Source organism: Triturus cristatus, chromosome 10 (genome assembly GCF_964204655.1).
Source record: "Triturus cristatus chromosome 10, aTriCri1.1, whole genome shotgun sequence".
Taxonomy (NCBI): domain Eukaryota; kingdom Metazoa; phylum Chordata; class Amphibia; order Caudata; family Salamandridae; genus Triturus; species Triturus cristatus.
The window spans coordinates 1,189,562,693-1,189,851,050 of record NC_140593.1 but is presented as its reverse complement, the minus strand read 5'-3'; the positions used below and the strand labels follow the sequence as shown (position 1 = coordinate 1,189,851,050).

At 46.5% G+C, this 288,358-nt stretch overlaps 2 protein-coding genes across 10 annotated transcripts in view; one reads left to right on the top strand and one right to left on the bottom strand.

The window, feature by feature from the left end:
* Positions 1-76,606: 76,606 nt before the first annotated feature.
* Positions 76,607-175,669, bottom strand: CXXC1 (CXXC finger protein 1). 2 transcript variants are annotated; one of them, XM_085629594.1, is made up of 16 exons: positions 175,537-175,669; positions 170,153-170,256; positions 168,802-168,902; positions 160,345-160,463; positions 160,056-160,073; positions 119,665-119,823; positions 118,070-118,222; positions 116,932-117,045; positions 112,750-112,934; positions 111,829-112,036; positions 105,377-105,487; positions 98,143-98,192; positions 97,793-97,889; positions 83,987-84,139; positions 83,356-83,514; positions 76,607-76,929 (listed from the first exon to the last, which is right to left on the bottom strand). In XM_085629594.1, the coding sequence occupies exons 1-15, from the start codon at positions 175,537-175,539 to the stop codon at positions 83,368-83,370; spliced, it is 1,722 nt and encodes a 573-aa protein (XP_085485720.1). In that variant the 5' UTR covers positions 175,540-175,669; the 3' UTR covers positions 76,607-76,929; positions 83,356-83,367. The 2 variants fall into 2 exon arrangements, with proteins under 2 accessions (XP_085485720.1, XP_085485721.1); XM_085629595.1 differs by lacking the exon at positions 160,056-160,073.
* A 52,353-nt stretch (positions 175,670-228,022) lies between these two features.
* The window catches only part of LOC146797000 (uncharacterized), a 1,179,218-nt gene continuing 1,118,882 nt past the window's right edge, over positions 228,023-288,358 (top strand). For 6 of the 8 annotated variants that reach the window (XM_085629591.1, XM_085629587.1, XM_085629592.1 and 3 more), the window contains exon 1: positions 228,023-228,344. The gene's annotated coding sequence lies outside the window, so the exon portion shown is untranslated. The remainder of the gene's footprint in view (positions 228,345-288,358) is intronic. The other 2 variants (XM_085629593.1, XM_085629590.1) reach the window with 1 other exon arrangement.

Below are 288,358 nucleotides of genomic sequence, written 5' to 3'. Positions count from 1 at the left end.
AACTTCAATGACATGTAAAAGGACACAAATCAAAACATGAACACAAACCAGTACCAACCAAACTTGTGTTGAGAAATAAACAAACTGTGTTAAGGAAACAACAGCACAAGACTCAAACAGAAACCCACATTTACTATAATGGAGAGGTTATACACATGTCAAATACACACATTTAAAGATAGACGGTAAGTACCATAATACTTAGGGTTTAAAAACACATTAGTATGTACAAGTAAAAAGACATAGCAACAAGCATACAGTTTTAAAACATGGCGCCACAAAATACGCCCATTAAGGTGGTTAGGCGATTAAATTCCTCAGTATGCACTAAGATAGATGCATAAGAGGCATAAGTCAGAGTCAGGAGACACCATATCCCCAGTGAGGAAAGGGTGGAATGAACAAGAGGATAGGTGGCGTGTGGTGTGGTGTATTTAGTCAGTAACAAAAAAGGGGGGGGCAGGTATAGGGGATAAGTAAGCAGTGCTCTGTAGCTGATATCACAAAATGGTAGACAAATAATCCGTAACACTTGCATACCTTATAGGGTCATCAAATGATATCCGAATGTGAACTGTCCCTTTAGGAATTTTCCATATAGGAATTTTAGAATTTTCTCCAGTGTATTGGAAGCGTTGGAAGCCCTTGGAGTTATTGCAGGCATAATAAGGCATTTAGAGATCTGGCTAGACTCCGCCCCCTTTTGCTGTGGGCTCGCTTGTGGCGGACCCCAGAATTAGCAAAGTATGCAGCGGGGTTAAGTGAAATAATGAAGATGGATGGTTGGTATAAAATCAAATGGCTTAAGGACCTAAAAACATTGCTGTACGATCTTGGCCTTAAAGAGGCGTGGATAAATAGAACTTCTCCACCAAAGGCAGAACTCAAGATAGCTTATTGGTCCTGGGTCCGCAATAAGGGTTTTCTAGATTACAAACTAGGTAGGCTATCTGAGGAGTTTATGCAGCATAAATATACCACCTATTATGAACCATACCTAGATGTCATACAAAAACCTTATGACAGAGCTCTGTATTTTGAGTTCAGGGTCGGTTCACTTCTCACCCGTGCAATGACCGCTCGATGGAAGGCTCCCACAAAACATTAGCCTCTTGCCCGAATTGCGAAGCAAACCTTGAGACAATAGCTCATGTCATGTTCGTGTGCCCAGCCTATAAAGCGCCATGGGAACGTTGGCTTAAACCGCTCTGCAGGGAGTTGGGTACTCGCAGCCACCTCGTGGCATTGCGCATCCTAAGATCTGATGCACGAGCCCTACACGCGTGCGGTACGGCTAAATTCTTGAGCTGCGCATGGAAGATCAGACTGAGAACCCTGAAAGCTAATCCTTAAATATTGTTGCCGCTAAGAGCTACTTGCACCTTGTGAATGTATTTCTCATATATTTTTATCCTGTAAATATTATCCTCAGTGCTATTGCTAATTATCTCATCATAAGGATCCTCTGATGAATTATGTTACTCAGTCACTTAGGGTATTTTTAATATTTGATGAAATGTTTTGTACCTTGTATAATCTAGTTTTTTAACCTGTGTTTCACAGCTTTTAAGATATGTTTTTATCGAAATAAAGCTAATATGACTGACTGAATAAGGCCTGCATGATGCGAACCTGATGTAAACAGAGAGCCAATGTCAACAAAAGAAAAGAAAGGGGGAGAAGTGAGTGGACGTTGTAATATCTCAAAGTTAAGTTTCATCCTAACGTTCTGCAGTAAATGTGGAATAATAACCAAGCCGACGTATGTGAAAATATATATGTATAAATATGTCACCCCCTGTGCCTGCTACACCTATAGGCACATAGGGTGATAATGGGTATAAAGCTAATAGCCTGTAGCACATATCCATATGTGCCTCTGTGCGCGTTAATATTAATCGTGATTTAATTCCTCAGCGCTAGCACCCAACATTGTTAAATTAATACGGTCGACAAAATGCGAGCCAACCTTAAGATATCTCAGATACGCGTCACACCCTGACGCACCCTAATCGACATGGTGGCCCAGACAGTCCGTCAATTGTGAAAACTGCCTCACTGGGATGGTGATGGCAGTGGTGGATGGGTGTGTGGTGGGTGTATGTAGAGCCCTCGGGGAGGAGCTGCCTGGTGAGTGCCCAAAAACGAAATAAAGGACTGCAAGTCCAAGTTGTGGCCACAAAATAAACACAAAACTAGACACCACTGAGTCCTTCGGTCTCTAGAGTCAATCAGCAGGACAGCAGTGACCCACTGGCCAAAGTGCCGGATGCAGCCAGACATCACTGCTCAAGTTCATAGTTTAACCTGATGAGAGTCAGGGCACAGACACTGGCGCAGAGAAGTACAGGATCTCTTGAGTTCATGACAGCAGAATCGGGTCCAAAGAGTACAGAGTTGGTCCACCCAGCTGATGCTTGGTATATTTTGCGGTTAATGTCTAAAATTAAAAAAGTATGCATCAGGAGCATTGTTGAAGTCCTTTGCTTTTTGCTATATTTGGGTGTTAAACAGGTGCTAATGAGGTGCAACAAATACCCAGACTGTTCACAAGTTTAAAAATGAGGAAATAAAGAAGTAATACTATTACAAAATGTGCCGCATTATGCACATAATTTGCCTTTTCGTACTGCAAAATTTGCTCGATCCTGCTGTATAATTTGGCACTCTCCTGCCGCATAATTCCAGTGAACCTGTATATATGTCAAGGGCTAGGTATGCTAGACAGGATTAGGATGTAGATGGGTGAGCAGATGGTCACTGGCTGATTCGTTCTTCAGTGCCAGGAGCACTTTTTTGACTTATGGTGTAACAATGGGGTTAGACTACCCTTTTCGTTGGAATACTCGTTGGAATACTCTGCACGGGTATTAGCAGTGATGCATGTTACAGGGTCTGGCAGGATGGTGTTGCCAGTAGAGTGAACCTGTACAACAGGGGTGACATCTTATATTGTTATTTACGCCTGCCTTTATACACCTGACATACTGTAACAGTATTGCAAATGCTGTACAACGTAACTGGAAACCAATAAAAAAAATATATAAAAAAAAAACAGGTGTCGACATCATTTTGTCTTGCCTTCATGTTTGCAAAGATTCTTCCTTGGTTCATCAGTGGTTGGAGTGATGGTCACTAGATGGCCTTTGTAGCCTCATGACTCCATGAGTTGCTGGTGCTCTGCGTCTTCTGTTTGTGCATTCATATCTTTTGGCGTGGAAGCCATGGTTCACTAGATACTAGACACTGTGTCTGTACATTTACTCTAGGAAGCTTGGGGTAGATACTCGGTTGGTGCATGCGTGCAACTTACTCTTGGTTCTCCCGAGGGGCTTTCGCCAGGTCGTTGTCACTTCACATCAGTGGCTTGCTTGTATCAGTGGTGAAAATCTTTTCAAGAATGCCTTTAAGTCCTGCTTCCAACTTATCTCTGCTTTTGCCCATGAGCGGTCATCATGTTTGCCAGAGTGAATCGGCAGGCAACACTCCTTTACATTCCTTCTTCTTGGTACTCTGGGAGGCACCTTCTCACCCATGCTGGAGAGACTTCCAGGACCTCGAGTCTCTTCTCTATCTTCTGGTGCTCCAGTGTGCACCGTCTTCAGGAACTGGCCAACAGGGCCTTTCGTTCAAGTGTATTCAGAATCAGGCCACTTTGGGGTAATCAAACATCTTTGCTGTACCTGGATCCAATACCCTGGAGTCAGGCATTGACCCACTTCCCTCTTACAGAGGCAATTCAATCTGTTGTGGCAATTGTGGTACATGTTTTCCCTTGTTTTGGACCTGTTGGTGTGTCAGATGCGTGAGCGGAGTTCTACAGCAGGTGAGGTCCTTCTGATGCTGGCATCTCAGACATGCTGGCTCTCATTCAGCATCCTTTGTCAGTCACAGTGCTGCCCCTCTGTGTGAATCACTCATGTCTCTCTGAGGTGGACGCTTCAAGTGAGGCCTCTTTTCTAGTGCCGCAGGCATGTGGAGGCAGTGCACTTCTGTTTCACCTGAAAGCTTAGGGTCAAGGTCCAGGAGTCTCTTGCCGCACCCACTTTCCTTATTTGAATGGCAGATTTCTCCTTTCTTCTTCAATGAAGCAAAGGCAGTTGGTGACATACGATCCTTCGTCTGTGAGGACGTGTGAGACTCGGTCTCTTGGGTGAGTGGGAGTAGGTTACACCTAGCCCTCTAGGTTGCAGCCTAACTGCTGGGGTAAAACATTTGGTCTCCAGGTTTAATGGCCCACTGCCTTCTTATTAACTGGACTCAATCACAGGTGGGGAGAGAGCATGGCTGCGGGCTTACAGGATTCAGTTTCTGTCTAGAAGGCAGTGTGACAGCCAGAGTACATTGATCAGTCTTTGTACAATCAGGGCAGTCACTAATCTGCTTCCCTTCTCACCTTTATTCTCTGTGGCATCCAGCCACATTTTACCTTATCAGTTACCTTTTGGAACTCCAGTCCTGTGATCAGAAACACGCAGCAGTGGGGAGCTGTGGTAAGAAGTCACACAGCTTTAGGCCACCTCTTGGTGGCAGGTGCTTGGGAAGGACTGTGTTTTCTGGTGCAGCCTTGCTGCTGTAGCATCGTAAGGTAGCCAATGGATGCCTTCTGTGATTTTGCTGCTCAATGCCTCCTCGTATCCTTGAGGCCTGGCAGTCGTCCGGTATGGTTGGCATAAGGGCCACTTTGGGCCTTGAGGGTGCTGTTGGTGTTGAGTCTGTGAGCTGCAAGTCCAGGCCTCAGATGCAGGACCTCAGTTGTTGGGCTGCTGGTTAGGCTAGTACTATGGGAAGTCCTCGGGGTGGTGTTCAAGGTGAGCACCTCTTGTGTGCTTAAGCTAGATCTCAAATGCAATGTCTGTAACAGGTGCCTTTCATCAGGTGTTGAAGCCTCACCATGCATCTCTCTGGCCTCTTCTGTGTTATGTCCACTTTGGTGGCCCAGGGCTGTGCCACTAGACACAGGGTACACTCTGCACTGGTTAAGGATTGGATTCAGACAGTGGTTGGCTTTCTTGGTATGAGCACTGAGCCTGTGATATTTGTATGTTGACGTCTACCCTCCTAGCTGTCTTGTTGTCCAGGTTATGGCTCTCTGAACCTATCTCCCATCCTATCCGGACAGTGTGTGTCAGAAATCTCTTTCCTCCGAGATAAGAACTCCGCAGAATCCAGGTGAAGCAATATAGGGTCCACCTCCCGACATCCCTAACTCTGAATATATTCACAGAGTATTAGGGCGATCAGGTGAGGGAAGGGTAGGAAAGGAACAGCGGGGAAAAAGAACCTGCAAAATAAAGGACAATAACATAAATCACTGTACACATGAAAAGGCTACTCTCATAAAGTCTCGCTAAGTATTCCACTCTACCTGGCTTCTCGGACAGCAGTTCCTCTCAATCTATGTGCAACTGGGAATCTCTTTCCCGTCCTTATCCAGGATCTGCAAGGCTGAAATCCATGTATTAATTCACCTCATATAACTTACACCTCATCCAATCATATTGCTTCAGGCATACCAAGTACATACCAGTTCATTGCACTCCATAGAAATAGAGAAGCCGTCCAATATGAAGCAAATAAAACAAAAATATACAGAGAATACTCAGAGCCTTCATCCACAGAGAGACCAATGGAAAATGTTATCTTCTTTATTTCCAACCATAAAGAAGAAGATCAATCCAAACCATTGCTTTTCCCAACAGTGAATACTGGGTTAATTGTTCTTTGTCGCAACCCAAGCAAAAACACAAAGAAGGATAACGAAATAATAATGGAAGATCAATCCTGTTAACTCACAGAATCGGTAATGCGTGGTAAAGCCTCACCACCGCATTCTGCTCTAGCAATCCAAATAGTTCCGCCTCAGCTGGGCTAAGAATATTCCAAATGCACAAGTTTTGAATGGCGTTACAGCGGGAAACTTCGCCGCTGTACGCCCTGAAATATACTGGTCTGAAAACCCGGAATAAGAATGTAAGAACCGGAATCCTGGTTCTTACTGACCCGGGACTTGAGTTCAGACTGAATTCTTCTGTGAAATCAGGAACCGCGCTTCACGAAGCACGAGCAGGTAAAACAACACAGAGCGGCTTCCAGCAGCCGGGGTGCTCTCTCTCTCCAGAGAAGTGAAACCGGAAACCAGAATTACGCACACCTGCCAGCGTGCGTCATCCGATACATATAGCCACTCCTACAGTCAAGTCTTATGAAGGTATAGTCCAGTTCTACGATGTGGCAAGCGCTACCCGATCATTTCCTGACAGTAGGCCCTCCGACCAAGCGCCTCCTAGGACCAGGCTTGTTCGGGTGCCTCCGGTGGAAGGAGCTGACAGCAGCAGGAGCATGGAAATTTTCCAGTGCTCCCAAGAGTCATCCTTCTCAGTGTATCCTTTCCAGGAGACAGGATACCATACCTCTCCTAATCTTGGAATCCTCGTATTCCAGATCCAGCACAAGACACTGGGGGTGGTGCATGCCGCCTCGCCTTCGCAGCTGGCTTCAGAAGGTTGCAATGGAAAACTGGGTGTATTCAAAGACTTCCAGGTAACTTCAGTTTGTATGCGACCGGGTTAATCTGCCTGACTATGGTATACGGACCAATATATCTGGGGTGGAACACACTGCGCAGTTTAAACCGGATGTTCTTTATGGACAACCATACACAGGCTCCCACACAATACTGATGACCTTCCATCTTGTGGAGATCCTCCCACTTCTTATAGAGCAGTTTGGCGGTTATCAAATGCCCTCTCGCTCTCTGGTGAACAGCTTGTAACTTCTTCACATGTTCATGAACCGTCGGCTGGTTCATTATATCATCCGGAAGGCTAGGGCATCGTTCTGGCGTGATACCCAAAGTTAGCCTAAAAAGGTGATTCCACTGTCGAGCAATGCCAGGCGTTATTGTATGCCAGTTCGGCCATCCACAGCAAAGAAACTCAGGAGTCCTGAGCTTCCTTAGCCTCACTGGTCAAATGAAAAGGGATACCTTTTCGTACCAACCTGAAGATCGGTTCCACAACTTGGGAAAAATGAAGAATGAACCTGCGGTAATAGTTCGCAAATCCCAAAAGACATTGGACGTCTCTCACATTTTTGGGAGTTGGCCAGTCCTGCACCGCCAAGTGATGCTCTCTTAACTTCTCTAATACAAGGGTGACCTGTTCTCTGTGTACCTCATTAATATTAGAATAGATCAAAATGTTGTCAATGTTTACCACTATGAAGAGGCCCACATACTCTTTAAGGACATCGTTGATTTGATTTGATTATTTATTTATAGAGCGCAACTATCACTCTGTGAGGAGTATCCTGGCGTTGAAGAAATACTGAAATGCTGCCGGGGCATTGCAGAGTCCAAACGACATTACCGTATACTCCTATAACCCATAACGAGTCCTAAAGGAAGTCTTCCACTCATCCCCCTCTCGAATACGCAGTAGGTGGTAGGCACCTCTCAAATCCAGCCTGGTGTAAATCTTAGCCTCCCTCACCTGGTCCAACAATACTGAGATGAGTGGCAAAGGGTATCTGTTGCGAATGGTGTTTTTGTTCAACATGTGATAGTCAATACAAGCTCTAAGGTCACCGTTTGCCTTGGCTATAAAAAAAAGCGGAGAGGCTGCCGGTGAACGGGATAACCTAATAAACCTAATCTCCAGATAGTGACAAGGTATTTCCTCAAATTACACACTTTGTCACTTACCTACTTGGCCTAAAAGAGTAAATCTGTTTGCACATTTTGTGGCAGCCTGTCATATACTGTGTGTAATGCAATTTTAAAATAATAATGTTCACATTCACTGTGCTTTCAGTCACAGGCTGAGATCTCGAAGTACTATAAATACATGTCAGATTACACTCTCTGTGTCAACCAGGATACAGTTCCTTTTCGATCCCTGTTACACACACAAATGCAGTGATTACAATCATCAAATCAGGTTTCATAATGTAAAACTTTCAAAACACTCTTCTCCTCTAAGTGCTTGCCCCGCCTGTAATTGGCTACTTACTAACTCTCTGCTATGAAAATGCTACCTGCCTCGGGCTGATGCTATAGCTCCAGTGTGGACTCACACTGCTGACAGCTGCTCTGCTGAGTCATCGGTGCTCTACTGCTCAGGCAGTGCCGGAGTCAGTTTGTCCAGAGACCCCAGCGCTCCTCTCTCAGACCCTGACACCTTTACATCACTTACAACTATGTGTACCCTCCCTCTTGGCCTAAATACCACCTTCCTGATGCCTTCCACCAACACTCTGTACGCTCTAGTCCCATAAACTCCCTCCACACGCTACTAATGTGAACTTAGGTCTCCCGCTGATCATCTTACTATGTCTGGTGCCGGTGAGCTGAGGTTCTCCGTCTCCAGGAGTTGCATAGTTCCCCAGAAGCAGATAGAGTACAGGCCCCCATTGCAGTCACCGCTCAATGACATTGATGTTCCCTGATGTCCGCGCTCCTTCCCACTGGTTAACAGGGGACCCAAGCAAGCTGCTTGAGTATGCGCATTGTGCAGCTGTCAAGCCGGACAAGAAAAGAAGCTCAATTTCCCACACCCTCACTTAAAACAAACCAATCCTCAGAACAATGAAGAGTGGCTACATCGTTGTTTAAATTGTGTAGGGACCACACTGTTAGTAGAAAGAGCCAGCATTGTAAATCTTTGTGAAATATGTGGCACGGTCTAGGTAGAAACGGCCGGCGTTTGCATAATTGAGGAATCCGTCCAAATCAAGTGTCAATACAGCTCCTCTTTTTGGCCCGGTGGTGTCAGGAGGTGCTAATAATGCGTGACTAGTGCTGTGATGCGGACCACCACATTAAAATGCGTTAGTCTAACCCCTAATGCATTGTACTTGGCAGGGCTTGGAAGTGCTGCCATAATTAGTTTCTGTGTGCCCTGTACCACAATCACTGAAACGGCAGTCCTGCATGTAGTGTCTTGGCCCAATGATAACAGACACTATATATACTTTTATTACGAGCTTTATTCAGAGCTTCTTGCTCGGTCCCCGTCCCTACTCTAACTGCCTTTTCCTGCCGTCTCTCCGCCTCTTCCCCCTGTCCCCTTGGCTCCGCCCACCCAACAACTATACCGCTCACTTTCTACATCTCCCCCTTTGTTAACAAAATGAAATGACTGTCTTGTTCATAGTTCTTCAATTAGTCGTTTTGGCCTTTGAATGTCTCGTCGAGGTCGGAGGGATACGCTCCCAGCCTCAGACTCCGGTTCTACGTGAGTATCAGGACGCTGTATTGCGAATGACGATTCAGGCCGTTCTCTCCCTTCACTCTCTGGTCGGCCCATCATCTTCTGGAGCGACTCTCTCATGGCTGGAGTGCATTTTTGAAACTGCGATACATTCCTGGTGACTTTCCTGCTGCCGGACTCTGCGGTCACCATGGTACCCTTTTGCTGAGTAATCGTCAAAGGCTCAGCTCTGAACTTATAGTCCGTTTTCCTTTGCTGTTCCTGTTTGACTATGACACAGTTCCCTTCATGTATGGATGGTGATTTTGCTCTCCTTCTAGCGTCCGCATATGAGTTCATTTTGTCTTTCCCAATACGGTCAGCTGTCATTACCTCCTGATGAACACGGGCCGGATGTGAGCGCTCTCAGAGCGCCTTCCCAGGTAGGTATCCGGGTCCTGATTGGTCGCCCAAGCATTAGTGTGGCAGGGCACTTTCCTGTGGTGGCATTCGGTGTTGTTCTATAAGCCCTTAGAACTTAATTGAGAGCCACTTGAAGATCCCTTTTTTCAACGGTAGCCTGTTGAAAAGTCTTTTTTAGAGTGGCTATGAACCTTTCAATAGTCCCATTGGCCTGCGACCACAAGGGCGTGACTTTACGGTGCTTGAAATTCAGATGCCTTGCGAATTCGCCAAACTCGTGTCCATTAAAAGGAGGGCCATTATCCGTCTTGAGTTCTTTGGGAATACCCCATGCCGCAAATACTTCGTCTAACACCGCAATGGTGCTTGATGCACTGGTGGATGATACGAATTGGGCAAGTGGAAATCTTGAATATTCATCCATAATTGCCAGGACATATTTTCCCGATTGAAGAGGTCCATAAAAGTCCATGGCAAGTTCTTGCCACACTCCACTGGGCAATGTTGTCATTTGCAGAGGAGCTGGGTGAGCTCCTTGACTGACGAATTGACATTGGGGACAGTCTTTGAGGGTGAGTTCCACCATTTGATCCAAAAGCGGAAACCACACCCGCTCCCTGAGAGCTCTTTTAGTCGTGACCACTCCCCGGTGACCTTCATGGGCCAGGTTGATGATGCCCTGACGCAGTTGCGTCGGAATGACGATCCGTTGGTCAATAAGCAAGAGACCTTCCGAGGTGGCAGAGAGTTCCTCACTCACATGTCGGAATGCTTGCATTTCTTGTCGGATTGTGGGATCATTCCCTTCCTCTTCACTGTCATGTCTCCACCTATTGGTCTGCAGTCGGCGTAATACTTTCTGCAGGATGACATCTTGCGCAGTGGCCTCTTGAATGGCTTCCAGGGGAACTGCTGGTGGTTGAGCGTGGCCCACCACAAAGTGGATGTATTCCTCAGCCATCGATGATCGTGATGCCGACGATGATTGAGGGTGTCGTGACATGTAGTCAGCCGGATTTGCTGATTTTCCCGGCTTGTGCAGTATCGTGTATGTATATTCCTGTAGACGCAAACCCCATCGCTCAATCCGAGGTGGCATCTTTGACCTGGGATTTCCAAAGATGGTGACAAGCGCCTGATGATCGGTCACCATGGTAAAATGTTTGCCGTAGATGAAGACATGGAAATGCTCGCAGGCCCATACAACTGCCAGACTTTCTTTCTCTGGTTGAGAATACGCCTTCTCCGTGTCCGACAAACTGCGACTGGCGTAAGCCACAATATGCCGCTGATCACCGTCATTGTTGTACTGAGCCAAAATTGCACCCAGGCCCACAGGGCTGGCATCTACAGTTATCTCCGTCTTCCTCTTGGGACTGAAATAAGCTAGATTGTCGGCAGACTCAACTGCACGTTTGATGTCTTGGAACGCCCGCTCACACTGAGGGGTCCAGTCAAACGGCTGTCCCTGCTTTGTAAGAGTTCTGAGAGGATGACTAATCGTGGCATAGTCCTTTATGTATCTGGCACAATAGCTGGCCATGCCCAGAAACGATCGAATGCCACTGACATCTTGGGGACTCTTAGTGTCATTGAGCGCCATCACTTTTTCAGGGTCCGGCTTCATCCCAGCTCCAGAGAACACATGTCCAAAGAATTTGAGAGTGGATTGATGGAATTCGCACTTGTCCTTGTTTAGGGTCAGATTAGCTTCCAAGAGGGCATGACATACCCGATCTAGAGCCTTATCATGTTCCTGAACGTTTGACCCATACACAAGAATATCATCGCTGTAGTTCAGCGTGTTGGGTATGTGGTGTATAGTCTGACGGATGGCCTCTTGAAAGATCTCCGCAGCCGAGGAAATACCAAAACTTAACCGTTTGTATCGAAACAGCCCCAAGTGAGTTGCGAATGTTGTTATGTATCTAGATTGTTCATGCAACTCCAGCTGATGGTATCCCTTATTCAAGTCAAGTTTCGAGAATACCCTGGCACCATTTAATGCAGAAATCATGTCACTCAGATGAGGCCCGGGGTGACGTTCCCTTTCGATAGCCATGTTGGGAAGCCGCATATCAACACATAGACGCACCTTCCCGGGGGTGCCTTTCTTCGGCACAATGACTACAGGCGACACCCATGGTGTGGGACCGTCGGTCCGTTCAATGATGTCAGTTGCTAATAGTTCTTGAAGTTCATCCTCCACTGCTTGCTGAAGGTGGACAGGCACTCGCCTGAGATGTTGTGCTACAGGTCTTATCTGTTCATTAATGTGAAGACGAATTTGACATCTGTTCATCTTTCCCAGCCCGGTGAACAGCTTGGGGAATTTGTGTAGAATGTCCGGGTCATCACTAACCCTGTATAGAATCTCAACTAGACAAAGGCGCTCTGCAGTTGGTAAGCTGAGAAGACAATCAGCTTCCAGGCCATCGATTACGTGTATGAATGCCGGCACAGACATGGTCTGGTGCCTGAGTGTTGTTGGGAATTTTCCTAGACAGGGAAGGGGCTTCTTCGACATCCAGGTAAATACCTTGACGTATGCTGGACTCAAAGGCGGCTGTGGCTTCATTTTCTTGTATTCCGTCACGGGGATATAATTTAGTGATGCTCCACTGTCCAGAACAAATTTCGTGGCGTGATTCCCTACACTTATGTTTAGTCTCGGGTATTTCTTGAGTTGGTCAGGATCTGCGACCATACTAGCGTATTCAATCGTGTATTCTGATTCACGCGACCCTGATCGGGAATCCCTGGACCACGACGTCCTCGACCATTGAGACCTCCTTGACTCTCTGCTGGAATGTGACGAGCTCGAGGACGACTTCGGTCGATCTTGTATGGCTTTCACATGGTGTCGTCGGACGTCAGAGCGAGTTGGCCTTGTCCTTTTATTCCTTCTTTCCCTACGATATTTTCCACACATTGATTCAAAGTGATTCGTCCGTCCACATTTCCGACATTGCTGGCCTATGGCCGGACAGGCCTCTCTGTGTGGGAAGTCATACCCGCACCGATAACATTTTCTTAAGCTGCCTAGTTTCTTGTCTCTCCGGCCTGACTCATGACTCCTACGCTCTGTGTATTGCTGGCGAGAGGACGGTCGGGATCTGTGCTGTCGCTCTTTCGAATGTCTGCGACTACGGCTGGCTTGCACTCGGCATACCTGCTCTCTTCTTTCAGTGCGCCCGGTCTCCATGCTCTTCGCGTGTTCCTTCCTCCGCTTGATCGTAAACTCGGGTCATTTCCTCAATCTCCTCCAGATTGTGACTCTTTCGTAATAATCTCCTCCTAAGCGTCTCGGATTGACAGCCATCGATTATTTGTGATCTGATGGCATCATCTGTTGAGAACGCGTCAAATTCGCAATACCTGGGCAGTCGACGTAGTCTCGTTATGAAGGTGCTCATCACTTCCTCCTTTCCTTGACGGGCTTGGTGAAAAGCATATCTCTCGTAATCCACATTTCTTTTAGGTAGGAACTTCTTGTTCAGAGCGTCTCGCACTTTATCATAGGTTCCCGTGTCTGCCTTCGGCAGTTCTTTGATTAACTTGCTGATTTCTTTACCCACAAGGTTGCGCAATGCAATCACTTTGTCTTCATCCTCTGTCACTTTTGATCCCTTGATATAATCTTCAAAGTCCTCGAGCCATTCCTGCCATCGGGGGCCCATGCTTCCTCCAGTCGTCAGCGTTAGGGGTTCTGGGGGGCGCAGATGTGACACTCCCGTCAGGAGTGGTTTGACTTCAATTCTTTGTGGAGAGTTATGGTTCGACATCTTAGCAGTACGCTCTTGTTCCTGTCTTGTCTATGCACGTGCTTGTTTGTTATTTCTTGTTTGTATTGACTTGAGCTTGTTGTTTCTCGTTTGCATTAACTGGTGTTTGTTTACTTTTCAGGCTTTTTTTTTTTTCTTCGATCAATGCTTGTTTGCTTGGCCTTGCCTGACTTCAAAATGGCCGCCCCATGAACTTCGTGGAGATGTCTTTCAAGGACGCCTGACTTCAAGATGGCCACTACACAGAAACTCCCACACCCATGAGATTTTGGCTGCAGTCCTTGTCAGGCTCACCACACTTCATTCGGCACTCACCCGCAGCCACTTCCACAGGTGCCAGGACGTCAGCAGTGCCTCGCACACCTTTCTGGGCACTTCACCTACCCAGGCAGGCTCAGGGTGAGCTCCCGACTTTTCTTTCGTGTGCGTGCCGTTTCTCACGCATCGGGGGTGAGCTTTTCGTTCTTGGCGCGCAACGGCGCTCTTTCTCATGATCCCTTCCACAAGGATTCAGCAGTGCCTCGTACACCTCCCGATCACCAGAGCAGCAGGCAGGATCGGGGTGGGCTCCCGATTTCTCCTCGTCACTCGCGTGCCAACTTGCACGCATCAGGGGTGAATTACAATTTGGCGCAAACCAGCGTTCTGCTTCAAACACGCTATTCTTTTCTTCCTTCGCGCTACAGGGGACGGGACGCTCTTCTTGATGTTCAGTGAGTGCTGGGCTGCAGCATCCCACCCTCGTCGCCAGTGTTAGTGTCTTGGCCCAATGATAACAGACACTATATATACTTTTACTACGAGCTTTATTCAGAGCTTCTTGCTCGGTCCCCGTCCCTACTCTAACTGCCTTTTCCTGCCGTCTCTCCGCCTCTTCCCCCTGTCCCCTTAGCTCCGCCCACCCAACAACTATACCGCTCACTTTCTACACTGCAGAAGGTGAGCAAGGACTTTGGGAAGCTCTGTGGGTCAGTGACACAATGAGTCCCTGCTGGTGCCGTGTCGATCCTGTGAAGTGTGTTGTAGGCAGGTAGCCACTGTTTTCGCTCTGTGGGGAGGCCAGGCTCCATGAGCGGAGTCTCTGATGACCAGTGCTTTAAATGGGAAAAAATAAGTGCAGGTACTCTTAAAATGAGCTATGAGTGTATCACGTGGGCGGGGCTAGGGGTGGGGCTAAGGACAAGACATATAAGACACTTCAACTATGTGGCCGAATACTTATATATTCTTGAGTGCGCACTCACAGAAACAAGCAGCAATGCTCACACAAAGCATTCCAAGAATGCCCTTTAAAATACCTCCCTAGTGTCTGGATTCTTTCCCTCTTTCACTTGCTTTTCTCTCACACACACACACACAAACAAGCACACACAAGCAGGCAAACAGCCAGACACACAAAAGACTCAAGTGGGATAAAGGCCATTTTACACCCCTTATCTCCCATGGCTTTCTTAATAGCTGCTATTGCTGCTGTCAGCGGGATGCCTGGATTCGAGTGTGTGCACACCATGGTGTGAATGTGATTGACAGCATAGGGCCAGAATGGACCCTGCTCTGTCAAACACAGCGTGGTGGTGAACACCGGACATTATGCAGATGAGCCCTGCTGAATTGTTTAAAGGTGACTCTGCTTGGGCTAGAGGCGCTTTGGCTGTCAGACAGCCTCGTTCGGGCACGTGAGCCAAAGCAACAATGACTCTACCTTCGATGAGTACCGGTACTCTCCTTGGCAGCAGAGAAGTGCCGGTACTCAGAGCGGTAAAAATGAGAAGTGCCGGTGAGTACCGGCCCATTTAAAGCACTGCTGATGACTCACTCCATAACACCGCTACTGACTGGGATGCGCATTCCCCTCTTCCTCCTGGAATGAGCCTCTGTTCACCTGCGTCCTGCTGGTAATCATGGTGCATGTTCATTCCCCTCCTGAGGCAGGGTTTGTGTCGTACCTCCCCGCGTAGCCGTGCTCGTTACAAATGCCAATAACATAACATAACGTGTGGTATCATAATAGCTAGCATGGGCCTGCTTACAGGGAAGGTTGCGGTGGCAAGTGGGGTCCTCCAATGTTCCTGGTCGCTAATTGTTCTGTCATGGGCCCTCATGCTAAATAACTGAATGCACATACACAGAGAATACAGGTGTAAAACTGTCCGTGGGCTCGAGCTCCCGGGTCTTTTTATTAACAGGGTCACCTGACTGGTGACGTCCATAGTGTATGGGTGTATGAACAGCTGGAAGACGTGAGAAGAACGCTGGCAAGGGAATGGACTAGTCCATATTTGAGAGAGTGAAACATTTAGAAAGAAAGGATTCTTTCCTCTGCAGGACCAACTTGTCTTAGGAAAATTCAGAGAATGGAGGCCGAACAAATAAGGCCGGCAGTTCACAAATACACCTATCAATGTGATGGCAATAAGAAGAATAGCATTCAACGTCAGAAGTCTCAAAGAACACCTGTGCATGGGTTCATAGGGAGAACACATCAAGAAGGGACTCCAAATTAAGATCTGTGTGACATATCACAAACGGAGAGGGGGGAAACAAATACCTGCCTTCCTTCCGATACCACCTAACAATGTGCAATTTAAATAAAGAAGGCTGACCTGGCAAACAATGAAAGGCCGCAGTAGCTGACAGATTCTAACTCTACCTACATCAAAGCCTTGCCAGGCAAGAGATAAAGTAAATTGTAAAAACAGGCCAACATGCTTTGAGGCAACAACATCTACCCCTGTGCACCAGGTGATGAAACAGGATGAACTCCCAGCATACACATGATGGGTGACGAGCTCACATGATGAAAAGAAAAAGGAAAAAAGTTTCTAGCTCAAATAGTTCAAAAGTTAATAAAAATGCAGTAACGCATGTTGTCGCGCAGTGGAAGGCCCCTTTCAAAGCTTGACTGGTCACCTTTCTGGTTGCTTATTGCTATATTTGACTGTTAGACTGGAACAAATGAGGTGCAACCAATGCCCAGACTGTGTTAGCAAGAGTGAAACTGACAAAATAATGACGTAATACTGTCATAAAATGTGCCACATCATGCAGCATAATTCGGCTTTTCTTGCAGCATAATTTACTCAACCTTGCTGCATAATGTGGCCTCTTCTGCTACAAAATTCCAGTGGTGCTGAGCACACCAAATTACGTTTAGACCACTACCTACCAACTTTTACCAAAAGCACACTTCTTGGAACCATGTTCCATCCAAACCAAACTTTACTACGATTACATTTCTTAGTAAGACTCAATCACCCTCTTTCATTTTAACGTCTATCACAGTAATGGTAATCGGCATAAGGAAAATGAGGGTACAAATCATGTTAAGGGTACCCAGGAAGGTTGGGTTAGAAACCCTTTTCTCTCCTATTATTAAACAACCCCTTTAATATGAATACGGTACCGTCTACCAAAAAGGAAATCATGTAGGACTCCCAAGATGGCGGAATCCAGTCTCCAGGTGAAAAGCTTGTAACCTGAAACTGACTCGTGCAGGACATTTGTTGTTCTCGTTTTGCAATTTACGGGAGTTCAGTGACCATTTTGATATGGCTGCCCTTTCAAGCAGACAGTCAGTTTTCCGGAGCTTTGTTTAGTTCGCAGGTCTCTAAAGGAAATAAGTTACTTACCTGTAACTCCAGTTCTCCAGCCTTGGCATCTTTCATAGATCCACATGCTTGAATTATTTTCCGTTGCCAGACTGGGAACCCCTGGTTATTTTAAAAACAGCAGTCGTCCACACATCTACATATGACTGAAGAGTACAGCGGAACGGTAGGCAGGATGTACCTCCAATTCAAAGGGTACTATTAGGGCCACCTGAATTATGCCAATGTGAGGCTTTGGCATTTTTTTTGCATAATTTTAGATTTGACACATATTCCATCATCTGCTGCATAATCTGCAGATTTTAACATAAATGTTTTGTATTTAGGTCAAACGGATCTAAAGATACTAAAAACGCCGTAACGTGTTTGTGCTCAGTATCTCTTGTGCAAAAGTTGACTGTTCACATTTCTGTTGCTTATTGCTATATTTGGGTGTTTAACTGGAACCAATGAGGTGCAACCAATGCCCCGACAGTGTTAACAACTGTAAAAATGTTAACATAATTAAGTAAAACTGTCAAAGAAATGTGCAGCATTACGCCGCATTGTTTGCCTTTTCTTCTCTTGTTCATAATTTACTTAACTTTGCCGCATAATGTTTCCCTCACCAGCCGCATAATTCAAGTGGCCCTGGTTACGAGGCAACCATGCAGAAACAGCATAGTGTGAGGAAGGGTCTCAGAGTGCAAGGATCAACCTTCTGCTCTGAGGGCATTTCCAGTCGTGAAGGGAATGCCTGCAGAGGTCACTGGGGGGGAGAGATGAAGACTGGGAGAATCTGTTTCTAATGTTGATAGCTTGTTTGGTTGATAACATATTTAATTGTACCAGCCCAAGTAATAGAGACGAGCTTCCCAACCCTCGCCTAACCCCAATTATCTAATGAGAGCAGTTTATATCACTAAGATTGGGGCCAGGCGCTAGAGAGAGGGGAGGAGAGGGCCATATCTCTGTAGATATTACACTTCTGCTCTCCTTCTCACACAACGCAACATTTTTGGCCGCTGTGTTGCATGAGAATTTCATAAATCTAGCTCTTCGTTCTTCTGCTGCACAGCATTAAAAATCTGGACACACCTTATTGCTACTCACAGTTAAGCTCCGTCCAGGCCCTGATGCCCTGTATGTTGTGAACGACATTCTCCGGTACCAGGGCCCGCTCACAGGACAATACCGCAATGACACATCCACTCAAACATACATATCTGTGCATGTCTGGGTGGCCTCCAGACTGCTCACCTACATTCAAGCTTCACTGGCTCTACAGCTCCAGCAACTGCTCTGTTTTCCAGTTGACCTTTTACCAATGTAATCATCAGGGGACAGCTTTCTAGAAAGCGTCTCGTCCGTCTTAGTCCCTCCTTCAATCTGTTGTGTTATTGTGTACTTCCTTACCACCACTATGAACAAAGCCCAGTGGTGGTGCTACCCCCTTGGTACCAGCATAAGAGGAGATGATCAGCGCTGCAGGCCTTTTTACACTTTGATAATGGGGAATCAACATGCAAATATTAGAGAGCTGACAAGCACCTCCTCTGCGGCACCCAGGGAGCCTGCAGACTAACACAGGCACTTGTACAGAGGAAAGGGGAAGGCAGGTAGGGTGTACTAAAGTGAGGCTCTTTTTCACATAGCACAAACTTTGCACAAGGTCATAAAAACTCTTTGCACAAACACTGTGGTGTATCTTTTTGTGTTTCGGCACATGAAGATGTACAGAAGGCTCATCTAAAGCTGGGACTGGATCCTGGCTCCCCATAGTGCATCTGATGGAGCTGTAACCACATCGCCTCCGTGTAAGCTTGACTCAAAGTTCCAAGAGAACCTCGAGCTGCGCCAGAGCTAGGCATCTGCTTTGAGCTTTCAGTGACTGGCCCACCTCTCTTGTTGGGGGAAGCTGCTCGGTTCTCATCAAACTAAATAAAAAACATTGGCTAAAAGCCCAAATATTTTTTGGGTCGCAAAAAGCTCATATTGCCATAATCGTGTGAGGCGCTAGGGGATGTGCGGACAAGATGGCCGCACTTTAGTGAGGCTCCGTCCACCCCAGAGATAAATTCCAATAATGATCCTTATCCTGCGGGGCCATCTCTTGCTACGACCTCCCCTGGCAAGTGGTGAGGAGTCAGCGTCATCAACACAGCCCTTTGAAAAAGTGCGGGTTGCCGGGAGTCCCCAGATTGGAAGCCGAACCTGACTGTGGCCTGCACGGTGGGGGGAGGCTGTCTGGGCCGTGTGCGGAAGAAGCCTGCTGCCGTGACCACGAGCCGTGCTCACTTCCCCTGTGGGGATTTACTATAGCTGCGGGACACAAGCGACACACCGGAGCGCAGTCGGAAGGTGAGGCGGGGGCACTGCGGAGCGGCAGAGCTGCGCGGCGGCTCCGGTGCGCTGGGCCCACTGACTGCCCTGGGGCGCCCATGCCAGGGAGCCGCTCATGCAAGGCTGTGGTCTCGGGCCCTCTGACGAGGCGCGCAGCCTAGCTGTGCTTGGGCGGGGACCCGGCGACCGGGGCCCGCAGGGTCGCGTGGCGGAGTAGACGCCCACCGGAGACTGCACAGCCTGCAGGGATGATTTGACTTGAGGGCTGCACCGGGCAAAGAGCCAGGGGGACCGCGTCCGGCAGTACAGACGTACTGGTGGCGCACCCTGGAAGGCCTTCGGCGCAGCGCGGAGAACAAAAGATCGCTCATCGCCCTCCTCAGAGATCGAAAAACCGCACTTCCGAATTGGACAACTGTGAGGTGCGGCCCCCCCCCCATCGTTGGACCTAGATGCCCCAATCCTGCTGCACTTCGGAGTGCCGCACTGGGGACACCCGTGGGGCGGACCTCCTATGTTACCTGTGCTGCTGCTGTGCCCGCTATTATTGGTTAAGCCGAGGTCTACGTGAACTGAGATACCCCACCTGGTCTAGGCCCGCAGGGAGGGAGCACCTGTTACATGCTGCACCGACGCTCTGCTTGGGATCCCTCTGCTGCGGGAGACAGGGGGGAGGACCACGGCGTTCGCTTGGGCCCCTTGCCGCTGCTGGGCTAACGACTTGTTCTGGAGTCAGATTGATCCCACAGACTACGGCCCCGGGAGTGTGGCGGTCTTGGGCCTCCTGGGTCCTAGGCGGCATTCCTCGCTACATGGTACGTGAGCACTACTGAAGGGCCTGGGGAAACCTACTCCTCATCTAGCGCTGCATGAACACTGAGCCGGACTGCCACGCTTGTGGGCTCGTCCAGTAGGGGCCCCCCTTGTGATTGGGCTCCCTACAGTGTCAGAGTGGGTGCACCCGACGAGAGATACAGACCTGTCCCCTCATACCAATAAGACTGCAGGCCTGCCAGCGATCAGGGCAAAGGAGCTGCCTCGCGCCAGCGATCTGCCCGAGGCCTGGGTGTGACGTATCCTGCTGGGCCCTAGACGTGTATCACAGCACACACTTCCGGGTACGGGAACGGTGGACATATTGGAGCGACCCCATACTCCCAGGCAGTCGACGAAGGACTACAGCCCTCCAGGTGCTTGACCCAGACCCTGGGGTAGCTGAGGTGGACATCGGCTAAGCGCACTGCTGGGCCCCTGCTGCCTGCCACAACTAATGCTACCATGGGGAAGCCGGACAGCAAGCAACCCAAACTCAGGTTCGACAGTCGCAGAGTGACCCGGGGACCGCCACCCGACACTGAGCGCGACAGTGCCAGTCATACGGAGCAAGACACTGGCGAGGTGGACATGAAGACGCCGCTCACAACCATGAAAGCCAGCTTCGCCTCAATTGAAGGCAAAATGGACTACATGTGCACCAGGATGGACCAGCTCACCCAGAAGATAGAAGGGCAAGATGGTCGGATAAAAGAGTCCGAAACATGAATCTCCACCCTCGAAGATGATCAGGCGCACACGGCCGGGCAGCCATCAGACCTTGACAAGCTACTAAAGGTGATAGCGGCCAAGAACGAGGACATTGAAGCCCGCTCACGGCGGAACAACATCCGCATTACTGGTGTCCCTGAGACAACTAATACAGGACGACTGGAAGATTACATGGAAAAGCTGCTTGTCACATGTTTCGGCCAGGAGACCTTCTCGAAAATGCTCATCGTGGAACGTGCACACAGAACACTGGCTCCGAGGCCACTGCCGGGCGCAGTGCCCAGGCCCATAGTAGCAAGACTGCTCAATTATCGTGACCGCGATGCAGCCCTGCGGAAAGCGAGGGAGCTACAAGAAGTCATTTTTGAGAAAAACGCTTTGTCACTATATCCCGACTTCACCTTGAACGTCCAAGAGGCGCGGAAGAAGTTTGTGCCCATTAAAAAGAAGCTGCGACAAGAGGGAGTGGAGTATGCAATGCTCTACCCCGCACGTCTCCGGATTACACACGAGGACAAGCACTGCATCTGTAGCACACCACAATAGGCGGCAGATTTTCTCAAGACGATAGTGCGGGCTGCCAAGAGAACGGGGAGCTCCCCATCAAGCGGCAGAGCAGGCTCAGTACACCAAGATGAAGACTGAGGATGCTCGATTGCCGTCTTCACGCCATCCCCGACAGCTTTGAAAATAGACGCTATGCTGTTGGCCGCAGACCATTAGAACCAGGTGATGTTGCATGTTGTCAGTATGTAGTCGCCTGATCTGTTGGCAGACTCAAAAAAGACAGAGAAAACCCCGTAAGATTGAAAACCTGAACTCCGGGGCCCCCTCCTGTACGTTCCTGCGGTGCGGGAGGCGCAGTCACGCCCCCTGGGACACACGCCTCTAAGGGCGCTCCCCTACTCTCCTTTAGTAGAGGTAATTCTGTTAGGGTGTTGCCTTTATTGTTGTGTTATGGGGTCATACCAGATGACAATTGCCAGCGCCCCTAGGGCCCAATTTCTGTTCATTCTCCCAGCGCTTAGTGCTTCACTGTCCCTGAATAATGACAATTCTATGTCACGAATGTTATACGGTAGTACAGCAATTCTGGCAAATAGACATCTCAGGGCAGCTGGAACACAGCCTACGGGGTGTTGACAAGTGTGTTGGGAGGGTTTCAGACGGTGGGGACAATGCACGGCAAGTTGGGGCTGCCGATGTGGGAGGAGCGGGGGAAACTTGGGTGGACATACTTAAGTCTACAGTGGATAACTGGATGCATATGTACAACACAAATTTGGTGACAGACACACGTACTCGTTACATACTTGCGCACAGATCCTTAGGTAATGGTGGGTGAGGGGCAGAAAGACCGCACAGAAGCACACATGGGATTACTAACTTGGAACGTCAGGGGGCTTGGCAATCCTAAAAAAAAAAACATATACTAGCTTATCTGGACAGGCATTGCATAAGCATAGCCATGTTGCAGGAAACACACACACTCCCTACACAGCAGGCCCAGTTTGCCTCTAGATGGGCCTCTCATAGACACTTTTCCTCATATTCAGCGTACTCGAGAGGCACTGCAATCCCTATTAAAAGAACGGTTCCATACACAGAAGAGGCCTCTGCACTTGACCCATAGGGTAGGTATTGCATGACATGGGGCAGGTTGGGGTCTGAGTCAGTCACGCTGGTATGTAGCTATGGGCCCAATGCAGACGATGAAGACTACTATATTACCTTATGGGCTCGCATAGTAAATATAGGCTCGATCCATCTCATATGGGGGGGGGCAATTTTAACCTAACACTGCTTCCCCCATGGGATCGGTCGCACCCACTGCTACTCCAAAGCACAACGACAACTACAGCAAATACTGGCGGACAACCTGCTCGTAGATGTATGGAGCCACCACCACCCCACCCAACGGGAAGGTACATTTCACTCGGCAGTGCACAATAACTGGTCTCGGCTGGACATGTGGGGGTGTCGTGGGGTATGGCGGTGCACGCTCTCTCCACCCGTCACCTTGCGTGTACCTACTCTGATCACTCTCCTGTGCTCATGGTGTTGAACCCTCCGGGCCTGTTGCCCCAGCCCAGGCAGTGGCGCCTCCTACCCACAGCGCTCCTTGATCAGGTATTCCAATCGGAGCTGGGGGACATACTTGAGGCGTTCCTTCGCTGAACGTAGAAACGTAGACTGTCGCCTCCCTGACCACAGTATGAGAAGCATTAAAATTTACTGTTAGAGGACAATTTATGGCCAAAACGGGGGGCATCCTCAAAGACATCCGCACTCAAGCCGCTAGAACCCAGCACACAAGGGACACGAGACGGACCCGCCCTAGCCAAAATCTGCGAACTCCTCACAGAGTACCAGGCCGAGTCAGAGAGGGAGTGCCTCTTTCGCGGGAAATATCACACAGGGCCTAAATATGGAGAGGGCGAGTGTCAGGCGCTGATCTAGGGCGCCTACCGAAAGTACAGTCAGAGGAGTACTACATCCCCCAGAATCCCCGGCTGTACGGAGGCGTGGCCAAGATGGGTAAATACGCGCGTTGCGAGCCAATCGAGGCGTGTAATACAGGATTGTGGTTTGGTGCTGGAGAAGACGCCCAGCAGGGAACGAGGAAGACGCGGGTGTTCGCGTCTGCTACATTGTTGGAAGCTGGTGCCTGGCCGTGGCAGAGTGCCGCCGCGAGGTACACGGCTCCGGGAAGTTGGTTCCAGCTTCAAGAACTCCACGCGGGACGCTGACGTAAGCGTCGCCGCGTTTCAAGACCTCAGAACAGAAAAGAGGTTCGGAGCGGTTTCGTTCCATCAGACGTTGAGGGAGACGCGTTGGGACTATCAGAAGGAAACAGGTATCTCCGGAACCCGGGAGGGGTGGCTCAGTTCGGGACAGTATATTATGCCAGAGAGGAGGAGTTATAGGGGATAAGGAGTACGAGACATTTGGTCATCCCTTTACCTTCGTTCTGGCGAGGAAACAGGAAGCGCTAGAACTCTACATGGAATTAATGCTGGAGTAGTGACTTTGGGATTAGGGCATTTGAGCATCAATCCGAGAAGCGCTCAGTAGTGCCACTTAAAACAGGGGAAGCAAACAGGGGAACGAAGGGGAGAAAGGTCTGACAGATCCTGCTGGTGTTGGAGGGGGCTTGTCCTCTCGAGTCTGAGGTTAAGGCTAGATAACTACGGGTGCAGTGGTATGTCTGAAGTGACACATTTGGTATGTACACTTAGTGAGACCTAACTGAGAGTAGTTTAACTTGTGGTTGTTTCCTATGTTCTTTTATGTTCCTTCTTTGCAGGGCTCCCAATCCCCGCTGTCCCCCTCCTATTCCTTTTCCCTCGCCTGATTGCCCTGGTACTCTGTGTTTCTGTAAACCAGAGCCGGGGACGTCGGGAGGTGGAACCCTTGTGCTTCATTCGGATCTACAGGAGCCACAGCGGAACGTGACAGAATTACGCACCCACGATAATACTCCTGTGGGTTCGAATAAAGCACAAGCATGGCGTCATTAGACGATGTGTTGCAGGCTCTCCTGGTAGTGCAACAGGAATTGGCCGCCTCAAAGGCAGAAACGGCCGCCCTGAGAGAAAGGGTGGATCGACAGGGTAGAAACCCGTTTGACGCCACACAGTCTTCGTCACCTATACAGGTGAACGTGTCTCCTCCCATACCCCTGGCTAGCCCGGAGAGGTTCTCGGGGGATCACCACAAGATCCAAACCTTTCTGACGCAAATAGCCTTGCATTTTTCGTGCAAACCCGCTTCCTTTCCCTCTAACCATTCAAGAGTGGCTTTTGCGATCTCGTATATGACTGGGGACGCTGCCAATTGGGCTGTGCCCTTGGTCAAATACGACGACCCCCTGCTGTCAGATTGGAACGCCTTTAGAAGCGAGTTCGAGCGGGTGTTTGATCGAAGGGCCACCACCTTCTCAGCTGACCGAGAATTGTTGGAACTCCGACAGGGTAAACAGGATTTAGTAACGTATCTGACCCAATTCAACCGTCTCGTTGCTGAAACGGCATGGCCTGAGGAAAAAAGAATGTCCCTCTATTACCAAGGCTAACGCGATGACATGAAGGACGTGCTGGCCCAGATAGATCCGCAGCCCTCCACGTACACGGATTTGATGAATCTCACGTTGAGACTAGATCATAGATTGTCTGAACGAAGGGGAGAGAGAGTGTATGCCCATGTTGAGAAACCAGAGAGGGGCATTAGGAACGCCGGAACCCCTTCTGAGGTCCAGGCAGAACCCATGGAGGTGGGTGCAATCCGGGCCCCGTTATCTAGGGCGGAAAGGGAAAATCGCAGAATAGCCGGTTTATGCATGTACTGCGGCAAGAAGGGCCACTATGTTCGGGACTGCCCCATAAAACCCAAGAAGAGCGGGTACGCTGGTCTGAAGAAAGTGGCGGTGACCACGATGCAGGCCTCCCTCCCAGACACCCTGGCTACAGAACAGAGCGTACAGGTATCCGAACCTCGTGCGTTGCAGTTGCCTTCTTTGGCGGTCATAGAATCAGTCGCTTCTGAATCACACGTTATGCTAACCATGCGATTGACTGTGGGAACACAAGACCATGAGGTCGGAGTAATGGTTGACTCCGGGGCCACCCGGAATTTCGTGGATAGCGGGTTGGTGAAGCGGCTGGGATTGAGGCGCATACCGAGAACAAGTCCGGAAACGGTATGGGCGGTCGATGGGAAACCTCTTAAATCAGGGCCCATCACGGAGGTCACTGAAGCTCTGACCCTGACCAAACCGGGACCTCTTTGGGATCATGTGGAAGAGGTCGCCTTAAATATCATCGAGGCTCCCCAGTATGAAGTGATCCTAGGGATGCCTTGGCTAACAACCCATAATCCCACAATAGATTGGAAGAGGAAAACGGTGGAATTCGAAACCGAGTATTGCAAAGGGGAATGCGCTAACGCTCACCGAACACATCTTCTTGCCCTCACCCAGGGGTATCACATTCTCACGGCCGCTGAGAAAGAGACGGTACTTCCCGCAGTATATGACCAGCATAGGGTAGTATTTAGCGAGAGTAAGGCGGAAGACTTGCCACCACACCGCATTTATGACTGCCAAATAGAGTTAATCCCTGGGGCTATCATGCCCTCTTGTAGAGTGTATGCCTTATCTGAGCCGGAGACAGAGCATCTGCGACAGTACTTAGAGCACTATGTAGAAATAGGGTTCATTAGACCTTCCCGTTCTCCGGCAGCGTCGCCTCTTTTCTTTATCAAGAAGGCTAATGGCGAATTGAGGACATGCATCGATTATCACGTTTTGAATAAAAACACGGTACGCAACCGTTACCCTCTTCCGCTCATCCCTGTCTTGCTGGACCAGGTGAAGGAGGCAACCATTTACACTAGATTGGACTTGAGGGGGGCCTATCACCTGGTCCGGATAAGGGAGGGTGATGAGTGGAAGACGGTGTTTAAAAATCGATATGGTCTTTTTGAGTACAGAGTAATGCCGTTTGGGCTGTGTAATGCCCCGGCAGCATTCCAATACTTTCTCGATGACGTTCTCAAGGAGTATATCGATAAAACAGCTGTGGTATACATAGACGATATACTGATATATTCCAAGGATCGTAGAACCCACAGCACACATGTTTCGCAGATACTACACAAGTTGAGAGAGAACAATTTGTTTTGCAAGTTGAGCAAGTGCGAATTTCATGTCGAGAGGGTGGAGTTCCTGGGAGTGGTCCTAAGTCCTTCGGGGTTGAGTATGGCTGAGAGGAAGGTGTCCGCTGTACAGGAGTGGCCTATCCCAAAGACAGTGAGAGACGTACAGTGTTTTCTGGGCTTTTCTAACTATTACAGGAGATTTATCTCTCACTTCTCACAGCTTGTCTCTCCTCTTACCCGGTTGCTAAGGAAAGGTCACCCGTTTTCATGGACACAGGAGGCTATGCAGGCGTTCTGCGAGCTAAAACAAGCGTTCACTACCGCCCCAATTCTACAGCATCCCAGATCCGACTTGCCGTTCATAGTAGAAGCGGACGCTTCCGACATAGCAGTGGGGGCGGTACTCTCGCAACGTGAAGCGCTGTCAGGACAACTGCATCCCATAGCCTTTCTGTCTAGGAAATTAACCCCGGCTGAAACACACTACACGATCGCTGAAAAGGAGTTGCTAGCCGTGAGAAAGGCGTTTCAGGAATGGAGGCACTACCTGTGGGGAGCTACACATCCAGTAACAGTGTATACTGACCACAGGAATTTGCAATACCTAAAGACAGCCCGGCATCTCACGCAACGGCAGATGCGGTGGATGCTGTTTTTTGCAGGTTTTGACTTTGTCATCACTTTCCGACCTGGTTCGGAGAACAAAAAAGCAGATTCGCTATCTCGACAAGCCGGAGGGCATACGGCTCGTCGGGAAGTCCTAGAGGCCATCATTCCCCCGGAAAAGGTGATATGTGGGATCAGGGCAGACACGTTTTTGAACACTGTAAGGACACACCGCACTATTGCGCAATGGCTGCAATGGGAGGAACAGGGGGCGGATCGGCAAATGAAAGGAGGGTTGCCTTTTTTCCGGGACCGGTTATTTGTTCCGTCAGTGGCGCTGCAGCGCCAGGCTTTCGAATGGTGTCATGAGTCGCTGATAGCGGGTCACCCCGGGTATACAAAAACTCTTCATCTTCTACAACGTCACTTTTGGTGGGAACGCATGAACGAGGACGTCCGACGATGGATACAACAGTGCGACGTGTGCGCCCGAGCCAAGGGAGACCGCTCGAAAGCCAAAGGCAAGTTGGTCCCGATGCCGACTCCCGCAGGGCCCTGGCAGAACATCAGCATCGACTTCGTGGTGGGTCTACCGATGGACCAGGGATGCAATGTGATCATGGTGGTGGTGGACAGCCTCACCAAAATGGGCCATTTCGTGCCGTGCAAAAACCTACCCTCGGCCAGTCAGACCGCTCAGTTGTTGCTATCGCATGTGGTGCGACTGCATGTATTTCCTGGTGTGATCGTATCGGACAGAGGCCCGCAGTTCATTGCGCGATTCTGGAAAACATGGTGTAAGGCCCTGCAGGTGGAGGTGGCCACGTCCACCAGCTTCCACCCACAGACTGATGGCCAGACAGAGCGCCTTAATCAAACGCTCAAGACGTATCTCCGATGCTACTCCAAGGAAGCAAGCGCTTCGTGGGTGTCGCTCCTCTGGTTGGCTGAAATCTCTTACAACAATGCGTGGCATTGCTCCATCAAGGAATCTCCCTTTAGGGCTAACTACGGATATCACGCCAAGGTTCTTCCGTTGTCTTTCCCCGCGGAAGTACGGGACCAGCCCACTCTTGCTGCCCAGTTGCAGGTTCTGGGGAAATTGCACGAGCGCCTCAAGGCAAATCTGGAGAGAGCTAAGGGCCTTTACAAGGCATGGGCTGACCGCCATCGGCAGGGTGGACCGTCCTATCAACCGGGCGACAGGGTGTGGTTATCCACGAAATACCTCCGTTTCAAGTTGCGCAGCGTTTTTCATCCTCGATTCTTCGGTCCGTATCCCGTGATTCATCGCGTGGGCTCTGTGGCGTATCGGTTGGCTTTACCTGCCTCTTTGCGCATCCATCCGGTGTTCCACTGCAGCTTGCTGATGCCGGCGGCGGGGGCTAGGAGGGTGGCAGCCCCGCCGATTTACCGAGACGGCCATGTGGAATACGAGGTGCGGAAGGTGTTGGATTCCCGATATCGGAGGGGTCGGCTGTGGTATCTTCTGGCCTGGAAGGGTTACTCGGCAGAGGAAGATTCCTGGGTCCCGGCCTCGGATGTCCACGCGCCGAAGGTGGTGCGTTCGTTTCACGCCCGATACCCGGGCAAGCCTGGTCTTAGGAGGCGCATGGCAGGGGGGCATACTGTCAGGCGCTGATCTAGGGCGCCTACCGAAAGTACAGTCAGAGGAGGACTACATCCCCCAGAATCCCCGGCTGTACGGAGGCGTGGCCAAGATGGGTAAATACGCGCGTTGGGAGCCAATCGAGGCGCGTAATACTGGATTGTGGTTTGGTGCTGGAGAAGACGCCCAGCAGGGAACGAGGAAGACGCGGGTGTTCGCGTCGACTACATTGTTGGAAGCTGGTGCCTGGCCGTGCAGAGTGCCGCCGCGAGGTACACGGCTCCGGGAAGTTGGTTCCGGCTTCAAGAACTCCACGCGGGACGCTGACGTAAGCGTCGCCGCGTTTCAAGACCTCAGAACAGAAAAGAGGTTCGGAGCGATTTCGTTCCATCGGACGTTTAGGGAGACGCGTTGGGACTATCAGAAGGAAACAGGTATCTCCGGAACCCGGGAGGGGTGGCTCAGTTCGGGACAGTATATTATGCCAGAGAGGAGGAGTTATAGGGGATAAGGAGTACGAGACATTTGGTCATCCCTTTACCTTCGTTCAGGCGAGGAAACAGGAAGCGCTAGAACTCTACATGGAATTAATGCTGGAGTAGTGACTTTGGGATTAGGGCATTTGAGCATCAATCCGAGAAGCGCTCAGTAGTGCCACTTAAAACAGGGGAAGCAAACAGGGGAACGAAGGGGAGAAAGGTCTGACAGATCCTGCTGGTGTTGGAGGGGGCTTGTCCTCTCGAGTCTGAGGTTAAGGCTAGATAACTACGGGTGCAGTGGTATGTCTGAAGTGACACATTTGGTAGGTACACTTAGTGAGACCTAACTGAGAGTAGTTTAACTTGTGGTTGTTTCCCATGTTCTTTTATGTTCCTTCTTTGCAGGGCTCCCAATCCCCGCTGTCCCCCTCCTATTCCTTTTCCCTCGCCTGATTGCCCTGGTACTCTGTGTTTCTGTAAACCAGAGCCGGGGACGTCGGGAGGTGGAACCCTTGTGCTTCATTCGGATCTACAGGAGCCACAACTGAGTGACAGCGAGCGCCCTGGCAAAGCGTTGGCAGAAACTATCAGGCCGCCAAAGACAGCAAACCATGTATAAGTAATTCGTGATGGGGAGGGGACGCCCCACCGAGACACACCTGCCATCATGGTGGTGTTCGCCACACACTATCATACACTATACACGTCCTGTGCGTCACGCCAAGAGGAGACTCCTCAATACTTACAGCAGATAGAATTGGCCTGGCTCAGCGACCAGCAGAGGGAATTTTTGGCATCCGAGTTCACCATAGACAAAATTTGGGAGGCCATCATGCAAATAGGGAATGGGAAGGCACCGGGATCCGACGGCCTCGGAATAGAATTCTACAAATAAACATAGACAAAGCCCTGTATGAAGACGCGGCAGAAGCGGGATCGCTCCCACCCACTATGCAGGAGGCCATGCTGGTCTCACTTTTAAAACCAGGGACACCCTCGGAATCCTCAGACTCGTACCGGCCCCTGTCCTTAATAAATTGTGATGCTAAGATTTTAGCCAAGGTTCTGGCCAATACACTCACGCTATTGATGGAAAATCTTATCAGACCGGAACAAGCAGGCTTTATAGCGGGCTGGTCTACCTCCCACAACTTGCGGACCCTGTTTTCTATCATGCACGGTATAGATCAAGATGAACAGGCGGTGGCGGTCTTTTTAGACGCCACCAAAGCATTCGACTCCCTGGAGTGGGGTTACTTATTTGCAGTCTTGACACACATGGGATTCCCACTCGGGTTCCTCATGTGGATCAAACTGCTCTACCACCTCCCTAGTGCCACATTACTCCTGAACAGGGAACGCTCCCCAGCCTTCGCCATATCCAGGGGCACTCGGCAGGGGTGTCCCCCTCTCACCCCTGCTGTTCGTGATCGCTATGGAGCCGCTGGCTGCCATGCTGTGACAGCACCATCAACAATACGCGCAAGACTACCCCACTTGACTCGTCTTAATCTCGCTCTATGCGGATGATATCACGCTCTATGTGCGTGACTCCATAAATGGGTTAAATGCCATGATTCGCGAAATAATAAAGTTTGGGGCTTTTTCGGGCATCACAATCAATTTTCAATTCATAAAGCTTTATTTCGGTTAAAAACCATAAAAGCACATATATATGGTACATAGTGCACAATGATAGAAATTCATAGGTCATGCTTTACCATAGTACATTGGATAAAATAGATAAAATATGGTAAAAAGATAAAACAATAAAACAATCAGTGGCCAAATTGGAGAGAATGAATCTCAAGAAAAGCATCATAATCCTAAACATCATTTACCTTAATTATTGCATTTCTTACATACCACATAGAGAGGAGGAATCGCGAGGTGGCAAATACAAACATAGGGGTCGTATCATATTTTAATAATCTATAAACTTCCCTATAGTCCCTAAGACCTCTTAATTTACAAAGTGAAATAATCCATTTATTTCGTGGCCTGATGTAAGAGGGACAAAAAAGCAAAACATGCAGATCGGTCTCCTCCACACGATCGCAGCCAGGGCAAGGACACCACCTGGAAGAAAAGGGCAGCCATTTATTTGACAGGGCCCGTTGTGGTAAAGATCCGTGTCTGAATTGGAGGTAAAGTTTTGTTGCTAGCGAGGGCTGGATCTCATCCAGGAATTTTTCAAAAACATAATGATCTTTCACCTTCAGAAATCGGAGAGACAACCTGCCCAAGCTAGAGTTCAGATCACGGATATTCAGATGGTGCTGTTTAAGAATAGCCCCCAACGCCCTCTTACTAATCAGAGGACAAGATGTTTCAGGCGAGATCCATAAGTCTTCCCTGTGTATATCGTAACAGAGTTGTTTAATATGTTTAAGCCACAAGATGTTACCCGATCCCCTAATAGATAGTAGATCGACTAGCTCCTCCTTATAACTTAACAGCTCTGGAGTAGACCAAAGTCTCCTCCAATATAACAAAGGTCGATGTAAAATGGTCTCCTGGATAGGGGCCAATCACAAATCCAGTCTTAGGGGGATCAAAGGAGTACTCTTAGGGAGGTTTAGAAGACGCCTAATGAAATTATTTTCAGTAACGGACATAGGGCTGGCGTTAACATGGCCCCAAAGCTCTACGCCATATAATGCCGCTCCCCTAGCCTGGGCCCTGTATATTTCAAGTGGGGGACCAAGAGGTTTATAGGAACATTCATTAAAAACCTTTAAGATTCCACCTGTAGATTGAATCAACTTGAGGTTGACCTTAACCATATGGGAGTCCATCCTATCGTTCAAGGTGACTCCCAAGTAGTCAAAAGTGGAGACTCTCTCAAGAATGCATCCCTCCAGGTGTGGGTGGGGGTAAGTTGATGGTTTGGAGTTAAAAACCATAAATTTGGTTTTAGAGAGATTCATCTCCAAATTTCTAGAGCGGCAGAAAGAACAAAAGGCCTCCAAAGTTCGCTGGGCACCCATTGGAGATTTTGAAAGTAGAAGGGTGTCATCAGCGAACATTAGGGCTGGAATTCTGCGTGCAGCTAGAGTCGGAGAATCTAGATCCTTTACCCCCAGGAGATGTGAAATCAAACCATTAATGAATAGGGAGAATAAGGTGGGGGCCAGCACACACCCCTGCCTAACACCCCTATCTACCGGGAAGGGAGCAGAAAGCTCACCATTCATACCATAACGAACCCTCGCAAACGTTCCAGAGTGGAGACGCTTGAAGAGGTCACAGAGGTATGAGGGAGTGCCCATCTCGAGCAAGATTAACCAGAGCTTGTCCCTCTGTACCAGATCAAAAGCAGATCTAAGATCCACAAAGATCAGGTAAAGAGAGCCCTTCCCCAATAACACCGTCTTCCAGTGAACCAGCTGTAGCCTGAACAGTTGGTCGGTTGTAGAGACCCTAGGGCGAAAGCCTGCTTGAAAGGGTGATAGAATGTGAAATTCTTCCATCCAACTTTCGAGCCTAGTTAATAAGATTCTAGCAAACACTTTCTGGAGGACGTCGATAAGACTAATGGGCTGATAATTTACTGGGTCTAATGGGGAGGCCTTCTTATGGATGGGGATAATTTCTGCACCCTTCCAAGTGTGAGGTATAGCCATACCAGAAATGATTGCGTTGAAATATATCAATAGGTATGGTACCCAGACCAGTGGTTCACTAATGAATAGATCCCCAGGAATCCTATCTAGGCCAGGAGCTTTGCCAGAAGAAAGAGGGCAGCCTGAATTTCACAAGAAGTGCAGAGTGGTGGATCGGGCACCCTTACTTCATTAATCACTTGGGGAAATGTACTAGTCAGAGGTAGTGGTGGTTCAACCACATTATTGCTGGTCGAAACACTAAAAAGAGGCTTGAAATGCCTCAACCAAACCTCTTCACTTAAGCCAGATGTTATAGCTGCAGATCCCTTGTGTCTACCACACCTGACTAAATTCCAGAAGGTCCTGGAGTCATGGCTATCCAGGGCGTCCTTTATACTGGCCCACCTGGCAACCTCCCAATCTTTTTTGGATTCAGATGTAATAGATTTATACAGGGATCTGGCTCCTCTGATACTATGCGGTGTACCATTTTTCACCTCCCGCAAGAGTGCCCGTTTAGCCTCCCTGCAGCTAGAGTTGTACCAGTTGACTTGTTTCCTCACCCCATTTAGCTTTGGTTTTGCTGCAGCATAAAAAAACTAGCGGCAATAGAAAAGAGTTTGGTGTGGGTAAACTCTAGCTCTTGAAAATATGATAAATCCTGTCTACCCTCCATGAGAACAAACGCTTCAGCTAGGTAAATGGCCACATAGGAGTATAATGCAGCGATTTTATTAGGGGTTGTTAAAAACTTAGCCCACCTAATACGTCGGCCACCTGCCACCACTATTAGGTTGGGTACTATAGAATGGACCGGTATCCCTGGGGCTAGTGTAGGATCCAAGTGATGCAAAAGTTCCAAACTGAGAAGATTGTGATCGCTATCAGCCCTGTCCACTATGGTAAAAGACTTAAGATGGGACCAAAACTCCACATTTACCAAGATGTAATCAATGGTTGAGCTTTTACCCAGTCTGTTATAAGTATGCATCCCCGGGGCATCTGGGGCAAGTCTGCCATTACAAGCACGAAGGGAATGGATTACTAAAAGCTTGTTAATCTCAATAGCCAAAGGTGTAAGACGCGGAGCAGAATACATAAGACAATCCTGGATATTCCAGGATAGATCCTCCTCAGAAGTAATAGAGGGGATGCCAACCAGGGGTTCAAAGAGGCAATTAAAATCACCCCCGATAATCTTATAGGTAAGAGTAGAAAACAAAGTCAGAAGATCATTGAGGGCATTAAGAATGGTAAGTCCCGGGGGCGTGGCCTGCAGCCGATCAAGATGGCCGCAACCTAGTGAAGGTCCGAGGGTGATACCGTTTCCCCGTACAGTCCGACTACAAATCCGGGCATTACTCATACCTCAAAAACCACTTCTTCACAGCCGGAGGTGAGGAGCACTGATCGCGCTGCTCCCCGGAAAAACGGACGGAAGAATCGCTGGCGGGCGAGCGATGAAAATTGGGGCCTGGACGCATGTAAGCCGCCGGGGACTGGAGTGAGCTGTGGACCGTTGGAAGCGGTTGTGGGCGGTGGGCCTGCGCAGAGAGCGAAGGGCGCGCTGGTGAGAGGAAGTGGCGCGATAAGGGGCGCACGCTCAGCAGACACATCGGAAGATTTTCATCTATCTCTCTCTGCTCCCCCCCCCCGCTCCCGGAGCGAGTACGGACCTGCATCGGCCTGCGAGGCAGGGTATGAGGCACGGAGGTGGTGCGCGCTCGGGAGGAGGCGCGATTGGTGGCAGTGGCGGCAAGCGATCCCCCGGCTGAGTTCAGGGATCAGGGGAGCACAGTCTGAAACTATAAGGCTGCAGAGGAGTACTGGATAGTGGCCCCCATCATACGACCCAGGACCCCTGATGATAACGGTGAGGACGGGTGCGGCGCCTTCGCTGGTGGCAGATTGACCAAGGCACACACACGGAGGGAGGCGCGACCCGTGCCGGGGAGCGCGGATGAGCAGATCCGGAGCGAAGAGGGGCCTGGGCACCGAGAGGCGACTGTGCATCTCGCATAAGGGGTACGCGTATGGGCTGCTCCACGAGTCTCGGGGGGGCCTCCAGGTGTGGACCTATTAAAGATGGCGGTGTGCAGGGTCCCTGATGTGCTGACTGGTGCGGAGCGCACAACAACATCCTAGCGCCTAAGCAGAGGAGGGGTGCCTAACTACCCTACGAACTTTATTTATGGACCTAAGATAATCCGATAAAGGCACCCTCAGATTGGCCGTGGTGTTGGCTTCGAGGCATTGGTGTACAGTTACTGGGGGCGCTTAGAGGGTCCGGGGCCCCGCCTAGGTTTACCTGCCAGCGCAGCGGGAAACCCGACAGGCCGCGCGTGGAGTACATTCCTGCGGCAGGTGGCGGTGACTACCGGCTGACGCAGGACGTCATTGGGCCGAAAATGGGGGGCAGGGGCCCTCGGTCGCACCCGCAGGGCAAGCTGGACTAGTATGCCTACAATAAGGACCTTTCAGCCCCGCTTGAACGCAAAGAAGTGCCTGCCAAAAGCTCCGAGCTAGAAGGAGCGACGAAGGTGACTCTGGAGGATATTATGGCAGCTCTCGACAAAGTGCAGTCAACGGTGGGGTCCATCTCCACTGATGTCTCCTTCCTGAGGGCAGATTTTCAGAAAATGACGGCCAGGGTAACGGAGGTTGAACAGGTGACAAAATCTCTGTCGAAGGACACCACTGCACTGCTTCAAAGGGTGGATCAGTTAGAAGCAGAGAATAAACTTATGATGGAGAAACTGGACGACCATGAGGGGCACTCTCGGCGCAACAACGTCCGTATCATAGTGTGATGGGACGGAACATGCAGACCAGGGTGTGGAAGGAAGTACGGACTGGTGGACACCGATATCGCGTTTACCTAATGTTGTCCCCTCTCAACAGGGCGTCCGAGACAGAAGGAATACTCCGGGATACTATAACCGGAGTGGTGCCCTTTAACTGGGAGGACATGGGGAACCAGACCACGCCCCTACAGGATGTCACCGCGTTGGGAACGTCAAAAGAGGTCGGAAACAGGAAGAGGACGGACGGCGATCCCTGGAGAGGAGAAGAAGACGAGTGGCGTGGGGGGTTTGACGAGGACGAGAAAGACGCACGGGAGAGAGCCCAAGGAGAGAAAGGAGGTCGGAGAGCGGAGAGGCCAGGAGGCCCCGGATCCCGCGAAGTGCCCTGCCACGCTCCCAGGGGAGGAGCGTGGCTTGGACAGGTACGGGACCGGGTAGCAGGTTGGGTAGGACGGCGGGAGCACCCGCGTTAAGAAAACCATCCCACGTTTTGTTCGGTCCCCTTTTTCTGTTGTTGCGTCCCCAATCCCTCACCATTTTTTGAAGCACACGAAAGTACTGTTCTGCACTGTTACGGTGTTTCCTCACTCCCGGGCCCCGGTAATAGGACATTCTCGCCTATTCTGTGAGGCTAATAGCATCCCTTGTCTTTTCTTTGCATTTGGGAGCCACCAGCGAGCTGACAACGTGACCGGAGGTGCGGTGGACCTACAAGAGCCGGGCGGAACGTACGAGCAGGGGTTCAGGAGCACCACGGATCCCGCCGCCTTTGCTAGAGAAAGACTGACAAGCCGGGCTAAAAGGAAATACGTATCAATAAAACCTAAACTACCTCGATCTCGTCTCACGTCAGTCCTTGAAGGCCCATTACAACTGGTGTCAGAAGTGGGATTACCATCTCACTCCGTCTGTAGTCAAAAGATGGAGGCCCTCATTCAACACCTGATCCAAGGCCAGGAAAAGCTCGGCTGGGCCGTGGAAAGGCAGATGACATCCGCACAAGCGGATAGGGAGCACTTCCAGGACACCATGAAAGCCCAATTTGAGTCCCTACAAAAGGCCGCCCCGGAGTCGGGAGTCCCGGTGCCCCTAGAACGACGTCTACCATATTCCAGTCCTGCGGGCGTGGCCCTACAGAAATATGTCAGTGGGGATGACCCAGACGCATTCCTGACCAACTTCGAGCGAGCGGCTCGAGCATGTGGATGGCCAGAAGACAAATGGCCTTTTTTTCTGGCTCCGCTCCTCTCCGGAGAAGCCCAGTCCGCGTATCAAGTGGCAAACCCCAGCGGCACCACCGGTTATACGATAATTAAGGAGGTCATCCTAGAACACCTTGGGCTGGATGCCGAAGCATATCGAGGGAGATTTTGAAAGGAAAGGGGCCTGCCGGGGGAAAACCCCAAAACCCTGTATTTTCGTTTGAAAATGGTTGCCGACAAATGGATTAAGCCAGAGAATAGTACGAAAGAGGAGATAATGTCAAAAATCTATATGGAGCAATTTCTGGACGCATTACCGTATGGGACCCAAAGGTGGTTGAAGCAACATCCCCACTTAACGCCCGAACAAGCGGTGGACATGGCCAAGAATTTCGCGAGGGCACAACCCCGCTCATTCCCCTCGGACACGGAGAAAACCAATAAAACTCCTATAGGGGGTAAGATCGAAAGGAAGATGGTCCTCCCGCCTGCGGTACCGTGACCCAAGAACCAACGCACCGAGCACCCCTTCCTAGGGGCCCACAGTGTTTTGAGTGTGGCGAGTGGGGACACATCGCCAGACTTTGCCCCAGGAAACGGACCGAGGAGCCCATGGATGTGGGGTACCTTCCGAGAAGCGTCCTGTACTCAGCTGAGATGGGTGCCTCTTTTTATGTACGTGTGAGGATGAATGGCATCATAGTGAAAGCTCTCTTAGATTCAGGGTGCCGACAGTCGGTGGTCAGGAAATCATTAGTGCTGCCCCACCAGTACCTACCACATAAACTAGTACACATAAGATGCATACACGGGGATGTTAGACCCTATCCGTTGGCCCTCGTCCCCATGACACACTTAAATAGCACCGCCTGTACAGTGAGGGTGGGGGTGGTGGATACGTTGCCTGAGGAAGTCATCTTAGGGGTAGACAACCCAGAGTTTCTATCCCTGTTTAACAAAACATTGGGCGTAGAAAACAAGGGACTAGACACACCCGCCCCGGGTCTCGTCACTGCGGAACCTTGGATCATAGATCGGAGTTTCCGCTTTGCGCAGATCAATGACAGAACCTTGTTTCATGCATGGGAAAACGCTCACATAAACCAGACGAGTACTAAAGAAGTATTCCCTCGCTTTGTGATAAGGAACGAGCTATTGTACAGAGAAGGAAAGAAAGGAGAGGGCCCACAACTTTTAGTACCCCAGCCCTTCAGGGAACAGGTCCTGATCTTCTCTCATGCACATCTCACAACGGGTCATTCAGGAAAAGAGAAAACTACGAGTAGTGTACTGCGTATTTTTTATTGGCCGGGTGTATATAGGGATATAGACTCCTATTGCAAAACGTGCTAAACCTGCCAAAGGAAATCCTCCTACAAACCCACAGCTGCCCCCTTACAACCAATGCCCATCATAGGAGTCCCATTCGAGAGGGTGGGTATGGATTTGATAGGTCCCCTTCCCCGAACTAAGAAAGGACACCTCCATGCCCTCATTATTGTGGACTACGCAACCCGATTTGTAGAGGCTTTTCCTCTAACGTCTCCCACCACCAAGAATTTGGCAGAAAAGGTGGTTGAGCTGTTTTCCAGAGTTGGATTTCCGAAAGAGGTGGTGACGGACCAAGGCACACCTTTTACGTCACGCCTGATGAAAGAGGTTTGCCAAACTCTCGACATCCGTCATTTACGTACGTCCGTTTACCATCCCCAGACGGATGGACTAGTAGAGAGATATAACCGCACCTTAAAGACTACCCTGAAGAAAATGCTTACGGTAGAAGGACGAGAATGGGACAGGCTCCTTCCCTTGGCCCTATATGTATTACGGTCACAAGTGCAAAGCAGTACGGGGTGTTCAGCTTTCGAATTGCTGTATGGAAGACAACCCCGCTCCCTATTGGAGATGACTAGGGATGCTTGGGAAAGCGAAGACAGACAAGACCACTGTACTTTGCTGGACTACACCTCCCAACTGAAGTCCAAGAACAGCAAACTAAGGGACCTTGCGTACACAAACATGGAAAGAAGTCAAGCCAAGCAAAAAAAGTATTATGACCACGGAAAAAGACTCCGGAAACTACAAGTCGGTGAGTGGGCGCTAGTACTACTGCCGTCCACTACCTGTAAGTTCAAGAGTGAATGGCAAGGGCCCTACCAGGTGAGTGAAGCCATCGGGCACACGACGTATAAGATACAAGTGTCCCCCTCCAGAACTCAAAGTTACCACATAAACCTCCTCAAGAAGTGGCTGGGACCCCCTCCGAGGTCGGCTCATTTACTGATTCCCACAAATACCCCTACGGCCTCCACAATAGGATCCTTGGTGGTGAACGCCGAACTACCCGAAGCTCAGAAAGACCACCTACGGGAGGCGCTCAGTCCCTTCGAAGACGTCTTTTCGGATTCCCCAGGGAAAACGCACCTGGCCGAGCACGCCATCGAAACCTTACCTGGAAAAATCGTGAGACAGAAGTCTTACCGGATTCCCGCCGCGAAAAGAGAAGCGATTCGGAAGGAAGTGGAAGACATGCTCCGGTTGGGGGTCATCCGACCCTCCACGAGTCCGTGGGCGTCCCCTATCGTAATGATACCAAAACCCGACGGGTCGTCTCGTTTCTGTATGGATTTCAGGGCTTTGAACAACATCTCCACCTTCGATGCCTACCCGATACCCCGGGTGGACGAATTGATAGAGAAGATCGGAGAGCCAGCGTATATAACGACGTTCGACCTCACGAAGGGGTACTGGCAGGTGCCCCTCCGGGAGGAGGACCGGAAGAACACCGCCTTTTCTACGGACCGAGGGCTGTTGGAATTCACGGTCCTGCCGTTTTGGCTCCACGGCGCCCCAGCTACATTTCAGCGGCTAATGAACACCTTTAGCTCTGCCTATTTGGACGACATCGTGGTGTTCAGCAAGTCCTGGGAAGAACATCTCCGCCACCTCCGGATAATCCTCAACGCCCTCCGCCAAGCCGGTTTGCATATTAATGCAAGAAAATCAAGAGTAGCCTTCCATTGAGTACAATATCTGGGGTATGTCCTAGGGGACGGGGTCATCTCACCACAAGAAAAAAAGTTACCGCTATAGCCGATACCCCTTTTCCTTTCCTCTAAAAGGGAGCTTAGGGGCTTTTTAGGCTTAATAGGATATTACCGGCATTTCATCCCTACCTTCGCCGAGATAGCCACCCCCTTAACTGATCTCTTAAGAAAGGACTGTTCTACAAATACACTAAGACATCCCACTAATGAAATGTTGAGAGCCTTCAGGGAGCTAAAGAGAGCCATCACGTCAGCTCCAGTACTCATTTCCCCCAATTTCCAGAAACAGTTTATACTGGCCACAGACGCTTCAGACACCGGGATAGGGGCGGTGCTGTCCCAAATAGGTGGAAATGGGCACGAACATCCTGTCCTATACTTCAGTCGTAAGTTGTTCCCCAGAGAAGGTAAATACCCTACGATAGAACGGGAGTGTTTAGCTATCAAGTGGGCGGTCGAAAAGCTTCGATATTACTTGGAGGGGAAACCATTCATCCTGTACACGGACCATGCCCCATTAAAATGGATGTATCAAAACAAGAGCAATAATCCTGAGATGGTTTTTGTCGTTGCAACCATTCACGTTCACAGTTCTCCATCGCCGGGGAAGGGACAACAGTAATGCTGACTTTCTCTCTAGGTCCATGCCTCTCCCCGAGCGGGAGCAGCCAGGGGGGGTGGTATGTGACGGGACGGAACATGCAGACCAGGGTGTGGAGAAGGAAGTACGGACTGGTGGACACCGATATCGCGTTTACCTAATGTTGTCCCCTCTCAACAGGATGAATGGGCGTCCGAGAAAGAAGGAATACTCCGGGATACTATAACCGGAGTGGTGCCCTTTAACTGGGAGGACATGGGGAACCAGACCACGCCCCTACAGGACGTCACAGCGTTGGGAACGTCAAAAGAGGTCGGAAACAGGAAGAGGACGGACGGCGATCCCTGGAGAGGAGAAGAAGATGAGTGGCGTGGGGGGGTTTGACGAGGACGAGAAAGACGCACGGGAGAGAGCCCAAGGAGAGAAAGGTGGTCGGAGAGCGGAGTGGCCAGGAGGCCCCGGATCCCGCGAAGCGCCCTGCCATGCTCCCAGGGGAGGAGTGTGGCTTGGACAGGTACGGGACCGGGTAGCGGGTTGGGTAGGACGGCGGGAGCACCCGCGTTAAGAAAACCGTCCCACATTTTGTTCGGTCCCCTTTTTCTGTTGTTGCGTCCCCGATCCCTCACCATTTTTTGAAGCATACGAAAGTACTGTTCTGCACTGTTACGGTGTTTCCTCACTCCCGGGCCCCGGTAATAGGACATTCTCGCCTATTCTGTGAGGCTAATAGCATCCCTTGTCTTTTCTTTGCATTTGGGAGCCACCAGCGAGCTGACAACGTGACCGGAGGTGCGGTGGACCTACAAGAGCCGGGCGGAACGTACGAGCAGGGGTTCAGGAGCACCACGGATCCCGCCACCTTTGCTAGAGAAAGACTGACAAGCCGGGCTAAAAGGAAATACGTATCAATAAAACCTAAACTACCTCGATCTCGTCTCACTTCAGTCCTTGAAGGCCCATTACACATAGGTATCCCCGAAAATGAAGGGAATTCAGCTATGGATCTGTACGTTGAGGATCTCATAAAACACAGACTCCAACCCAGAGGACTTTCGACTTTCTTCTCTGTGGAGAGGGCGCACAGAGTCCCGGGGGGTAAACCCAGGCCGGGGGCTCCCCCTAGACCAGTCCTAGCTCGTATCTTCAATTTTCGAGACAGGGATGCTATACTACAAACGGCAAGGGTGGCCCCTCAGCTGCGGATCCAAAATTCAGTGGTGTCATTCTTCCCAGACTACACGGCAGCAGTAACCAAGCATCGTAGGTTTTTTCGACATAAAGAAGGAACTTAGACGTAGGGAACTCTCATACTCCATGATATTCCCGGCAAGGCTGCGTGTCGTGGCGGATGGAAAAACCTGGTTTTTTTAAGGTCCGGAGGAGGCCCATGAGTGGCTCGAGGGGTGGCGGCATGTGGAAGGATCCGGACGACCGGAGTGGCGGCAGCAGCGACGAAGGGAAGGTGGCGACATCGGGGACCACGGGGGGAGCGGGAGGAGGGCAGTTCACTACAGAATACGACCGAAGACTGAAGCAAGGTCATATGGCCTGTTTGGGTCACATCTCCACAATGAGACGCTTTCTGGCTTTCCCAAGATGAAGAGGGTAGCAGCTGCAAGAGCCCAGGTGTGAACAACAAGATCCTCCCACTCAAATGTGGTAGGTAAAGAACCGAAAGGACAAAATGAAAGATGGGCTGTGACACGCTCCTGCTGACAATCACATTTTTGAGGAGGGGATGAGAGGCGGTGTTCCACGGACTTCTTCTCCCCCGCACGCAAGTACTGTTTGTGGGAGTAAAGCACTCTGCTGAGTTGGGGTGGCGGATAGTTGGGGGTCCGTCTGGCAGGGACGCAGGGAGGGGGGTGGGAGAGGGGGGTTGGTTTTTATTTTTGGTTTGGTGTGGTTTGTTTGGTTGTTTTTGGGGTACTCGACTTCTGATGACCATGCCATTACAGATGCAGTGGTTTTGGTCTTTGTTGCACCAACTGTTGGATAGGTTATATACCCTGCAAGAGGGACCACTAAACGCTTAAACACATACGCACCCATCTAGAGGCTACACCAATTATGTGTACTCCAGACGAAGTTCGGTCAGGGGGAGCTGGGAGGGGGGGGAGATGGTGGGGGGGGGGGGGTGGGGGGAAACAAGAAGTGGGTTTTTTCTATTTTTGGTTCAATTTTGTATAAGGGCAGGCATGGCACACTTTCAATATGTGATTAGGAGAAGTTGGTGGACGCACGACATACATGATTCTGAGAGAGGACAGGATGTGCGGAAGGGACAGGGATGACGCAGACCCGAACTGAGTCCAATTCACAGAGGCCCTTGATGTCACCGGTCGCCCCCTTAACACTGCTCACGTGGAATGTGCATGGGCTGGGGGATAAAATAAAGAGAGGTCTCGTTCTACAATATCTGAAGAGATGCGCACCTGGCAGTGACCCTGCTGCAGGAAACGCATTTGGTGGGTTCGGCCTGCAAGACTATGGATCGTTGGGGATACAAAATGGTGGCGCACTCGGCGTTCTCCTCAGGTTCAAGGGGGGTGGGGATTTTAGTGCGTAAACAATTCCCGCTAGTCATACAACATACACGAACGGACGACCAGGGTCGATTTGCGGCAATATCCTGTCAGTGGGAAGGGAAACAGTATAATATCGTGTCCGTATACATCCCCCCGGCCCTCCACTCCGTAGCCCTCCCCGTGCTTAGCGCGTTTCTACTCGATCTTCCAGAGGGGGTGATAATGATGGGGGGGGACTTCAATGCTGTTATTGATGGCACGAAAGATAGGTATCCCCCCCAGACAGAACGCGACAGGCACTGCACGCCTGGAAGGGTTTGCCTAGGCTCTCGGGCTTACAGATGTGTGGAGATACAGGCATCCAGAGACGAGACAATATACTTTTCAGTCGGGGGTACATAATAGCTTGTCGCGTATTGATTATTTTTTTGCAGCCGCAGAGGATCTTGCGAATGTGGTGGATGTTGAAATTAGCCCGAGGGGCATTTCAGATCACTCCCCCATAATGTTAAAATATACGCGTCATCATAAAGCGCGGAGGCGTGTCTACCCTGTTTATCCGGGATATTTAATCACAACAACGCGGCATTATTTCCAGGAGAATGCTTCCTCAGTCCAGTCCCCGGCTACTCTTTGGGAAGCATATAAAACGGTGATTCGTGGGCAAATAATTTCCTCGGTTGCTGGGCACAGGAGGGCGGCGCAAACCGAATTAGATAACATCGAATCGGACCTCCGCGCTGCGACAGAGCAGCACACACAGAATCCGTCCTTAGAGACATCACAGGCGCTGCATGCCAAACAATGTGAATTTAGGGAATACCAGATGGAGACGACTAGGGCATGGATCCAAGCCACGCGACACACAGTATACGAACTGGGTGATAAGGCTAACAAACTCCGAGCCTGGCTCGATAAAAAGGAACGAGCAACGATAGCACGGCTGCGAACGCCAGATGGCTCATTGGTGGATGCGCCGGAGGAAATAGTGAACATGTTAGCCGGGCATTTTAAGCAGGTATACGAATCGCAGACGACTATAGACACAACAGAGGCGCATGCGTACATCAAGGACATTAAGTTGCCTAGATTATACCCAGAAGAAGCCCTCATCCTGGAAGCTGACCTAACGGTCGAGGAAGTACAATTGGCCATAGGTTCCCTACAATCGGGAAAGGCAGCGGGTCCTAATGGTTTGCCCATCGAACTGTATAAAAAGACAGCCGTCTTGACGGCCCCCTTTCTTTTGAATATGTATCTCGGAAGCCTGGCGACGGGGGAGCTTCCCCGAGATCAACGAACGGCCACCATTGTGGCGATCCCAAAGCCTGGAAAGCTTCCTGAGGAGTGCTACTCTTACCGCCCGATCTCATTAATTAACGCTGAAGCCAAAATATTAGCCAAGCTATTGGCGGCACGGTTGACCCCCCACCTGGCAACCTTAATTCACCCAGATCAGTCTGGATTTATGCCAAATAGGAGCACAGCTCTGAACTTGCGGCGGTTACAGGGAGTAATAGCGCGCATGTCCCACATTCAGGAACCGGCAGCTATCCTTTCTCTTGATGCACAAATGGCGTTTGATATGGTAGAGTGGCCGTATCTGTTTGCAGTCCTCAGGCATTTTGGCTTTGGCCCCAAATTTTGTGCGTGCGTAAGGATGCTCTACACTAAACCTATAGCACATGTGGCTGTCAATGGACACATATCCGGAGACTTCCCGCTGGCGAGGGGAAAGCGCCAGGGATGTCCGCTGTCTCCGCTGCTCTTCGCATTAGTGTTGGAGCCGCTGGTGGCATGGATCAGATGGGAACCGATGATTCGTGGACTTAGATGGGCACCACACTGGGAGGACCGCATCTCCCTCTATGCGGATGATGTGCTGCTATACCTGGCATCCCCCGAGCGTTCTATCCGGGCGCTCTTAAATATTTGTGAAATATTCGGGAGAGTGTCAGGGTACACCATTAACTGGTCCAAAACGGTCCTATTTGTACTGCATGGTCCGACGCCGTTGCTTCTGGGGGTTTGCCCGTTGCAGGTCGCAGAGACGACCTTAAAATATTTAGGCATTCATATTACATCTACGCCTGAGGAATTCATGCAGCGAAATCTTAGACCTCCCTTGGAACGGTTTCAGCGCGACACGTTAGTGTGGCGCGGTCTGCCGTTATCAATGCTGGGGAGAGCGGCACTCTTTAAAATGATGGCACACCCACGGTTTTTGTACGTTTTGGAGAACACCCCGTTTCGAGTACCGCTAAGATATTTTAAAGCAATCAGGTCTGGTCTGGGGAAATAAACCGGCGCGCATTGGACCGGAAAAGTTGGTCAGAGGCTGGTATGACGGGGGTATAGCCCTCCCTAATATACAGTTATATTACTGGGCGTCCCAATTGAAAGTAATTAATAACTGGCTTCACGCTCCTCATACTGATCCAGCGTTTCAGGCGGATAGGCAGGGCCTAGGAGAAGGTGGAGTCATGGCGGTGCTGTATAATAGAGCAAAATCCAAACAACTGATTGGGCCAACAGCGCACACGGTTCATATATGGTACGAGGCGCATACCAGGCTGGGTTGGAGAGGGGTTATTACGCAAATGACACCACTCTGGACATCTCAGCGTCTTGGACGACTGAAGAATAGTAAACGCTTTGATAAATGGGATGTGATAGGCATATCCACGGTGGGGGATCTCTGGAACAAGGGCGCGGTAATACCATTTGAACACTTACAGGCCAGGTATGAACTTGCTGCATCGGAATTCTACAGCTATATGCAGGTGAGACATGCGTTACAGGCGACTATCCCTGCAGGTACCATCCTGGCCGAGGCCACTCCCTTGGAGGATAGATTATTAACTGAGTATATGCATAAAAGGGCCACCTCATTTACCTATCGTAAGCTGGTGAACAATCTGCCGGACCCTATGTTGGCACTTAAACGGAAATGGGTCGTAGACCTGGGAGAGTTGGATGATGGAGAGTGGCAGGAGGCGCTGTCATCCCCTCGGGAGGTGGCAATACCGGCACGCCTGCGGTTGATACAATTGAAAGTACTTCATCGTACATATTACACTAGAGTGACCCTCTTTAAAATAGGGATTGCTGCACACCAATTTTGTCTAAGGGGCTGTGGGGAAGAGGGTACCTTCTATCACACGATATGGGAATGTCCGAAGATTAGGGCATACTGGATCAAGATAATGAGGACTATGTCACAAACCGTGGCGGAATCAGTGCTTCCAGAACCGAAACAATGCTTATTAAACATATGGGAGCCGACTGATCTAACCCACCCAGCGCAGGACTGGGTAACAATGGGAACCGTGGTTGCTAAAAGAAATATTGCAAGGAGGTGGGGATCGAACGAGGTACCTGCACTGCGAGATTGGTGTAAGGACATGGATGAAGCCATGGTAGCAGAAAGGGCGGTGTATGTGCATCGGGGGTGCCCCCAAAAATGGGCAAGAGTCTGGGGAGATTGGAATAAATTCAGAGGGTACATTTGTGACCCACCAGGATTAGACAATGTACAAAGGTCAGATTAGAGATGTTGGAGGAAAGGGGATGGGGGCAGTGGGCGGGAATGTTGTTGGAAGTTCACTGGAGTTATGTCCACATATTGCTTTCATAAAGGTAAAAATGTACTGGTGCTGCCAAGAAATAATTCTGTACAGATCATGCGAATTGTTGATGCCCTATGTTTCTAATAAAAATAATTTACAACAAAAAAAAGAATGGTAAGTCCCAATCTTAGTGGAGTGGGGCGTAAGTAGATATTAATTACCAGTATCAAGGTACCGTCCCCAAACTTCAAAATAATACACAGAATATCTAAAGAGTGGGAGTCGACGACTCTAACTGTGCACCCCAGATGGGTGGCCACCCAAATACATAAGCCCCCCGAGGGTCGCCCCCTAGGACCCTGCACCGCCGGGACACTATAAGAGTCAAAACCAGCCCTAACCGGAGAGGTCGTCATCCATGTCTCTTGAAAGAGACATAGGTCGTAATCATCTACCAATGCCTCCCAGTCAGGATTGGAGAGTTGGTACCCAACCCCGCTACGTTCCATGACCCTATTAAAGAGCCAGAGTTGACATCCCCGAGACAACTACGGGGTTCAATCTCAAAGCCTAAAGGATGGCCTCGGAGGGGTGCCGAGGTCAAATCTACGTCATCGACAGGTATACCAATACTAGAGCCAGGGGAAATCGCAGGTGTATTGAGATGACAAACGGTAGGAAAACCAACCTCTGCACTCTCCCCCTCTGACTTAGAGGCATTGGCCCTACCATAGGATAAACCTGTAACCCACGTACAAGGGACTAGTCAAGCCTCGCTGTCCAAACAGGCAAAGGAGTTAGCAACTGGAATGTTATAGACTGCAGTTTGCGGACCAAAATAGGAATTCCTTAAGGCAGACCTTGCCAAGCCAGCCGGCCGTTGATAAAAAAAAACCAAAGGTAGAGGTAGAATTAGGCTCTGGGAAGGCGCGCCTTGCCATTCAAGAATGAAATTAGCCACTCTAGGATCCCTGAAATTGATAATAACGCAATCCCCTCCCTTATCTTTTTGGTTCACCCCCAACCAACTTACCCTTCGCACAAACAGAATTTCCCCATAACACCCTCTTGGTAAAGATCTAAAAGTGTTCAACCAATGGGTAACCTTGTTCTTCAACTCGGGGAAAGATTCCTGGTGAGAACCTGAGAGTGGGGGGACGCCTGAGAGAACCACCACATATGGCGAGGCCTCCGGAGGCAGCTGCGGATAGAGTAATGATGGTGGTTGTCCAGAACTATGGTCCTTCACGTCTATAGAATGGGGTATCAAAGCACTGTCCACTCTCCTCTTATCAGATGCTAAAGTAGAAGAAATAGAGGGAGGTGGAGGCACACTGGGTATGGACACAGATGGCCTAGGAAGTGAGGGGAAATCGAGTGCATTAGAGCTTAGAGTGGGAAGAGGTGTGTTCGTAATAGTTGGTGCCCGTGCCCCGATAGCGTTAGAACCAGATACGCATGCGGTAGGATAAGTGCCTTGATGACTGGGCATAGAAGTCGCAGGAGCCGTATGAGTAATCCCGCTCCCAGAAGGGGCAAATGGATACCCAGATGATTTACTATTAATTAAAGATACAACTCTATCGATTTTACTCATCAAACTTTTAAATTGAGAGGTGATGAGTTGTTCCAATTGGGTTTGCAAATCAATCAATAGATGGGTAGCCCATACCGGAGGTGCCGGGGAGGCAGACAGTTGTGTTAAACCTGGGTTTAGAGATGTTCTGGGTGCAGGATTATTCATAGGTGGTTTAGTAGATGGCTTAACCTTCTTGTTTTTACCACGAGGTTTTGGAGTCCTGGATGTTACTTGAGGGACCTGGGGTGGTAGTGTGTTAGTCAGTAGAGTGGCCGCAGGGCTGGCCGCCACAATAGCTTGAGCACAAGGAAGCTCGGCAAATGAGGGTGCAAGCAACGAAACCTGATTGTCATCTATAGGAGTGGAAACATTCCCAAGTAGTGGAGGGGAAGGTGGACTTGGGGTAAGAGAAAGACGTCGCTCAGTATTCTCGATTGCAGTTGCCACCACCCCTATAGTTTTTTGCAGCATTTTGTCAATAGCGGTAAGGCTTGGGAGAGGGGTATTAGAAACCACTTTTTGTCTAGTACAGGGGCGACTAGTCACTGGCTTAGTTTTGCCCATTGTCTCAAACCTCTTAGAACGTAATAATGACTAATAACAAACCCCCACAGCAAAACTAATAAAACACTGTAGCGGCCCTTAGTTATTAAACCAATTAAGCCAGAACAGATATCCACAAACTAATAAGGGAAGTTATAACATCACCCTGCTTGAAACACAAGCAGACCACATACATGTAATTACGAGACCTGGAATTGTCCACACTCAGACAGCCAAGAGGAGTTGCCCAGCCCAGCCTCCTTCGGCCTCTGACGGCCTCTGACGGCCTAAGACGGCCCGCCCTTGTCCCGGGATTCTCCCGGCGCGACCCGCGCGCGTCCCGCGGGACGAGGATCCACACAGGCCTTTATGCGCCTCCTGGCGCCTGTAAGTTGCGTCAGCGGCGTCCTCGGGAGAAGTGGGATTGCTGGGGGATGTAGTCCGCCCGCACCATGCAGCGGAGCCAAGCCCGGCTGTGGAGAAAGTCACGAAGAATTAGCGGAGCAAAGCCCGGCCAGGGATAGTTGCCCAGATTATGATGCACAAGGGCCTCGGCCCCACACAGGCCTTTATGCGCCTCCTGGTGCCTGTAAGTTGCGTCAGCGGCATCCTCGGGAGAAGCTGGATTGCTGGGGGATGTAGTCCGCCCGCACCATGCAGCGGAGCCAAGCCCGGCTGTGGAGAAAGTCACGAAGAATTAGCGGAGCAAAGCCCAGCCAGGGATAGTTGCCCAGATTATGATGCACAAGGGCCTCGGCCCCACACAGGCCTTTATGCGCCTCCTGGCGCCTGTAAGTTGCGTCAGCGACGTCCTCGGGAGAAGCGGGATTGCTGGGGGATGCAGTCCGCCCGCACCATGCAGCGGAGCCAAGCCCGGCTGTGGAGAAAGTCACGAAGAATTAGCGGAGCAAAGCCCGGCCAGGGATAGTTGCCCAGATTATGATGCACAAGGGCCTCGGCCCCACACAGGCCTTTATGCGCCTCCTGGCGCCTGTAAGTTGCGTCAGCGGCGTCCTCGGGAGAAGCGGGATTGCTGGGGGATGTAGTCCGCCCGCACCATGCAGCGGAGCCAAGCCCGGCTGTGGAGAAAGTCACGAAGAATTAGCGGAGCAAAGCCCGGCCAGGGATAGTTGCCCAGATTATGATGCACAAGGGCCTCGGCCCCACACAGGCCTTTATGCGCCTCCTGGCGCCTGTAAGTTGCGTCAGCGGCGTCCTCGGGAGAAGCGGGATTGCTGGGGGATGTAGTCCGCCCGCACCATGCAGCGGAGCCAAGCCCGGCTGAATACGTTAACGTACATCAGAAATGCAAATGTGTCCGGTTTTTCAATGGGCGGGGTGTAGTAGGACATGCCAATCCTCCAGAAACCGGAAGAATGTCTGCAAGCTTCAGCCGTAACTCCCGCCTCCCACCATAGGTTAAAGCATCACAATCAATTGGGGAAAATCTGAAGTTTTGCCACTTCCAGGCTGTACCGTTCCGTTCCCAATGGACTACCCATTGCAGTGGTGTGACGATGAGGTTTGTTACCTTGGGGTCACCGTCACCAAAGACAAACTTATGAGGGCAAACTATGGAGTGGTTCTCGACAAGATAGAAAGCTTGATCACCAGATGGATAGCCCTTCCGCTCTCCCTTGCGGGTTGAGTGGCCTTATTAAAAATGGTCACTATGCCCAAATTCCCATATCTGTTCACAAACATCCCCTTCTCCCCAGGCCGTCATTTCTTTACCAGACTCAAGAGTCAGCTTATTCGTTTGGAGTGGGGCGGGAAACAGCCTAGGATAAAGTGGAGTACCCTCACACTGCCGTTCGCCCAGGGCGGATTCGAAGCACCTGATCCTGAACTCTACTATCTCAGTGCTCAGGCCCACTACGCTGCATATTGGCTTGCACCCCACCCTTCATGACTCACTTGGCGGTTGAACAAGGGCTTATTGCATCCGCTTCTCTCGCAGGACTTATAGGCGTAGATAATAAAACAGCTGGGGGAACACTGTCCACAGTGGCATGCACCAACAATGCGTGGCACACCATAGCCAAACGGTCCCAGGCACCTATGCTTTACTCCCCGCTACTCCCCATCCGCGATCAGCCTAATCTGCCCGTCACACAAGAAGGCATCTGCAAGCGCATGTTCCTCAGGTTTGGGACGAACACCTGGGTCGACATGTACCACGAAGGGCAATTCAAGGGCACTGCGACATTCTTCGGACACTCCCCCCACCACCATGGACCGCTTACTTTACATTCGCTTGCGACAGGATGTAATAGCCACTACACCTGCATTTTCGGAGGAGCCCTGTACACTGCTCCCACTGCATCTGATACTGCGGTCTGGGGCATCACACGCTGTATCACGCATCTATAAGGCAACCATTGGGGCAGGATTGAATGGTTCCCTGAAAGCACTACAGGGATGGGAAATGGAATTAGGCCATCCCATTACACATTAAGCCTGGGCATATTGCTGTCAGCAGACTGAGCGCATTACAGCAACCAGCAGATTTAGGATCATACATTTTAAATTCCTTCACTGCATGCATTACACTCCTGTGAAACTGCACAAACTTCAATTGCGTGATAGCGATAAATGCGACCGCTGTGGGGGAGACGGGGCGGAGTTCCTCCACTTGGCATGGGAGTGCAGATCTGTGGTGCGCTTCTGGACTGAGGTGGTGGCGGTGCTGGGGGACATGACTGGGGAGCAGATTGAATTTACACCCGAAATGGGCCTCCTGGGATATCTCCCTGGGCACAAAGGCAACACTAAGCGTTTCCTGGCTCTGGGCCTCCTCCTTGCCAAGCGTAAAACTGCATGCAGATGGGGCAGGGGCAGGGCGCCCAAATTCAAGGACTTATTGCCAGGAGCAAAACGCGATATAAGCTGAGCTACTCCCTGCCCGCTCGAGACCCCTGTAAAGCTGGGAACCCCTCACATCCTACCTGCTGACAGAAACAGTTAGTGTCACTCATCCCAATGTGACGATCCGACAAACTGATTGCCATTGGAGGCTGCTGGATCCCAGATTAGCGAGGCGGCTCTACATCATCTGCTGTGCAATTCTGTATACCTCTCATGCTGATACCAGATCTAAAGTACTGTGTCCCACACTCGAAAACCTTGCATCCTTTGTACTTTATACACACTGTATCATTGTATATTCGCACTGGTAAATGAAATGCCCACCAAGTACTGTTTGTGTTTGTACTGTAAAGCGAAAAAATGCCAATATACAGATTAAAAAAAAAAACATATTGCCATAGTCGTGACCATTTAAGGGAGCCAATGTGCGTAGACGCTCCCTTTGTGAAAGGTCCGAATGACGTCCTTTTTATTAAAGTAGCCAATGGCAGAAATAGGTTGGCCCACTCCTTCTTTGGCACCAGGAAGTAGCAGGAATAACAACCACAACCCACTTACTGGGCTGGTTCCATCTCAATACCCCCGTTAGCCGAAAGGACTTGCAGTTACTGCCGTAAGACGGACAGATGGTTCCCCAACAGTTTTCCCAAGGATAATCGAAGATGTGGCTGATGGAAAATGTGCGTCTGGGGAGGGTAGGACAGATCCCTTCTCCACAATTCGCAGGATCCACCATTCTGTTATGGCATATCAGACCGGTAAAAATCACTGGATCCTGCCTTAAACTGAATGGCTGTGCTCCGCCAAGGGCACATTAAAGGGGTTTGGCAGGCGGACCGCAGGGGTTGGGGGTATTAGACTGATTTTTGTTTTGTCCCGGACCACGGGATCGGTGGGTGCCACAGCCTTGGTCACGAAATGGCTGGTAACCGTCCAGAGGCTGAAGCAGTTGTCTGGAAGGGAATGTGGGAAACTGCCTTTACAACGTGGCTACAAGCACGCGTTCCGTTTCACCGCAAGATAAACAATGCTTGCCTTAACCACGCATAAGCCTGAGCCATGCATATGCGTGGTTAAGGCACACGGCGTTCTAGCTTACCGAAGCAGGCGGGGAGAGGAACTGGAAGGGAGACCTGCACGAAGGACGGGGACGCTGTCAGGTAAGTTGGGCTGGGGGGTAGGTTTTAAGGAAGGGGGCTGGTTTCAGGGCGGGTGGGCCGAGGGGGTAGGTTTAAGGTAGGGGGCAAGGTTTTAGGGCTGGGGGAGAGGGACCATTTTCAGGGCAGGGTGGCAGTTTTTATGGCTCAAGGCAGGGGTGTTGGGTAGGTTTTAAGGTAGGGGCAGAGTTTTAGGGCTCAGGGCAGGAAGGAAGGGTGCACTTTTCAGGGTAGGGGGAGTTTTTAGGGCTCAGGGCAGGGAGAGTCGGAATAGTTTAAGGTTTTAGGGGTGGGGTTGTTTTTAGGACGGGGGTCGGGTTATAGGGAAAGGGCCAGGATTTTAGGACTCATTTGTTGTTGGGGCTGCGTGTTAGAGGCACGCATGGTTCAGCCATGTAAGAGCCACGGAAGGGTCGTAAACACTGGTGCTGTTTGTGTGGTGGGGCGGGGCAGGACAGACAAGACAAGTCCAAGGAACGTGCTGTGGCCCTGCTATCTTTTAAATACTCCAGGGCAGAGTCTGCTTTGTCCCCAAAAAGGCGAATCCCATCAAAGGGCATATACATACAATGCCGGAGAAACCTGCAGATCTCAACCAGATGTTGTGACGAATAGCGATGCTAATGCCAATGGCTCGACCAATGGAATCCAGGCTACAGTATTTCGGCCATCTTGAATGGCTTGGTTCAGTATGGGACGAAGGTCTTCCTGGACCCCAAGGAGAACTTGAGCTACAGAGTCCCATAGAGTGTGGGAATAGCAGCTAAAAGGAAGTTGGCTTTCAAAATAGGTCTCTACCCTTTTAGACTCCCTATGCAGTGGATTGCCAGGAAGGCATTTAGCTTTGTCCGTCCGGTGTAAGCTTGGACCACCAAGCTCTCAGGAGATAGATGCGGAATCAGAAAGGCAGGGACCCCAGGGCAGGCTGATGGCGCTGCACAATCTGGTGATTCACAGTGGTACCAGAGAAAGGCATGCCCCAGGCACCTAAAAGATTGCCGGAGAGGGCCTCATTAAAAGACAACAAGGGCCAATTATTCATCTGGTAGGCGAACATCAGTTAACATGTTAGTTCTAAGGTGTCCCTTCCCTGTCTAAGGGAAGGGACACCTTCCAGGATAAAATTGTAGCGGGCAAAACTGAAGAGACTCATCGGTGAGGGGGGCATAAGCCTGGTGAGGACTACATTGAGATTACAGCATGGAACTGGGTGTATCCTAGGAGGGATAACCCTCGTGAGCCCCTCCATGAAAGTTTAATAACAGTGCTTCTGATCAGAGAGGAGTGCTCCTTGTTGTGTAAGTATGATGCCATTGCAGCTAAATGTAGACAAATGGATATGTAAGCCAGGCCTGAGCATTGCAGGTGCAGACCATGTCCTGCACTGTCAGTAACAGTGGATAAATGGGCCATATGTATCAAAAAAGGGTTTTGCGATTCTCAAATTGCGATTTTTAGCGAATCGCAATTAGAGAATCGCAAAATGCAATGTATGTGGGATTTGCAAAAATTTTTGCGAATCCTACATATTCCTAATTTGCGAATCGTAAATTGAAATTCGCAAATAAGGAATACCTTCCCATTCATTCCTATGGGCTAGGAGGCCCATATAAATGAATGGGAAGACATTCTCAATTTGCGATTACCAACTGGAGAATCGCAAATTGCGAATGCAATTTCAAGGTTGCACGGGTGCCAAAAGGACACCCTGTTGCACCCCTGAAATATACATGTGTGCACATTTTGCGCACATACATGCCCTAAGGGCATGTATGTGCGACATATGGCACTTTTAAAAAATAAAAAAAGTGCTTTTTTAAAGAAAATCCCAAATTACCACCAACTTGAAGATGGGGGTAATTTGCAATTCCTTAAGGCCAAGTAGCAAATTTCTGGTGCTTCCAGAATTGCATTTAAGGAATCGCAATTTGCAATTCCTTAATTGCATTCGCAAAATAGAGAATCGTAAATTTTGCAATTCTCTATTTTGAGATGGCCTTTTGGGATGATACATCCCAAAAGGCTTTTTCCAATTCGCAAACGGGCCGATTCTGAGAATCTGCCCGTTTTGCAAACAGGAAAAAGGCTTGATACATATGACCCAATGTGTTTGGGTAGACAGTAGTGGACAAAGCTCTTCCACTTGGCAGCATAACAGGCATTAGTTAGTGGGACGATGGGCCTCCCGGAGGATGACAAACTTGGGGTACATTAATATTACCAGACTCTAGGTCCACAGGAGCCAGATCGCTAGATTCAGTGCCTGAGGGTGGGAGATCTGAGGGTACCCTGGCATTGTGCAAGATGTCCAGCCTGCTGAGAAGCTTCTCATGAGGTACTATCGACAGCTCTAGGAGAGTTGTGAGCCAAGGTTGTTAACATGGGAACCACTAGTGTTAGGGTGAGGAAGGTTTGCCGAAGCTATCAATCATGCACGGAAGGAGTGGGAGAGGCGGAAACGCATAGATGGGTATCCTTGACCAATTCCGGACTGTGGTTTTGGAAACCTGGATGTGAAGCTTGGGCATTTGGTGTTTTCAGCAGTTGTGAATCGATTTATGTCGGGAAATCCAAAATGCTGAGAACAGGGGAGCAGGACGTCTGGCAGTAGTTCCTACTCGTGTACTTGTAGCTGCATCATACTGAGCAGGTCTGCAAGGTCTTTGTCTGCAACCAGATGGTACTCCTCTAGGAGGCGAATCGCCATATATGCTGCACCAACTCCTACAGCTGGGATGAGTGCATGCCCTCACATTTCTGTAAGTAGTACGTGGTGTGTCTTGATCAGGACTGTTTGGTGGTGAACGTGCAGTAGAATGCTTTGAGAGCAAATTGGACTGCCAACAACTCCAGATAGTTTATGTGAAAAGTTTGTTGGAGGGGAGACCACAAACCCTGATCAATGATGTCCTGTAGCTGCACCCCAACCCCTAGCTCCCTCCAGCCCGAGAGAGGCTTCCTTGTGATGGTCACTTGGGGAACAGGGTCTAGAAAAAGCCTGCCCTGTAACAAATTGTTGCTGTTCCACTACTGCAGAGAGCGATGAGTGCTGACCTTTATCAACACTAGATCTTCTTATAGACCTTCCACCTGAGACCACTGGGTTGCAAGGCACTCTTGAAGCGGATGCATGTGTAAACTGTTCATGGGGAACAAAGGCGATAGAAAAAGCTATCATTCGAAGAAAGCGCCTGACTGTGCATACAGTTAGCTAACGATCCAGCTGAAAAATAGGTACGAGGGCATGAAAGGCATGTACTTGAGCATGACTGCAGTACGTCTTTCCTGTCATTGAATTCATTTTTGCCCTAGGAAAGATTTTATCTGAAGTGGTAGAAGGTTGTATTTTCCCACATTGATGGACAAACCGAGATCGTGAAGGAGATCCAAAGTGATCCGCATGCGAGCTAGACACTGCTGCTTGCTTGCACTTTTTAGCAGCCCGTCGTCAAATTACGGGAAGACGTGTACGCCACTCCTTCTGAGATGAGCAGCGAACATTGCCAGACATTCGGTGAACATCTTGGGCACGGTGGTAACACCAAAGGGCAGATCAAGTGCTGTCCGCTTACCATGAATCTGAGGTAGTGGCTATGTGCAGGATGGGGTGGGATATGGAAAAAGGCATCCTTCAAGTCGAGGGCGGTCATTAAGTCGCCTTGCCCCAGAAGTGGTATGACATCTTGGAGCCTGACCAGGATGTACTTGTGGAGGGGTCGAAGGTTGTTGGAAGCTGGCTCTCTATCTGGTAGACCAAAACAAGGAACACTGTGTAGAGTCCAGGCAACCCTTATTGGTTTACAGAGGCAAAAATGATAACACTAAATGCTCTCTTTTGTGGTAGCGTGGGTAAGCAGTTTAGGCTTATCAGAGGGTAGTGCTAAGTGTAGGAAGGTAGGATCTGACTACATAGTTACCTCCCACTTTTTGCCTGGTCTTTTGCTGGTTTTTGACTAGTCTGACTGGGATCCTGCTAATCAGGGCCCCGGTCTATCTGCTTTCTCCCTTAAATTGTCATGCCTGTACTTTGGTACACTCCAGATTGGATACTGGGGTACCCTTATATGTCCCAAGTATATGGTACTCATGTTCCCAGGGCATAGGGACCCCTGAGGCCTCCCATGGGCTGAAGCATGTATTATGCCACCCATGAGAGGCCATGCAAAATGGAACTCTAGGTCTGCTACTGCAGGCTGTGTAAGGTAGTGCTGGCACCACTTACTTTAGATATAGGTTCACTATATGTATTGGTCACTACACTTAAAACTTATATGTCACCCCTATAGCAGGCCTTAACAATCCTGAAGGCAGGGTGCTGGGTTTTATGTGAGAGGGTGCCCCTGCATGAGCACAGCCTCTCTGCAGCCATCCGGAGACCAATCTCCTGGGTTGTCTGCGACTCAGCCGGACATATAGGTAGAGGAGCATTATAACCTAACGGTAAATGCTCTCTTGAAAACGGCTGCATAGAAACATATCGTGTTTGGTATCAAACACTTTGGAATTATACCTCCACACCAGTAACTGGTGTGGGAGGTATGAATCCACCCTTCTGCAGCGAGCTTCGTGAGGTCACTGGTCTAACCGGTGCCAGCCTTCTCAAACCTGGACAGCACAAAATGGATGCTGCCGACCAGAGACACATTTCTGCCCTCCTGCTGCTGAGCCAAGCTCGGGCAGAGGAAGGCAGCACAATAGGCATCCTGTCACAGAGAGGTGTGACCACCTTCCCAGACAGGATTTAGTGTATTGGGGCTGGGTGGGTGCACTCTGAGAGTGCCTGAAAGTCTGCACTTGGGGCACATTTGGTGTCCCTGTGCATAGTCCAGCTCAAACCAGTTCTGGGAGCCATTGGCTCCTGCTCTGGCACGAAACTGAACATGATTACCCCCCTGGAGCGCCCCTCCTTGCCCCCCCCTGCGGACGTCCATGGCGGTAATCACAGCTGAGCTGACTCGCGGCACCAGAATGGATCATTAGCCTTTTTGACCCTCATTAACTGGTGAGTTCACTTCGGGGCGCTGCGTTCACACATGACGCCACAAAAAGTACAAAGTTCACCCGAACGTGTCTGCAAAGCATTCACCAACGCATCCATGGTACTTACAATGTGAAACGCTCGGATGCGCAGATCTGGACAGGACTGAAGCCCAGAAGCATAACTGAAGCACGCACCTCCACTAGCAGGGAAAAGACACGCTACAAGCCGTGCAGGAACCATGAGCCTCCTCCCCCGCAACAAACCTTCTGCTCAGCCCCATTCCAGAACAGGGATTTCTCAAGAAATCTTCTGCATGTGGGGGGCCCTTTTGTTGCTGATCATCATCTCACATTGAAGTGACCCCTCAGCCAGGGCTTTAAATGGGCCGGGTCCCCCCGGGTCGCAGACGACATTGCAACGGGTCCTTATCGGGTTCTAACGTCATGCCCTTTATTCTGACATAGACACTGATCGATTTCTAAATAATTAATGTAAAAAGGCAATCCATGTCAGCGATTTAGTTCCTGTTTGTGTTTGACATTCTACTTAATATTTCATTCCCTTAGAGTGTTAACGATTTTCGGATGTTGTGTTTCTGTATTTTTTCCGTGTAGCATATTATGCTTGTAAAGCGCCTACTTTGATCTGAGCCACCATCAGGTGCTAAGAACGAGCCATGGTTGAATGCTAAGCATCCGAGAATGTGATTTTTATGACCCCTTCTGAGAGGTCCAGAACCAGCACGAGCCAGCTCGCCTCTGAACGGTTACTGCGACCCTCCCTGCCCCCACCCTTTGTTTTCTTTCAGACTGGTGCCACCGAGGTGATATCCTTGCCTGAAGGCAGGGATTTCACCTAAGCACTTGATGTGTTGTGAATGTGAGCATGGGGTGGGAGTGGGAAGATGTGCACAGCAGGGGGAAAGGGATGGCCAGTGCAGGTGACGCTTTTCTTTTGTATATTGAATTTCTGCTGGCATCATAGCCCAGGGTTTGCTGTCTGTTCACTTGTATACATGTGTATTCCATACAAGTGCACAGACAGCAAACCCTGGGCTATGACGCCAGCAGGAATTACTTTACAAAGGAAAAGCGTCACCTGCACTGCCATCCCTTTCCCCCTGCTGTCTGTGCACTTGTATGGAATACACCTCCACGGCGCTGCTCACCAGATAAATGATGAACAGGGCCATGGATCTGTCTCTTTTTGCATCCAAGGGCACCGACGAAGAAGTAGAGGAGGCCCTGGCAAGGAGAAACCAGGAGACATTTGACCCACATCTATCAACACAGTGAGACCTTCGGGAGGGGCTGGATGCCACTGAATAGTATCAGAAGAGCAGGCAGCAGTTTTTAAGTACGTTCCAGTAACTTTAATGCATTCTACAGCATCATCATTACCTACTGGCTGCATATCTAGGTTACTCTAAGTGAACGGTGTTCTAGACTTACATTCATGGAAACGTCAAGGAGGACAGTCCCCTTTGAATATGCAAATGTAGTGTAAGCTTGTAGTGTTCAGCTTTTGGGGTGCCAGGGGGTAACTTTAGGGTTCAGGGTGGGTTAGGGATTGGGGTGCCAGGGGGTCATTTTAGGGTTCCGGGTGGGTATGGGTTTTGGGGTGCCAGGGGGTAATTTTAGGGTTCCAGGCGGGCATGGGTGTTGGTGTGCCGGGGGTAATTTTAGGGTTCAGTGTGGGTATGGGTTTTGGGGTACCAGGGAGCAATTCTAGGGTTCCAGGCCGGTATGGGTGTTGGTGTGCCAGGGGGTAATTTTAGGGTTCAGTGTGGTTATGGGTTTGGGGTGCCAGGGGGATAATTTTAGGGTTCAGGGTGGGTATGGGTTTTGTGGTACCAGGGGAGCAATTTTAGGGTTCAGGGCCGGTATGGGTTTTAAGGGACCAGGGGGGTAATTTTAGGGTTTGTGGCAGGTATGAGTTTTGGGGGGGCAGGGGTAATTTTAGGGTTCAGGGTGGGTATGGGTTTTGGGGTGCCAGGGGATAATTTTAGGGTTTATGGTGGGTATGGGTTTTGGGGTACCAGGGTGGTAATTTTAGGGTTCAGGGTGGGTATGGGTTTTGGGGTGCAAGGGGTGTTCATTTTTGGGTTCAGGGCGGGTATGGGTTTTGCAGTGCCAGGGGGATAATTTTAGGGGACAGGGAGGATATGGGTTTTGGGGTGCCAGGGGGCTAATTTTAGGGATCAGGGAATTTATGAGTTTTAAGGGGACAGAGGGGTAATTTTAGGGTTCATGTGTGCTCTAATTGTTGTCCAGTTTCAAATGCAGAATTCACCACTTTTTTTCTCAGTTTGGCCTGAGCATTACCCGATCCTTAGTGTCTGCCATTTTAGCCCCGCCCCTATTGATTAACATTAGCCACGCCCCCTCATTTGCCAGGTGAGCTTCCCCCCTGGAAAAATGTCTGCGGACGCCCATGCCTGTGGTGCACTTAAGACAACTGAAGACTCTCCCTTGGAGTGAAGGAGTCACTCCCTGCATGCGTAGGCACCTAACCGCAACTGAACGGTCTGCTGCTCCTGAGCTCCTGTGGACTCCGAAGATTACAGCAACACAGGAGGTGGGTTTTCGAAGGTCCCTGTGGTTGATCTGCCCTCTCAGCAAGTTTGAGGCCAGTATCCCTCGTGGGAACTGCATAACGCGAACCCCTGTGCACCGCATCCATTTGCAAGTGCATACGCTTGTTGGCAATTCCCAAGCTTGTGCATTGGACTCCGTGTAGTCCTGACCATGAGCAGTATTTGCACCGAAGAACACTGGCCTCCTCACACCAAGTGCTTCGTGGGCTGGTACTTTGCAATCTTGCTCGAGGTCCACTCGCGACTCTTGGTCATTCGGCCTGCGGGTCCTCCTGAGGGCCATCTTGATTTCTGTTGGGTTTTCCTGGTTGCTCCAGATGTGCTCTGACTCTCCATTGCTTGGAGAGTCCCCTGGACCTTGCTGGTCCACACTGTAACCTGCTTGACCTTCCCGTGTGGGTTGCTTTTGCCAAAGCTTGTTGGTGCTCCAGCCGGACACCGACCCCTAAGCACTCGACATCCTTCATTGGACAGCTCACCTCTGGCTCCTGGTCATCCTCGACGTCTCCTGGTCCTCGTGGCTGTAGAGTCAAGCTTCCCTTCTTCGCACCTGAAGCACCCGACATCGGTGGGCATTAGTCTCCTGAGCCCGGGGTCACTCTGAAGTGACCCAGACTCTGTGCCCTCTGCTTTCAGGTTCCTTCCTTTCAGAATCCAGGCTTGGATTCCACAGGACCCTTTTCACCTTCACGGCAGCAGTACTTCTTCACAGCCCTCAATTGAGAACGACTGGAGTTTCCGATGCCACTTCAGACCTATGCCTGGGATAGGTAACTCTGGTTCTTCGGTATCCACGGGTGGGGAGGCTCTTCAAACTCTTAAGTACTAAAGGGTTCGCTCGAAGTCTTCCTAGAAGGGACCTTAAACTTTAAAACCGCAACTGAGACTTTCCCACAGAATTGTACGGAGCCCGCGGTTGTGTTCCCACACTGCACCCGGCCTCCGTGGGGGTCCCCATCGACTCACTTTGGGTGGTTCCTTGGGGTCCCAGCGATTCTACGTGTTCTAGACTGTCTTGATCCAAGTCGTGATTGTTATACCACTATTTTATTATATGGTTTGGTCTCCCCCAGGAGCCCACTGTGTATTGTGCTACTTACAACTGTTCTATTGATCTCGTATTGTGTGCTTTGTGTTCTATCCTCATGTAGAGGATAGTAGAGAGTGATATTTTAATAAATACATATTTTTTATATATCTACTGTGTGGTTCTCCTTCATTTAGTCATTCAGGAGGTGATATTCTGGTAAAACAAGCTGCTTTACATTCCTTCAAGATTAAGCCTGAAGGCCGCTCTCCACAGCTACCAGTAGGATAGCTTTCTAAAGGTTATCTTTGACCTCATATATCAAAAGGGTCGTTTGGACTGGTACAAGGTGCCCACTTTAATTAGTGGACAGCATATACCAAGCCAACTTCTCACACTAAGCATGTGTTGTAATCACAGAGGCATAAAATGAGACACACACTCGGAGAATAAATCTGAGACCAATTTAGAAAAATAACTTGTGTTTGTATATACATTTTGATACCAAGAACTTTATCAGGTAAGTACTTTTTAAAATATTGAATTTCACAGATAAGTCAAATGTTCACTTAAATGAGTTTATGCGTAAAGCTTTCCAATGGGAGAAAAAGGCATATATGGTATACAGGTACTTGCAGTAGGTTTCCGGAGTTCCCCCTCAGGACTTAAGGTGGTAGGGGCTAAGGTCTAAAGTACTACCAGTAGTTAGAGTTTAGCTGCCCTGGGGTGTCTGGGTGCAGATGCGCTTGTCGGGTTGGTAGCCTTACGCGCTACAACAAAGAGTGAGGGCAACTAAAAAGAGCCTGCACAAGGGGGACTTGGGGGAAGTCCAGGAGCTCCAAACAGGGGGCTCGGTTCACAAGGGTCCTGGGAGCAAGGCAGCACAGTCCGTTCTCAGTACACTGATTGGTTGGCTGGGCTGGTGCGTCACAGGGCCTTGCGGTTGTCAGTCTCACCAGTTGAGGGTGCAAAAATCTGGATAGCTGGGCCACTCTGAAAGTGGCTCTCTGCGGTGCCGACGCCCCTAGACGGCTTCTCATCTCGGTGCGGTTGGTGTCCTGACTGGACTTAAAAAGGCCTTGGTTGCTGCAAGGGTGCCGGTACCATGTGCAGTGGTGTAGTGCCGCTCTGGTTGGTGCTGGTGTCTTCTCACTTGGTGGGGAGACTGATCTGACCATCTGGAGCAGAGAGAACTCTTCCTGGGTGGCTGCTACATAGGTACCACTGGGGAGAGGCAGAAAGGTAAACCAAACTCGGCTGTTGTAGTGCCTGCGGATTGCAGGGGAGTAGCTCGTCTACTACAATGGAGATTGCTGGCAATTTTCGTAGGGCTGGTAGTCTACCGGGTTCTTGGTAGAGTTTCAGCTCAATGATGAGTCAGTTTCTTTACGATTGTCAAGACTGGTGCAGGCGTCGAAAACTCCTCAGCAAGTCTTCAGTTCTCGTTTTAGAGGCTCTTCTTTGTCCTCTTCTTCTGGGTCCGTCAAATATGATTTCCTGGTGTCGGCAGTCTATCTTGATACTAAACTTAGGGGCATTAAGGGGAGAGAAGGGTAGTAGCCAATGGGCTACTTACCCCTGGAGTCACTACATTCCCTAGATGACCACTTTCTGTGGGAGTGGGCATCACCCTGCCCAAGAGTTCCTAATTCCACCACACACAAGATACTGGAATTCACTCTTTCGTCTTCACATCAGGTAGCCCAATCCAGGATTGGAACTAGCTTGGGGGTGCAACACGCCTCCTTGTATAGCTAATTTTGCGCCTGTGAGGAAACCTGGAGGTGAAGGCATTTCACGTTCTGTCGTAATACGAAGAGGTCTATCTCTGAGGCTCCCCACAGTTGGAAATATGAGTGGAGGAGCGTTGTGTGAATGTCCCACTCATGTGCTTGCTGATTCATTCTGCTGAGCATATCTGCGAAGTTGGTGTCCACCCCAGATAGATATTCTGGTAGGAGGTGGACAGAGTGATGTATGGCTCAGTGTCATATCTGCTCGGCTATGTGCAAGAGCTATTGTATAGGGTGTGTGCCCCCGTTTTTTAATGTAGTTCTTTGTGGTCATGTTGTCAGTATGGACTAGAACTACTTTGAGATGATGTTGCTGAAAAGCTTTGTGAGCTAACTGAATTGCAAGAAGCTCTAGGTAACTGATGTGAAAGTGTTTCTGAGTTGGAGAGCATAAACCACGTACTGCGAGGTCCTGCATATGCGCCCCCTAACCCTCTAGGGATGCATCGGTCATAATGGTGATTTGCGGAACTGGGACTTTAAAGGGCTGACTCTGCAACCGTTTGTTGCTTTTCCACCACTGCAGAGAGCAATGGGTCGCTAGCCCTACCAACACTAGATCTTGTAGATGCCCCGCCGCTTGAAACCATTGTGACTGAAGAGGGCGTTGAAAGGGGCGCAGGTCTTGCATCTAGCACTATGGAGATACAGGATGCCATCATTCCGAGAAAACTCATGACTGTTTTGGCTGTGGCACGGTGATTTGGCTGTAAAAGAGGCAATACTAACTGAAACTTTTGCAGTTTTTTTGGACTGGGATAGGCTTTGGCTGTTGCAGAGTTTAGGGTTGTACCTGAGAATGGCTGTATGTGCAAGGGTTGCAGGTGAGAGTTTTCTGTATTAAGTGTGAAGCCTAATTTGTGCAAAAAGCTTGATTACTTTTTGATTGTCCTGCAGACATTACTACTTGTTTGCACTCTTGATCAGCCAGTTGGCTAGATATAGGGGCATGTGTGTGGCCCTCTTCTGAGTTGAGCTGCTAATACTGTGAAACACTTTGTGAATACTCTTGGTGCAGGAGTTACTCTGATTGGCAACACTTTGAACAAGTAATGTTGACCATTTACGTGAAATCGGAGGTAGCGGCAATGTGCTGGGTGTACTGGAATGTGGAAGTAGGCGTCTTTGAGGTCTATGACGGCCATGAAGTCTCCTTGCTGTAGCAATGGTATTACTCCTTGAAGCGTTACCATATGAAACTGTTCTGAGAGGATGTACTTTTTGAGTAGCCGGAGGTTTAGTATAGGCCTTAAAGTTCCATCCTTTTTTGGAATGAGGAAGTACAGTGAGTACATCCAGTGTCCTTGGTGTTTTGACATATGTTCTATGGCCCTTTTCTGAAGCAGAGTTTGGACCTCCTCTTGTAGAAGTGTTAGGTGTTCTGTTGATATAGTTTGTGTATGTGGTGGCATAGTGGGTGGGGTAGCTGTAAGTTCTAGACAGTACCTATCTTTTATGATGGAAAGGACTCACTAATCTATAGTAATTTGTGTCCAGTTTATGTGGTATTACTGCAGCTGCCCACTTACTGGTGTTAAGTGCTGAGGGGGAGGCATAGGAGGTCAGTTTAGTGTGTGTGGTCCCTTTGGAGGCGGATCCACAACCCTGTCCTCAATAATGTTTGTAGTGTGGTCTATAGTATGTCCCTCTGGTGTATTTGGACTGGTAGAAACATTGTTGCTTCTGCGCGTTGCCTGTATCTGTGAAGGTGCTAGTTCTTGATGCCCCTCTATTATGTCCTCTACGAAAGGAACCAGTGTTGGAAGGTTGTAGTGCACCCATGGCCTTGGCGGTATCGGTGTCTTAAAAAATAAAATTCCAGCATTTCCTTTACCTGTGACCCGAACAAATGTACACCATATACTGGGTAGATGTTGGACATCACGCTTAAAACCAGAGACTCTAAGCCATTCGCGATGCCATGCCTGATGATAGTACTTGTATTAATCTCCCTTGCACTTGTATCTGCTGACTCTAATGCACATTGTATGGTGGCTTTAGAAATAATCTTCCCTTCCTCTTCTAGCTCAGCGCCCATAATCAGTAAACTTCAGGTATATTCGGGCAAAGGAGAGACACAGCTTCAGGCATCCCCAAACTTCTGGGACCGGTTTAAATATATGGGAGCTTAACGGACTCCCGAGGAAATATTTCTCTTCATTTGGTGATATAGGACAAAGTTTACTGACAGTGGCACATATTTTTCAAATGCTGCTAAATAGGAACAATTTGGATGAATGACCTCTTAAGCCTATTGTTCACATTAGGGGGTTTCAATATCCGAACATACTCGATACTCTAAGCCCTGAAGAAGTCATAGGCGTGACACCCCCAAGCGACGAAACGCATTGACTAAGACTTACAAAAGTGGATCAAATAAAAAAAGCACACAAGTAGATACAGAGTTTAATTATTGTGTTTTGATATCATTGAAGTGTATCACATTGTTATTTGACTTGAGTTGTGTGTGCTTTGAATGTTGTAAATAGGCTGTTGTATCATCTAGCGGTGAGGGTTTGGAGTCAGGAAAGTATATTGTGTAATAGGGGTGAATGTCATCACCTGTGTCAAGGTCTCCTGAAGATGAAGGTGAGGATGAGGCCTGTGGTTGTTAACGTTTCTTCTGTGGGGCTGGCTCCATGATTCTTCCTCAAAATTCTTTTTTTTTTTCTTAGGGATTGTGTCCATTGGTGGGAGAGGTCGTTTTGCAACTGTCCTTCCAGTATCCAGATTGATAAAGTATGTTTTTTGTTTGTTGTCAAGTCTTTCTTGCAGTTTTGCAAGTATTGACTCCACAGGATGTTGTTTTGGCTCCAATGGTGTTTTTGCTATTTTTAACAGGGTAGTTTAGGCATCAACTGCATTTTTGCTGCAGATGATTTATTATGCGGTTGAGCATTTTTTTAGAGCAGAGGAGGTAGAACTGGGGCTGTCTAGTTGGCAATGGTTTGCACCTTTGTCCAAATAGGGACCCTTGCTTCTAGTCAGGGTAAGGGGGCTACACGCCTAAAATAACCCCTGCTCAACCCTGTGGTAGCTTGGCACGAGCAGGAAGACTTATCTCAGAGGCAGTGTGTAAAGCATTTGTGAACACATACAGTAATACAGTGAAAACCCTACAGATGGACACCACACAGGCTTTATAAAAATAAGTACTCTTTATATAGACTTAACACAGGACGCAAACGACAAAAATCCACAATACAGTATTAAGAAAATGACTTTTAAATGGTAGAAATATCTTAGTTCAAAGATGATGGTAAATGCAACATGTTTCCCACAAAGTACCTATAGGTGTGTCACGCAAGATAAACAAAGGGTTCGCAGGGAGAACGATGCGTCGGTTCCTTGCTTCGGGAGAGGCTATGCATCGGTTCCTCTGTGTTTGCGCAAAGTAGGCGGTGCGTCTGTTCCTTACCGGAGAGGAGGTGATGCGCCGATCTCGTGTTGCGTTCCGGTTGCGATGCGACAAGATGGCGCTTCGATGCGATGTGACGATCCGGTGCGATGCAACAAGATGGCGTCTTTGATGCGATGCGACGCCGTGAATGAGATGCATGCACGCCCGATGGCTGTGCAGCGACTCTGGAACTTCTGAGCCGTGACAGGCCCTTCGACATGCTTCTCCGGTAATGCGATGGCGACCCTTGCTGTGGCGACACGCTTCTCCGGTGATGCGATGACAAACAGCTGCGACTGAGACACACTTCTCCGGTGATGCGACTGCGACCCTTGCAGTGGCGACACGCTTCTCCGATGATGCGATGGCAACAGCTGCAGATGCGATATGCTTATTCTCGTTGAGTCGCGGTTCCAGCTCCCAACAATACGCAGGCTTCTGCAGACAGAATTCCCAGCAAGGAAATTCAGGGGGGAGCTGGGGGTGAAGTCTTGTATCCCTGAAACTTCAGCAGGAGGCAAGCACAGTTCAAGACCTTGGAGATTCTTCTTCAAGATGATGAAAGTTCAATAAAAGTTCCATCTCCTTTCCTTGGCAGATAAGCAACCACTGCAGGGAACCCCAGAAAATAGCACACTGGCACTGGGGCAGTCAAACTCCTCCCGCTTCTTATGGTTCCTCTCCTTGGTAAAGGTTCGTCTTGATTCCCAGAAGTGATCTAAAGTCTTGGAGTCTGGGCCCCAATATTTATACTAGTAAATCCTTTGACCTCTGAAGGCAGAGTGTGCTTGCGCCTAGCCAAAACCAGTTCTGTGCAGCTTCCTGGCAGGAGGTGGAGACAGCATTGTTGAAAGCAGACCTGGCCAAGGTAGCTGAAAGGAAATCTCCTCCCCCTACTCTCTATTCAGCCAAGGTCCTATTCTGCCCAGCCCTGACTCATCAGACTGCTGGAGCCCAAGCCCTCCTGTCACTCGCAAACCAGACATGTAATACACAACCTAGCATAGGCAGGCTGGATGGTTAGGCAAGTAAATACCCACTTTCTATAAGCGGTATTTTCAAACATAGAATGTTAAAAAGAACTTCTCTAAAAGATGTATTTTATCATTCTGAGTTCAGGCATACTAAGGAAAATGCTACTTACCAGTATGCATCTGTTTTTGGCATGTAGAGCTGTAGATCCACACACTTATGCATAGATCGCCATCTGGTGTTGGGCCCGGATGTTTGCACTTTGTTGTTGTCCTGGAAAGTCTTTGGAAGTCACGGGATAGGTGGCTCCTCCTTTGGACAAAGTGCGCATGGGCATCGACTCCATCGTTAGATTGTTTTTTCGCCAAAAAGTGAAATGATGGAGTTTTGTAAGAAACAGAAAAGATGTCCATGTATGTTGTATCTAAATAAGATAATACTGGAACAGATAAAGGTAGCCGGGGAGGTGGGTGGGCGTGTGTGGATCTACAGCTCTACATGCCAAGAACAGATGCATACTGGTAAGTAGCATTTTCCGTTCGAGGCATATGAGCTGTAGATCACAAACTTATGCATAGATTGCATAGCAGTACTCCTCCTTAGCGCGATTACCAGTGTCTGTTGCAGTAGTTTGAAATAGTGTTTTAAGTACAGCTTGGCCCACACTAGCTTGTTGTTTTGCCTGCACATCTACACAATAGTGTTTTGTGAATGTGTGCGGTGTAGACCATGTAGCTGCTCTGCAGATATCATGTAAGGGAATGTTCATTAAAAATGCCATTGAAGCCCCTATCTTTAGGGTAGAGTGGGCTTTAGGGGGAATAGATAATGTACGTTTTGCTTTGTGATAGCAAATTTGTATACATTTGACAGTCCACCCTGCGATCCCGGATTTTGATATGGGATTGCCTTTATGTGGTAGTGAGAAGGATACAAAGAGCAGTTTTGTTTTGCAAAAAGGTTTTGTCCTGTGAATAGAATAAAGCAGTGCTATTTTTACGTCTAGAGTATGAAGAGATCTTTCTGCAACTGTTTGTGGTTGCGAGAAGAATACCGGCAACCCAACAGACTGATTGAGATGAAAAGGAGAGATAACTTTAGGAAGGAATTTGGGATTTGTCCTGAGAACCACTTTGTTATGATGGAGTTGTAAAAATGGTTCTTGAATAGTTAAGAGCTTGTAGCTCGCTGACTCTTCTAAGAGAAGTAATGGCCACAAGGAAAGCGACTTTCCATGTAACAAATTGTAGTTCGCATTTATGCAGAGGTTCGAATGGAGGGCCCATTAGCCTTGTGAGGACAATGTTTAAATTCCACACTGGTGAGGGTGGTACCCTAGGAGGAATGATTCTTATAAGGCCTTCCATAAATGCTTTAATGGCAGGTACCCTGAATAATGACAAGTGTTGTCCATTTTGTAAGTAAGCTGCTATGGCAGCGAGGTGTAACCTAATAGATGTGTATGCTAGATTACACCTTTGAAGATGTGGTAGGTAACATGATGTGTTGAGTAGACACATCTAAAGGATTGATGCTGCTGTTCTTACAGTATATTACAAATCTTTTCCACTTGGCTGCATAGCAGGCTCTAGTGGTGGGGCGTCTAGCCTCTTTGATAACATTCATGCAGTCAGGGGGTAGGTTAAGGTAACCAAATTCTAGGACTTCAGGAGCCAGATCGCTAGGTTGAGCTGTGCTGGGTCCAGGTGTCTGATCTCTCCACAGTTCTGTGTTAAGAGGCGTGGGGAGAGGTGTAGTTTGTGGTGTGGGACTACTGATAGTTCAAGCAGTGTTGTGTACCATGGTTGTCTGGCCCATGTTGGAGCAACTAGGATGAGTGTTAGTGAGTGTTGCTGTAGTTTTCGCACCACTAATGGAATGAGTGGGAGAGGCGGAAAAGTGTAGGCAAATCTGCCTGACCAATTCATCCATATTGCATTGCCTTTGGACAATGGGTGTGGATATATGGCGGCGAAGCTTGGGCATTTTGTGTTGAAATGTGTGGCGAAGAGATCTATCTTTGGCTGTCCCCACATTTGGAAATACGGTTGAAGAACTTGTGGAATTAGTTCCCACTCTTGAATCTGTTGTGTTTGAAGACTTAACAGATCCGCTATGCTGTTTTGGACTCCTGGAACGTGTTGGGCTAGGAGAAAAATGTTTTGCGGAATAGCCCACCTCCATATGCTCTGTGCTAATTGAGAGAGCTGTAGGGAGTTGTTTTTGCATATAGTGCATTGCTGTCATATTGTCGGTGCGGACTGGGACAGCTTTGCCTGATATTTGTTTCTGGAATGATTTTAATGCCAGGAATATTGCTAGTAACTTCAGGTGATTGATGTGGAGTACTTTTTGCTGAGGTGTCCATTTGCCTTGCATGGTATGATGCAATAGGTGAGCTCCCCAGCCGGTGAGCAATGCGTCTGCTGTAAGTACAATCTGTGGAACCGGCTCTATGAAAGGTTCGCCTTTGGAAAGGTTTTGTGTGTTCCACCACTGCAGAGAGCGATGCATGCGACCGTCTACCAACACCAGATCTGTCAGCTGACCCTGAGCCTGGTTCCACTGACGTGCTAAGCATTCCTGTAGGGGACGCATGTGGAGTCTGGCATGCGGTACTATGAAGATGCAAGAGGTCATCATCTCTATGAGATGCATGAACACTCGAGCTGGAAGCGAGTGTTGTGGTTGGAATTTTGTAATGAGACTTTGTATGCTTGCTATCCTGGGTGGACTGGGATATGCAAGGCCTTTTAGGGTGTTTATTGTGGCCCCGAGATACTGTTGAATGTGAGACGGTTGTAGGTTAAACTTTGTGATGTTTATGGTGAATCCTAAGTCATGTAGTAGTTGGATTGTGGCGTGTGTGTGATTTACACACTGGCTGTATGACTTGGCTTTTATGAGCCAGTCGTCTAAGTACGGGAAGACGTGAATTTGTTGTCTTCTTAGGTGAGCTGCAACTACTGCTAGACATTTTGTGAAGACTGGGTGCTGAGGTGACTCCGAATGGGAGAACCCTGAATTGGTAATGCTGACCATCCACTACAAATCAGAGATATTTCTTGTGAGCGGGGTGAATGGGAATATGGACGTAGGCATCCTTGAGATCTAGGGAGGCAAGGAAATCCCCTTGTGAGAGCAGAGGAAGGACCTGCTGAAGCGTAACCATGTGAAAATGGTCTGATTGTATGTAAAGGTTTAAGGGTCTGAGTTCCAGGATGGGTTTCAGGGTTCCGTCCTTGTTTGGAATGAGGAAGTACAGGGAGTAAACTCCCGTGTTTTGTTGATGCAGGAGAACCGGTTCTATTGCATGTTTTTGTAGGAGGGAAAACACTTCTTGCTTTAGCAGCGATAAATGTTCCGTTGACATTGGACGCTGTCTGGGTGGTATGGGGGAGTAGAGGGGAGTTCTAGACAGTAACCGGTTTGAATAATTTGTCTCACCCACCTGTCGGTAGTGATGTTGTTTCAGACAGGTAGGAATTGTAGCAGTCTTCCCCTGACCGGAGTGGAATGGTCCGGGCGGAGTGCAGGGAAGTCACTGGGTGGGGGTGGAGGCAGCGTATTGTTAGTTTTGCCTCTGCCTTTGTTATTATTGCCTCTGTAGCCTCCTCTATGATAACCCCTGGTAAAAGTTATTTGGGTGGGACTTTTGTAGGACGTGGAGGTTGTCAGAAGAGTATCCTCTGGGGGTGCCCCTATAAGAGGAGCGATAAAATGAACGTCTTGGAGCTTGCGACTTCAAGGCTCCCATTGATTTAGCCGAGTCGGTGTCTTTTTTCATCTTTTCTAGAGATGAATCCACGGCAGGGCCAAACAGATGTTCTTGATCAAAAGGTTGGTTAAGTATGGTATTTTGAACTTCTGGTTTAAACCCTGACATGCGTAGCCATGCATGTCTACGTAAGAGGTCACTTGTATTGATGGTTCGGGAGGCGGTGTCTGCCACATCTAGAGCGCAACGAATGGAGGTGTTTGTTATAAGTTTACCCTCTTGTATGAGGTTGTTGGCTTTTGCCGTGTATTTGTCTGGGAGGTGATGTAATAGGGTTTCCAACTCATCGTAGTGTTCCCTATCGTATCTAGCCAGCAAAATTTGTGTGTGGGGATACGCCATATGTTGGCTGCCTGTGACGCTGTTCGTTTACCAGAAGCGTCCAGGAGTTTTGACTCCTTGTCAGGAGGGGGAGCAATGCCTGATGTTTGTGAGTTGGCCTGCTTTCTGACATTGGACACCACTAAGGAATCCAATGGTATTTGTCCCTTGATGTAAACAGGGTCTGCTGAGGCAGATTTATATTCTTCTCTAGTCTGGGGTTAACCCTAGCCCTAACAGTATCTTTGAACACCTCAGGTGAATGTTTAATTACCCCTTTTAACATAGGGAGAACAGTAGTGGACCTTTGTGATGTATCAAATGTGTCCATTAGAAATTCCTCCTCCACAGGGTCTGTATGTAGAGCTACCCCGTGGTTTTGTGCAGCTCTGGGAACGAGCTGGGTGAACCCCATAGTATCCTCTGGGGGAGAAGGTCTAGAGGGATAAATGTCGTCTTGTGGTACATCAGGGACATCTGGTGTGCCATAATTGTCCCATGGGTCGCCTGGGGTGCAAGGCTGACTAGGATCCCCTAATGGTTCATCGACCTCACCGTCCCCAGAAGTGTCATCCTTGTCCTGTGGTGGAGTAGATGGTGAGGGGAGTGGAGATGGAGTAGGGGAGGAGTGTGGAGGGGGAGGAAAAGGAGGTGGAGAAGGTACTCTGAGAGGAGATGTTGCAATGTCTCTCTTCTTTGGTGGAGATGGAGCCGGTACAGGCATGTCCATTGTTCTCTTCTTGGAGCTGAGAATTAGTTGACCTGTTTTGGGGTCTTTAAGCAGAGTTTTTTGTGTTGGATCCGGTCGAAAAAGCTCTTCTTGTGGAGATTGGTCTTTTGATGCCAATTTTTTCGATTGCGGAGGTTTGCGTGGTGCCGAATCTGGAGTCGATTTATGTTGTTTAGGCTTGGCATCGTGAGATTTCTTAATTTCTGAAGGAGCCTGTGGAACTGGTTGTTTTTTCGGTTCAGAGTGTTTTTTCGGTTCAGTAGGTTGAGAACCTGTAGTCTTTCGAAGGGGCTTTTTACTCGGTTCCGATGACTTTTTCGGAGTCGAGGGGTCGATACCAGTAGGTTTCGGTGCAGAGTGCGTCGATGTGGAGCCAGTGGTCGGCACGGAGTGGGGCGACAGTTTTTTTTGGGTGCCGGGGATTGGGTTTCGGCACCGACGGCAGGCTGACTCGATCCCGAGTGGCCTGAAGGCTTATGTGTCGACTTGTCGGGCCCGAAGGCGGGATATGGGAAGTCTTGTCCCGGTGTGCACCTAGACCCGAAGGTGAAGGTGTTACCGAAGCCTTTTTTGGGGGTGGGGGTGGGGGAAGGGGATCGCGTTCGACGTCACTACTAACGACCCGCTGCCCTGGAGTGATATCTTCGATATGGGAGTCGTTGGCTTCGGAAGCGCTGACGAGGCCTTCTTCGACCTGTTTCTGCCCTGGTACATCGACGCCCTCCTGGAAGTTGTCGTTGGGAATGGATGTCGACGATCGAGCCATGCTTCTTCGAGCTTGACGATCCCAGATCGTTTTCTTGGAGCGGAAAGAGGCACAAGCTGGGCAGTCTCTGGCCTCTCGCTTCGGTGAAAGGCAGAGGTTACACACCTCATGCAGATCTGTGTGTGGAAACTTGGATCCACATTGAGGACACTTTTTAAAAGGAGTCCTTTCCATGAGCCAGATGTAATGGCGTAGGTAGGACCGAAGGCCTTCTTCGACGACCGGAATCGAAGACTTCGATGTAGAGATGCGCGTCGAGTAGGGAACTCGATCGGAACAATACCGGAGAAAAGGGTGAAGAATTGCGCGTCGAAAGTTGGATCGGTAACGGCACCGAACTGGAACGCGATAAACACATCCGAGCCCGATGGCGGAAAAAAAACAATCTCACGATGGAATCGATGCCCATGCGCACTATTGTCCAAAGGAGGAGCCACCTATCCCCTGACTTCCAAAGACTTTCCAGGACAACAATAAAGTGCAAACATCCGGGCCCAACACCAGATGGCGATCTTTGCATAAGTGTGTGATCTACAGCTCATATGTCTCGAACATTAGTTTTTCTACCATGTTCCCTGGGATAGTTAGGATTATAAGATGTTCTTTGGATGTCGATGCGATGTGGTTTGAATCGGAGCATCCCCACTGCTGGCAAGTAGTATAGGGATGTCCATAGACACATCTTGTGCTTCTGCATCCTCAAATTTCTCTTCTGGTTCTAGAGACTACTTCCCGGAGATATCGGGCACATCTTCTTCTGGTGCGCTTGCATGGTGAAATTAGCCCAGCAGCGTACCATACTCTCCATTCTCGGAGAGTCTTTTTAGACCAGAAAGTCAGGCAAGCCTCACGCGATACCTCATCGTGTTCAGGGGATAGGCAGAGGTTACAGACAGAGTGTTGATCCTGCCTGGAGTACTTAGCATGGCACTTGGTCAGAATCTGAAGGGCATTTTTTCAATCACTCTGTGTCATCAAGTGGAAGAAGATGGTGGCGGAAATGGAAGCCGAAGTTGATGCGGGCCCAAGCCCGGGTTGGGCAGGTGGGTGGGCAGATTGAACTATGTGAAGTGAACCAGTGGTTAGTTACTGTCGAATGTTCCATTGAAGGTTTATGAACCAGGGCGCTGGTAAGGCCTCACAGCAGTAATCAAATCAAAGCTTTGGTTCCAGAGCTCCGAGGTATACAACCGAACCCGATGGCGGAAAAAAGAAATCCAACAAAGGAACCGATGAACATGTGCAATACAAACTATAGGCAAAGTCACATTACCTAATTTCTCAAAAGACTTCTTGGAAGAAAAACAAGTTGCAAACGCCTGAGCCCAACAGTAGATGGCAGGAGTATGCTAAGCATATGTATCTACGGCCAAGATATGCTACGAATAGTATCTTTTACATTACGCTTTTAACGTTCTGAAGTATGAGACTCGAATGCAGCCTGGGCGAGGGCCTGTGTCGTGGTTGGCAACACCGTTGATGCTAATCTGAAGCAGTAAACCACAACGGTTAGCAGAAACATAGATGTACCAAAGGATTGTTCGAGGGCTATCGGAGGCAGAGTGGCTTTGATGTAGATCGACACATGGCAATGCCTCAGAGCCCCCGAGAAGCACATCCAACCCCAAAGGCGGAAGAAACAATCTAACTATGGAGTAGATGTCCAAGCACATTGCCAACTAAGGGATGAGTCACTACACCTGATTACTCGAAAGACTTCTTCAAACAAAAACAAGTTGTACACTTTCAAGACCAACACTAGATGGCAGGAGAATGCAGAGCATGCGAATCTACAGCTATACATGCCATGAACATATATATTTACCAGAATGAATCTCTTGTATTCAAAGCTCTAGAACAAAACATAAAAGTGAAAGAGCTATAAACCAGGGCTGTCCATTTTGTAGTTTCTGCCATAGATTATTGACAGCTCACATGTATACAGATGTTGTCATCCTTGTTTCCACAGAGGATGGTCTCTTCTGGTTTTTTGTGGTGAGGCCGTTCTTTTTTTAATTGAAACATAGGTTTCAGAAGATGTCAGTTTGCGGTGATGAGTGGCACAGGCAGATTACATACAGCTTCTTGACTCATGTCAGCACAGGTTCAGGAGATTCTTGATTGTATGTTCCATGGTATCTGATGCTCTGACTGAAGATTACAGACTTCTTTGTGTTAGTGGGACACAAACCACAGCCGTACAGATATACACACATATAGGTAATTTGTAAAGTTCTTTTATGGCCATCCTCTTTCCTGAATGCAGGTTTGCCAAGGAAAGAGAGTACAGTGTTGGAAGGTGAGTTTTGTAAAAGGAGACAAGTTTGCATGAAACTACTCTAATGAGAGATTCATGCAAGTGTAGGTGTGGAAAAGATCAACTGTCTCCGAACGGACTAGTGAGCTATGCTGTTGGTTCATACACTCTTAATTGACGTCAAGATGAAAGGGTTTGCAAATTGTGAAGTGATTCAACAGCCCAGGGAAATTCCAGTAACCTTGGCAAAGTTTACATCCTTGAGCATGAAACTTTGTAAAAGGATGAATAAAAAAAATTTACAAAATGAATTCACTGGGTTCGGCTTCTTTCGGAACTCACCAAGAATCTCTAACCTACGAAAAGATAATTGGTGGTTTTATTGACTAAAGTCCATCTGGTGTACATGGAGTACACTTTGAAATCCACAACATATGTGGAGTTCCATGAATACGTCTCTTGGATTTTTAGTATTTGTAAACATATGCTAATATATACAAATCACAAATGGAAATCTACAGTTCTTAGCTCTCAGTATTTTTTTGACTTACACCCTTTGTCTTCTTACCAGTGATTTTGCTATACCAATTTCAAGAGAACTTGGATAGAAGTCAGTACCAGTATTAAGTAGCATATTAGAATACATTTACAGAGAATGAGAAACGCTACCACTTAACTTATTGTTACTTAAAATTGATATTTGTGCCTCTTACAATGCATTACGCTAAGTGGAAGTGAAATTCAGGAGTTCATTCAAACATTTATCGCGAGACAGCAGCAGTGTGAGCTATAACTGCATCCATTAAACACTTCATGTGTGACCTTTTGCCTCTGTACTTGTCAAACAGATAAGTAACAAGCAATTAATTCACTGTGGCCCCTCAATAGCATCCTCTATGAAAGGAACCCCTATGGTGAAAGGTTTGTAGTGCACCCATGGCCATAGAGGTATCAGTGCCTTTTTAAAAAAACAATTCCATCATTTCCTCTACCTGTGGCCTGAACAAATGTTCGCCATGTAATCAGGCTCTCTCTTGAACAACTGTTCCCAGGTTCAATTTGAACATTAGTGATCTTTCTTTTTTTTTTTTTTTAAATAATAACTACATCCGCACAAACGTGTCATGGTGATCCTCAGGCATTGAAACTCATCATGTAAGAAGATGGTATTTCACACCGCCATCTTATTCTAATAATGCTCTTGTACCTTTCTACGTGGCCCAGTTCAACATCAGTTAAGGGACACATACAAATTCGGAGTGCATCTTTTTATATCTAAAACAAATATATACAAGAATGGCAAGTGTAAATGCACATCATTGACTTTATCTCCAGTTATTTACAAGAATGACCAATGTCAATATACATCTGCTATGCTTTCTCTTCTGAGGAAACATTTAACAGGTAGGAAGGAATACGGGCTAACATTTCTTGGAATGGTATTTTCATATACAGCCACTTGGAAACTCCAGCCACCTCAGAAAAATAAATTCGCTCTGGTTTGTTCAAGAGGTGAGGAACTGAAAGATCTGTAAAGCGCTGAGTTAAGTCCTCACGAAAGATACTGCATCCAACACTGTGAGAACAAGAGGAAAAAATACATATTAGAGAACGCTGTCGGAGGACTTGCATCCATGCAAATTACCACATTTCCTAATAGTTCATGTCAGGTAAGCAGCGGTGAGAGATTATAGAACACATTGTCTCAAGCATTCTTTAGTTAGTATTTCATTTCGTATCACAAGAATTGAGGCTAAGTGACAACAGTTTTGAAGCACTAAAGAAGTGCACCAGTACGCCCGTACTGACTCATGACCCAAATTCCCTGTTTGTTTTGAAAGAAGGGAAAATGGAGTGCAAAAGGCTCTCTTTCTCAGGCCCTCCAGAATGACTGCATTAAATACAATTTTGTATTGAAAAGATGACTTGTACATTCTACTGTTTTGAAGCACTTCATCCATAGAACTTTGGAAATCATTATAAAACAGTGAATTTTATCAAATGGGTTAGCCACCTTAAGAATTTACTAAATGCTTTATGCTACTCTAGTCTCAAACTTGCTATCACAGCAAAGGGGTCTACTATGTGTGACAAAAAACATCTTTGCCCTGGATACTCTGGGCCATCTCTTCACTGAAAACAACAAAGAAGTGATGGATGGACTGCCTGAATTAATCTGTGATGGATGGCCTGCCTGAATTAATCTCAACTATTGATACTTACTTTGGGTGCCTTCCATTGTTCCATTGCCACTGTAGGCAGAAACCAACTGTATGACAAAAAAACCTGTACTGTATCTACAACTTGCTTGAATTTCCACTCAAAGGAGATCTAGCCCTGCATTTCTGACTGAACCGTTCATTTTGAGGCAGGGTGAAGACTGATATTCATACAGTTAGTCTCCTGCTGTAATAACAGAGAGCAAAACAGGTGGATTCAGTAGTATTACCAGTGGTTCAGATTAAACTAAACCTTTTGTTCCTTACATTTTTATTTAGTCAGTGCTACAGTAAACACTCTCTTACCTAACCCACTTATTTCTTTCTACCGCCTCCTATTCGTCTTTCTGTACCACTGCCCGAATCATACGGAAGGGCAGCAATTAACAACTCTTGCTTCCCCCTCTCCAATTAGTTATTCTTGTATCACATGCAGGCATACTTGCTGGGGTTGGTTCTTAAACTTGCCTCACATAAGCATTATTTGGAAATCTCTTTAGGCAAGTTGAGCACTTCTTGATTTATGTCTATTTACATGCACCTTATGTGAAAAACGCCTGCTTCATTATGGCACACAATAGGAAGGGTTAAGGGAGTGAAAAGGACTTTTCCATCAATCCTGCCACGAGGTGAAATGATGTTCTGTGACTCTACAACTACATTATAAAAGCAACCACCTCAAGGTGTGAACTGTTTTGGGAGTTCTAGTTCAAACAAGTTACTGGGTTCCAATTGAGTCCTTTTAAGGTCTCGCGCCTAGCGTTGCAGTGCGTAGCACTGTTCGCGCAGCGCGAGACCTCTTGAATGGGCTTCAGAAAGCTAACCACGCGCTTGTGCGTGTGGTTTTGCTTTCGCAGGCTGGCATTGGCTGTAGCGTGCTTTAAAAAAAAAAAAACGTCACGCAATTGGGCAAAGGCGGGTGCATGTCTCGCCTTTGCTCTGTCCATTCCCGTCTGTGTCTAGGACGCGCAACAGCACGCGACACAGACAACAGGATCCCTCGCCCCCCTCCCGCTTCTCTGTGGTGCGCGCGCACCACTGCATTCAATTCCCGCGTTCGGCTCCTCTGTGGTGCGTGCTCACCACTGGTTTTCCGGTGGGGTGACGTAGGATCTAGTTTCACATATTTGCAAGAATAAATCAATGGAAATTCCAAAGTGAACGGACGCTCCCTCCTATGTCATCACGCAGGGGTCTCGCACAAGTCTAGCGGTGAGGTCCGCCAGGACGTAGTCGACGACAGTATGTAGTAACGTCACAGCATTCATTGTTCCTGCTGCCGGCCTTACTCGCTTGCTGACTGTCGCGCGCATCCCCCAGCGGCCCGGTTTCTATGTTCTGAGAGCATTATGGGAGTGCATGTGGACACTATTTGCCCCGGGGACGGTGAGAAAATAACCTAGAAAGCTCTGTCCAGGTACCCCCCAACGTTATTACGAGCGCTCCTTCTACAACATAGGGGCTCCGCTCTGTGCACTCAATTCGCCATATAAGGCTGTTCTGAACAGCCATCCGTAGACGGACTTGATTGCCCCCAACACTGCATAGTGGGGGCACATAAACCATTGTCTGTCGGGTTCTAGATACCCTTACCTGTTATGAGTCTCTTCCCTGTCGTTAACGCCAGGATTGCTTGCCCTGATTGCGTTCACTCCCCATTTCAGCCTGGCCAATTCCGCCATATCCATCTGTCTGCCTTAGTCGCCCTCCTCGCTTTCCTTCTGCTTTGAGCTTCTTCGTGTGCACCGCCCTGAACCTCCCGGCTGCTGATCAAGCTCAAAGCGTTGTTTAATTTCTCTGCTCCTGCTTCAACAGCTTTCCTCCCCATTCTTCTGTCTGTCCTGCCAAGGAAAAACTCAGACTTACCTTACCCACGCACCAAGGCTGCTTTTGGACAGTGTGAAGTAGGACAGGGTTATTGGACAACCCAGTGTAATACAAAATTACCTGTGGGTGGGTTTAGGACTCCTGTGGTAACAATACCAATCATGGTTACTTCCCAGTAACCTCGGGCTGTGAAGGACCTAAAGAAGATGTCTCCCCCCACCCCCCGTACTTGTCAAGTATACCCGGATCACACAGAATCCTATGCACCAATTACTTGCACCAAAATCTGAACTAAAAGTTGCCTGGGCCATCCATGGAGCTCAGTCTGCACAATCCTTCCCCACACATGTGCGGCTTAGTGGCTGCTCCAGAACGTGCCAGCATTTGATCAGTTTAAAAAAACGATTGTAGTACTCCTCCCATAAAGGCTAATGCTCTGCATAGTTTCTGCTTGGTTGGGCCTGAAGGTGTCCTTTAGACGATTGTCTCATAAACACTACCAAGAGAGGAATGTTTCCAAGTTATTTGGTGAGACTGGATGAGCTTCTTTGTAGTACTCTGTCGAACAAGAAATATCAGATAACAGCCGAAGATGTTCGCTCCAATATGAGCTTTGCTTCTTTAAGTGTAATACTGGCAGTTTTCAGAGACAAAGTCCGCTAACTACCCACTGAACTGACATTCTGTATCAAGATCTTCTAAAAGGCAGTAACTGAATGGCCAGACCAGTGTGTCTTGGTGGTGTAATGCTTTAATCTGCATGTGAGAGTAGGCATATCCAGTGCATCAGTTTCTTGGAAGCAATTTGCTGTAGTCTTCTGATAATAGGAGGGGGCCCTAATACGATACATTGTGTTGTAGGTTCTTGCATTAATTGTTCATTCCTACAGAGTCTATGTAACCGCTCGTCCCATCATTCCACAGAGTGGAAAGGAAGTGGTCCTCTATTTCATTAGGCACATCTTGATGTTTTGAGTAATTTGTCATCGCTCGGAGTACTGAGTAGGGGTAACCTTGATCAGCGTTTACTTCAGAAGTTGGCAGCTCCATTTTATTTTGAATGCACCCATGTACCAAATGAGGCTTGTTAGCGAACAGCCGTGTCCTGATCTGTTGCCTGAACAAAAATTATCTGTAAGCTGCAGGGGAAACAAGCATTTGCAATGCAATAGGTCTAGCATTTGCGAGAGTTTGAGCTATTTTTATTGTAAATGACATTGCCTTTTATTTATGTTTTGGTTTTTAAAACATAAATAAAAGCCAATGTCATTTACAATGCCAATAGGTCAAACTTGCGTAAATGCGAGTCCTATTGCATTGCAAATGCTGGTTAATTTTGGTGTCCTAGGGTCACCATACTATTGAACCTAAAACTAGCAGCAGGTACATCTCTTTAGCGCCTACCCAGTATCTATAATGAGGTAAAGCATATCCAAGGTGGTGTGGGCTAGAAACTCGTTACTCAGCAGAGACGTTAAAAACGCTCAATAATGCTATCAATCTAGCCCTTGTTACTTTAAAAAGGAAAAGTACTTTCTGCACTCTGCTAAATACTATATTTGACAAATAACAGACACCTGAGGAATTGCTCCCCCACCAACAAAGGTATCCAACAGTATTTCAGCATTTCAGCCCCTTCCTGCGGGTCCAGGGGTATAGGTCTGGGGGGGGGGGGGGGGGGGGGGGGTGTTGGGGGCATGATGACCTATTAGGCACTCTTTTTCTAACAAAAAGAAAGGGGCGGGCTGTCCAGTCTTGGCATCTGGCAGCATCATGAGCACCAGCAGTCTTTCTCCCCCCTTCCACTGGGCAGATTGGCAGATGTGCCCTTAATTCACCTTTTCGGGGTTGGGGAGGCAGGAGATGGGGTTAGAAAGACGACTAGATACAAGGGGAAGATACAAATAAAATGTGATGGGGCCTACCTGTGCGGGCATCAGAATATACCCCTTCCCTCACTCCTAAAACCCCCAAGGATATTTCTGCCGCACTTGTGGTCATACTGTGGCATTTCCCCCCCGTCCCCCTCAATCACCTCCCCTGAATGGATGGGGACCAGGCAGAAAGTGTAGAAACACTAGGTAGTTGGACTTTTGTTGATCCCTACAGATTCTGGAACTTTCCCATACAGAAACCTGAGACAATTCTGTGATTTTAGCCAAAGTTTGAAATTTGAAGGTTTTTTTTTTGGTACAACATGTCTTGCGAACTATGCAAGCCACACCACACTGACTCCAACAGGTGTATAGCTTTCAGAAATGTCTGGCGCTATTTAGGTTTCTCTGGTGCCACCAACTCTGGGCCCAAATAACGTAGACACCGACATCTCCAGGAAAATTGAAATTTCTATGAAAATTAATTTTCCATGCGACATTTCGGTGCCTTTTCTGTCAGAGGTGATAGGCCCACCAGCACAAATACTGTTTTGATTCAGTGATGTGTGTAATAACTGAATAGTAGAACATTAAGTTAGTGTGCAAGAAAGAATACAATAAACGCCATCTAAATCATATATGATGGCTAACTCCAAATTCAGTGTTGTACAGATAACTATTATTCCTAAACAGAGATTCTTGGACTCATTTAAAACAAAATGCATTCTTTCATGCCCATTTTTCATTCATAAGATTTTACCTTACCAACTGATACACAGTTGGTACACAATGAAAAATCAGTATAAGCTGCAGCTCTGTTGACGGCTCTGGGTATTGCGAGTTTTTGAACAACCATCAAACACTTCATATTCCTATGACGAAAGAGTCCGACAGACATAACAGAATACCTTTTTTATAGAACAGCCATCGGGGCAAAAATAGATTGATGAAACATTTTCTACTATTTCTTTTTTTCCCTACTTACTTTTATTAGTTACCATTACAACAATTCGTTTCTTTGGTAAAACTATGAACGATCTACACCAATGATCCCCTGCTAAATTCAGAATGTTGCCTACTTTTCAGTAATTTACAGTTTTACAAATTCACCCATGAGTTTCAGAACTCTTTCGTTCACATACAGGAAGTAGGTACTAACTGCAAAATAGCAGGTATTCACTGCCACTTAGAAAATTGCAAAAACTGGGATAACATTGTTTTACAACTCTGTCTGTTCCTGAATGATGGTAAGAGGCCAATATTAGCACAGCAAACCTTTTGTTGAAGCCATTTTTTTGGAAACAAAAACACTTTCTTGCAAAGCACCTTTTCCCCAATTTTTTCAAAAAGCCAAAACGCCTACTACATTTTGGCTCTCTTCTCAGTTATCTCCTGGGGAATCACCAGGAGACCTTTAGAATTCCTTACATGTGGGGGGAAAAGGGACACAAATTTAGACAGGATATATTTTGTGTGAAAAACCTTTGAGGGCTAAAACACAAACTGCCTCAAATATATAAGACTCAGCCTTGGGGCGGGGTGGGGTGAGAGCCTCAGCTCTTAATGTGTAACATATTTTAAAGTAATGCACACTAAATACTACCAATCTTAATAAACATCCTTACATTTATTTTGTGTCCAATACACATTAAGTCATTAATTTGCTAAACCTCGATTACAGCTTCGGATCTATTCATCTCCCCAAAAACAGATGTAAATCAGTCTCTGATCAGGCTCTGAAATGTCATTATAAGTTTGGGTTCACACAAAGATAAGTCTTTGTTGATTTTGACTTTCATCCTACATTTTGTAAGGGAAGTTAAAATGTAGTACTGGCTGGTAGGATGGCCTTTTTAGAAACAGTTTTTTACCTTTCTAAAATGAATGGGAAATTCACTGAAAGATAATGACCATACTGTTCATATCTAAATAGCTTCAAAGCCCCACGTTTCAGTACATCAAATTACTATCTTAATTATACACTTCTTGACCATGCAGTTTTCAGCATTTTTAAGCAAAACAAATAAAACAGAGTAACTTTCAAGAATTTCAGTAAGCCTTTAACAACACTCCCACACTCGCCTGTTTAGAATTTCAGCGCTCAATATTGCTCCTCAGATCTGTAGTTAGAGGGTCGTGCTGTATAGTCTGGTGCAGCATCAGCGCCAACAACCCGGCCCGGTTCGTCATGGCCATGCGGACATTGCGCTCTTGCTCAAACAGCTCGTCCAGCTTGTACCACTTTAAAGGCAAAGAAACAGAAGACAGGAGTTACTCCATGCAAAGGGTGGGGTAGTCTAGAAATGTGTAAAGTTTATTAAATCTAAAAGGCAGTGGGGAGAGCAGAGCACAGAGAGCATAGTGAATTGTAATGCAAGTGTGTTGATACAGTGTCTAAAGATTATTCTACTTTGAGACAGCAAACTATGACAAACCGAGAGTACTTGTTTTTATAATGGTAGATAAAACTTTCAGGGAGCCTGACCTCAAACCACAATCATGGTTACACTGAATAATATTATGATTTAGTACTCCCTGTGAAATTCTAGAAGCCTTGGGACTACTTATGGATCCCCTACCTTTGGGGAATGCATAAAAAGCCATTTCGGAAATGGGTCTCTTCCAGGGACATCAAGGTTACATACAATCCCCCTTCTCCCTCACCGTTCATACAAAAACATTGTGCAAGTTAAAAGTGAAGGCTGCTACGTACCACACGAACACGTTCCAAGTCCACTTCTGCACGGCGCAGTTTCTCCCAGCAGTAATGACGATTGCACTTTCTCTTGGGCACTCGGCAGAATTCACCAGTCAGTTCAAAGACATCTTTTACCAGAGGACAGCCGCACACTTCATCCGATATGATCTAACAGGGAGGAGAGTGGAGGAAAATCAGGTATTGTGTGGCAGTGGAATAGTTCAAGACTGGTCTGGTCAGTGCCTGCATGTCCTCTCAATGCCTTGCTCAACACATCTACCTTTATTTACCCTTCTCTCAGTCTATAACTATTACATATAAAGTGGATTATTAGGATTATTCTTGCCCACGCAATCTAAATGCCACCAAGTTGGTATCATCACAAAACAACTATAAGGATGAAAGTTCAGATTGTTTTTTTTTTACATTACAAAATCTCTACATGAAGGCTCTTGATAGAACTGTACATGTTTAACACCAGAGGTGGTTCCAAAACTCCTTTTTGGGTTTGTCGAGTCTGAGCTCCCAATCATAACACTACCTTTGACTATGTGTAACCTCATGCTCGTAGGATAATAATATGATGGAGGTCAAAGGAAAAGAGTCCAATTTCACAGAATTCAATCCTGCAAGAAATCAACAGCATATGCTGAACGAGGATGCCAGCAGACACATTTTGAAGGCTCTCTTGGCCAGAAGAAGCACCATGATAATATTAAACAACACGCATGGACCAAAGACAAAGACCACAGTCTTGAAGCCACAGACCAGCTTTCCTGCTTGCATGTTTGGTGGGCAAATACCATCCTTGACCCAACCAGTATCCTTCGAGTGAAGAGTAACTGCCCCCTTCCAGCTAAATAGACACACTTAGATCGTTCACTTCTGCCAATTAGGTAGAAGGTATTGGCCATTGGTGTGTGTGTGTGTTTGACTGTGTGTGGCCCACTTCTTTTCCTTCCATGTAGCTGGGAATTTAGCTATATTGCAGCACAAAACCTAGCCTCTCTCAGACAGATTGTTACGTTGAACACTTTTAGAAAAGGATAAAATCCTGTTATTCCAGGATATGGTACGTTTGAGTTGACCCGTGGTACTGGCACCAGTATACCCTTGGATTTTTGCTTCTTATTAAAAACTTGACTGGCTTACAGGCCACATGAATTGTGTGATTGGGCCCTTTTTTCAGGTGTATCAAGGCGGTCATTGTTTGCTGCCAATGGGCATTGTACCCTCCAGTACACTATGCACTTTGGGGTGGTCAGTTCAAGCTACCTAGATTGCTTCTTGGTCACTCAAATCCTACTGCAAATAGATTTATTTATTTTATTTTTCCAGCATGCAGTTACTTCAGAAAGGTGTCCTGGCTCTTGTGTGAGTGACTGAGCTAACTGAAAGCCATTAGAGGCCAGATAATAATAATCATGTTTTCGGGATTCACGCGTAAGATTACACTATTAGTCTGGTCTCAGATACTGAGGGATTGTGAGGCTGAAAACATGAATCATAAGGGAGAGGACGAGTATGCCGATAAAGTGTGGTAGAGTTCTGTGGTCCAGGAAAAAGAAATCACACCCTGACTTATGTGACACTACGATTGTGATAGAGGAGCTAGAAATCACACCCTGACTTATGTGACATTACGATTGTGATAGAGGAGCTAGAAATCACACCCTGACTTATGTGACACTACGATTGTGATAGAGGAGCTAGAAATCACACCCTGACTTATGTGACATTACGATTGTGATAGAGGAGCTAGAAATCACACCCTGACTTATGTGACGCTACGATTGTGATAGAGGAGCTGATCAGGGAGACTTCAGTTTCAGGGGGTCCAGCGATTAGGAGGGGTCAAAGAGGAACTCAGTCTGCTGACAGACTCAGCAGCTGTGGAAAGGGTATTTAGTTCATGAGACCACACAGATGATCCTCCCAAAATCAGGAATTTGGTATTTTTGGATTATTTCCGGAAAATTGGGTGTTGAATTAAAGAGCTATTTATCTGATATGTCGTAAAGCACCAGTTGCCAGCCATTTTTATCTCATCCATTGGCAGTAGATCAGATGCTTCTATCCATTGTGTTAAGCACATCACTAGATTCTACCTCAAATTGTTGATTTTCTAGTGTATTTGTTCTTTTTTCCTCTTGTCCCAATCTCTGGGTTCTTTATCTGGTGCACATATCTTTCTTATTCATTGAATCTTATTCTTTTTTTCTTTGCTTTTTTTAGAACAGTTCCTCAATCAAGGCAGTGTGCTCTTGTGGCTGTTCATTCGTTTCAAGCCAAGGCTTGGTTTAAGATCAAACCACGGAGGGAGGATCCCTGATGTGCAAAGTTGCAGTTTGTGCCCGAGACCACGTCAAATGGACTAGGTTCTTTGAGCTGATGCTAGAAACCGAAGGTGTTATCTTAGTGCTGGGTGTTGGTTTCGTGGAGGGCACTTTACATTATTCTCCAGAATCATAATTGTGTGAAAAGACATACTGGGGACGTGGGACTTGTTTGACTTCGGGGCTACACAACGGACCACTTATGTCAGACTGGGCTGTTTCTACTTTTTCAACTACCGTGGCAGACAGTGACTTGGTAGAATTTTGGTGCTGCAACATACAGTAATGTTTAGATCTCTGATCGAATCATCACCAAATAGTTTCTTCGACTGAAAGGCGCTACAAGCCGACCTTTTGCTGGCCCAACCACAAGATTCGCAATTGCATGAAAGGAAGACCTAAAAAAGGTGGTCTCAATACCCTTCCCCTAAATGTATCATTGTCTTACAGCCTGGGCCGGGCTTCATCCGATAAATGGATTCCGACGTGGTGGACTGCAGCTAGATGGACACGACCGAGTCCCAGATCTCCAGCACTGAAATATAGTCCTTGGCGTATAGTAGAACAGAGCACTTAAAAACAAGCCCAAACTCAATGGTGGAAAAACAATTTACTGTTAAGTCTATGTCCTAGTTTTTTAGCTTCATGGTAGGTATCCCGAGTCACCTCGAAACCGAAAGCACTAATGTGAAGAAACGCAAGTTGTAACATTCTGATCCCAACACTAGAGGCAAAAGTGTGTAAAGGTACACCTGCAGCAAACAATTAATTGGGGGCCCAAAAAGCTCTACTTTTCTCACCGTTCATCACAGTTCCTATTTCATTGATCAGGCAGCCCTTGATGATTGCCTTCCATCATCCATGGGTCCAGTTCTACATGAACAACCACGACAAGCATCTGATCTTAGGCCAATCACCTTTCTCAAGGCCACCATAGACAACGCCTAATCATTATGGACTGTCTGTCTTTCATTCATTGGTGATTATCTGCCAATTTCATTACGTTGAATCCATCTTAAAGAGAACTTCTGATGATTAGGAGTGACTTTTTTTGTTGGAATTCGTCAAACTGGCAGATGTGACGTGTGCAGCACCCGATACAACAATTACTTTGTGTATCTAGTGTGTCATAATAGATACCAAACTTTCACTTTAAGCTCAGGTTGCAAAGGTCTTTACTGATTCCTGAAAATCAAACCACTAAAAGAGTTTAGCCTTTTATACTATTTCATATACCAGTTGTTAATTGACTCATAAAGTTCGGGTCAGAGTATGGGAATTCCATCTACTTGGTGGCAAAGTTCAACATACTTCTTAAAGGGCTCTCCGGAAGGAATCATGCCAGTTCTATTCTTTGATGGCTGCACAGGATGCTGGCGCATAACAAAATACTTTAATACTTCATAAAGCCATGGCGATTACCAGGGAAGCTCGTGTAGGGGGTTGTACTCAAAGAGATTGTGAAGCCTGTACTGGTTGGGGTGACGATATAGCCTTTGAGCGTTATGAAAGCTCTCATACTAATTTTGTAACATACTTTGTAAGTTAAGAACCAAGGCTCTTGGTACCTGGACCATGTCCTATTGTGGCTGTCGCCTGATTGGCTGGAGTTTGGCTCATTTTTATTGATGTAGATAAGTTACTGTGGTGAACTTTTTCTAGCCCTTTTGAGCTATGTATATAACCTGTACTGCTTTTTCAATTGTATCTTGGAACTCCCACCTTGACAACGGGGAATGATTCAAGTATGTGAATCTATGAAAGATCCAATGCAGAAGAATACAAGGTTCTGTAAAGCTCTGAAAACCTGTTGCTGTTTAATCAATAAGCCTATAACCTAGTCATGGCTGGTTATGGACCAGAATTTGTGATTTTGTTGAGGTTTTAGTAGCTGTGCTTTTTCCTCCAGTATGAATTAGTATTGCACGAGCAATCTAAAAATAGATTCCAATAATCAAGAAAGCATAAATAATATCACAATCTTTCTACATAGTGGCACGCTCTGAACGGAATGCCGTGTTCTTGGATACGGATACACGCTAGACTTTCTTCCTTTCCACCTAAAAGGAATATGCTACTTACCAGTATGCATCTGTTCTTGGCATGTAGAGCTGCAGAGTTGTACACTTAGCATAGATCGCCATCTGGTGTTGGGCCCGGATGTTTGCAGTTTGTTTTTGTTCTTTGGACAGTCTTTGGAAGTCACGAGTTCGGTGACTCCTCCTTCGGTCCGTACTGCGCATGGGCTTCGGCTCCATCCTCAGATTGTTTTTTGCCAACAGGGAAATGATGGAGCGTAGTAATAACAGTGAGAAACCCATGTGTGTTGTATCTAAATAAGATGTACTGGAACGGATACAGGTAGCCGGGGAGGCGGGTGTGCGTGTACAACTCTGCAGCTCTACATGCCAAGAACAGATGCATACTGGTAAGTAGCATATTCCGTTCGAGGCATATGAGCTGCAGATTGTACACTTAGCATAGATTATATAGCAGTACCCAACCTTAGCGGCGACCAACGGTATCCGTTGCAGTGGTTTGAAAAAGTGTCTTTAGTACAGCCTGGCCCACCCTAGCTTGCTGCTTGGAATGCACATCTACACAGTAATGTTTTGTGAAGGTGTGCGGTGTTGACCATGTGGCTGCTTTGCAGATGTCATCTAAGGGTATGTTCCCTAGAAAAGCCATAGAAGCCCCTAACTTTCTTGTAGAGTGGGCTTTAGGCGGAACAGATAATGTTCTTTTTGCCTTTTGATAGCAAATTTGTATGCACTTTACAATCCACCTAGCTATCCCTGATTTAGAGATGGGGTTGCCTTTATGTGGTGGAGAGAAGGAAACTAACAATTGTTTAGTCTTCCTGAAGGGTTGCGTTCTTTGTATGTAGTACAGCAAAGCCCTTTTAACATCGAGTGTGTGTAAGGCCCTCTCTGCAACAGATTGAGGTTGCGAGAAGAAGACAGGTAATTCCACCGATTGATTGAGATGGAAGGGGGAAATGACCTTGGGCAGAAACTTCGGATTTGTGCGAAGTATGACCTTGCTGTGATGTATTTGTAGGAAGGGTTCCTGTATAGTGAACGCTTGTATTTCACCAACCCTTCTAAGGGAAGTGATAGCTACGAGAAAAGCTGTTTTCCAGGTGAGAAACTGTAGCTCACATTTATGCATTGGTTCGAAGGGCGGACCCATTAGCCGTGTAAGAACTAAATTTAGATTCCATACAGGGGAAGGTGGTGCCCTGGGAGGAATTACTCGTTTAAGGCCTTCCATAAAGGCTTTAATAGCGGGCACTCTGAACAGTGATAAATGCGGTCTGTTTTGTAGATAAGCAGCGATCGCTGCTAGGTGTAGGCGTATGGATGAATATGCCAGGTTACACCTGTGAAGATGGAGCAGATAGCATATGATGTGCTGTATGGATGCATCTAAAGGGTTGATTGTATTGTTACGGCAGTAAATTACAAATCTTTTCCACTTTGCGGCATAGCATGCTCTAGTGGTAGGACGTCTGGCTTCCATGATGATGTTCATGCAATCAGGGGGAAGGTTAAGGTATCCAAATTCTAAGATTTCAGGAGCCAGATCGCAAGGTTGAGCTGAGCTGGGTCCGGGTGCCTGATTTCTCCATGGTTCTGGGTTAGGAGGCATGGGGATAGGTGCAGTTTTTGATGTGGTACCACTGATAGTTGTAGTAGTGTGGTGTACCACGGCTGCCTGGCCCACGTCGGAGCTACTAGAATGAGTGTGAGGGAGTGTTGTTGTAGCTTCCTGACCACTAATGGAATTAGTGGGAGAGGTGGAAAGGCGTATGCAAATCTGCCTGACCAGTTCATCCATATCGCATTGCCCTTGGACAATGGGTGTGGGTATCTGGCGGCGAAGCTTGGGCATTTTTTGTTTTCGTGGGTGGCGAAGAGGTCTATCTGAGGATGCCCCCACTGTTGGAAGAATGGGTGAAGAACTTGTGGATGCAGTTCCCATTCGTGTAGTTGTTGCGTTTGTCTGCTGAGCAGATCTGCCATGGTGTTTTGTACGCCTGGAACGTGCTGTGCCAGGAGAAAGATGTTTTGGGGAATTGCCCATCTCCATATGCTCTGGGCTAAGCGGGAGAGCTGGGGAGAGTGTGTCCCCCCCTGTTTTTGGATACAATACATTGCAGTCATGTTGTCTGTGCGAATGAGGACTGCTTTGCCCGAAATCTGTTTTTGGAAGGATTTTAGGGCTAGAAAGATCGCCAAGAGCTCCAGATGGTTGATGTGGAGCGATTTTTGCTGTGGCGTCCATAGACCTTGCATTGTGAGGTGTAAGAGGTGCGCTCCCCAGCCGGAGAGCGATGCGTCCGCTGTTAGAATCACCTGAGGAACCGGGTCCAGGAACGGCCGCCCTTTGGAAAGGTTTGTGGTGTTCCACCACTGCAGAGAGTGATGTGTGTGGCCGTCCACCAACACCAGATCCGTCAGCTGACCCTGGGCCTGGTTCCACTGTTGTGCTAGGCACTCTTGAAGTGGACGCATGTGGAGTCTTGCATGGGGCACTATGAAAATGCAAGACGCCATCATTCCTATGAGCTTCATAAACACTCTTGCTGGAAGAGAGTGTTGAGGAAGGAATGTTTTGCGTAAGGCTTGAATGCTTGTGATTCTGGCTGAGTTTGGATAGGCAATACCCTTGGAGGTGTCTATAGTGGCCCCGAGATATTGCTTTGTGTGAGATGGTATGAGGTGGGACTTTTGGTAGTTCACCGTGAAGGCTAGCTGGTGGAGCAGTTGGATGGTGCTGTTTGTATGTTGCACACATTGGTGGTAGGACGCGGCTTTTATCAGCCAGTCGTCTAAGTAAGGGAAGACGTGAATATGTTGACGTCTGAGGTGTGCTGCCACTACCGCTAGGCATTTGGTAAACACCCGTGGTGCGGTGGTAACCCCGAAGGGGAGAACCGTGAATTGGTAATGCTGCCCGTCCACCACGAACCTGAGGTACTTCCTGTGAGAGGGGTGTATTGGAATGTGAAAGTATGCGTCTTTCAGATCCAAGGTAGTGAGAAAGTCTCCCTGACAGAGGAGCGGGAGGACTTGTTGTAGGGTGACCATGTGGAAATGGTCTGAATGTATGTAGGCATTTAGAGGCCGGAGGTCCAGAATGGGCCTGAGGGTCCCGTCTTTCTTTGGTATTAAGAAATATAGGGAGTAGACCCCTAGATTTTGCTGATTGACGGGGACCTGCTCTATAGCGTGTTTTTGGAGGAGGGAGAGTACCTCCTGTTTGAGCAGTGTGGAATGTTCTTGAGACATTGGACGGTGCCTTGGTGGGATATTGGGTGGGGTAGATGTTAGCTCGAGACAGTACCCTGACCGAATGATTTGGGTCACCCATTTGTCCGATGTTATGGACTCCCATGCGTGGATAAAGTTTTGTAGCCTGCCCCCGACCGGAGTGGGATGGTCTGGGGGGGCGGAGGGAAGTCATTGTGCGGGTGGGGTAGCAGAACGGGTGGTGTTAGTTTTGCCCCTGCCCTTATTGTTGTTGCCTCTGTAACCACCCCTTTGGTTGCCCTTTGAAAAGGTATTTTGAGGAGGGGACTTGTAGGAGGTAGAGGCGCTATCGGTGGAGAAGCCTCTGCCTGTGCCACGAAAGGATGAGCGTCGAAAGGAACGTTTAGAGGCTTGTGTTTGGAGTGCCCCCATAGACTTTGCTGTGTCTGTGTCCTTTTTCATCTTTTCCAACGCTTCGTCTACCTTTGGCCCAAAGAGAGTTTGTTGGTCAAAAGGGTGATTGAGTATGGACGCCTGGACTTCAGGCTTGAACCCTGAGATCCTGAGGCAGGCATGGCGACGAAGCAGGACACTGGTATTTATGGCTCTAGAAGCAGTGTCGGCTGCATCGAGGGCACACTTAATGGAGGTGTTTGTAATTAGTTTACCCTCCTGTATCAGGTCATGAGCCTTGCGCTTGTGTTTTTCGGGAAGGTGCTGCATAAGAGCCTCAAGTTCGTCGTAGTGTGCTCTGTCATAGCGCGCAAGTAGCGCTTGTGTATTTGCAATGCGCCACATGTTTGCAGCTTGGGAGGCGGTGCGTTTGCCAGACGCGTCTAGAAGTTTCGATTCCTTGTCTGGCGGTGGGGCTTCTCCTGAGGACTGGGAGTTAGCCCGCTTTCTAGCTGTGGAGACAACTAGGGAATCTAAGGGAGCAGGGCCCTTAATGTATGCAGGGTCTGTGGGTGCCGCCTTGTACTTTTTCTCTATTCTAGGGTTCAGTACCCTGGCCCTGACAGGGTCTTTGAACACCTCTGCAGCATGCTTGGTGACACCCTTAAGCATGGGCAAAATAGACGTGGATTTGTCCTGAATGTCAAATGTGTCCAGTAGGAAGTCGTCTTCCACTGGTTCGCTGTGCATGTCCACCCCATGGTAGTGTGCTGCTCTCTGCACTAAGTGATGAAACCCTAAGGAGTCCTCTGGAGGAGACGGCCTGGATGGGTATAGGTCGTCCTGAGGCATATCAGGTATGTCAGGGTTGTGGTAGTCTTCCCATGGGTCTGGGGTCCCCGGTGGAGTGGGGTCCATTGGGGCGTCCGCCGGGTCATAATCCGGGTCCCCGTCATCCGGATCTGGGGACGGGGTCGGGGAGTAATGAGGTAAAGGTGGCGGAGACCTGGGAGGGGGAGGGGGTGGAGGAGGTGGAGGAGGCAGAGGAGGAGGTAGTGGGGAGGGCACTCTGAGGGGAGAAGTGGCAGAGTCCTTCCGTTTGGGTGGTGGAGGAGGAGCCGGAGTGTCAAGGCGTCTTTTCTTGACAACTAAAGTCAATAGCCCAGTCTTTGGATCTTTAGATAGAGTCTTTTGCAAAGGGTCTGGTGTAAACAGAGCCAGTGGCGTCGAATCGTCCGCTGGCGCCGATGATTTCGGAACCGAGGGCTTCGATGGTTTCTGTGCGCCATGCTTTTTTGAGGCCTCCGGTTTTTTCGACGTCGAAGGAGTTTTCGGCGCCGGAGCGTCGGTGCCGACGGATTTGTGTTTGTGTTTGGTCGGCACCGAGAGTCCAGGCTTCGGCACCGGTGGCTTCGGGGTCGAGCTGGGTATTACTTTCTTCGGTGCCGGATGCTGTTTTTCGGCACCAGGCGTCGGCTGGCTCGAGCCCGAGCTGCCGTGAGACTTTTGAGGCTTCGACACCGGGCCCGAAGGTGGGGTGATAGAAGCTTTGTGCTTGGTTTTACCCAGGCCTGCAGGCGAGGGTGTAACCTGAGTCTCTTTGGTTTTGGGCGCGGGGGTGGGAGGGGGTACAGTACTCACGACCCGCTGCGCCGGTGTGATGTCCTCCACGTCGGAGTCGTCGGCCTCGGAAGCGCGGACGACGTCGTCCTCCTGCTCGGTGTGTAGTTGCCCCGAAGCTTCGGCGCCGTCTCCGAAGATGTCTGGTGGAGCTGCGGACGATGAGTGCGCCATGGTGCGTCGAGCTCTTCGATCCCGGATGGTCTTCTTTGATCGAAAAGACTTACAGGCGGGGCAGTCTCTGGCCTCGTGTTCTGGAGAGAGGCAAAGGTTACACACCTGATGGAGGTCGGTGTGGGGAAATTTAGACCCACATTTTGGGCACTTTTTGAACGGAGTCCTTTCCATCGGCCGGGACCGGAGTCGAGGAGGGCCCGAAGGCCGGTGCCGATGTACGGGATGGAGAAAAGTGCCGCTTCGAGAGATGAAGATGATGATGAAGAAACTCGAAGAAACGAGGATTTTCCGTCGAGGCTGGAACCGTAGAAGTTCGAAGCCGGAGCACGAAGTATCACATCCGAGCCCGATGGCGGAAAAAAACAATCTGAGGATGGAGCCGAAGCCCATGCGCAGTACGGACCGAAGGAGGAGTCACCGAACTCGTGACTTCCAAAGACTGTCCAAAGAACAAAAACAAACTGCAAACATCCGGGCCCAACACCAGATGGCGATCTATGCTAAGTGTACAATCTGCAGCTCATATGCCTCGAACGTCAAGTTCCTTCAATTCCTATCACTCAGTCTCACTTCTCATAACCCAAATGATTAGCTACAAAACTGGTTGAAGCTTAGCTCTAAGGATAAGCCAGCTCTGGCAAAAGAGCCATGGAATATCTTTCTTTTAGAATAAAAATCTTTTGGTAGCAACCTTTAAGTCCCAATAAACCTAAGCCTATGATCCTAAAAGGTCTTCTTGCTTTCATTCAGACCATATTTTAAAATACAACAAACCCTACCATAAATAAAAGCAAAAACTAAGTTTATAAAAAATCATGTAAAAAATCAAAGAATAATGTCTGCATAGCATAGCTAATTTGAAGGTTAAAGCTGCTAGCTCACCTAGTTATCCTATAAAGCTCAGCTCCTGGCAGTAGGTCGCTGGTTTAACTTTCCCCACTCCTGTGTGAGGATCTCTGGACACTGGGCTCTGCCCAATTTCTTCCATTTTAATTGTTTCCTGAAAAATGTTAGGCACTTATGGCGGGTGGGATACTCCGTCATAATCACGATGGATATTTTGTCTGCCTTATTTCAGGTATATTATGACCTCTGGCGCTTATAATAAGGCGGATGGAATATCCTTCACATTTGTGACAGAGTACCTATCCGCCAAACTCTAAATCAGGGCCAGAGCCGGTGTTCATTTTTCTTGATACAGAATTTATTTTTGACCCCCCGCCCCCCTGCCCCGAGACAACCTGTCTTCATTATTTGTCAAATGTCCCAAATTTGGGAGAAAGGAGTCAGAGAGATCCCCATGATCACAGCATCCTGTGTCTTCTGGATAATCAGGACACCAAACGTATCCTCCCCTTTGGCTGAAAGTGTCAAGGAGAAATTTAAGGAACACCGTGATGGGATGGATTTGCTTAGAAGGGAGCATACAAGAACTCCTGCTGCTTTCCCTCCATCACCTGCAAAGAAGGTGGCCTAGATTAGGTGAGCTAATGCGGACTCTCGCACAATCTAATCTAGCTTGTGGTCTAAATCCGATGGACACCCGCTGGAAACATACTATGGTACTCAATATTAATGTCTAAAACTGTGTCACTTTCAGGCACCATCTCCTTTTTTTAGGTCTCGCCTGGAGTAGGCTGCGCACATGCGCAGTCTCGCTGCGAGATTAATGATTAGGGTATTTTGTCTAAAGGGCTTTAAGCCCCGCCCCTCTTTTCCATTGGCAGGCGTCACCGCTTATGCTAAACGGTGGCCAGCCATTGGAAAAATGCTGGTAGTGATGTTTTTGTTTGGCTTTTTGAGCCATCCCATTTGACAGGCTTGTCTGCCTTTCGTGCGTCGTGAAAGCTTTCTTATCTTTATGGGGCCATGTGTTTCAAACACATGGCCCCATAAAGACAAGAAAGCTTTCACAACGGACGAAAGTGAAAGCGGACCGTGCTGGTTGCCGAATCTGCACCAGAGGCGACTAACTCAGAGCAGCTTTTAAAAACACAAAACGCCCTCGACGCCCCAGCACTGCAAGCTGAACCTCCACAAACAAGGGGCTCGTTTGTCCGTGTTCGGGTTGTGTCGACCAAAGCTCGTGATATTTATTTAAACCTTGTTCTTGACTGATCCTGCAGTTTTCAAAAACCATGACTTCTAGACACTTTCTCTCCGGTGAGATGGGGACAACGAAGTCTCGCCAGTGACCAATCAGAACTGGCACCGGAACACATTGGCGGTTTATAAAAGGGAATTACAAGATATGAGAAGCGGGGTGTGTGGGGAGGGCAGCTAGGCCGGACTTTTTCTGGGCACACATCCCAGGACAGCACAGCACCATCATCTATCTGGGAACATACCCCGGGGCAGCACAGAGAGACCATTATGTGCTGGGCTAAGAAGCCTGATGGATATTACAAGCACACGGACAATGTTACATTAAACAGACAGTGCAAAAACACTACGTTTCCTTCTACGCAGGCTAAAAATGGGCAACATGCCGACAGTGCACATTCAGCAGCTTCTGCGAGGCTGAGCAATCTGTTCTCTAACTGCAACAAAAAGCAAGATTTACCGGTTCTGTACAAAGTTGGGCGAGCAACTAACAGCTCGAGCTAGATGCTTATCTTCCGGCTCAGCTCGAGGTCCTCTTCAACTCTCTGCCCAAAACGAGCCACGCTTTCAAGGAGGTTCCTGCCTGACACCCACGCTCTAACCATGCCAAGAATAAAGCCACAGCATTAACATATGCTGTAAGAGAGAGAGACCCATGTATGTAGTGTCTGTATTGCAATGTGTTAATCAAGAAATCCTTGGCTCAATCCCGGCTTCTTTGCTTGACAAAACTGTGTGATCTTAGGCACGCTTTTTTCACCGAACCTCCTTTCTTCCTTTATCACATAGGAAAGCACATTCAAATATGAGAGTTCGGGATAAGTGCTGCAGAGAAGCCTTTAATGTTTTATTCAATAAATGTAATGGTGCTCCATGTATAATAAGAATATATAGGCCACGTATAGGGTACATAAGGCAACTGACTTGCCTCTTAATGGCATTGTCGTGGGTGCGAGGCACAAATGTTTAAGGTCATGTTTAAAATCTATCACTTTTAATAAACACCTCTCGATGCTGTGATATAATTTTATGTGCTACGGCAAAACACTTCAGCATGATAAAGCAATACTTTGACTTTTGAAGAGGTTTTTTCTTATTTTTGTTGAATGACATTTGTCGCATTATTTATATCCAAAATATTTTCATGGCTCTGCATGCACAGGCTTTAAGAGCCAAACCAGATCCGTGACTCTGACCTCCCTATTAATTGGCTTACCCACCTCTAGTTCTCCGTTGGACAACTTGGACTGAGCTGCAACCAGAACTACATCTAGTCTGTGAACAGACTGTGTTCCGATTGATATACGCCCTCTTCTTCATTATTTTTCACTAGGTTGATAATACATTTGAATTCCTCCAGCAGTGGAAAGCAGGCAGGCCACAAATTCAATGAGCAGAAAGTCTGGACCGAGGAGCGCAGGCTGGAACTGCAAGAAGCTTAGTCCGCTCAATCTAGCACTTTCATTTGCATTACAACCAAATTCTAAATTGTTCGAAACTCTTTCACACAACTTCGATAAGTGTGGTCAGGAGAGAAAGGAAAAAAAACAAGCATTTGCAATGCAATAGGTCTCGCATTTACGTGAGTTTGAGCTATTGATATTGCAAATGACAATGCCTTTTATTTTTGTTTCCGTTTTTAAAACATAAATAAAAGGCATTGTAATTTACAATGCCAATAGCTTAAACTCGCGTAAAGGCGAGACCTTTTGCATTGTAAATGCTTGTTGCTATAAAGTGCTCTGGTACAAAGTAACGGGTGTAGACTATGCTATATCAAATCTCTGAGAACAATTAAAAATACAACAAACAAAATGTCCTGACATTTTGACCTGAAACTATTTTTAGAACAGCATAAGATAAAGAATAACAAACAGTATAGAAATCATTTAGGAAATACGAAACCCTGCATTAAATATGGAAATATGATACCCTACCTTTGGGTCACGCGAGTGTTCTGGGCAGAGAACCTGTAGACGCTTACAATATGTCTTGCTCAATGGATTGTAGACGTCACAAAACAATCGAGTTGCCCTACAAAAAAAGGAAACACAAATACAATATATGCACAGTGTGCTGCAAATTGAAGGCCAGATACACAATAAAAAAACATCTGGGGCGCTGAATAACTCGGTTAACCTCTTAACATAAATAAGGCCACCTCCGTAGGGGCAACTATACACTGCAGGGCTTACAAGATCCAAGAGTTTGCACAAAAGGTTAACTGGTGTTATAACAATTTAAAATATTTTAAGGGCTTAAGTTATGAGTATGTAGTGGCTCTTACCCCTCTATCCGGGTTGGGTACATGGATCCAAAGGAAGTCTGGCTCTCATACTAGCGAAAGAGAGAAAGAAAAATAAAACTAGTCAGTGGCCAGAAGAAAAAAAAGATTGGGGAGCCACTCAAAGCTGAACAAAAATGCTCTCAAAGAGGGAGGCTGGAATAAAACTTTTATGGGAAAATCAGACGAGGAGGTGGCATGTAAGTTGAAATCATCTGCTGGATGGTAGGTAACACCTTCTCTTGTTTACCATTTTAACCCAACCCTCCCCCCCCCACCAATTCCCCATAATTTTTCCCTCTTAGTCTGGACACTCTAAAGCTACCTTCCAGTGGCATATAGTGCTTTAAGAATCACCAATAAATAAAAAACAACAAGCATTAGAAATGCAATAGGTCTCGCCTTTCATTAAGTTAAAGCCATTTGCTGTGCTATAGAATACCATTAGCAAAGCAAATGGCTTTAACTTAATCAAAGGCGAGACCTATTGCATTTTCAATGCTTGTTCTTTATTATTGCATAGGAGAGCACCTTGAAATACATGAGCCCAGAATGTGCTCTGTACAATACCTCTTGCGTGCATGATTTAATAGATTATTAATATTTCTCCAAACGCAATAAGAATCTAGGCCACGCAGGATGCACATGACAACTGACTTGCCTCTTAGTTCACTAATGGCATGCTCGTGAGGGTGGAGAAACGCATAAATGTTTCTAAGTTCAAGTTTTAAAACTATTGCTTTAAATAAATACCTCTCAATACATTGATATTATCGGAAGCACTAGGGTGAAACGCTTCAACATGCTGCAGCAATGGAAGCTACGCCCCTGCTAGTGCACGGTACAGATATATGTGCAGCTGCACGTGGGAGAAGGCGAGTGGCTCTGTAGGGGTGTTCTATGGTATTGGGAGGTGTGGAAGCTTGGAGAGGCGGATCCAAAACACAGGCTGGCACCACTTTCATCGCACTGTGCAATGCACTGAGATAACAAGCACCAGCATACACATTGCATGAATAGAGCCACTGGTCGTGCAATGCACTAGCCCTGCGTTAATCTCCAAGCTGAGCACAGCACCAATGGCAGAGCCCGATAAACAGCAGACCAATGAGGAAACTGCAATGTGTTAGCGGTGCGAAGCAGCCTTCGGGCACATATGTGCACAGGGGGGCCCTGGGGAAAGGCTAGGGTGAAGATAAGGGCATCTTTATCTGGTTTTCTTTGAATCTCGCGCCCCTCCCTTCTTTCCAAGAAATGATAACTGACCAAACCTCATTTCTCACCCTCCCTCCATAGCCCCAGGCTCCACGAGCGTCCCAGACCCCCACAGTAGGCGGGGGGACAGGTAAGACTGTGCCCCCCGAACGACACCTGGCGCCCTCACAGTGGGTCGCCCGGATGTGGACGCGCCTCCTCGACCCTCTTCACAGGAGGGGGTGGGAGTAGGGGGGTGCGGCAACAGCGGCTCCTGGAGCGGCAAGCACCGTGCGCTTCACGGAAGACGCCCCCTTCGCTCACCCCGCGGGGAGATGGATGAAGCTAATAACGAGAAGGTGATGTCCCCTGGCTTCAGCGACAGAAGCTTGGGGAAAATGGCACGGGCACAACTGACGCACAAACCCTGTGGTCTTGGGCATGTTGATGCTTCTCGCTGGAGTACGATGCCAAACACGGCTATTTACCAACTTATTGACAGCTTGCTTACATAATTAGTCCTACTGAAAGCAACTTTCTGTCAGCGCTCAATAAAACTCACAATGCTGCAGATTTAAGCACACTTAGGTCACAAAGCACACCCCAGAGCCTGATAGATCCAGGAGGTTGCCGATGTTGTTGTGCAACTTTAAACCTTGCCCAGGTCACACAAGCAGCGTGAATCGGTACGTTTTTTTTTATGTATACATTTTTATTGGCATTTAAGACAATATGGTAAATTTAGGTTTCTATATAGTAACAACAACCCAACCTACTCCCTGTGCTCCACCACAACCGCTGAACAAAACCGAGCAATGAACATTCTGCGGGGTGAGAGCATCGCTAAGTTAATTAGCAGCAGGCCGACTTCTGCTTTCCACCCCTGTGGAGGGCTCTGATCACGGTTCTTCTCGGATGCCTCTTAGACGGGACTGAGCAAAACACATCACTGGTTGTCACCTGCAGCTAACGTGTAGGGCAAACTCAGCCTTTCAGCCTTCCCTGCAAGGCTCACAAAACACGCAGCGTGCGTTCAATTCCTAAGTAACGGCTTCTGTCTTTCGAGATTCAAGATACTGTATGTTGTGTGGACTTCACAAAAAATCAACATAACGATCATTTAAATCATGCGCACAGACAAGGGCGCGCAAATTTGCAGCCTTTTGACACCCGATTTCTCTTCGGTTTAGCAAATGGGTGTAGTCAGACAGACGGTGGCTGGTTGCTATAGTAACCGGAGCGCGCTCACAATGTTGGTGCAGAGAGCTCAGGTATGGTATCACACCTGCAGGGGCTGAGCCTTACATCCTTATAAGGTAAATTCATTTTTTTTTTAAATAACAAAAATGAATAAAGTGCCACAATGCCACTTAGATGGAGTTGTTGCACTCTACAAGTTCTGCTCATGAATCAAAAACCCCAAATACATTAATACGTACATCAACGTAAAAGCATACAGTTGGGGAATGATATAATGGGGACACATTCACATTCTTTCCCTTGTGACCAGGGTACTCCTAGTGGTAACGGCAGAAGTGCAGCACATAGAAAGGATCCGTGAGAAGACTGGAGGTGCAGCAGGCCTCACTCACTTCCATGCCTTGAACTGGGGTACAAGGACCCCCCCTCACAAGATGGCAGACGTCAAGGAGGGGTCATTTCTGAATGGTGCACATTGCATAATGAGCCACCAGGGCCGGAGATGGGGTGAGATCTCGCAGGGTCTGAGACCTCCTAGAAATCACAGAGGGCCATAGCGTAGAGTTGGAGAGACACGGGTTGGGGTGTGCGGTGGGTTGGAGGATGCACAACATTCTCGTTCGTTTACCGTCAGATATATTTTTTTTGGGCAACTGATGAACTAAGGAAGCGTTATACTGTCTGTTGTGCCAGCAATCGGAGCGGTTTAACTAGGAGTTACGCGCTCCAATCCCAGCTTCCCTATGACCATCAGCTTGATCTTGGGTGAATTAATTCATCCGCACATAACTCGGTTTCAATACCTGCAGGGTTAGACTGAGACAGAAAATTGTCCGTGGCATTGAAATAAAAGTGCCCCTCATTAGAGAATTAAGATAGCTAAAAAAAGTTCCCATATTTACAAATCGGGGCAGTTTTGAGCGCGTAAAGATATGCTGTAAATAAGTGATTTGCAAGCTTTGGTTGACTGAGTATTTGTGCTTGCTACAGACAATGTCTGTGGTAATGTTAGGGAAATCAGCAGTAAAACTGGCCAACCAGGCCATAAAAAGGCCCACAAACAGCCACAAAACTCTGCCATGCATTGACGAGTCAGACCAGAGCTTCAGGCACTGCCAGGCGGCAGTGCAGGCCAATCCAGCCCTGCTTACCTGCCTCTTCTGTCATACAATTGGCTCTCTTGTCAGTCATCGAAAGGTGGCTTCAAGCGTTGTACAAAGCACACTGGACATTCAAGTGTTACTATTTAAAGTGGGGATACCAGAGCAGTGGGGCGTGAACCAGTGTGTGGTGAGCTAAGACCGGCGTCAGCTCTTGTGAAACAACACACTGCGCTCGAGTTTAAAGGGCCAAGGAGGCTGCGTTGCTTCTTCAGTCCTTGCAGCATCACATGGTTTCACTTCCCTTTCTGCAACTAGAAAAGCTTTCACAACCCTCTCCTTCCCCAGACCTTTGGCCAGCCCCGGCTCCAGCTGCAGGGCATGTGCAGCACCACGAGGGGGGCCATCTAGTCCTAAGCGAATAACAAGGTGTAATGAACCCATTCCTTAACCTAATGTGATGAATAATCTTTCTTATGGACCATTTCAAGCAGTTTATCCTCCGACGCAATGTATAACGCTATGAATAGCAAAATATAACATATGCTGTGGAAAATAGGGATAATGAAATATAAAATACAACTGAGCACACAAATGTATAATACACTGTAATATGACAATATAGGTTTCTCCAGAAGCACCATTGAGAGTCGTATTTGGAAAGACAGCCTCAAGTGTAGGTTCTGCTTTTTTGGTCAATCCCTTCTCTAGTGTTCTGATGCAACATTTGTACTGCTTTGTAGCGCCTAACAAACTCAAATAAAATAAAGAAGCGTATGAGAATATGTCCCAGCATATCAAATAACTTTTAGTACACAGCAACATGAGATAGGAGGTAAAAGTGCATGACGCAGGACAAGAATACACATGGTGGCCTGCTAGTAAGGCCCTCTGTTGGGAAGGCCTATATTACCAAGCAGCCTTCAAGTGACGACCCTGTATGTGCACCTACTGTTCTGGTATTTACCGGCACTGTGAGGAACCCACTCACTTGTGCAAAGCTGTAAGTGGAAATAGACCAAAAGCAAACCAATAACAAACATATCTTTCAGCTACACAACACCTTTGAAACTATGCACACCTCTGCACCAACCACCACTTACACAACATGCGCGACTCCTGCAGGCTTCAGAGCACTTCTGAAGTGGAGAGACAATGCTTTTTCTATGGCCAGAAGGAGTCATCATAGAAGCATCAGTTATCACACAGGAGCCGGACATGTCTAATACAAACCCAGATATTTTTCCTATTTTAGTTTTTTGCAAGATACAGCTTTACAGAAATAAAGATAAGACCTCAGTGATCTCCAGGGACAATAAAGTAAACTTTTGTTTTTAAGTTGTGTCAGTCAAAATATGAAATAATTTAGAAAATGCTCGGAAAAGGACTCTTATTCTGAAATCTTTAGAGGAACTCTATCTATGTTCCTCTATCAATAGCGTTGCTCGCCATCACAATCTTCAAAATGCATTAACCCGTGTGAACTCAGTATGCAGATATAAAGACACGTTGCACTTGTGTGGTGTGTGGACTGACACGATACAGCCAAGGAACGTTATGTGAAAACTGGCTTAAACAATAGGTACCTCAAAGATAAAGGCAGCAGAGCTATTTCGATGCGCTTTAAAACATCTGCACTGGGGCTAGTGGCACTACACAAAACAAATGAATTAATAAATTAATCTATAAAATGACCCATGACCAAGATGAAAATAGCGACAATAAACATGGCCTCCCAGCAGTAGCGGTAAATGGCTCTCATGTTGCAAAACTAGCCACAAAATGGGAGAATCCTTGCACGTAGCGACAGACAGTAGTGTTGCGATTCAAGAACCTAAGTTTAGAAGCCCAAAATTTCCGATGTCAAAAAAAGACATTGTTTGAGTGGTAGTTAGTACCCTCCCACCAACCCCCTCGTTTTAAAATTGATACTTATCAAAACTCAGATTTTGGTAAAACAAAACGTTTTTTTTCTGGAGATCGCGAAATGATTCCTCGCATCTGCATTTGACGTCATTTAAGGGCATCTCTGTATTCGCCCAAAAGCCCTCCTTTACAGATATTACATATCATTAATGTTTTCTTTTATGGTGAGAATCATGTGCAGTCTGACGTTTTTTGGCCTTCTGGTGCAAACTGAACGGGGGTCTGGCGCTTGCTTCGCATTTCGCAAAGCAACTGCTTGCTCTGATAAGGGGAAAGACAGTGCGGAGTGTGGGATCCGAGCATACTGGATTTACCTTTCTGCAGCCGGTGTTTTAGCGCGCTCCTATGAGAACCAGGAGATGCCGCCAAAAGGCAGTCACAGTCCAAATAATGGGGCATAAAACACATCAGGTGCGCTCTGGACACAAGGTGTTCGTCAGCTTGATATACGCGTTACAGACATTTCCAACTGATAAAGTTTTTCTCTTTGCTTAATGGCAAGGCAGGTGATCAATTCTCAACTTTCTCTGCGCAGACACCGTGGGATGAGCTATAGGTGAGGCAAACGGTGGTCAGCCCGGCGGAAACACCTGCACGAGGGGCTGGGAACCCGCCCTAACACCGAGCCCGCACCACACAACCAGATCGCGAGAGATAAAAGATAGCAAAATGGGGTTCGAGGCGGAATGGTGGGGGGTGGCGTGCGGTGGGAGGATGGGAAGGGGGCACGCACGGACTGGAATGAAGTAAGTATGACAGCTCCATTGTCGGGCCGTCCCATTGTCAGGCACAGAGATGAATTCAAAGCTATGCATCCGCTGCCGGATAAACAACAGGCTGCATTTTCAAAGCACGGAGCCAAACTGGCAGAGTTCCCGCTCACCCCCACTCACTCTCCGCCCTAAAAAGCTGGGCATGCGCCACTCCCCCCGCTGCACACTTCAGACGCCACACTAGCCCATGTGAGGCCACTCCGTCCCCCTAGAAGTGGGCCCGGGCAGTGGTAGCACCGAGAGGCTCTATTTAGGGAGGATAAATCCAGATTAAAGTACCGTTGGCAGTGGCAGCTTCAACCCTGGTGCGCGGGCGGCTTTAGACAGGATTAGGAAAGGATGTAGAGGGAGGCTGTTCCCAGAGAAGGCGGAGTCCGTAGTGGGCACGGAACAAAGGCAAAAAAAATCCCGAAAGCCTGAAGTCCACTCACCAGCCAGTCGAAGGGGTGAGAGCGAGGGGCCGAGCCACACAGATGACGCGGGGAAGGCACAGCTGCCCAGCCCTTTGCACGCACCCCTGAAAAATCACGTTCACCACCACCAACTGCCTCGCGAAAGAAATCCATAGGCCCGTCCCTAACAAAAACAAGCCTCGATCTCTTGTCTTTATGGGGCCATGTGTTTCTAATTAGAAACACATGGCCCCATAAAGATAAGAAAGTGCTTTGCGACAGACGCAAAGCAGGCAAGCCAGTCCGGGTGGGCCGGCACAAAAAACGAAAGGGAGGCAACCAAAACACCTAATTTCCAATGGCAGGCCACCGTTTAACATAAACGGTGAAGCCGGCCAATGGAAATAAGGGGCGGGGCTTCAAGCCCTTTTCTCAAACTCCTCATTTACAATAAAGCTCACCGAGCGAGCTGAGCATGTGCACAGCAACGCTAAGCGAGACCTAAAAAACTGCTATGTGCTCTAGCCTGAACATAATGAGGCTACACATGGGAAAGAGACCTGCTGTGCAACAATTTAATTCTTGCGAATATGCTTGCAAGAACTCCCACCTTGGACTCGCATGGAGTCACGTAATGCAAATGGGTACATACCTTAGCATAGCAGCGCTCCATGTGCCTCAAGGCCACCTTCGGGTTGATGGGATGCCCGCAGGAGACACAGAAGATCTGGAAGTCTGAGTCATCACCGTCACCTTCGCTGGTCTATGCATCCAGGATAGAAAAGAGTTTCAGTTCAGTAAATTATCATTCAAGCACATTTAAAGTTACTTATGCAGAATTCTATTTTTTTAATTTATTACTGTTGATATTAGCAAGAGGTGTCATTAGCAACGTTCAATGTTCAGGATGTTGCCATCAAGGATCTCAAAGCACTTCCATCCACATAAAAGACAACAACTCAAAGCTACCTCATCAGAGGTTGTGATGCCATCTGAAAGAGATACTGCAAGCAGTGTTTACACACACATTTGTTTTCTATTATCATTTTGTTCTGTGTACACAGATATCACTGTGGATGTATGTTTAGCTTCACTGTTCCAGTTATCTAGTTTTTTAACTATTTTACTGTAAATTCACAAACTTGATTGTTTTAAAATAGAATAAAGTGAAGCTATATATTTCTACACCAATAGCCGGTGTTTTAATTAAATATTTGTTCATTTCTTTGTGAATTTTATAGCTGAAACATTCATAGTGCTGAAAAACAGCAGTGAAGTAGTCTTTTTGGACAACTTTGTTGTGTCAATATTCATATTGCAGGTTTGACCGGTCTTCTGCTTAGCATTGCACATACATACTATAGCGACCCCTTCCACCATAGAAACCGGTACACCTATCACAGGTTTTAAACCATCTGCTACCAAATTTGCACCATTTGTCAAAACGCAGGAGTTAAGACTACTCCAGTCTAATGTCTTGATGCAGTTTAGATTCATGAGAGAGAGTGTTGCACTTTTGACCTGACATATATGGTTGCGTATTCCCACAAGTTTATATCACGATTTGGTAATGTGTCGATAAATGGAGAGGGCACGTGCCATTTCCGCTCTGGCTCAGAGGATTATTGATTGATAAATTCCAAGCGACTTTGTAATGTTTTTGTATTCTAACAAAATACCAATAAATACATTTTAAAAAATAAATAAATCCAAGCGAGGTAGCCTGTGGTAATATTCAAAGGATTGCTTGTCCTCAACCTTACAAAATATGTCTAACAATTGCAATGAAATTATCAAGGATACTAAATTTTCAACAAATCTTTTGAAGGTTTCTGGAACGCGGGAAGCCGCAAAGTTACCCAAATTTCTAGGAACTTATTAAATCGTGATCAAGCTTCGTGGCATTTACGAAGCAACAGCTCTGCATGCAAACCCTTTCAGAAGAACAAAAAATAATTGTTCCCAAATAAAATGTTTTGTGTTATGAGTTGGAGTGTCGCAGGGACTGCAAAAACGATTGATGCAAAGATGTATAATGAGGTTTGCAAGAAGCTTGGATGGTGGAAGAATTCGTATTGCATAATTATGTATTCCTGCTATGAGATCTTTTAAGCAGTAATTTGAAGGGTGGCCTTGCAATTCTATTAAGACTTAATGACAAATGGAATTGTCTGCACCTCACCACCAACTTCAAAGTACTGTTTCCCTTAAAATATGCAATTTCAGTTGAAGGGCAAATTGTTTTTCTGTGGTTTAATGTGTATTTCTCTCTGGGCCTGGTTAGTCGTCTGTTTTTAATAAAATATAATTTATTCAACAAGTCCAGATTTCTTAGCCTCAGATTGTGTGTATACTGGGAGATTTTAATGCTTGTTTTGCAAATACAACATATGTGCATTGTAGCGGTTTTGATTTAAACACATTGATCACTGACAAGCCCCAGATCTTTAATCAAAGCACCAATAAGTAAGAGCGGATGATCTTGTGTTGCACGTAAGCAACCCGGTCTCAACAGGGCCAAGAGCAGTCCTCAACTACTTCATAAACGTATCCGGAATGGGAGTGGACTCGGACGAAACCAGATTGTTCCCGCTGTAATCATCTAGTAGCGACACAAACGGGGCTCATCTGGGCGGCATACAAATAAACATAGAACACTTCAAGTAGCTAGGTATTCAAGTAACCGAACCCCAGCAACTGCCAATCTGAGATATATCCAATCAATAACAAGAAAGGTTGTGCTGCCAACAGGATAAGTCACACAAAGATATTAAACAGTGGCCCACCCTCCCAGTTTCAATGTTTGGAATATCACATTAATAAAAAAGATACTTTCCAAAACCTTACAAATTCTCCAAAATTACCCTTCTTAATCCTCCAAACCAACTTTACAGATTTAAACTTTCCATATATGACAGTGGACTGAGTATAGCTGACTTGACATCCTGCTTCTAGGCAGCACATCTCCAAGTTATCAACGACTGGACGTATGGACCTGCTATGAACCCAGCAAATCAAATAGAACTGTGGGAGTTAGGTGACATCTCACCTCTACATTACTTATACAAAGGTAAACCTCACCTACTTCAAGGAATACTTCACTCAGGTCCGGAATCTTCCCAGCCTAGTGGAAACATGCCCACTTGTTACCTCTTTTGAAGAAATCCATTGCAGATCCAGGAGTACTCAGCAACTTCAGGCCTATCTCCCTGCTATCGGCACTGGCTAAGGTACTAGAGAAGATGGCTCACCAACAATTAGCCAACTATGTGGAAGTCAATAAGCTAACACACGACCCTCAATCGGGCTTCCGTGAAGGGTACAACACAGAAACTGCGTTGCTAGAAGTTGCAGACGTAGAGGCAGTCAGATCAATTTTAATCAGAGGAGCCCAAGGAGTATTGCTGCACGCGACCAATTGGAATTGTCCTGATGGCCTTTGATTCCAATTTCACCCCTTGACGAGCCACTGTAATTCCGTAAAACAGCTCCTTGATCGACAAGAGGGTAATTAACTAGGACGATAGTACCCACATCCACCGGCGAACCCAGATATTGATGAACCATTGTAGCACATGAAATCAGGCAAATTGAATTAAAGAAGACATTCTTCAACCTTGAAACGGATGATTTATTGAAATACAGGGCATCAGACAATTGAATTGAACAAGAATCATTCCAACACCTGGCTCTGTGCTTGCCACTTGGAGCTTCTAGCCCCCAGGAAGAAGGGGCCTTTATATCCCAAGTAGGGTCAAAACATCGTCGGTGACTACTAAGGATACTCTAAATAAAGTACCAAAGAAGAATCTGGTTCTTGATCTGCATTATTGAATCAGAACCATACAAGACATCCTTGAAATACTCCAATAACTTGTCATATGATTTTTTATTCACTATATGTTCAATAGAGAGTTGGTTATGGTCACTTCACAGGGGTCACAATTGTCACAGTTTTTTCCTTTTTAACAGACGTATAATTCACTGCACTTGCATTGTGAATATAAAGTGGTGTGTTATAATATGTTTGAAATCATGAATAAATGTATTACTCATTTTGGCTGAAGTGAGTAAAATTATCATATTCCTCAGACTACTTCCTTCTCATAATCAAGTAATATTATATTTCTGTAATTGATTACAGGTAGGTGGATTCTACCATATGCCAAACTCGATTTATCCTTTTCTGTTTATTATTTATCAATGCAAGGTCAAAACTTGTGAAAAAAGAATTTCACTTGAAAAGGAGTTCTCTGTGAACAAATGTTGCTAGGTAATTGCTAGTTCTTTTTAAAATACAGCTTAAATACGCAGTGCAGGGCCTTTTACAATTCTTTTATTTGAGCAGGGGTTGCACTGCCTCCCGGAAATGGAGGGAGGTGCGGAGTCGATCCTGCCTCTGCAGAACCGTGCCTAAAGCGTTGGTGCCCCTTACCTCGTTCATTGACGGACGCCAGTCAAGGCGAAGATGAAGTCTGCTTAGACTTCTTTTTCTTGTGCCCCTTCCCCGAGTGTCCCGAAGACCTCGAGTGGGAGGAAGAGGACGTGGGGCTTCAGAGCGGTCCCACAACCTCCTCCTCTTCAATGGGACCGAGATCTCTGCAGTCTCTCGCAAGCCGGTGTCGACTGCCAGGCCACAAGGCCTTCAGAGCCATGCCCCGAAGGTCCGAGCATGATTTGGAGTTGTGGTCGCGCTCAAGACACCAACGATATACGAGGTGGAGGTTGGTTACCAACATGGCGCTGTGATAGGCGCAATACGGTTTAAACTCTGTCTTTCTAGAAGTCATCCTCGACACACAGAAAAAAGTTTGGGTTGAGAAAAAGTTGAAAAAACCTGCCAAAAAGCAACAGAGGGCGACTCTTCCCGGATCGGTGCTTAACTAGCACGGAAAGAAAAGAAGTGACATCTGCGCACCTGGGTGGCACCTATATAGTCGACCGCGACGTCATAACTGACGCCGAAGACATTATGCAGAGCCAAATGGAGCCACCCAACGGCGCACGCACGGGGTATGGCTCACGCAAAAGTTTCCAGATCCAGCCTGACACCTTCGTAATTCACAGGTAAGGAATCTGCAGCTAGAAGCCTATCAGATATATGTATCAGACAGTTGAACTCTACATTTGCTACAGACCTGCGTTAAGAAACGTGGGGATACTCTTCAACTTAGACATCAAAGCACTTGGTCAAGTGTGTAAATATGCATGTCTTGCTACTCTGGAAAATCCTCCCACTACTCCAAACCATCCACCCGCGGAACTGAGGACTGCACTTGTCATGGAACACTAACAACCACTTCATCATCTACACTGGTCTCCCTAAGAAACTCGCTGCAAAAGATACAGAACCAAGCAAGAAAGTGAAGAGTGGACTACTTAGAGTCATCTCATCCACCAGTTGAGCCCAGTTTGTAATGGCACAGACACGCTAAAGACAAAATTCAGGCCAGAGCGATTACTAGTTGGTGAGATTCATTCAAGCTTTTCATCCAGCAGTTTATGGGATTTCTACAGAACCAAATTAAGCATAAAGGCGATGGGTGAATGCCTGAATTAATCTCAGCCACTGGCAATTACTCTGGGCTGCATTATAGTCCACGAGTTTTATTGCATACCCTTACTCTAGATAGAATCCAGCATGATGCAAATTGGCCTTCGTCCTGCTCCAAAAGGAACAGTCCTGGGCTTAGTGAGTGAGGTACAGCTTGATTCCTATCGCACAGTGAACACTGAACCCACGTATGGGCATACCGGTCACACAAAGCAAAAATGTGATGGGTGGCATGCATGAATTAATCTCAACCACTGGCAATTACTATGGGACGCATTTGAGTCCATCATTTGTTGTGGTCTACAGACCCAAACAGCCGGAATATAAAGCCTCTGTATGCACAACAAGAGCCAGAATTACATTCAAGGTCCTTTGCACTGTTCTCAAAACCAATTATGCACAGGCCCCTAGCACACCCAGAAACTGGCACCTCACTATGCCCCAACTGGCAAACTGTGCTCAGAGGCTGCACACCTGATCAACTAATGAATCTTCATAAGGCTTAAACATGGCCACAGAGACCAATTGCTATAGGAACCCGCAGATCGCGGAAAACCCCAAATCCAAAATTGTTAACCTGTACTGCACTATTTGAAGCTTCTAAAGTGAGAGTCAGGTTAGTGCTCATAATTTAATCAAGAAGCCAAATTGTTTTTTAGGTCCTTGTTCTAGAATTTTTTCAAAACTGCTGGACAGCTGACACCAAATTAAAATAGGAAAGAGGAGTCTGACTTCATGCCAAGTTGGTTGTTGCCAGTCCAGTGGTTATCATTCAGTGAAACTCTTCATGGGAATTTCAATAAACATGCAATACAGGACATGGCCCCATACCAAAGGACACGTCCTATGTACAGTCACCACAAGCAGATGTGAGCCATTATTCTGGTAGTCAAGGCTTGGGAACTGGACAAAAAGCATAAATGCACAACATCATTATTGATCAGGGTGTGGTTGAAGTCACGTTCGATGCCCAGTACCTGGAGGGTATGTCCAAAGGACATGCCTGGGGGAATGCAGGAAGAGGAGAGGAGTTGTCCTAACGGCTAGGGCGGTCGAACTCGAAGCTGGGGAACCAGGTCTCAGCAACAACCTCAACATCCTGTGATTCTGGGCAAATCACTTAATCTCCCAGTGCCTAACAAAAATGAATGTGTCCTCATGTAACGCAACTGGTGCTCGTGTAAAGCGTTCCGATACCCGATACCCTCGGGTCAAGTTCGCGCAATATAAAACTCTGTAAAAAAAAAAAAAGTGTGGGCATTGTTACACGACTAGAGATATTGGTAAACACATGAGTGCAGAGGATTGCAGTCTAATAGCTTTCTTGGGCATAGGTGCCAGGCCTCCCAACTGCTATTACTTTGTTCTGTGAAGAATTATATGCTCTCCTCTTTTGCGGCAGGGACAGCCTACGAGCTTGGACAAAGTGGTGGGAATGTATGTCTCCTATGTATAAACCACTTCCTACAATACAAATGCCAACATGCAAGCTCTCTTCCAAACTGCCAAGAGCCAGGAACCTCATACAGAAACAAGGTGGTCTTACTCACCTCCTCATCCTCCTTTATGGCATTCTGTTTAGCCCGTGAGATGATTGCTTCAAGTTCGTGGAAGCGACGTTCCATGTCCTGCAGCTTCATGCGGGCTTGCTGCTGATCCCGCCGAATCTTCTCCAGCAGCTTCTTGCCATGCTCTTCCGCAATGCAGGGGCTCTGCTGCCACTGCTGGATGCGCTGCGGCAGGATTTCATAGATGCGACTGTACGGGAAGCATGTGGAAACAGGTGAGAGGGAGAAGGGAATTGTGGTTGGGGGACAGACCCAGAGAAGTGGAAGGAAGAAATGGAAAAAATGGTGAAGCGGGTTGCTAATCATACCAGCATGGATGAGAAAGTATAGATGAAAAGAAACTTAACAGACTTTCTGCTTTGCAAAAGATCTGAGATTGGCTCATAAGGTTTTCACAAAGCTTTCCTCTTCATACAGCATATAGGATCAAATAAAGCGCGTAAGAGAATGCAGCATTGGAGCAAGCTGATCTGTCCCCAGGTTCTCAACGAATTCAACATGGACACAATACATGCTCCAGCCCTATAAGAATGCTGTCCTGCTGCACAAACATTTGTCAGATCCATATCATCAGAGCCCCTACAGGCACATCAAGCACTGCTGGAAATACTTCACAGTTAAAGTGTGCACATTTATCAACTATGTGAAAGGCAGGTCTAATGCACATTCCTCACCATAGGCATACAGCAGACATTTCTATTGCATCAGTCACCTCTTCAATCCATGCTTAAAAGATGGGTTATATATAAACAGCTGTGGGAACACAATGAACAAGACACGCCCAAGAAAATGCCTTTCATCTTATCTATATCAGGGTATACTCCAAACAAATCCAAAGCCAGACCCATCCCTCTGTCTACCACCGCACCCACCTCCACCTCCCACTAGGTAGCTTTAGCTTACTTTGCAGCCAACTTCATGCCACAGTCGTCCGAGCAGTATTTGGAGGTGGTGCGGGCTGGGCGGACACAGCTGGGCCCCAGGCACTGGCGCAATGAGGAAGGGTCTTTATACTCCACCCGCTCAGAGTGCCTGCTCCTGTCCTTGTGCTTCTGTTTTTGCTTGTGGCGCTTGTACTTCTCATCTTTCTGATGAGGGAACAAAGAAGGGTAGAATATAACTTTAACATTAACGTGGAAAGGTAGTGCAGCTATTTGGAGATTACATATGTGCCATACTGAAAAAAGATTGCAAAAGGTTTGTTTGTTAAACATGAATACTAGAGAGCTTGGTTACAACAATAACAGCAGCTTTTAATCAGATGTTGCAGAAATATGCTTGTTGGGAGGAGGCTGCCTTTGTGCTGCTGCCCACTGCGAATGGAGGTGAAAGCCAGTTTTCTGGAGCTGGTAGTGTAGCACCCCCATGGCCTTCGCAGTCTGTGTCCTTTTCTGATTTTCTCCAACAGAGAGTGAACTTGTGGCTCAAAGAAGTGTTCACCTTCAAAGGGAAAGCCAATGAGATGCTGCTGGACCACTGGTCAGAAGCAAGACGCTATTTCAAGCACCGCGGAATCGGAAGAAACTAGTGCTGGTTTCATAGAGACTATTTGTAGCAGAGAACACCTTAAATTGGCATTAGAAATGGTCTTGCCCTCCTGGACAATTTCTTTCCTTCGCTTCTTATAAGGACCAGGAAGGTAAAGCAGGCAGAAGGAGCTGGCAATTCACCTCCGAGTGGCATGCCCACTGCTGCCTCTATCATCTTGCTCTCCATATTGGGTGGAGGAGTATCTCCTGGGCCCTGCACAAATGCCCTCTTATGTACCACAAAGGAGTCTGGTGATCCATGCCTACAAATGTAGGCAGGAACCTGCAGAGCGGCCTTGCACTTCTTCCCCACTCTGGGCATTACCGAGTGTTTTCAGTAGGTCCTTAAAATCTTCCGCAAAATATTTCAACATGGTTTTAAGAATGGGGAAATATTGTATAAATCACTCTGTTTTTGAAAGGGTCCTAATAAGGAAGCCTTCTTATTCCTCCTTTATATGACGTTTTACTTTGTGGGGATCTGCAGGACGACCACATGATAAGCTGTCAAGCGTCCTCCGGTGCGGATGGCTTGAACGGGATATGGCTGCAAAGACTCCACTTTATAGTCATCCGAAAGGAAGTCTCTGTGATCAGCTGGCATAGGGTCCTCGTATGGGATTGGCTGTTATTTAATGAGGTAGTGATTGAGAGTGAAGGGACAGAGCTGAGGAAGGAAAACAAGTCAGTGACTGTGCAGGTGGTGGCGTGTGATCCTCGGGCACCTTTTTCGAATTGAGAAAGCCCAAAGTTTCACTGAATTGCCTCTATAAGATACATACATACACACACAGCAATTACAGTGGGCCACGCCGTTGGAAAGCACTGTAGGCATGGTTTAGAACAGGCATCTCCAACCGGTCGATCGCGAGCTACCGGTAGCTCGCAGATGCCTTGCCAGTAGCTCGCGGCCTGACTCCCACTTTAGTAGCCTATTGTTGTCATTTTGTTTATTTTTTAGGCCTTTTGCAGTTCCTTCTCTGCCGCGGTGGGAACCAATTGCAATTTGAGCCCATCTAGGGCGGGGTGAAGCTGTTGACGTCAGCCAGTGCATGGGCAGTGTTGGCTGCCCCCGGAGAACCACTATGTGCGCCTTTTGCTGCCCGCCTTTTGCTGCATGCCTTCCTGCCATGATCCTGTGCATTTTGCGGCCGGAGCGGCAGCCTTGAATGCATAATTGGGTCTCCATGAAGCAATACAGGAGATGCAGTGCCAGCCACCTGAAGCAGAACCAGACAGCCATCAGGTTTGTGGCCAAGACAAACTTTATTTTTTTTTAAATAGATGCCTGGCCATGCCGTTATTCGAGGCATCTGAAACATGAGCAGTAGTTCGAAAAAGTAATAAATCAATCTGAAACTATGCTTTAATTTAATCATTAAATTAAAGCAGCGTTTCACAGGCATCTTTTATTTTGAAATAAATAGTGTACCTTGCACGTTGTTCTTGGCCACAAAACGGAACCGAGAACATAATTTTACATGTCTTTTCATTACATTTTAATTAAGTAATTGAAGAAATGTAATGTAAAATTAAGTTACTGGCTCCGGTTTGTGCCCAGGAAGAACTTCCAAGAGGTGCTTTTTTTAAACCCAAAATACGTGTAAAACACATTTAGTTTCATGATATCATGCGAGTAGTTTAAAATGAAGTGCAAGGCTTCACAATTCACTTCTAACAGGGCCGGCTTTAGGGCGGTGCGATCAGTGCCACCGCACCGGGTGCTGGCTTCCTGGGGGCGCCGTGTTTGAAAGTTTATTATGCCTTTGAAGCACCTGCTGCAGCGTTTCTTTCCCCCGCAATTACCAGGCCTCACATAAATGTCAAGATAACTCATGTGATTAATTATCTTCCTGGAGAGAGATCAGCATTTTGTATAGTTGTGGTTTTGACTTAGGTGAAGTTAGTGCAGAGGGTTAATATGCCTGCTGCAAAGAACGTGTACCATGTAGATTACAGATGTAAACAGATCAGCAGGTTACTTGCAATGTATAATTTAAAGTCCTAATATAGAATAGTGAGCTATTAACTTTCATCCTAGAACTGCATACACTCTGCAAAGTACAGAACATTGATCAATGTTGCAAAAAGGGTTAATTTGGCTAGAAATCGATTCTTATTATTAAACAGAACTCCCAACTATGCTGTTTCTTTTTCGACTCTGAGTTTGTGCTTCTCCACACCAAGCACTCTTAAACTATACTGCCTACCAGTATGGATGACATGTGACTCCTACACTTTTAGTCCTTTGGCTTACGTAACATTTCCTACGCACTGATTTACACACGTATGATTGAATGTCTGTGTGTAATGTGCGTGTGATGCAAAGTGCTCAGACACCCTACACTGGTATGAGTGGCGCTATATAACTAATTCAATGCATCTGAGAGAGTGTGGTTATGGAAACTTGGTCACTGTTAAAGGGTGCTAGTGAGAGAATCCGTGGTGGAGGTGGTCATTGGAGGGGGGGGGGGCGCGCCAACAAACATTGTCGCACAGGGCGCCACCAGCACTAAAGCCGGCCCTGACTTATAATGTATCCCATTTAAAACAGTTCCTCACCCTTGCATTGGCCATATGTTTCTATTATAAACGAGGCCAATAAATTAATTAGGAGAGTTGAGAATGGGCCAAGGAAGCCCCTTCCTTGCGTGAGTAAAGAGTTGAAAACAATGCAAATAGTGGCACAAAAGGCATATCGTATGAACAGCATTTTACAGTACTTACATTGAGAGGCATTTTTAGAAGTAATAACTTTTGAACATGAACCAATCATTGACTACCACCATCCCTGATGATAATTCTATAATAATGAACTAATTGGCAAGTCATGTGCACCATACATGTGGAATCGGTTATTATTACATGGAACAAATTTAAAGTCTGTTATGAGAGAATTTGTACAGTGCACACCCTGAACTCCGGCAGTTCAAGGTCTGGTCATCTGATGATGTAGAAAAAGGAGGTATGATATAATAAATTAATTGTATTGCAGCATTACTTTATAATGCTTACTAACCTGCAGTGCAAGCCAATCCAGGTAGGGTTTGTGGTCGGAAAGGTGTTGTCTTTATTTTTTGAGCCTATGTGGGAAGTGTTCCATGTTGTGCGTGATGATCACTGAGGTTCTATTACCGAGTTATGGAACGTAGTAGTGAGGTGGATGAAAAGGTGTGAGAGACAGATGTACAGGTTATGTTTTTTAGTATGATTTCTTATGATTGTAGTTTCTTAGCTGGTTATGGCAGAGGTCAAGAGTACGCAGTTTGTTGAAGAGGAAAGCCAGGACTAATACCAGGCTCTCTGGTTTCATATTGTGCATTGCAGACATAATAGGTGTCTGTTTATCCCTCGTCAATGAAGCTGGGCGTGGAGGGACTTTGGGAATAATGTACAAGTTGCTTGGCCTTTAGTAGCTCGCAATGATCTTCACGGATCAGAAGTAGCTCTCACTGCAGAAAAGGTTGGAGACCCCTGGTTTAGAACAATAAAAAAATGTAAAAAACTTTTGAAAAAGACATTTAAGGCAGGAGGGTTCGGATCACACTCCAATTACCTTTTTGTCAGATTTCTTATCTCTTCTCTTCACGTGTTTAACCTTCACTGCTCGCTTCCTTAGTACAGTATCCAGAAAGGGTGTGTCTTCAGGGTCGCTCACGCTCAGCCACGGCTGTGGGTACCAAGAAAAAAATGATTTGGGACTAAGAAAGACAATACATGTATGCGTACAGGTACAACACAATTCCCAATGCTCCCCGTTTGACATATGTGAATATGAACGCATAGTGTGCTATCCTGTCTTTTTGAACGGTAGGCTGTTATAGAGATTAGGTACAATAGTGCGTCATCTGTGGCCATGAACTCCTAGAAGGAATTTGCAATGCATTCAATGGAAAGATTAGATACTGTCCTTTTTTTATATGGCAATGGACTCAAGTAGGTACTTGTAGGCCTTGTTTAGTGTCCGAGGATTCTACTTGGAGCTAAATCGGCTACCTCTTTCAATGGATTTCAGCTCCAGATGTCTGTAATGTTGTTTGGAAAAGATTAAATGTGATGCCCTTCTCTAGAGGTAAAATAGTTTTATATGCTGTTCTTCCTATGTCTGTGAAGTCCCGTAGTGCGTCCCACCTACCAATTTCTATGCTCCGTGTTAAAGGGAAGGTGCCTTCTACTTTTATGGGTCATACTGAACTCAAAATTCAGTCCTATGTCTGTGGCTCGGCCCTCCAAAGATCTGCCACAACAGTCCTAGGTGTATGGCCTAGGGATCCGAGTAAGCAGGGGAAACTGCCATGTTAATTCAGGTAAATGGCTTATAGGATCCCAGGTCCTGCCATAATAGTTGTGGGTCTATTATCTATCGCCCTGGACTGTCCAGGGCCTCCAAGACCCAAATTCTGGCATACAAGTCCTAGGCCTAAGACCCAGAATAGAGCTGCTATACTAGTCCAAGGTCTATTGCTCTAGACTCCCCCAGAGATGACTTGCTATTTGTTCTGTACAATGTCAAGGTTGTGGCAGAGACGTTGATGTACAAATTACCATCACAAGTATGTTAGGGACTAAGACGTTTTTAGATAAAGCTGAGCATTTATGAAGATTCATGAGGCCAGGCCCACAATTAGATACATTTCATTAGCTAGGGCCTGGAGGCAAAGCAAAAACCTTTGGAGGCTGCATCCATGCATTACCAAGTGCTGGTCATCAAAAGCTCCGGCACAGAACTCCTGGAAGAATTCTGGGTCCATGGGAAGGTCATCGTCTGAGAGAGACTCGGACATGGTCACTGGTTCAGAATGCTCCTTGTACATCTGAAGCTCGTCTTCTCGCACCCGAAGCATTTTCTGACATAGCCAGGAGAGAAAGTGAGTTAAAGAAGTAAATCAGAAGATCCACTTACTTACAAAGAAGGAAGCAATATATATCAGAGAAGATAAACACAAGGCAGAAACTAGGGCAGAAACTGGGCAAAAGACAAGGAAACGACTCAGACTGTAGGGTGCAGGCAAAATAGGAACGAAAGACAAAGACAAAGAAACAGAATAAGATTCAATGATGAAGGAAGATACACATGCGGACCAGATAGAGCAAAGAAACCAGAGATTGGAACAAGAGGAAAAAAGAACAAACACACTATACAATCAACCATATGAGGTCGAATCTACTGATGAGCTTAACACCATGGGTAGAAGCATGCGGCCTACTGCCAATGGATGAAATAAAAATGTCTGGCAACTGGTTGTTTAACACCTATCAGGCAAATAGCTCTTTAAAACAACAACACCTAGCTTTCTGGGAATAATAAATCTAAAAATACGGCCAAATTCCAGATTTTGGGAGGATCATCTGTGTGGTCTCATGATCTAAATACCCTTTCCACAGCAGCTGAGTCTGTCAGCAGTCTGAGCTCCTCTTTGAACCCCTTCTTATCTCTGGGCCCCATGAAACTGAAGTCTCCCTGTTCAGCTCCTCTATCATAACTGTAGTGTCACATAAGTCAGAGTGTGATATCTTTTTCCAAGGCCATAGAACTCTACCACAATGTATCTGCAAACACAGCCTCTCCCCAATAATTCATGTTTTCAAACTCACAATCACTCACTATCTGTGACCAGTTTCATCTTACGCGTAAATCCTGAAAATATGGTTATTCTCTTCCGGCCTCTAATGCCTTTCAGTTAGCTCAGTCATTCAGACAAGAGCCAGGACACCTTTCTGAAGCAACTGCCTGCTCTAAAAGTAAAATAAATAAATATATTTGCAACAGGAGTTGAGTGACTGAGAAGCAGTACCAGCCAGCCTGAACTGACAACCCCAAAGTACATAGGGTACTGCAGGTTACAATGCCCCCTTGCAGCAAAGAATGGCCGCCTCGATACCCCCGGGAAAAAAGGCCTCATCACACAATTCATATGGCTTGTAAGCCAAGTCAAGGGTTTAATCAGAAGCAAAAATCCAAGGGTGTACTGGTGCCATTACCAGTGGCCAACTCAAACGTATTAGGTCCTGCAATAACAGGAGTTTAGCCTTTTCTAAAAGTGTTCAAAGTAACAATCTGTCTGGGAGAGGCTACGTTTTGTGCTGCAATATAGCTAAATTTCCAACTACACACAAGAGAGAAAAGTGGGTCTCATGCAGTAGGAAACACACCCCTATGGCCAGTACCTTATAGCTAATTAAATCAATTACCAACCAGCTACTAACAGAAGCTTATTATGCTACTTGCACAGAAATTATTTTACTTCACTTTCACTATAATCTGCAGCCATAGCACTTTGGCACTTACCCGCGCCCGAACCTGACACTGCCTCAGGCGGCACTTCTGCCTGACCTTGTTGGGACCACCAAATTTCTTCATGTCACGGCAGAAGTCACACTGGCCACAGTCCTCTGTTCGGCTGCAGGACTCGCACTCACCACACATTCGTGCCGACCTCTTGATCTGCTAAAATAACCACATGGAAAAATGGGCACTTTAGGAAGCAAAGTTACTGGGCATCTAGGAGACACCACAAAATAGAGCATTTCTGAGGAAAAAGATATTTTTAGTGCACATCCGCCAACATTAAAATATTCAAGAGACGCCCTTCTTGAATTGACAACTGGTGATTACTTTTAGTGAAAGGAGCTGCAATACTGGCTCACAATGCTGAATGGTTCTATTCACAGTCTGACCTTAATAATAAAATATTATGTGAGATAATTAAATAAATTACCCACCGATACAAACAATTTGAATGCTAACACTATATCCCGTTAATAAGAGGGATTCTACCAAAGCAGATAATGTTGATCACAATTCCCAAGTTGCTGGGACATTGTGCAAATGAAGAAAAAAAAACTGCTGCATACTACTCTCGTAAATATTAGTCTATTAGCCAAACATGCTGCTTGGGTTTGATTTTACTAAGGAACAGGACTACGATCTCTTTTTTATGACTGAAATTTGAACTATGGAAATGTCCGGTCCATATTTATACCTAACTTGGCCCTCTGGATAGAACAGAATAGACTTTTCCTTTTCTCGCACAGTGGTTTTTTCGGGCATTTTTGTATACGACCAACTGTGGAGTTCATATAATTTTTGGGATCATTTTGTGAATTATATTTCACCAGCGGTGTTAAGCTCAGCTAAAGTTATTTTGCTTACAGATGTTTCATATGGGGTGATTCCCAGTCTCCAGATATCAATGAATTTGATTTCAGATTGTGTGCTATTAGTTCTGAACTAGTTACTGATCCTTCTCATATAACAAGACACAAGCTGGATTTAAAATGTTCCGTGTACAATTCCATTTCTGAGCCTACTGTCCCTCCCTGTAGTACGTCAGACCACATGGTTCTTTTGCTTAACGTAAAAACATATGTTACATGCTTCGAAGCTGCAGATCACTCACTTAGACTAAGGAGTAATATAGCTGACGTATCCAATGTCAAAATTGGAAGAACAATCCATCACCTTTACTGATAATGATTCTAAGGGTGTCAATTTTATTTCCTGGATTACTTAGGAATTGGATGTCATAACCTCTTTAATTACCGTTATATCTCCTCACAGACATCCTTCTGCCCTCTGATACACTAAGGATTTATCATGCTACATACGAAGGATTTAGCAGAGGCCTAGAGCACCTGCAAATCCTCCGAAAATGTAAGGGTGGGAAGATAAAAACAACTATAAACAAGGCTGAAGAAAATATAGGGAACCACCTAGACTAGGTCAAGCAGTTTACTATGCGAATTGCATCCTGGATTGCGACAATTCTGCAAGTGAATTCTTTAAAATTGAAAAGGAATTATACAAGGTTTACCAAATTAATTTTTAGTGGCATCTTCTAAAGAGCTCTGCAATTCTCTCTCTAATTTTTTGTGGATAAAATCCAATTGATTTACCAACCATTCTCTACAGTGGTTAACAATGCTTTGACCTCTGTATATTCTAACAATGACCATTATCAGTATTTCTCTGAAATCAAGGCTGCTACCTCGGAGTCAACATTTCAAACTATACACTCCATTTAGTCTGCCTCCTCAGGTAACACTTGCTTGGCACAACCTTTTCATTGGTTGGCTCACTACATCAGCGCATGTTTGTGTCGGCTGATCAACTGCTTCCAATGAGGTTATTCTACCTCTGACTTGGAAACATTCTTGTTGTTGGTCCCTGGTTGACGAATTCTTAACAAGATCCTCTATCCCCTAGTAATTATGGTCCAATTTCTCGGATGCCCTTTGAACTAGGCTTTTGTTGCAGTTACCCCCACTTTTTGCCCCCTTTTTAGCTACTAGATGCTAATTTTGGACTCTTGACAGTGCGCTGGGGCCTGCTAACCAGACCTCAGTGCCAGTGTTCCTTCCCTAACCAAGATAAAGACTAATTGTGCTACAACTGGCAACGGACTTTAGCACCTCATCAAGTCCCTAGTAAATGGTACTCCAGGTACCTAGGGCAGGGGTACTAAAGAGGGTCCATAAGGACTGCAGCATTTCTTATACCACCCCAAGAGACCCACATACAAATTGTACCAAGCCTGCCATTGCAGGCAGCGTGACCTGGTGCAAACCATGAGTGAAAACACAAGACACAATCCTGTCTGTCATGCCAAAGTCAATGTAACTAATATATGTAAGTAACCCCACCAGCAGGCCTTGAGCCCTAAGGCAGGGTGCATTATTTTAGGAAACAGAGTTTTTGTTGCATGGAATTGGAAAAGAGGACCAGAGTTGGCCCCCCTCCCCCCGCCCCGAGCATCGCAAGGCATGAGCCCACTTGCTGATTCACCCTGACTGGCTTCCTGGCCGGAATATGCAGACTCTTTTTACAGAGACCGATCCTCATTGAAACGCATTGGGAACCAGATGCGGATTTGCACCCTGCACCCGGCCGCCCTCGCGTCGCTGGTGGTGGTGTACTGCTGGTGTTGCCTTGGACCTTGCCCACCTCTCACCTTAACTCCTGGAGATTGGTCCTGTAAGTCGATGTACTGAACCTGTTTGTAGAACTTGTTCCACTTTTTAAAGTGAAAAGAATTTACATCTAAACACATACTTACCGGAATAATGTTCCTCTGATGCCTAAACATATATAAAGAAACTTGCTATTTTTATAAATTGGTGTGGATCATCTTCTTGAGTCGTGTTGTCATTTATTAATCATTCTGTGTATTTGAAAATGCCTTGCACTCCACTGTGTTAAGCCTAAGGCTGCTCATCACAATGTCCCCTAATAGAGCACTTTGGGATTGAACAGCAAGACCCTGTCCTCTAGTAAGGGAACCCCTTGACTCTTTATGTGATATGTCAGTGATCTGATTTAATGTGTAAAGAGCCGGCTTCCTACATTGGTGGTGCAGCAGTGGGATAAAAGACGTGACATTTGCTGTACCACTTGGTTACTAAGTGATTTCATGAATTGTCTTAGGTGAAAATAAATTCTGATTTTCAATTTTTCTAAATTGTTTTAAAATAGCTGTTAAGACTTTGGTTAGGTCCTTTTGCAAAACTGTTTAGAATGTGAAAATTATTTTTAGTAAGTTAGGCCTTTAGAAAGTTCTTAGCCTTTTTTTTTTTTAAAGGTCCCAACACACTTAACACCATGTAAGATGCACCAGATACCTTCTCATCGCTCACCCTGGAGCCCTATAAGACCCTTAAGATGGAAAAGCTTAAGGCCCTTTGCAAAGCATGGAACCTCACCATGGGACATAAACCCACAAAAGACCACTTGCAAACATTGCTTGCAAAAAAAGCTAGGGCTATGGCTGAGGAAGAAAACCCCCTTGGAGAAGGGGAAGCAGATGCTGAGGTGAATGAAGTAGATGATGATTCCTCCAGCAACAATACAGAAAGCAATACCACTGAGAGCACCGAAGATGCAGATCTTCAGAAACTGGTCAAGAGGATGGCATTGGAGGCTAAACTCCTGGCCATAGAAAAGGAAAGTGTTGATGGGCCTAGGACCCATCTCTGGCGGCAGCAAAATAGGGAGGAAGGTTTAGACCCTAAAATCCACAAAAGGATTGTCCCCAAATATACAGATATATTGTCCCCCAAAGAGGACATCACAAAATGGTTCACACGTTTGAGAAAGCCTGCAGAGTAAGAAAGGTCAGCTAGAAGTATTGGGGCTCTCTCCTTTGGGAATTGTTCGCTGGTAAATGCAGGGATAGACTCCTGCCATTGAATGAGATAGATGCTGATTCCTATGACCTCATGAAGGACTACCTAGCTGAGGGCTCTGGACCCACCACTGAGGAATACAGGATCAGGTTCAGGGAGACTCAGAAAACATCAGTCAGTCCCAGATTGATTTTGTAGACTTTTCAGGGGAAAAACTAGGTGGTTAGTTAAAAGTAAGTCAGGTGCAATATTATGATAGGCTTTATAATTCGCTTATGAAAGAACATCTGGTAAGTAATTGTAATTCAGAAAAGTTGCATCAATACCTGGTGGACCTGGGACCAGTCTATCCCCAAGAGTTGGGGAGGAAGGCTGATCATTGGGTAAACATAAGAGTGTCCAAAACTAGGTATAATGGGGGTGACCAAAAGATAGAGGCCATAAAGCTGCCCCAAGAGATGAAGGTGTATCACTCTGAAGACAACGATAAAAGTAACGAGTCCTCTGTAGGCCCCCAAAAACCTGCTCAGGAGGGAGGGCCCAGAGACACTTTCCAAAAGAAAAGTGGGTACCTGGGTAAGAACTTGGACCCTAAGAAGGCCTGTTGCTCTAACTGTAAACAGGCAGGTAACCTAGCCAAGGACCCTTTCTTTCTTAAAAACAAGCCCGCTAGTGTCCCTCCAGGGGTTGCTAGTGAAGCATTTGAGGGATACTCCTCAGATGAGGAAGTCCTCCTAGCCTTTAACTGGAAAGTGGGCCCAAAAGGTGAATTGGAGTTTCCAAAGGGTAGTATACATTTCCACCACCTAGTGGTGAACGAAATCCCAGCCACTGCCCTGAGAGGTACTTGTGCCAGTCACAGTGTTGTGCATGACAGGTCAATACTCTCAAACCAGTATATCCAAGGCGTGCTAGAAGAGTAAGGGCTATCCCAGGGAAGGTTACTGTTAGCCCTGTGGCTTTATTACCCCTAGAAACAGCTAGGTCCTTAGTTGAAGAAGGGTGGTAGTCGACAAAGACATCCCCGTTGACCGTCACTGTGGAAATGAACACCCAGGGTTGGTCTGAGCCAAGCGACGGACTGGTCCAGTGCCAATCCTCACCCAAGGATTCTGGAAGTGATGACCCTGCAGTTAAAGCATTGGCATAGCCAATAGGTCTCGCCTTATTGACCTTATAAGTGTTTAGCCAGAGCTGTTGGCTTTGGCAGTGTTTTTAAGCTATGTTGTAGAGTATTAGGCTGCAGTGCAGCATGTTGAAAAGTTATAATAAAGTGTTAAAAGCATTTTTGCTACCTTATATATAACCAAGAATACATTATGTGCAACTGAGCGACCCTATTTAAAGCAAGTTTACATTTACAGTTACATGTGATAATTCATTACAGTAGCAAACTACAGAAAAACAATATACTCTCACAGAAAGAAAGACAAAGTGAAACATGTCAAATGTAATCGGGGATTGCATCGCTAACATGGAATACCTTTACCGCCGAGACCTGAAACAGAGCGTTTACCCAAGTTTTAATTTCCAGTTCTCATCTTCGCTTGAGCGGTTATTGCCTCCCCACAGCACAGCTGTGACTCGCCGCTGTTATGGACTGTAAGTCTTTCATCAATGGAAAGGAAAAAGCTCTTCTCTAAGCATCGGAAAGAAAGCCAACTCCTCCAACGGAGCACATGGAGAGGAATGGTCCGGGATGCCTGTCCCACCCTACAGCACTTAAAGAGGTCCTGGCAGTCATGGAGCTCATGGTGCTCCGTACTCCTATGCGAAAATAGGCCTCCTAAAGCAGTCAACAACCTGCAGCCCTATCCACCCACACACACATATGAAGGGTTTTAAGTTTGTACCCTAGATTTCTATTCATACACCCACCACCAGATTAAAACAATTTGAATGAACGAGAGTGCGTCGTGCTCATTTTAAAGATCTCGAACAGGCATTGTGCTACAAAGAAGCAGGAGCCCAGTGCAAGAATGAGATTGTCCATATCCATCCAAATGTTGGTTCAGATGTACATGGGCACCAGTGCAATCCAGGTGATTGGAAATCTTTTAGGAAAATATAACCAGTACAGTGTGCGCTATATAGTTTCTTAAGTTGCAATAGGCGATGCCCATATGCAGAAGCGATTCGTGTAACAATAGCCCTGCCTCGAGGATGTAGCAACAGGGGAGTAAGGCTGGTCCAGCAGCTTCTGCAGCGCGGGAGGGAGAGTGGGAAGGGGGAGAAGGGGTAGAGGGCGGCCCCTATTCATCTCAAGGCCAATGAATTACCTGGGAGACTCCGTGGCCCCTCACATTCGGACGGTGGGGGTATAGCTGCTGAAGGTGATTTTACATAAATGAAGGGACAAGCGACATTACCGGAAACAACAGGTTTACTCCTCATAGTAATTAATGAAGGCATTGTAATGCATGTTAACATCAGTCACGCTTGAAGTGACGTCTTTCCAAACCTTTTTTGGTAGTCTATTAGGACATATGTTGGAATATAATGATGTTGCTGGGTTTCCTATATATGACAGGGAGTAGTCTAACTTATTACAGAAGAAGCACATTGCGGTGCACATGCAAACAGGAGTCATTTTGTCTCCTTAACCAAAGCACTGGTGTTATTTCTGGCCTGCGTCTGAAGTGCTGAAGTCGCACTCACTTTTAGACAAATGATGAATGGTTGGTTCAGATGCACCAATTCATTTAAACACATAAGCAAATATGTTTGAACAAGGACATTTCTGTGCCCTCACAAAGAAAACATCAAGGGTCAGAGTGGAATGTACCAGTGCTGCGAAACATGGGCCATACCACTGCAAGGGGAAGCTCTTGCACTGCCACTCCCGCACTTAGATTGAGTTAATTAATCCCATTGTAGTCAATACCCTGACCCCTAGTTATTTTCCTTTCGGCTAGGTCTACGCGAAAGTGCTACTAACTTTCTATTATCCAGGCCACCGTCCTTGCGACCGCGTCCTCGATTGTTGACATTAAGTCCGGACTATTGCATTGTGGGAGCTGTAGTCTGGTGGCACTTTCATTAGTCCGATTCCGCGGAAGGCAATGATCTGTAGTGGAAAATCCCCTGGCTAGACCCGTGGCTCACAGATACTGTCTAGTGCAGCAGAGCGCCTAAATACCGTTTGGTGTAGGTGCTTGACAAACACATTCAACTCTACATGGAGTGACCGTGGTAGATTCTTTTGTATTGATTGTGAGTTTGCAGAGAGGCAGCTCCCGTGCCTTTATATGACAGCCCACTGATCCCACGTTAGTGGAGGGCACATCAAGGCCTTCAGTCCTTGCTAGGCATCTGGAAATGTGTAGTTTATTCGTTTTTGCTGATTGGAAGAAAAGAACGTGTGCGCACAATGGGCACGTGACGACTCTGTGGTGGTTGGTGACACACACCAGAGTGCCTAAAAGTGCTTTTAGCTGCATGTGGTGCTTTACACAGACAACGGAATACACACTAAATAGTGTTTGCATGGGAGAGTGCGAATAGCGGCACATGGTGACTGCTATACTGCACGCGAAGGACGGGTTCCTCGCACCGTTGCACACCTCGAAAATATTAGCTGGGTGTTCTGTACCTCGCATGTCTTCGTTACCCTCGAGTGGAGCAGGGTGGCGTCTGTGCTGACTCCCCTTTCCTCACCAGAATTGTGAGAGGGTCTGTGCGCCTAAAACGCAACAAAAACACACAAAACACAAGCATTTACAATACAATGGGTCTCGCATTTATGCAAGTTTAAGCTATTGGCATTGGATATGCCTATGCGTTTTATTTAGGTTTTAAAAGCCAAAACATAAATAAAAGTCATTTTGTCATATACAATGCCAATAGCTCAAACTAGCCTAAATGCGAGACCTATCGCATTGCAAATGCAAGGCACCGACAACAAGAGAAGGTGCGCGGTAAACAAGGTCCAAAGCACGTCCTGCCTGCAGTAAAAGAAAGTGAAGAAAATAGTGCTCACAGTCTAAATAACACGCACCCTGGTCCCGTCGCCATGGGAGGTGACAAATGAAGAGGCGGCGGTACTAAGGAGACTAACAATCCTATTTTCGAATCAGAAGTCAGCATTCAAGACAGACTGACAAGCCAATGGCTAAAATGGGCTGAGCTTCTATTTCCTACTCGACCACAAGTCTCGCAGAGCAGAGCATACTATGGCCAAGCCTGTGCACGCTACTCCTTCACCAAATGCCGCGCCTCGTTTTCAGCTCCGCCTGTGCGTACCACCCCCGGGGGAGGGAGGAGGGCAATCGGTGCTGTGCGAGGCCTTCGTAAAAGCCGGGATCTGGCGCTTGCTCGCCCAAGACACGTGAGGTCGCTTAATATAAGAGTAAAATAGTGTCTCCCTGTAAAGCCCCGTAGGATTGCCCAATCATGTGCTCCGCAGCAAAGTGGTGAGAGAACACAAGGGGAAAAGGTTTGATTTTGGAGTAAAATAAGATGGCCATGACAAACTAGATTTACTGCAATCGCCTTCCTTCCTGTCTGAAAAGGTTTGCTCAGTAGCCCAACAGAGAATGCTTGCAGCTTCAGCAAAATGTGTATTTAAACAACGGGTGTGCAATATAGATCCGTGAGATCCATGCTATATGTCCATGATAACCACTGACTTTTCCAACAAATAGTTTTATTAATTGTTTATATAGTTTTCTTTATTGGGAAATAAGTGGCAGTATTATTAGTGTGTTGAAAGCAAACCAGTATTTAAAGTAAGCGCGTTAATGCGGATTAGTGCAGCTGAAGAAGTGAACACAGGACAATGGTGTTCCAGACTACCACATAAGGGCCAACCAGTGTGCGTGTTTGTAAAACTCCTTAATCCAAATATAAAATAATTTGGTTTAAATGCTCAAATCTGCCCACTGTAATCTGTGTTTACAATGTGACCACGTAAACAGTTCTGTTTTGGATGTTATTGTTTAAAAATGTGAAGCTTTTCCTGCATAAAAGATTTTGTGTTAAAATCGAAACGGAATTGCAGCACAGTTGCAACTTAAATTAAGGAGGATGTCTCGGTATGGCTTGTTCTCTCCTGGCGCCCATGGTTTGTGTACTTGTAACACTTGCAAATGCCAAGCCATTAATCAAGCCGGATGGCTCTGTCTAGCTTCTAGCCCAGTGGTGCCTGTTGTCTGTTCCCTCCTTAGCATTAGTAAATGCAGTATTTGAAGTGAAGTGCTTTTAGCTACAATTAAACGCTCTGTATTAAATCTGTAAGGTTTGTGTTTGTAACGTTAGTAGTGAAATTTTCAAATAATGTATTTCTACAAGTACAGGGTTTGACATAGCGTGAAAGAAAAGTTCCCAAGTGTTTCCTTACGTTTAAGGCTGAAACTCTTCCGTGCAGTAAGGGAGGGGGAGGAACAGGTGAGAGAGGGGAAGGAAAGCCGGCCATGTGAGGAATGCTAGAAACCAGGATAGCAGCTGTGCGCATGCACGCCATCGTGAACGCAAGCTGGTGGCCAGAAAAAAGCCACTAGGTTAGCACTTCCAAAACCCGCTTACTAAAACTCTCGTCAGAGCAGCGCTATAAGCACTAGCTCAGGCGAGACCTAAAAAAAGTGTAGGAAAGGTGGCCAACTGTTAGCCAAAGTTCCAGTAAGCCAAGGAGACCCTGTCCCTGGTGAAGCCCTACCTAACCCACAAGATGTCCTGACTAGTCAGGCAGCTGTTAAATCTGAGATGGTGGCACCTCCGTTAACAGAAGAGAGAGTGGAATGAGGGTTTTGCTACAGGCTGTAGTAACTCTCCACTCTAAAACAGCAGACAGGCAATCTGAACCCAAAGAGGCCTGTATTTTAGCACATTCACCGGTCAGTGAAGAGCTAAAGGTGTGGTTCTGGACACCGACAGCAGTCAGTGACCTCTGCTGGCCATTAGCAGTTATGGCTGCACTGTCCTTGACAGGGTGGTTTGACTTCATGTGTAACAGCAAACTACATCCCCTGACCCTGTTGAGAGTAACTTCTTTGTGTATTCTGGGGGTTGCCCTGGCTGAGATACGGTTAGCAGAGATGGAGACTGCTGATCCCAAAACCAAGAGATTGGGGCACGGACACTAGAGAAATAGACAAAGGGCATTTTAAATTGGGTCCTAACACTGTTGAGGTAGGTCAGCTCCCCAGAGGGAATGACCTAGGCAGGAGGATGTAAGGCAGGGTAGGCCCTGCAATAAACAGGCCTGTTTCCTTACTCTTCCTTGCCTGACAGACTAGGAAGACTCTCCCAGGTTTGCCTGAGTTTCCTGACATGTTAGCTGGTGAGGACCTGTGTATGAAACTGGGGTTTGTTACACCCCGCCACTTTTTGCCAGGTATTAGATGCAACTTTGACTGAAGTGTACTGGGATTCTGCTAACCAGGTCCCCAGTACCAGTGTGCTTTCTCTAAAAATGTACAACTGGTTCCCCAATTGGTCAAACCTTTAACACCCTCTTTAAGTCCCTAGTAATTGGTACCCTGGTATCTAGGGCTTGAGGTCCTAAAGAGGACCCCTAAATGCTGCAGCACGGATTGTGCCACCCTAAGGGACCCCTCACCAAGCACATGCAAGAAAACACAACATGTCACATCCCTATGTGCCATGTCCCTAACACTGCATATTATATTTGTAAGCCACCCCTACAGCAGGCCTGACAGCTCTAAGGCAGGGTGCTGAATATTACATGTGAGGGCATACTTGCATGAGCAGATATGCCCCTGTACTGGTCAGTCCTATTACTGCCAGTACAAGTGACCAGGGAGGTCATTTTAAAACATGTGCTGGACACTGGTGAAAAGGAGTTTCATAGCTACACGATGGCTTCTCTGAAAATAGGGATGTTTGGTATCAAACATTCTGTATTGGTAGACCCACACTGATGACAGTGTTGGATTCATCAATACATGCACCCAGAGGGCACCTTAGAATTGCCTCATGAAAACCTACCAACCTTTGCAGTGCTTGCTTACTGGATTCTGCCAGTCTGCCACCCGAGACAAGTTTCTGTCCTCCTGGGGTGAGAGCCTTTGCTCTCAGGAGACCCAGAACAAAGGCCTGTCTGGGATGAGGGTGTAATACCCGCTCCCACAGGAGGGCCTGCTGATTAACCGCCTTCAGCTGAGGAGCTTCAAAGAAGATGCTGACTTTACCTAACGTGAGGGAAGCCAGATTCGCATTCCAGTCAAGTAGCAGTGCCATCTCCAGGCTAGTACCACCCCTAGCCTCTTCTTTTTTTGCATTTTGTTTGCTTCACTTCTTATATGTTTAGTATTTATATGTTTACCCGTTCACCTGGTCTGCTTCTATGCACAGCGCTCTGATACCCTGACGGGTCATGTTCGCGCTTTATAAAACTTTTTTAAATAAATAAATAAGGTGGGCTACTGTGCGGTGAAGACGATTTTTCAGAAGTGGCCATCTTTGTGATTGCATACTAAGGAATTCTGGGACGGGGTTATGCCCACTTCACACAGGAAGTGGTCATATAGGAGGCGTAGTGAGCCCAGGGGTAAGTAGCCCACTGGCTACTGACCTTCACTTCCCTTAACGCCCCTAAATTGCGTATTTAGAGGACCCCCTGACACTAACACTTCAGATTTTGAAGGACACAGAAGAAGAAGTGGACTGAGAAGACTGCTGACCCAAGAACCGAGGAGCACAACTGACTTGGCCTAAACCCTGCCAGCCTGCCTGTGGCACCCGAAGCTCGTGGAGCTCCCGATTTGTCCTGCCGCTGTGAGGACTCCAAGAAAGCAGGAGGCCCACGAGTGCTTTGCCAATTGCCAGAAAAACTTGTATAGTAGAAGAGCTATTCCTCTGCAGCCACAGGCACCAAAGAAGCAAGACCTGGGACACAGACCTGCCGCCTACAGATGCTACAGACCCAGCAGCCACCCACGGACATGTAACAGTGCTCCAACAGGTGGACAGCAGGACTGACCGAAGCCGCAGAGTTATGTTATGCTATTAATTTTGTAAAGCGCATAGCTGCCCCAGCAAAGGGGCGTCCCAGCGCTGCTCTCAATGCAAACAGAGAGCCAAAGGAGCTGCTGCAGAGGGGCGCAGGTTACTTCGGAAAGAGATATTTTTTATAGACTTTTGGAAAGACACAAGATTTTGGATGCTTCTGATGTTAAGAGGGAGGTTATGCCAGAGTTTAGGAACAAGGACACGGAAAAAGCGTCCTCCTGCCTGGGCTCTCTTAACCCGAGGAACAAACGCCAGGTGTTGACCAGTAGAGCGCAGCTGGCGGTTGGGTATGTAGGGCGTAAGAAGATTGGCTAAAATATCAGGGGACTGGGTATTCCGGATTCTATGGGAAATGCACAGGGCTATGAAATTAATTTGTTTCTCCACCGGGAGCCAGTGTAATCTGCGTATAAAGCTTGAAATAGAGCAGGTTCTCAGCAGGCCAAAGAGCATCCGGGCGGCAGCGTTTTGAGCCCTTTGTAGGTGATGCATCTCTGCTTTATTGGCCCCTAGGTACAGAGAGCTTGCGTAATCCAGCCTTGATAGTATAGTGGCCTGGATAATAACCTGTCAGGTGTTGGCATCGAAGAAGCCAGGCAGCGTTTTGATACCGCGTAGGAGCCCAAAGCAAACTCACGCTACCACCTTTGTTTGAGCCTGGAACGGTCAACGCAGAGTCGACCCATACGCCCAGGTTTTTTACCGTCTGTCGAGGAGCAGGCGGGGGGCCTAGGGTGGACGGCCACCAGTGTTCACTCCACAGAGGAGTGTTTTTGCCCACCAAGAGGATCTCAGATTTGGTGGCATTCAATTGAAGACGTTGGATGTCATCCAGTCCGCGATAGCTGTGAAATCATTTTTAAATTTGATTGCGTCTTATTATGCGGCGTTATCAGATAGCGCGACCACTAACTGTGTGTCGTCCGCGTAGGCGCCCACAGTTAGGCCCCTGTCCTTGATCACTGCTGCCAGGGGTTGAATGTAGATATTGAATAAAGTAGGGTTCAAAGCAGAGCCTTGAGGAACCCCTTGGCGCACAGCGTGCGTCTGAGGGCAAAAGGGGGGGGCAATCACTTGGAAGGATCTCTCAGCTAGAAAGGAGGAGAACCAAGTCAAGGCCGAGCCACTGATGCCAATATCCTCCAAGGGCTGCAAAAGGATCTGATGGGACACCGTATCGAATGCAGCGGTGACATCCAGAAGGATTAGCGCCGAGGCACGTCCGTCATCCAGTGAGCTCCGCAGGTGTTCCGTAACAGCCAGAAGGGCGGTTTCAGTACTGTGTCGTGGACGGAAGTCAATTTGGGAGGGGTTTAGCAGATCGTTGGCTTCTATGAAAGCGGTGAAAATGGAGTTAATATAAGATTCGGTGACTCTAAATCCCAGAGGAAGAAGAGAGATAGGGCGAAAATTCTCCGGCATGGAAACATCCAAAGTGGGTTTTTAGAGTAGTGGAATCACCTTAGCGTGTTTCCAGACGATGGAGAGTACCAATCCCTGGGGTACTAGCACCCTTGCAGCAGTGGAGGCTTGTTGTGCCCAGACCAGACACCATTGCCGAGGAAGACTAAACCTTCACGTCAGGCCTTCACGGACAGTGTAACCCACAACAAGAGGGGCCCAGCTGTCTTGTTTGCCTCTCCTGCAAAAGACAAAGAAGTGAGTCTGCGACCACTGCCCCCCAACACCACAGAGCACCTTTGCCTCCGTGCTCCAGAGCACAGGTCCAAGGGGTGGGAGTTGGTACCGCCAGGGTTCCCAGACCCACAAGTGTAAAACCCACACATGGGTTTGCCCAGACTTGACTTCCAGTCACTGCATGCAGCCTCTTTCTGCAGGTCCCCTCCAACCACAAGAGACTCCTGCATGGAATCCGACACCAAAAGACAACACTACGCCCGACCACAACAGCATGAGGAGAAGCAGACCAAGGATGGCCCTTTGTGCCCGAGAAACTCAAAGGTCAAGGCCCTCCTAAGGGTTCCCCCAGGACTGATCCACTTGTAGCCTCTTTGTAACTGGGCCGTTCTCCCACTGAAGTGAACGGGACACCTGACGCAGTGACACACCTCTGCACTTAGATGCCCCAGAGCCTCCTGAGGTGACCTGTTGGTGTGGCCTTGGACCGTACCCCATACTCATCTTAAGTCCAGAAGAACAGTCCCATAAGTCGCTGACAAGTGCCTGAATGCAATACATATTTTCCCTCAGCAGTAGAACATTTCCGATCCAGAAAATGCACTGTGTCCACTTTTGAAAACTGTAAAAATTCATAATTCGAAAAGTACATACCCGATTCCGATGATCTTGTATCTTCATTTACACAACAGGTTGTGTCACTTTTATAAATAGGTTTTACATTTATTTATTGAGTGTGGCCTCACTTACTGCCTTTGTGTGTGTAATAAATGCTTAGCAGTACCCTCCGATATGCCCAACTGCTCACCCACACTACCACCTAATAGATCGGGTGTCATTTGTGCCTCAGTAATTTCTTTGGGGTTTGCCTGCATTCTTTACACAGTGTACCGCTTTTTTGGGCCACAATATAAAGAGACAGCTACCTACAATTGTTAATAAACCACTTCCAGAATTTAGGGGCTCATTACGATGGTGGAAAAATAGCCACCGCTGGGCCGGCAGTGGCGATCGTTCCGTCATCGTCATGAGGTTTATCCCCGCCACATTATGATGGCGGTGGGTATCGTGGCGGACAGAAAGTCCGTCCGCCGCTTTTTCACTGGTAGCAATCGTCACGATTGCATGGCGGAGCGGTCAGCATGCTCACAATGGCTCCGCCGGCACAATTATGATGCCGGCGGAAGCCAGCCTTTCAGTGGTGGTTGAACCGCCATTAAAAGGCTGGCGGAGAATGTCTTCGGGGGCCCGTTGCGGGCCCCCTATGTGTGGGTGCACTGGGGGGGTACCCATGTTACCCCCCTACATTTTACTGCACCAAGTGGCAGGCACAGTGTAGTGCTTGCAGTTGTAGTGCAGTGAAATGCAAAACATGCTCCTTTTAACATCGCGGTGGTGCTGCTGTCAGCAGCCACCACCGCAATGTTAAAGGGGCGAAATCCGACCACAGAGGTGGCGGTTCTATCATAATTGTATATGCAGGACCGCCACACGCATGGTGGTCGGACCCAATCACCGCTACGGTGGCGGGCTGACCAAGTCCACCCGCCATCGTAATGAGCCCCTAGGTGCCCAAAACTCACTCAAACTCTCATCCGGTTGATTTTCAAGAATTTCACAGCACTGACGGTGCTTTGGTCTATTATAAACTAAAGAGGCATTGCACCTCTTATTCTTCTTGACCTCTCATCTGCATTTGACACGGTCTGTCATTTGTTACTTCTTGACAGACTATGCAAGTGTGGCTTTAGAAGCCAGCTGTTGGAGTGGTTTCACTCCTGTATCACTGCTCAGAGCCAATCAATAATTCTGCCTCTGCATCAATCCACAGCACAGTCACTATGCTGTAGTGTTCCACAAGGATCAGCCATTACTCCAATCGTCTTTAACCCTTGTTGTCCCTCCCCTCGTCTGATTAAGGACCATGACCTATGTTGTGTGTGTTGCTGATGCCATAAAAATGATAGTAAGGCTGGACAGCACATCTGTTTTGGCTCAGTCCAAGTTTGTTAAGAGCTTTAAGCCAGTGTATTGCTGCCACCCAACAAACTTAACTCGGATAATACTGAGATCATTATTTTAGGAGGGTCCTCGTCTTAACGCATATCTAATTATGGGCCTTCTGAATTGGAACACTGTTCTGGTTTTAGGTTATTTTAGATGGCACTCTATCCCTTTCCCCTCAAATTAAGAAAGGCGCTACATGATTGTGACCGAGGTTGGATCGAAGGTCCGTTTTCATAGTATATTCTCAAAATAGTGCTCCTTTCTTTTTGCTTGTTGCAGATTTGTAAGGCTCTGAAATCTCAACAAGGTAGCAGATCTTTTGCCTACCATCCCAAGTTGCTCGGGAACTCTCTCCCTGCTCCTTTATAGCTTAAAATAACTTGAGTAAGTCTAGGCTATTTTCTGAAAGCTGAAGGACTGTCGCTAGTAAATGTTCCTAATTTATCAGGACCCCTCCAAGTAATTGCACACTTTGTAAGCATCTTAATAATAATTATAATATACAACTCAGATGAGACTGCAAAAAATCTGAGGGCACAGCAAAACGTTTAAAGTAAAAAAAAATAAACGCTTATTTAAAAAATATCATAAAAATTTATGTGGCACCAGATTCAGGAAGGCCGTCTTATTACTGCCCATACTATCACTTCATCTCTTTGGGGCAGTTAGTGTCCGAGTAGGTCAAAGGGTACATGTTACACTTGGTTAGGGAACAAAATTACATTTGTCTGCATTTTACCAAGTGACAACTTGGGAATGTGAGTAAGAAATCAAACTGGAAGCACACATTTCTGCATTGTTAACTTTTAGATTAGATGTAGGTTTACTTCAAATGATTCCTAAAGTAGAACACCACAATTTCTTCAGAAACAGCTCAACTGTGTAAATTTGTTCGTGTTTTTAACACCGTTGGAATATACAAAGCACTTTTTTTGCACTATTCTTCCGATCAGTGACTGCATCATTGCCACGCACGGTTGCACACTCCACAGCACATTGACTTCTGGATCTTTGCAGCACATGTAACGGCTAGCAGGGGAAGTGTGTTAAGTGTATTCATGAGATCAAATGGGGGGAATCAAGGCAGACTATTTTTAAGGAAGCAGAGTTTCAAGCAATAATGAGGAGAAACATAACTCAAAGGTCAAACATAGTGCAAAGCAGTGGCGACTACAGTTAACAGCTAAAAGGACAGGGCAGGATTGTCATTCTGTTTTTTGCTCTAATACTTTATATTTCTATGAAATTAAATATAAAGTCCTGTACTAGACAGAGAAAAACAGTAAAAAAAATTGGAAAGGAATACAGGCACTTGAGGACTAACAGACAAAACAATGTATTTTAAGAGAAAATGAAGGAGTGTAATATAGGAACAGAACAAGCGGAAAATGGGGATGAATTCAAGTATGTGGCTGCCAGAGGTAAGATTAAGAGAGAACATTAAAGGGCACCAGGCGGGCAAATGATGGCAAGTAAGAATTAGGTTGCTCAATGGCGATTAGAACTAGCCACGGACCAAGTAATGAGAAATGGCCGTGAGTGAGCGGGTAGGTAACCATGGGTACATTTGCAAACAATACACAGGTGATTTGATGGCTCCAGTGAAGCAACCAGTGAGAAAATAGGAAATGGGTGATACACAAATGGGTGAAGGGTTTAGATGTACTAAGAGATGAGCTATGGGAGCATACCTCTGGGTACAGTTAAATAGGATGCCAATAGCATACAAAGGTTAAAGGGAAGCCAGTAGAGTGAAGTTACAGAGGAAGCAAATGAAGACGTGGGCCAGGGGTGCAATACATAACAGAAAGGAATAGGAGTTAAAAGTAGATTCTAGGAGAGAGAAACGATAAACAAAAGTCCAATTAGACAGAAGACCTCTAGACCAGGTATGAAAAAGTATAGTTAGACATCAGAAATTTAGTTGGGTTAAAATATGAGATTGTAAACAGCAGACACGAGCAATGAAGGAGATGGGAGCACAAACATACAGAGAATGCCAAGAATATGGACTGAGGAGGGATAAAGGGGATAGAATTGAGATGGAAAGGGAGAGGGTGTAAGAAAAAAGAACTTCAGTTTTGATAGATAAAAGGTGAAGAGAAAAAGATATCCCCTGTTGGGTAGAAGAGAGACGGGGGTCGTGAGGGAATGAAAGAATCTCTGCAACCACCAAAACTTGACAGAAAGTTGGTTGTGTTACAGTACAACAGCCCAAAATATATCTATAAATCTATGAAAAAGTAAAGAACAAGTATTCTGTAATGTCCAAGTCAAAATCCAGACCGAAACCTCATTCTTCTGTGCATTTTGGTTGGACCAAAAGAGAGATGTGTATAAAAGCACTTCCTCAAACATATTTAATCTGAAGCAGTTATTTTTTTTTGGTGGAGAAGGGGACCGCAATTCCACCCGGAAATTATGAAGGACTGATAAACTCTTACAGGAAACACAAACTTTAAGTTATTGCCATTAAAGGGGGCTCCAAATGTTAATGAATCACAGGGTGAACTCGATTTTTCACACAAGGCCGATAGATGTTTAATAAAGGAAGCCAAAGTGCAATGTGCATGTGTACTTGACATATGGGGCTAGATTTACCTATCGTAGGAATGGTGAGAAGTAAATAAAGATAGGTTATGTGTAATATGCAAAACAACAACAATTTAACAGGGTGTTTACAAATTTCTGTTTAAATGTCCTCATAATGCAAGGACAAGGGGCCCCACCTAATCCATTTAACATATGGAATTGAGAGAACATATACTTTGAAAGTGAGCCCCCGGGTCAGAGAGTAAGAAACAGCTGTCTTCACCTCAAGCATTACTTTGGGGAAAGCTATCATTTTGGACTCTTATTTAATTTTCTTCACCAGTGAAATTCCACCGGTTACAGGAATTCACCTGTCAGACTTTCCTGGCCTTTTAATGGTAGACCGAATGCCCAGCTCTGTCTTCCACCCCCCCCCCCCCCCCCCCATGCTCCCTCACACCAATTGATGTCAATGTTTCTTGTTCGAAAATGTTTAGCATTATTAAAAAACATGTATCTGTAAGCAAATATTCATATCAGGACACAGTCCTATCAACAAAATCCAAATAAAAAACAATTAGGCATGAGTTTGGATAGGTATAAAAGCAATGGCAAGCGATATAACGATTAAACCATAATTTAAAAAAAGTGCAAAATCAACATTAGATAATCATTCATTGCTTTATCAAAAGAAACGTAACTAAAAATCGATTGTGGTAAAAAATCCTGGCAGACTTTCTCGATCTCTTTGTCATAGTCTGGCCTCCCATTCCGCTGGGCTCTGCCTCCTAATCCTCATGCTACCACCTACCACTGCCTCAGGCTAACCCAGCGGTACTAGCGATGGTGCCACAGTATGTGGCACAATCCCTACAATGCAGCTGTGGTCTCAAAACACCATCACATGCATTTCTGATCTACTGTACCCTAACATGTCTCACTAATTAAAATCAGTGCATTCCAGGGCAGGGATGAGTTCACTGGACCTCACCCTCATGGAGTTTTTAGTTGTTGCCAATATATATATATTTGTGTTAATACTTGCTTTTCTCACATATGGTTAGCCAATTAAAAAAGTGCTTGTTTATGGGGTGCTGCGTTTTAGGGACCCATCACATATATACACCACCTTACGGGCCCAAAAAACAGGCCTGAGCTCATTGGTGAGTTACTCTCACCTGAACAAATCAATACCAGACTAGGCTTGTGAGGTGCACTCATCGACCTTATGACTTTTAACGCACAGAGTATGGTCTCTCCAAAACTTGCTGGGTAACTCATTCCCACTATGGTGGGTACGAACTTCAGTTGTTCATAAGCAGTAAACATTCACATATAAACCATTCATGCACAAGCTATCAATCTACACACACACCATCAATCAATCCATCTAGCCATACACACATTAACTATCTGCTCCACCCGCTCATCCCTCCACATGTTCATCACACACATAAAACTCCACCTAAACATTCACCATCAATATGTAGAAACCTATTTTCTTTATCCACTGATCACACTCACCAAACACAAGCTCACTAGCTACCTATTCACATACTAAACATGCTTATGCCAACACTTTCCTTTCATCCATCCGTAAACACTGAAGCTCACTGTTGCTACATTCAAACAAACTCGCCATCGACCCACAAAAAACATCTCTCCCTGTCCCTCCCTCCCTCCCTCTCTCCTTCCCTCCCTCCCTCCACATACAATCCTTCCAGATCTCCTTACATCCACTCGCACACAAGCTCACACCAGACAGCATTCCATACATCTGTTTAGCATCCACTAGCAGACAATATTCCAGACGATGCCAAAAGATCTGGACACAAAATGACAGAAATGGCCAGCAGAAGTGGATATACCACACTATTTAGTATGTATTCAAAGAAACACAACATAGCAGCAATTTGCCAATACTTCAGAGAAGCCACCTAGAACTGGACAAAGTTAAGTAGGTGTTCCCTCTAGAAGTGAACACAATACTCCGGTGTAGGCTTTTGAAGTGAAGTATACACTGTAGAGTTAAGAGAGCCAGCAACTCAGGCTAGCTACCTCTTTCCTTCAGCATCTCAAATTTAACTTGATTTCTCTGCAGCAGTCATTTTGTGAATGGAGCTTAGAAAAAACGTTTAACTACATAAAAGCCAAATCTTTTGGCTTTGTCAGTATTTTATGGGTTATAAGACAACAGCGCCCGATGAAAAGTAGATTGTGAATTCTAAAGCTCATATTAAAACTTAACTGTCCAGCTAGGGGCCCCGATTTTTTAGGGGAATTGATTATAAAGTGGTCCGGATCTCTCTTACCAGTCCCCATTGTTGCTCCCTAAATCTCCTAATCGAAGAAAAAAAAATCTAACTTACTCTCCTGAATTTACATTGTAGAGCTTACTCTGAGCGTGTACAAGCACAGCAATGCTTTCTACCAGTCTGGCAGCTCTTCAAGATGAGGCAAGCACAAGAGGCCCATGGGGACGTGAACCAATACTTCTAGACACTATCAAAAAGTGCTCAGTATACATTACCACTGTCAAAGCGTATCTCAACCACTTTTGTCATGTGGCATGTGAACCAGGGAGGTAAGAGCCTAATAGCTAATCTCAGGCAGCCAAAGTCTTTTTAAAACCTGCCCTCCCATGGCTGTAAAATAATGTACATTGAAGAGCGAACTGAACAGAAAAGGCTCTCATTTCTAGTTTTCTTTTCCTGTGCTTCTAATCCTTATCCCCCATCCCCATGGTCTCAAAGCTACCACAGGCCCAACATCCTCTAGCAGCTGACTCTGGCACCCCAGAAAAGTAAATGGCACACAAAATAAGGGGGCTTCTGAGGCAGACTCATGATTGTGCCCAACAGGACTTTAATATGGCCAATGTAGTTCCCCAGGATGGGAGCCTTCAACCTCTCTTTTGCCATCCCCAGCCTTGTCCATCTTTCCAAAGCCAGTCTGCCTAAAACAAAATCCCTCATGCAACCACACCCCTACTAACCTTACCCCATCACATTTATACCCAGCCCACAAAACACCTCAATAAACATCCCAACACAGAATACTCTTAGTCTTAGGCTGAACAAGAAATAACCAGCTGAATTGTTCAGAAATCAGGTGAGCTCTCCACCTTCTCATCCATGTAAGATGAACAAACCCCCAACTGATAGAACATATTACAACAAAATCAGCAGCAGCCTTGTGATCATACACAAAGACGCTTGGACATTCCAAGAACTCCCCACATCGCCCTCAAAAACCCTTATCACATAGCTCCCCCTTTCATCTACACAAACCGTCACATTTCAGCTCTTCAAGAGGCCACCTGGCTACAACAGCCTCTTCCTTGAGGATTTCAAACAATCACCACATCCAACATTCCGCACGCCACCCAACGTCCTTCTAGAACACTTCAATCTCCAAGGAGACGGGACCATGAGAACAAGGAAGGAAGAATTCCTAAGGCTCATGTCTTCAGTGAAACTAACAGTCAAAACCAAAAAGACACCCACAAGTAGTTCAAGCATTCCCCGCTTGCAAGTACCAATGACATTCTTACACAAGGCAGGACACATCATAGATGCCTGGGAAGGGATTGTGCACAGCACTTTTCTAGAATGAGCACCCACACCCCAGCCTCCTGCAAGAGTCCAAAACACAATTCCTTTAAATGATAGTACATAAAAGCACTAAATACCAGCAACAGAGAAACTGAATGGGTGCAAAGGAAAAAACCAGCCCAAATCTCAGAATCTCTTTAAAAAAAAGACATTCCTCAATAGTTTACCTAAAATCTAGACACCATCTAAAAAACACAAACAAATGCAGAAGCAAAGCATATTTTGAGTAAGTTTGCAACTGTATTCCCTAACTACCACCTACCACACTAACAAAACCTCCACACCCATAAAAAACAAATCTATTGAAGAATTTGACAAACTCTTAAACAACTCAAAAGTCCTCTTCAGAGCCACAACAAAAAATAACAATTATTCCCGCCTCAAACTAACGAAGTCTTGAACTGCTCCCTCAAATACCACTCATATGAAGATTATATCCCCATTTAAAATATTTGTTACAAAACGGGTTTCCAAAAAAAGTTGACTACACCTTACAAACTGTTAATAACTCTAGCAACAAGTGATCTCTCAATAAAAATACAAAGTAGGACAAATTCCTAATCTTTTTAGGAAATCTCAAATTAACACAGAAGATATGACCAACTTCCAGCCAATCAACCACGTCCCTCATCCATAGTAAAACAAAAAAATGCCAGCAATAGCGTTTCATGGATCACCATCTCCTCTCTGAATTCTTAAAATGTGATTTGAGCCCTACATCAACTTGGTCGATGGCTCTCTAACTTCAAAATAAAAAGACGCCCAGTAACCAAGATCTGACTGCAGTCTTTGAGACAGTCAGCTAGTGCACCCTCTACACACACAAATGACGTTAAATTCTTCCTCTAGGGCAGTCTGCAGGGCTTGTACAAAATTACTGCCACCGACAAACTTACATGCATCATCGCCGTGGGCTCCTGTATTGATCAAACAGCATTGGTTGCTCACTTCAAGCTGTTGAATACAGTATATAAAGCTGAAGCCGTGTGCTCAGTTCACAGGTGTAACAATCAGACTCCTACATTTAGGAATACCACAATCCGAGGCAAAAAAGCATTTGCCGATAAGGCCTGAATATACTTCTCCAACCTAGGGTCTTAGCCAGTTACCTGGAATTCAGGAAAGACTTAAAATATACTTGGACTCAATAATCAATGCTGATATCCGCTATTTTATAATAAAATGTATACCCTGAGGGAAGACGGGCCCCTCAAATATGGTCTACAATAATTCGCCATTTCTCATTTTACAGCACCCACAAACACCAATTGTACCTCCTTTTGTTTTGGAACTCACACTTGGTAAACCTTAATGAATTACTGCAGAATCTGCAATAATGACAGACAGAAAAAAGACGTAATAGGACCACAAGCACCCGTGCTCTTCTTCACAATATTTACATACTCCTATTCGGACAGTCTAAACAAAAGAGTCAAAAAGGCATTCAATACAAACTAGAATAAATACCCTAAAATAAAATAGCAAACCAAAAATAAACAAAAGCAATCACCAGTAGGAACTCCTCAGAGTTCAAGCACTGTATAATTATGCACCACATTGACAGTATCTTTATGGGGACTACATTATGAAAAATAGAAGCACAGTGCAGACGTTAACCAAATGTAATTTCGTAATGTTGTCAAAAGATGCACTTTATTTATATCCTCGTAGCAACATGGGATACTAACATGTAGTCCAACTTACAAAATATACCAATTTGATAAACAGCATTTCAGAGGGCTTCTCTTACAGCTACCAGATTCATATCCTGGAGATTTACACTGATATTTTTCCTCTCATTCTCCATTTATCTTGGAGCCAGACTTTTTTCCATTGTCCAAGAAATTAAAAAGATTTTGATGAAAAAGTAAATACAGCTGTTATGGTCACAGAGATAATGCTAGTTTGCTCCTAGATGTTAATGTAACTTATTTTTCTCCCCTTGTTACACTCTGATACCCCTTGTTAGTGGTGAAGAGCCTCATTCCGGTTTCCACCATCTGCTCCCATAGAAACATGGCTTGGTTGGACTTCGCTCTCGGTCATTATTGGGTCCTTTTCCTCAATGGTAAGCACCATATCTTCATTATTCCTATCTTTTCCTGGCTCACTGAATGGTACCCGTATCTCCGGAAATCGCTCTGATAGAACTAGTCTACTTTTGATCCTTAGATTCCAACTGAGTTGAACAACTACCTTTCTGTATCAATGGTCATTAGGAACAAATTACCAAATCAAAAAAGGCTAGATACGAATAAGTCACTTTCACAATGATCTGGTTCAAAGACCGGTCGTTATTCACTACTGGTTTGCTTCAAATGTTACAACCGAGCCTGAATCAACTTAAGCCATGACTGATACTACAGTCTCTTTTCCAGAAAAAAGAAAATACGGTTGCTCACTGTATCCCCCACCCAAAAGGAAAAATACTGTACACTTTAAAGTATCTTATCAATAGGATACATTTTTTCGGCTTTTACCAATAACTTATATAATTACTCCAAAGACTACCATATCCAGTTTCATATTGCCACTTTAAGTACATAATACTCTCTTACTTAAAACTGTTGGTCTCTTGCACTTTGTCCCCACTTCCATCATATACCTCCAGTGTTAAGCTACCTATTTTATACGTACTGCAATTACCAATCCAACATATATGCAATGAGTGTCACAAAATTAGAAACCTTGAACTTCGTGACTAGCAAGAACATTTATTTCAAGGCTATCAGCCATTGGTTTATCGTAATTAAGGTGAAACTACTGTGAGATGAAAACACGATTTTTTTGCTTAATACAGCTGTGTAATATACCCAGGTTTTGTTACTCCTGGGTATACTGGGGGGAAATCGCCCACCCTAAATAGACCAGTAACCTATGCGACTTAGAACTGGTAGTGGCACACAGTAACATAGCTAAACTCTATGCAGCAGTGAAAAAACAAGAGTCCTGATGCTCTATTACAGCCAAATATCAGAACTGAAGATTTAGGAAATAAAGACGTACTATGGTCTGACATACAGAATACATTCAAAGAAGCCAACCTGAATACATTCAAGGACCGAGATAATTGGGATTGGGGACACAATTCTGACCTGTAACCCCCCTATTGATTATACATTAAATACTGTTGTTGATGATGCCCAAGTTTCAGGTCTTTTTGCTCAGAGAAACAAGTGTCAACTTATAGGTCATCTATCTGCTGATGTAAGGGAAAACACAACCATAATTTGGTAAGATCAGTTAAATTATATTGATTTTCAATAAACAAAAAAAAAAAACATTAAAAAGGTTTCATAAATGTAACTCGTGTTCAAGATTTAGTCATAAAACATGCTACTTTTTATGAAACATAAGTTATGATTCAAGATGTACTGAATATGAGAAAATATCGATAGAGTTCTGAATCACTTCCTACCTAACCAACCAATGCCAGTTCGTTCACGTGGGCTCCTCCAGGCTCCAAAAGATCCTGATCAACTCCAGAAACCCCCAGGGTTCAATCTTGTTCACGGTTAACTTCAAACTGAACATGGAGTCCCTTCAAGACTCTACACACTGAAAACAGCATACAAATTCACCAATACCCTGTTGATAAACTATATTTGAAAGTTTCCTATGCTCTGCTCCAGATATCCAACATGTCAAACTCTGCCTGCACTTTGTCTAGACCAAAATGTCCAGCATCTACCTGAAGCTTAATCATACTAAGAATAAGCACAACTAGTTCAACCCTGGCTCAATGACATGAACGGATCCAAACCTCAACATTCACCGACCACCAGCTCACTCAGAAGCACTCTGGAGACTAACCTTACCCTCAAGGAACACACTGCTACAAAAACCAAACACGTCCTGGTACCAGCTCGCTCTGCTAAAGAAAGTGGAACCATTCTTCCCAAGAAGTAATTTGTGAACTGCTGCTTAAACCCTCGTTCTCTCAAATGCGCACGGTGACAATACCCTTCTTTAAAGCCTCACAGACTCCACTCTAGCCACCATTTACGGTTTACTACAAGCCGCAGCAATCCTCATCAACGGCCTGAAATAATAGAAACATATCACCCCACACGGATGGAACTCAATGGGTCTCCCTCGCAGCCCAGCACCCTCTTCAAAGCCAGCAGCACCATCTACAAAGCCTTCGCACCAGGCACCTCTGCTTAGCTGGCTGGCAGGATTGCCATCTCCAGTAGCTCTAAGAATGCCCACAGACAGGACACCATCAAATAGGAAACAAAACAAACAAAAAAGTCCAAAGAATAAAAAATAAGGCAGCAGGCCTTCTCCATCTAGATCGAGGACTCGGAAAGACATCCCTGTATCCATCAAGACTGCCTCAGTCCGGATCCAATTTAGGAAAGAGCCGAAGACACTTCTTTTCAAACAGCACTGCATCACAATACAGGAAGCGTTCACATGGTAAATGTGCATCTGCCTTTGAACCTGTATTGTACTATGTTGCCTTTTGGCTAAGTTGGTGCAATACAAATGCCACACACCTACACGCTAGTGTGCTTAGTCCAAGTCCATTTGCACACTTTCAAATTACTATTAAGAATATAAGTAGGCTATCCTGTTGTTGGTTTAAACATATAATAACTGATAAAACCCCACCACAAGTGAAATAGCCCTCACCAGTGTAATCATATAAACACTGATTAACACTTGCACAACTACAAACTAAACGCCATTCAAAGAATGGAAAGGGGGAGTGTAAGAGTCATCATCATAATAATTTTATTCGGAATCTTTTTAATTGATCCATAAAAGTACATAAAATACGAAGAGAAAATATCATATATAAGAATAAAAACTTTTATTTCGGTATGATACCATAAAAAGACATAAATACTTATTTACAATAAAATTGATTAAAATGTACAAATGAATAGAATATAATCCATCATAGACACCTTATTTTAGAGATAAAATTACAAGAACACAGTTGAAAGCATTATTAGTGGAGACAAAATAAAACAGTGTCCAGTCCCTAAATAATCTCATATCTAAACATGCTTTCACTACGGCGCTAAAATCATCTCTGGGGACAAATAATTACCTCGCAATTTGTAATTTTTTAGACCTAGAAAACCACATGGAAAGGAGGAATCTGGCCGTCGCAAACACTATCATTGGGGTAGTGTCGTATTTGAGGATTCTGAACACCTCCTGATAGTCCGTAAGGCCCCTGGACTTACAGAGTTGAATGATCCATTTTTTCCTTGCCTTGATGTAGAGCGGGCAAAAAAGGACAACATGCAACTCTGACTCACAGGTATCAATACATTCTGGACAAGAGCTCGTGGGACAAGGCACATTAGACCACCTATGGGTAAAAGCCCTTAGTGGTAGCGAGCCGTGTCTGAACTGAATGTATAGTTTCTTGGCCAATGGGGGTTGGATGACATCCAAGAAAGCTTCAAAATGGGGACTGGTCTTAATGTCCAAGAAGGTGTTGGTGAGCCTACCCAAGGAAGAATGTAGTAAAATTTCCTTTCGATACTGCTGTAGAGCCTCAATCAATGATTTCTTAGTTAACAAACAACTTGTCTCTTCGGGTGCAAACCACAGGTCCCCCATTCCTATGAGATGACAGAGGTTCTTGACATATGTCAGCCATGGTATTTTCCCCAAATTCCCTCTTGACAAGAGATCACCAAGATCCTGCCTATAGCTCGCAAGCTCGAGTGTTGACCAGAGTCGTCTCCAATACAGGAGAGGGCGGTTCAGGGCGATCTCATCCATAGGGACTAAACCTAAATCCCATCTCAGGGGAATTAAGGGGGTACTCATAGGTAGTTTCAGGAGTCGCCTAATAAAAGAATTCTCGGTTGAAGTTAAAGGGGCAATACTACAGTGGTCCCAAAGCTCAGCGCCATAAAGCGCGCCCCCTCTAGCTTGGGATTTATAAATTTCCATAGAGGGGCCCAAGGGTTTAGAAGAAGTATTATTGAAAACCTTCAGGATACCCCCCACGGATTGTGTTAGCTTCAAATTGGCCTTCGCCATATGGGACCCCCATTTCATTTTATCATTGAGAGTTACCCCCAAATAATCAAATGTGGATACCCGATCCAACTCTATGCCTTCCATCTGGGGATGAGGACAATTAGCTGAGCTAGAGCTGAAGACCATAAATTTGGTTTTAGATAAATTCAGTTCCAGATCCCTTTTTTTTTACAAAAGGAGCAGAAAGCCTCTAGGGAATGCTGGATGCCCATAAACGATTTTGACAATAGGAGCGTATCATCCGCAAACATTAGGGCAGGTATCTTACGCCCCGCTAACATTGGGGAATCCAGATTAGTAGCACACAAAAGGTGCTCAATCAGCCCATTGATAAAAAGAGAGAAAAGTGTTGGGGCCAAAACACATCCCTGCCTCACACCCTTTTCAACCGGAAATGGACCCGAGATTTCCCCACTTCTCCCATATCTCACCCTTGCATAGGTGCCTTCATGCATACGTTTAAATAGGTGGCAGAGATAAGGGGGAGCACCCATCTCCATGAATAAAGCCCATCATTTCTCCCTTTGGACCATGTCAAACGCGGACCGAAGGTCCACGAAAATCAGATACAAGTTACCAGCACCCATAGAAACTGTCTTCCAATAGATCAGCTGTAGCCTGAACAGTTGATCAATGGTGGAGACTTTTGCTCGAAAGCCCGCTTGGAGAGAGGTTAAGATTTGATGGTCCTCCATCCAAGTCTGTAATCTTATTAAAAGGACTCGGGCAAACAGTTTCTGTAGAACATCGATCAAGCTTATGGGGCGATAATTAGCCGGGTTCAAAGGGGAAGATTTTTTGTGGATGGGTATAATTTCAGCTCCTAGCCAAGTGTGGGGGATCTCTAGGCCCTGCAGAATAGCATTAAAGTAAACCCATATGTAAGGAGCCCAGATTTTTATTTCACTTCGATATAGATCACCAGGAATCCTATCGAGCCCCGGGGCTTTCCCCACAGATAGGGTACTAAGGGCCAACTCGATTTCCGAGAGGGTGCAGGATCGACTCTCCAGATCCTCATGTTCAGGATAACCCACAGCAATATCATTTGGCTGAATTGCTAGGTCTAGTCTGCTATTGGTATTATTAAGCGAATAGAGGGGCTTGAAATACTCAAGCCAAACCTCCTCGCTAAGATTAGGAATGATGGCAGACGGACTTTCTGCCGAACCAGCTCGTACAAGATTCCAGAAAGCCCTCAGATCACGATCTTCTAATGCTTGCTTCATGCTTAGCCACCTTGAATCCTCCCACTCGGATTTTGCCTCTTTTATCAGGATTTTGTAGTAGACCCTCGCAGCTCTAATGCTTGACTGAGTACCTTCTTTTACTTCCCTAATCAAAACAGTCTTGGCCAGCCTACAAGTTTTATTGTACCAGTGGTCATTCTTTGGGGTCCTTGGCCTCTGTGTGGTAGAGCTGTAAAAATAGCCAACCAGACCACCAAGAAGTTTATTGTGAATATCCTGCAGGTCCAGGAGGTGATTCTGCAAAATGTCTCCATTAGGACTCAAAAGGTGGGAGACCTCCTCGAGAGAGCAGGCGACGCTGCGGTATAATTCCGCCAGCCTTGCCTCGTCGGTCACGACCCTTGCCCACCTGATGCGTCTACCACCTGCAACTAAAACCAAATTCTCGCCGCTTGGTATTGCTGGACCCACGGGAACTATACGACCACCGATATTGGTTGCCAGTTCTAATGACAATAGGTTGTGGTCGCTGTCGACCCTAGGTATAACAGAAAAAGCTCCTAGCTAGCCCCAGAATTCGACATTCACCAAGATATAATCAATTGTTTTTTTTTTTTTTTTTTTTGGAAAACCTTTATTTCAAGTATCAGGACACAGCTATTCAGCCGACAGCCCGAAGGTTCGGCAGCATTGAGAGTTAGATACAGTGACGTGTCCCCAGTACAGTACAAAGAGTAGTGCAAAGGTCCAATTTTAGGTAAACACAAAAAAGGAAAAAACCACAACAAACCCCAGCAAGGCAAGAACATTGAAAGCCCATGGTGAAAGCCCCCAGGGGAGGCCGGACCCCACTCATCTACTAGTTACAAGACGGTGTACGGAGGAAGAAGGGGGGCAGCAGAGGCCCAAAACAGTTCCTAAAACCCAACTGTGCTGGAAAGAAGGTCAGGGGGAAAGCTGTTCCTCGGGAGGTTCCAGATCCGGGGCAAGACATAATCCCCCCCTGTATTGATTCCACCGCCCCCAGATGGCATGCCACTTCCGGGGGCGACCTCTGGAGCAATAGACCGTCTTCTCCCTAAACATGCTCTAGTCCATGTTCTCTTTCCACGCGGTCAGTGTAGGGGGTCCCGAGGAGCCCCACAATCGCGCGATATCCCTTTTAGCGACCATATTACCCAGAGTCACCCATTGGGTCTGCGCCTCATCGAGGTCAGTGGGCCCCCAGACGTTCAGGAGGCAACACCGCGCCTCCGGCTGCACAGCAATGCCCGTCACCTCCCCCATAACTGCATGGACTCTCCTCCAGAACTCCACAATGACACCACATTCCCAAATGATGTGCAGGAAAGTGCCCACCATACCACATCCCCTCCTGCACAGGCCATCCTCCGAGAATCCCATGTGGACCAGCCTTGGCCCCGTCACATACACCCGGTGCAGTATTTTAAGCTGCACCAGCCGCAGACGCGACGGGATCGCAACCTCCTTAGGAGAAGAAACCGCTGACTGCCAGTCCTCATTATCCAACTCAAGGCCATCCCTAGTCCACTGTTCTCTCAGCCCCAAAAGCATGTCTGCCCGGACGTTAATCAATTTCTTATATATGAGCGAGATCGTGCTCTCGGGCATATGACCATCAAGGACCCGGTCCTCAAGGGGAGAGGACTCCGGCACCTTCTCACCCTCCACGAGGACTGATCGAAGGGCGTGGCGCAGCTGGATATACCTGAAATACTCGGAGGGCCCCAGCTCATACTCTGTCTGCAACTCCTCGAAGGACTTCACTCTCGCCTTATGCAGCATATCTCCCACCTTGGATATACCTATCAGGTCCCACTTATCAAAGCCCTTCGTATGCCAGAGCCTTCCCAATCTCTCCGATTCAAACAATGGGGTAGCGAGGGTGAGCCTATCCTTCCAGCCCAACGAGTCAGTCGCCATCTTCCACACACGCACCGCCACACCTGTGGGCCCCGTGAGGGACGAGTCTAGGGACCGCGAATACAACGCCCTGTAGTAGTTGCCACCACGCAGCAACCACCTGTCCATGGCATACCCAGGGCTGAGGGCGGGGCCATAAAATCCATGGTTGATCGCGCTCAGCTGCGTGGCCCAATAGTACCGTCGGATGTCTGGAAGCGCTATGCCCCCATCGTACCACGGGAGCGTCAACTTTGCAATAGCTATTCGCGGCCGCCCATCCCACAGCAACGTCCGTTGGAGGCCTTCGACCTCCCGAAAGTATTTGGCCGGGACCCAGTCCAAAGTGTTCTGGAGGGCGTAGAGGAAGCGGGGAAGAGACATCATTTTGAACAGGGCCGCACGCCCAACAAGGGAGAGCGGCAACTTCCGCCAACCTTCAACATCTCGCCTCAAACGTGCCAGGGGGGGGAGCAGATTCCTCTCGTAGCGCACAGCAGGGTCCATGGATATAAAAATCCCCAAATACACGAAACCCTGCTGGGCGACCTGTATCGAACATGTTCTAGGGATCGGTGGGACCTCGCCACTAAGAACGTACAAGTACGATTTGCCCCAATTAATAACGAGCCCCGAGTTCCTACCGAACGATGCGAGTACGTCACAGACCACTATAAGTGACTTCTTAGGTGAGGCAAGGTACAACAGGATATCATCGGCATAAAGCGAGATACGGTCCTCGTGATCAGGCGACCACCGAAGGCCCCGTATATCCGGGTGCCAACGTATCCACGCAGCCAACGGCTCAAGGGCGAGGGCGAACAACAGAGGTGACAGGGGGCAACCCTGCCGAGTACCCCTACCAAGTCGAAACGGAGTAGAGGCCCGACCATTCACCACAACATTCGCTAGCGGCCCCTCGTACAGCAACCTAACCCAACTCACAAAACCGCGACCAAAACCAAACTTGGCCAGCACGGCCCATAGGTATGCCCACTCCACCGAGTCAAAGGCCATCGCAGCATCAAGAGACGCCACAATAGCCGGTTCACGCAGCGTGCCCGCCCTGGCGATGACGCCATGAAGACGCCTAAGGTTTAATGCTGTGTTTCGGTGCGGGATGAATCCGGATTGATCCGGGTGAACCAGGTCGCCAAGTACCCTAATCAAACGTGTCGCCAGGAGTTTAGCCAGAATTTTCGGCTCAGCGTTGAGTGAAATGGGCCGATAGGAGGCGCACCTATCTCGGGGTTTGCCCTCTTTATGTATGACCACGATCGATGCCAGCCGCTGGTCCAACGGAAGGATCCCATCCCCCCGCGCCTCCAAAAACATGGCGCGCAGGTGAGGGGCGACCCTATCCGGGAACAGCTTGTACAGATCGATCGGCAATCCGTTCGGTCCAGAGGCCTTACCCGAGTTTAACGCGCGAATAGCCCCCGCCACCTCGTCAACCGTTATGTCACCATCCAAATCGTCCCTATCTATGTCAGAGAGGCAGGGCAACTCGATATCACGGAGGAGATCCGACGAGTCCTCGGGCGGCCTGTCCGACACAGAGGAATAAACCCCATGAAAATACTCCGCGAAACACTTCACAATCCCCTCAGGTTCCGCAATCGCCTCTCCCCTCACTCCCGTCAACTCTGGCACCACTCTATTGACCCGTTCTTTCCTGTCCAACCACGCCAGGAGTTTCCCTGCCTTATCGCCAACATCATACAGGCGGCCCTGTTGTTCCCTACTGAGGGTCTTAGCGTCGTTCGTCACCAGGTCCCTATATTCCGTCTGCTTCAAGCAAAGCTCATGCAGTGAGGACTCTGTAACCCCCTCCTCCATAGCCCCCTCAAGGGCCGCAATCTCCTCCTCTACCTGCCGTACCTCGCCATCCCTCCGATTCTTGGCAGCCACCACCAGGGAGAGGGCTTCCCCCCGAAGCACGGTCTTAAAAGCTTCCCACAGCGACACCGCCGAGTCCACAGTTCCCAGATTGTCCTTGAAGTAATTATCTACCTTCTTTACCAGGGCGCTGCGCATCTTGGGGTCTCGGAAATACCACGGGTTGATGGGGGCCACCCTCCCTCCTCCCGATATAATCAATTGTTGAACAGTTCCCGGGTCTATTATAAGTATAAGAACTCGGGACATCAGGAAGAAGTCTGCCATTACAGGCCCTCAAGGAATGAAGGATAACTATCTTGTTAATCTCAAGGGCCAGAGGCAATAGACGTTTTTCCGGGTACATAGTACAGTCTGGGATTTTATAATTTTCATCCTCATCTAGAGTAGCTGAGGGGATCCCGAGGAGGGGTTCAAAATGGCAGTTGAAATTAGCACCTATTATTTTATGGGACAAAGGGGGAAGAGAGTGTAAAATGGCATCGAGGGCACCCAAAATCGATAAACCCAGCTGTACAGGATGGGGATGCAAGTAGACATTAAGTACTACCAGTGAATATCCAGCGGGGAAAGTAAGTAGCAAACATAGAATATCAGGGCACTGTGAATCTATGGTCTTAACTGTACAACCTAAGTGAGTAGCAACCCAAACAACTAACCCCCCCCCCCCCCCCCCCCCCAAGAGGGTCTACCCCTGCCTCCTTGAACCGCGGGGACGAAAAAAGACGCATAGCCCACCCTCACTGGAATGTGCCGTAGCCACGTTTCTTGAAATAAGCAAATATCATATTTATCCATTTGCTCTCCCCACTCTGGATTAGGGAGTTTAGACCCCAAACCAGCCACATTCCAGGACCCTACTAGGGGTCTACGTGTAACTACATGGGAGGGACTGTCCGCTAAAGGGACACACTCGCCACAACAGTGGGAAGCTATTCGGTCTGAAGAACCAGACTCAAATGACCCTTGAATAGAACTATTGCTTTGGGGGGATAAGGGGATAGAAATTGATCCTATCCCGATTCCATATGCTACATTAGGAAGGGCCACCTCCAAACTTGAGCCACCCCTTACCAGGCCCCCTTTCACAAGCATGTGTATTCCTTCAGTTTGCCTCAAAGATGATGGTCAATCCACACAGCTAAGTACATCAAATGGGTTAGCAACCGGAATATTAAAATAGGATTGATGGGTGACTTGATGAAAATAAGGTAGTTCCATGGGGTTTAGAGCACAAGGGTACGTATAAAAATACCCCAAGTGACAAGTGTCGATAGAGCCTAATTTAGACTTCCCTCCAAAATCCAATATGTGGCCAACTGCTCATGGGTCCCTAAATTTAATTAGGACACAGTCCCCACCAATATCTTTAGGTCTGGTCCCCAACCAGCAAACCCTGCGCACAAAAAGAATCTCCCCCAGGTACCTAAAATAGAGAATACATCTTATACACAATTACAACTCATTCAATTAGTAGTTAGAACTTCATTAATAAAAATCATCATCATAGAAAAATTAAAGCGATTTCCTTCTTTTTATAGCCAGGCTTATATATCCATCGACAGCTCGGTATACTAATTCATTATTGAGGGTATAAATAAAATTCAAGGCATCCTTAAAAAAGAAAAGTTTCTTTGCCATAAAGTTTGGCCGTAAAAATATTCTCCTTATATCTCGATAAAACTTGCGGAACAGCATAAAGTGCATCGTAGACTGGGTAGTTTTCCCATCACATGGGCATCTGTAAACTATTTTCTGCCATCTTTCATGCTTTGGAAAAGCCACCAGTTCATGGACAGTGCCCAAACGTAACCTTGTCAGGAAAATCTGACCTGGGTATTTGTAACTTTAACTAGATATTCAGGTAGACCAAACTGCGTTATACTAGCCATATATCTTGATGTGCTTGATTTTTTTCTCTTATCTGTTAGCTCTTTGTTGGCTTTGTTTCTCAATGTAAATCTTTTTAATTTCATTTTGCCCTATTGCAGAATACCTGCGGGACTTATCACTGATAGGTCTTTATCGATTTCCTTCAACAGCTTATCCATATATGCTAGCCATGGGATTTTATTGGAACGTTCCAGTGCTAAGCAGTCCTTAATTATGTCCCTGGTGAACTCTGTTCCCTCCTTGCACCAGATGTTAAGCCAAGAACATAATGCTCCAGCTTGTATTAGCTCGGCAACATACGATGCAACCAGTTCTTTATATAGGAGAGATAAGGATGTAGACCTTGGTACAGCCAGCATACGGAAGAAAAAATAATTTTCACAGGATTGTAATATATTTGCACTGGCGTTACCCCATACTCCAGAGCCATAGGTTGCTACTGATAAGCATTTACTGCCATATAGTTTGAGAATATCGCAAATAGGTCTACTGCCTATGTGGTTACAAAATCTGAAAATAGCTTCCATAGTTCTGATAGGTTTAAATTTTAACTGGTCTAAATGGGGACGTCAATTACTATTAAAGGAGAATAAAATGCCTAACATAGGAGAAACTTCGGACTTCTGTCAGCTTATGTTCCCTCACACAGGGAGTCTTTTTCTTAGCCCTACCCCGTCAGCAGACCATCACAAATGTTTTAGTAAGATTTAATTTTAAGTCTTTTTGCTCCATGCATGAGACACAAACTTTGACCAGTTGTTGTAGTCCGTTTGCAGTTCTAGATATTAAGACTCCGTCGACTGCATACAGGAGCAGCGGGGTTGGACGAGAGCCTATTTTCGGGGAATTAGTGTTCAATTCTTGGAGGGTTTTGTCAATCCCATTAATGTATAAAGAGAAGAGGAGGGGTGCATAACAAAGCCCTTCCGTATTCACCTGGACACCTTAAAACTTGGGCTGCACTCTCCTTCCCTCCCATACCTTACTCTAAATGTCAGCCTTGCATGAAGTTGTGATAAAAGTGACACAATGTCATCTGGGGCGCCCATATCAATCATTGCTTCCCACAATTTAGCGTGATTTACACAATCAAAGGCCAAACTAAGGTCTGCGAAGCATAAATGGATGTGTTCTTCCTAGGCCAGTGTGTATTTATCAATGATTAAGTTCAGATTTATGCACTGCTCTACTGGCTCCATATCACCCCTAAAGCCATATTGGGATTATGTCAGGATGTTACTATCATAGGCCAATGTCTCCAATCTTCCAAGGACTATTCGCTCCATGGTCTTTACTGATTAATCTAGAAGGGATATGGGACGGCAGCATTTCGCATCTCCCGTTGCCTTTTTTTTAAATGGGGACAATTATACTATTGGTCCATGGTACTGTGACCGGAGAGAAACTTGGCAGCCTTTCCAGCAACCCCAGATGATTTTTCTTTGCTCTTTAATACTGCTGCTCTCTACTGATGACAGGCTCAACCCAGAAACACGTGTCTAGAGATATACAGCAATGTCTAAACCAACTTTGGTGAAAAACTCCAGCTAGTTTTGAAGTAAGTTTGAACTGTGTACTGCATTTACCAGGATGCAAAGGGGCGAACCGTGCTGGGACTGTGAGCCAGTGTGCTCCCAACGCCCATTCTGTTTAAAAGGCTCCCTTGAGCCAGCAATCTGACGAGCTTTGGAGGTGCACCTGTGTGCCTGTGAGTGGTACTGTGACCTGAGAGAAACTTGGCAGCCTTTCCAGCAACCCCAGATGATTTTTCTTTGCTCTTTAATACTGCTGCTCTCTACTGATGACTGGCTCAACCTAGAAACACGTGTCTAGAGATAAACAGCAATGTCTGCACCAACTTTGGTGAAAAACTCCAGCTAATATTGAAGTAAGTTTGAACTGTTTACTGCATTTACCAGGATGCAAAGGGGGAAACTGTGCTGGGACTGTAAGGCAGTGTGCTCCCAACCGCAGTGTGCTCCCAACCCACATTCATACTATTGGTCCATGTATAAGGTACGCAGCCTTTGGCGGCTGTGTTGCAGACCGGAGTTAAAAGTGGTGCCCATAACTGCATATATTTTTTGTATGCATCGGGCGGAACCCCATCGAGTACCGGGGCCTTACCATGTTTCATTTTATTAATTGCAAAAATTACCTCCTCTAGCCCGATCTGTTGTAAGAGTATGGGAGTCTAAGAGTCATTTTGAAGGGGCCAATACAATGTTACTTTGTTATACATGGTTGCAGCAAGAAAGACTGGGCTAACTTTATTTTGCTCGGGTTTTATTATTTACACTATTGTTTCTTCTTCCTTTTGCTTTTTCAGTTTTGTGGTCTTTGGTCTAAAGATGCAGGGTATAGAAGCATGTTTTGGGTCTTATTTAATTACTTTATAAAAACTGTAGAGAATCAGGAAATATCAAAATCATGTTCGATATGTTGGCTATGTACGATTCTTTCACTGATAGGTAAAATGGCTGGTTTCATAAGAATCTTTCCCAATATGTACCATCACCTTTACCCACAGACAGAAAATGGGTAAAACCCTATGATACATCAGCCCCCTTTTCTAGCGAGTCAATATTGATAGTAGGTGAATTGTTAAACACCCCAGGCTCTAAACATTCAATGCAAGGTGTAGTGACAGGTATATGTGAAAAGAGTGCAGTCACGAAGCATCTGGGATAGTGGTGAAAACATGACACCAGACTTTTGGAAAACATAGAACGTAGTGTCACTTGGAATGCTGCTGCAAAAAGTTCTTACCAAGTTCAACAAAGACTGGAGTGATACTTTTTGTATTTGCAGTGATTCAGCTATGTATCAGAAAAAGATGTGTGATGACCTGTCATACATCGATAGCTGAGCTGAAGTGCTTCCCGGTAAAAGATCCTCACTATTTGCTAGATGGTATGCTGAAACCATCTTTACAATCTTCAGAGTTAATGAAGAATGCTATTGACTTTGTAGTCCATTCTGGTGCACTGTTTCGTTATGCGCATTAACTAAAATGCAAATATTTCTAATTTTGTGCTTTGCGTGGCATCAAAGTGTCATCTCAACTATGTAATTTAGCTGGTGGTTCTCATTACTAGAGGCCGTGAATGCTATATTATCCACGTGGAAACCATTTACAGATTTTTTGCTTAGTTGCGAGGTCAAATGCAAGCAATTTGAGGCTCTTCGGTTGCATATTGACAGTAATGTGAAAAAAGTACACTCTACTGCAGTCTTAGATTTTTACAGGAAAACATGACTGCTATAGAGGACATAATCAATAAACTAGAGTCTGACAACACCCTTGTCTACCAAGTCTTGAGTGTAATTGGTGTAGATGTGAAACATCTCCTTGAGAGTAGGCTGGGCGACACAGTTAGTGACTGGTACTGCAACATGTTCCATGTTAGAATGCTTGCCATTTGGTAAGCAGAGAAATGTTGAGGAGCAATTCAGGAATGTATTTAACAATGCATGAGAAATGGCTTGGAATGATGCATAGAAATACCCCTTCACCAAACATGGCGTTTGAGGTCAATGAAGCCTCACTGTAATACGCTGCACAAGTTCTAAATCCCTTCCGTAAAGGGGAGTTTTTTTTCCGGAATTGAAAAGTACTGCTTTATTTTTTACCACTTCAATAACTCTGAGGTCATATGCGCCCAGTTCAAATCATATTTTGCAGAACCCGTCACAGAGAACTGCAATCTTTAGGTGCACCAGTATTGGCATGGGAAGATAGGTCACTGGCCAGAGTTAGCAAATTGTGTACTGGCTACTTTAGCATTGCCCGTCTCAAGTGCCAATGTTTTGAGGGCCATTTCACTGATAAAAGTTTACATGGCAAGGAAAGAGGGAGTACGCATGATGAAAGACTGACTGAAGTATTGTATGGTGTACTTTAATAACTTTGATTTGTAAAAATGTATTTGGACTTCATACACTGTACATACATTGTCTATATACCATACACTATCAGTGCAGAAAGCAAGCAATAATAAAAGCAAAACATACCCTAAACATCAGAAAAACACTGTTTCTGTGGTTTTTAATGGTGCAAGAATGTGTAACTACTGACCCGCTCTTTTTGAAGGTATTGAAATCACTGGAAAACACTGACAAAACCCCTCCAGAATTTACCAAAAATAGAATCTGAAAACAGGAAAGCCTAAATATAAGCATATTAATGCTCTTTCTAGATTAGAAAACTAAGCACAGTCATCCTTCAACAGTTCCCAATGCAAAGCCTGTGTATCTGTTGACTTACTGCAAGTAGGCAAGCACATCTGCCCAAGTCATTTTGTAATAGTGAAATCTCAATGACATCAGGGAAAGATGTTGCTACAGCTTCGTTATAACCAGAGGCCACTGGCGAGGGCCATTTTCAGACAAGAAACTACAGCAATATCCCCAGTGGCAATGCACTACTGCATGAGCTGAAAACCCAGCACCCTTCCCTGGCCTCAGAAAGATTGATGAGAAAGAACAGCTGAAATAACACTGCTGTAACACTAATGTTACTTCACTGAATGCTTTTGTTGGTTTTTTTTAGTAGGTTTTGTTGTTGCTGCTGTTTCTTATAAAAGGATAACCCCGTCATTCCCTGCTCTTGTCTGCCACTCCTCATTTCACCACAAAAGCTTCAGGTGCAGTTGTTCCTTTCAAAAGTGGACTTTAGTGCTCCTGGCACTTTTAAGACTCCAGCCAGCACATAGTGCATACTTGTTATGCTGTGTTGGGGATGGGTTTGAGGGGTCACCTATTCCAGATTATACTTGTGCAGGCATGTAAGAAGAGATGGATAAGATGCTCTAAAACAATGGAACGCTGCACAAAAAAGCAGTCAGAGTTTTTAAGATAGATAGTAACCGGACATCTTTCGCAACAAATAGTGAACATATCCATATAGTTAGAAGTTGGTCAGTGTCAAATAATAGAGTGTCGTGAAACCTTCACAGGTGTGTGTTGATTGAATAAATGACCTTTAACATAACACACAACTTTATAAGGAATAGCAAACATGTATAAGTGTACTAGTCCATAAGAATCAGATTTAAAGAACCATACTGCAAGTTTATCCGCTATATGTTTAACATGAGGTGACCGGGCCAATACTCAAATTCTAGGTTTCTATTCTACTTTCGGTGTGGACTTTTGTACTGTTCCTCTTTCGTGAAGCATGCCTGGAGGAAAGAGTTTGTCACTGAAATTATGTTTTGTACACCCAAATTTAGTTGGTATTGCTATACCAGTGACACTGGTAATTTAAATGTGAATGAACATCTACATTAAGCATATATACATAGCTTAACAGAAAGCATATCCAAATGTTTTTCATTAAACAAAAGTTCTTTGAAACAAGAAACCATGATGTAGGGATACTCTATGCTTGTAGCACTTAGGATGTTGGGTTCGTGAAAACCATTAGATAAATATTTAGATAAAAACTGCAGAACCAATCATTATTACAGGAGGCATTTCTCCTTTTTCAGAAGTCTGTGCCTTAGAATACTATGGCCAAAAAGCAAACATTTGGACTTACTTGCAGACTTGGGAAGGAAATGAAAATGTAATACTCGAAGTAAAGCAGCAGGTCGTGCTTTGATGAAACAATCACCCTTAAAGCAATACTGCTCTATTCAAAACACCTAAGAATACTACAACTCCAGCAAATGCAAGCGATTTTGGCCAATTTATGAAAAGGAGCTTCAGGGCGATTCTTAACTAGGACTGTGCTGGTGACCCCAGCAGTAGTAAAAAACAGACCAGCAGCGGAGGCCTTAGAGACATACGCTGAAGTCCCCTCAGCCAATCAGCGGGCAGCATTTTGCATCACAGAATGGTCTCTTATCCAGAACAGAACATCTCTCACGACAGCTCACCTCTTGCCCTGAAATATTCTAAAGAGGAAGTAGAGGGGAGAAGGGAAGAAGATTTAGATCGCTTGAATTTTAAAAAATACAGTTAATTAGCACATCAGTATTCCAATAAAGCGGCTGCACAGACATCAGCGCTATGGTACATCTACCACTCAGCGACAGAGACGGGTGGGAGTCTAATGGGATACAAGTGAAACTGGAGACTAGAGAACGCGTAGACAAGCTACACACAAAGTACCAGCTCTACCACGCCCGCATTCTGCAGCACCCATGACTCAGCCAGTACACGAACCTTGTTGGAAGACGAGCTCCTCCGCTGCTGGTTCATCCGCTCCTCACGATCAGCCTCCCGCTGCTCTCGCTCCTTTGACTTCTTGTGCCGGTATTTGATCTCCAAGTGTGGGTGCTTCTCTGTGGGTTAAACAGCAGAGAGGGACTGTTAAGAAGGTTACGTTTATTCAGACTAGTTCATTAAAACCACCATAAAACCAATAATTTCAAAATACATACAATGAATACACTAAGAAACAAGCATTGGCATAGCCAATAGGTCTCGCCTTTGGGACCTTATAAGTGTTCAGACATGCAACAGTTGATGTTGTTGCACCAAGGATATTGTGCTGGATAACTAAACACTTATAAAGTCCCAAAGGCGAGACCTACTGGTTACGCCAATGCTCGTTTAACCTCTTAGCAATTTCACATTGAAAAGCAAACACATCTCCTGTTCGAGTGTGCATGCTATAGAGCAGACACGCGCCTTCAAGACTCTCCATGCACTAATTCCAGATTCCGATGCACCTATGTTAAGCGCATTAGTGACATTAGCCGACGTCACTAAAGGCATTTTGTTTACATGTGCATTGTATTTGATCAGTTTTTGTATTTATTTTAAGATTTTAATTAGTGCAGTTCGGAGAATATATAGCAGTTCCATCTGGTGTCAAAGAAAAACATAAGTTTCAAATCTGGTAAATAGCGAGCAGTTATCAAACAAGGCTACTTTTTTTCTTTTACATTTCTGTGCAGAGTTTTGGTTCCATGCAAACCATGATTGGTTATTATTTGACGTTATTTTTTAAATATTTTCTCACGCTTGTGATGCACAAGGACTCGATCGACTTGACACTTTAATGCTAGTTTGAGAAATGCCAACACTCTGCGTGTCTCTAGGTGACGATATTCAAAATATCACTCAGCAGAGCAGTAAAGGTGAGCGCACATTATGGGACTGGGAATTTGCACAAATCTACAAGTGACATTTACTGTTTGAATGCACCGTGTACATGAGGCTTCAGAGTATGGCAGCCTGTGATCGCAGCCAGAGCGATGGACAAATGGATAGGTATGACAGCCGCGCTCAGTGTTAAAGTTAAAAAACAAAACAACAACAAAAACAGAGTGCGATGTCCCCGAGTCTCTCGTGTTTGTTGTGGGTAAACTTTGCAAGCTGCGCGTTTCAGCACCTTGACCAGGGCCCATCTGGCGGTGGTGCATCGCTCTCCTTGCAGCCACTGGGTGTGTGAAGGATGGCAGCGCATGTGCCGTTAGTAAGCAGATGCATGCAATCAGTACAGCGCCTTCAGCCTCTCAACCTGCCAGCTCGCTGCCCTGATGGAGTGTCGCATGCCTGCAAGCCATTCCATCCTACGGCGATAAAAACTGCTCTCCAGGGGCCCATGTGTCATATATCTCCCGTGGCATGTGATGGAAAGGAATGCAGGATGCATGGTTTTATGCCCCTACAGAACAAGTCTCTTTCCGCTCACGGCTTCACCGCCTGACGCGCAGGCACATGTATGCAGCACACATCCGCAGTGACGAGCACATCGCTGCCTTATGTTGTCGTTTGTAAGACCCGAAGCTCAAAAATGTGTCTCGATGGTTTCGTATTTGTTTACTCTTCACTTTGTCTCCGTTTACTTGTTCCTGCTGGTTGCCGTGCAACAAGGAAGAACATGGTTTTGTTGGTCTGTCGTGTTACGGACCAATTTCATGTCCATTATTGGCACCGGATTAGACGGCTGCAAAATAGCCTGGCACCCCATTTCATTGGGGACATATATTCCTTTTAAACTTGGGAAAAATAGCATCCGGAAATGAGCGAAGCATTCCACCCTCCTGGCACCACAGAAATAAAGTTGAAACCAATTCTTCATCATCATCATATTAATTTACAATTGTTTTTTTTTATGATAAACAATTTTATTGAGATAAAATCACACCAAAACAGTGCATTGGTAGCAGAATCAAATACATCAAGACGAGAGTCGACAGCCACACAACTAGGGACAAAGGAGCTCGATGGAGTTCCACCTGGTACGGTCAGACCAGCCGCCCGCGAACCAATCGTGGATCACTAGGAGTCTCGTGGCCAGGTAGTACAGGTGGAGATTCGTGACTCCCATACCCCCGTTGTAGGGAGATATAAGGCAATGCGCCAGGGACATACGTGGTCTCCCAGAGAAACCGGGTAAGCATACCGCCAAGTTCCCGGAACCAGCTCGCCGGAAGCTGGAGGGAGACGTTTTGTAAAATATATAAGAACCGGGGAAGTACCATCATTTTAACGAGGGCACTCCTGGCCAAGGGATTGAGCGGGAGGGACTGCCACTTCCGAAGGTCCGCCTTTGTCTTGTTAATCAGAGGCGTAATATTTAAGGCCCATTCGAGTTCCGGGAGGAGGGCGATCCATATACCCAAATATTTGAAGGACAGCCTGCGCAGAGGGATACTCGTTTGCCAATCAAAGCAATCCCGTACTGGATGAAGAGGTACCAGGGTGGATTGAGCCGGATTGAGCCGCAGACCCGAGACCCGCTCAAATGCGGAAAGGACCGCCAGACAACGCGGGCCAGAACTCTCCGGCTCTGCCAGGAAAAGGAGAACATTGTCCGCGTAGAGAGCTATTTTGTCGACCCGATATGGATCCCTAGCCCACCCACGGATACCAGAGTCTTGGCGTACAAGAGTTGCCAAGGGCTCCATCGCCAGCGCAAACAAGAGCGGTGAGAGTGGGCATCCCTGGCGCGTGCCCTTCCGGATGGGAAATGTCTCTGAGAGCACCCCGTTGATCAGGACCCTCGCCGTGGGACTGGAGTAAAGGACTCGGACAAGGCGCCGGAACGGAAGGCCAAACCCCATAAGCTTCAACACGTCCTCCAAATATCCCCAAGCGACCGTATCGAAAGCTTTCTCGAAATCAAGGAGAACCAGGGCCAGGTACGGGGGTAGGAGGTGGCGGTGCGCAAGAGCGAGATGGAGGCGACGTATGCAGCGCCAAGTGCCTCGGGCGGGCATGAAACCACTCTGATCCGGATGGACCAGGGTGTGTAAGTGGGGACGGACCCGCTGAGCCAGGATGGTAACAAAGATTTTCACCTCGGTATGGATGAGGGAAATGGGGAGATAGTCCGCACAGGCAAGGGAGGGCGGGCATGTCTTCGGGAGAACCACTATGGTGGCCACGTCTGTCTCGGGGGGGGGAAAAGGATCCCGTGTCCACCACGTGCTGGAACAGCGCCGTCAAATGGGGGACCAGGAGGTCTCGGTATGTTGCGTAATATTCTTGCGGGTACCCATCTGGCCCAGGCGTCCTGCCCGAGTGTAAGACTGAAATGGCCCCATGGATCTCCTCCGGGGAAAGGGGAAGATCTAGGGTGTCGGAAACGTCCTGGGGGAGGTGGGACAGCCGGGTCCCGGTCTCCGACAGCACCGCTGCCAGAGAGTCCGTAGGAGGCCCAGCCGCATACAGCTTGGCATAGTACCCTGCAAAGGCCTGAGCAATGGCCGGTTGCATCGCAGACCTCCGGGATGACGTGGTCCGCCTTGGGGTACGAGATTAAATTATGAAGCAATTTGCCGTTTTTGTCACCCCAGCCGTACACACGCGTCACCGATGAACGCAAAAGCATTTTGGCTGAATCCAAGGAAACCTGACGAATTTCTTCTCGTATTAGAGCAAGTTGCCGGGAGGAGTCAGGAGTATCAGCATCGGCCTGGGCCGCACAGGCCTCCAGCTGCACTAGGCGGACGGCCTGAACCGCGCGACGTGCATGGACCAAACCTCTTGCCACCCCCCGCAGCGTCGCCTTGCCAGCCTCCCGTAACATGGCCGGCGAGGCGACCGAGCCTGTGTTAATCCGGAAGTGTTGCCGCAGCTCCCGTGCGAGGGCCTCGACGAAGTCCTTGTCCTGCAAGAACCAAGCGTTCATACGCCAGGTCGTACGGACGCCCCCAAGTTGAGTCCCGAGACGAAGGGAGATCGGGGAGAGATCCGAGATGCCACGCGGTAGTATATCCGCCCCCGACACCAATTGGCAGTCGGTGGCTGGTACCAAGAACAGATCAATACGAGAGTGGGTGCAATGAGCAGCCGCGGTGTGGGTATATTGTTCCCGGCGAGTATTTCACACCCTCCAAGCGTCGCAGAGACCCAGGGCGGAGAACCAATCAGAGAGTCGCTTAGCGGAGGAGAGGCGGGACGCAGAGGGAGCGCCGGATGCATCTCGTGCTGGGTGCATGACAGCGTTAAAATAGCCCCCGACAACCGCCAACCCAGGCGGGAAGGAGGAAAAAACGATTGTAAGGTGTCGGAGGGTGGACGGCAGCGTGGCGGGTGGAACATATACACTCAGGAGATTAATAAGGTGCCCCTCGATCTTGCCGGACAGGGCCACATAGCAGCCTTGTCTATCCGTCTCAGCTCGTGTCAAGATAAAGGGAAGACCTTTGAGGATCAATATGGCCACCCCCCCCTGGAACCCCGCGAGAAGCCCGAATGGCAAACCCTGTCAAACCCATAGCGGGCGAGGAAGGTGCAGTGGGTGCCCAGCAGGTGCGTCTCTTGCAGGAATAGGATATCCGGGCCCTGACGGTGGGCGCTACGGAGGACAGCAGTGCGCTTAATGTGATCTAAGAGGCCATTGACGTTCCAGGATAAGCTGTGGAGGGGTCTACCTGGGACAGACATCATTAAGGTGGACAATGTGAGTATAGGGCCGTGCGGAGGGGGACCGGTACAATCGGTTTTTGTGGCAGAAAAAGCATCTCTTAAACAATTCCTTTATCTATGCGCTGTCTAAGGTCCTTTACAAATGTATTGATCCTAAATAATTAGAACCCCATGACGACACAGTGATTACAAAAAGTCTTCGGCTGTAATGTTCATGGCCGGGCGCCAGGCGGCTGGGGAATGGAATCAAAGAAGAAATACGGTTGACAAGGGAGGGCGAGGGTGAGACAGGCAGGGGAGCGAGAGTAGAGAAATGTCAACAAGCGCGCGCGGCCACGCTAATTAGAAAAAGATGGCCCCAGCGCGCCGCTGCTCACTCCCGCAAGGTGGATGCCGCCACAAGCACGAGAGTTTAAAAAGTGCAGACCGATTCCAAAAGGTCATCTCCTAGAGCAGCGCATGTGCACTGCGCTAGGCTCGACCTAAAAAACGGGCCCAGAGGAAGAAAAACTGCTCTTCTAAACATAAAATTCTCACTCTACACACCTGTCCTTGTCTTCCTCATTGACAGCCAAGTCTTTTAAAACACCTATAACTGCAATTAAAAATCGTCCAATTGCACAACTAACATCCAAGAACCACATACTGATTAATAAATTAAGTGCTTCTTTCCGCTTGGTGATTCCATACATTAAAATATTGGTTTTATAAGCATTTTGCACATTTAAAAACTACTGACAATCTATTAAAAATATATGCCCCATTGCATTTTGTGTTCATACCACATGTACACACCAGAAGATCATCCATAATTGCCCATTTTACCCTGCTGACTTCATAACACTGGTTTACCTCAGCTCAAAATTTCAGTACTCCATGTCTTAGTTTAGAATAGGGCAATGCCTTGATATATGGGAAACTATCATCATCAATCTATACCTTTATCAAAAACGGTGTGGACCATTTCCTGCCTAAATACTGCAGGTCTTGTTCTCTTTTGTGAGTGCCCTTGTGTGGAGATCTTTATCCCCAACTTGTTTTCCAGTTTTATTGTTAAACTGTTACAAATCTCACCCAACAATTGTCTAACTTGCTTTGCCCATTTCAATTCACTACCTTCAACCTCACCTTTGCACAGAGAGGGGATTTTTATGCTTCCTTCCCTAGCTATCCCTGACCAGAACCTAACTGCTGCTGCATCCCCTAGGAAGCTCCATGCAGTAAGCTGGGTATCCATTCATACAGCCTGAATCATGGATGACAATGGCAACACTAACAGTTTTTTCACATATTTATCTTCCTCGTAATTCCAGTCCAGTTTACCACATAAACTTCATTCAACACCACACTGGAATTTAGGCCGGACCGTGGCATTGTAGGATAACAAAATTGGACGTAAAGAAGAACAACCATATTTCCTATCGAATTACTTTAAGCCCCATACAGAGGACAATGCCGTAGCTTAGCAGAGACAGAGGAGTAAAAAGGTTATACCAATTAGAAACTTCAGCAATCTATCCTTCTGCTCTGGTGTCCACAGTTGAAGAGGGCATTTCAATTAGTAAGTGGCATAGGTTAAACAAGCAACACTGGAAGTCCAACTTGCATGACCCTAAGCAGTCTAAATAGAGAGGCTAATGACTCTGTAGGAAACATACATATACCAATCTCATTCCTGAATTCTTGGTTTGCGTGTAATAGACTGTGGTACACAAGCTACAGATGTCAGCACTAACGCCTTGTTCCTTCTAATACCCGTTTGTGAACTGTGTACTATTCAGCATGTGTACCTGTATGGCCCACATCCTGCAAAAACTATGTGGCACATAATACACATTGAAGGTGGCTTACACAACAATGATAGGCATACAGAGAGAAAGACTGCTTGTAAGAAAATATGGCATGGGACTAATTCCAGAGTTATAACATGAAAGTACACTGTTCAAACACTAAAATTCCATCTAGGTCCTAGAAAGATGGTGAATTCTCACTACTCTACTTACTCATCACAACCAGTATCTAAACTGTGAAAATACAGTTGTTTTTGTTGTCAGACACAAGTGTGCAACGTACAATGTTATACTCACATCGACTTAAGACACATACAAATCCACACATAATTTGTAATCACTGCATACATCCTTCACCAACCTCCTCTCTGCTGCACTGGTGTTATGCTAGAAAGCCATGCAGTCTTCTCACCTGTCTTCCTTCACAACCAAAAACCAAAGGAAATGATGGACGGAGTGTTGAACATTGAAGCATTCACCCCCAGTCAACTGATCTGGGTTTAATCCATCACCATTCTTTAGCCCACTCCGCCACCCCAGTTCAGACATGGCCATATGCAAATCAGTCTGACCCTGTGCCTCATGGGAACAGTCCAGCCCGAACTGCCAAGCCATGTCTTCCTTGGACCGGAAACAAGCTTCCTAGGACCGGTTTCTGGCATTTCAGCCGTCTTCAGCCAGGCTTGGTTGAATCCAGTGGCAAAGTGAGTCCCTTGCTCACTTTGCCACTGGATTCAAGCAAGCCTGGCTGAAGACGGTTGAAATGCCAGAAACCGGTCCTAGGAAGCTTGTTTCCGGTACAGGGAAGACATGGCTTGGCAGTTCGGGCTGGACTGTTCCCATGAGGCACAGGGTCAGACTGATTTGCATATGGCCATGTCTGAACTGGGGTGGCAGAGTGGGCTAAAGAACGGTGATGGATTTAACCCAGATCAGTTGACTGGGGGTGAGTGCTTGCAATGTTCAACACTCCGTCCATCATTTCCTTTGGTTTTTGCTTTGTTCGCCATAAGTTGGCAGGGTATGCTCAGACGTGAGTCCCTTGCTCACTTTGCCACTGGATTCAAGCAAGCCTGGCTGAAGACGGCTGAAATGCCAGAAACCGGTCCTAGGAAGCTTGTTTACGGTCCAGGGAAGACATGGCTTGGCAGTTCGGGCTGGACTGTTCCCATGAGGCACAGGGTCAGACTGATTTGCATATGGCCATGTCTGAACTGGGGTGGCAGAGTGGGCTAAAGAACGGTGATGGATTAAACCCAGATCAGTTGACTGGGGGTGAGTGCTTGCAATGTTCAACACTCCGTCCATCATTTCCTTTGGTTGTTGCTTCCTTCACAACCAACCACTGCCTTATTGTCAATTATATAGACTAGAAAAATACTTGCGCACATCTCCCGAACCACTTAGCTCCCCTACTTACACCAATAAGCATTCTTAACATCCACCAAGGAATAATAACCCTTCATTTCTTCGAAGGGTACAGTACCAGCATTTCTGGGCCACACTAGAGACAGAAAAATGTTAAATAAATGCAATGACAATTTTCAAGATAGGAAGTGTAATTCAACCAAAACAATGAGCAATGACAGCTCAAACCATCATAGATGTGGCCACCCTACACTTCCTGCACACCTGATAGAATAAGTACAGAGTAAACAAGAGACCAACCTGGCAGAGTTCTTTAATTCCTTCCATTGAGACTGCTCTAGTTACAGATATAACAAATAGGGATTGACAGCAAACTCTGTCAAATAAGCCATTGGTGGAACTGGTTATATTCCACGATGAGGTAACAAGCTGGCCTGGTACCTACGTTCTGCTAAGTCTACCTAGAGTAAAAACAGTGCAGTACAGAAGACTCCATAACCAGATCTACCGCTACCTATAACTAAGGAGTTATTGGCACATGAATGAAGGCCCCCTACACCAAACCACCTTCACTATTATTACAGTACAAGTGACATGCAAACTGGTCAAGCTCCATTGCTCTTCTGGATGTGCTCACCTCGACACTGCAAGCAGTACCACTCACGGATGGCCTTGGCCATCTTCTCCGTGATGTTGATGCAGTCTCCATGGAACCACTCATTGCAATTATCACAGCCACTGAGAATATGAGAAAAAGAATATAGTTAAAAGCATAGAACAGGGCAATCACATTTGTTAGTAGGGCATACTCTAACGGAGAGCTCTGTTGTCCCCTTACTGAAATAGACTTTCATAGCCTTGCTAAACAAACCCAACACAAAGTCAGTAGGCCCTAAAGTAGTTACCTCATTGTTATGCAACAATTCATATATTTTTCTTACAAACCCAGTTGTGGATACAAGGTTAAGCGCTGTTTTAACAAACACATGTGTACGCAACTACTTTCTTGCAAGAAAAAGGTCTTCCTCTTAAGGGTTTTTTGGATGCCACAAAGCTTTCAGGTGTTCAAGCTTCACTTCCAAGAATATACAGGAAATGCTTTGTTTTTTAGTTGCCTGAGGGATGTTCTTCAAAATAAAAGTACAGAGGCACAGGAAGATAGGGTAATTACGAAGAATAAGAAACATTGTCTTGGGCAAACTAACCACTCAATAAGAATCCAGGAGCTAGGATCGCAGAAGAATTAGAATTACAGGAAAAAATGTATTCCTTGAGCCATAAAAGACGCTGCTATCAGCAAGCTGGGAACCAACCAACTACCTCCTCACAGACTTATACAAAATATGAATGAGTGACTCCCTTTGCTTCACTGTGCAAAAAACGGAACATTTCATGTAAGCACTCCAGCTACTATCCTTGCTCCCATCAAGTGTGAACTGCATGCAACATTTTGTTATTTTTCCACCATGATGCATGGGAAAAATGCTAAACCTTGCTGCACCCACAACTACTTGTATAAGAAATTAGGTCAAGGACAAGGAATAATTAAAGTATGCTTTAATAAGAGGGTTTAACATGAATTTTACAATCACTGGGTGTGTCCAAAATAAGCTCCTATACAAAATACATTTGAAATTCTGATATAAGAAATTAAGATGAGGAAGGAGAGAGTGAGGGAGCAGGTTCATAAACAAAGGAAAATTATTTGTGATTTCTTCACATCGCAGCTTTGTCTATAAAGTTTCTAGGTCCAAAGTACTCGGTCATAAATTTAAAGTTGCTTAATGGATAAATGGGAGTTTTATTGAACTACGCTAGTAACATGAAGATCATTCTCTAAAACATTCCTGTGTCAAAAGAGCAAACAGACATTTCATAAGCAAATATAATCATAAAAGCCACAAAAAAGAGCAATGAGTGCAACATGTGGATGATTACACTGGGTCATGACCCAAGGATTCCCAAGCCCCCCCTCCCCGGCTCCTTACATCATAAAGCAGTTGATGTCAGGTTTCCGACAGATGCAATAGATCGGTGCATTCTCTCCATTTTCCCCTGCAGCAGACAGCTCCAGGTCAGAATATTCACTATCCTGCAGGAAAAATAGGATGTACATACATCATACAAATTAAAACATCTGATTTTTAGTCCGTCTGTGAAATACACCTATGTGGATCGCTATGGTTTGGGTTGTTCTCTGGAGCACTGTAATCCCAAGACTTATCAAAACCGCCATAATTTATGACAATTTTAAACTATGTCTTTTCTGAGTGCAAATCAATTTACTAGAAAACTCATGTAGCAAAATACATCTAGTCCTGTCTCATCTAAAAAATACATAACACAAGGATACCCCAATGCTAAATGAACTGCAGCGTCCCATTAAATCTACTATTTAAATGTAACAAGGAAACTTGTACAGAGAGTTCTGCTGGTTTTTGACTAGGTTTGCGCTATGAATATAGCACATGCATACATATTAAAATTTTAAAAATACATTGAGTTTCCCTAAAAATAATAACCAAAAAAGTAGGTCTTCTCACTTTTATATAGTTTTCCATTAGTATTACCACTAGTGCTATGTTTCTACTACACTAATACTATTAGAAACACAGACGCTATAACCAATATCTAAGATTCTACTGCTAGTAATGAGAGAAGTAGAACCACTAAACAACACTACTATTAGCAGTTCAACATCTATAACTGTTACTCTTATTACTACTATTAGGTGTAAAACATCAAGTACACACACTATTGTAATAACAGAGGTACATAATTTATAGCTTCCACTACAGTTACTACTAAGGGTCCGGTTACGATCGGGGTCGGAAGGGCACCGAACACGATCCAGCCGGAAAAACTACGAGCAGTACGCGTGTTTTCTGCCCGACTCATACAGCTGTACGAGTGGGCAAGTACGATGCGAGCTACGTGAAATTCCCCGACCAAGTCGTTTCTGGATCTGAACCGCTCCGTACGTCTCGGTCGGAAGCTAACCGTGGTGTGCAATGGATGCGATTAACGACCGAGCCAGTATGATGCACGCGTCGGTCAGCCTGTGCGAGCCGGAGTGTCCGGCTCGCAAAACGTCCGGGTGGTTGCCTTTGGGGGTCCGCGTCGGACCCCCTGTCACCCGCAGCTCTACGACTCAGACACAGGGGGAGACCCAAGGGTCCCTCCAACACAGGCATGTACGGTGCGGATGGCACCGACGTGTACCCACTGTAGGGGGCGCGCGTGCGCGAGACGTACCCATTCAGTTAATGGGAGCCCATGTACACGTCGTACGACCGGCTCCCATTGACTTCTAAGGGAGTCCGACTGAACTGAGTCTGACAGCATACGATTGCATCGTACTCGCTCGGTCGGACTGCAGGACTCCGGCTCGGTCGGAAAACACTCCGGATCCGGCTAGGTCGGAGTGCTTTCCGACCCGGACCGGAATCGGCACCTAAGTGTGGCAGTCCACTGCCTAGTGTTAACACACCAAACTAAGTGCTACATGTGATACTGTCATCACTACTGGCAGAAGATCTACTAATAAAACTGCATCTAATTATACTATTAAACCTTCTTTTACTAACAGTACTACTGAACTTTCTACCAATACTACAACTAATATTCCTGTTAAAATTACTCATAGTGCTTTCACAAGAATTAGTGCAATAGAAACCAATAATACAGAAACTACTTCATGGAAAACGAAAACTGAGAAACCACATTGGAGGGAATAAAATCAAGTAAAGGCAATTTTAAGAAAATACAAAAACATCAAAAATTAAAGGAAGGAAAGGTAATTGAAGTAAAAAATCCAAAATTTCATAAACTTAGGTGGAGTTTGGGACTGCTGTGGGTTTTTAGGGTACTGGGATGGGTAATGTTTTGGGAGACTAAGGGTTTTTAGGGGTCACAAATAATTAGAGTTCAGGCATAGAAAGGGGTTTCTAGGATTCACAGATGAGTGGTGTTTAGGTGTGTGACGTGTTTTTAGGTTTCAGGGATGGGTTGAGTTTAGGGCTGGTGAGGGCTTTTAAGGTTTAATTCTGGGTAGCAGTTGGGGTGGTAAAGAGTTTTTAGGGTTCAGGATGGGGTTGAGTGTAGGGATTCAGGAATGGGTGGAATTTAGATGTAGAAATGGATTTTCAGGGATGAGTAGTGTAGGGTGACGAGTTCTTATGGGTCATGGATGGCTGTGTTTGTTAAGGTTCGGGATGAGTGGAGTTTAGGTGTGGTGAGGAGTATAGGGGGGTGGAATTTATGTTTTTGGGGGGGTTATGAGAGGTCAGTGATTGATGGTTTTTAGGCGTGGGTAATTAGAGCATGCAAAGTAATTGTTTGGCAATGTGAGAAATATAAATATGAAATAATTTCCCAGAAGTAAAGCACTGAAATAAATATCTCTGACAAAACTTGTTGTATCTTACGACAGGTAGCCAGGATGAGTTTTGTAGACTTCTTTATTGGCTCCATGTAAATATATCCATCAGTCTTTATTCCAGTTGCGAGCCCTTACTCCGGCCCCACCAGGAGCAGCCTCCCTGCTGCTCAGCCCATCTCCAACTAGCCCCACTCATCCACACAGGCACCCAGACATTCCATTTATCACAGTCACACCACCATTCCGATACCATCTCTCACTCTGGCTGAGCAACTAGGCGAAAACTAGGCTGGGTAACATGCATAAATATTATGAGGATATTATGTTTCTTGGCATCCCAGTGTCTCAAGGATAAAATGTGTGTTCATGCAAAGCGCACCAATATCTTCCGGTCGAGGTTGCGCTATATACAGCAAAAAAAACAAGTCCCGGGCGAGCAGTTGCAGACAACGTGATGTCACATCTGTCACAAAGCCAGAGCAGTTGAGAGAATGTGGTTAGGGTGGGATGAGTGGGGGAGGGAACTTGGTGCCATGCAGCAGTAAGGGGGTGGGGGGAGCTGCTATTTCTTGTAACAAAGCATTCCACTGCGAGATTAATGGATTTTCAGCTAAATTAAATCTTGTAAACTGTACCTTGTTGCACCTTACAACGTAAGTTGTTCATGTACGGGATAAACAGAAATGAGCAAAAGATGTGTACTGCCATCTTTGTGAAATCGTGCAAATTGTTGAAGAAGCCGCATTGAATAAACACAGCAGAACGTGTTCCTTAAAGGAATGGCTGAGTTTACACAAACACAAATACATCCAGAAACTTCTCGTAAAAAAGGTTGGACATTTCCTTCCCTGGGAGATATGCTGAACATTCAGGGATGAAAGTACTATTTCTAGGAGTAAATATTAAATGAGCAGGTAGTTAAAGGAATTAGCTTAGCACCCACTTTCCTTCAGGGTTTTAGAGAATAATGGGGACCGACTGAATTCGAACTCAAGGACTCACCCCCCCCCCTTGCCTGACCTCAAGATGGCCGCCTCAATGAGATCCTCCCTGATGCTCTCTCTCTCCTGGTCTAAAATCATTGGTCATCGTCCTGATCTGGATCAGCCCTCACCCGACACTGTTCCTGCTCTCCCTCCATGACATTTAACTCAGAGAACTTTCCCTCGACAGTTGAGACCTAGACATTTTGACTGATGCCCGGTGGAGCTACCTCGCGAGCTAAAGGGGAGATGGGCTATGGATTTCCCTCCTTGACCTTCACCTATCCAGCTAGTCTTTGAGCAAACTCTCTACTGGACATTTCTCCCTTTCACCATAACCCTACCCCCCCTTCTCTCTACTCTTCTCCTCTTTCCAGCTATTGACCTTTGCCCTCACCCGTCCTTGCTCATAGTTCCCACCCTGTTTATCCACTGGACTTTCTTCTGTGAACTTTCCCTCGTCAGTTGAGACCTAGCTATTTGACTGATGACCGATGGAGCTACCTGGTTTAGCTATAGGGGAGACGGACTGTGGATTCCCTCCTCGGACGTCACCTACCCAGTCGGTCTTTGGGCAGACTTCCTTTTGTCTCTCCTGCTGTCTTTTACCTCATCCTCCCCCCTCCGCTCTATTTGTCTCACCTTTCTTTCCTCTCTCAATATGTTGCTTAATTTTGATGTAATGTGTAATTTTTATCATTTTCTGTAACATTGTGTAACCTAATGTAAAGTGCTCTGATACTTACGGGTCAAGCCGGCGCTATATAAAACTCATAAATATAACAAAACTGTTTCTGAAAGTAAGACCTGCAACCATTACATTTACACTTATAAAATGAGCCTTCAAAAGCCAATTTTGACCAAAAAGACATTTTATGAATTAGTTTCTACGAAAAGGTAAATTCTGAAAAATTCCATTAAACAGTTTGGAAAAAATGGTTTCTCAGTAAAGGTATTCCATTCAATTTTTTCCCAATGAAATTACATACAACCCTACGGACTACCTCAGTATTTTTAATACCACTGGTACAACTACTTCTGGTCGAGTAAGTAAAAGTCCTGTTACTCTTGCATTCACTACCAGAAGAAGCAATCAAATTACAACTAGCACAATATTACAATGGCTAGGACTGTTGCTATAATAACTACTGATATTTTTACATTTAAAATATGCTATTACAATTGGATCTACAAATAGGTGGGTTTAAACCAGCAGGATCTGGAAATCAAGTAGAGTGTGCTACCTCCCACCAGATAACTGCTACAACAAATCAATAGTGTCTACTTAGGCTGCCGAAGAGAGCACCCTCTCCAACTAGCAACACTCTCAAAGATAACAGTTCACATCAATGAAGTTGCAGAACGTTAGATCAAATAGGAAGCCCAACAGCAAAAAGAGACCGGTGGGAGCTGCACTGCAATACTGTAGAAATGCCTAGTGAAACTGCAAGTAAACAAACAGAGAAGGCTCACTACAAACGAGTAAGCCATAGAATGTCTGTGAAAGTGATCTGTCCCTCTTCCTCTAAGATTGAAAGTAACACCCCTCAACAGTTTATTTATTCATGCATTTTTGCAAAGCACAGACAATACCCAAAGACGCTAGAGTGCTTTACAGCAGACGTATGCATTTTACATGGATTACTGAGGGATCAAAATTACCAAATGTTACATAAGGTCAAGAGTTACAAAATGATAAACCATTACAGAAAAAAATAAATTGTACAAGAAGTATATACAGCAGGGAAGAGGTTGTAAGCGCCTGATGAAATTGAGATAATGTAGTTCTCAGAGCCAAGTTTAGTTGCAGTGTCTTAGCCAAGTTTAATTGCAGTGTCTTAACTAAAATATTGTAGGAGGAAGGGCTTACAGATCTGTCTGGCTCTTTTGTGTGGCTGCCTACGACAATCACTCACTGCTCCTCCCCCTTCCACCATAGGCTGATAGCTTCAAGTGCATAAATCGCAAGCCAGCTGCGGTACTCGCGGTAACCCTCATCTGCACTCACCATCGAGGCGCTTCGGTCTCCCCAGCCCGCCCCGCCGCTCTCGAACGCCTGCTATTGTTCCCGATTAATTCACCAAGCCTCTAGTGTCTCCAGGAACCAGGTCTGACCTGCAAATAACTACGTCTACTTCCGGGTCGTTTTGTGATTGGTTGAGAAATCAACTCAAGCCTCGCTTTCAATTCTAAAACGGTAGTTCTCTAAAAGCCGGGAAACAAAAATAAGACCACAAATGTAATCATTCTGCCGCTTCAGTATCGAATAGTGGCGGCCATCTAACAATGGGAAAATATTCCGGGCATAAAATCCAATTTCCAAACAAGCAGGAAGGGTCAATAAATGCAGAGTTGTCAACTTTAAATTTCACATAATAGGCAATTACTATGTGTATGCTCGAGTGGCACGGACTCCAGGATAAGATGTACAGAGAAGTGAATCCATTGTAAACTGTCCCCAGTGTTTTGCTCTTTGGTGCAGTAATAACAGTCTCGTCCGTCAATTCAAATTGTGCCATAACGATCCCATGGTAAGATGGCCGACACCACATTGTAATGATGTTTATATAGCGCTCACTGCCCTAACGAAGCAGTGCTTTCCTAACAGGTAACATGCAACTGTGTGAAAACCCAGTGTAGTGTTAACGATTTCATTAGGCATAATGTAATATGTGAGGTTAAGCAGTACATTGCTGGGACAAAAGTTATAGTTAGCTCAGGTAACTATAACTGCTGAATTTCTATGGTTTTGTAAGAGTGAAATCGGAGCCTAACTATAACGTCCCTGCAACCATTTCCTAACTATATCGTCCTTGTAACCTTTGTTTTCTTCAGTGAATATCAACGTGAATATCAACTTTTTTAAATTCTATTTTTTAACTAGAACATGCCTATAACCTTTGGTTTGTAAGGGAATTTCTAAGTTTTTTTTTTCTTTCCTACCTATAACCTGTAACCTTTAAGAGTGAGTGTGAATGAGTGCATGAGTGTCTCAATGAGTATGTGAGTGGACGTGTGAGTGTTTGAGTGGGCCTGGGAGTGACTGCATAAGTGTCTCATTTGGTGTGTGAGTGGGTGCGTGAGTGTCTGAGTGGGTTTGCGAGTGCTTCCATGTGTGTGTGAAACAGTCTGAGTGAGTATCTGAGTGGGTGCGTGAGGCTCTGCGTGGGTGTATGAGTGTCTGAGTGAGTATCTCAGTGGGTCTGTGAGTAGGGGTGAGGGTGTGTGAGTGGGTTTGTAAGTACCTCCATGAGTGTATCAGACTGTGAGTGAGTGTCTAAATGGGTCTGTGAGTAGCTGCCTGAGTGTCTGTCTGATTGAGTGTCTCAATGAGTGTGTGAGGGGGTGTGTGAGTGGGGCTGGGAGTTGCTTCATAAGTGTCTCACTGGGTGTTTGTGTGGGTGCATGAGTGTCTGAGTGGGTGTGATAGTGTCTGAGTGGGGCTGGAAGTAGCTGCATAAGTGTCTCTTTTTTTTTTTTATTTTTAGTTTTATATAGCGCAAACTAGGCCCGAGACATCGGGTATCAGAACGCATTACATGAGCACCAGTTTCGTTACAGATGGACACATTCATTTTTGTTAGGCACGGGGAGATTACGTGATTTGCCCAGAATCACAGGATGTTGTGAGTCGTTGCCGAGACTCGAACCAGGAACCCCAGCTTCGAGTACGACCGCTCAAGCCGTAAGGCTACATCCTCTCTCCAATTGGGTGTGTGAGTGGGTGCGTTAGTGTCTAAGTGGGTGCATGAGTGTCTCAGTGGGACTGTGAGAAGGTGTGAGGTTTGCGAGTGCCTCCATGAGTGAGTCAGTCTGTGAGTGAGTGCATGAGTCTCTGAGTGGGTCTGTGAGTGGGTGTGTGTCTCTGAGTGGGTCTGTGAGTGGGTTCATGAGTGTCTGTCTGAGTGGGTGCGTGAATGGGTTTGTGACTGCCTCCATAAGTGTGTGAGTGATTGTCTGAGTGAGTCTGTAAGTGGTTGAGTGAGTCTAAGTGAGTTTGTGAGTAGGTCTGTGAGTGAGTACATGAGTCTCTGAGTGTTTCTGTGAGTTAGTGCGTGAATCTCTGGGTCTCCGAGTGGGTGGTGAGTGTCTAAGTGGGTCTGTGAGTGGGTGTGTTAGTGCCTCAGTGGGTCTCTGAGTGGGTGCATGAGTCTGAGTTGGTATGTGAGTGAGTGTATGAGTTTCTCAGTGGATCTTTGAGTGGGTGCGTGAGTCTGAATGGGTCTGTGAGTGGGTGCGTGAGAGTCTGAGTGGGTTTGTGAGTGGGAGCATGAGTCTTTGAGTGGGTTTGTGAGTGGGTGTATGAGTGTCTCTTCGTGCACATTTTTTGCCCCATTTTGCCTTTTCTGCTAATTTGTCTGCCCTCTGTTGTGCTTTTTATGCTCCTTTTTCTGCCCTCTGTTTTGCCCTTTTATGCTCCTTTTTTCTGCCTTCTGTTTCACCTTTCCTAATAATTTTCTGCCCTTTGTTATTCTTTTTTCTCTCTCTTAAATGGGGGGCTTTCCGCCATAATTTCAATGGGGGCGGGGGCTGCGCGGGGCCTGTAAATGCAGCTCCCTGTGTGTAAGATCTGCTTGCATGTCTGTTCGCAGCAGCATCTAACCTGGTCCTGACGAAAGCCCTGACACCTAGTGGGTCATCACGGCTGAAACATGTTGACCTTCTGTTTCGTCTGACACATGCAGTTTAAATCCATACTGCAGGTGCACTGTTTTTAATCCTGACAGTGAGAACACACGAATAAAGCACCTAAATTGTTTTCACTAGTTACTAGTCACTTCCCACACAGTATTTTTCTGATGTGCTGCGCCTTCCCCCAGTTTATATCGCTCTCATCTGGTGGATTTAGATTATCCTTTATAGAGCAGAACAAAAACATCCCTGAGCTCCTCCCTCTCAGAGAGGGGGTTGTAGCCCTTGGTGAGACTAGGCCTTCCCACCAAGAGGAGAATCCCAGATGATGAAGCATGCCACCTATGGTGGGTGAGGGATTACGTCCTGAAAGGGATCACTCCACAGATATTTCTGTGTAATTCTCTCAGTATCGCTGACCATTTGCCTTTTTAGGTCTCGGCTCTAAGGCTGCGCTTGCGCAGTCTCGATCTGAGATTTAATGACTTGGAGAAGAGGGGCTTGAACCCGCCCCTCTTCTCCCCTGTTCTCCATTGGCTGGCCTCTTGAATGCTGGCCAGCCATTAGAGAAGAGGTCCGTCATTCCGATTAGGCCCCGTCCTTTTCGGATTCGGGGGCGTGTTTTTTTCAAGAAGTCTAATTATCTCCTCCAGCCAATGGCAAGAGGAGAACACGCCCCCGAATCCGAAAGCCCTGCTGCCTTTCTCCGAGGCATTTCTGCTTTGCCTCGGAGAAAGGCAGTGGTGTGCTTGTCTGTGAAATGTTGGTTCCACTGAGGTCACAGTGCGCTCTGGTACTTGCACTCTTTCAGTTTTCTGTTTAGGAATGCTGTGCCCTCCCATCAACTTTAACATAGAAAAAATCTTGGATCGCAATGTCGGAACTTTACCTTTCTCATTACCAGTCCCACTGTTTTTTTCGTTATTATTCTAAAAACAGCCCATAAACATTTCGGACCCAGGCTTGGCAAAGTTTGAGAGAGTTTCCCTGGTTAGCTTTCCGGAGAAGTGCTTAAAAAGTGACGCGCCTCTGGCAGCCGTAAGACCTGTCAGCCCGCTTCATGTCAACCACCAGTGCACGGCATCGGGGGACGAGAGACCCCCACGAGGCCCGGGGAATCGCGGCCGTGTCTCCGCACCTCTGAGGATGTTGCCTCCTGGGGGGGCACATGTGTCTGATCCATCCCGCCGTCGGAGCTCTTCACAGGGCGCAGCACGGGCGTCCTCCGGGTCCGCGGCGCATTGAGGCCCCCGCTGGCACACCCAGCCGCAGCCAAACCGCAGATCGCGTTTCCACTCGGGTCATAAAATCAAAACAAGAAATACCTCCTCCGGATCCGTCCCGCCGCGCGGAACCTCGATTGTTCCCGAGATAAGTTACACGCGAAATTAATTCAGACAAGGGAGGCCTTGCCAGAAAGACAGACGGGACCCTGCGGGGTTCGCGGGTGGCAGAGGCCTGCGAACTCGGCTCCCTCGCCAAGGACAGCGTGGGTCGTACATTTGAGTCGTGTGTTTTCACCTCCGCGCTCTCCGCGGCCCTCTTCACATCGCATCAGTAAACCCGGCGTCTCTTGTCTAAGCACTTGAGCTGGAGTGGTATGTGAGGCAGAAATCCGACCTCAGGCGAGTGTCTGAACGCGGGAGCAAGAGCGCGTCTGTTAATTAGAGCTGACGTGGGATTCGCTAATTAGAGAGCACAGTTTGCGCCCGGGTCGGAGTTGTGGACTTCAAAACAGACAGCATGTTATTCCCCATTCCAGTGCGCATTAACTGCGATCGGTGACCACTCCTACCTGTCAAATGGAATTTGCGGCAGACTCATAATTCCCTTCTTGGCACAAACACTGTATAGACTGTGAGGAATGTAAATCCAGGGTTAGAGGGTCACAGTACCTGTCAGTATATGACACCGTGGAATCTGAACCAAGCAATGGGGTGCACAATGCCTGCAGTCGTAATGTGAGGAATCCGAATCCAGGGTTGGAGGAGCACAATACCTGACAGAGTGTGACACTGGAATCTGATCCAGCGATGGGGCGTTCAGTACCTGCATAAGTACCGACAGGAGTGACGCCGACCGCACAACTCTGCACACCAGGGGGGCCGCAGCTCTCTGGCCCGACGACTCCGAACAATGTCCGGGTCCACAACAATGTTCCTTGGTTCCCTGGATCATGGGCAGTGCCCAGGGATTTTCACCACTGCCTGTCACTACTGGGGAGAATCGGCCCAGTGAAGCACGTGGGCATCCGCCGATAGCGGAGCAGCTCGCCTCCGGTCGGAGCCCCAGGTCTCACGGGCTCCGCGTTCAGACCCCCGATTGTGCAGACCCCCGATTCAGAAATGAAAGTGTTTTAAGAGGACGTATGTATAGAAACATTAGAGTCATTATCACGTTGGTAAGTGATGCAGAAGAGATTTAAGGAAGCAGGTGTGTATGCATCTCTTCGTCTGCAACACTAAACGTCATGTTACATCAGGGCTCTTGTTCCCAAGTGTGATAGTCTCCTCTTTTCGGGTTTCAGTAAAGTATCTCCTCTCTTACTACCTAAACCCGTCCATTTGAGAGTGATTAAGCTATTGACATTGTAAATAACAATGCCGTTTCTTTAAATGTTTTAAAAACAAAAACATAAACAAAAATAATGTCATGAGAAATGCCAATAGCTCTAACTTTACCAATGCCCCTCTTCTCCCCTGTTCTCCATTGGCTGGCCTCTTGAATGCTGGCCAGCCATTGGAGAAGAGGTCCGTCATTCCGATTAGGCCCCGTCCTTTTCGGATTCGGGGCGTGTTTTTTTCAAGAAGTCTAATTATCTCCTCCAGCCAATGGCAAGAGGAGAGTAAAGGAAAACACGCCCCCGAATTCGAAACCGCCACTGCGTTTCACCGAGGCATTTCTGCTCTGCCTCGGAGAAAGGCAGTGGTGTGTTTGTTAGCAGGATGTCTCCTTTCCTATGTGATTTTTTTTGGGGGGGCTTGGTGTGTGCACGATTGTGGCTCCGTGTTTGTGCACGTAGACCATGCTGCCTCCCACTTGCTGCCTTGCGTGCTGCCTGGTTTGCCCAGTTGCTGCCTGCGTCCGCGTTTTTAGCAGGATGTTACATTTGCTGTGTGCATGCCTCCTCAGCAGCTGTGTGAAAGTTTTTGGTGGGCTTGGTGACGTGTGCACGATTGTGGCTCCGTGTTTATGCACGTAAGAACAGGCTGGCTCCCAGTTGCTGCCTGGCGTGCGGCCTGCTTTGCCCAGTTGCTGCCTGCTTCGCTTCGTGATTCGCCTACACGTCTATTTGCAAGTGACGTGTCTGAAACAGAAGTGCTTGTTCCTCCTCTGCAAATCGAACAGCGTCGAAGCTTGTGGTTTTAAGACCCAGAGGCTAAGTCGGGGGTTGGTGCTTGCTGGCGCGCGGGGCTCTCCTGTCAGCGCGAGGAACGCTCAGCTGATTGCCTTGCGTACAATCCGTCGCAGACTCTGGAGAGCTCACGTCTAGTATTTATCCGTTTTAGATTACACTAAAAGGATTTCAAGATTCCTGAATAGTGCATGAAAACCTCCTCTTGGAAACCACTGCCATGTTCTCTAATCGTGCTTGTGAAACCTTGAGCGGAATATTTCGGTGTCTCACCAAATGATGCCTTTGAATTTCCGTTCGTGCATCGGACGAGGTGTTCGCAGCTGCCGGCCACTAGGTACCAGCAAGCCTCCAGCCTGAATCGGGTTAGAATTCATATTCTTTGCATGTATATTCTGAGCAGTTTTGTTCTGTTCGCTGGGGCGCATCTTATGCGTTCCCCCTTGTTTCAGTACACGCAGAGCTTGGCATTCACCTCATCTCCCCTCCTCTCACTTCCTGACTCCCTCCGTCTAGCAGACTCCCGATGCGAAAACTCGCTTGGACTTGGCTCTAGGCAGCCACCTGAAGACTCAGCTAACCAGATAGCTCCGGATAGCAAGTCCAAACGATATTTCGAAGAGTTGGGAGAGGGCTCCTGCCCTCCTCACATCATCCGAACTTGCTAAGCACTTTGAGTCGTCCTTAAGTTTGGGCAAAGCTCTTCACAGGTCACCAATATAAAATATTTGATTCTAGGCCGTATTCCTGAAGTCTGTCCTGTCACATTTAGCATCACTGCCCAGTTTTGAACAGCTTTCTAAAAAAACATTTCTAAAAAAAAAACGTCTACTTGTACTAATGCAATAGGTATCACATATGCAAAAAAAAAGCTAATGCCAATAGAAATGACAATGCCATTTATTTAGGGATACAAAAATCATAAAAAAATAATGAGCAATACCAATAGCCTATCGTACGATGCTGACGTCATAATTTAATGTGTGGCTGGCTGCACAGATGGGATTTGAAATAAATAAATGGTTGTCTGACGTCTAGATCATGTAGTTTAAAACGTGCTAACTGTTTTGTAAGGTAGTTCTCTCGGTTCCCTAGTTTCGGCTTAAATTAATGGCCCTAAAGCGCTACATGCAGCGAGGACGTGGTTCCTTCAAGGCGCATGGCTCTTAAAAGGTTTTTGGGCCCTGGTTTAGTTTTCAGGGCTCCCCCTCTGAGGGCTAAGTACACTTTAAGGGGCTGGGAGAGGGCTTCCCTGGGGGGGCACATTATCTCCCCCAGGGCGAGGCATGCTGGAGCGTGCACCGTCGGTGCCAGTCTCCGCCTCGGCGCCCTGCAGCGCTACCTGCGGCCGGCCGGGGTCTGGTGCCGGCGGCTCCCCGGGGGTGCCTTCACAGCTGCTCCCTAAGTGGTTAATTGGCTGGGAATGGGCGGCTGCGCCCTGCTCCCACCACAGGCCCGGATGTTTGCCCTACGCCTTACCTGCTCTGTTTATTTGCAGCCAGAAAGCTAATCCCTGGGGGTCATCTGGACAGCGGTGTTTGAAGTCCGTACAAGGAAGTCACTGCTATATTTTCATTTTTTAAATATTTTAGCAATTGTACTATTTTTACCCCAGCCTTGTGAGTTATGTGTAGATTACTTTTACCTGGTTGTAGAAGGCAATGAGTTGGTTGTGAGGGTTTGTAATGTGACACCCTCCGCTGCGAACATGAGGGTTGTTTTTGTTAGCTCGAAGCCCTGCTGTGAAGTAGGTGTTCGTGGAGTTAAGGTCCCATGAATTAGTTGACACCTCTGCAAAGTACTCTTTTTGCCTACATAGTAGGGGTAAGGTGAAACCAGTTGGTTACAGTAGTACGTTTTAACCTTATATTACAGTGCAGGAATGATATGTTTTAAGTTTTTCCCACTAAAAAAGGGTGCATGCCCAGGTATTGAGCAGTGACCGTCAGCTAACAAGCATTTACAATGCAACGGTCTCGGCATTGTTAAAGTTAGAGCTATTGGCATTGCTCATGACAATGCCGTTTCTTTAAATGTTTTAAAAACAAAAAACATAAACAAAAATAATGTCATGAGCAATGCCAATAGCTCTAACTTTACCAATGCCGAGACCATTGCATTGTAAATGCTTGTTCTTTAGACCCAAGGATTTCTATGCGTGTTGTATTTAACTATGGAATTGGGGATATAATCCTTTGCAGGTCTTTAAACTCTCCTTTGGCCCTCCTTAAAAAAAAAAATTCTGTGGTTCAGACAATAATCCCTAACCTCTTAACTTGAATTTCTAGTCCATAACAACAAAGTGCAAGTCAATACCAAGTAGGAAGGAATGGGAAATGTAAAGCGAGAGATCTTCAGGAGTAGCACAGAGGAGGAGCTTCTATGGCAGAGGATAGGTAAGATAAGTAACGGGCACTGTAGAATGGACTAGCAAATGGGAAATAGTCTAAAAGTAGGGTTACGGGGGCGTGGCCAAAATGGCGAGCGGGTAAGACGTGTGGGTCTCGTCTCCCCGCTCGCCGCCATCTGACTTATACAGAGTTGAAAGTAACCTGATAACGCACAAATTGGGGGCTGCAAGGACACCAGAACCGATCGGGCGCCGGTGGGTCTTGATTCCAAGCATCGGTACCCGCGGAGCATGGAGAGGGAGCAGAGAAGCGGCACGAGCGAAGCGGATGAAAATGGCACCACCACCAGATGGAGCTCGGAGGGCCTGAGCGAACAGGCGACTCCCTGCAGCGAGTGACGTAGGGCATCGTGGCGCCTAGGGGGCTGAACGCACCTGAAGATAGCTGAGGCAGTGGGGCTGCCCGTGTGACGGTGGCGCTCGATTCCAGGTGCACATTCCGGTAGAGCAGCGGAGGAGGTCGCGGGCAGGGCCTTGCCAGAAGCAAGGCCGGAGGATCCCAGAGGCGTCACACGCACCCAGGTGCACACAGTGGGCAGCATCGGCTGAGAGCAGCGAGGCCCAACTGACACACTGCCTGGTTCTCGGCTACAACCCTCCAGTAAGCACGTGCGGCCGGCTGCGAAGTAGAGGGAGGCCGAGAAACGCGCAGCCGAGGCCCCTTGTGGTGCAGGCCATCCAGTTGACCAGGAGAGGATACTGAACGGCCCACCGGTGGGACATTTCTGAGGTAACAGAGGAGGCCCGGGGGAAGGAACTGGTGGCGAGACCCAGGGCAGAGAAGGCGGCATAGAGGCCGCAAAGACAACCCAGAGGGAGCATTGCGGGACTTTAGGCCCGAGCATAGGCAGCGCGCAAAGGGATAAGGCGCGTAAGCGGAGCCGGCCAGGCTTAAGAGGGAGCAGAGACCAGAGAGGTTACCCGAGGCAGAGGGAGTGAGGCTCCGGGGACGTAAGAGACCCCCAGAAGCGCAAAAAGAGGGTGCCAGAAGAGGGGGCGAACCTAGCCCAGAGGTGGCCTAAACCAGTAAGAGCGGCCCGGGAACGAGGGAGTCCACATAGTCCCAGAGCCATACCTGTCACCAGGCCGGGAGAGGGTGCAGAGAAGTTCTCCGGGAAAGTGGAAGTGGCACTCTACATGAAGGAGGTGACCAGGCAGCCCTAGGCTGGCACCGAAGCGGGAGGGAGCGAAGGAGACCCACCGGGAATTTGCTGTTCACCCAGGCACTGGTTGGATAAGAGCGGGAGACTGGAGTGGGTTCCCCAAGAGTACCAACCGGAAGAATAAGGTAGAGGCCGCCGCCGGGGGCTGGGCTGCCGGAGGGCCCTCAACAAAGCTCCAGAGAGGGGCCGAAGAGGAGACCCGACTGGGTTACCCAACGGGGAGCATAGTCTCAACGAGGTGAAGGTTGCAGGGTCCCTAGCTATCTGTACCAGACAGATTCAGGTTAGAGGGACGTCGAAGAAGCGCAGCAGTCAGCACGGCTAGCATGTCCTCGCTGTAAGGAAAGAAGGAACGGACCCTGAAGGACATGCTGACTAAAACTCCGCAGAACATCGGAGGAGAGGGTAGAATGTGTCCAACCACACAACTGGAACACGAACTGGAGGGAGCGGAGGCCCCTATCACCCGTTCATTTCTAGAGACACTGTTTAATATGCTCCGGGACGACATCCAATCGCTGAACGGTGAACTTGCGAAGGATGTGAAGGAAATCCGTTGTGATGTCGACACGGTCAGAGAGCGGGTGGCAAGCATCGAGGAAAAGGAGCAGGCCATGGATGAGGAAAAGGAGCAGCTTCAACAGGAGGTAATCCGGCAGCAAACACAGCAGATCAATTTCCAGGCGCACACGGAAGACCTGGAGAACTGCTCCTGGCGGAACAACATACGGGTGAGGGGCGTCCTTCCGGAGAAAGAAGGCTCAGACATCGTTTATTACCTACAGGGGCTGTTTCAGAGCATACTAGGGGTCCCACCGGACTTTGACATCAGGATTGACGGGGCGTACAGGGTGGGTTTGAGAAGAAAAGCACCCACACACTCGCCTAACATCCTGGCCTACGTACAGGACTTTCCCCTCAAAGAGTGTATTCTTCAAGAAGCCAGGGCGAAACAGCCACTAACTTACCAGGACCACCCCGTGGCCCTCTATCAAGACTTGGCTTTAATCACATTACAGAAAAGACGGGAATTTCGAGTGGTGACGTCACATCTTCGAGACCAGAGAGTGGCATATTCCTGGGGACATCCTTTCCGATTGATCTTCAAGTGGCACGGAAAACTTTACCAACTCAAATCCTTGCAAGAAGCATGCAGAGTATTGGGCTTAGAGCAACTGGGTCAGGAGGCGGCGGCTAGCCAAGTTCATACGTCCCCACAGGATCGTTGGCAAAGAGTCCGAGGGAGACGCCTAATAGTGCATCTGTTGGGTCCTGACCCCAACACTATGGGGCAGGAGAGGAAGTCGGCCCTCGAGACGGTGGTCAAAGACACAGCTTCTCAAGATGGATCTTGAAATGTGCAGGGTTATCTAAGAGGGACAGACATGAGCGGAGCTTGGGGGGCAGTGGGGGGGAGCGGGGAGACGACAGGACTTAGGCCACATTATGCTCCTCTCATTTCTATTTTCCAAGGGCACGTGGACACAAACTGCGGGCTCTGGACACTGAAGGGGTGTTTGGGGGTGCTTCGTTGGGGTTAGGGAGGAGGAGGGAAGGAACTGGTGAGCGGGGTGAGGGTGTTGCAATGACAGGGACCAATCAGGGGGGGAACAGACGGAAAAGGCAGAGGGAGGCTAAAGACGGGGCGGAGAGCTCATAATCATCAGGGAGCGGGCGATCCACCATAACCTTACACCATGTCGCATTCCACAGTGAAAGTCGTTATCCTGAATGTGAAGGTCCTTTTAAACGCAAATCCATCCTTTCCTTTCTGGAGAACCTGGGTGCAGATGTGTGTCTCCTCCAGGAGACCCATCTTCTCTCTAAAGACTGGCACCGGATGAGGTCCTGAACATTTCCCTATCAATATTTCTCTTCAATTGGGAAAATTCCCCCCTCCCTCCCTCCCCTCCCCAACAGATAACTAATCTCCTCCCCCTCCTGCCCTGCACTGCTGTCTCCCTTCTACATCCATTGAGCTCAGATAGGAGCCGCTCCTGCGCTTGAGATGTGTGCGATGGTGCTTCGCCTGAGCCCCCCTGTCGCATCCCTGTCCGCTCCTGTGTAGTTCTATTAACTGTTCCCATCGTTTGGGATCTGTAGTACTATTCTGTCCTGCCCTGGCCCCTGGGGGTTCTCTATTTGCGGGGGTCTCTCTGGGGTGGAAGTGTCAGACACTCTGTCATATCTCTCTTTAGGTCTTCCATCAACCCTTCCCACGCCGGAGCTTGTTCCGGCTTGCCCACTCCCCGTCTTGCATTTCTAAGCAGGACCCTGCCCTTGCATCTAGCCCATTTCACCAACTCTCGTTTCCATCTGTGCACGTTGGGGCCTTCCGGTTTCTTCCAGCTACTAGTAATTTCTCGTTTCGCGAGGATAAATGCAATCTCCTGAAACCTATCTGTGGTCTTGGTTTTGGCAATGTGTGGGAACAGGTTGAGCAATACATGGGCTGGTGTGCAGGGGACCACCCTCTCCGTTATTCTAGCTGTCTCCTGTGTGATTTCCTGCCAGTACTGCGTTAAGGAGGTGCAGCTCCACATCATATGGGTAAAAGTCACCCCCTGCGTATCACACCTCGGGCATCAAGCGTCTGCACCATCGAAATAGCAGTTGATGCACTCTGGGGTTAGATATGCTTGGTGAAGGATATAGAAACTCATCAGACTAAACCGGGCGTTTCGAGATACTTTGGTGGTCCGTTCTAATATATTGTCCTATTCCTTCTCGTCTAGTGGTCTAATGTCGTCCCCCCATTTGTGTCTTGTTTCCTCCCTTCACATCCTCCATGGTGTGGAATATATGTACTCCTAAATAACGGAAGCAACGGGGCTCCCACCGCAGATCACCTAAGTTCCAAGGTGGCCGCATATCCCTCACCAAAGGGAATAATCTGGACTTCAACCAGTTCACTCGCAGACCTGACAATGACCCAAATCGTTCCATCATAGCCTTTGACCCTGGCAGTTCTTCCTCCACATTGTTTAAGAATAGGAGGAGGTCATCCACATATAACGCTATTTGGTGCCTCTGCTCCCCCATCTGGAGGCCCCGGTAAGCCCCTCCAGGTGGCGCTACGCAAGCTAATGGCTCCACAGCCGGGGCAAATAGCAGTGGGGAGAGGGGACACCCCTGGCGCGTCCCCCTCTCCACCCAGTACTGCTCCGATATTGTGCGTTCCGTGCGGACTCTCGCCACCAGATCAGTATATAGTAGCCTCACCCAGCGTATAAACCCCTGTCCAAGGCCCATTTTGTTCAACTCGGCATATAAGAACCCCCATTCAATGCCTTTTCCATGTCATTAGCGAACACCACCCATCCCTGGTCCTCTGTCGCCCCAAGTTCGATAATGGACAGCAGTCGATGAATATTTAAGGTTGTGTTCCGGCGAGGAATGAAGCCTGCCTGGTCTTGGTGCACCAGAGGCATCATGTAGGGGAGCAGCCACGTTGCCAGCACCTTGCTTAGGATTTTAAAGTTGAGATTTAGCATCGACAAGGGTCTGTACGCTGCGCACTCCAAGGGGGATTTGTCAGGCTTTAACAGCGGGATTACCACCGCCTCCCTAGTGGTGCCCGGTAAGTGACCCTTCTCCCTTGCCTCCGCATACATCTCCACCAATTTGGGGGACAGTTCTCCTGCGTATGCCGCATAAAACTCCTTGGGGAGCCCATCCGTGCCCGGTGATTTCCCTCTTGCCAGTTCCTTAATAGCTACCCGAATTTGGCGTTCTGAGATTTCAACTCCTAGTAGCTCTGCGTCCTCTTCGGTTAGGGTGTGTAACTAGAGGCCTGCCAGGTATTCCTCAACTTCCCCTTCCCCTCAGGGCCCTGCAAGTCTCTCATAGTAGCTGCAGAGCCAGTTGTTGATGTCGTCCTGTCGGTATAGATAGTGCTCCTCCGGATCTGCCAATTCTATAGTCGTATTCTCCCTGCGGGTGGGAATAGCGAGCCATGCCAGCAGTCTACCCCCACTGTCTCTCTCAGCATGAGTCCTGTCCATGTATGCTCGATAATCAAAGCACCTTAGTCTTTCTTCCTGCACAGCCACCTCCTCCTTCGCCTCAAGTACCTCCTGGCAGAGTTCTGGATTGTTCAGACGTCGGCGTTCTACCTCCCTCAGTACTCGATCGGCCCATTCCACTTCAGTTAGTAGTGTACGTCGTACCCCTATGGACAGCTCCATGCAACGCCCCCTAATCACTGCCTTAAAGGCCTCCCATTCTGTCACCCTGGAGTCTGTGGATTGTGCATTGTCTGCAAAGTATGTGATGATTTGTTCCTTAATCTCATGGCGGAACACTTGGTCTTCTAGTGCCTCTGGCTTGAGGCGCCAGGTGGGGATGGGTGCTGCGTGATTCCCCACTGTAATCGAACTAATAAGGGTTGGTGGTCCGATACTGTTTGAGTGAGGTATTCCGCGCTGTGGAGTCGTGTGTGCATGTCCGGGGAGCATAGAAAGGTATCCAAGCGGATTTGTAAGTTGTGTACATGAGAAAGGTGAGAGTACTTCCTATGTAGTGGGTGCATGCGACACCACGTGTCCACCAACCCCCAATGAGACTGCCATTCCCTGAACGTCCTGGTTATCCTATGTACTGGGGCATCTCGAAGTGGTGGGTGGGAACGGTCCAGGGCCGGATCTGCTATACAATTAAAATCTTCCCCCATAATAATTGACCCCGTCATGTATGGCGCCAGAGACCCAGATAATTGCTCAAAGAATGTTCCTTGGTCTGTATTCGGGCCGTAAATATTTATCAGTGTGACGTCTTGCCCTTCTAGGCGCCCTGTGACCACCACATATCGGCCCTCTGGATCTACTTTGGGGCCAGTGTGTTGGAAGGGGACGCCTGCCCTGATCCAGATCAAGACCCCTCTGGCGAATGCTGAGAACGTAGTATAGTATGCCTGGCCTCTCCATCTATGGTGTAGTGCCGCCCCATTCGGAAGCCAATGTGTGCGTTTCCTGCAGCATTGCTATGTGAACCCCTCACCTATTCAGATGTTAGAAGATTTTGTAGCGTTTGAGCATAGAGGCCCGGTGTCCCTTCCTAATGTGGACCTCAAGCTGTTTCCTAGTATTTTAACTGCAAGACTGGGCCCCTTGATGCCGGGTATAATAGAGCCAGATCAATCCGGATTCATTAAAAACAGGCAGAGCAGTGACAACACCAAAAGGATCTCCATCTGATTGATAAAGCTCACCGCACAAAAATGGATGCCTTGCTGCTCTCGGTCGTACGCCGAGAAGGCGTTTGATCGGGTGGATTGGGATCTTCTAGATCAGACCTTGATTCATTTCGGGTTGGGGCACCGATTCAGGGCATGGGTGACGAGTTGCTATAGCTCGCCCACCGCTACTATTAGGGTAAATGAGCTGTCGTCTCGACCTTTCGCCATCCAAGGGGGAACGAGGCAGGAGTGCCACTCTTGTTTGCCTTATACATTGAGCCATTGGCCCAGAAGATCAGGGATAATCCGAACATCACGGACGTTCCGTTCAGGGGAGAAAGACATGCAATAAGTCTCTATGCGGACACCATCATTGTTTCTCTGGAGTTCCCAGATCGCTCGGTCCCGGCATTCTCACGGTAAATGGAGTTATTCTGCCAGGTCTCCGGATTCCGGGTGAATGTGGGGAAGTCAATGATCCTCCGGCTGGACGGGCGCCGGGCAGACTCACAGATGGGAGACGAAAATTTCTTAGGGATTAAGATAATGGAGTCCCTCCCATATTTGGGAATTGTGTTAGCCCCGTCTACCCAGCGGACGGTCACATTGAACTACACCAAACTTGTCCAACAGTTTACGAGAGAGTTGCAGAACTGGAAGCAGCATCAACTGTCACTGATGGGACATGTTGCTGCGATCAAAATGTCTATTATTCCCAAAGCGCTATATGTATTCCAAATGCTGCTAGTTTGGCCACCAAAGGGAACACTCCACACACTGCAAAAAGAAATTCTACAGTTGATTTGGGTAGGAGCGCGTCCTCGTATGCGGAGGGAGCTGGGGCACTTGAGACCAGAAGAGGGAGGCTTGGGGATCCCGAATCTGCTATAGTATTTTAGGGCGGCCCAATTGTGGTATCTGTTGAAGTGGAGTAGACCAGAATCAGAAAAGAGATGGTTATTTCAGGACAGGGCATTAGCGAAACTCTCCCTATGGAAAGTACCTTTTCTGAAGAGAGCGGATATACCACAAAACCATCACGAAAACAGTGTTACAGGTTTGGGACGGGGTGACCAATTGAAGGGAGCCGACGACTTTTCCCTCCCCAATCACTCCCCTATTTGAAAACAAGGAGTTTACCACGGGGTTGGATGGCAAGGCGTTCTCGAGGTGGCAGACTACGGCCTGCAAGGCCGTCAGCCATCTATTTGACGTAGAGGGGATCATTCCGTTTTCGCAACTAAGGCAGGACTATACCCTCCCAGAGACAGAAAGGTTCCGCTATTTACAAATAAGACATTTGCTTCTCCACCCTCACGTACATCTGAAAGTCAATAGGAAATTGACAAAATATGAGAAATGGCTGGGGACAAAGCTAACAGATAAGAAAATGATCTCTGAGTTATATGACATGCTACGTCCGACGGTCTCTACACAGCCTACTGCCAGTCAGAAACGCTGGGCGACAGAGCTTGGAAGGGAACTCATGGAAAAGGAGTGGGGGAAAATATACTACCAAGCCAAGTATGCAGCACGTAACACAGCTGGCAAAGAAACAGCTTTTAAGATCGCCACGTACTACCACCTCCCTCCGAGGAACCCTCATCTACCGACCCCCTGGACCCCGCGGACTCTTCGCCAACTCCATCATGGACATCATCTCCCCGCATGCCATCGAGTCCACCAACTACACCCTACTGGGAGACCTCAACTTCCACCGCGACAACCAACTGGACCCCAGCACCACATCCCTCCTGGATAACCTCCACAACATTGGACTCTGCCAGATTGTGACCGAACCCACGCACTCAGAAGGACACACCCTCGACCCCCCCTTTTCACAACAGATAACTCCATCACCTTCAGCCACACCACCGAACTCCCATGGACTGACCATCAATGCGTCCACTTCACCCTCAGAACACCCACCATCCACAGACACCTGCACCTGCTCCCACAAAGAAACTGGACCAGAATCACCGACGACCAGCTAACCTCATCACTCAGCAACTCCACCCCAACCATCGCGGAAAACGACGACCCCAACACCGCAGCCCAAACCCTGCACAGATGGATCTCGGACAGTGCCAACACCATAGCCCCCTCAAGAAAAACAACAACACCCACGCCAAGAAAGCCAGATGGTTCACCACCGCCAGACACACTTGCCGCCGCTTCGAAAAGGCCTGGAGGAACACCAAATCCACAGAAGCCTACAACAACTTCAGAGCCGCCACCAACGCCCACCACCAACTCATCAGAAAATCGAGGAAAAAAGCGATTGAAGACAGAATCTCCACTCTCGCACACAACAGCAAAGAACTCTTCAACATCATCAAGGAGTTCGCTCAACCCACCAGCGAGGCCACCGACATCCCTCCCTCACAAGCCCTCTGCGACAAACTCAGCACCTTTTTTCACCACAAAATCAAGAGCATCTATGACAACTTCGACGAAGACAACCAACACACTGAACCCTCCCCAACCACCCCGACACCCTGAAGCCAGCGATCGACAACTGGACAGCCCTCACCACCGAAGACACACTGAAGACGATGAAGTCAATCCACTCCGGGGCCCCCACGGACCCCTGCCTCACCACATTTTCAACAGAGTCGTCGACACCATCGCACCCATGCTCTGCCACACCATCAACCACTCCCTGGCAACCGCCACGTTCCCCGACGACTGGAAACACGCAGAGGTCAACCCCCTCCTGAAGAAACCCTCGGTGGACCCCATAGACCTCAAAAACTACAGACCCATCTCCCTGCTCCCGTTCCCAGCGAAAGTCATTGAGAAAGCCATCAACAGCCAATTTGCCACGTTCATCGAAGAGCACAACATCCTTGACTTCTCCCAATGCAGCTTCAGAAAAAACACACAGTACGGAAACCGCCCTCCTCGCTGCTACATCTGCACCCTAATGGACAAAGGAGAAACAGCAGCCCTCATCCTCCTCGACCTCTCAGCGGTGTTTGACACAGTCTCTCTTGGATCCAAGACAAGGCCCTCAACTGGATCTGCTCTTTCCTCTCTGGCAGAACGCAGCGGGTCAGACTCCCCCCTTTCCTCTCCGACTCTACACCTACCACCTGCGGAGTCCCCCAGGGGTCCTCCCTCAGCCCTACACTCTTCAATGTCTGCATGGCTCCGCTCGCTGCCATCGTCAGAACCTACTCAACATTGTGTCATATGCAGACAACACCCAACTCATCCTCTCCCTATCCAACAAACCCAATACCGCCAGACACAATTTTCGAGAAGGCATGGAAGCCATTGCCAAATGGATGAAAAACAGCTGCCTACAACTAAACACCAACAAAACAGAAGTACTCATCATGGGCCCAAACCCCAACGCATGGAACGACACCTGGTGGCGCCCCGTCCTCGGAAGCCCACCCACCCCCACGGACCACGCACGCAACCTGGGAATCATCTCGGACTCCAAGCTCAAAATGGACCGCCAGATCAACTCCGTCTCTTCCTCCTGCTTCCACACCCTCCGCCTCCTACGTAAGACCTTCAAATGGATCCCCCTCGAACACAGAAAGACAATCACGCACGCCCTGGTCACCAGCAGACTCGACTACGGCAACGCACTCTACGCCGGAATAAACAAAAAACTCACCCGCAACTACAGAACATCCAGAACTCCACCGCAAGACTGGTCCTCGACCTGCCAAGACACTGCCACATCTCCCAGCACCTGCGCACACTCCACTGGCTCCCCATCTAAGCTAAAGTCACCTTCAAGATGCTCACCCACGCCCACAAGGCCCTCCACGACACCGGACCAGCATACCTGAACAGCCGACTCAAGTTCTACGCACCCCAGAGGACCCTACGATCTGCCTAGCTCCCCTACGCTGCAGTTCCCCGCACCAGAGAGACCAGATCGGAAAGCCGCTCCTTCTCCTTCCTCGCGGCCCGAGCCTGGAACGCCCTGCCGCTCCACCTCAGACAGAAATTGCTCCCCATCTTCGCAAGAAACCTCAAAACCTGGCTCTTGGATAGACCCCCCCCCCCCTTGATGGACTGGAGCCTGCTAACCCCCCACCCCCCCAGCGCCTTGAGACCCTTATGGGTGAGTAGTCGCGCTTAACAAACGCCTGATTGATTGATTGTACTGGTATGTGACTCCAGTGCACCTTAATAAAGGGAATCCAGACCGCAGCCCTACCTGCTGGAGGGAATGTGGGAAAGAGGGGAAATTATTGCATTTGTTATGGGAATGCCAGGAGCTGGCTACATATTGGCCCAGGATACTGGATGAAATAGATCAGCAGTTTGAAACGCAGATTCCAAGATTCCCAGCATATGAAGTATTGGGGCTACCCAATCCCTTAACATTCCCTCTGAAGTCTCGTAAAGGGAAGCAGATGGGTCTACCTCTGGGGGCAGCACTACAGAACATCTTATCGCATTGGGGGATACAGACAATACCGACACATAGGGGGTGGCTCCACAGGTTATGGCATATCCTGGGGATGGAAAGGATACACGCTTCCCTCACAAATACAATAGGAGGATTCAGGGAGGTTTGGCAGCCGCTTGTGTCTCTTCTGTCCACCGAATTGAATGAGATCACATGCCCATAGTACCTCCGCCTCCTTCGGCTCACGGCGGCTGAGGAGCCTCCCATTGGAACCTGAGAAAGGCTACGGAATTTGCTCTGCACACCAACTTTAAAGCCGGGATAGGCATTGTGCACACCAGTTTGTGGGAGGGTGGGAGGGGTTAGGGGGGGACTTGGTTGAATATCTTTAGACACTGTTGAGCAACTTTGCATCTCTTATTACTAGGCTGTAACTAAATCAACATTTTCCATGCCTCACAAGCTTTTGGGGGAACATGTCTGCTGGCACCTTCTAAGGTATGGACTAATGAAGTAATACATGTTTTGGTCACTGGAATACATTGCGTATTGTGGGGTGGCTATGCAAATTGTACCCATGCTGAAAATGTCAATAAAACAAATTTGAACCTAAAAGTAGGGTTACCAACTCCTCCAATGGCGACATGCAAATCACGAGTGGAAGGACCACCAGGAACCACTTTTCAGTGAAAAGAAGCAGGATAGAGATAATAGTACCATAGAATAAGGAATTGGAGTACAACCACCTAAACAGTAGCCCTACTAAAATCAAGCCCAGGGGAAAAATAAAGTTAAAGGACATAAGTTGGATAACAAATTGTTGCTGACTCTTCTTGTAGTGCTGCGGAAGTGTATGCACACTCCCTTCATGCCGAAGCTGGCCTACTGCTTTGCATCACCGCCCTCATGGGCAAGCCTTGACATGCAAGTAAAGCCAAACTCCACTTGGAGTTTCCTCTCTTGCTGCAACCTAACCGGTCAATCCTGACAGATGGAATAACTTGTAGGATATAAACAGCTTGGGATTCAGGATAACGACAGGATAGGGCATCAGTTAGGAGATTCTCTGAACCAGCAATGTAGGTGATTGTTACTCTGTATTGAGAAAAAAAAAGAATGATCATCTGACTTGATGACTGTGTTGATATTGCATGTGTCATAAACATTATAAGTTTCAGTAATCAGTCTGATTTGAAAGGATTCTCTAGTATCAATGAATAAATGTCTGGCCTCATTCTGCACAAGCTGCCTTCATTGCCCATACAAAAAGAACAATTGATGGACAGAATGCAGAACAATGCCATACATTTACCCCAGTACAGAGATCTGGGCCTAAATCCATCGTTTTTTTCCTCACTATGCCATTCCAGTTTGGACCCAGCCATATGCAAATCAGTCTTGACCCTGCACCCAATGGGAACAATCCAGCCAGAACTGCCAGGCCAGGTCCTCCTTGGACTGGAAACAAGCATCCTAGGCCCGGTTTCAGGCTTTCAGCACTCAACAGCCAATATAGCTTGACTCCAGTGGCATGGAGAGCACGGGACCCACGTCTGGGCATACCCGTCCCACTCGGGGTGACAAATGCAAAAAGAACAATTGATGGACAGAATGCAGAACAATGTCATACATTCACCCCCAATACAGAGATCTGGGCCTAAATCCATCGTTTTCGTGCTCACCATGCCTTTCCAGTTTGGACCCAGCCATATGCAAATCAGTCTTGACCCTGCACCCAATGGGTACAGTCCAGATTGAACTGCCAGGCCAGGTCCTCCTTGGACTGAAAACAAGCATCCTAGGACCGGTTTCGGGCTTTTAGCCCTCATCAGCCAGGATAGCTTGACTCCAGTGGTTTGGAGAGCACGGGACCCACGTCTGGGCATACCCGTCTCACTTGGGGTGACAAATGCAAAAAGAACAATTGATGGACAGAATGCAGAACAATGTCATACATTCACCCCAGTACAGAGATCTGGGTCTAAATCCATCGTTTTTTTGTCCACCATGCCATTCCAGTTTAAACCCAGCCATATGCAAATCAGTCTTGACCCTGCACCCAATGGGAACAGTCCAGCCCGAACTGCCAGGCCAGGTCCTCCTTGGACTGGAAACAAGCATCCCAGGACCGGTTTCGGGCTTTCAGCCCTCATCAGCCAGCATAGCTTGACTCCAGTGGCATGGAGCGCACGGGACCCACGTCTGGGCATACCCGTCCCACTCGGGGTGACAAATGCAAAAAGAACAATTGATGGACAGAATGCAGAACAATGTCATACAACCACCCCAGTACAGAGATCGGGGCCTAAATCCATCGTTTTTTTGCTCGCCATTCCAGTTTGGACCCAGCCATATGCAAATCAATCTTGACCCTGCACCCAATGGGAACAGTCCAGCCAGAACTGCCAGGCCAGGTCCTCCTTGGACTGGAAACAAGCATCCTAGGACTGATCCCAGGATGCTTGTTTCCAGTCCAGGGAAGATATGGCTTGGCAGTTTGGGCTGGACTGTTCCCATGAGGCACAGTGTCAAGACTGATTTGCATATAGCTGGGTCTGAACTGGGGTGGCAAAGTGAGCTAAAGAATGATGATGGATTCAACCCAGATCTATGACTGGGGGTGAGTGTTTTAAAAGTTTCAGCACTCCGTCCATCATCTCCTTGTGTTTGCTTTCATTGCCAATAGTTCTCTTTCCAGAACTGAGTAATTATGTTAACTCTTCGATAATATATGTGTGCATGTTAGAAATGGGGGTCTCTAGTTGGCAATGGTTTGCACCTTTGTCCAAGAGGGACCCTTCTTCCTAGTCAGGATAAGGGAGTCACACCCCTAAAATAACCCCTGATCACCCCCTTGGTAGCTTGGCATGAGCAGTCAGGCTTATCTTAGAGGCAGTGTGTAAAGCACACAATGAAAGCACTACAAAAGGACACCACACCAGTTTAGAAAAATATCCAATATTTTTATATACTTAAGACAAGACCAAAAACGATACAAACCCACAATACAGTACTTAGAAATCTTCAGTTATCAAAATAACCTTGAAATACAGTTCTTGAAGTTGATAGCTCCGTCCAGAGCTATCACGGCGTCGTGAACAAACAAATCCAAACAGTTCTGGCTGACCGCAGCGTCACGGGCCAGCTTCGGTGTCAACCCGCAAAACAGTACCTTTAGAAATGCATGGCGTTGGTGACCTCTTGTTGAGCTTCCGAAAGCACCTTGTCCGCAGGCGTCGGTTCGAGGTCGGTGCAGGAGTCGTCGGGCCCTTTAAGTCACACGCGTTGCAGATCGAACTCCTTGCGGTTGAAGTCAGGAGCGCTGGCATCGGCAGGTGTCGGGTGCTGCGGTGTGAAGTGCAGCAATGTGGCATGCGATGCCCTCAGGTTGCGGTGCGAGCAGCGGCTCAGTGGTGACATCAGATGGCACCGTCGGTGAGACCAGGGTTGCGGTGCGAAGTGATGCGGTACTGTGTCGTGGTGCTGGCAGGTCACGGTGTAAGCAGCAGCGTCGTTGTTGCTGAAGCGCTGTCAACGGCTGACGAACTGGAGTTAATGCCGCCGGTGTCGATAGGCCAAGGCTGCGGTGCGGGATGAGGGGGGTGCGTCATGTAACTTTACGAGCGGTGTACTCAAACCATGGTGCAGGCAGCGGTGTCAATTTCGGCATGGAGCGTCGTCGTCGGGGATACCAAGGCGGCATCGTGAAGCAAGGTGGTGAGGAGTGCGGTGCCCACAGGTCGCGGTGCAAGCAGCGGCTCGGTGGCGTCGTCGGTGAGACCAGGAATGCGGTGCGGCATTGCGGCGGTGCCCTCTGTGGTGCCTTCAGGACACGGAGTTGGCAGCGGCGTCGGGTTGCTTTTCCTTCTATTGCAGCACAAAACACTCCCCAGTGCTGAGGGCAGAAGAACTTGAAGTCTTTGCTGTTCCTGAGACTTCTTGAACAGGGGGCAAGCTGTACCTCAAGCTTTTGGAGATACTCAAAGAAAGAAGTTGTAGAAAGTTCAGTCCAGTTCTTTCACTGCCCAAGACAGAAGCACCCACTGCAGGCAAACACAGCAAAGCACTCAGCAAAGTGGTAGTTTCTCCTCACAGCTTCTCCAGCTCTTTTTCTTGGCAGTCTTCTTGGTCCAAAAGAGTTCTAAAGTTCAGGGGTTTGGGCCCCACTTTTTATAGCCCAAAATCTTTTGTCCTCTCAGGCAGTGAAGGTCTGTGCCTAGCCAGAACCAGTTCTGCATTCTCTAGTGTGGCTTCCTGCCAGGAGGTGGAGACGGCATTGTCAGAGGCAGACCAGGCCCATTCAGGTGAAAGGAAATGTCCTCCCCCTACTCTAAATGCAGCTCAGGTCTTTTCAGCCCTTTCTTGACCCACCTAGACTATCTGGAGCCACAGCTCTTCCCCATTCCCTGTCATCCAAAACCCAGACAGTCAATCCACAACTCCAGCAGAGGCCTACTGGATGGCTGAGCAAAAAAATACCTACTTTCTAAAAGTGGTATTTTCAAACAGAGAATGTAAAAATCACCTTCAATAAAAGATGCATCTTTAGATTCTGAGTTCAGGCGTACTAAAATGTATTTTTCCACCTAGTTCCCAGGGCCAGTTATGTTTATAAGATGTTATATACAAACTCCCCATTCTGTCCTATGGGAACGGGTAGCCTTGCAATAGTGAAAAACGAAATTGGCAGTAATTCACTATCAGGACATGCCAGACACACCAGGGCATGACCTACCTTTCACATACACTGCATCCTGCCCACAGGGGTACCTTGGGCCTACCTTAGGGGTGACTGACATGTAAGAAAAGGGAAGGTTAGGGCCTGGCAAGTGGGTACACTTGCCAAGTCGACATGGCAGTCCCAGACTGCACACAGGCTCTGCAATGGCAGGCCAGAGCTACATTTACAGACCGTTTGATGGGTGGCACAATCCAGTGCTGCAGCCCACTAACAGCATTTGATTTACAGCAGTGAGAAAGTGCGCAGAGACACTAAGTCAGGAAAACAGAGTCAAAACCGGGAGGTCTCAGAAACCAAAAAACTCAGGGGAAACACGCCAAAACATGCCAAGTCTAACACATGTCCCCTCCATCTGAAAGTAGGCAGAACTACCCAACCTCCTGGAAGTTCTCTTCACTAAGGCAGAAGAACCTGGACAGACCATCTGCGTTGGCGTGTTCTGTGCCAGAGCGGTGTTCCACCGTAAAGTCCATTCTTTGTAGGGAGATGGACCACCTCAGCAGTTTTGTATTCTCACCCCTCATTTGCATCAACCATCTGAGGGGCCTGTGATCTGTCTGAACCCGGATGTGAGTCCCAAACAGGTAGGGCCTCAGCTTCTTCAGTGCCCAGACCACAGCGAAAGCTTCCCTTTCTATGGCACTCCACCTCTGTTCCCTGGGGAATAGTCTCCTGCTTAGGAAGACTACAGGCTGGTCTAGGCCCTCTTCGTTCAGTTGTGAGCGCACCGCTCCTACACCATGCTCTGAAGCGTCAGTCTGCACAACAAATTCCTTGGAGAAGTCGGGTACCTTGAGCACGGGCGCTGTGCACATGGCGGCCTTCAGGGCATCAAAAGCCTTCTGGCAAGACTCAGTCCAGATCACCTTCTTGGGCTGCTTCCTAGAAGTCAGCTCTGTTAAGGGAGCAACAATGGTGCCATAGCTCTTAACAAACCTCCTGTAGTAACCGGTGAGACCTAAAAAGGCTTTCACCTCTGTCTGGGTCTTGGGGGGCTCCCAAGCCAGAATGGTGTCAAACTTGTGTTGTAGGGGCGCCACCTGGCCGCCTCCTACCTGGTGTCCCAAGTACACCACAGAACCCTGCCCGATCTGGCACTTACTGGCCTTGATCGTGAGGCGAGACCTCTGAAGAGCCCTCAACACTTCTCCGAGGTGCTGCAAGTGTTCTTCCCGGCTGGAACTGAACACTGCAATGTCATCCAGGTAGGTGGCACTGAAATCCTCCAGTCCAGCCACCACCTGGTTGACCAACCTCTAAAAGGTGGCAGGGGCATTCTTCAACCCAAAGGGCATCACCCGGAACTGGTAATGGCCTTCTGGGGTTAAGAATGCTGACCTCTCCTTGGCCCCATCGGTTAAGGCAATCTGCCAGTACCTAGACGTTAAATCAAACGTGCTGAGGAACTTGGCAGCTCCCAAACAATCAATTAGCTCATTAACTCTGGGGATGGCGTGTGTGTCAGTCCTGGTGAAAAAAAAGAAAACCAAAAAGTTTTTTGATAAATAAAGTGATGAATTATTAACTCAATCTTGTGGGATAATGTTGTTGTTTTTGACTGTGGAGGTATTAGCCAAATTATAATTGAATGTTAAGAAGAGGTTCTCTGTTGTTAATGGACGACTCGTACCCTTGGAACCACCTCTGTATGTCATCTCCCTTCTTGAATTCCTTGCCTACATTGTTGGGGATGTGCACAATTCTGCACTGCACTGCCTGCCTGCACTGATGAATTGCTGCCACCATCTGAGCTGGGCCTACTCCTTAGTTCCAGCTCCTTAAGACTTCTCTCATGATCTAAGATCTTCTTCCTTTCTTCCATGGCTATTCTTTTCTCTTCCCTCTCATTTTCCATCCTGAGTTTCTCCAATCCGAACTTCCTTGCTTCCTGCCTGTCCTCAGGTTCTATGGGGGCAGGCCGCTGCTGCCTGGTCTGGAGGGTTCCCCTTCTCCCAAAAGCACATCCACCCTAGGAGTAGGTCCTCTGCCTCTCCACTGAGATCACCAGACTGCTCGCTGGCATGTCTGGCTGCTACCTAGGCCTTAAGAGCCTTTTGTAGCTCCTCCTTCCTAGTGAGGCCTCTGACTTGGACTTTTAGGTTTTTGCAAATCGTTTTCAATTCTTTCACATTGTAGTATTCCAACCTATCCTCCTCAAAGGCAACTTCCAGGGATGCAACAGATGATGCTATTGATTCAGGCATGATGAAGTAGCAAGTTCAAACTGGCAAGATCAAAAATAGGCCCAAAAGAACCAGTATGAGGCACATAATGGTCTGCAATATGGTAGTAGTGCACACCAATCACTGTAAGTCAAGTGCAAACACAAGTGCTATCTTCACCGCTGACAACCAATGTTAGAAACGGGGGTCTCTATTTGGCAATGGTTTGCACCTTTATCAAAGTAGTGACCCTTCTTCCTAGTCAGGATAAGGGAGTTACACTCCTGAAATAACCCCTGCTCACCCCCTTGGTAAGATGGCACGAGCAGTCAGGCTTACCTTAGAGGCAATGTGTAAAGCATTTGCACATAACCAACAGTAACACCCTGAACGCACTACAAAAGGACACCACACCAGTTTAGAAAAAATCCAATATTTTTATATACTTAAGACAAGATCAACAATGATCAAAATCCACAATACAGTACTTAAAAATCTTCATTTATCAAAATAACCTTGAAATACAGTTCTTGAAGTCAACAGCTCCGTCCAGGGCTATACCGGCATTGTGAACAAACAAATCCAAACAGTTCTGGCTGACCGTGACGTTGCAGTCCAGCTACGGTGTCGGGAAGACCCGCAAAACAGTAACTTAAGAAATGCAGGGCGTCAGTGACCTCTCGTTCAGCTTCCGAAAGCACGGCGTCCGCAGGCGTCGGTTCCAGAGGTCGGTGCAGGAGTCGTCGGGCCCTTTAAGTCACACGCGTTGCAGATCAAACTCCTTGCAGTTGAAGTCAGGAGCACTGTGATCGGCAGGAGTTGGGTGCTGCGGTGCGAAGTGCAGCGGTGTGACGTGCGATGCCCTCAGGTCACGGTACTAGCAGCGGCTTGGTGGTGGCGTCAGATAGTGTCGTCGGTGAGACCAGGGTCGCGGTGCGAAGTGATGGGGTGCTCGTTGCGGTGCTGGCAGGTCAAGGTGCAAGCAGCGGCGGTGTCGTTGCTGAAGCGCTGTTGTCGGCTGATGAACCGGAGTCGATGGCACCGGCGTTGGTAGGCCAAGGCTGCGGTGCGGGATGAGGGCGGTTCGTCGTGTACATTTACGAGCAGTGCCCTCGAACCACGGTGCAGGCAGCGGCGTTGATATTGGCATGGAGCGTCGTCGTCGGGTATACCAAGGCGGCATCGCGAGGCAGTACGGAGTGCGTGCCCATAGGAGCATAAACAGGAGTATAAACAAACTCCCCATTCTGTCCTATGGGAACAGGTAGCCTTGCAATAGTGAAAAACGAAATTGGCAGTAATTCACTATCAGGACATGCCAGACACACCACGGCATGTCCTACCTTTCACATACACTGCACCCTGCCCACAGGGGTACCTTGGGCCTACCTCAGGGGTGACTGACATGTAAGAAAAGGGAAGGTTAGGGCCTGGCAAGTGGGTACACTTGCCAAGTCGAAATAGCAGACCCAGAGGCACACAGGCTCTGCAATGGCAGGCCAGAGTTACATTTACAGGCCTTTTGAGTGGGTGGCACAATCCAACGCAAACATTTACAACGCAGTTTTTACATCGCAACATCCATTACAACGCATGATTTTACATCGCATGCCATCACAAAGCATTTTTAGAAACTACATTTACAACGCATTCAATTACATCGCATTATACCATTACAGCACATACCATTACATTGCATTTAAGGTAAGTGTTGGATAGTGTAGGGGTAAAAATTACTATTCCCACTCCAGTGAGTGCAATAGTAGGGTAAGTGTTGGATAGTGTAGGGGTAAAAATTACTATTCCCACTCCAGTGAAACTATGCGTTGTAATGGTATGCGTTGTAATGGTATGCATTGTAGAGACATGCGTTGTAATGGTATGCGTTGTAGTGACATGCGATGTAATAGCTGCATTGTAATGTCATGCGATGTAAAGGATGTTGCGTTGTAATGACTGCGTTGTAAAGGTAGTGCGATGTAATTACTGCGTTGTAAAGGTTGTTTCCTAGAGGAAATACACCAAAAGATGCCAAGTTTAACAGTGGCCAAATAGCAAACAGTATGATCCTTTCCATCATCCTCCTGAAGATAATAATAGGGCAGCTGTCATAGCATTATCACAGGAGTCACTCTCTACTGCCAAATAGTCTCTAATGTGTCTGGAAAGCTTGTTCAGTTCGACAAGTCCACTGAATCTTCCCTTTCATGTGTTCTTTTTTTCAAACCTCAAGTAATGTCAGTTGTCAAAAGTCCACAACTCTTGACGAATTGATGACAGGAGTTTGAATACCCGAGAAAGCTTTGGGTTTGTTTTATGGCTGTGGGTGAAGGCCACTTGTGGGTTTGTGCTCACTTATTGAGCTTCATATACAGACTGGATGAATTCAGTCTAAACCCAAGGTATTCAATCTTTTCTTTCTCAAATGTACACATTTTCTGGGTGTGCAAGTTAATTGGTGGTGCTTTCGTCTAGACAGTTACATGGTTTCAAGTTTTCAATGTTTTATAAAGGATTTAGGAAAAATGAGTTTGTTTCTAAAGTAAATCAATACAAAATGGTTCAAAATGTCAGTGAATACATGTTCCTTGAAATGTTACAAAAAGGCAGAAGGAGCATTACGAAAAGCAATTGGCATCACTCGGAATTCAAAGTGCCCAAACAGAGTGCAGAAAACAGTTTTCCCTGTGTTACTTTACTTTATGCAGAGAAGGTGGTATTTTATTTGCATTGCCAAGTCAAGCTAGGTGAACATTCATGTTCCATATACCCATTCCAAAATTTGCTTAGTAACAGGTAAATGATACTGCTATTTAATTGTGATATGATTAAGACCTCCATAGTCTGTACACAATCTGAGATCACCATCTTGCTATAGAACAAACATAAATGTGCCTCAGCTGGTGATGGGGAACACTTGAACAAATCATGTTGTAGATTTTAGGACTTTTAACTTAAGGAACCTTTCCCACAGAGAATACATGTGCCCAAAATGTAAAATTGTGTCTGATTGAATCTGCATCGAACAATCATATCACCTGTCTGGAGGAATTGAAAGGCAATAGGCATGACGAGCATCACAAAGAACTCAAACCTAAGAGGATTTGGACCCTTAACAACAACCACCATGGGCCTCAGGCAAACTATAAACAATCAAGGGGTTGGTTGAATTAATTTTGTACTTTTACTGAAGGGTAAGATATTTAATAAACTTGAACAGTGTTTATTTTACACACTTCTTCAGTTACAATGTTTACATTATACTTGGACTAGAACGATAACCACTATTCTTTTACATAAATGCAAATCATTATCAAAGCTAAACCATATAACAAACATGCAACACTAGAAAAGTTTACAAAAAAAACAAAAATGATCAACATGACAATAAATGGTGCATTCGTAGACACACAAAAGGAAATAAATTGTATTGTAAACCAGTCCAAATAATTTCATTAGCAGTGATTAGGTCATAGCAGCTCAATGGAGGCTGAAACCCTTTCTGTATTCCACATCTGGGTTAAAACATCATCTAATATGGAAAGGATTATCGTTCATATCATTTCTTCGAACAATCCATATTGGTGAACACTATTAATGAATTCCCAGAAGGTTTGCGCCAACGCGTTTCGAACTGCAACTGACTGGGGGTTCTCTTCAGGGCTGGTGAACGATTGTGTGTATCTAAGGGAAATTTGAAAAACACAGGGTTAATTAAAAAGCGACTCCCTCTCTTGGTAATCTGTAAGTGAACTATGCTACAGTGTTAAATACCTTATTTCATCCAAGCTTGGAAGCAGGAAAGCTTCTTCGCAGCTTAATTCAGCAATTTAGTCGGGTTAACTCACATTAACTGCATCGGGATGTGTGAGCAATTTTGGAATCCATGCCTTGGGGAAACAAACAGAAAAACGGCGAAGTATTCTAACTAACAACTGCCTGTCAAAAAAAGGGTATTTCTATTCGGCTCACAACTAGGAAACCAGCAATATGGTAGCACTTACTTGAAATGCAAGTCATCTAGAAACAACAACAGTGCCTCCACCATGGTCCTCAGGTCATTAGTGACCTCGCTCTGTTTCTAGGTCTTACAACAGCTGATCAAAGCAGTTGATTAACACAAACGAAAAGTGCATGGAATTCTGGTGCGTGTAGTCCATAAGAAACTAAACAGGCACCGTGGCAAAAAGTTACCGTGAGAATGTTATAATTTATTGATTTCTGACAGTTCATTCAGACCAATTGTCACTGTATTAAACTTTAAAATTAAATATGCCTCTTTTTTTAATCAACTGAGCTCTCCTCTGGGATTTGGTTGAATGACACTGAGTACTGTCCAATGGAAATCCTTTTCAGAATGTTTAGATTCACAAAAATGATTGACCATAGGGGCACTTAATATTTTGGTCTTGATCCTCGAATTGTGTTGTTCTATGCATTGTTTAATTTCTTGATTGGTTTTCCCAATAATCATTTTCTTGCAATGATAAATCACAGCGTAGACCACGTTTTTGGTCTTACAGTTGGAAAATTTGCTGTGTTTCCAACTCCTTTGTCCATGAGTGAAAGTAGTGCCTTCAATTGTTTGGGTGTTCAAGCAAAAAAGGCTTGGGTCCTTATGCTACCTGGACTGGACTACTAGTAATATGAGCATACAAGATGTCCAGATAGATTGTTCATCACATATTAATGAAACAACGTGACCTTAGACAACCATTCCAAAGTCCAAAGATTATGCCATTATTTTCATGTCATATCTCAGACAACACTTATTTTTGAAAAGATATTCTCTGGTGATACTTACAAAGAATTAAACAAAAACACATTGTAGCACAACACAGTGAAATACAGTAAAAAGATACAATGAACGTAAATAATGACATACAATACAAAACGACCAGTCCTTATTTCTAATTACACAAGGCGAACACAAAAATTATTTAACACGGGCTTCAGTCTGCTGTCCTGCCAGTGTCAAAAGCTATGGGATTTCCAAAACTTTGGGGGGATGCTGCCTTGGCGGGGAAAGAGGTGTAAAGTATTCCCACGTGGCACACCCTGTGTTTCTTAACCCATTAGCTGGACTCAAACGCGTTTCGAACCCCATCTTGCGGGGGGTTCTCCTCAGGACTAGGACTTGGTCTTGAGAACTAGGGAATAATAAATATGTGTTTTAGTTCTAAAGGCCCTGTTCTACCACTTTTACACTCTCAAAAGTGTTCAATTTTCAGTTATAAAGTACCTGCTTCTTTGCCGAAATCTCAGGGTTGTTATTCTCAGGGGCAGATGCTTCTTTATTGATGTTACTACAAATTACAACACATTGTGCGTATATTAATGATTTGATACTTGTAGAGAACACTGTTGTAATGATACTCGAACATTTAGGGGACACAGCATACCTTAGTTCACTCAGAATCACTGGAGACGTGTTTAAAAAGAGCAAGTTTCAAGACATTGAGTGCTTCCTTTTCTCATTTGTTCTTTAGTCTGAGGAAAAAGGAATGGCTTATGTTACCACTCTGTCAGTTTTGGAATTAGCTGTTAATTAGGCGAACCCCACTGCCTGACTCTGACAAACTTTTTCGGCTCGCTGGTCTCACAGAAAGCTGTATTTTATTAAATTCCACTTGCCTTCTGCTGGAAGAGTTCAAACACGACTGTGTTCCAGGGTTTCTGCTCTGAACCAACTGCGACTTCCTGCTTGTTTGCGTGATTGCAAAAGGCCTATTTGCAAGAACCAGAGTGGATTCTGATAATTCTGAAAGCTGTTGCATTCTGGTAGATGTAGTATAGATGGATTGTTTTGTCTTATTCCTGAAATGCTTTTTATAATTTTGTGATTTTGGACATCTCATTGAGTCATCTCATTGAGTCCCCGCATGGCTGTATCAAATTTCATAATAAGGAATGCTTCTTTCTGAGATAACAGAGCTTCAGGATCACCACCCCTCGGATTCTGTTTGATGGCACATAAAACAGTCCAATTAAAAGCATTTTCAGAATGTTTTAATGTAACAAAATGATTAACTATAGGCGCAGTCAAGACTTTGTTCTCCAGTCTGGAGCAGTGTTGAACAATCCTTTGTCTCACTTCTTGGCTTGTTTTACCTATATATGTTTTCTTTCAGGGACATATGATGGCATACACCACATTTTTGGTCTTGCAATTGGTGAATTCATTATGTCACCAATGTCTTTGACAGTCGGTGTAGGTAGTTCCTTCTATGGTGCCCTTGAATGGGTTTTAGATTTAGCATAGTGCGAAGAGTATCTGTTCTTTCTTTGGGCAATGTAGTTGTGCGTATGACTTGCTCACCAATGTTGCGATTCTTTTTGAGCACAAAAAGTGGAGGACCAATATTTAGTATGGATCCTTAAATTAGATGTCAGTTGCTCCCGACAATCTTCTTTAAGGGATGGGTATGGCGTCCAAATGTCATAACGCAAACAATGCTTTCAGTTGTTGGTGTGCTTTTTTTTGGTCAACCAGTGTTCCCTGGGCGTGAACCAGGCTCTCTTCAGTGATTGTTTGAGGAGCTTGTGGGGGTAACCTCGCTACTTAAGTTTCTCACTCGTTGTGTTGGTATGAAGTTTAAAGTCCTCAAGTCTGGTACAGTTATGTCTTATGCGTGGTTGGAACACATGGACGCATGGAATGGCAAGGCCATATTCGCGTCAGTCCCAGAAGTCGTAATCGAGTCGCATGCCTGCAGATGGGGCTGAGGAGCCTGTTGTGGCTCTGTGGAAAAGGGGGCAGATGGTCCGCGGAGGAATTGAAACTCCACATAAATTGTCTGGAGCTGTTGGCGGGCTCATTTCCGATCAGGCCGCTTTCCCCTCAGAAGGCGAGTTGTTGTACACTCCTGCGGATGGACAATGTCTCAGCAGTGAGATATATCAACCGTCTGGGTGGCACGAGATCCCGGCTGTTTGTGGAAATAGCCAAGGATTTGTGGCATTATTGCCTCCTTCACCACATATCGGTGACGGCGGAGTATATTCCGGGTAGCGCCAATGTGGTGGCAGATTGGAACTCACGTTTTCTTTGAGATTCCAGCGATTGGCAGCTTCACCCAGAATATTCCAACAACTGAACGACAAGTGGGGTTCTTGTTCGATAGATCTGTTTGTGTCCAGGCTGAATACGCAACTGCCTCGGTTTTACAGTTGGCGACCAGATCCTCTGGCGATCAACTTGGACGCATTCCTTCAATCATGGACGACGGGTATGTTGTATGCATTTCCACCGTTCGTCATGATTCAAAGAGTTTTGGCGCAGATCCGCAGGCAGAGAGGGGAGGTAATGTTGATATCCCCGTGTTGGAGAGCACAAGCGTGGTTCCCAGCAGCGCTGGCCCTGTCGTGTGCGCCTCTAATACTTCTGCTATCATTCCCAGAGATTTTGACAGACCCTCTGGGTCTACCTCATCCGTTAGTACTTCAGGAGCAGTTGTCCCTCTTGGCATGGAGACTTTCAGGAGACACTGGCAAATGCCGGGAGTTTCTGAGGGCACAATGTTTTTCCTGTCTCAATCCTGAGCCCCCGCTACGCATAAGTGATATGAGTTAGCTTGGCATAAGTGGGTTAGTTGGTGTACTGAACGACAGGGGGATCCCGTTGGATCTGGAATCCATACGATAGTTGATTTCCTGTTGGATATGGTGAGTAAAGGTTTGGCCTATAGGACGGTTAACAATTCCCGATCTGCAATTTCGGCAGGTCATCCTCACGTGGATGGAAAACCGGTGGGGGAGCATCCATTGGTATGTAAGGTGATGAGAGGCATCAGGTTGGTGAATCCTCCAAAACCACGATATTCACAATTGTGGGATATGGATATAGTTCCACGTTTTCTCAGGAATTGGCCAGCAAATGAGGGCCTGTCCCTTAAACAGTAATCTGCAAAGTAGACACTTTCGTTATGTGTAATTTCATGTACACTAGTGTCTGACGTACGAGCACTGGATTTAGCAGGTAGGGTATTCACTCCGTTGGGGGTATCATTTAATATCTCGAAAAGAACTAAAACAAATTCTAAATGTGTTTCTTATCCTGCATTTCCGCATTATAGCAAATTGTGTGTTGTACAATGTTTGTAATGTTATGAAGATTGTACTCGAGAGTTTAGAAATGATGTTGCAGGATAATCGTTGATTTCCTTACAGAGACCTTTTCGCCCAACCACTACTGCAACTTTAGCCAGGTGGGTCACTTGGTTGTTAAATCTGGCAGGTATTGATACGTCGGCCTTTGGAGCCCATTCTGTAAGAGGAGCTATGGCTTCTAAAGCTTTTGCTGCAGGCTTGGAAGACATTATGACTGTGGCGGATTGGTCTTCTGATTCTACTTTTAAGAAGTTTTATCATAAACCAATTGTGGATGTAGCAACTACGGTGGTGGACCCACTCTAAACTAGCATAATCGGAAGCTTCCATGGACTGTCATAGAATAAAGAAATTTCTAGCAAACGCGTCAAGAATTTTCAATTCTATTAAGGACACAAAGGCGAGGATTATCCCACCCTAGAAACTGTATTTTACAATATGAGGTTCGAGTTGTTCATTTTGACAAAATGTGATTTATACAAAGTTATGTATTATGATGTTGGGTTTCTTCCCGCCTGTAATCTTGTTGGAAATACATTCAGTGAATGGTATGTTACGACTTATATTCTCTTCTCAGGAGAACAGAATAAACTGGCTTAAGGAGTCAAGAGGAATCCAATTTGGATCAAGAGAAGAGGTTCCTGTGGTTAACGTTCTGCTTCAGGCCGATGAAGGAATCGGCAAGGTTCAACGGTCAAGTTTAAGGACTGTGCTTGAAGGTTTCGCAAAGAAATAGGAAGCAGTATTGTGTTAGAGACATTTATACATATGGGTGCTATGTGATTGGTGCCTACTAAGGAGGGGGTTGTCCTTCCGGGATTATGCTGTTTAAAGTTTATTGCCTGCTGTTGTTATGTCAGTAAAGAGAGAGAAGAATAATCCTCGCCTCCATGTCCTTAATAGAACAGACATTTTTGACGCGTTAGCTAGAATTTTTTTTATCCTTTGAGTGCTGCTGGGATGACAAGGCAGAACAAGTTGGCGTCATGCAGCGTGAAATGTGCTGCGTTCCAGTGACGTGAGAGGTGAAAGTCCCAACTTCACGCAGCGTGAAGTGTGCTGAGTTCCAGTGACGTGAATAATCAAGATCCCAGAATGCAGTCCTTCCCTGGCGCTGCCACAATGGAGAACACGTAGTAGTGAGAGAGACAAATCAATGCCGTGTTCATGCGGCCACACTCGAGGAGATGCCCAATGGTAAGCCATAAAAAGGAAATGAACACAGTACCTGAGCAAGGCGAGTTTCAAAATACGCACCTCACGGACCACAAAAGTTCCTTACTCGTCTTTAGTGTTTCTCACCACTACTCTAGCAACCCAGCTGCATACTCCTCCATCTAGTACCTCTCGCAGATAGGACTACAAGGCCACCCAGGTTGTGTGTGTCTTCCTCCACATTGTTCCCAGTTGTTGCCAAAATGTACTGGAGGAATTCTATTGCGATACACCAAATATGATGGGTTTTCCCGATAAGCTTTATTGGTGACACAACCTAGCGTCAGTCCTTCAAATGGTGCCAGGAGCAACTGCCCACCTTGGAATTCCTTTTGTCTTACAATCTCTAATGGAACTTCCAATGTGGAACACATGCAAATGGAGTAGAACATATGGTAATGCACTTACATCATAACACACAACTTTGTGCGCTATCCCCAGGTGCCAAAATTAAGTAGGGAAGCATATCTGTTCTCTCGCTGGACACCTCAAGGTGAATGGCCCTTACAGCGGGTGAGTCGGACCTCGGGTTCACTTACCTGGGAATCTACGTGATCACAGACCATGACTTGTTTGAGGATAAAAATGCAGTGTGTATATTGCCGAACTTCCACAGGGATGTGGAACACTGGTGTTGGATCCTCCAATCCCTGCTGGGAAGGGCAGCCTTTCATAAAATATCTATCTTTGCAAGTTCCTTTATGTAGTCCAAAATTCAATTTTGCGAGGTCCCTGATTGTTTTATCCAGGTGGTGGAAGCAGAAGTTAGAGCCTTTCTCTGGGATGGGGGTACCCCAAGGGTCGCTCTTGGGATGCTGACGAGGTGTCCAGCAGACAGTGGAATTACTAGATCTTCAAATGTACTACTGAGCAGGTCACCTACTGCTGGTCAATGACTGGATCTTTGCGGATCAGAGGGAGTCGGCCCTGATGGCAGGTATTGGAGCCCAATGGATTACCATGTTGGCTCTATGGTGCATGGAGACTAATCACTCTCCTGGAACTGACTGCCTCAATGATTCGGACATGAAGAAGTGCGACACGAAGGCTGGGATGGGCAGCTCGATGCAAAGGATGTTGGGCCAATGGTGCAGGGATATGATTGGCATCTCAAAAATGGGTGATCTCTGGGGATACAGTGGATGGCTCATGTTCGCAGGCTTGCACAGCTAATACAGTATGTCAAGGGGGCAATTTCTAGGTTATCTACAGGTTAGGTCCTTCTTGAGACGGTGGATCCCCTGCACTCCGGATCTGGAGGATGAGAACCCGTTGGAGTATCTGGCTAATTCAGCTAGAACTTTTACACTGGGCGTACTTTACACACTCAAGACTCCATGCTATGGGGATAAGTGACTTGGACCATAGCCTGAAAAGGTGTGGACAACAGGAAACACTGCTCGACATGCTCTGGGAATGCCTGAGAGCGAGGGCTATTTGGGAGGGGTTTCAACACAGGCTCTCATGGCTGCTGGTGAGGTCCTAGAGCTCACTTCTCTGCTAGTCTGCCTGGGTATCTGGGTGAGGTGACCCTAGACAGGTACACACTTTTGCTCTGCAATATAACACTAGTGATAGCGTGGAGAGAAGTGATAAGGTATTGGGGTTGCGCACGGGTCCCGACACTGAGAGATTGGAAATCCAATATGGAGCGATGCAGGCAAGCAGAGGAGCCGATTTACAGGGTGAGGGTCTGCCCTGGAGCTTTGTGAAAATATGGGACTGTTTGTCTGAGGCAGACGGAGAGTGATGCAGAGGGTCCCTCTGGAAATGCTGATTTGGGGTGGAGGGCTCAGAGGCTGTTGGGAGCTTCGAGGGAGGGGAGTCCCAGGAAGACTGGGATCCATGAGGGTCTGTGGATGGAAATATGCCATCTAAGAACTAAGTGTTCAGTGATTTAAGTCAGACAGTGTCGCACGACGTATCCTAGGTATTTGTATGCCACCGCAACTGGGGTTCGGTTGATCTTTGATACGCTTTACATACTGTTTGTTTGTGAAAAAACATAATAAAAAGATATTTTTTTTTTAAACCAATGCATTGTTTGATCTACATACTTATTTTGGTCCAAAGGAGTATGTAGAGGGATTACCAGGTGCAAGTTTTTCACAGAAAGGCAGAGAAGGATGAATCTGTAGATGAGCATGTAATAGGGTTGAAGAAATCGCCTGTGAATTGTAAATTAGGAGCAATTCATGACAATTTGATTTGGGATCAAGCCATAATGCATGCGTTTAATATTGCCACCCAAGAGACATTATCGATTAAAAGAATTTGTGAATTGAAAGATGTATGACCACTATTAGAAAAAGTGGATATTTCGGGTCAGTGTACGAGGTCTTTAAATAAAGGACGTTCTTTCAAAACGGGATATTATTGCTAGGATTGACTTTAAAAAAAAATAGCAAGGTACATGTTGTTTGGTAAAAGGTGTGAAACAGAGTAATCAGTTTATAAACATTCTGGCAGGTATGAAGTGCACTGCTACAGGTGTGACAGCACAAAAAACTGTGGTAAACAAAAATTGACTGGCAATTCAAAAAAGTGTAGTGTGGAGGACAAAGTAGATCCCTTTGATGTCTTAATATAAAGGAACGGTTTATATTGAACATTTTTGATTTCTTCCAGATGACTAAACAAACCAACATGCTTTATAACGATGGGGGGGAGGTGTAGGAATCTGGGTAGTGGTAGAATGTGGTTCCACTAATACCACTCTAGATGAAAGCATGTGGAACTTTGGAAAGAAATGAGAACCAAAACTATTGGAGTCCGATATTATCCCCAAAGGTTACGGTGGATAAACAGTTTAAATGCTGGGCTATTGGAATTTGATTTTCCAAGCTAAAAAAAATAAAAACTGTTGGGAAGCTCTATATAGTGAAAAAGGTCCTGTTCATGGATAATTTAATCAAGGAAGGTTGCTGTTGGTTTTAGACCCTGACAACAGGGAGCAAGTACTGATTGTGGATCACTGGTAAATGTTACAAAGGTTTCCTAATGTGTTTAATGACAAAATTGGGAGACTGAGTAACTCTGAACACAAAAGTATTCTCAAAGAGAATAAGATAAATGAGAGCATGGTTAAAGGTTAGAGAAGGATACATTTTGGACTATAATAGGCTAACAGTTGAGTTTTTGAAGTGTAAATGTGCCCAATAGCAAGTTACATACTTGTGGCATTCGATAAGTAGTGAGGGAATAACAATGAAAGCAGGGATATTGGAGGCTAAAGGAATGTTCCTGGTCGCTTAAGCAACGACAATGTCCGGCCGTTTCTGGGTTCAATTGAATTTTATGCCAAATCTGTGGGCATAGTTGCGGATTTGATGCATCCCCTAAGGCAATTCTTGAAATCCCAAAACAAATTTGTATGGTTTGATATATTCCATCAACATTTTGGAATAATTAAGGAAGCCATTTCTAACCTCCCTGCCCATCAAGTTTTAGATCCTTAATATTTAAATGTAAACACCACAGATGCCAGAAAGAAGGGGTTGGGGCCGTACTTTCGCAGCGGGATGATGAAGGAAGAGAATATGTGATTATGTGATTCCCTTTGCATCTGGAACTTTGTATCTAACTGAGGAGAAATACACAGTCATTCAATAGCCAACATTGGCTTATTTATGGGTCTTGGAACTTTTTCAATCAATCAATCAATCAATCAATCAGGGGGTTTATAGAGCGAGCTACTCACCCGTGAGGGTCTCAAGGTGCTGGGGGGGGGTGGCAGCTCCAACTCAGTCGAAGAGCAAGTTCATGAGGTCCTTCCTGAAGGCTTGCAGGTTCGGGGAGCATCTGATGTTGATGGGGAGCTTGTTACAGGTCTTGGCTGCGATGTAGGAGAACGCCCTTCCTCCTGCTTTGCTTCTGCGGATGCGGGGGATCTCTGCTAGGGCGAGGTCGGCGGATGGGAGATTCTTTTTGAGTGCGTGGAAGCAGACTCTTTCTTTGAGGTATTTGGGACCGATGTTGTGGAGAGATTTGTAGGTTTCGGTGAGAAGTTTGAAGGTCATTCTCTTCTCGATGGGGAGCCAGTGTAGGTCGCAGAGGTGTTGCGTCATGTGTTCGTGCCGAGGAGTCCCGAGCACGAGTCTGGCCGTGGTGCTCTGGATGCTTTGGAGGTTGTGTAGGAGGGTCTTGTTGATGCCGGCGTAGAGGGCATTTCCGTAGTCCAGTCTGCCGGTTATGAGTGCGTGGGTGACAGTTTTTCTGTGCTCGGGGTGGATCCATTTGAAGGTCTTTCGGAGGATGCGGAGGCAGTTGTAGCTGGTGGAGGCGACGGCATTGATCTGGCGGGTCATGGTGAGGGAGGAGTCAAGGATGATGCCGAGATTCCGCGCGTGGCCTGTCAGGGTGGGAGGGCTCCCGAGGGCGGAGGGCCACCATGTGTCATCCCTGGCAGAGGTCGAGGGTCCCAGGATGAGGACCTCTGTTTTCTATGTGTTGAGCTTCAGGCAGCTGTCCTTCATCCAGGCCGCAACATCCTTCATTCCTTCCTGGAAGCTAATCCTGGGGTCATCGGGGTCCTTCGTGAGGGAGAGGATGAGCTGGGTGTCGTCGGCGTAAGATACTATGTTGAGTCCGTGCTGTCTGACGATGGCGGGGAGGGGGGCAATGTAGATGTTGAACAGCGTGGGGCTAAGCGATGGTCCCTGTGGTACTCTGCAGTTGATCTCTGTGGGTTCTGAGGTGAAGGAGGGGGGAGGGGGGGAGGAGTCTGATCCTCTGGGTTCTGCCGGAGAGAAAGGAACGGATCCAGTTGAGGGCGGTTCCTAGTATCCCGGCGTTGTGTAGTCTGGCTGAGAGGGTGTGGTGTGAGATGGTGTCGAACGCTGCAGAAAGGTCCAGTAGGATGAGGGCTGTGGTGAGTCCCTGGTCGAGTAGCATGCGGATGTCGTCGGTGGAAGTCGAGGAGGGCGGTCTCGGTGCTGTGGTTGCTGCTGAATCCGGACTGGGAGGCGTCTAGGATGGCGTTTTCTTTGATGAACGCGGTCAGCTGGGCATTCGAGTCTTTCAGTGACTTTGGCGGTGAAAGGGAGCAGGGAGATGGGACGGTAGTTCTTCAGGTCCGTAGGGTCGGCCATGGGTTTCTTGAGGAGGGTCTTGACTTCCGCCCGCTTTCAGATGTCGGGGAAGATGCCGGATTGGAGGGAGGCATTGATGGTCCATCGTAGTTCGGGGGCGATGGCGGCCCTCTGGTAGACGTGCGGTGGGCAGGCGTCCGTGGGGGCTCCAGACCGGGTTTTCATCATGGTCGTGGTGATGAGTTCCACCGTGGCGGGAGTCCAGGTGGTGATGGTCAGCTGGTGGTCAGTGGAGGGGGTTGGGGTGATGAACGGCGTCTGGTCGCTGAAGTGGTTTTAGTTGGCCTTGATCTTCTGTAGGAAGTAGGAGTTGAGCTTGTTGCAGAGTTCCTGGGATGGTGTGATGTCTGTGGCCTCGCTGGGGGGTTTGATGAATTGCTGTATGAGGTTGAAGAGTTCCTTGGTGTTGGTGGCGTTGGTTGCGTTGGCATTGATTTTGCTCTTGATGAAGGTCTGTTTGGTGTCCCTTATGAGCTGGTGGTACTTCTTCAGGGCGCTCCTGTGGTTGTTAAGGTCATCTGTGGTTTTCCGGCTTTGCCAGTTCTTCTCGAGGCGTCTGCAGGTGTGCCTGGCGACTTGCAGTTCAGTGGTGAGCCAGGCGGCCCTCGGGGGGCGTTGTTTGGCAGGGTGGCGGATCTTGTCGGCGCATCTGGAGATCCATCTGTGGAATTCTGTGGCTGCGGAGTTGGCGTCGTTCGCGGTGATGGGGGGGGGGGTCTAGGAGGAGGGTGGAGTTGAGGAATTCTTCTGTGATTTTGCTCCAGTTCATTCGTGCCGGGCGCGGGGCCGGTATGGGTGCGGTGGTGGTGTTGAAGGTGAAATGCACGCAGTGATGGTCAGTCCAGGGAGGCTGCGTGGTGTGGCTGAAGTGGATGTTCAATCCTCCTGCAAAGATGGGGTCGAGGGTGTGTCCTGCTCTGTGCGTGGAGGTGTTGACGAGCTGCTTCAGTTCGAGGTTGGAGAGGAGTGCGGTGGAGTCGGGGTCGCTGAGGTTGTCGAGGTGGAAATTCAGGTCTCCATGTAGGATGTAGTCGGTGGAGGTGATGGCATAGGGTTCGATGAGGTCGGTGATAGCTATTGTGGCCAGGGAGCGGGGTAATGGCGGTCTGTAGGCGAGGGTGCCGTGTAGCATGGGCCTGGGGGAGGTCTGGATCTGGAAGTGGAGGTGTTCTGTGTTGGAGTGGGGGTCACTCATGCTGGAGGTGGAGGTTTTGAGTGCGATGGCGAGTCCTCCTCCTCCTCCTTTTTGGATCATTTATCTGGGGGAAAGCATTTGTGATCAGATTTGACCATAAACCTTTGACTAAGTTCTGCCTACAAGCAGGATTATGAGTACCTCTGCCTGCCTTGTGCATTTGACAATTCACTTGCAGGATTTCATTTATAAGGTGGAGTATTTGACAGGAAGGTGGAGTGTTATTGCTGATTTTCACTGTAGGATGCTCTCCCATTTAACTGAGAATGAATAGGAGGTGTTGCACTGGCTTGTGAAAGTTGTGTGTGTGCATTTGATAAGAAGGTCTGGATGGAAGAGTATAATAAGGATTCGATTCTAGAATGTAATGCAGTATGTGGGGAAAGGGTAGCTTAAAAACAACTTTTTGAGGAGTGCAAAACTTTTTAAGGGAGGTAAGAGACAAATGTGTAAGCTAAGATTTGACTTCGATAAGAGGTGTAATAGAAAATATGGTCAAAGAATTTCTTAAATAGCATCAAGGTCACTTACAAATTTTTAAAGCCAAGAACAGTGTTAAGAGTAAATTCTGGTGGCCTGGACTGGATAGCAAGGTGAAGAGGGTGGTAAGAGAATGTTCACGTAGTGTGCCATCTGATAAGCATTTGAAAATATTTAGGCACCTCTGTTTATGTAGGAGTATTAAAATACTCATTGGGAAAGTATTACCATAAATATCAGGGGACCGGCAGGAGACCGGCACAAGTTGATCATTTTGGTAACAGATGTTTTTTTCAAGGTGCGCTTGAGTCAAAGGTCGATAATGAGTGTCCTTATTTTCCTGGATGGATTTTCTAAGTGAAGGAGTACCCTCTTTCTTATTGAATGATAATGAGGTGCAGATCACGTTGGACCCGGCTGAAAAATACATGTTGGATGTAGGTATCATGTTAAGGACAACTTTCTTATACAGTCCTATCAGGAATGGCATTGTATGCAAATGGAGTACTGAAAGGTGGCAATCAGCTTGCAGCATGCAAAAATGTTGAATGAGAAATGCAGATCAGGAAGACTGTGTGGCCATTCAAAATTATTGCAGTGCAGGCTACTGAACTATGTCCATTTGAAGTATTGAGAGGGGTAAAATCTAATCCATTGTGGGTGGCTAAATCTAAGATAATTGATTGGTTATTGATTATTGATTGGTCCACTGAGGACCTGAGAAAGAATTGGGATTATGCAGGATGGCAACAAGCAAACTTTTGATCGAAAAAGGGGTGCATGATTGTGTGTTGTGAAGGTGGGACAGTGGGTGATTGTGAGGAAACCAGGTAGAGTTCACAAGTGTGAAAGCAACTTCTTTAGGTCATGCAAGTTTATACAGGTGCTGAACAATTTTATGCCCCTGAGTGCTGGCATCTTAAGAGAGTGGTTTTGTGTGATTCTATGGATTGCTTGGATGGCGCTAGTTATGATAGCATGCTTCTATGTGGCGAGGAGGAAGGTTTGGGTGATGAGGACGATGAAAAAGGCACCATAAACTAAGAAAAGAGTGTTGTGATAATTTGAAGGAAGTTGACAATATATGAAATGATTTAGCTAATGAATCTACATATGCAGACCCCAATGATGCTGAAGAAAAGATGTATGATGTGGAGGGTAAAAGGAATGAAGATAGAGACTCTTCGGAGCTTGCTTCAGATGGTGATGTTATTAGGCATCCTTTTTTAGGTCTATCCAATGCAGTGCATGCTCTGTCTCTTTGAGACATGCTGTATCTACTTTGTGGGCTTACAGCCCGCACATCGCTTTTAATTGGTTGCTTCGATTGCCCTTTAAAAATGCTTGCCTGCTAGTGGTCAATCCGCCCTCTTTGTCTCCCTTCTCTTTTTTGTTCATTCCCACGAAGCACTGCCCAATTACTGGTCTTGTTACGATTTTCTGTTTATGGGTTTGATGTGGGGAACTCTTGTTTTAAATTATTTGTTTCCTGCCCATGTCTTTGGTGCGTGTTCAGCTTCGGCTCTGTTTACATTTCACATAATCTCCCCGTGCAGTCTTCCCAACCACCATCTCCCACCTGTAGCTGCTTTTCAGTAATTTCAGTGTTGATTGGATCCAATTAAAAAATGGCTCTTGTACGGCACTTTTTTTTGGCTTCATTGATTTAGATAGTCTTTAAGAACGTCGGTAAGTGTGGGCGGCTTTGAAATTATACAATTTCCTAAGAGCGGTCTTAACTGTTTTTCAGTAATTAATATTAATGTGGTCCAAACCGTTTCCCTTCTGTCCCTCCACCGACACCTCCTGTCCGTCACTGCTTGCTGTTTTAAGTGTTGATTGGATCCAATTAAATAGATGGCTCCCAAGCAGCACCTTTTACAGATTCATTGATCTAGATAGTCTTTTTTAAGAATGTAGGTGCATGCGGGTGCCTCTGAAATTATAAAGTATACTAAAAATGTACTTCACTGTTTTTCAGTCATTAAGATTAATGTGGTTCAAGCCTTTGAAGGGCTTATGCAAATGTGCTCTGAGTCGCCACAGACAGACCAGAGCCCCATTGAAGTTGAATAGCAAAATAATGTGGTTCAAAAGCATAAGCCCTTTAAAGGTTTGAACCACATTTATCTTAATAACTGAGAAACAGTAAAGTACGTTCTTAGCAAACTATAATTTCAGTATTTGCCTGCACGCACTGACGTTCCTAAAGTTTTAGAATATGTGTGCCGCTATAGCAGTATGTCTTCTTTATCTCTGATCCACATTTAACAGAAGTAATGCACACAGTGAGGGACATTGACAGTGTCAATTCCTGTTTCACCAGATATTTTTTTTTTGCTTCCTATTGTGTTGTGCTTGTTGGCATAGTGCCCATTCCTGCTTGAACAGGCATTCTTGGTTCTAGAGGGCATTTTTAGTGTGGATAATAATTGCTTCTGTGTATGGTGCTAGGTGTCACCACTGTGTGGCATTGTTGTGCTGTAAAAACAGCCTAAGAAAGTATCTGAGTCTGCTTCCTCGGATACTTTGGTCATGCAGGCCTTGACACACCGAACTACGTTAAATGTGCTAGATATAACTGTGACCATCCCAGGATCACTGCGGTGTTTGTGGGTGCATCTCTCCGGTGGCCTTGAGTGCATCTCTCCTCCGTTGTCTGTGAGTGAACCTCACCTGCTATGTCTCTGAGAACCTCACCTACAGTTCACGTGAGTGTGCCACCTGTATGTGCACACTTTAGTGTTGTTCAATCCTTTGTACTTCACGACCTCCTGATGTGTGAGGGCAACTTACACTAGGTGACTGTGCATGGATCTAGCATAGCCTGTCTGAGGATACATGGCATGTGGTGCCAAAGTGCACTTTTGCCGTGCTTATGACACAGCATGTATGTGAGCGAGGAGAGCACCTCACCTTCCATTTGTTGGTTGAGAGGGCACCTCCGCACCTTATGCTCGTGCTCCCCGTGTGCAGTCTGTGCATGTTCTGCTCGCGCACACACTACTGCATGTGCTCTTATGTACCTCGCCTTGTTGTTTTTCTGCGCTAGGCCAAGCTCCAGAGGGGTTTCTGTCTATTGAATTTACAATTGCTTGTGATTGTTTCCCCTAATCTTTATCTAAAGTGTGTTGGGAGAGTGCGTACTTAAAGCACTAGACATAACACATTGATACAGCTGTTTATTTGTGTGAAGTTCCTAGCAGGGCCTCAGCCTCTCCAACTAACAAAAACTATGGGATTTTTTAATTCTGGAGTTTGCTTCATAATATTTGTGGGATGGAAGAGGGACTTTAATTAACAATTCTTTAGTGTTAATATTTGTATAGCATCACAGGATTCAGAGAGTGGAAAAAAGGCCATTGAATATGGGGATTTAATGAAGGACTAAACTGGGAACGGACACCGTCAGCCCTGGTTGTGGGGTTTTGAAGACTGATGGCACTTACAGTTGATGGAGCAAGGACTCGTATAAAAGAGACTTGCTCGGATTCAATCCTCTCAAATAACTTGTAATACCTTAATAATGATGTTTGTAACTACTAACATACATCACAGTTCACACATTTAAGCTTAGGGGAAGCTTGCATATGTGTCGTACTAACAAGTAACCCGAGTGTGACTTAAAATGGCTGCTAACGCAGAATTCTGTACTGCGCATGTGTCAACTACATCTACGTAGTAATGACGAGTCTTTGCTTGGAGGGAAATTTTTGCAGCTGCGCAATCACTTTTAAGATGGCCGCTTGGAACTCACATGTTAAAATCGCATGCTTTTGCTGAAACTAAACCATGCAACTTTATTAAAATGCTAATGCAAAAGATTTTTATAAGTAAATGGGATTAGAGTAGAGATAGGTGGTATTCAGTGAAATCATTTTATTTAGATTTCCAACATGTTTTGTTGACTCTTTCTATTTAGTTCATATTTGGGCCTCAGAGCAATACTAAAGTCTATGTTCCATGTGATACCCAATGCATGCGCACTCGTAACCCGCCAGGAACCATGATGATGTTCTTGAACCTCAGCCAAGGCCACGATCACAACATGTCCTGGGACAGCAGTTGACATCCTGAATGAGGAATGAGAAAATTATTAAATGTATACTTTTTATTGATAAAAATGTGAAATGCAGGTGGGAAATAAAGCTTGGGAAAATAAAGTTAAGGGGCGGAAACGCTGAAAAATAGACTAAAGAAAATTATTAAAACTTAGCATGGTGTGATGATCACCCCCATTTCCTGTCCAATCAGAATTAGGAGTTTCATAAATTTGAAACATTTAGGGGTGGTACATGCTATTAGAAAAGTATAATTGAGCTGAGAGACTGGGATGCTGTCCGAGAACTGAATAAATGCTAAAGGAGAATCGATTTCCAGGCTTAGAATTTGAGCCAATTAATAGAAGATCACGGAAGAATCTAGGAGGCACATAATAGAAGATGATCGCGGAAGAATTGAGGAGGAAGATAGTGTCAGAGAGGGGTGCGACGCTAGAAGAGGTCATCTATCCTGTCCCTGAATCCTGTCCTGAACCTTTGTCACCTGATCTGTCCCAGGGGACCCTTTCCAGCTCCTTGGCCAAGGGGTTGGTTTCCACACCATCCTAGGTAACTATAATTCTGTGTAGTATGTCATTGTACTGCTCTGTCTATTACTCTCTATTCAGGTACTGTCATCGTAATAACATTGTTTAATGATTTTCCTGACTTAAATCTGATTTCCTTCCTTGGAGAAACGGTGTACGAATTGTATTTGGGTTCTTGGCTCACATGAATTTAACTAGATAAACATTTAAAACTCTCCTGAGTCTGTGGTTATTTAAAAGATGTTATTCTATGTCAATTTTTACCTACAATAGTAAACTAGAAGGTCCATCGACCAGAGTAAAGTACATTTGGTCAGAAAGGTTTGGTGAGAAATGATAAGGTGAATTCATATTACAGGTATTAGTACAACAAAATTGACTCCAGCGGTACTTTACTAGCTCATGTGTATGCGTGTTTAATGGGCCCAGGTGAGTATGTGGTTTGTGAGTATCTCTAGCTAGGTAACCCGCTGGATCACAGTCCCCTTTTATTTAGCTGTTTCTATAGAAGAAAGCCATGATATTGTTCAGGTACCTAACTAACTGCTTGTGCATACATACATCTCAGCTGTTTTCCTAAAGCATATACTGCACTTCTTGGAGAAACGCAACATATTAGATAATTTGAAGTTTCCATGTATTTGGAAAACAGACTGTCAAAAATGCAGAAAAATGTTCTTTTCTTTGTTGTTTTGACTGGTTTTATTCATTTTCCTGCTTGGACTGAGCAAAGCCTTTGTCGTAATGTGCATCTGCGCACAGCTAAAACATGCTAATTAAGATATATACCATTGTCCAAATAATATTTTACATTTTATAACCTATTTTGAATTTCTTTCATGACTTGTGTAGCCATTTCCGTTTGTATTTTTTACAAATACGGTTTGCATAATTTCTTCAGTTTTGGATGTAAGTGACCAACGTCTCTATATATTACAGCTGAATTCAGTGGATAACATGTTATTTAGGATTCTTTCCGTATTGTGTGGTCGTCTTAAAATCCCTTCATTTCACTTTCCCTAAATTTATACTAGTTGCCTGTTTAACCAGGAAGACTGACAGGCACAATAATGCATAAATAGTACTGTGTTCTTCCTAGAAGCGCCCTCAGGCTGTTGGTTGTGTTGTGTGTAGTACAAGATTCTTGGCTTATTCAATAGGTTCATGCCTAGACTAGAAAGAACCAGTGCCCACAGTTGTGCAATTCTCAGTTGACTCAAGCTAGAGGACACTGGAAAGTGGGATGGAAGAGGAATTCTATTTCAGCCCTTCTCCTCAGCTTAAATTACACCCATCTTGGTAAAGATTTATTTTTAAAGAATGTGTTTATTTTTCAATTTCACATTTGTTGACATAGAAAGTGTTATACTGTATAACCTTTACAAACATGAAATAAACTTTATAGCCATTCTACCCTGGTGTGTAGTAATACATTCCCATTTTCTAATGGCCTTCATTATTACAGGTCGTGTGCTGCGTGCGGTCAGTACAAGAGGTTCCTTCAGTTTTAGATTCAAGACCTTTTGTGGGTGAGGCACACCACTCCGAAACAGAGCCTGAATTCCCTGAATCCTGCCCAGTTACTGTTGCATCAAATTCCTCTATTGACTCTCTCCATGACGCCAAATCCTCTTTTGCATGTTCCTCTACACCACACCCTCGTAGCCTGAGCTCCTCTGCCACAGCCCATTCTTTCACATCCTTACCCCACCTTTGTAAATTGGGTCCCCCAGTGCCCATCCAAGTCATAGCTACTTGCCGCATTGCTAGTAAAAGCGCCAATTGTGTAAATCACCATTGCATGTTTCTTCCCTTACGTTGTTTGAGTATTCCCCAATAAACAAGCTTTAGGTTCTGGCCTTAGTGTCACTCCCCCCACACACTGTAGTGTCTCAACCATCCGGCCCCAGTAAGTGTGTACTGCGGGACAATCCCAGGCCAGGGGTAGAAATGTTGCTGGCGCTATTTGGCATTGTGGGCATGTATTCGGTTTCGTGAGGTCTACGCGGTGTAGCAGCACTGGGGTGATATATGGGCGGTGTAGAAAATTTAAGTGGGCTAGTTTGAATCTTGCATTACATGAGCCCCTTTTTACTAGTTTACTGGCCTCCTTCCACTCTGTGTCCGTCATTGGTCCACCCAGCTCCTCCTCCAAGGCCAGTCTCGCCCTTGGTCCTAGCCTGGGGATGTCCATAAACATTGCGTTATATAAATGGGATATCAAGTGTCCCCCCCACCCCCAAACTCCAGTAGTGTCCTTAACAAGGCTGAGGACTCCGGGGCAACTGGGCACATAGGCCACATGTCCCTGACTATATTAATAATGCTTGCGTAGAGAAGAAATTGACCCTGTCCCACCCCAAACTGTCTTGCGCTGCTTCGAAGGAAATCAGAGTGTCGTTGGAGAAAAGATCTGCTAACGTCAGACATCCCCCGTCTTTCCAGCCAGTTACATCCACCTCCGACGCCAGGTGAAGAAATGCCGGGAGGTCCCAAAACATGAAATCCCTGGCAAAGGGGGCGCGTCTAAGTACCACCCTCACCGCTCTTTCCTAAAGTGTCACTGTATGCTTACTCAAGTAGGGGCCTTCTCCCTGACCCCTTCCCCCTCCAGGTAACAGCTGGGGAAAGGTGTTTTCCCTTATGTCATCCAATAGGAGTTCTTTCTCCCAGTTGTTCTCCCCAGTCAGCCATTGTGCTGCATGTTGGAGCTGGGAGACTAAGTAATAAAGTTCCAAATTGGGAAGCGCCAACCCTCCCTCTTCCTGTCGCTGTTGCAGTACCTCTCTGCTCACTTTGTTTCATGCCATCCGCCCATACCAATTTTCTTACCAGGGAATGACGTCTTTTAAATACTGACCGTGGGAGCATGTACAGTGAGTGCTGAAGAGCATAAAGGCATCGAAGCAGAAACACTATTCTGGCTACCGCTACCCAGCCAATAAGGGACAAAGGAAGGGCATTCCAGAAGGTGACCGACCGAGTCAATCCCTCAGCCACTCGATCTATATTACATTGTTTCCATTTCTGAGCTGTATGCGTGACCATGATCCCAGATATCTGACTGGTCCGTTTCCCAAAGTGGAGGCATCGGGGAACACTAGGGGATCCCCACGACGCAGGGCAACAAGCGGAATAATCAAGGACTTGGACATGTTTATGCGCAGACCGGAGATATCCCCGAATGTTTTAAAGTGTTCCAACAAGAGTGGCAGCGAGACAGCTGGCGCTGCCAGGTAAAACAAAGTGTCATCAGCGTATAGAGATATCAAATGCTCTTTCCCCCCAATTCGTATCCAGTAGCTACCCATTTCCTTCCTAACTCTATTGGCCAGTGGTTTTAGTGTCAGCGCAAATAGCATGGGTGACAATGGGCACACCTGTCTGGTACATCTATGCACCCCAAAGGGTGCAGAGATTAATCTCCCCAGCCTGATCCTGGTGGTAGGTTCTGTATAAAGTATTTTTACCCATGTCCTTAATCTGGGTCCAAACCCCATTCTAGCCGGAACTGCCTGGAGATAACACCAGTTTACTGTGCCAAACGCCTTGGCTATGTCTATGGATACCAGGGCAAGATCTTGATCACTGTTGTCCACTTCATGTATAACATGCGTGAGCCTCCTGATGTTCATCGTGGTATTTCTACCGGGTATGAACCCGCATTGTATTTGTATTTGTATTTGTATGGGTATTTGTAAAGCGCGGCGTTCGCTCCGGAAGGAGCATCATGGCGCTGAGAATCCTTGATTACCGGTCTGGGAACAGAGAGGGATTAGAAGGCTGCTTTAGTGAGATCATCGGGGAGGCTGAAGATCCAAGTCTTCAGAACCTTTCTGAATGGCTTTTCTTGCGTTAGTTGCCTGAGGTGTTTGGGCAGATTGTTCCATGCTTTGGTGGCCAGGTAGCTTAAGGTTTTAGCTCCCTTCGTCTTCAGATTATACTTTGCAGGCAGGATGAGGTTGTCCTGGGACGAACGGAGAGATCGCCCGGGGGTGTAGTGGGGAAAACGTTTGTGGAGGTATTTTGGACCTGATTTATTAAAAGCTCTGAAGGCGACGATAAGAATTTTGAATAAAATTCTCTTGTGGAGAGGTAGCCAGTGTAAGGATCGAAGGGCTGCGGAGATGGAAGCTCTGCGGGGCAGTTTGAGTACAAGTCGAGCAGCTGTATTAAGCACGCTCTGGAGTTTCGCGAGAGTGCTCTTTTTTGCCCCTGCCAGTAAGCCGTTGCAGTAGTCTAGTCGTGAAATTATAAGGGCTACTGTTACACTCTTTCTGGCGTCGAGAGGGAGGAAGTTGAAGAACTTTCTTAAGGATCTTATTGTCCCGAAGCATTTGCCGGCTACAGTCTTAGCATGTTGATCAAAGGAGAGATCTGAGTCGAAAATGACGCCTAGATTCCTGGCCGTAGTTACAGTTTGGGGGGGGGCGATTGAGTCGTCTGGCCACCAGAGGGCTGGGCAGAAGGAGGTATTCTTTCCAATTGGGAGAATCTCCGTTTTATTTGAATTACATTTCAAATGATTTGCGTTCATCCAATGGAAGACCTCCGTTAGGCAGTTCTTGAGGTTGAGTTCAGCACTGGTGGAGCTACCATCCAAGGGCACGATGAGCTGGGTGTCATCGGCGTAGGAGGTTACAGGTATTCCAAAGGATTCAATCAAGGACAGGAGAGGAATGATTGCCAAAGCCAGTGGCGGATGCTGGCAACTTAAAGTGGTGAGGCAGCGCTAGGGTAAGTAATAATTTATAAAAATAAAACACTTACCTGCTGCTTCCGGTCTTGCTGCCTCTGTGCTCCTCTGCTCATGGCAGCTACACAGCACAGGCTTCCAGACTTCCCACCCAATCCAGATGCTGCTCTCATGCTATTACCCAGACTGAGAGCATCGCCAGGATTGGCCCGAGCGGGTTGGTTTAACGCTCACTCAGACAGAGGGAGTCTGTGCCTTTTCTCCACCCAGCTGTACAACACAGTATACACAGCCTCTTAAAAGCTCAGCTACTTATGCACAACAAAACATGTATGAGTCCCAATCAAATTCCAGAATGCAACCTTTTCAGTTTTTCTTTTTTATTTAGTTTCACTCGTAAAAGCATCCAAAAAGCACAAAACAGCCAATGAGTTTCATCCAAGTGATGGACTTTTTCAGGGAAAACTATTATGTATGCAACAAGTATCCAATGCTTGTAGCCTTTGACAATCCATCCCACAGCGCAAAAACATGTATAGTTCCAGGTCAAAGGATGGCAAATACCCAGTGCAGGACTTGGGTTAATCAAAAAGTCTGGGCCAAGCCATCTGTAATAGGTGCCGTGATAAGCACCTGGCAGCCAAACAGGCCCACCTCTCCCGTCCTGATTGGTACCAGAGGGGAAAAACCTGTATGGCTGCTAGGTTGGCTGTTTTGTGCTGTAATCACTGGATGCTTTTACGAGTGAAAATAATAATAAAAAAAAAGAACTGAAAATGTTGCCTTCTGGAATTTGATTGGGACTTTTTTTGCGATGCCTTACTACCTGAGCTTTGAACATATTTGACCATAGGGACACATCCTTGGATAGCAGATGCAAGGGGTGAATGCAAACATTTTTTCAATTAATATTTTGAAATACATTCGGGACAAGGATGAGGTGCGGTTCTTATTACTTCCTGCCCTAAGCTTCTATAACATATAAACGCCTGTTTCCTGCATCATACTCATTGGAAAATGATTGATGTTCCACGGCTCCCACAACAAGCATGGCGCCTCCGACGCATTCAGAAACCCACTAGGTTAACGCTCTAGTTCTTCTTCAGAGCCGAAGTGATTAGAACTTTGTGGAGCGCTATCTCCATCCCCGCCAGTATCGATCGGTCGCACTCTCTCCAGCCTCGCCCCGCGCACGCGCAGCATAGCTCCTGGCGCGCGCTATCAGGATACCGCGGTTTACGTCCGCGAGCGTTGCATCCACGGGCCGTTTGTTGTTGCCGGGCTGGCGCCGCTGCTTCCGTTCTCCTCACGTAGGTTGTGGCGCACTTGAGTTTTTTTTTTCCTCTCTATCCCGCCCCCTCGGATGGTGACGGTGCGCTCCATGGAGTCTGCCGGCGGCGAGGAAGCGGCCCGCGCCGGAGCCTGAGTGAGTACTGGGGCCTACCAGGGGGAGGGGCCGCGGTCAGACGGCAGAGCTCGTCTGCCGTGAAACCTTAGAGGGGAGGGGGTGTGAGGCCGCCTGGGGAGGATACGGGGGTAAGGCTAGGGGATAGTAATGACAGCTACAATTACTTGTTAGTGTCTGCTGCTGCATAGCTATGCTCAACAGTATAATATCCGATTCTCAGTGTTTACTTGCTCATAAAATAAATAATGCCCTTCTGTGAGCTTTCAACTCCCAAACAGCTTCAATGAGGTTTGTTCTCCATTGCACCCGCCTGGCGTCATGCGACAAGTTTGACAGCTGGAATATTTGTGGAAAGACACGGCCTTGGAGACCACCCAGTGATACAAAAAAGTGATGCATACCATGCTTGAATGAGTCTCGGCCACTGATGTTGAAGACTGGGATAGAAGTGTGACGGGGTGCTTAGGCATGGGAGTCGTATTGTTGTGCCACAGGCCCAGAGCAAGCAGGAGTGGATTAAATGTAGTCAAACTTTACAACCACCGCTAGTGTGTTAATTCGCTGTCTGACGAGCAAAAAGATGCACCTGCTTGGGGCATGTCGGTCAGCGAAAATAACGCACCTACACTGCACGTTTTCAGTGATCGCGGCCCTTTTGAATACAGAAGAGAGAGGTAGCATCCTCCTAAATGCGCTCCAGGCTCTCTAGAATAAGGGGCCTTTTACCAGGTCCATGTATCTATGAGCTCATAAGCATGGCGAGGGGATAGTGGAAGAAGTGTGACAACCAATTTCCCCCAGCCTGCCTTTTTTTCCAGTGGAATCGTAAACAACTAGTTATCGTCCATAACCTTTAAGGAAGGCTATGAGATGTTGGGGGACATGTTTCATATGCTTTCGCTTTAATTTTAAATGTATGGGGGCAGTGTTTGGCCCCCGTGGTATAAAAGTTTACTGACCATTTTGATATAATCTGTCCTCCAGTTCTTCCAGCCTTGTCCCATGGTAGGTGTATAAAAATTACCTAAGCCATGTTTGCGTTCTTGTACCTGTAGTCCTATCTATGCATTGTGTAAGGCTCATCTTAGCTTTCACAAACGAAGAAAATAACAGGACTGGTGAACTCATGATGTCTATACCTTAATGTCTCAGCCAAAGTGATGTCTGTGAGAGCTGAAACCCTATTATTAAACTTCAGTGTGACTTTAGTCTATGTTCCTAGGCTTTTTGAACACACTGACAACAAATTCACCCCTACAACTGAGTCTTTGGAGGAGAGCACACCTTCACATTTCTCTCCAAGCTCTTCCGAGATAAAGATTAATGTACAAATCCATGTCTGTCTCCATCCAACACCCCCACCCTCGGTCTGTACACCACAGCTTTTACAAGTTTTACATTTATATTTATAAAACTTCCTGGAGTGGCAAAGAGTTGTCCTAAATCTTACTGATCTTTGTAGTTGTTTTTTTTTTTTTGGTATTGTCTCCACCATTGTACATAAAGAATTAAGGCCTTTGATTGTTGATTTAATCCTGCTTGCTAAATCATACCTTCATGAAGAGGTGATGGTGCCCGTATTCTCGTATATCCCATGAGTGCACATCACCTTGTTAACTGAACTTGGGCCAGGCGAGCTATTAAGCGTTCCAATTCAGGTTGTGGTGGTGTTCTCCTGCTTAATTTGTTCTGTAATGAGACCTCTTCCTTCCTCCAGGAGTAAATCTGAATAGTTTCCTATTCCGAAGCAAGAAAATACGTTTCTACTTACAGTGAGGTAAAACATGTCCCTGCAGATTTTTAAGTAGATGACACCTACTTATTTGATCAAACGAAAATAGGTCCACACAGTGATCACTAAGCATGTTGCATTTGCATTGCTTTACCAACAGTTGGTTCATAGATTAGGCAAAGACTATGGTGATGGTAAGAGGAAGTGGCATACTCTGGTTGAATAACCTGCGCTTTAAATAGTGTAGGATTACTGTTGCGTTGGAATCCAGATCATCAACTCTTCTGGTCACCTCAATTTGAAGCCAGGAAATATCTAGTCGCATCCATTATGAATGTTCTTATCAAGTTTAACAAAAAAGTGAAGAATTACTACTGATCCCCATAGCACCTTTATGGCGATTAGAAATCTGCTTGGACCTGCATCATATGGATTGACATGGCATCAAGTATGGGGCCTCTATAAGGTCCCACCAGTTTAATTGATCTGTGTGGGACCGGTCTTATATCCAGCAAAAGTAATGGCCCCGTAGACACATTATTATATATATATATATTACCTACTGGCGGTCGCCAGTAGGTAGTTATAGTTAGGACCACGTTTCCATAGGAAATCCGCAACATTCTATTTTGAATAACTTTGGCGCCGGTCGACGAATCCTCGCGAATTTTTCAAAATAGGTGGGGCGCTACGCTCCGCTCCTACCCTGAAAGTCTCAGGGGGATTCGTCAAGCGGGGGCTGAGATAAAAGGGGGGTCCCAAAACGCGTTTTTCCCATGCATGTTTCCATAGGACCTTTAGACACAGCTACAGCCCGAACGGCTGAACAGAATTACTAGAAATTTGGCAGAGAGGTAGTCCTCAGGTCAAGGAAGTGCCTTTTGTAGGTTTGGTGTAAATCTGTTCAGTAGATTCTGAGAAAATAGCCTTTAAATCAATATATATATCTGAGCCAGCTTACGGTGCGCTTACGGTACGCTTACCGTACGCGTACGGTGGCGTGCGCGAGCGCGATTCTGATTGGCTCTTAGATCTTAGTAAACATTCGAATCGGCCGAAACCAGGAAGCGGCGGCCGCCATTTTCTCTATCGCACTGAGAGTGTGGATTAAAATACAAAGCACAAAAACATGTAAAGGGGCTGTTTGGACAGCTCCAAAACACCTAGCCATGTTGAGGGAGTCCCCAAAGATCCCCCAAGGCCAAAAACGGAATTTTTATTTTTTCGCTAATTTCGCCGATTACGCTTACCGTACGCGTACGGTAAAAAAATATTGAAAAAAAAAAATTATCCACACTCTCCCCACCCCGTATGCAAATGGTGCCCGAAGAGTACCATTTGTGCATGGCTTATAACAGGTGCGAAAAATTAAAATATTACCTTTCAAAACGAAGTGCATCATATGTCCTCCATGTGCGCACGGTGCGCCAAGCGCATCGTGCGTACATGGCCCATCCAGCGTAACGTGGGCACGCGGTGCGCGTAGCGCACCGCGTGCCCACCGTGCGTGCACGGCACTAACTGCGTAAAGTGGGCGCGCGGTGCGCGAAGCGCACCGCGTGCTCACTGTGCGCGCACGGTGCGCAAAGCGCACCGTGCGTGCACGGAACGAACTGCGTTAAGTGGGCGCGCACGCCACGAATGGCTTAAAGTAACTTAGCATTTAAAAAACCGTACAAATTCACTGAAAAAACCATAGGTTTCACACACGTTATAGTTAGGAATTAGCATTTAAAAAACCTTGCAAATTCACTGAAAAAACCATAGGTTTCACACATGTTATAGTTAGCGGAAATTTTACTGATAAAAAACCAATGAAATTCCCCCGTTATAGTTAGTGCAGGCAACTATAACTCACGCGACCGCAATCTTCTGCTGATGACATATGTGTCTTTATGAAAAAAAAATATTTGTAATATATGTATAGCTAAAAATTTATGGAAGAAGACATGGGCAAATAAGTGTCTAAATACAGTATTAGCATCAGCAGAGGATTGCGGTCGCGTGAGTTATAGTTGCCTGCACTAACTATAACGGGGGAATTTCATTGGTTTTTTATCAGTAAAATTTCCGCTAACTATAACATGTGTGAAACCTATGGTTTTTTCAGTGAATATATATATATATATATATATTTTTTTTTTGCTGTGTCCAGAAGTGAAGCCTATTAAGGAAAGTTCACTGTCAAATAGTCAGTATTTCATGTATGATTACGGCAATGCATTGTGTCAGTCCTTAACCTTATCAGATACATTGTATCAGCCATCGACCTAATCGAACCATCCAAAAGTGAGTTCAAAAATGGTTGGTTACTTTTACATTTGAGAAACCTAGGACAATTTGGTTTGTTCGCTGTCCACAGAGACCCTGGGGAAGCTTTTCTCTTTTGTTTTGATAAACTTCTCATCCTAGATATAGCTGGAGTAGAGGTCAAATATATAGGTGTATAATGTGGACTTTAAAGCAGTAGTATTTGACTTGTGGTCTTTCGAGCACTAAAGTGGTAACTAACGTTCAGGATTTTTGTTATTAATTCTCTTTTTGAACAATAAAAATTATAGTCTATGATGATGTGCATTTATAAATGAAACCACAGCACAAAGAAATGTCTGAACTTTACTTGGTGCTCAGGAGCACTAGAATGTAATTGTATAATTTACGGTTTTGCAGTCATTTAGTAACTTTGTGTTTTATTAGCATGATTTGTGACTTGATTATGTGTTTTGCATAAGCTTGAAACAAAATGTAAATGATAAACGTTAGTGGTAGTCTGAAAAGAGAGTACTTTGCTATTTGAATTACGCAGTGGAGACCTGTTTTGCAGTATTTGAGGCATGTATTGCAAAATGTGTAAATCTTAAAAAAGGGAATAAGTTCTATTCTGAAAGCACTTTTCCATATCTCTGTCCGAGAGTATGAATGTAGTCTTTTCCGCCAGTGTAATTCTTAATTCTGGCGTGATTATCATTTGCGTGAACTTGATTACTCTTGTTTTTCAACTATATTTATAGATTCAGATTTCTTGTAATTTGTGTGTTTCTGAAGCGTTAATTAACCTATTTACAGCAGCTGTAGTTAATTTTGGGGTATATGGACATATAACCAGGAACAAAATAGTACATTTGCCAGCACCTAGTATAGGAAAATGTCATTCGCCTGGTTAGGATGGAGAAGACCATTACATACATAAGATCTGATATGTCCCATATGATGACAAATACTTGAAGAGTAAGAGTTTTGAAGCCTTGGTGAAGAAGGTGAATTGGTTTTATGCATCTGACCAGGTAGCATGTAGCAGCGGTTAAAGAAGTTATGGAGACCGTCTATACTATGCAAATAATAAGTGGTAGGTCTTTAAGGATCTGAGGCTGAACTGATGTTTTTGCATGGTAGATATGGGTCATTCAGATTAGTACAATAATTTAATACATGACAGTGGCCCACCCTATGAACGAGGTAATTTGTTTTAAAGGGTGCTCTTCCACAGGGAGGTTGTGACGGGAATTCAGGACTAGCGTTCTGATTGTTGTCTTATATCAAACAATGTGTGCAACATATTTGAGAGAGACATTTGACTACAGTGTATAGGTAGTTAAAGTAATTCAACTGGCACACATCGAGCATTAGTGAGATTCTACGAGATCACAGGCACAACAACAAACCCCTTTTAGCAAATCTAAATGGTGTGATGCTGTTTTGGAAACGGCATTTCTTTGGGTGGGGAATAATAACTCTTGAGAGCACTCTTAAGTTACATCCTTCATCCACAGGGATTGGGCTGGCAGAGTGTACAGTTCATCTGCTAAGGTATTGGTACGGGTACAAGATTGACATTGCTTCGGAGTAGAATTTGTGTGGTGTTTTTGTTTTCTTCACCATTTCCGAGTGAGTTTTCCTTCGTTCAGTACTGAACCTGTGAAGAGAAGTGAGGCAAGCTTGTAAGGTTTCTGGGCTCCTATTCAAGATTTCATTTGAAGTGTTTTTTGTCTGTATACTTGTGATGGTCAATCTTGTGTGAGTCTTAAAATACCAGGACAGAGTGCGTACAAAATTGAAGAGAGTTTGTGATCAGCCAGAGTTCTGAGGACTATCACTCGTACGTTCGCTGTATTGGTGAGGTATGGGCCTAGTTTAACTATAAGGTTGTTCTTTTGCAGGAAGGAAGCAAAGCACAACAGCACAAACTCTAATGCAAGGTGATGTGGACAGCCTATCTGATATCACTTAGTGATTGATGGTGTCGTACTGTCTAATATGAACAAACGATATTTAGTAGAGGGGTCTCCATGCCTAGACGCAGTCTGAAGCCAGCTTCAAAAGTCCTGCAGCTGTAGAGGCCTAGAGCCTGATGATTGGATTGTGCAAATATCCCTCAAAAGAAGTGTGTAGTGGTTTCTACTCAGAGAACTGCTTGGTTGGGAGACAACCCATTTGAAGCCTCTTTCCTTCCCATATATAATTCTGTTGATGGTTAAGTTGGTGTTTGGTGAGAAGGCTGCCTATCCTTGCAGCTGTCCTTGACCATTCCATCAAAATACATGCGTATGTGGGAGAGGATTTTCTCTGGAGATCTTAATCCCCACAAGTATAGGGTGTCTTTTTTTTTTTAGGATCATATTCCCTCTCACTAATGCCTGAGTATATACTGCTGATCTCAACCCGCTTGAATCTTTTCATGCTTAGCCTCACTAACCACTTGCAATTACTTTTCTTTTTAGGCTCTTTGATTCTGAGTGCTAACATTTGGATATACTATGCAGATTATGCAGTGTGTATTTTCAATAATTAGGGCACATCTTTTCTCCCCTCTGACCCTCACCTTTTACCTTAAGTCTTTGCACATTGCTTCCAGATTGTTAGTCCCTGGTAAATTGATTCCTAAGTGGCCAGGCCAGGGTATGCGCAGGAGTGCGTCCAGCTGCCATTGGAACCAAGCAACACCCGACTGAAGAGGCCCAATAAAGCCGAAATTGGCCTTGGGTTACTTATGTTCTGACGTAGACAAAACCTGGCTTGGCAGTTTGGGTATGACTGATCTTCCGGGAGCAGGACCAAGGCTAATTTGCATAAGACTGGGTCTAATTTGAGGTGGCATAGTACGGCAAATAACTATCTGTTGGAATGCTACCCCAATTGGTTGCCAGTGGTAGGACTATTTACAGGCATTCCTCCCATCACCTTTTGTGTGTTTGTGAGCTTTTAAAGAACAGCATCCACGATGTGCCTTGAGGGACTTTTGCAAATTACCCCATCTGAGCATTGCTGATTATCTTAAATTAATTAGTCCTCTGCTGCCATGTCTCTTCCTGAGAAACCTGTAGCTGGAAAGAGGAGGCCATTCGTGCCTGTGCAGATCACCCATGCATGAGTTCAAGCCACATAGTTATTGTCAGCAGTAAGCATTGTCACCATAAGTAACACAAGACAGAACAGTTATAACAAACATTGGCCAAGTCAATGCATCAAACATTTTTTTTTTTTTAGTGGAAGCGCATGGTAATAGGCAACTTTGTGTGTTGCCCCAGCTGTTTTAGTAAGAAACTCCCATAATGAAGTAATCTCTTGGCTACAACAATAAGGAAGTAGGACCTAGTGCTCCTTTGTTGACTAGGCTGCAGTAGTAGAATTCAGCTGAACCCTAAATGAAGTGTTATGAAAAGGAGTCACAAAGTGAAGTTTACTTGGTAAGTAATTTAAATTGTATTTATATGGCGCTTACTGCCGCTGATGCGACGTTGAAATGTTTTTACTGCGAGTAGCACTGTACTCCAGAAATCAAGAGTAGATGGTAATTAGATAGCCGATTAGTAATATGTTCTTTCTTTTTTCCTTGTGAGTAGCGATAGAATGATTGGAGTGGATTAGAAAAGAGAAGTTGTAAGTTGTTATTGTGAGTAGTGAACATGTGCGTCTGTTAGTTGGGCGAATTGGGTGAAAAGGATTGGGATGTTTGAAAAGAGTGCTTACTTCACTGTAGTCAAAGGTTTGGGCTTAGTCTGACGAATGTGACAAAGGTTGAAAGAATTTTGTTCTTTTTTAGTGAGCTTTTTTTTTGTAATTTTTTTTTTTTTTAAACCAATGCATGAAATTAACATACACATGTATGGAGATTACCTACTATTCTCAATATGTAGTGATGTGCATGCATACATCTACGTATATGCACAAAGCTTGGTAAAGTTTTAGTAGCAGGCATGGACCCCTCTATATACACAGCCACATATATATTGAAGAAGCAATATTTACTTGGTCTGATATGCAAATGTTTCTTGTGACTAAGCATACAAAGCTTTTTTTTTTTTCCTCCCCCATATTAATATTTCTGCTTATAACTGAAAGCTAGTTCCATGTTCAAAGACATATGCAAAACTACAGCCTCCTCTCCATACGAACAGAAGCACATTTTATCATGTCTAAAGTATAGATGCATTGTCCTTAACCCCTTCGCTGCTAGGCCTTTTCCTCTCCTGTGCTAAGCCTTTTTTGGGCTATTTGGGATAGTGCGCGCTTAGGCCCCTGTAACTTTTTGACCACATTAGGTATCCACGCCAAATTTGCATCCTTTTCTTCCAACATCATGGGGATTCTAAAGGTACCCAGGGTTTGTGGATTCTCCTAAAGGGTTCCCAGAAATTAGTCAAAATACAGCAAAATTTTGTTTTTTTTTGTGAAAAATTGGAAAAACTGGCTGCAAATGAAAGCGTCTGGGTTTTTCTCTGCAAATGGTATCAAAAAAGGGTTTGTGGGGCTGAAATCACCATTTCTCCAGCTTTTAGCGAATTACAGATTTTTGTCAGAAATCCAACATTTTTTACACAGTTTTGGCATTTTTCTGGGACATACCCTATTTTTGCTATTTTTTGTGCTTTCAACCTCCTTCCAGTTAATGGTAGAAATGGGTACAAAAACAATAATGGATCCTGGAAAGCTATACATTTTTGAAAAGTAGACAAAATTCTGAATTCAGCAAGGGGTCATTTGTGTAGATCCATCAAGGTTTCTTTATAGAAACTAACAGTTAAATTTAGGAAAAATTAAAAATGAGTTGAAAAAAGCAGCCTTTTGTGTCAACGTTTTCACCTGTAACTTCTTCTAATTATGACATCTCTTTGAAAGCAATGTACCGTTACATCCGCTGGACCTTCCTGGTTGTGGGGATATATAGGACTGTAGGTTCACCAAGAGCCCAACGAACCCAGAGTAAAAAACTGAGCAGCATTTTGTAATGGTTTTTTATTCTGTTCCGGGTATATAGCAATTATTGTGGGAAAATGTATACATGGAAAAATCGGTATGAAAGACACCTATGTATTTCTGAAATGGGAAAAAATTACAGAGTTTAGAAACAGTGCATATTTGCACATTTTCGAAATTGGGAATACTCATACTAGCATGAGAATTATTGGTCATTTTTCAAAATGACTTTTTTTTTACACAATGTCTCATTTGGAAGGGAGAAATGCATCAAAAATCAATAGGTAATAACAGTTGCTTTACAAATCTAAACTACCCCAAGTCTCCCGATAAAAATGGTACCTCACTTGTGTGGGTAGGCATAGTGCCCACGACAGGAAGCGGCTCAAAACCTAACGTGAACACACCACATTTTCACAATGAAAATTTACACATTTTTTGCGAAGAATCTAGCTGTAGTTTTTGAACCCTAGCTCTGCCGGCACCTAGGGAAACCTAGCAAGCCTATACATTTTCGAAAAGTAGACACCCAGGGGAATCCAGGATGGGGTGACTTGACTGCCTCCCACCATGATCTGTTACCCAGAATCCCTTGCAAACCTAAAAATTGACAAAAAAAACATTTTTTCCCCCACATTTCTGTGGTGGAAAGTTCTGGAATCTGCGTGGATCCATAAATTTCCACCCACCCCGTGTTGCCCAAAGTCTTACGAGAAAAATGGTACCTCACTTGTTCAGGTTGGCCTACTGCCCGCGACAGGAAATTGCACAAAATGCAATGTGGTCACACCTCAATTTTGTAGTGAAAAATGACCCTTTATTGGCAAAGTGCCTAGCTGTAGTTTTTGAACCCTAGCTCTGCCGGCACCTAGGGAAACCTAGCAAACCTATATATTTTTGAAAACTAGACACCCAGGGGAATCCAGGATGGGGTGACTTGAGTGCCTCCCACCATGATCTGTTACCCAGAATCCCTTGCAAACCTAAAAATTGACAAAAAAACCACTTTTCCCCCACATTTCTTTGGTGGAAAGTTCTGGAATCTGCGTGGATCCACAATTTTCCACCCACCCCGCGTTCCCCAAAGTCCTACGAGAAAAATGGTACCTCACTTGTGCGGGTCGGCCTAGTGCCCGTGACCGAAAACGGCGCAAAACGCAACGTGGTCACACCTCAATTTTGTTGTGAAAAATGACCCTTTTTTGGCAAAGTGACTAGCTGTAGTTTTTTAACCCTAGCCCTGCCGGCACCTAGGGAAACCTAGCAAACCTATATATTTTTTAAAACTAGACACCCGGCGGCTTCCAGGGAGGTATGGCTTGCGTGGATCCCCCAACGCGGGTACTTGGTCCTCCCACACAAGTGAGGCACCATTTGTACCGGGAGACCTGGGGAAACGCTGGGTGGTGGTAAATTTGTGTGAGCCCGGTGATGCCACAACTTTCCCACACCAAAATGTGTGAAAAAAGTGACTTTTTCAGCTAAAATTGAGGTTTGCAGGGGTTTCTGGGTAAGGAAACGTTGGGGGATCCACGCAAGCCATACCTCCCTGGAAGCCGCCGGGTGTCTAGTTTTCAGAAATGTATGGGTTTGGTAGGTTTCCCTAGATGGCCGCCGAGCACCGGGCCAAAAACCCAAGTGACCTCCCTTGCAAAACCAGGTGGTTTTGCGATAGGCCAATTTGATGTCGCCTCACTACGTTTTGGGTACTTGGGCCTCCCTCACAAGTGAGGCACCATTTTTACCGGGAGACCTGGGGGAACGCTGGGTGGTGGTAAATTTGTGTGAGCCCGGTGATGCCACAACTTTCCCACACCAAAATGTGTGAAAAAAGTGATTTTTTTTTCAGCAAAAATTGAGGTTTGCAGGGGATTCTGGGTAAAGAAACGTTGGGGGATCCACGCAAGCCATACCTCCCTGGAAGCCACCCATACATTTTCAGAAATGTATGGGTTTGGTAGGTTTCCCTAGATGGCTGCCGAGCACCGGGCCAAAAACCCAAGTGACCCCCCTTGCAAAACCAGATTGTTTAGAGATAATTATTGGTTTGTTTCTACAGCGTGAGCATTTTGGAACAATATTGCAATGAACATGTGACAGACATTTTGAGGTTTGCACGACATTGGGGATAAAAAAACTTTTTGAATTCACAAGAGAGACATCCCCATGAACTCCCATGGGTTTACGACAATATCTACAGTTGGTGGGTTATTCTTACATGGAAAGTGTACCTTGGCAGAGAAACTAAAGACAAAGATTTCTGCACAACCATCTATTCCTCAAACACACACACATACTGGTTAAATTTGGCACGAGGGTGAGTCATGGTTCAGTGTATTAAATTTTATTAACAAGAGATTTCACAAAAATGAAATGCACTGTCAATAATTAAATTCACATAAAAACCAAACCAATGACTCGCAGCTCGTGAGCTGTAAAGCCACGTCAAGGCACCAACCACTTTACAGGCCATTCACACACCTTTCATATGTGATATAAACAAGACCATTCGCACCACCAGGCACAAAAGCAACACATTACAAAATTCACAAAAAGGGACAAGGTACACCCTGCTTCAGAAAGACAAATATTACTGCACAGCCATCTAATCCTCAAGCACACACACATACTGGTTGGATTTGGCACGAGGGTGAGTGATGGTTCAGTATATACAATTGTATTAGCAAGTGATTTCACAAAAATGAAATGCACTGTTAATAATTGAAAGGGCGAGAAACTGAACCATTGACTCACAGCTCGTGAGCTGTAAAGCCACGACAAGGCACCAACCTCTTTACAGGCCATTCATACACCTTTCATACGTGTGAGACATACAAAACCATTCACACCGCCAGCCCATCACATAACAAAATTCACACCAGCACACAGCGCCATTCAAGGGCCCATCACTTTCACACGCCCACATTCCTGACACAGCAACTACACAAGCTGATGGATTGCGTGGAGTGGCACTCAGCTAGCAGTGTGTGTAGTGACCAGCAGCAAGTCACTACTCACACACAGCCAGCCGAGCGCCAGTCCACACACACCGCTAGTAGAGTGCCAGTCCACGCACACCGGCAGCCAATCGCCAGTCCACGCACACCGGCAGCCAATCGCCAGTCCACGCACACCGCCAGCCAAGCTCCAGTCCACGCACACCACCAGCCAAGCACCAGTCCACGCACACTTCAAAGGGAAGCCTTGCAGCCCCAGGCTGCAGCCCAGATGCCTCTTGCCGCACTATCGGCACATCAGTCTCCTCCTCTAACACAGGCACTTCATCCGCACTAAGAGTATCTTCATCATCCGATGACTCCATATGGAGAGAAAACTCACTGCCAGAATCGTTCCCTGCCTCCTCTGCCTCAGATGCAGAGTCAGTCTCTGAACCATGGTCAGAGGAAGACTCAAAAAGCAAACCAACAACCTGCTGAGCAGTAATCCTGCAGCTAGCCATTATACTTACTAAGATAGACTGCACAAACAAGTCAACAACAACCAACAATGTGCAAACCAAGTAAGTAAAGAAAGATCAATGTACTCAAAAACTATAGAATTCAATTACAAGAGACCGCTACACTCACCAGAACCTACTCTGCAGGGACACAGCAAAAACCAACGATATCCAACTAGAAAGAAGAAAAAAAAACAAATTACTCACAAGACAACAAAATACACATCGAGCACAAATGCAAACAGTTTTTGACACTCAAAACCAAACATACTGCTATTATTACACCATTTGCAAAAAAAAATTCAGGCAGAGAAATCAAACACATTTACATTGTACAAAAAAAAGTCTCTTACCAAACTACACAAACAGCAGAACCACCAGTAACGAAACCGCAAACTGGAAAGAGCAAAAGCCTTCACCTAGAACAAAAAAGTTAAAAAAAAAACATTACAATTGCAATTCACAAAAAATATAACAAACATTATAACATGCTATGTTGCTACCCAAATGGTCAATCGGGTTGTGTGCCGGGTGGGGCAGAAAACAGCAGGAAAAAGAAAAACAGGCTAATCTGTCCTAGGGCGGGGGGGCCAAATACATATTATAGAAAATTGCCCCCTGGAAGCGACCCTTGCCCAAGGGGTCCCTTCCATTTTTATTTAAACTAATTCCCTGGTGTCTAGTGCGCTTTTCTGCCCCCCTGGGACCAGAAACGGCTACACAAAAAACCGATCTGTCCCCAGGGGGGGGGGGCAGAAAAGTCTTGATAAATATTTGGGCCCCCAGGAAGCGACCCTTGTCGAAGGGGTCGCTTCCTTCACTCAAAAAATATCATCCCTGGTGTCTAGTGGGCTTTTCTGCCCCCCCCCCCCTGGGAGCAGAAACGGCTACATAAACGACCGATCTGCCCCCAGGGGAAGCAGAAAAGTCTTAATATTAATATGGGGCCCCAGGAAGCGACCCTTGCCCAAGGGGTCGCTTCCTTAACGCAACCAAGACATCCCTGGTGTCTAGTGGGGCATCCCTGCTCCACGATCGCGACGCTGTTCGCTATCGTGAAGCAGGAATGCCCAGCATTGAGACATCAGGGAGAGGAAATTAATTCCAGCGCATCCAACGCTTCCTGATGACGTCGGCGCGCGCTGACGACGTGGGGGGCTCGGGGGTGGCAGCGGAAACTCTTCCGCTGCCATCCCCCTCTGTGGGGGCAAGATCGATGCCCCAGGGGCTGTGCTCATGACGGAGCGGTTCCGTCATAAGCACAGCCCAACCGATGCTCATGACGGAACCGCTCCGTCATGAGCATCGAAGGGGTTAAATATCTTTCAGTGTGTGTGTGTGTATGTATGTGTGTGTATATATGTATATATATGTATATATATATATTCACTGAAAAAACCACAGGTTTCACACATGTTATAGTTAGCGGAAATTTTACTGATAAAAAACCAATGAAATTCCCCCGTTTATAGTTAGTGCAGGCAACTATAACTCACGCGACCGCAATCCTCTGCTGATGCTAATACTGTTTTTAGACACTTATTTGCCCATGTCTTCTTCCATAAATTTTTAGCTATACATATATTACAAATATTTTTTTTTTCATAAAGACACATATGTCATCAGCAGAAGATTGCGGTTGCGTGAGTTATAGTTGCCTGCACTAACTATAACGGGGGAATTTCATTGGTTTTTTATCAGTAAAATTTCCGCTAACTATAACATGTGTGAAACCTGTGGTTTTTTCAGTGAATTTGCAAGGTTTTTTAAATGCTAATTCCTAACTATAACGTGTGTGAAACCTATGGTTTTTTCAGTGAATTTGTACGTTTTTTTTAAATGCTAAGTTACTTTACGCCATTCGTGGCGTGCGCGCCCACTTAACGCAGTTCGTTCCGTGCGCGCATGGTGCGCTTCGTGCACCGCGCGCCCACTTTACGCAGTTAGTGCCGTGCACGCACGGTGGGCACGCGGTGCGCTACGCGCACCGCGTGCCCACGTTACGCTAGATGGGCCATTTACGCACGATGCGCTTCGCGCACCGTGCGCACATGGAGGACATATGATGCACTTCGTTTTGAAAGGTAATATTTTACATTTTCTTATCTGTTATAAGCCATGCACAAATGATGTCCTTCGGGCACCATTTGCACACGGGGTGGGGAGAATGTGGATAATTTTTTTTTTTCTTCAATTTGTCTACCGTACGCGTACGGTCAGCGTAATCGGCGAAATTAGCGAAAAAATAAAAATTCCGTTTTTGGCCTTGGGGGATCTTTGGGGACTCCCTCAACATGGCTAGGTGTTTTGTAGCTTCCAAAACAGCCCCATTACATGTTTTTGGGCTTTGTGTTTTATTCCACACTCTCAGTGCGAGAGAGAAAATGGCGGCCGCCGCTTCCTGGTTTCGGCCGATTCGAATGTTTACTAAGATCTAAGAGCCAATCAGAATCGCGCTCGCGCACGCCACCGTACGCGTACGGTAAGCGTACCGTAAGCGCACCGTAAGCTGGCTCAGATATATATATTGATTTAAAGGCTATTTTCTCAGAATCTACTGAACAGATTTACACCAAACCTACAAAAGGCACTTCCTTGACCTGGGGACTACCTCTCAGCCAAATTTCATTAAATTCTGTTCAGCCGTTCGGGCTGTAGCCCTGTCTAAAGGTCCTATGGAAAAATGCATGGGAAAAACGCGTTTTGGGACCCCCCTTTTATCTCAGCCCCAGCTTGACGAATCCCCCCGAGACTTTCAGGGTAGGAGCGGAGCGTAGCGCCCCACCTATTTTGAAAAATTCGCGAGGATTCGTCGACCGGCGCCAAAGTTATTCAAAATAGAATGTTGCGGATTTCCTATGGAAACGTGGTCCTAACTATAACTACCTACTGGCGACCGCCAGTAGGTAATATATATATATATATATATATATAATCTACTGGCGGTTGCCAGTAGATAGTTCTAGTTGGGACCTATTTTCCATAGGAAATCCGCAACATTCTATTCCCAATAAGTCTGGCGCCGATTGACGAATCTTCACGAAATTTTCCAAACTTTTGGCCAGCTCCGCTCCTCTCCTACCCTAAAAGTTGTGGTGATTCGTCAAGCGGGGGCCGAGAAAAAAGGGGGGTCCCAAAACACGTTTTCTCCATGCAATTTCCCATAGGATCTGTTGTCGCAGCTACAGCCCGAACCGCTGAACAGAATGACACCAAATTTGGCAAAGAAATAGTCCTCAGTTCAGACTCGTGCCTTTTACATAAATGGTGTGAATCTGTTCAGTAGTTCCTGAGAAAATTAGGGTAAAAAGTTAGTGATATCTATGGCCGGGGAGGATCCGCGGACCCTTCCCGCACCGTAAGCGCACCCTCCCCGAACCGAGCGCGCACCTTCCCGATCACGCGATGAATGCTAATTTGCTGTCGAGTGTCTCTCTACATTCGAAACCAGGAACTGTTGGCGGCCATTTTCTGCCTCGGTAGAAGCGAGGCTGAAGAAGCAAGGGGAATAAGTGTGTAAAACATATAAAGGGGGCAGAGTGGAAATACTCTGACCCTCTAGAGGTGCTTAAGGGGGTCCCAGAAGGACACCCTGAGGCCCCCTTTTAAAAAAAAAAAAAAAAAAAAAACTGCGGAATACGCGTACGGTGCGCGCATCCTAACGCGTTGGGTGCACAGATTCTCACGCGTTGTGTGCGCGGATCCACGGCAATGTTTTTTGAAAAAAGACAAAACATTGGTTCTATGACTACTTTCTACACTGAAAGGTAGGGTGTATATTTCTGTTTTTTAAAGGTATGATTCTTATTGGTTAACAAAAATAGATTGTAAGGAACATTATATATGATAAGCTGATATGTTGAAAAGTCAAGCACACTTCCTGTCTTGTTTAGTAACATTGTGTGCTGAACTTGTGACCAGTGAGCTCAGTGCAGTGTTCCATGACCTGTTTCTATGGTAACAGGCTGAAGGCAGATTGGGGGAAGGGTTGAAATGTATTTCAGTTGGAAAGGGTTGAAATGTTTAACCAATAGAAATGTGTGTTTGCTTTTGAGTTTATGTGTGAAGGATTGTGATTTGATGTTTACATGTATATGTGTGGAAAATGAAAGGGAAACTTTTCCATTCTTTGTTTTTGCTGAGAGGTGCACAGTGCAGATATTCTGTAAAAGAAAATATGGTGAGTGAGTGATATACTTCTTAATCTACAAAAGAACTTGAAAGATGAGTTTTATTTAATTGTGAGGGGATGTATGTAGACTATTTTGATTTTAATCAGACTAATGTATTTCTCCTGCTAAAGTGTAGGGAGTACTTTTTTTCTCTACAATGTGTGTGCATGTAGAAACCATTCTGTGATATGCATTTGTGTTTTTCATGTGTTTGTAGACAGATAACTTTGTTGTTTTTATATTTTGGTAGAATTAGAAACCAGTCCTTGTTTATGAATTTGTGAAATGAGTTATGTTATGTTTCTATACTAAAATGTAGTACTACTTCTAGATGAAGAAATATGTTTTGGTATAGTGCAAGGGATAGTGTTGTTTGTCTAAAATCACACTGTGAGTCTGTGTGCATTTGGGTAAGGATTGTGAGAGAAGCATTTGGTAACATCGTGTATTTGCTGACAGATCACTGTTTTAAAACCGGTCATGTTGTCAAGTTTTAGTAGCATTAGAAGCCAGTCTTTGCTTATGCTTTGATTAAACAAGTCAGGCTTTGAGACACAAGTGCAGTCCTGAAATATGAAGATTGTGTGCAGTTCCCTTACCACTTCCACAGTAGTGAATTATTTTTGGTAAACTCCTGGGTATAGTGGTTGTTGTCTAGAATCACACTGTGAGTGGGTGTGCATTTGGGAACCACTGTGAGAGAAGCATTTCGTAACATCGTGTATTTGCTGACAGATAACTATTTTAAAACCTGTCAAGTTTTAGTAGCATTAGAAGACAGTTATGGCTTATGCTTTCATTATATGAGTCGGGCATTGACAGTAAATTGCAGTTGTGAAATATGTAGATTGTGTGCAGTTCCCTTACCACTTGCACTGTAGTGAATGAGTTTTGGTAAACTCATAGGGATAGTGGTGCTTGTCTAGAATCACACGGTGAGTTAGTGTGTATTTGGGATCACTGTGAGGGAAGCATTTGGTAACATCATGTATTTGCTGACAGATAACGGTTTTAAAACCTTTTCATGTTGTGAAGTTTTAGTAGCATTAGAATCTAGTCTTTGCTTATGCGTTGATTAAATGAGTCATGCTTTGACACTGATGTGGTGTACCTAAATATGTAGATTGTGTGCAGTACCATTAACTCTTCCAGACTAGTGAATGAGTATTGGTAAACTCCAAGTTATAGTGGTTTTTGTCTAGAATCACACTGTGAGTCTGTGTGCATTTGGGAACCACTGTGAGAAAAGCATTTGGTAACATCGTGTATTTGCTGACAGATAACTAATTTAAAGCCTCCCATGTTGTCAAGTTTTAGTAGCATTAGAAGCTAGTCTTTGCTTATACGTTGATAAAATGAGTCCGGGTTTGACACTAAGGTGCAGTACCATGTACTATTCTGTTCACTGTGGCAGAACTGAAAATTTACAAGTTTTACCTAAGCACTGTCCTAGAAGTAGTCTGATTATTTAGTCAGTTTCTAAGTACCAAATAGATTGCTTCAAATGTCTCTGCAGTATGCATGTAGTGTTCTAACATACTATACACTTGTCTTTTACACCTTCAATTCCCTAGTCAGTATCCATACACTTCCAGGAAACATCCTGTCACTTCCTTTGCAGTCCTCTAGAGACCCATTCAACAGCATGTACTAATCCATTCACTGTGCCAAAACCCAAACACTTATAAATTCACCCAGGCACTCTCCTTGCAGTACTCTAATCATTCAGTCAGTACCCAAGTCCTCATCCAGTGACCCAGGCCTTGGTATATGGACTGCTTCAAACCCTTATCCACTATGCATGCAGTCCTCTAACCACCTACACAATTGTCTTTCACACCTTCAATTCCCTAGTCAGTATCCATACACTTCCAGGAAATACCCTGTCACTCCCTTTGCAGTCCTCTAGTGACCCATTCAGCACCATGTACTAATCCCTTCACAGTGCTAAAACCCAAACACTTATAAATTCACCAAGATACTATCTTTGCAGTACTCTAATCATTCAGTCACTGCCTATGTCTTCATACACTGAGCCAGGCCTTAGCACATGGACTGCTTCAAAACCCCTATGCACTATGCATGCAGTCTTCTAACCACCTAGACACTTGTCTTTCACACTTTCAATTTCCTAGTCAGTATCCATACAGTCCAGCAATTGTCACTGCCTTTGCACTCCTCTAGTAACCCATTCAGTACCAAGTACTAATCCATTCCCTGTGCGAAAAACCTAGCACTTATAAATTCACCTAGGCACTCTCCTTGCTGTACTCTAATCATTCAGTCAGTACCCAAGTAGTCAAGCAGTGAGCCAAGCCTTAGCACATGGACTGCTTTAAATGCCTATGCAGTATGGATGCAGTCCTCTAATCACCTACACAGTTGTGTTTCACACCTTCTATTCCCTAGTTAGTATTCATACTCTTCTAGCAAACACCCTGTCACTCACCCAGTGTGTCTCCTTATAGTACTATAATCATTTAGTCAGTTAGCATGTAGTCTTTTAGTGAGGTTGGCTTTAGGGCATGAACTGCTTCAAAGTAGTATGCACTATGCATGTAGTGTTTTAACGATCGTCACACTTGTGGTTCAGGGCTATAGTTTCTTAGTCAGTTTTTATATAAAATGTGTTTGTACAGTAATGGAATAGTATAAATTTGAAAGTTATTAATATACATTTATTTGATTCTTTTTTACAGATACAGAATAGGAGTGTTTCTCATCTGTTTGCACTCTTCTCGTGCAAGATTGTTTGGATGAAGGGTCCTTAGGTGTTTCATCATACTTGCTGTGCCGCACGAGTATTTTTTGTTGGGATCCCCTCGTAACAAAACTCTTTGGCAAATCTTGCGAATGAAGAAGGTGGCATTGGTCTTTGTTTGCCCCTTGGGAAAAGTAAAAAAGTTCCTCACCACTGAAGAAAAACGTTGTGGGCGTGGTGCCTTCTGCAAAAAAAATTCCTCAGATTCGGTAAATATTTTAAAGCGGCAACATTTACAGTTTTTGAAAGTTAAACTTATAAAATTTTGTTAGCTGTATGCATTTTATATATCTGTGATTTGTTTCTTGTGGTATTTTGTTGAGAATACCATGTTTTTTTTTTTTAACAATCTTTCTGATTTTCCAGGTCTGTCGTCGACATCCATGGTCCCCACAGGAGTGTTCCGCCTTGTCGTTTTGTATTATTGTTGTTACATTTTGTTTATTAGTTTATTGTTCATATATATATATATTTATGTTAATAAAAAAATAAAGTTTGAGAAAAAAATTAATAAGGTTTTTGGTTGTTCTCACTGCTGTGTGACTTTCTTGTTCTTATTACTGTTATTTGATGGAGTCCACCATGGTGTTAAATTTTGAGGCACTTATCGCTGGAATACTGGTGATATCTGCAGTTTGCACCAACTTCTGAATAGTGTGTTAGATTTATCTCAACTTTACTTCCGTTAAAGTGCTGATAATGAAATGGAGAGTAGCCGTTCCCGTGCAAAAAGACACGAGGTGCACCTTTCCGATTTATTCTAAATACTAAAATCCTGTATTGACTTGCACTGAGGTATTGGCTGCACTTACAGTGTACACACAAAATCTATTAAGAAATCTCATTGTATTTATATTGATTGGGAATAGTGCGTCAGGTGCTGGATCTTGACGAGATACACTGCTCAGTTCGTATATTGTACTGCACACGAAAAAAATCACATCACAACTTTCACAGCAATTGCAATGCGAAACAAATTCCGGCGATAAAACACGTTAGCACCAGGGATTTTACACCTGCTTTCTGCTGGTGTTAAGCAGGACAACTACCTGCACCATGAAAGGGAACACAACCAAGAGCCACACCAGAACACCCACAGGTGCCATAGAGTCAATGAGCATGATACAGGGATACCCATGAGGGCCAGAAGACTCATGTCAACAACTCCAGGACCGCCAATGCCCCGCAAACCCACATCTTAGTAAGTGTGTTCCTGTGGTCATTGTCTTAGCATGATAGGCACGAGCCCTGCAACATCACAGTGTGCTGTCACCTCCGCGTTGGCAGTGAGCCTGGATGTGTAGCTACGCACGCATCCTCCTGCATGCACAACTGGCGTGTGCTGGTCTGGGGTTCACAGGTCAGTGCAGGGGTGTGCCTATCCGGCAAGGGGAACGGGCTGTCTCGGACATGTCCGTGTACAGGAAGTGCGGTAAGTGTGTCTGTGTTCTGGTGTGGCCTGCTACAAGAGCCGCAGCAGTCGATGTTGTAAAGTGGCATGCACCACCTCCAATCGGCACTGTGATGGTGTAGTTGGAATGTAGCAGGACATGCGCAAAAAGGCATTACAATGGTGTGCCGTAAGAGTGCACGAGATACAACAGCGCACCGTACAAAAGTGTGGGGGCTCGTGGGAGGGAGGAGCAGCCGTTTGGCAACATAACACACAGTGAACTCGACCATGTGCCACGTGCTGGGCATCTCATCCATGATGACCACGGTCGCAGACATCCCACAACACCAACGACTGGCCTTTGTACACATCCTGTATGAATGCAGCGTGGTTTTCACTTCTATGCTCGTTCAGTGGTGTGATGTTGGCGGGTTGTGTGACTTGTGCTCCTTGTTGGTGTGTTTCATTTTGGCCATTGTTAGTCTATATGTGTGTTGTACTTAATTGTGCATGTGTGCCATTCTGCCCATCTCCCCCCTCCCCCCACTCCCCCACTCCTTGCTTCTTCCTCTTCCTGGTGCTGTTGTGTCTATAATTTTGTTGCTCCACACATAAATACATGTAAAGAATAAATTAGAATAGTTCCTTGATTCTTTTAGGTTTCAAAACTTCTCTATTGGTTTCTTTTTAATTTTCCATATGAACCGTTTTTTAAATATTCAACAACACATAGAAGTCAGAAGTGCAACGTATTCTATCAACACACTTTCTAGAACATTGTACAACACGTGCAGGTTAAAAGTTAATCAAGTTTTTTTAAACTTAACGATATTTTTTTGTAACATTTTCTTGAACATTTAACGACACGTGCAGGTTAAAAGTTGACAATTGTTTTAATTTCGAACAGTGTCTTCCAAATGCAAGTAGCAGGTGTGGTTGAGCTGAGCAAATTTTATCCTATGATATGTACTCCACGTTGAAACTGCTTTTTCTTAACCAATCACAAAGATGCTTTTCCACAAAACTAATGTGCACCCTACTTTTTTTTTTTTTTTATTACTCTTTTTATTATAAAGACATCGACAACAAGGCATAGCTTCACAGTGTCACAACATAGGCAATGGCAAACACAAGGTTTCATAAATAGACAATATACTTTTGCCGTTGGAGTTACGGGGAAGGGGAGACATCTAAATCGTTCAATCTGGGTGGGGGGGTGGGCACATATTTCACCTCTGTACAAATTCCAAGGGGACCAAATCTTAGACCACTTCCGTGGGCAACCCCTCGCAATGTAGACCGATTTTTCTCTTTGCATGCACCAATCAAGGTCCTTTTTCCATTCCGCAATTTTGGGTGCTTGCGGGGCCCCCCCAGTGCTGTGCAATATTTCTTTTATCTATCATACAAGCAAGCGTGACCCATTGTATGGCGTAGGCGTTGAGGTCCGTGGGTTCCCAGATATTAAGGAGACATCTAGGAGCCTCCGGCCGGAGTTCAACCCCCAGGACTTCACCAATAATCGAGTGTATCTTCTGCCAGTACTCCTGAATTATCCCACAATGCCATATGAGGTGTATGAAAATACCTGGCTGGGTGCATCCCCGTCTGCGGGACCCATCAGTTTGCCTCCCCATGTGCACCAATTGCGGCCCTGTTAAATATATTCTGTGCAATATTTTGAGTTGCACTAGGCGGAGCCTTGCTGATATTGCAACTGTTTTAGGGGATGAGACCGCTGTCTGCCACCCCTCATCATCTAGTTCTATACCGTCCCCTGCCCATTTCTCTCGCAGTATGGTTAAAGGGTCCCGCATGTTATTAATCAGCTTCCTGTAAGTCGGGGATATGGCCCGCTCGGGCAGGTGTCCATCAAGGAGTCTGTCTTCCAGGGGGGTGCTATCAGGTGGTGAGGTGTCTCCCGGCAGTGCGGTCCGCAGTGCATGCCGGACCTGGAGATATCTGAACCGCTCGGAGTCAGCAAGTGCGTATTGAGTCTGCAAAGCACTAAACAGCTTTATTCCCCCCGCCTCCCAGAGATCACCGATTTTGGAAATACCGATCAGGTCCCACTTATCAAACCCCTTTGAGTTTCCCAGGTATCCCAGTTTTTGTGAGTCCCATAGCGGGGTAGCAAGCGTTAATCTGTTGGCCCAGCCCAGTGACTGTGTCGCAATGTGCCATAACTTGGTTGTGTGCTTGGTTGGCCCAGTCAGGGAACTTACCCGGAGTGGAGTATAGTGCTCGACCGTACGCCCCGCTAGGCAGAAGCCAGCGGTCCATACGATATCCCGGGGCATCGGGGGGGCCGTAGGTGCCATGATTTATCGCGATCAAATGAGCTGCCCAATAGTATCTTTTTATATCAGGCAGTCCAATTCCGCCATCGTACCAGCCAAGCGTGAGCTTAGATAATGCTATGCGTGGCCTTCCTCCCCAGAGGAGAGCCCTCTGAAGGCTCTCTATTTCCCCAAAGTAAGAATTGGGAACGGGATCCGCGGCATTTTGCAATGCATAGAGGAAGCGCTGCAATGACATCATTTTGAACAATACCGCCCTACCCAGCAAGGAGATGGGGAGCGATTTCCAGTGTAGAATGTCGCTTTTCAGGCGGTGCAGGGGTGGGGTCAAGTTACGTGCATATCGGAGCGCAGGATCTAAAGAGACAAATATGCCTAGGTATTTGAATCCTTCCGTAGCGATCGATATAGGGCAGTTTCGGGGCAGGTGCGTGGTGCTACCGCTCAGGACATATATGAGTGACTTCTGCCAGTTGACTCGGAAGCCAGAGTATCTCCCAAAGATGTCTAGGATGTCGAATAGGATAGTAAGGGACCTCTTGGGGGAGGCGAGGTAGAGGAGAACGTCGTCCGCGTAGAGGGATATTCTGTCCTCCCATCCCGGCGCCCACCGAAGCCCACGAATGGCCACGTCGTTGCGGATCCACGCTGCAAGGGGTTCGAGGGCCAGAGCGAACAGGAGGGGAGAAAGGGGGCAGCCCTGGCGGGTGCCACGACCAAGCTCGAAGGGGGCGGATTTTCTATTATTGACGACTACCTGCGCCATAGGAGCGGCGTATAGGAGTTTCACCCAGCTGATAAAGATCGGACCCACGCCAAGTTTTGTTAGCACTGCAAATAGATAAGCCCATTCAAGGGTGTCAAACGCCATAGTGGCATCTAAGGAGGCTATGATCGCATCTTCTCGTATTGTGGGGGCCCTACCCAGCACCCCGTGTACTGTGCGCAAATTCAAGGCAGTATTCCGTCGGGGCATAAAGCCTGACTGGTCGGGATGGGCTAGGTCCCCCACAACCTTAACCAGTCGATTAGCAAGTACCTTAGCCAGTATTTTGGGCTCGGCGTTTAGTAATGAGATAGGCCGATAGGATGAGCAATCTGTTTTAGGCTTCCCCTCCTTATGTATGGTAACAATCGTGGCCAAGCGTTGGTCCAGAGGCAATATTCCCGTCTCCAGGCTGCAGGTGTACATGGACCGTAGATAGTGTCCTAGTTTGTCAGGGCGAAGCTTGTACAGCTCAATAGGGATACCGTTGGGGCCCAGAGCTTTACCCGGCCGCAACGCTCGTATGGCTATAGCGATTTCCTCAGTGGAGAGGGAGCTATCCAAGAATTGACGGTCCGCCTCCGAAAGGGTAGGAAGGGAGATGTCCCTGAGTAGGTCTAGGGAGTCCTCAACTGTGTGAGGGGCCACCGATGTATATACTGTAGCATAGTGGGCTGCAAATTGTGTGGCTATCTCTTGGGGGTCCGTAACAGGGATACCGTCCACTCCCATGAGCTCAGGGACGAGTCGGCTAGCACGCTCTCTTCTATCGAGCCAGGCAATCAGTTTCTCCGCTTTGTCTCCCCAATCGTATATACGGCCCAGTTTTTCCTGTCCCAGTGTTTTGGCACGGTCCGTGACCAGGGCCCGATATTCATCCTGACAGAGTCGGAGTTCATGCATCGCATCGGGTGAAGGATTGGAGTTAACGGTCTGCTCAAGTTGGTGCACCCGATGTTCAACGTCAGAGATGTCTTTCAGTCTTTCCTTTTTTTTCCCCCGCAATGAGTGACAGGGCCTGTCCTCGGAGCACAGTTTTAAACGCTTCCCAGAGTGTTTGCGGGGAATCGACCGAATGTTCGTTATCTGTAAAGTAATCATTAATAGTCTTGATCAGATCCCTGCGCATCTTGGGGTTTTTGAGGTGCCAGGGATTTATGGGGGCAATGCGACCTATTAGTTTATGATCTAGTACCATATGGGCGGGGAACAACCTTTACAACGCAACTTTTACAACGCACTACCATTACAACGCATTTTTTACAACGCATAATCCATTACAACGCATGACATTACAACGCATGACACTACAACGCATTTTTAAAAACTACCTTTACAACGCATTCCATTACAACGCATACTACCATTACAACGCATACCATTACAACGCATAATATTACACTATACTATCCAACACTTACCCTACTGATGCACCCCCTGGAGTTAGAATAGTCATTTTTACCCCTATACTATCCAACACTTACCCTACTGATGCACCCCCTGGAGTTAGAATAGTAATTTTTACCCCTATACTATCCAACACTTACCCTACTGATGCACCCCCTGGAGTTAGAATAGTAATTTTTACCCCTATACTATCCAACACTTACCCTACTGTTGCACCCCCTGGAGTTAGAATAGTAATTTTTACCCCTATACTATCCAACACTTACCCTACTGATGCACCCCCTGGAGTTAGAATAGTAATTTTTACCCCTATACTATCCAACACTTACCCTACTGTTGCACCCCCTGGAGTTAGAATAGTAATTTTTACCCCTATACCATCCAACACTTACCCTACTGATGCACCCCCTGGAGTTAGAATAGTAATTTTTACCCCTATACCATCCAACACTTACACTACTGTTGCACCCCCTGGAGTTAGAATAGTAATTTTTACCCCTATACCATCCAACACTTACCCTACTGTTGCACCCCCTGGAGTTAGAATAGTAATTTTTACCCCTATACTATCTAATACTTACCTTAAATGTAATTTAATATTATGCGTTGTAATGGTATGCGTTGTAAAGGTAGTATGCGTTGTAATGGTAATGCGTTGTAAAGATATTTTTTAAAAATGCGTTGTAGTGTCATGCGTTGTAATGTCATGCGTTGTAATGGATTATGCGTTGTAAAAAATGCGTTGTAAGTGCATGCGTTGTAAAAGTGTGCGTTGTAACGTCATACATCCCATATGGGCCCAAAGAGGGGAGTGATCAGATATACCCCTTGGGAGATGCCTGATTTCGTGGATATGAGCAACCTGGGAGGCGGGGGCAATCATGTAGTCTAATCGGGAGAGGCTGCGATGTGCGTTAGAGTAGAAAGTGTGTTGTATTTTGTCCGGGTGGTGTGTTCTCCATAAGTCCACTAAACCCATAGCATCCAGAAAATTTGAGAGTGAGTGTGTCGTCTGGGGCAATTGACGCGGCGGGTGTCTGTCCAGTTCGCCCGACACAACAGAGTTAAAGTCCCCGCCCATGACAAGCTGCCCCACAGGTAGGGTAAGTAGTAGAGCACTAAGGTCAGTAAACGTAGTTGACTGCAACCCTGGGGGTACATATATTGAAAGAAGGGTTAGGGTATGCCCTTCCCACGTGCCGGCCACAGCAACGTATCGCCCACGGTCGTCTACATAGGAGGAATGAATTTTTAACCATGATCCCCACTCCTCTCGAACTAGACGTGAAGCCAGCATGCGCCACCATCGAATAACCCCACCTGCACATTGCTCTGCATTTGTTACCTATTAGATGCGTTTCCTGGAGCAGGATTACGTCCGGGGACAGTCTTTTTATGTGCTGGGTAACCACACCCCGCTTAATTTTGTCCCCCAACCCGTTAACGTTCCAACTTAGGATTTTGAATTCCTTGTTGCGTTGCGTACCCATTTGTGTGTCGGCAATGAGTGAACTAGCGATGTAGAGTGAAACACTATGCCATCAAACGTAAAATCGTACGTATCAACCAAGAAAACAAACAGTCCCTCCCAACTCCCCCCTCCCTGTTGCCCTGCACTCTGGGCTTCAAACTACCCATCAGAACAAAAATACAATAAGGGAAAGGAAAGGAAAGAAAACAACAAAAATAGAAGAAAACCAGCTACAGGAAGAACGTGAGGGGAGGCTGTAGCAGTTCCCCGATCCTCACTCCCAAGTGTTAATACATCTAAGCCATGATGCAAGAGGGTCTACATAAGCGAGTCACCCAATGTCATAGCACTGTGCATAGTCCTGCATCCGATCGCCTCGCGGAGCCCTCCCAATAGGCCTACTCACAGCAGGAGACGGCGACTCCACCATCGGTAATCGGAGTCCTGCACGGCACTCCCCGCGTCTCAGCCGTCCGAGGGGCCAGGCCTCCGCGGGTTCCCCCGACCGTCCAGCCAGTCGGAGGCGGCATCCGGATGGTCAAAGAAATGGGTTTTCCCATCCGCCTCCACCCGCAACCTCGCGGGGAAGAGCATGGCGTACTTCCAAGTCTCTGGCGCGCAGCCGCTTTTTGATCTCTTGAAATGTGCGCCGTCGCATCTGCACCCCGCGGGTGAAGTCGGGGGAAAAAGGTTATATGTGCGTTGTCCAAGCGAACCGGGGGGGGGGGGGGGTGGCGACCCTGGCGGCCTGGAGAATGGTGTCTCTGTCTCTGTAATTTAACAGACGGGCCAGTATTGGGCGGGGTGGAGCCCCCGGTTTCGGGCGCCCTTTCCACAACTAAAAGTTTGGAGAGACCCTTGGGCTGGAGTTTAGTGGAGATTAGGTCTTCGATAAAAAGATCCACGGCCTGTCCCTCCATTTTTTCTGGCACCCCCAAGACGCGTATGTTGTTGCGCCTCATCCTCCCTTCATACTCGTCGAGTTTCTCCTCGGTGGATTTGCGGAAGGCCCGCAGCTCAGCAACCTCAGCCTGCAGCTGAGAGGTGTCGCCCGCTAGCCCCTCGGTGGTGGTCTCGAGCTGCTGCACCCTCTCCCGATAGTTGGCAAGGTCGGCCCTAATCAGCGTCATTTCGGAGGAGAGAGTGTCTATGGACGTTCGGACTCCGGTAATGGCCGCCATAAGGTCCTTCATAGTGGGCTCGGTAGGATCCTGTGCCGCGCCCTGCTGGGCCACGTCTCCCGGCACCCTCTTGTCGGGTTGATCAGCCTTTGTACATGTGTACCGATCAAGCTTACTTTGCTGGGACGCCTTGGCTCCCTTGGCTCCAGACATCGCGGGGCCGGTGGTTGGTATCACACAGGTGGCAGGTAAGTTCAAAAACAGGGGCAGCACCTGGGCAGAACGATCGTGGCAGGCGCTGCTTCAAGGAGATTTCTCAGCGCAGGACATGTAAGAACGGCGACACAAGATGGCGTCCCCCCACTGTGCATAGGTCGCGAGGATCAAGCGGGAGCCACACAGCTCACCCCCAACATAGGAGAGTCAAGTGCAGGGGAAGGATATCCCGCGCCAAGTCCCGCAGGCCCCACTCATCACCACACCGCCACACCCCCGCCGCGGAGTCCTCGCCCCCAGTCGGGGGCCAAACTGAGCTAATGCGATGTGTCCCAACGGTACTGAACCTCACCAAGTTCTAGGGTACCCGTGGATCGGGTGGCAATGAGTCACCACAGTCCCCTCAGCACGGCGCGACCCGGTAGAGCGCCACAGTCACAATGGCAGCACCGATGAGGGCGTCCACAACTAGCCCCCCGCAGCAGCGCGCACCTCCGCAGCAAAGCAATCCAAGGCTCACCACTCCGCCGCCCAGAGTCCTAAAATCAGCTCCAGTGTGTCAGTATTCCCCCACCGCGAGGAGCGCAGGTCAGTGGCCTCCTCCCGCGCGGGAGATGCGGCGGGTGGAAAAAAAGCCTCCACTCCAGCGGTGCCCCGCGGGTCCCTTGGCGGCAAGATCGGGGACCCCACAGAGGCCCCCCAAGTCAGAGGGCGATGCAGCTCCGAGGGGGGTGGGGAGAATTCCTTCCGCCCGGGACGATTCCACCGATGTGCCCTCAGTGACGGGGGGGGGGGGGGGGGAACAGCGCCGCTGCCCGCTGTGGGGTGCGTGTCTCACCTCCAGAGGAGACACCCAGTTCGGCTTCCAAGCGACTTCAGCGTCCAGGCAACTTCCGGCGAGTCGCGGCCGTCCACACCTCCGAGCTGCTCCGGTTTCCAGGCTCACTCCACTCCCCGGCTGCGCAGATTCTCCTAGGCCCCAATGCGACGGGGCTCGTGACTCCGGATCGGAGACAGCGCCGGGGCCCCACGAGGCAGGGGCCGGGTCCGCTAGTCGCAGGGAGTCAGGTGATGGTGCTTGATGGCAGGATATATAACAGGATTATTGTGCGGGAGGAGGTTATCGGTGGAGCCGAGGCACTACACGGCCATCTTGCCTCGGAGCTAGGCCACGCCCCCGTGCACCCTACTTTTAAAAATGAATGCTTTTCATGATATCTGTAGAGATAAGTTATAGATAGGAATTAGCATTTAAAAAACCTTTGAAATTCACTGGAAAAAACATAGGTTTTAGGGGCGTTATAGTTAGCTGGACATTTCCCTCGTACAAAACCCTAGAAATTCCCCTGTTATAGTTAGTTCAGCTAACTATAACTCGCGCCCCCGCAATGCACTGCTGATGACGTCACATATTACATCACTCATGACATGGTCAGTGACATCACTGATGACCTCTCAAATGACATCACTGATGACGTCATCCATGTGATAAATTACTGCATCTTCTCACACCCTAATTTAACCGTTGATACACCGACTCCTACTTACAGTCACTCCGTACAAGACTATCGTATGCATTTATACACCTACATAGACACTCGCACACCACCAATCATCCATAGAGGTCAGTCATGCAAATAATTAATTACACTCCCAGTTACTCACCTATGCAGTTATACACACTCAAGTTCACTTACTTATAAAAATAGTACCACATTCTTACGCTCTTATACAATCATTGATACAAGCACACATTCATCCATACAGCCTCACAATCTCAGATATACCCACTTATATACTCTTACACGCATATATACTGCCTTTCACATATGTAGTTAGTCACAAATGTACCACTGAGATATGCATTCAATCCTTAACACACCCATACATACTCACTCAACCATACAGTTCATCACAGATGCACTCTTAAAACAATGCACCCATAGAATCACCCACTCACACATCTATGCACAGTCGCACACAGCCTACGCACACAAACACTCAGGCACCCATACAGATACTCAGACAACCAATCAATAACCCATATAGACACTCATATAGCTATTCACAAAACCATGCAGCCACTTATACACCAACACAGACACATACAGACATTCACACAGTTTAGTCACTAGTCTGTAGTAAGATACATTTACTGACTCACTTATAGAGTCAGTTACACACCTCTCATTCTTCAACAGGCCTTTCCCTATATATAGTAAACATATTAAAACTTTACAGAAACACATACTCACTGAATGACGTAATCAGTGATGCCATCAGTGATGTCATTTGAGATGTCATCAGTGATGTCACTGACCATGTCATGAGTGATGTAATTTCTAAGGTTTTTTTAAATGCGAATTCCTAACTATAACGTGCCTGAAACCTATGGTTTTTTTCAGTGTATATATATATATATATATATATATATATATAACCTACTGGCGGTCGCCAGTAGGTAGTTATAGTTAGGACCCCTTTTCCATAGGAAATCCGCAACATTCTATTTTGAATAACTTTGGCGCCGGTCGACGAATCCTCGCGAATTTCTCAAAATAGGTGGGGCGCTACGCTCCGCTCCTACCCTGAAAGTCTCGGGAGGATTCGTCAAGCGGGGGCTGAGATAAAAGGGGGGTCCCAAAACGCGTTTTTCCCATGCATTTTTCCATAGGACCTTTAGACAGGGCTACAGCCCGAACGGCTGAACAGAATTACTTGAAATTTGGCAGAGGTAGTCCTCAGGTCAAGGAAGTGCCTTTTGTAGGTTTGGTGTAAATCTGTTCAGTAGATTCTGAGAAAATAGCCTTTAAATCAATATATATATCTGAGCCAGCTTACGGTACGCTTACCGTAAGCTTACCGTACGCTGGCGTGCGCGAGCGCGATTCTGATTGGCTCTTAGATCTTAGTAAACATTCGAATCGGCCGAAACCAGGAAGCGGCGGCCGCCATTTTCTCTCTCGCACTGAGAGTTAGGTTGTTAAATAAAACCAATACACATGTAAAGGAGCTGTTTTGACAGCTCACACACACATAGCCATGATGAGGGAGTCCCCCAAGACCCCCCAAGGCCAAAAATGCCATTTTTATTTTTTCGTTAATTTCGCCGATTACGCTTACCGTACGCGTACGGTAAAAAATGTAAAAAAAAAAACACTATCCACACTCTCCCCACCCCCTGTGCTTTTGGTGGCCGCAGGCCACCCATTGTGCAGGGCTTATCAACGGAGTGAAAAACCACAATATTTTTAACAAAAATAATAAAAGAAAAAATTATCCACACTCTCTCCACCCCGTGTGCAAATGATGCCCGAAGGGCACCATTTGTGCATGGCTTATAAGCACAGTAAGCACCGCGTGCTTACTGTGCGCGCACGGTGCGCGAAGCGCACCGTGCGCGCACGGAACGAACTGCGTTAAGTGGACGCGCACGCCACGAATGGCGTAAAGTAACTTGGCATTTAAAAAACCGTACAAATTCACTGAAAAAACCATAGGTTTCACACACGTTATAGTTGGGAATTAGCATTTAAAAAACCTTGCAAATTCACTGAAAAAACCATAGGTTTCACACATGTTATAGTTAGCGGAAATTTTACTGATAAAAAACCAATGAAATTGCCCCGTTATAGTTAGTGCAGGCAACTATAACTCACGCGACCGCAATCTTCTGCTGATGACATATGTGTCTTTATGAAAAAAAAATATTTGTAATATATGTATAGCTAAAAATGTATGGAAGAAGACATGGGCAAATAAGTGTCTAAATACAGTATTAGCATCAGCAGAGGATTGCGGTCGCGTGAGTTATAGTTGCCTGCACTAACTATAACGGGGGAATTTCACTGGTTTTTTATCAGTAAAATTTCCGCTAACTATAACATGTGTGAAACCTATGGTTTTTTCAGTGAATATATATATATATATATATATATATATATATATATATATATATATATATATATATATATTCTACTGGCAGTCGCCAGTAGATAGTTATAGTTAGGACCTATTTTCCATAGGAAATCCGCGACATTCTGTTCCCAAGAAGTCTGGCACCGATTGACGAATCTTTGCGAAATTTTCCAAACTTTTGGCCAGCTCCGCTCCGACCCTGAAAGTTTTGCGGTGATTCGTCAAGCGGTGGCCGAGAAAAAAGGGGGTCTTAAAACGCGTTGTCGCAGCTACAGCCCGAACTGCTAAACGGAATTACAGCAAATTTGGCAAGGAGGTAGTCCTCCGTTCAGACTCGTGCCTTTTGCTTAAATGGTGTAAATCCGTTCAGTAGTTCGAGAAAATTAGAGTTAAAAGTTAATGATATCTATGGCCGAGGAGGATCCGCGGACCCTCCCCGCACCCAGCGCGCTCCCTGCCGTGCACGAGCTGAATGCTAATTGGCTGTCAACACTCCAGATCAGGAAGTGTTGGCAGCCATCTTGTGCCTCAGAAAATCGCAAAACGCGAAAAGGGGGCAGAGTAGAAACACCCTGACCCCCTAGGCCTGCTCAGGGAGCCCCACAAGGACCTCCAAGGCCCCCAAAAAATTAAAAAAAAAAAAAAAAAAAAAAAATCGTGGGTTGCGCATCCCGCTGAGGAAAAAAAAAACAATTAGCCCCCGGTGGGGGGCCAAGTCCCGGGGGCAATTACTCATAGTCATGGGGGGCCCAGAGGTGTCCCCCAGCCCCGGGGACCGCCACCCCCCGGGGCTTGTTTATAAAAAAAAAAAAAAAACCTGTGTGGGGGGCTCGAGCCCCACCACACGCCCCGGGGACCGCCACCTCCCCGGGGCACTATATATTTAAAGTAGGGGGTCCGATACGGACCCCCAAACCCTGGGGACCACCACCCCGGGGCTTTAACTTAAGTGGGAGGGGGCCCACCTCCCGGAGCCTTGTCGTATCCCTGGGGACCGCCACCCCCCAGGGCCGGCTCCTGCAGTGTCCCGGGGTGCCCACCCCTGGGACACTGCTCTTTGCAATGGCCGGGCGGGAGCCTCGCGGCTCCCACCCTGCCATTGCAAACTGCTTTGCTATTTGGAAGAGAGAGCAGGGAAACCTGCTCTCTCTTCCAAATAGCAAAGCCGATTGCTTTTCCACATGGGGAGCAGCATGTTAGCTGCTCCCCATGTGGAAAAGCAATGCCGGCTCCCGCAGGAGGCGGGGAGCCCGTGGGGCCGTGGGGGGATTGGGGACCCCCCCACGGTCCCCAACGGAGGCCAGGCCCGGGGGATGGGGTCCCTGGGGCCAAAAGAGGCCACAGGAGGGGGGCAAGGCAGCCCCCCTCCAAAAACAAAAAAAAGGGCCATGCCCCGGGGGATGGGGTCCCCGGAGCAAATTAAGGCCTCGGGAGGGGGGCCACGCGGCCCCCCCCTCCACAGTTTAAAAAAAAATAAATAGGGGGCAGGCCCTGGGGGATGGGGTCCCCAGGGCCAAAAAATAAGAAAAAGAAGGGGAGCTACACAGCCCCCCTTCTTAAAAAGAAAAAAAAAATCGGGAGGAGGCCACGCCCCCTCCTTTCATCACGAATTCCCCTTCAATACTTCATCTCAAATGACATCACTGATTACATCATTCAGTGAATGTGGTTTGGTTCGTTATTTAAATATGTAATGTGTATATATATATATATATATATATATATATATATAGCCATTTGCATTGAAGAATGGGTGGATATATAAATATCTGGATGGAGGATTTAGTAGCAGTGTGATTGACTGTTTACTTGACTAATTTATAGTGTCTCACTAAATATATTGGATAGTGACAAAACTGTGTGAATATCTGTATCACTTTGTCAGTTGTTGTGTAAACTGCTGCACCAGTTGGTTACTAGCTACGTGAAAGTCTATATTTATTGATTAGTTAACTGAGTATTTGTATGGGAGAGTGAATGTGTGTGTGGTTCGGTGGGAGGTGTGTGACTGCCCAAAGATGTGTGAATAGTTGATTCAGTAGGTATCTGAAGTTAAACCTACATGTTATAACAGTTGTTTGGGTGAGTGAATATCTTTATGGGTGTGGCGATGAGCCAATATATATCTCAATAGTACATGTCCAACAAACTAGAAAAATAAAAGCCAGTGTATGTGTCAGTTGTTGTATACATAAGACTCAGTGATTGTATGAGTGACTGTATGGATAACTGTATAGTTGTAATAGTGTTTTCATAACACACTAAGGATGAGTTATTATCTATATGAATAGATGAAGTGGTGTTTTTATAAGTGTATAGCTAAGTAAAAGTAAGTATGATCCATTGTTTGCGTAAGTGAGTAGGATGACTTCATAAGTGATTAGGATGTGTGCTGGTGTGTAATGTCGATATAGGTGTATAAGTATATTTGATAGTGTTCTATTAATCATTGACAGCATGTATGAGTGAATCTATAGGTAAGTGATTAGATGTGTGTATAGATCTAGGAATCACTGAGTGGGTGTTTAGAAACTTGTATTGGTGTGTCAATAGTTTTAAATCTGGCACTCTCTATTTTACAGTGAGTGATGAAAGGTTATACTAGTGTATGATGAGGTGTATCTGATTGTCACGTGGATGAAGTCATCAGTGATGTCATTTGAGTTGTCATCAGTGATGTCACTGACCATGTCATGAATGATGTAATATGTGACATCATCAGCAGTGGATTGCGGCTGCGCGAGATGTAGTTAGTACAACTAACTATAATTGGAGGAATTTCAATGGTTTTGTTCGAGTGAAATGTCCAGCTAATTATAACACCCCTAAAACCTATGTTTTTTCAGTGAATTTCAAAGGTTTTTTAAATGCTAATTCCTAACTATATCAGGCCTGAAACCTATGGCTTTTCAGTGAATTTCAAAGGATTTGTAAATGACAATTTTTAATGTATTAATTGTTATACTGATTTTTTTTTATACTGATTTACTATATTGTTTAAACTGTTTATTTTTAGATATTTTATTTTTTTATTTACGTTATACTTTACAATACAAAATATACTTCCTCAGAATGAATTACTTCAGTTTAAATACTTTGCAAATAGGCAATAGACTTTTAAGTACAGTAGTTACAGTTGTTGCAATGGGCAACACAATTTCAAACACAAAGCAACATTGAGCTCAATGTGAATTTCTAGTCAAATGCAATTAGTTACTTTATGGATTACTTTTCTAACCACAGGATTGGATGATAGATTCAGTCCTTGGACATCTCCTGTAAACAGTTGAGTAAAAGCGTTTTGGTTTCCTGTAAACAGTTGAGTAAAAGCGTTTTGGTTACAGTAGTGATTTGTAAGGATTATTATTGTATTTTAAAAGTTGACACTTAGAAAGATTTTCACATAGAATCACCAATGTTGTCCTATGGCAGAAAATTCACTTAGCAGGTAAGTAGTGTTATCGTTACTTTTTCTTACTCAGTGGTGGATCCTGCACAGGTGTATCTCTTGTAAACAGTTGAAAGAATGTGTTAAAGTCATACAGACGATTTTTTAGTTTTTGAAAATAGACACTTAGAAACTTTTCAACTTAATAGCACACAATGGATTCCTATGGAAGGAAATACAAGTTACTGGTAAGTACGCTTAGAATTACTTTTCAGGGTCAGTGCTGGGCTAAAAGATGCAGCCCTGGGTTCTCTCCTGATAACAGGTGAGTAAATCGTAATTCGTAGTTTGGCTGAATTTAGAGGAATATTTGTACGTTTCAAAAATGGACACTTTGAAACTTTTCTGATGAAAACCACACAATGGATTCCTATGGAAGGAAATACAAGTTACTGGCAAGTACGCTTAGAATTACTTTTCAGGGTCAGTGCTGGGCTAAAAGATGAAGCCCTGGGCTCTCTCCTGATAACAGGTGAGTAAATTGGAATTCGTAGTTCGGCTGATTTTAGAGGAATATTTGTACAATGGTAAAGGAAGGGGGCGGGGCCTGAGGTGACGTGTGCAAACACACCCTGTGGCGCGTTTTAAGTTGGGGAATTAATTCCTCTTCAATCCTGCGGTCCCCTTGGGGCCAACTAGCCCACCAGGTACCTCCAGTATGCGTCAGGGAGCTGCGTTGCAGAGTGGTATTCAGAGACCACGCCCCTTTTTACAACACTCAGCAATGCAGCTCTGTGGCGCTTCCTGGAGGTATCTGGTGGGCTAGTTGGCCCCTAGGGGACCTCCTGGATTGAAGAGGAATTAATTCCCCAACTTAAAACGCGCCATAGGGCGTGTTTACACAGTATCACCTCAGGCCCCACCCCCTACCTTCACCACTGTGCAAACGCGGCGCGTTTTAAGTTGGGGGATTAAGTCCCCTTGAATCCTGAGGTCCCCTAGCGGCCAACTAGGCCGTAGTTCCCCCTCTGCAAACGCGCCAGGGGGCGCGTTTGCAGAGTGGTGTAAGGAGGGGGCGTGGCCTCCGTCCAGATCCCGGTCTTTTTTTTTTTTTTTTTCTTTTTTATAGAAGGGGGGGGCTGTGTAGCCCCCCTTTGTTCCCATTTTTTTTGTCCCTGGGGACCCCATCCCCCAGGGCCTGCCCCCAATTTTTGTTTATAAAAAAAAAAATCAGGAAGGGGGCCGCGTGGCCCCCCTCCCGAGGCCATAATTTACCCCGGGGACCCCATCCCCGTGGTATGGCCCTTTTTTATTTTTTTAATGGAGGGGGGGCTGCGTAGCCCTCCTCCTCTGGCCACTTGAAGGCCCCGGGGCCGGCCATTGTTTTTTAAATTAATTTATTTTTTAATTGGGGAGGGGGGCCGCGTGGCCCCCCCCTCCCATGGCCCCGGGGACCCCATCCCAGGCGGCCTGGCCTCTGTTGGGGGCCGTGGGGGGGGTCCCCAATCCCCCCACGGTCCCAGCCGGCTCCCCGCATCCTGCGGGAGCCGTCATTGCTTTTCCACATGGGGAGCAGCTAACATGCTGCTCCCCATGTGGAAAAGCAATCCGCTTTGCTTCATTGAAGCGAGAGCAGGTTTCCCTGCTCTCGCTTCAATGAAGCAAAGCAGTTTGCAATGACAGTGTCCCGGGGGTGGGCACCCCGGGACACTGCAGGAGGCGGCCCTGGGTGGTGGCGGTCCCCAGGGCCAATACAAGGCTCCAGGAGGGGGGCCGTGCGGCCCCCCCCTCCCTCACTGACCAGTTGCCCCGGGGGTGGCGGTCCCCGGGGCTGGGGGGGGGCCTGTGAGCCCCCCCATCCCAAATAATTTCAAGCTCCGAGGGTGGCGGTCCCTGGGGCAGTGTGGGGGGGGGGAAATGTGACCCCCACACACTTTTTTTTTTTTTTTTTCTTTTTTTTTTAATTCTGCCCCCGGGATTTGGCCCCCACCCCGGGGGGCAATTACCAAAGAAGCGCGGGAGCTCCGCGCTTTTTATAATTTTTCATTTTCCTCCGAGGCCATAGATATATCTATCTTTTTAACTCTAATTTTCTCCGGAACTACTGAACGGATTTACACCATTTAAGCAAAAGGCACGAGTCTGAACTGAGGACTACCTCTTTGCCAAATTTGGTGTAATTCTGTTCAACAGTTCGGGCTGTAGCTGCGTCAACAGGTACTATGGGAAAATGCATGGGGAAAACGCGTTTTGGGACCCCCCCTTTTAATTCGGCCCCTGCTTGACGAATCACCATGAAATTTTCAGGTTAGGAGCGGACCGGAGCTGGCAAAGTTTGGAAAATTTCGCGAAGATTAATCAATCGGCGCCAACGTTTATTCCAAATACAATGTTGCGGATTTCCTATGGAAAATAGGACCTAGCTATATCTATCTACTGGCGATCGCCAGTAGGAGATTGATTGATTGATAGATAGATATATCTATCTATCTCCTACTGGCGGTCGCCAGTAGATAGATCGTTAGGTCCTATTTTCCATAGGAAATCCGCAACATTCTATTTGGAATAACTTTGGCGCCGGTTGACGAATGTTCACGAAATGTTCTAAACTCGTGGCCCACTCCTATCCTGAAAGTCTCGGGGTGATTCGTCAAGCGGGGGCCCGAGGAAAAAAGGGGGGTCCTACAACGTGTTTTCCCCATGCAATTTTCCATAGGGACCTTTAGTCGCAGCTACAGCCCGAACTGCTGAACGGAATTACACCAAATTTGGCAGAAAGGTAGACCTTGTTTCAGTCGTGCCTTTTGCTTAAATAGTGTAAATCCGTCCAGTCGTCCCTGAGAAAATCAAAATCACATATATATCTGGGCGGAGCCTATACACACATCTCATCGTGAGATCTGATTGGCTGTCAGCACTTCATCCAAGAAGTGTTGGGCAGCCATCTTGGGACCAATATACATGATTGCATCTCATTAAAAAGCATTGCAGTTAATAGAAGGTTTTGAGACTTTAGTTACATTATAAATCATTTGTTGATGGTACCATACTCATTTTATTTGTATTTATATAGATATACAGATTATATATGTTTATATATGTTTGTGTTTGTGTATGTATGTATGTGTATATATACATATAATATGTGCGTGGAGAGGTGGAGTGGGTAGCAGAGAGTGGGAGTAGTGGAGTGAGTAGTAGAGTGAGTGTAGTAGAGAGTTGTCAGTCGGTCAGTGTCAGTCGGTCAGTGTCAGTCGGTCAGTGTCAGTCGGTCAGTGTCAGTCGGTCAGTGTCAGTCGGTCAGTGTCAGTCGGTCAGTGTCAGTCGGTCAGTGTCAGTCGGTCAGTGTCAGTCGGTCAGTATCAGTCGGTCAGTGTCAGTCGGTCAGTGTCAGTCGGTCAGTGTCCGTGTCGGTCAGTGTCCGTGTCGGTCAGTGTCCGTGTCGGTCAGTGTCCGTGTCGGTCAGTGTCCGTGTCGGTCAGTGTCCGTGTCGGTCAGTGTCCGTGTCGGTCAGTGTCCGTGTCGGTCAGTGTCCGTGTCGGTCAGTCAGTCAGTCTGTCAGTCAGTCAGTGCCCGAGTCAGTCAGTCAGTCAGTCAGTCAGTGCCCGAGTCAGTCAGTCAGTCAGTCAGTCAGTGCCCGAGTCAGTCAGTCAGTCAGTCAGTCAGTGTCCGAGTAAGTCAGTCAGTCAGTGTCCGAGTCAGTCAGTCAGTCAGTGTCCCAGTCAGTCAGTCAGTCAGTCAGTGTCCCAGTCAGTCAGTCAGTCAGTGTCCCAGTCAGTCAGTCAGTCAGTGTCCCAGTCAGTCAGTGTCCCAGTCAGTCAGTCAGTGTCCGAGTCAGTCAGTCAGTGTCCGAGTCAGTCAGTCAGTGTCCATGTCAGTCAGTCAGTGTCCATGTCAGTCAGTCAGTGTCCATGTCAGTCAGTGTCAGCTAGAGCAGCTCTGCTGACTTGGTTCCTCTGGCTCTAGAGCAGCTCTGCTGACTTGGTTCCTCTGGCTCTAGAGCAGCTCTGCTGACTTGGTTCCTCTGGCTCTAGAGCAGCTCTGCTGACTTGGTTCCTCTGGCTCTAGAGCAGCTCTGCTGACTTGGGTTCTCTGGCTCTACAGCAGGTCTGCTGACCTGGTTTCTCTGGCTCTACAGCAGTTCTGCTGACCTGGTTTCTCTGGCTCTACAGCAGTTCTGCTGGCCTGGTTTCTCTGGCTCTAGAGCAGCTCTGCTGACCTGCTTCTTAGGCTCTAGAGCACCTCTGCTAACCTGGTTCTCTGCACTCACGATGCACGGACCCGACTTTGCGAAAATATATTTAAAAATAATATAAGTTTATTATAAGTACAAATAGGTCATTTTTATGACTATCTTAGATAATCTCTTGCCCTAATATGTTTATTAAAGACACATACATATCATTTTGGAACATAAAATTTGTTTGCGGGAGTCGCGCGCCCTAGCACGTATATGATGTCACGCGGGACCCGCCACCGCGCAAGCATCTCGTGCCAAAATGTGCATGTGTCGTGAATGCGTGGGAGCAGGAGTCGCGGACTGGTCGCATACCAATCGCGCACATCACGTAATATTAAATGTATATGATGTAACTGAAAAACACACAGCCGTCGCAACCGTACGCGGATCCTTCACAACTTTTCTAAAATAGGGGCTAGAATCCGCACACCCACCGTGATGTGTACGCTTTGAGTGCTTTAAAGAATATAATATAAATATATTAAAATAAAAAATGAAAACAAAAAAATTAATCAATATTTTAGTTTGAATTAATTATTTTTTTGTTGCAATTTTCAGAAAAATATATAATGAATAAAATATTTATAAATAGTTAAAAAACGGTAGAAAATCAGTACAAAAAAAATAGGTATAACTACTATCACTTTTAAAAAGTAGCATTTAAAAAACCTTTGAAATTCACTGAAAAAAACCATAGGTTTCAGAGAAGTTATAGTTAGAAATTAGCATTTCAATAACCTTAGAAATTCACAGAAGAAACCATAGGTTTCAGGGGTGTTATAGTTAGCTGGCCATTTCACTCGTACAAAACCATAGAAATTCCTCCTTTATAGTTAGTTCTGCTAACTATAACTCGCGCGCCCGCAACGCACTGCTGATGATGTCACACATTGCATCATTCATGACATGGTCAGTGACTTTACTGATGACATCATCCACGTGACAATCTGATACACCTCATCATACACTAGTATAACCTTTCATCACTCACTGTAAAATACAGAGTACCATATTTGAAACCATTGACACACCAATACCAGTTACTACATACCCACTCACTGATTCCTAAGTCTACACACACAACTACCCATTCAACAACAGAATCATTTATACATGCAGTCACTAATTAATAGAACACTATCAGATGCGCTTATACAGATATATAGACATTGACACATCAGCAGTCATCTTAGTCGGTTATGCAGTCATCCTACTCACTCATGAAAAAAATTAATCACACTTAATTTACTTACTTACACAATTATCCAGCACCTCATTTATTCAAACACATAGTAGCTCATAGTTAATATGTTAAAAAATCACCATTACAATTATACACTCATTCATATAGTTACTCTCAAAATCACTGACTCTTACACATACTTATTTATATACACCAACTCTCACACACAATGCCTTTTATTTTTTTTACTTTGTTGAAGATGTACAACTAAAACATATATTCGCTCACCAACACACAAATAAATACTCAGTCACCCAAACATCTGTTTCCACATGCACTCTTAAACCTATACACCTAGTCAATCAACCATTCACACATCTATGCATAGTTACACACACCCCATCCAACCACACACAAACTCAGTGTCCCATACAAATACTCACCCAACTAATCTACACACTCATGTAGTTAGTGACCAACTGATACAGCATGTTATGCAACAAGAGAGACAGTGATGCACACATTCACATAGTTTAGTTACAATCCATGTATTAAGTGAGACACTTTTAATTACTCACTTAAACAGTCAGACAGCTACTTAATCCTCCATCCAGACAGTTATACATCCACTCAATCTTCAATACAAGTCAAATTAGCTTTATTCGACTTTTGTTGCAAAATCATAAAAGCACAAATTACAAAATACATTTGATAAATAAGTAAAAACATTAAGTATATATATTTTTTTTGATAAAAAGCAATCGCCACGTATTTACACAGTTTTAAAAATAATCGAAATTTTCTCGTCTGGCCCCAAGGTTGGAGTAAGGCAAATGGAGTGATACGCATCTCTATCCCTCTAAATTTCCTTAAGCTAAAAGATTGAACCAAATTAATCAATTTATTTACATGGCTTTAAAAAGAAAAATTTCCATAGTTTAATGAAAAAAGTGAAGAGGAATAAAACAAAATAAATAAAATGCGTCTTAACCTGAGTTACCCCGTTCCCATAGTGTTCCTCATGACAATTAGTGATCTCAGATAAGAGCAGACAGCTTTTACCACAAATACTGTTTCTAGCTGCTTCAATTTATAATAAGCTGCCCTGCAACTCCTGATTCCACAATTTGCAAGGATCAGCTTCAAAAACCTTCTCCTGGGAATCGCGTAATATTTGCTAAACAGAATAGAGTGAATATTAGATTGGTCCGATGAGTCATCGCAAGGACACTTGGCTAAAGGTTTTAACCTATCAATACAATTCGGATAAGTTATCAGATGAAAAAAAGTGTCTGCCCGAAACCTAGTCAACAACATTCTCGCGTAGGAACTAGCTTCCAGCAATAAATATGGTTGTATGCCTAGGTGAGAAATAGATGACTGGTATTCAGTAATTGTACGTTTGTTTTTTTCCACAAGCCACCTTTTATGGAGTAAGAAATCCAAAATCAATTTTTTTAAGTGCACGTTTTGAAACTGTTTCCATGCACGTTGGATTTTCAAAGTATTCTATGTGCCCTATGTCTGATGCCAAAGTTTTAACATAATGTAGCCACTTAATATTTGCAACTCCATCTAGCGATAAGCAGTCTAAAACAACGTCTCAATTTAGAGCTGTTTCTGGGGTTACCCAGATTTTGTGCCATAAAAGCAATGGTGATGATTTAATCGTATCCTCTACAAACGATGTCCCCAATTCTCTGTGGCTAAAATAAATGGACATAGACTTGGGTGCTGCCAGTAAGTAACGAAAAAAAACGTTTTCAGCTCGTTGTATTTGATCCACATTGGCAATCCCCCAAATCCCCGCGCCGTAGGTGCCAGCAGGGATACATTTAGCTTTACAATCTTCAATACAGATTGGTGTATATATATAATACATATTTAAATTTCAAACTAAACTACATTCACTGGATGAGGTCATCCGTGATGTCACTGACCATGTCATGAATGATGCAATATGTGACATCAGCAGTGTATTGCTGGCGCGCGAGTTATAGTTAGCAGAACTAACTATAACGGAGGAATTTCTATGGCTTTGTACGAGTGAAATGGCCAGCTAACTAGAACACCCCTGAAACCTATGGTTTTTTTCTTTGAATATAATTTTTTTTTTTCTTCAGAAAAGTCAAAATTCCAATAGGAAAGGGAGGCGGCACACCAATTCAAACCACGGTGATTTATTCGAAGCACAAAGAACGGCCTTTGTCAAGTTACCATACCACTGCGAACCATGCCATTAAATACGTCATCATAGAAATAAAGGACATACTACAGTGCATAATGTAAACAATCACGATAATAAAAGTTGATGTGAAAGAAAATATTTCAAAGAAAATTTGCAAAATCTTAAGGCAGAAATTAAAGACCAATTATTTACACAAATCTGAAACAAATGCATTTGTCTAGCGTGATCGCAAAATAATTAGCGATTCACGTAAGGCAGTATGTCCCGCCTCTCTTCACGTACCGGTGACCTCTTGCCTTTTGATAGACGTGGTAGAAAGAATCACATGTTGCACACTACCACGAACGTGCACTAGTAATCATACGTAATAGAAAATAATGTTTAGTATCGCACCTCACAATATTAAATTATTACATTTTTATACTTTTTTAGATGTTTGGATTTTTTTTTCCAACTTATTGATAGGCGTGTGCACCGTAAATAGCAGCAGTCATACAATATGTTCACATTAGACATTACATTTCTCATACAATCGATTGGTAGCATGCAAGACAAATGATCTATATATTGTGGCCACTCGTCAATTCCATATAGAACCTTAGTATATAAGGAATCATATATGTACACAAATATATATAAAATCAATTGTAATATGTCAATAGTTGGCATTTGGTAGACATCAAATAGGGCTGATCCACAAAAAAGTACTCCCCTACTAACCTACTCGTGTAAATTGGTTGTTAATACAAATAGATACTTAATAACCAATGGAGGAATATCCCTATATGAAGCTTTAGATTTTCCACCACTCTGAAGTGGCAAAGGAGGCAACTCCTTTTGTTTTATATTCCCTCACACACCCTAGTGGCGTCATGCTTTATCATCGGGACACCCTGACGCCTATAAGTTGGGGTGGGCTCGACCATATTCAGGGAGCGCTTGAAGAAATGTTTGGCCAGGGGGATAAAGATTAAAAATCCTCTGGCCGATACCGGTTTCCCTTTATTCTTGGATCTGTCAGGGATATTAAAATCGAAATAGATAGGGTTAATCGGATATTATGGTCCTAGGAGCATAAAGCCAACATGTTTCAGTCCAATTGTTGCCCAAAAATGGTGCAGGACTTTCTTCAGGGCGATAAAATTGTCCCCCCTGGGAGGAAAATAATATGAGAATTTCCATATACTATTAATAAAAAGGGCAGATAGCTGCTCCTTTATTTGTTGCAACCTTAGGCTTCGTTTGATCACTCCATCTGTAAAAAGATGAAGATAGCGACAAGACAAAGACACTCCATTGTTTTTAGCATGTATACAGTATCCAAAGTCACATGTAGTGAAGAGTGATGTCACACTCTATGCCAATTATGCCCGAGGGTGATAGAACACAACAACAAGCATGCTAGTACCATATGTGTAACGTATGCTCATTCGTAGGTCCATATCACTCTATAATATGTGTGCATAATTGTGTCGTTGGGGCTAATTGTCGCATACTGACAGTACCCATAACATTTGTATGTGTAGAATATTTGTGAAAAAAACGGGTCATTCAGTCATTCAAACCGCTATGAAAGTTGCCGTAAAAATACATACAGGGCTCTCAAAATTCAGTTTCTTACCCCATTCAGGGAGAGGCTAGACTTCAAGTGGAACCTCACATAGTAATGGGGTAGCCCTGTAGTCAAACTCTGAAGCTGTAAAAATTAACCCCTTGTATGCCCATGACGAGCTGGACTCGTCATGGAGCACAGTCGCGCTGTGCCCATGACGAGTCCAGCTCGTCATGAGGCATTCCCTAGGGAATCCCTCTGGTGCGGGCACCAGAGGGATTCCCTTTAAACCAAAATAGCCTCGGGAGCTGGGGAAGAGCTTCCCCAGCTCCCGAGGCCCCAGACCCCCCCCCCCCCCCCCCTTTCACTGTAATGACGTTCGGCGCGCACGTTGCACCGACGTCATTACAGTGAAAGTGAAACTGAAATGAGCCAAGAGGCTCATTTCAGGTTTCACTTTGTACGTGCTCAGGGGGCTATCTCAGCCCCCTGAGCACGTAGAAAGACGGGAGAGGTATCGTTGGAAAGGGGAGAATCTCCCCTTTCCAATGGTACCCCTGCCCGGTGGATCCCTGCTTGGGGATCGCCACAGGAAGGCGATCCCCAAGCAGGGATCCACCCACTAGACACCAGGGATGGGGTAGCGGCCCCTTGGGCAAGGGCCTTTGTTCCCCCCAAATAATTTTGGGCACATTTAGTCTTTTTGCCCCCCCTGGGGGGCAGAAGCCCCCAATCTGCCCCCCCCGGGGGAGAAAAAGCCCACTAGACACCAGGGAATTTTTTGGACAATAAAAATAGGGGTGGGGGCTGCCCAAAACGGGCAGGCCCTTGCCCCCACCCCACCCCCAAATTATCAGTCTTTCTGCCCCCCCCGGGGGGCAGATGGGGCATTGGCCCCTAATCTGCCCCTCCGGGGGGGGGGCAGAAAGCCCACTAAACACCAGGGATTTTTTTTGCGCAATTGTTTTTAGGGTGTGGGCTGCCCGAAACGGGCACGCCAATGCCCCCACCCTCCCCACCCCACAAAAATGACAGTCTTTCTGCCCCCCCAGGAGTCAGATGGGAGCTGTAGCCCCCAATCTGGCCCCCCATGGGGGCGCAGAATGCCCACTAGAAACCATGAATTTTTTTGTTCTATTAGTGATGGGGTAGGGGCTCCCCAAAATGGGCATGACAATACCCCACCCCACCCCCAGAGAAATTCCAGTCTTTCTGCTCCCCCCCGGGAGGGCAGATGGTGGCAGTGGCCCCTGATCTGCCCCCTGTTTTTGCCCCACACCTGATCTTAGAGGTGTGCTGAGACCCCCCAGCGCCCAGCAGCACCCAGAAGTCTACTCTTACCCGTCCTGCTGTTCCGGTTCTGCTCTCGGCTGAGAGCACCGGGCGCCGGTGTTTGGTGGCCATCTTGGGTTGGGCTGGGTTGGGGACGCCTTTGAGAGTACTATAAAAACGGGCAGGGATGACTCCGCGCAGCGGACGCGATCAGCGGGCGCGCCGGATCTGCGCCGGAGTCGTGCCAGAGTCCTGCCCGTCTGCGCTCGTCCGCGACACGGCAGCGGACGGCGCGGCGGCAGGCTCTGGCCATAGGCTTTCCTACTCTGCAGTGGATCTACTCTCATTTAACCTTAATACCGCTACCTGTCGGTATGTCTTTCCCGGCCGATTCAAAGGTAAATGCTGCTGTCCAGGTTGCGGATGGTATCCCAACATATACCGGGCTTCTGAGGGTTCCCGTCCGCTCCCTCCCAAACAGTTTAAGTGCTTATTGCTTAACACCCGTTCTTTACATAGGCACGCTTTGGACATCTTTGAGCTACTTACCTCGGAGAATCCACTCTGTCTCTTGCTCACAGAAACATGGCTCTGTGAGTCGTCTAATCCTGACATCGCGGCAGCCTTTCCGCCAGAGTATATTGTTTACAGACAGGATAGGACAGTGGGTAAAGGTGGTGGTGTTGCACTTGCAGTTCTTAGATCTTTTGCCTGCACAATTATCCCATCTCTGCCTATTTCTGGCTGCGAATCCCTCGCCTTTTCCATTGCACTCTCCCCGCATCAATCTTTTTCTGGGCTTTTGGTCTACAGACCTCCGGGTCTGCGGGGTTCCTTCTTTGACGACCTTCAGTCTGCTATTACTGCTCTTTGCTTGAAGGTGGAAAACTGCATAATGTTAGGGGACTTTAACATCCATATGGATGTTGAGTTGGACAGTGAAGCGGTCAAAATCAAGGATATCACTGTTCCTCTTGGTCTAACTCCTTACATCACAAGTGCGACTCATGTTAAGGGTCACACGCTTGACCAAGTGTTCTCCACCTTTCCCCTTATTATGTCCCGTCCCACCCCTGTTCTCTGGTCCGACCATTCTTTGATTAGTTTTTTAATTCAGGGCAGAAGTAAAACATCTTATACTAACCCTGACCACCTTAGGCACCCCAGACGACCTTTGCATAAAATCACCCTTGAGAGTCTTGTTCAAGCGCTTCACGAATATCCCTGTATCCTATCCGGCCATCTGGAGAGGGACCTTGAAACTTTCCAGGAATGGTTAGTTGAAAGGCTTGATGATCTTGCTCCTCTTTCTACCCCCTCTTCATCTGTCAAGCGCAGTTCGGCTCCTTGGTTCTCTAAGTCACTTGCTCTGGCACGGCGTAACTGTAAGTTAGCCGAAAGACTCTGGCGGAAGCAATATGACCAAGAAGCTAAGTCTGCCTATAAACTATCTATTAAATCTTACCACTCTGACATTCTTGAGGCCAAAAAGAACTATTTTGCAAATAGAATTGAGTCTGCTTCAAATTCCAGTAAAGACATTTTTACCATTGTTAAAGAGTTTATCTCTCCTAAATCCAGCATAGTCCAGCATAAGTTTTCCGAATCTTGGGTAAAGGAGCTGGCCATTTTCTTTAATACGAAAATCAAATTGATTCAACAATCTTTTCCACCAGCTGCGCCAAGTGCTTCATTGCATGACTCCATTCTGATGACTTTACCTCCTGATTCCTGCCCTATTCTATCGGAGTTTCCTCCTTTATTGGAATCTAATTCTCTGGATCTTTTACTCAGGATTAAATCTGGCTCTCCGCTCGATCCGTGCCCGGCGAGCTTTTTAGCCAGGACTGCCAAGATTCTGAATTCTTTAATTTCTCCTATTCTGAACCTATCTTTATCCAGCGGCATTGTTCCGCCAGCCTGGAAGAAGGCAATGGTCGTTCCCCTTCTTAAAAAACCAGGCCTTGACCCAGAGATACATGCTAACTATAGGCCCATTTCTCTCCTGCCCAGCCTGGCTAAGATCGTCGAGAAGCACGTCCACTCTGTGCTTTCTTCCTTCCTTGAAGACCATGGGTTACTCCACTCTACCCAATCTGGCTTCCGCTCCAACTTGAGCACGGAGACCACTCTTTTGGAAGTTAATGAAGCCATTAAGGAAATTCTCGACTCAGGTGGAAGAGCAATGCTGGTGATGTTGGATCTGTCAGCGGCCTTCGACACCGTCCCGCATGAGGCCCTCTTGATAAGACTTCACGAGATCGGTCTCAGAGGGACGGTGTTGAGCTGGCTGAGATCTTACCTAGCGGGTCGTCGACAAGTGGTCTGGGCCCCCCCGTACTCCGCCGAGGTGCCGCCTATGAATGTTGGAGTCCCACAAGGGTCGTGAGCCCGACCCTTTTTTTTTTTTTTTTTTTTTTTTTTTTTTTTTGAAAACCTTTATTGACAGTTCAATAAGAACAAGTATGGGCCTACAACCCCCCGGGGCCGGCCGCTAAGCAATCAGAGCAATAACGACAAGTATAAACACAGGCAGCACTTCAGGGAGCAAAATCGTACTACTAATACTGTGAACAGCGTAAGTAGGGCACCAGGAGAAAAAGGTTTTCATTTTATGATGAAACAAGGCAGAAGGATCAGGTGACAAGCAATTTTAAAACAACGATCACGGATATGCAGAGTAATGAACGTTAGCGATTTACAGCAATCTATTCGGTCAATGGCGCAAACACAAGAACATCAGGATGGAGAAAAACATAGTCTACAGCTGCGCCCACAGTCCCCTGCCAGAACTCCCCAAGAACACCCCGGAAGTTGTGAACACATGGAACGGCAACGAGGCATAGCAAAAGGAGGTGTATCACGCTGATCCCAGAAAAAGAAAGACAAAAAGAATCAGAGAAGAAAAAGGAGGCCATGGAAAAAGATGAAGGAATACAGAGTCCCCTCCCCCAACCCCCCACCCTGCACCTCTGCAGATGAGTACGGCCCCCCCCCCCCCAGCAGTGTGCCTGTCGCCCTGGAACCAGACCCGAAATGTAGGAGAATAGGGAAAAAGAAGTAGGAAAGGACCCCCACCAGACGGGGGGGTAGAGAAAGTATTTATAAACTGGAGGAGGGCCTTCATAACAGACCCCCGGCTTCTCCCTCCCGCACGGTAAGGTTCCCCTAAAGTGAACAAGGAACAGCACAAAAACAATCTTCTCAAACCACGATGGGGAGCATTATGCGTCTATTGTGCCTGTAGCCATGTCAGGAGAGCACACCACCCCAAGCCCGCCCGTCCACTAGGCGACCACCCCCGAGGGGCCAGCCTCATCCCTGACCACTCAGTGGAATTCTGCCCATGCCAACCCCTCGACCCAGCACCATACCCAATGTTCCTAGGCAGAGGAATGTCCAACAACGACAGAGAAGCGACGCACACAGGTGGGGTGGAAGTCTCTGAGCATCAACACAGTCCGCCGCGTGAGGAAACAGGCTTCCAAGTGCTGCCCTAGGATCTGCACTGCACGCAAGGTTCAGGAAGGCAGAAGCAGCCAAAAGAGACATTAGTTGCTGGAGTTGTCTCTGGGTCGCAGGAGGGCATGCACGGGATGAGGCCACCACATCCCACTCAGGTCCAACGCCTCCGGGACAGATCAGGCCCTCAGAAGGTCGAACACACTGTAGCATACTGGCCGGGGCGTCCAGTCGTGTACTAACCTCAGGGGGGGCCGCCACAGCGTCCTCCTGCGCGCAGTGTGGGTAGACTCTGTGTTCGTGCGGACAGGCGGGCCGCCACTGCCCCAACTCCGACGCCACACCATCGAGCTTACTCCCCAAGATCACGAAACCATGAACCAAGGAGGAGTGAAGAGTACCAAGAGCCTCGAGGAGGTCGCCGTACCCCAGCTCAGCTCTCTGTGATCTCGCCGCCACACTCCCAAAAATCGTACGCTCACAGGCCCGCTGCGGCCCAGCGGACAGGATGGTAGGCGTCATCGACCCAAGATGGCCGCCAAGTATGCCCGACCCTCACCGGGGCCGGGACCCCAGGGCAAGCGTCGCGATGTCCCCGTCGCGGGTGACCGGGTTCCGGGGGCAGGCAAAAAACTATCCGTGGTCACGGGCAACAGTCGTCCCCACCACGGACCAGCTCCCGTAGAAATCCGGGGGCGGCCCGCAATGATCGGGGCAGGATACGGACGGCGGCCGGGCAGCTCACCAGCAAGGCAGGGGCAGTCACCGGAGGATCTAAGATTTGCACCCCCGGTCATGCACTCGGTCAGCTACACTGGGCAGTAGAAGTGACCACGCCGAAATGTAGGCCGAGTTTGGCACCGCTCCGGTGGGCCGACTCCACCCAGTCACCACCGGCCGCTGTTGTCGCACTGCCACCCGGCCACGGCGTCCACTCGATGTCCCGGCTCCAGGGCCGCACAGGCCGCAAAGTTCAGATGCAGTTTTCTCCGGCGATAGCACGGCTAGAAACCTCGGAGTCACACAGTCGGGAGCCCCTCTCCTTCAGAAACACGACCACGTAGCACAAGTTGAGGATCTCAGGCAGGATATCCGTGCGGGATGCGGAGGCTCACGGAGCCGGGGGTCTACGCTGCCGTCCCGGTCGCCATCTTGGCTCCTCCCCTTCGAGCCCGACCCTTTTTAACATCTTCATGACTCCACTGGCGATACTGGCGGAGTCGATGGGTGCCCAGATCATATCATACGCTGACGACACCCAGCTCCTCTTCACCTGCAAGAAGGACATGGAGTTTGACGGGGAGAGCATCCGTGGTTGCCTTGGGGCTGTCTTCAACTGGTTTCAGCGGTGCAGCCTCAAGTGCAACCCTGATAAATCCGAGGTGCTCTTCTTCGGCTGTCAGGCAGAACCGTCCTGGCAGGAATGGTGGCCGGTTTGCATGTCCCCCCCCTTCCTCTTCCTCTTTGGTCGCTAAAAACCTTGGGGTCAAAATCGATAACACCCTGGCTCTGAAAACACAGATCACAGGTCTCACGGGTACCTGTTTTGGTCTGCTTAAAATGATGCGTAAATTCCTTCCTTTGCTCCCTTTAGCCCACAGGAAGCTGACAGTACAAGCTCTGATCTGTTCCAGGCTTGATTATTCAAATGTCCTCTACCTGGGTTTGCCGGACTATCTCTTGCATAAACTCCAGGTTGTACATAACTCTGCGGCAAGAGCCATCTTCGGCCTACCCCGGCAAGCCAGATCATCTGAGTTGCTTTCCTCCCTTCACTGGCTTCCGATCAAGAAGCGAATCACATTCAAAGCTCTTACACTGGCCCATAAGGCACTCCATTTGGTGGGGGCCTCCTACATTCAGAAACGGCTTTTCTTCTACAAACCCACCAGATCTCTCCGGTCGGAAAATCTTGGCCTGGCAATGTTGCCTCCCATTAGGAAAGTCAGAATAGGTGGACGTTCCTTTAAATATCTCGCCCCCAAACTATGGAACTCCCTTCCTGTTGATCTCCGTCGCATTCCCAACCTGTTTGCCTTTAGAAAGGCCTTGAAAACCTGGCTTTTTAATCAGTAATTCTGTTATGTTTCTGTTGTCTTTTCTCTTTTTTCAGTAATGGGTCAGAAAGCGCCGGGACACTCCTCGGAGTAGCCGTGCGCTATACAAGTCACCCATTAACATAACATAACATAACAAAGCCCACTAGGCGCCAGCGAGTACGCAGGCTTTTTTTATGCGTGGGGGCTGCCCAAAATGGTCATACCAGTGCCCCACCCCCACAAAAAATAGCCACAGTCTTTCTGCCCCTTTAGGGGCATATCAGGATGAAACCCCCTTCCCCGATTCCCCCCCAGGGCGGCAGAAAGGCCACTGGGCTCCGGATTTTTTTTAGCAATGTGCATACCTGTGGATTTTGGGCCCTAGCGCAGTTGGCACGTAGGCAAACCTAGCAAACATGTACATTCTTTAAAACTAGACACCGAGGGGAATCCTGGATGGGGTGACTCACTGGCTCTCACCAGGTTCTGTTACCCAGAATCCATTGCAAACCTAAAAATGTGTCCAAAATAACACATTTTCCTCACATTTCTGTGGTGGAAAGTTCTTGAATCTACGTGGGTCCACAAAATTCCACCCACCCTGCGTTCCCCAAAGTCTTCAGAGAAAAATGGTACCTTACTTGCGTGGGTCGGCCTAGTGCCCGCTTCAGGCAAGGGCCCAAAACCTATTGAGGAGACATCAAAATTACCGATCACAAAACAACCTGGTTTTGCAAAGAGGGTGAGTTTTTGGCCCCGGGCTTGGCGGCCACCTAGGGAAACCTACCAAACCCACACATTTCTGAAAACTAGACACCAGGGGGATTCCAGGGAGGTATGGCTTGCGTGGATCCCCCAACGTTTCCTTACCCAGAATGCCCTGCAAACCTCAAATTTAGCTGAAAAAAATCACCTTTTTCACATATTTGTGTGTGGGAAAGTTGTGGCATCACCGGGCTGACACAAATTTCCTACCACCCAGCGTTCCCCCGGGTCTCCCGATAAAAACGGTGCCTCACTGGTGTGGGAGGCCCAATTACCCGCGACAGGCAAGGGCCCAAAACGTATTTAGGCGACATGAAAATTGCCTACCTCAAAACGACCTGGTTTTGCAAGGGGGGTCACCTGGGTTTTTGGCCCGGTGCTCGGCGGCCACCTAGGGGAACCTACCAAACCCACACATTTCTGAACACTAGACACCCGGGGGATTCCAGGGAGGTATGGCTTGCGTGGATCCCCCAACGTTTCCTTACCCAGAATGCCCTGAAAACCTCAAATTTAGGGAAAAAATTCACCTTTTTCACACATTTTTGTGTGGGAAAGTTGTGGCATCACCGGGCTGACACAAAAAGTTGTGGATCCACGCAGATTCCAGAACTTTCCACCAGAGAAATGTGGAGAAAATTTGTTTTTTTTGGCAATTGTTTAGGTTTACAAGGGATTCTGGGTAACCGAACCTGGTGGGAGGCAGTCAAGTCACCCCATCCTGGATTCCCCTGGGTGTCTAGTTTTCAAAAATGTATAGGTTTGCTAGGTTTCCCTAGGTGCCGGCAGAGCTATGGTTCAAAAACTACAGCTAGACACTTTGCCAAAAATGGGTCATTTTTCACAGCGAAATTGAGGTGTGCCCACGTTGCGTTTTGCGCCGTTTCCTGTCGCGGGCACTAGGCTGACCCACACAAGTGAGGTACCATTTTTCTCGGAAGACTTTGGGGAACGTGGGATGGGTGGAAATTTGTGGATCCATACAGATTCCAGAACTTTCCACCAGAGAAATGTGGGGAAAAGGTGTTTTTTTCGGCAATTTTTTAGGTTTGCAAGGGATTCTGGGTAACAGACCCTGGTGGGAGGCAGTCAAGTAACCCCATCCTGGATTCCCCTGGGTGTCTAGTTTTCAAAAATGTATAGGTTTGCTAGGTTTCCCTAGGTGCCGGCAGAGCTAGGGTTAAAAAACTACAGCTAGGCACTTTGCTAAAAAAGGGTAATTTTGCATTGTGAAAATGTGGTGTGTTCACGTTGGGTTTTGAGCCATTTCCTGCCGTGGGCACTATGCCTACCCCTACAAGTGAGGTACCATTTTTATCGGGAGACTTAGGGTAATTCAGATTTGTAAAGGAACTGTTATTACCTATTGACTTTCGATGCATTTCTGCCTTCCAAATGAAAGACATTGTGTAAAAAAGAAATCATTCTAAAAAATGACTGATAATTCTCATGCTAGTATGAGTATTCCCAATTTCGGAAATGTGCAAATATCTACTGTTTCTAAACTCTATATTTTGTTCCCATTTCAGGAATACATAGGTGTCTTTCATACCGATTTTTCCATGTACACATTTTTACAGAATAATTACTATATACTCGGTACATAATAAAAAACCATTGCAAGTTGCTGCTCAGTTTTTGGCTCTGGGTTCGTCGGGTTCTTGGTGAACCTACAAGTCCTATATATCCCCACAACCAGAAATGTCCAGTGGATGTAACAGTATATTGCTTTCAAAGAGCTGTCAAAATTAGAAGAAGTTACAGGTGAAAACGTTGACACAAAAGGCGCTTTTTTTCAACACATTTTCAATTTATCCTATATTTAACTGTTAGTTTCTATAAAGAAACCTTGATGGATCTTCACAAATGACCCCTTGCTGAATTCAGAATTTTGTCCACTTCTCCAAAATGTATAGCTTTCCAGGATCCATTGGATCCATTATTGCTTTTGTACCCATTTCTACCATTAACTGAAAGGAGGTCGAAAGCACAAAAAATAGCAAAAATAGGCTATGTCCCAGAAAAATGCCAAAACTGTGTAATAAATGTTGGGTTTCTGACAAAAGTCTGATATCCCCTAAAAGCTGGGAAAATGGTGATTTCAGCCCCACAAACCCTTTTTTGATAACACTTGCAGGGAAAAACCCAGATGCTTTCATTTGCAGCCCGTTTTTCCCATTTTCCCCCAAAAAAGCTAAATTTTGCTGTATTTTGGCTCATTTCTGTGACCCCTCCAGGGGAATCCACAAACCCTGAGTACCCTCAGAATCCCCATGATGTTGGAAGAAAAGGACGCAAATTTGGCGTGGATACCTTATGTGGTCAAAAAGTTACAGGGGCCTCAGCACGCACTACCCCAAATAGCCAAAAAAGGGCGTGGCACAGGAGGGGGAAAAGGCCTGGCAGCGAAGGCGTTAAGGTCGTATGGTTCACAATATTTTTTCCAAATGATGTGATTGATGGTGGGGGACAAAACAAACCATATCATGCGTCAGTATTTGAGATGGAACGAAACTCCTTATTGGAGATGTATGCACTCATACCTGCTTCCGGCGTAATTTCAGTGTTTTACTCACGTCCTCAAGGGTCCTGCCCCGTAGTGTGACCTGTTGGGTGTGGGTCCCTGCGGCTTGTGGCAACCGGTAATCTACACGTACTGTTTAAAAAGGCTTTGTGATAGACGCGCCTACTTCCTGGGTCACGTGTAGGATCTGTCCTGTCCGCCCCTTGAACTCTGGGAATCCTAGTTCAAAACCGCTCTGTGCGGAAGTTCTACAAAAGCACTCTGACCTACATAATCACGCTAAGTTTATTTAAAAAAATTATTGCATGTGTAATTATTTGGTAGAGAAACCTTATACACAAGTACGTGATCGGTATTGAATTTAAAAATATTCTAATGCTCGTGCTGTTGAAAAGAGTCGCAATAAAGTTGTAAAATTCTTACGGGGTGCGCGCGGATTACGTCACGCATATCCTGAGAATCGTGGGGACTATAGTTCCACCACTATACCTAAATACAAAGAAGAGTCCTCCAGAAAGTCAGACTGAGATGGTCTTGTGGCATGCATAAAATACGCTTGAATGTTTTAGATGTATTGTCAAACAATGATTGGTGTGAAGATAGCGCTTATGATAATTTGCAGACCAGGTGCTTAATGTGAATATCAATATTAGTTAACCTAACCCTAGGATAGTTATGTATTTTTAGTATGGTTGTTATTTATGTTAGCACAGTGGAAAATCTATTGGTAATCATGTTCATCCATGGTTTATTTTCTACAACTCATCAACTCAGTCGGGTGTGTCAGTGTTGGTGTCGCAGACAGGTGGTTACCAACCCTACTAAGATACAATAAGTGTCTTACTAACACAATGTGTTGTGGTTCATCTATTCTTGTTTAGTTGGTGCCAGGGTATGGAGTCATTCAATCCATGGATGTGTGTTTTTAATCGATACACCCATCGTTGCTCTCTAGAAGCAATCTGGTTGGATCGCCTTCTCCTTTGACTTTTTCAATTACTGTCCACCACAAATCCTTGTCGTTGTGTTTCATCTCCACATAGGGGGATGTTAATCTTGTCGCTGCGATTGACCTGATGATGCTTCTATGTTCGCTTATGCGTACCTTTACTTTCCTCCCCGTCATGCTAAATGTGTGTGTAAATGTGTATGTGCTTATATAGCGCCGAATCACCCCTGGGGGTATCTCCGCGCTGTACTCATACCGCTGTAGGAACCCTTCCTGGCTATCCGTGTGAAGTGTCCACTCCTGGGCACCCCCATGGTGAAGCCAGGCATCCCAGCGCTGTTGGGGCCATTGTGGAGACTAAGCAAGCTATTGCCCAGAGTTGCAGCGTGGGACCCATGATTAGGATAGGCACTAATGCGAGAATATCAGGTCCAAGGAATTTATAACCCGAGACCCTGCCGCGTCGGGAATCGAACCCTGGTCCCGGACCAGTGCTCTGCATCGAGGTCTGCCACTCTAACCATTGAGCCACACTTCTCCACATGTACATGAGTTGGCATGGGCAATTAACCTTTATATAACCTTTTCACTGTTACAATTAATATGGGTCCATTGTTCACATGCATGATGCATGCCCAGGTCAATTTCCTTCGTATGCTCTGTGAAGGGGCACACAACACATGAACCATACGGATAATGGCCAGTGATAGGAGGTTGATTCCAGAGTGTCAATTGGTGAGTTGTTTTTGGTTTCTGCAAGTCCGTGTGTATCAAGAAGTCTCTAAGGCTTTTGTTTCTCCGAAAGGAAAACATAGGTTTTTCATACTTAAGTTTGTTAGATGTGAGGATTTTCCACTTGTTATTGATGATTTTCTTGATGTCATTAGACGATGCATTATATGTTGTAACACATATAATTGTGTCTTTCACCTCCTTTGGATGTGTATCCAGTAAGGCCTCCCCCTGGGTATTGCGCAATCTTTTCTTTGCTTTTTCAATAATTCTTTTTGGATATGCTCTTTGTTCTAACTTAGACCGTGTTTCAGCTTCCAATTTATAATCTCTTAGATCCTGGCAGTTCCTACGAATCCGCAAGAACTGTCCTATGTGTAGATTTACCCTGAGAGAGCGTGGGTGTGCGCTCTCAAAGTGTAACCGACTGTTTTTGTCAGTCGCTTTTATGTTAAGAGAACTGACCATGCCGTTGTTACTGGCACGGATTTTTACATCCAAGAAAGAGACTTCCTCATGGTCATAGGTCATAGTGAACTTTAAGTGTGGATTCAGTTGGTTCAGCCACTTATGAAAGTTAACCAGAGTTACTGAATTGCCACTTCATATCATCAGGACATCATCGGTGTAACGCCACCACTTACTAATGTTGTTAGAGTAAGGTTTGGTGGGCCAAATATGTTGTCTTCCATTTGGCCCACATACAGACGCGCTATGCCCTGTGCAAAAGTGCTCCCCATCGATGTGCCATAGACCTGAAGATATAGCTGTTCCTCGAACCTAAAGAAATTTTCCGTAAGTGCTAGACGCATCAGTGTGATAACCCAACTTGCCGGGGCATCCCAGGCCCAATTCTTTTGTTTCAAGAAGGTTCTCAATGACCCGGATGCTCTCCTCTTGTGGGATGCTCGTATAGAGTGCTTCAACATCTAGACACACCATTATGTTGTGCATAGGATCATAAGCAACATCTGATATTAGGTTAAGCAGATGTTTTGTATCCTGATGCGTGTGACTAATGGGCGGAGGAACCAATCTGTGTATTTGGAAAGAGGTTCCAGAAGTGACCCTATCCCTGACACAATGGGTCTGCCGGGGGGGTGGGTAATTTTCCTTTATGTATTTTAGGTATTGTGTAGAATATTGGTATTCTTAGGTCATCAGGGTTGAGAAATTCATCTTCTTTCTTGGTAATCCAATCTTGATCCAATGCATCAGTGGTAAGTGTATTTATGGTTTTTTTTCAATCGTGTCGTGGGATCCCTGTTGATTTTCTTTTAATACTTAGTGTCAGCCAGGAGGTTTATGCAGGCAGTTCTGTAAGCTGTGGTGCTCTGAATAACAGTAGCCCTACCTTTGTCCGTTCTTGTGCCCCGGGTTTTCAGCGTGTCTCTCTTTCTTGTTTAAATTTTCATAGACGTCTCTTTTAGTTGGTAATTCTTCAATCACCTTCGATACACTTTCCTCAAAGGCAATCACCTCTTGGGGCATTAATGATGTTGGTGGAAAGAAATTTGATTTCAGACGTAAGGTGGTATGGGTTTCATCATCCATTGGCGCCTCTCTATGAAAAATGTTTTTATATGTCTTTTCCTAAAGAATTCACTTAATTTGCATCGTATCTGGAATTTGTCAAAATATGCAGTCGGAACGAATCCAAGTCCCTTATTAAGGACAGCAACTTCTTCTGTACTTAGGATGTGGTCTGTCAAGTTAACCACTAATCCCTGGTTGAACTCATCTCGGCTTGTGGGCCTTTGGTCATACTCTGAGTGCTCACTGGTGTGTTGCTGTCCTCCCATTGTACCTTTTTGTTCATGTTATTCCTTCTGCCGCGTCTCCCCCTTCTTCCTCCCTGTCCTAAAAAACGGTTCTGGATGTAGTTGGGTTGGAAGAACGGTGCCGGATGGTATTGTGGAGGTCCATGGAATGGAACTGGCCGGTATGGACTGGGCCATGGATACATCTGAGGTGGTTGGTATCTCTGATTGAAGTTTCCTCTTCTTGGTTTCCTTGGTCTGCCTCTCCAACTTTTGCTAGAGCCGTCACATGACCAATCTTCTTGTTCTGACTCAGAGTTGCTGGAGTCCCCTTGCTATGAAGATCCGGATTCTGAATTATCCTGGCTTTTATAGTCGTCTCTTATATAGGGGTATACTTTTTCGTGAGAACATTTCTTGAGATCTTTCTGTAGCTTGTTGACTTTGCTCTGTATCAGAAAGTCTTTGGGGAACACAATCGCTTTATTAACCTCCTCAAGTTTTTTCTTGTAGAGTGTGATTTTTAGTTCCGTCATAAGAGCGACTTCACTGGTCTAAATCTTAACCAGGATAGCTTCTGAGAGACGTTTTGCAGTGTTTATAATGAGGATCAACTAATCGCATGTGCACTGCCACGCGATTAGTGCCCACTCTGTTTTGAACAACGGATTGTCTAGGAAGATCCTGGGGGCGTTGGTTACTAGAAGGCCTTTTAGTGCTGCATTCCCGCGCAAATATTCCGTTAGGATGGCCCGTGAAGTATGATCTTCATCTGGGCACATTTCAGTTCCTTTACTTTGTCCCAGTTCTGTGCTTGGTTAAGACATAAAATAGGCCCATGGGCGGTATGTGTGTAATGATGAATAACAAAATGTGAAGGGACCAAAGTGAAAAAGAACTGCATCTTCCCCATCTCTCCATGTAAGGTGAACCCTGAGGCTAATGTTATGATACACACTGATTTAGGAGTATCCTATGTCCTCTAAGAATAAAGCCTAAAAATATGGGCATCATGATATTGCAATCAAAATGACATGATAGTGTGTGGGCAAGTGCCTGTGTGTGTTTCTGGAAGAGAATAATCCATAGGGTCCAGCATCACTATGATGAGAGCAAGTGAGAAGGATATGATAAAAGTATATAAGGCAAGTGGCATACAATGTACTGTTCATAGAGAATATATATAGTGATAAATCAAGAATATTACTAAGGAAACTGATAATAAAAGACTACAATAAAATTCTATGAAGAATGCCTAAAACCGTGGGGGTAACTACACCCCAGTATTTGTTGCCAATTCCTCTTCCCTATTTAAACCAAAGGGCATTCTTGTATTTAGATCGATGATAACTTGGATTCGAGAATCCGCAGCTATTTTTCCCTGTCACCGCCTCTGATATGTTTGTAAACCCTATTGAGTCCTACATATTTGTGCAATTTATTATTACTCTTATGAACATTATACAAATGTCTGGCCACATGACAGTTCAGATCCATATTCGCTATGGCCCTCTCGTGTTCAAGTATCCCTTTTTTTCACGGGCAATTTAGCACTCTCTATATAGTGGAGACCACAGGGACACTCCAGGGTATAGACAACATGATAGGTGGTACAGGTGATATATTTGGAGATAACACTCGCTCTGTGGTTTAGAAAATTATTTGCACAAGACCAACAGGATCCTTGATAAATGTGTTTACAAACAAGCTGCAGCTGATTATCACAAGCTGTCCTCTGGGTGCACCAGCCTTTTTTTATAAGCAAAATCTCCCAAACTACAAATAACAAAAATGCGCGCGCTGTGGAGTAAATCAAGCGCCACAGGGCTCCTCTCCTGAGCTCCCGTCTCTTAAGGTGCAGTCTGTGTGACCCCGTGGGGAGGGCACGAGGAGGCGGCAGATGTCAGGCCCTCTTGTGCCGTACTGTGGGAATACGAGCCTGTGCTGCAGTGCCGGTCCACAGCCAGCCCTCTGCGGCGTGCACAGGTCCGGCCTCTGGAGGAGCGCTGTGCTATGTATGCTCACAGACAGCACAGTGTGAAGGACCCGTTTTTGAGGGAGTTCTGTGCC

What these genes read in the sequence shown, in the direction of transcription:
- CXXC1 (XM_085629594.1), bottom strand. An exon ending in CTTTTGATGACCAGCACTTG is followed by an intron (nt 117,046 to 118,069) that starts GTAATGCATGGA and finishes TGGTACCCACAG; the next exon opens with CCGTGGCTGAGCGTGAGCGA. An exon ending in GGCATGAAGTTGGCTGCAAA is followed by an intron (nt 112,037 to 112,749) that starts GTAAGCTAAAGC and finishes CTTCCCGTACAG; the next exon opens with TCGCATCTATGAAATCCTGC.